The sequence below is a fragment of the Papio anubis genome, chromosome 11 (genome assembly GCF_008728515.1).
Source record: "Papio anubis isolate 15944 chromosome 11, Panubis1.0, whole genome shotgun sequence".
NCBI lineage: Eukaryota > Metazoa > Chordata > Mammalia > Primates > Cercopithecidae > Papio > Papio anubis.
Genome location: NC_044986.1, coordinates 35,891,145 through 36,172,253, shown reverse-complemented (window position 1 = coordinate 36,172,253; position 281,109 = coordinate 35,891,145). Strand labels below are relative to the sequence as shown.

The following is a 281,109-nucleotide window of genomic DNA, read 5'->3' as shown; positions in this document are numbered from 1 at the left end:
CTCCCGCCTCAGCCTCCCGAGTAGCTGAATTACAGGCGCCTGCCACCATGCCCAGCTAATTTTTGACAGGGTTTCACCATGTTGGCCAGGTTGGTCTTGAACTCCTGACCTCAGGTGATCTGCCCACCTTAGCTTCCCAAAGTGCTGGAGTTACAGGTGTAAGCCACAGCATGTAGCCTACCCAGCTAATTTTTGTATTTTTAGTAGAGACGGGGTTTCACCATGTTGGCCAGGATGGTCTCGAACTCCTGACCTCTTGATTCGCCCGCCTCGGCCACCCAAAGTGCTGGGATTATAGGTGTGAACCACCGCACCCAGCCAAAAAAGTTTCATTTTCAATAGAGCTTTCTGACTCTGCTTTTGCCTTCAACACTTTCACAATGATTTTCTGCTCCTCGATAAGGAACGCACACTGGATTCTGTCATGAACACACTTAGCACACATGGAACCAGGGAAGCACTGCAGGCCCTATGGACGTGCCTTTTGTTTTGGACAATCAAATGAGAACTTTAGATCTCACAGCATGAGCTCCTGAAAGTCTGCCTGGGCACACACCACGTGAAGATTCTGGTGCTTTCCCAATCTTCTTGGCATAAAGGTAAATGATTCTATTACCAGAGGTTCAGGACAGCCTAGTTTTGTTAGAGGTTTCTCACTAGAGGCTTATGACGGTATGTCACACGCTGGCCCGTTCTGCGTGCCTCTAGACAGTGGTCATGAAGAGCAAGTATCTTTTTAAGAAACAATTCCCTGATCCTGTTTCTCCTGTCCACATTCCCTTCTCTCTTCCACAAAAAGCCTTGGGGTTCAAAAAGGAGGCAGAACTCACCGCTTCAGGACAAGGTTCAGCAGGTAAGCAACAGCGGCCAGGGACTCCGGGGACTCCACTGCTTCCATTGTTGTCATCTGAGGGCCAGATTGAGGGGGTGTGAATGGATAAAAATTTATACTGAGCAAACAGGAAAAACAGTCGGAGAACATGTGCCCAGCAGAACAGTTGTGACCGAGAACCACAGTATCAGAGGTTCAAATCCTGACTCTGGCATTGTGTGGTTTTAGGCTAGTAATTTAACCTATCTGTGACTCAGTTTCTTAATTTGTAAAGTAGGGAGAGTAATGCTACATACCTTGTAAGTTGTTGTGAGGTTTAATTGAATTAATATATATAAAATACTGCCTGACACATAATTAAAACTATATATATGTGGCTGGGCGCGGTGGCTCATGCCTGTAATCCCAGTACTTTGGGAGGCCGAGGCGGGCAGATCACAAGGTCAGGAGTTCGAGACCAGACTGGCCAACATGGTGAAACCTCATGTCTACTAAAAATACAAAAAGTAGCTGGGCGTGGTGCAGGTGCCTATAATCCCAGCTACTCGGGAGGCTGAGGCAGGAGAATCGCTTCAACCCAGGAGGCGGAGGTTGCAGTGAGCCGAGATTGCGCCACTGCACTCCAGCCTGGGCGACAGAGCGAGACTCTGTCTCAAAAAAAAAAAAAAAAAAAACTATAAACATGTTTATGTGCATATATATATAGAGAGAGATAGACAGTTTTTTTGAGAGACAGGGCCTCCCAGGTTAGAGTACAGATATGATCATAGCTCACTGTAACCTTGAACTCCAAAGCTCAAGAGATCCTCCCACATCAGCCTCCCAAGAAGCTAGAACTACAGGCATGCACCATAAAACTTGGCTAATTATTTTATTTTTTGGAGAGATAGGGTCTCACTATATCGCTCAGGCTGGTGTCGAACTCCTAGCCTCAAGCACTCGTCCCACCTTGACCTCCCAAAGTCCTAGGATTAAAGGCATAAGCCACCACACCCAGCCAAACATATACTGCCATCTAATTTATTTCATTATTCTAGAGCAGACGTTGGCAAACCTTTTCTTTTTTTTTTTTTTTTTTGAGACGGAGTCTCGCGCTGTGTCACCCAGGCTGGAGTGCAGTGGCGCGATCTCGGCTCACTGCAAGCTCCGCCTCCCAGGTTCACGCCATTCTCCTGCCTCAGCCTCCGAGTAGCTGGGACTACAGTCGCCCGCCACCACGCCCGGCTAGTTTTTTGTATTTTTAGTAGAGACGGGGTTTCACCATGTTAGCCAGGATGGTCTCGATCTCCTGACCTCGTGATCCACCCGCCTCGGCCTCCCAAAGTGCTGGGATTACAGGCTTGAGCCACCGCGCCCGGCCGGCAAACCTTTTCTATGAAGGACCAGACAGTAAATATTTTCGGCTTTGTATGCATATTTGGTCTCTGTTGTATGCTCTTTTTGTATGTGTTTTAACAATTCTTTTTTTTTTTTTTTTTTTGAGACGGAGTCTCACTCTGTCGCCCAGGCTGGAGTGCAGTGGCCGCATCTCAGCTCACTGCAAGCTCCGCCTCCTGGGTCTACGCCATTCTCCTGCCTCAGCCTCCCGAGTAGCTGGGACTACAGGCGCCGGCCACCTCACCCGGCTAGTTTTTTTTGTATTTTTTAGTAGAGACGGGGTTTCACCGTATTAGCCAGGCTGGTCCCGATCTCCTGACCTTGTGATCCGCCCGTCTCGGCCTCCCAAAGTGCTGGGATTACAGGCTTGAGCCACCGCGCCCGGCCCGTGTTTTAACAATTCTTTAAAAATGTAATAACCAGGCTGGGCATGGTGGCTTATGCCTATAATCCCAGCACTTTGGGAGGCCGAAGTGGGAGAACTGATTCAGCCCAGGAGCTCAAGACAAGTCTGGGCAACGTGACGAAACTCCATCTCTACTAAAAATACAAAAATTAGCTGGGTGTGGTGGCAGGCACCTGTAATCTCAACTACTCAGGAGGCTAAGCACAATCATCATTTGAACACAGGAGTTGGAGGTTGCAGTGAGCCATGATCATACCACTGCACTCCAGCCTGGGCAACAGAGTGAGATCCTGTCTCCAAAACAAAACAAAAACAACAAAAAACACCAAAAATAAAATAAAAAGAATATATATATACATACACACATATATACACATATATATTTATTTATTTATAATGTAATAAGAAGGCCAGGCATGGTGGCTCACACCTATAATCCCAGCACTTTGAGAGGCTGAGGTGGGGGGATCACCTGAGGTCGGGAGTTCGAGACTAGCCGGGCCAACAGGGTCAAAACCCATCTCTACTAAAAATACAAAAATCAGCCAGGTGTGGTGGCATACACCTGTAATCCCAGGTCCTCAGGAGGCTGAGGCATGAGAATCACTTGATACCATAAGACAGAGGTTGCAGTGAACTGGGATTGTGCCACTGTAGTCCAACTTGGGCAACAGAGTGAGACTGTTTCAAAAAAAAAAAGTACGCCAGGCCTGGCGGCTCACGCCTATAATCCCAGCACTTTGAGAGGCTGAGGCAGGCAGATCATGAGGTCAGGAGTTCCAGACAAGTCTGGCCAACATAGTAAAACCCCTTCTCTACTAAAAAAATACAAAAAATTAGCTGGGTGTGGTGGTGTGCACCTGTAATTCCAGCTACTTGGGAGGCTGAGGCAGGAGAATCACATGAACCCAGGAGGCAGAGGTTGCAATAAGTCGAAATCATGCCATTGTACTCCAGCCTGGGGGACAGTGCGAGACTCCGTCTCAAAAAAAAAAGTACTAAGTAATCAGTTGCAGTGGCTCATGCCTGTAATCCCAACACTTTGGGAGGCCAGGGCAAGATGACAAGACGGTTTGAGCCCAGGAATTTGAAACCAGCCTGGACAACATAGTGAGACCAGGTCTCTTAAAAAAAAAAAAAAAAAAAAAAAAAGAAAGAAAAGAAAGAGAAAATAGAAATGTAGCAAATACCACCAGCCTTCCTAAGCCACCTGAGAATAAATGCAGCACTTTCATCTGGTCAAGGCTGTCCTCTACCCCCACATGCCAGGGGCACTCGTCTTCTCACTAAATCTTGCATAACCTGCTGCTCTGAACACTCACCCTCCAGCGGCACCCACTCACCAGAGCAGCGAAGTACTCAGTCTCTGTCTCCTTCCCTCCCTGGGAGCGAATCACCTCAGTGACAGCAGCCAAAACAGCACAAATCTGCACAGGAGGGAGAAAGCACTGTGACTATTTGAGACCTAACCCCACCCCAGGGGAGCCTTCTTTCCTTGCTCCTTCACAGATTAATCTCTGGTTAAAGCCCAGAGACAGACAAGACAGGCAACATTCAGGGCCTGGGTCCATACCAGGGGGCCCAGCAAATAAGAAGACTCAGAAAATGCTTGCTAAAATTCCACCATGAGGTACTAACCTTGTAGAAATACCTGCATGAGATGAGTGTGCAAATATTTATGTACAAGGATGTTCATGGCAGCAGCAAATTGGAATGGTCAAGAAGCCATCAACAGGAGATTAATAATGTACTGTAGTTGTCTCTAATGTACTGCAGTTATCGAGGGGGGGATTGGTTCCAGGACCCCTAAAGATACCAAAATCCAAGGATGCTCAGGTCCCTTATATAAAATGGTGCAGTATTTGTGTATAACCTATATACATCTTCTCATATACTTTATTTTTTTTGAGACAGAGTCTCACTCTGTTACCCAGACAAGAGTGCAGTGGCATGATCTCAGCTCACGGCAGCCTCTGCCTCTGGGTTCAAGCGATTCTCCTGCCTCAGCCTCCCAAGTAGCTGGGATTACAGGTGTGCACCATCACACCAGGCTAATTTCTGTATTTTTAGTAGAGATGCAGTTTCACTATGTTGACCAAGCTGGTCTTTTTTTTTTTTTTTTTGAGACGGAGTCTCGCTCTGTCGCCCAGGCTGGAGTGCAGTGGCCAGATCTCAGCTCACTGCAAGCTCCACCTCCCGGGTTTACGCCATTCTCCTGCCTCAGCCTCCCGAGTAGCTGGGACTACAGGCACCCGCCACCTCACCCGGCTAGTTTTTTTTTGTATTTTTTAGTAGAGACGGGGTTTCACTGTGTTAGCCAGGATGGTCTCGATCTCCTGACCTTGTGATCCGCCCATCTCGGCCTCCCAAAGTGCTGGGATTACAGGCTTGAGCCACCGCGCCCGGCCTGACCAAGCTGGTCTTGAACTCCTGGCCTCAAGTAATCGCTCTCCTTAGCCTCTCAAAGTGCTGAGATTACAGGCATGAGCCACCATGTCTGGCCTCCCATATACTTTAAATCATCTCGAGATTACTTATAACACCTAACACAATGTAAATGCTATCTAAATAGTTGTATTTTTGTTGTTGTTGTTGTTGTTGCTTTGAGACAGAGTCTCACTCTGTTGCCCAAGGTGGAATGCAGTGGCGCACTCTCCGCTAACTGCAACCTCCACCTCCCAGGTTCAAGCGATTCTCCTGCCTCAGACTCCTGAGTAGCTGGGATTACAGGCATGTGCCACTATGCCAGGCTAATTTTTTGTATTTTAAGTAGAGATGGGGTTGCACCATGCTGGCCAGGCTGGTTTTGAACTTCTGACCTCAAGTGATCTGCCCGCCTCGGCCTCCCAAAGTGCTAGGGCTACAGGTGTGAGTCACCTCACCCGGTATATTATTATTATTTTAAAAAGATTTTTCAATCCATGCTTGGTTGAATCTGCAGGTGCAGAACCTGCAGATATGGAGACCCGACTGTATCATATAATAAATAATGAAACATTTAAATAGTGCATTATTAAAAAGAATGAGAACAACTATATATTAACTTATAAATATCGTTCAGTAGGGAAAAAGTTGCAGAACAGTGGATAGAAAATAAACTAATCAAGCAGGGCACAGTGGCTCATGCCTGTAATCCCAGCACTTTGAGAGGCTGAGGTGGGCAGATCTGTTGAGCCCCGGAGTTTGAGACCAATCTGGGCAATATGGCAAACCTCATCTCTACAAAAAATACAAAAATTAGCTGGGTATGGTAGCACTCCCCTGCAGTCCCAGCTACTTGGGAGGCTGGGAGGCTGATCAGCCACTGCACTCCAACCTGGGTGACCAAGTGAGACTCTGTCTCAAAAAAAAAGAAAAGAAACGAATCACATTTTGGTAAACCTAAATAACAAAATTGGGTAAAAAATATTTTCTTTCCTTTTCTTTTTTTTTTTTTGAGACAGAGTCTCACTCTGTCACCCAGGCTGAAGCGCAGTGGTGCAATCTTGGGTTGCTGCAACCTCCGCCTCCAGGGTTCAAGCGATTCTCGTGCCTCAGCTTCCTGAGTAGCTGGGATTACAGGCGCATGCCACCATGCCAGGCTAATTTTTTAGTAGAGATGGGTTTTCACCATGTTGGCCAGGCTGGTCTCAAACTCTTGACCTCAAATGATCTGCCCACCTTGGCCTCCCAAAGTGCTAGGATTACAGGTGTGAGCCACTACGCCTGGCCTGAAAATTTAATTTTTAAATTTTAACTACTCATAATTTAAAATACTTGATCCATTTACTAGGAAACATATATTTGTAACAACCTGGCGAATAGGTTCGCAGTAATTCATAGTAGGCGAATCTACTTGTACAACTATAAATGTTATGAACTCTAAATACACACGAACCAAGTATTTCCAATGAAAATTTAGCATCTAAGTAGGGGAATATGGGTAAATTATACACTAGATTTTGAAGACTTAGTATCATAAAAATAATGCTGTAGTAAAATATATTGATTATACATTGAAGTGATAATATTTTAAAGATACTGAGTTAAATAAAGTACATTATTAACATTAATTTGGGCCAGACGCAGTGGCTCACACCTGTAATCCCAGCTACTCGGGAGGCTGAGGCAGGAGAATCACCTGAACCCAGGAGGCGGAGGTTGCAGTGAGCCGAGATCGCACCATTGCGCCCTAGACTGGGCAGCAAGAGCGAAACTCTGTCTCCAGGGAAAAAAAAAAAAAAAAAAAAAAAGGTTATTTTATTTTACCTGTTTCAGTTTTTAATATGGCTACTAAAATTTTTTTAATTAATTACATATGTGGCTTGAATTTAGATTACTATTGGACAGAGCTGGTCCAGGAAGACAGACAATGACCCATTAACAGGAGCTCTGTGAATGACTCAAGTTGGGGGCTCTACCATCACATTTTATTCTTCTTCTATCATTTTGATATCATTTAGAATTTTGACATTTTTTATTTCAGTAACAAAAAATATATATAACTTTAAAGTATAGATAAAATAATAAAAGTAAGGCCAGGCACGGTGGCTCATGCCTGTAATCCCAGCACTTTAGGAGGCTCAGACCAGCCTGGCCAATATGGTGAAACCCCTTTTCTACTAAAAAAAAAAAAAAAAAAAGAAAAGAAAAAAAGAAAAAATTAGCCAGGCGTGGTGGCACATGCCTGTAATCGCAGCTACTCGGGAGGCTGACGCAGGAGGATTGCTTGAGCCCGGGAGACGGAGGTTGCAGTGAGTGAAGATCATGCCACTGCACTCCAGCCTGGCCAACAGAGCGAGACTCTGTCTCAAAATAAATACATGAATTAAATTAAATTAAATTTAGTTCTTGCTAGATAAAACGTTTCCTAATAACTGTTACTCAGCATTTATTTACTCAACATATGTTTACTGAAAATACTCTGTGTAAGAAGTGCTGTGTTAGATACACCTGAGGAGAGAAATGTTTGGAAAATATTTCTACCCTCAAGTATTTCTTCAGCAGGGGAGTTGTTCTTATAAAAAGCAGAAAGTGGAACCTGCCCTAGGAGGGGACATAAAAGGGAGGAGCGATGACACATCATCCAGAAATACCAGCTGTTGTCATCGGAAACCCGTCAGCCAGAGCTGAAGAAAAGGCATGAGTTGGCCTCTCCTCACTATCCAATGGCCTTCCTGACCCTGGCTCCTACCTCCTTGTGGGCAGCCGAGTTGGACTCCCAGAAGCGCTGCACTTTGCTGAAGGTGACGTTTGTGCAGTCAGAAAGGCCACTCAGGAAGGTGCCCGAGGACTTCTCGGTGAGAGCCAGCTCTGTCTCTTCTTCCATGGGCGTCTCGGGGACTTCGCTTTTGCCCAAGCGCAAGGACCCTGACTGCAGCTCATTATGTAACTTCACAGCATCGACTGTCAGGTCACTCCTTCCTGAGAGCCAGAGGCACAAGATAAGGCCCAAGTCTCCTTTTAGTCAAGAGAACAGAACCCCTGGGAAACAAACCAGCTCAGGCCAAATCGCCAACCCGAGAGGCTGAATTCTGAACACAGCCAGTCTCATAAACCCACTGTATGCCTAAAAACTTGAAAAACCAAGAAGAAAGGCAATCCTCCATGTAAGAGTTTCTGCTTGCCTGTAGCAGTGGCATAAACGCCACTGGGAATCGGCTGGGAGCTACATTCAGAGGGCCTGGAAAATAAATGAAGGTGAAAGCGCTCTGTAAAGAGTTATCCAAGGTCCAAGCCATCAGTCTCAACTCTGACACCCGCGGTACCTTACACAAGACATTTCCCTACTGCGGACCTCAGTTTCCGTATCTGCTAAATTGGAAGGGCTGCCCTTCAGAGAGGGCTCCAGATCCGACATCCTAAGAGATGAAAGGTCCAATGCCTGGCCCCGGACTCTCCCAGAGGCCCAAGACTCATCTGGACCCAGGTCTTCCCGGAAACCCGCCGCCGGCTGAGCTCGGGTCCCAACCCAGCTACCTGACGGCCGGCTGAAGAAGCGGCTGCGGGCGGCCTGGCGGTGGCGGCAGATGGCGGGATTGCTGTCGCTGCTGTGGCCTTTCTTCCAGCGCTTCAACTTAGCTGAGACACCAGAGGGCAACTTTCCCGAGCGACCCATGTTGACTAAGCCGTGGCCGGCACTGAGCTTAAACGACCGGCTTCCAGGAACGTGGAAACACGCTCAGAACCCACGTGGATACCCTGTAATCTTCACGTCCTCTTCTTCTGGCGTCACTTCCGGATTCGTGTGCATTACTATGGTAAAACAGTCAACATCCGGTTTTACGCCCCTTCCTGGCTTCGGATGGGGAGAAGCTCCAAGGAGATCTGTTGCTAGGGAGGAAGTTAGGTTGCTAAGGGTTCTATGGGGTTCTTACTCCAGCCAGGACCAGGTTTCAGGGCCACAGGAGTGAGCCTTATAAAACTGGAGTGTGGCCGGACGTGGAAGGGCGTGGCAGGGCGTGGCGGCTCATGCCTGTAATCCCAGCACTCTGGGAGGCTGAGGCGGGTGGATCATTTGAGGTCAGGAGTTGCACCTTGGCACTCCAGCCTGGACAACAGAGTAAGACTGTCTCAAAAAAACAAAACAAAGCAAACAAAAAACTGGAATTCTTTTGCAGTTAACAACAAAAAGTTGTTTTTGAAAATCTATTTTCAAAATTAAGCCTAGAAACATTTATATGAAAGTCATATACTCTCATATAAAAGTATATATGTAATCCCAACACTCTGGGAGGCCGAGGCAGGCGGATCACCTGAGGTCAGGATGTTCGAGACCAGTTTGACCAACATGGAGAAACCCTGTCTCTACTAAATATACAAAATAAGTTGGGCATGGTCGCACATGCCTGTAATCCCAGCTACTCAGGAGACTGAGGCAGGAGAATCGCTTGAACCTGGGAGGCAGAAGTTGTGGTGAGCCGAGATCACGCCATTGCACTCCAGCCTGGGCAACAAGAGCGAAACTCTGTCTCAAAAAAAGAAAAAAAGAAAGAAAAAAGAAAAAGTCAAAACTTATGGAGACTTGAAAGGGTGAAAATTAGCTTGACCTGAAAAGAGAAAAAAGCAGTCAGTGTCTTCTAGACAAGCTTTGCTATTTTCATTTGTTACTGGAGATACTCGGTTGCTGCCACCCTTGCCTTATGACAGCATTCCATCCCTAGTTAATCTCCAGTTCTCTCTCTCTCTTTTTTTCTTTTGTGTGGAGATGGAGTCTTGCTCTGGCGCCCAGGCTGGAGTGCAGTGATGCGATCTCGGCTCACTGCAACCTCCACCTTTCAGGTTCAAGTGATTCTTCTGCCTCAGCCTCCCAAGTAGCTGGAATTATAAGCATGCACCACCACGCCCGGCTGATTTTGTTGTTGTTGTTGTATTTTCAGTAGAGACAGAGTTTCACCATGTTGGCCAGGCTGGTCTCGAACTCCTTACCTCAGGTGATCTGCCCACCTCCCAAAGTGTTGGGATTACAGGCATGAGCCACCACACCCGGCACCTAGCCAATTCCCAGTTCTAATTCCACCTCAGAACCAGCAACCAGTCCAGTTTATCCCCACTCCCTGAGGCCCTCCTTAAAATCCTTCAACCAGATCCCAAACCTTACAAAAGACACATTTCTCTTCCCTCTTGCCCAGCAGCTTTATTCTAAACCTTTAGCAGCATTCTTTGGAAGAAGATATATATAACTAACAAAGTATATCTACAATATATAAAGAATTCCTACCAATCAGTAAGAACAAGGCAGACAATCCAATAAAAAGAATGGGCAAAAGGGACAGGTGGGTGCAGTGGCTCATGCCTGGCCTGTAATTCCAACACTGTGGGAGGCCCGGGGGCAGGGAGTAGAGGGGAGGGAGGATTGCTCTAGCCCAGGAGTTCAAGACCAGCCTGAGCAACATCATGAGACCCCAGTCTCTACAAAACATACAAAAATTAGCTGAGCATGGTGGTGTGAGTCTGTATAGTCCAGCAACTCAGGAGGCTGAGGTGGGAGCCCAGAGAAGGTCGAGGCTGTAGTGAGCCGTGATTGCACCACTGTACCCCAGTCTGGGTGACAGAGTGAGACCCTGTCTCAGAAAAGAAACAAAATTTAAAAAAAAAAATGGATCACGAGGTCAGGAGTTCAAGACCTGGCCAACACAGTGAAACCCCATCTCTACTAAATACAAAAAAAAAAAAAAAAATTAAGCTGGGCGTGGTGGTGGGTGCCTGTAGTCCCAGCTACCTGTGAGGCTGAGGCAGGAGAATTACTTGAACCCAGGAGGTGGAGGTTACAGTGAGCTGAGATCGTGCCACTGCACTCTAGCCTGGGCGCCACAGTGAGACTATGTCTCAAAAAAAAAAAGAAAAAAAAAAGAAGAATGGGCAAAAGACATGAACAGCTGAACATCATGGTGTATTGTACAAAAAAGAAAAAAGACATGAACAGGCACTTCACAAAAATGAATATCCAAATGGCCAAGAAATATATGAAAAACAGGCCAGGCATGGTAGCTCACGCCTGTAATACCAGCACTTTAGGAGGCTGAGGCAGGAGGATCACTTGAGCCCAGGAGTTGGAGACCAGCCTGGCCAACGCAGCAAGACCTGTCTCCTCAAAAACTAAGCAAAATAGCGGGGTGCAGTGGCGTGCGCCCATGGTCCCAGCTACCTGGGAAGCTGAGACAGGAGAATCTCTTTAGCCCAGGAGTTTGAGATTTGTAGTAAGCTATAATAGCACCACTGCACTCCAGCCTGGGTGACACAATGACACTTTGTCTCAAGAAAAAAAAAAGTAAAAAAACAGACCAGAACAGAAAAGATACTCAGTTTCATTATCAACATGGAAATACAAATTAAAATCACAGTGAAATGCCACTACACACCCACCGGAATGGCTAAAATTAAAAAGACTAGCAATACTAATGTTGGTAAGGATGTGGAGAAACTGGCAAATATGCTGCCGTTGGAGTATAAAGTGATACAACCATTTTGGAAAACTGTGTGATAGTATCTAGTAAAACTAAATACAGGCCTGCTCCATAACCCAGCAATACATTCCTGCGTATTTACTCAACAGAGATGTTTACTTGTATGCAAAAAAGAGATATAGGAGGATGTTCACAATGGAAATAATAAAATGTCCATCAACAGTAGAATGAGGCTGGATGCAGTGGTTCACACCTATAATCCTAGTGCTTTGGGAGGCTGAGGCAGGAGGATTGCTTCAGGCCAACAGTTCAAGACCAATCTGGGCAAAATAGTGAGACCCCATCTCTAAAAAAATAAAATTAAAAATTATCAACATGTGGTGGCATGTACCTGTACTTGGGAAACTAAGGAGGATCACTTGAGCCCAGGAATTCAAGGTTAGAGTGAGCTATAATCATGCCACTACACTCCAGCCTGGGCAACACAGTGAGACTCTGTGTCTAAAATATAGATAGATAGATAGATAGATAGATAGATAGATAGATAGATAGACAGACAGACAGACAGATAGATAAAACAGGCAGACAGAGCAGAATGGATAAATTGTGACATATTGATATATAATGGAATACTATAGCATTTGACTCTGTATAGCAATGAGAAGGAACTACTGCTACATATAACATCATGCATGACCTAGGTTGAGTAAAAGACTCCAGACACAAAAGAGTACATAGTTATAATCCCATTTATTTATTATTTAATTATGTATTTATTTTGAGACACAGTCTTCCTCTGTCACTCAGGCTGAAATACAGTGGCACAATCATGGCTCACTGCAGCCTTGACCTCCAGGCCCAAGCAATCCTCCCACTTCTGCCTCCCGAGTAGCTGGGACCACAGGCATGCATTAACATGCCTGGCTAATTTTTTTTTTTTTTTTAAAGATAGGGCCTCACTCTGTCACCCAGGCTGGAGTCCAGTGGCATGATCATGGCTCACTATAACCTTAAACTCCTGAATTCAAGCCATCCTCCTGCTTCAGCCTCCCAAATAGCTGGGGCTACAGACACATATCCACCACACCGAGCTAATTTTTTTTTAAGAGACAGAGCCTTGCTATGTTGCCCAGACAAATCTCGATCTCCTGGCTTCAAGTGATCTGCTCGCCTTGGCCTCCCAAAGTGTTGGGATTATAGGTGTGAGTCACCATGCCCTGCTTATATGTATATTACACTTTATGGACTTACTGAAAATACAAAATGGGCCAGGGGCAGTGGCTCACGCCTGTAACGCCAGGACTTTGGGAGGCTGAGGCGGGCAGATAACTTGAGCCCAGGAGTTCAAGACCAGCCTGGGTAACATGGTGAAACCCCATCTCTACAAAAAATAGGACAATTAACCAGGCATGATAGCAGGCACCTGTAGTCCCAGTTGCTCAGAGGCTGAGGTGGGAGGATCGCTTGAATTTGGGAGGCGGAGGTTGCAGTGACTCGAGATTGTGCCACTGCACTCTAGCCTGGGTGACAGAGTGAGACTGTCTCAAAAAACAACAACAAAAAGTGGTCCTCACACCTAGAGCAGAGAGAGCATAAAGTGTGTTGACGTGAGAAAGTGTCGCTGCAGAGAAGACTGAAGTCAGCTCAGACTCTGGGCCTCAGCTCCTCCAAGCCTCTGGAGACATTATCACCCTCCAGTGGGGCCCTGTGCCTGGGACACAGGCTGAGACCTCAGTGGGAAGGCTGAGAAAAGGGAACTGGTGGCTGGGGGAGGAAAAGGAAGCAGAGTGTGGAAACTGTTATAAGCAAGCTGTGCTCACGACCAGAGGTCTAGACTTGGGATAATTGCTGAAAGAAGGCAGGTAAAGTGCTGGGTTCAAGACAGGACATACTTCAACTATAAACCAAGCAAGGGATTTAACCTCTCTGAGTCTCTGATTCCTGTTCTTTTTTTCCCCTTTATTTATTTATTTATACATTTTTTTTTTACACATTCTAATGTGTCATATTATTTAAAGTTATGATAATAATTCCTTTTTTTTTTTTCTGAAATGGAGTCTCACTCTATTGCCCAGGCTGGAGTGCAGTGGTGCGATCTTGGCTCACTGCAACCTCCAACTCCTGGCTTCAAGCAATTCTCCTGCCTCAGGCTCCCAAGTAGCTGCAATTACAGGCACATGCCACCACACTCAGCTGACTATTTGTAATTTTAGTAGAGATGGGGTTTCACCATGTTGGCCAGGCTGGTCTCAAACTCCTGACCTCAAGTGATCCACCCACCTTGGCTTCCCAAAGTGCTGGGATTACAGGTGTGAACCACTGTGCCTGGCTGAAAGTTGTGATAATAATTCTGAACTCACTGGGCTGCTGTGAGGATTCAGTGTGAAATTATGTATTTGTGGCTGTGCACGGTGGCTTACACCTGTAATCCCAGCACTTTGGAAGGCCAAGGCGGGTGGATCACCTGAGGTCAGTAGTTCGAGACCAGCCTGGCCAACATGGTGAAATCCCGTCTCTACTAAAAATACAAAAATTAACCAGGTGTTGTGGTGCACGCCTGTAATCCCAACTACTTGGGAGGCTGAGGCAGGAGAATCGCTTGAACCTGGGAGGCAGAGGTTGCAGTGAGCCGAAATCATGCCACTGCACTCCAGCCTGGGCAACAGAGTGGGACTCTGTCTCAAAAAAATAAATAATAAATAAATAAAAATAAAAGAAACTGTGTATATGTGTCAAATTACTGTAAATGTGTAGTACTGTGCTTTACAGAGGGGTCAGTGGTGCATCTTTGCCACCAGAGGGAGTGCTACCAACAACCTGTTAGGGCTAAAACCCTATAGAGAGCCTGCAACACCAACTAGTAGGCTGGGATTTTGCAAATCAGATGGGGAGATGCAGAGGCCAAGGGTAGTGGCAGAATTCCCATCCTTTTCCTGGGCTACAGAAACCCGCTGGCCTCCAAACTGAGTGTGTCGTAACTGAATACAGCCCCTGGCTACATCGCCAGCCTGGTATGGGCATCTGAGGGCCCTAGGCCACCTGCTGGCCGTCCATCCTGAGGTGTCTGCTCTGAGCCTCCTTCAGGAGTCGTGCTCTATCAGAAGAGGGAACAATAGGCATCCAAATGGCCTGAGCACAATCTCTTCCACCCCCGCACCCCAAGGCTCACCTCTCCACCCCTGAATTCTAGCAGCAACTCCCACCCAGAGGCTCTAGCTGTGTCCATGATCAGCCACTCCACATATGGCTAATAAGGACCACTCACATCTGTAGGATAGGTCCTGCAGTTAGACTCTCTGGGTTGGAATTCAGGTACCACCACTTGCTCTGTGACCTTGAACAACTCACTTTACTCTTCCCCGAGTCTCAGTTTTCCACATCTGTAAAATGCAGATAAGAATGCCTACCCAGAGGGCCGGAGGCTGTGGGAGCAGTTTCATCCTAGCCCCTTTGGGTCGAGGCAGGATACGAGAAACAGACCATCCTGGCTGATAGTGGAAACCCTGCTCTTACTAAAATACCAAAATTGCCGGTGGCGAGCGCCGGTCCTTACATTGAGGCTGTGGAGGCAGGAGAATGGCGGCGGAACCTGAGGTGGAGCTGGCGAGCTGAGATCGCGCCACTGTAATCTTTGTACACAGCCGAGACTGGTATCAAAAAGAATGCCTTACCCATACGGTTTATGGAACTTTTCAAATAAGATAATGAATTTAGTGCGCTGAGCCGCGGTTACCTGGTATACGCTGGTGAGCATGCAATGCGAAGCATTTTTTTGAGACGGGTCTCTCGGCTCTGTCGCTCCAGGCTGGAGTGCAGTGGCCAGGATCTCAGCTCACTGCAAGCCTTTATCTCCCTGGCTTCTTACTTATCTCCTCCTGCCCTCAGCCCTCCGAAGACCACAGGCGCCTGGGCCCACCTCAGCCTGGCTAGTTTTGTATTTTTTAGTAGAGACGGGTTTCACTGTGTTCACAGGATGGTCTCATCTCCTGACTGCGGATCTCGCCTCCCTGTCGGGCCTCCCAAAGTGCTGGGATTACAGGCTTGAGCCACCGCTGCCCGCCCTAAATGCAGCTTTTTATTATTATCATCCAAAAAATCTTCAAGTTGGAAATGGAGCTGCTGAATCAAAAGCACTTTTGGGAGGCGGAGATGGGCGATCACGAGGTCGCAGACCTGACCCCCGAAGCACGGGTGAAACCCTTGTTCTTACCAACACCAGGTTTTGCAGGAAAGCGCTTCAGGAACTTCAGCTGGATGGAGGCATCGGCGAAACTCCTCGGGAGGTGGAGCTTGCAGTGAGCTGAGATTCGGGCCACTGCACCTAGCTCTGGCGACAGAGCCAGACTCGCCTCAAAATAAAACAAAAACAAAACAAAACAAAAACTCTTCCCTCAGTTCCAAAATACCTTTCTTTCTTTTAGGACGGAGTCTCGGCCTTCCAGGCTGGAGTGCAGTGGGCGATCTTCGGTTTCACTGCAAGTCTGGGCCTCCTGGCTCACGCTTTATCTTCCTGCCTCAGCCTCCCGGAGAAGTTGACTACAGGCGCCTCCGCCAATCAAGGCCTTCAAGTTTTTGTATTTTTTTAGTAGAGACTTGGTTTCACCTGTGAGCTAGCCAGGATGGTCTCGGATCTCCTTAATTCCTCGGATCCACCTTGTCTCTGCCTCCCTAAAGTGTTGGGATACAGGCTTGAGCCACCGCTACCGGGGTTTTGAGACGGAGTCTTGCTCTGTCGCCTGGGGCTGGAGTGGGTAGAGGCCGGGATCTCAGCTCACTGTGCTCCCACCTCCCAGGTTTATGCCATTCCCTCTGCCTCTCAGCCCTCCCAAGTAGCTGGGACTACAGGCTTCGCCACTCGCCTGGCTAGTTTTGTATTTTTTAGTAGAGGACTGGGTTTCTTACCCATGTTAGCTTGTGATGGTCTCTGATCTCCTGACTCATGATCCGCCTGGCCTCTGGCCTCCCAAAGTGCTGGGATTACAGGCTTGAGCCACCGCGCCCGGCCTCCTTTTCATTAATTCTCTAAGTGAGGAGGACACAGCTGGTGTCCTCATTTCACAGATGGGCTTCAGTGACACCCCCAAGGTCACATAGTAAGCAGAAGCCAGGAGATCCAACGCTTAGCCCAGGGTGAGCCCCCTCCCCCCATAGCACTGCTCTTGTTTTTTAGTTTTCTTGTTTTGAGATGGAGTTTCGCTCTTGTTGCCCAGGCTGGAGTACAATGGTGCGATCTCAGCTCACCACAACCTCTGCTTCCCGGGTTCAAGCGATTCTCCTGCCTCAGACTTCCCCAAGTAGCTGGGATTATAGGCATGTGCCACCAAGCCTGGCCAATGTTGTATTTTTAGTAGAGACAGGGTTTCTCCATGTTAGTCAGGCTGGTCTCGAACTCCTGACCTCAGGTGATCCGCCCGCCTTGCCCTCCCAAAGTGCTGGGATTATAGGTGTGAGCCACCATACCTGGTCTGCACTGCTCTGCAAGGCTCCTGTAGAGGGAACAGAGCTGCCACACCCAAAGTTCTGAGGCCATGGGGAGCAGTAAGGCCAGTTTTAGGTCAGCAAGTTATAAGCTGTTATGACACTGGTCAGGAGGAAAGGGAAATTGAGGCTTAGCCTCTTGCCTCAAAGAGGAAGCAGATGGTCTGGGTGTTTAACCTGGGGCTCAAGCTCAGGGCATTTTGACCAACCCGTTGTGGTTGCAGCTGCTCCGGATGGTTTTCCTAACTGCTGGAGCTGTGTTAAAGCCCGGGCTTTGGACTTAGGAAGACTGGGTTTGGAGCCACATCCCAGCTGTATGACCCAGGGCAGGCGGCTGAGCTCTGTGAGCCAGTCTCCTCATCTGAAAATGGGGTTGCTGTTATGAGACTAAAATGAGATAATGCATGTGAAATCCTTAGCCCAGTGCCTGGCACAGCACTGCTGCAGGGGTCTAGCATCCCTCAGCTCCTGGGGCATTACAATTCCATTTGATGCTGGGTGTGGTAGCTCCCGCCTGTAATCCCAACACTTCGGGAGGCCAAAGTGGGAGGATCGCTTGAGCCCAGAAGTTCAAGACCAGCCTGTGCATCACGGAGAAACCCCAACTCTACAAAAAATACAAAAATTAGCCAGGCATGGTGATGTGCACCTATAGTCCCAGCTACTCGGGAGGCTGAGGTGCAGGAGGTCAAGGCTGCAGTGAGCCATGATTGCACCCCTGCACTCCAGCCTGGGTGACAGAGTGAGAACCTGTCTCAAAAAAAAAAAAAAAAAAAAAATCCAAAAGCAAAAAAGAGTTTGCTTTCTAGAGTAACTCTTGGGGAAAGAGCCTGGTGTGCTGGAGAGGAAGCATGTCTCCTCCTAGGCTGAGGAAGACTGGAATCTGGGCACGGCAGGGGACTCTGCTTAATGGGGAGGACTGCTCTCTCTCCACTTACCCCAAAATTAAACTGTTCCCCATTTACCACTTCAAATTCTTCGTTCTTCTCAGGGCCTCTATATCAGCAAGGAATTGTGTTCAGCTGCTATAAGAGACGCTACAGTGGCTTAAACAGGCAATGGTTAATTCTCTCATATTCAAGAAATGGAAATCAGGAGGCAATGGGCAGTCCAGGCTGCTACGGCAGCTCCACAGAATCTTCAGGATCCCAGGATCCCTCTCTTTTTCTGCTTCAACCTCCATAGTGTATCACTTCCATTTTCACTGTCACCTTGTGCTCCCCAGATAGGCTGCAGGAGCTCCAACTGTCATATTCACGATCCAGGTGGAGGCCTAGTATAGGAAGGAAGGGAGGAAGAGCCAAAAGGTGCACCTTCCAGCCAAGTCAGTTCCACTTATACCTGATTGACTAGAATTTAGTAATTTGGCCAAATTTAGCTGCAGAAGGGACTGGGAAATTTAGTCTTTTAGTTGGGTAAGTTGCAGCTCACCCCCTGTGCCTATTGAGAGAGGGAAGAATTGGCCTGGCACGGTGGCTCACGCCTGTAATCCCAGCACTTTGGGAGCCTGAGGTGGGCGGATCACGTGAGGTCAGGAGTTCCAGACCAGCCTGACCAATATGATGAAACCCCGTCTCTACTAAAAATACAAAAATTAGCTGGGTGTGGTGGCATGTGCCTGTAATCCCAGCTACTCGGGAGGCTGAGACAGGAGAATTGCTTGAACCCGGGAGGTGGAAGTTGCAGTGAGCTGAGATGGCACCATTGCACTCCAGCCTGGGCAACAACAGTGAAACTCCATCTCAAAAAAAAAAAAAAAAAAAAGGATAGAATTGATACTGGGGAGGCAACTAGCAGCCTCTGGATCTCAGCTGGGTGTTAGGAGGACTGGTTATGATCAATTTAACTGAATTACATACTCAAAAGTTATTTCTTGAGCACCTATTATGTGCAAGGTACTATGCTAAGCACACATATGAAAGTATTTAAAGAAGCTTATGGCCAGGCACAGTGGCTCACACCTGTAATTACAGCACTTTGGGAGGCCGAAGTCGATGGATCACATAAGGTCAGGAGTTCAAGACCAGCCTGACCAACACGGTGAAACCCCATCTCTACTAAAAATACCAAATAAGCTACGCACAGTGGCACATGCCTGTAGTCCCAGCTACTTGGGAGGCTGAGGCAGGAGAATCACTTGAACCCAGGAGGCTGAGGTTGTAGTAAGCTGAGATCACGCCATTGCACTCCAGCCTGGGCAACAAGAGTGAAACTCCATCTAAAAAGACTCTTGGCCATGTGCGGTGACTCACGCCTGTAATCCCAGCATTTTGGGAGGCTGAGGTGGGTAGATTACCTGAGGTCAGGAGTTCGAGACCAGCCTGGCCAACATGGTGAAACCCCGTCCCTACTAAAAATACAAAAATTAGCTGGGCATGGTGGCGCATGCCTGTAATCCCAGCTACACGGGAGGCTGAGGCAGGAGAATCACTTGAACCCGGGAGGCAGAGATCGTAATGAGCCGAGATTGTGCCACTGAACTCCAGCCTGGGTGACAGAGCAAAACTCTGTCTCAAAAAAAAAAAAAAATAATAATAATAAAAGAAATAAAAAGCCTCTTGCTCTGCCTTAAGAAACCTACAGGGGATAATTAGCTGGGCATGGTGGCACATGCCTGTAATCCCAGCTACTTGGGAGGCTGAGGCATGAGAATTGCTTGAACCTGGGAGGTGGAGGTTGCAGTGAGTCAAGATCGCACTGTGCCACTGCACTCCAGTCTGGGCGACAGCAAGATACTCTGTCTCTGAAAAAAAAAAAAAAGAAAGAGAGAAACCTACAGGGGAGTGGTGAAAAGACAAGCACAAAACTCTTCGGTTTTCTTATTTATAAATTGAAGATGTTGTACCCAGAGCTCTCTAAAGCCCCTGGTAACTTTATTGTTCACTGATGCTCAATTAATAGAATTGCATTTTGCTTCTCTGCCTCCCCCATCTGACCATCTGACTGTGAAACCCCTGATTACAGGAACCATGTCTGGTCTACTCTGGTGCCAGCAGAGCCTACCACAGTGTGTGGCTCAATACCTCTGCTTGCCAAGTGAACACATGATTTATGCAGAGCTCAGCAAGGGGCACAAGAGAGGTTCAGATAAAGCTCTTAGGGTGTCTAAGAGGGGCCGTCCGAGGTGTATCTTTTATGTCTGTCAACCAGGCTGGAATGCCATAGTCATGCAGGCTGGAATGCCATCACGGTTCACTGGAGCCTTGACCTCCTAAGCTCAAGCGATCCTCCCACTTTAGCCTCCCAAGTAGCTGGAACTACAGGCGTATACCACCATGCCCAGCTAATTTTTTTTTTTTTTTAGACGGAGTCTCGCTCTCTCGCCCAGGCTGGAGTGCAGGGGCGCGATCTCGGCTCACTGCAAGCTCTGCCTCCCGAGTTCACGCCATTCTCCTGCCTCAGCCTCCCAAGTAGCTGGGACTACAGGCGCCCGCCACCATGCCCGGCTATTTTTTTTTGTATTTTTAATAGAGATGGGGTTTCACTGTGTTAGCCAGGATGGTCTCCAGCTCCTGACTTCGTGATCCACCCGCCTTGACTTCCCAAAGTGCTGAGATTACAAGCGTGAGCCACTGTGCCAGGCCAAGCCCAGCTAATTTTTAAATTTTTTGTAGAGACAAAGTCTCCTTATGTTGCCCAGACTGGTTTCAATATTCTGGACTCAAGCAATCCTCCTGCCTCAGCCTCCCAAAGTGTTGGGATTACAGGTGTGAGCCACCTTGCCTGGACAATAATTTCTGAAGGCTGCAATCAGGGAAAATAACAGAAATATTGGTCCATCATTTATCCAACCACTATACCATCCTGCTAAGTAAATTGGGCATTGTGGTAGAGAAGAGGAGAGGAAAATAGAATTTAATGGATGTCTCCTTTGTGTCAGACGCTCTCTGTGGTAATAAGAACTATCATTTGTTAGCCTCTATCCACCTGGGCACTTTACATGTGTGATCCTACTGCGTCCTCGCAGCCACTCTGTAGGGTAGGTGCCATTATTATGCACATTTTATTTTGTTATCATTACTTTTTATTTATTTTTGAGATGGATCTCGCTCTGTTGTCCAGGCTGGAGTGCAGTGGCACCATTTCGGCTCACTGAAACCTCCACCTCCCTGGTTCAAGCAATTCCCCTGCCTCACAGCCTCCTGTGTAGCTGCGATTACAGGCACACACCACCACGTCTGGCTAATTTTTTTTGTATTTTTAGTTGAGATGGGGTTTCACCATGTTGGTCAGACTGGTCTCAAACTCCTGACCTCAGGCAGTCTGCCTGCCTCAGCCCCACAAAGTGCTGGGATTATAGGGGTGAGCCACCACGCCTGGCCTATTTTTTTTTTCTTTCTTTCTTTTTTTTTTTTAATGAGAGACAGGGTCGACCAGGCACAATGGCTCATGCCTGTAATCCCAGCATTTTGGGAGGCCGAGGCAGGTGGATCACAAGGTCAGGAGTTCAAAACCAGCCTGGCCAAGATGGTGAAACCCTGTCTCTGCTGAAAATACAAAAATTAGCTGGGCGCAGTGGCAGGCACCTGTAATCCCAGCTACTTGGGAGGCTGAGGCAGGAGAATTGCTTGAAACCGGGTGGCAGAGGTTGCAGTGAGCCAAGATTGTGCCACTGCAGTCCAGCCTGGGTGACAGAGTGAGACTCCATCTCCAAAAAAAAAAAAAAAAAAGGCAGGGTCTCACTGTTATCCAGCCTGGTCTCTAACTCCTGGCCTCAAGTGATCCTCCTGCCTTCGCCTCCCAAAGTGCTGGGATTACAGTCATGAGCCACTGCACCCGGCCTATTATCCACATTTAAAAATGGGGAAACCAAAGCTAGGGAAAGATTCCCAATAGCATTAAGTGGGGAGTTATAACTGTAATTTACTCCTCTCCCAATTCCTGTTCTTTATAACCATTTGGTTATCAAGCAATGAAAGAAGCCTAGTTCTCACATCTAGAGTTCACAGGCTGGTTGGGGTGGCAGTAAACAATCCCCGTGGCAATCAGTGCCATCATCCAGGTATGGCCAGGAGCTATGGGAGCCCAGAGCCTAGCAGACTATAGTCATGTCTAAGAGGTGAGTCAGGGCCAATTTTTGGGTGAGGTGATGTTGGAGCTGAGTGCTGCAGCATGAACTAGAATTGACCAGGAAGCTGAGGGTGGCTGTTCAGGCCAGGCAAGGCAATAGCAGCTACAAAGGCACACGGGCAAGTAAAAAATGACGTGTTTGCTCTAGATGCCGGCAAGACATGAGTCACTGATGCGTTAGAGACTGCTGCACCAGTACAGGCAAGAAACCATAAGGGCTGAAACTAAGAATGTGGCAGTGAGGGCAAAGAGGGAAGGACAGACTGGAGAAGGTATCGAGGAGGGAGAATGGCACATGAAGGCTAGCGGTTATGAGGGGTGAGCAGGGTTGTCGTGTACAGTTGTGAAGTCTATGGACTGCTTAGTTTCCCACATGAGGGGTCTGAAATTCAGTCTTCATTGCTGCCTTGTACAGAAGAAGAGTTGGCCTTTTTTTTTTTTTGAGGCAGACTCTAGCTCTGTAGCCCAGGCTGGAGTGCAGTAGCACAGTTTCAACTCACTGCAGCTTCTACCTCCCAGGCTCAAGCAATTCTCCTGCCTCAGCCTCTGGAGTAGCTGGAATTATAGGGGCCTGCCCCCATACCCAGCTAATTTTTGTATTTTGGTAGAGATGGGTTTTCACCATGTTGGCCAGGCTGGTCTTGAACTCCTGGCCTCAGGTAATCTGCCTGCCTCAGCCTCTTAAAGTGCTGGGATAACAGGCATGAGCCACCATGCCTGGAGTTTGTTTGCCTTTTTCTCATTCACCAGTGACACCATAGAGGCATATGATGCGTACAGGTATATGAGGCTCATGACACCACAGAGGAAGTGAGAATAAATCACTCCCAGGAAGGCAAGATTCCAGAATATGAATGTGCCTAAGAAAAGACCACCTCTCAATATCTGAACCAAAAAGCTGCATTTACTACAGTATTTACTTAAGGCAGGTGGAGCTGGGCCTGTTAGGTGCAATCCCTATGAGTGGAGCAGGGCACTGATCTTATACATAAGGTGCCAGGAGGTTGAAGATCAATGGTGGGCACATATCAAGGGAGGTAGCACTTAGGGATTGGTTGGTCAACCAGTGTGGCTGTTACCAATTGGCTGGCTGTCAGATGTCTGGTCACTAAGGAAAATTGTTCAGCTGAAGGGAGATGAATTGTCTTTAAGTGGCTTAAAACTGGTTATGGTGGTGACTTGTTGCCATGGCAATGGAACAGTCTTTCCTGTGGGTATGAACTTTTTTTTCCCCCTCAAGTGACTGGTAGCACAAAGCATTCACTCTCAGAGGTTGTTTTCCTTTATGAAGGACCATGTTGGCTCTGGGGAGGGAAGTTCACAGGCTGGCTAGGGTCAGAATACTTGCCTGGCCCACGTATTCAAAGGCCCAGTTTGTCACCTCTCCAAGATCCTGTGGCTGAGGTGTTTCCAACACAGGGATCAGGGAAGTTAGTTGCATTGTAGGGAACATAGCTAATCAGAAATGGGACCTAGGGCTGGGTGCAGTGGCTCACACCTGTGATCCCAGCACTTTGGGAGGTGAAAGCAGGAAGATCCCCTGAACCTAGGAGCTTGAGACCAGTCTGGCCAACACAGTGAGACCCCATTTCTTAAAAAAAAAAAAAAAAAGCCCGGGCACGGTGGCTCACGCCTGTAATCCAAGCACTTTGGGAGGCCAAGGCGGGCGGATCACCTGAGGTCAGGAGTTCGAGAGCAGCCTGAACAACATGGTGAAAGCCCGTGTCTACTAAAAAATTTAAAAAATTAGCCGAGCGTTATGGTGGGTGCCTGTAATCCCAGCTACCTGGGAGGCTGAGGCAGGAGAATCCCTTGAACCCAGGAGGCAGAGGTTGCAGTGAGCCGAGATCGTGCCACTGCATTCTAGCCTGGGTGTTACAGAGCAAGACTCCGTCTAAAAAAAAAAAAATTAGCTGGGCGTGATGGCACATGTTTGTAGTCTCAGCTATTTGGGAGGCTGAGACGGGAGGATTGAGCTCAAGAGTTTGAGCTCAGGCTGCAGTGAGTCATGATCACGCCACTGCACGCGCACCCACAAGACACAGTGAGACCTTATCTCAAAAAAAAAAAAAAAAAAAAAATCAGAAATGAGACCTAGGAGCCCGGACTCCCAGTCACTTCTTCCGTAAAGGAGACTATGAAGTGCTGGTGGGCAGTGTGGTGCAGCTGGCCAGACCTCACAGCCAGCTTTTGCCCCTGCCTTCTCCACAGAGGCCTCTCCTTAGTCCCTCCTTTATGTCTCTCCTTGGGCTTTGTAGGAACCACATGTGTTTGCCCAACCATAATCCTGAGAACTATCCCTGGAGCTGCCATGGGAGGTTCTGAGCTCTGTCAGGACTAGGTTAAAAGCAGACGGGTGCTTTTCTGCAGCTCAGCGGCCACTTAGATTCATCAGAGCTACCCTCACACTTCACTCCCATTGAGCAACGGCTTCTGGTAGGTAGGCTGGGGTGGGTTTGTTTTTTAAAACAATTGTTTAAAACTTTTGGTCAGGCGCTCAAGCCTGTAATCCCAGCACTTTGAGAGGCTGAGGTGGGTGGATCACCTAAGGTCAGGAGTTCAAGACCAGCCTGGCCAACATGGTGAAACCCCGTCTCTACTAAAATTACAAAAATGAGCTAGGCATGGTGGCACAAACTTGTAATCCCAGCTACTCAGGAGGCTGAGGCAGGAGAATCACTTGAACCCAGGAGGTGGAGATTGCAGTGAGCTGAGATCGTGCCACTGCACTCCAGCCTGGGTGACAGAGTGAGACTCTGTCTCAAAAAAAATAAAATAAAATGAAAAATAAAGTGTACAATTCAGTGGTTATTGGTATCTTCACAGATGTGTGCAACATCACCACAGTCAACTTAAAACATTTTCGGCACCTCAAAAAGAAACCCCACCCCCTGTATTTATCACCCCCAACCCTCCCAGCCCCTGGGAATCACTACTCTACTTTCTGTCTCTATAGATTTGCCTATTCTGGACATTTCATATAAGTAAAATCATACACCATGCAGTCTTTTGTAACTCGCTTCTTTGGCTCAGCATAGTTTTCTTTTCTTTTCTTTCTTTCTTTTTTTTTTTTTTTTTTTGACAGAGTCTCACACTCTCGTCCAGGCTGGAGTGCAGTAGTGCAATCTCAGCTCACTGCAAGCTCCGCCTCCCAGGTTCACGCCATTCTCCTGGCTCAGCCTCCCGAGTAGCTGGAACTACAGGTGACTGCCACCATGCCCGGCTAATTTTTTGTATTTTTAGTACAGACTGGGTTTCACCGTGTTAGCCAGGATGGTCTCGATTTCCTGACCTTGTGATCTGCCCGTCTCAGCCTCCCAAAGTGCTGGGATTACAGGCGGAGCCACCGTGCCCAGCCATCTCAGCATAATGTTTTCAAGGTTCATCCATGTGTGTCATAGATCAGTACTTCATCCCTTTTTATAGCCAAATAACATTCCATTGTATGGATGTACCATATTTTGTTTTGTTTTGTTTTGTTTGAGACACAGTGTCAATCTGTAGCCCAGGCTGGAGTGCAGTAGCATGATCTTGAGTCACTACAACCTCTGTGTCCCAAGTTCAGGCGATTCTCCTGCCTCAGCCTCACGAGTAGCTGGGATTACAGGTGTGTGCCACCACACCTGGCTAATTTTGTTGTTGTTGTTGTTCTTGTTGTTTGTTTTTGTTTTTGTTTTGAGATGGAGTCTCACTCTGTCGCCCAGGCTGGAGTGCAGAGGCGCCATCTTAGCTCATGGCAATGTCTGTCCCCTGGGTTCAAGCGATTCTCCTGCCTCAGCCTCCCAGGTAGCTGGGATTACAGGTGCCCACCATCACACCCGACTAATTTTTTTGTGTATTTTTAGTAGAGATGGAGTTTCGCCATGGTGGGCAGGCTGGTCTTGAACTCCTGACCTCAGGTGATCTGCCTGCCTTGGCCTCCCAAAGCATTGGATTACAGGTGTGAGCCACCATGCCTGGCCTAATTTTTGTATTTTTAGTAGAGATGGGGTTTCACCATGTTGGCCAGGCTGATCTCAAACTCCTGACCTCAAGTCATCCACCCACCTTGGCCTCCCAAAGTGTTGGGATTACAGGCATGAGCCACTGCTCCCAGCCCCATGTGGGTTTCTGATGGTTGTTGTTTCTTGTCCATATTTCTTAGGCTGGTCAACATTGAGCCTGCTCCCAATGACAGCTCTGGGAGACTGGACATTTTCCTCCACTGCAGTCAGAAATATAACAGTCAGCTCCTACATGTAAACCCAGCACTTTGGGAGGTCGAGGCGGGAGGATCACCTGAGCCGGGAAGTTCGAGGCTGCAGTGAGCTATAATCATGCCACTGCACTCTAGCCTGGGCGACGGAGAAAGACTCTGTCTCAAAAAAAGAAAAAAAAGGAATATAACAACCAGTAGTTCCCCTGTTCCACCTCTGACAAAATCCTTAATATTGGATACTTGCCACCTTGCCATCAGCTGGCAGGTACCTTTAATAGCTTTCCTTAGTCAATTGGTAAGTAGCCACTGAATGCTGACCTGAAAGCACCTGATCAATTTATAGACTATACTGTGGCAGCCATGAGAACACACGCTTCAAATCTCAGAGCAGCAGCTGATTTTTTTTTTGTTTTGTTTTGAGATAGAGTCTTGCTCTGTCGCCCAGGCTGGAGTGCAGTGGCATAATCTTGGTTCACTGCAGCCTCCAACTCCTGGGTTCAGGCAGTCCTCCCATCTCAGCCTTCCGAATAACTGGAACTACAGGCATGCACTACTATATGGGCTAATTTTATTTTATTTTTTAAATTTTTTAATTAATTAATTAATTTATTTATTTATTTTGAGACAGTCTTGGTCTGTCGCCCAGGCTGGAGTGCAATGGCGCAATCTGGGCTCACTGCAACCTCTGCCTCCCGGGTTCAAGCGATTCTCCTGCCTCAGCCTCCTGAGTAGCTGGGATTATAGGCACCTGCACCACACCCGGCTACTTTTTGTATTTTTAGTAGACATGAGGTTTCACCATGTTGGCCAGTCTGGTCTTGAACTCCTGACCTCATGATCCACCTGCCTCAGCCTCCCAAAGTGCTGGGATTATAGGCGTGAGCCACCACACCTGGCCTATCTTTTTATTTTTATTTTTTTTAAGAAACAGGGTTTCGGCCGGGCGCGGTGGCTCAAGCCTGTAATCCCAGCACTTTGGGAGGCCGAGGCGGGCGGATCACGAGGTCAGGAGATCGAGACCATCCTGGCTAACATGGTGAAACCCCGTCTCTACTAAAAATACAAAAAACTAGCCGGGCGTGGTGGCGGGCGCCTGTAGTCCCAGCTACTCGGAGGCTGAGGCAGGAGAATGGCCTGAACCTGGGAGGCGGAGCTTGCAGTGAGCCGAGATCGCGCCACTGCACTCCAGCCTGGGTGACACAGCGCGAGACTCCGTCTCAAAAAAAAAAAAAAAAACAAAACGGGGTTTCACTGTGTTGCCCAGACTGCTCTTGAATTCCTGGACTGAGGTGATCCACCTGCCTCAGCCTCCCAAAGTGCTGGAATTACAGGCATAAGCTACCGTGCCCAGAGCAGAGAGCTGATTGGCTGAGGGCCCCTCCCAGCATTCAGAGGCTGTGCTGCCCATGGGCTGCATCCAGTCATGATTTAGCATCCCTGTATTGAGAATGTGAAGGCAGGCTGGTCTTGGGAGCCCGAGGACCCCTCTAAAGAGTAACTTTGGCTGGAATAGCCCCCCACAGGCTTGCCAAATTTTTCCCCAGAAGTGCATTTGCAATCTAAGACAACACTGCCACCCATCACACCTTCCTTCCTCCTTCCCTTACTCAGCATCACACCTGCACTCCCAGCCCCATTTCCTGTCACAGACACATCTAATATATTTCCTGCAAATCCTGTCTTGGCAACTGCTTCTCAGAGATCCTGGACTAACACACTGCTAACCTCTCAACAATTCACTAAACTTGATGCAAATCAATCCCAAATAACTAAGTTTCTGCCAGTTTTGTTTTTGTTTGGTTTTTAAAAATTTTTTTAGAGACAGGGTCGCACTTTATTGCCAGGCTGGAGTAGAGTGGCTATTCACATGTGTGATCATAGCGTATAGAAGCCTCGAACTCCTGACCTCAAGCCATCCTCCTGCTTTAGCCTCCCAAGGAGCTGGGACTACAGGCACGTGCCTCCTGTGCCCAGAACGTCAGCTTGTTTTGAATGTACAATTTTGAGGTCAGGCTCAGTGGCTCACACAGGTAATTCCAGTGCTTTGGAAGGCCAAGGCAGGAGGATCGTTTGAAGCCAGGAGTTTAAAACTGGCTTGTGCAACATAGGGCGACCTCATCTCAAAAACAAAAAAAGTGATCCAAGATTAATATAGACTGAGAAATCAGTTTCATGTGAATGAAAGCAGAAGGGTCAAAATTTGCTTATTGCCCTGCTTTGAGCATTTTACCATTACAGTTTTCACACAGGGTCTAGTGGCAGAGGGCTTGGTGCACACCAGGTGGTTTTGAGAGTGCCATAAATTTAAAAAAGAAAGAAGGCTTGGACTAAAGCCTGGCCTTATACTAAGTCTGACAATGCGGGGGGGATCAGGGAAGCCCAGGTGCTATCAGGGGAGCCCTTGAGGAAGCCGCAGCCTGCTGGAAGCCCTCCTCTCTTTCCCGGCAGCACCAGCTCCAGCTCCAGCTCTGTTTACCTGCAGATGGCGACTGCATTTCGGGCGGGGGCAGTCCAAGTCCCTGAAGCACTGCTTTCTCTCCTAGAACCTGAGTCTTGAGGCATCATCTGGGCTCACGCCCTCTATGAGGCATAAATCTTCTCCTCCTCAGACACCAGCTGAGCCGGGAGATCTGAACAACAGGCGATGAGTTTGCAAGATGGTTCAACAACTATGGACACGTGGTGTCCTCACAGGAGTCCTGTGGGCTGAACGGCAGCCGCCCCTCCTTCCACCCAGCACAATACTTGGTTTGTCCTGCTCACTGCAAATCTGGGCCTTCAATGAATGTTCAGTCCTCGATGAGGGAGTTCTGTGGAAAAAAAATAAATGGGAAAGGAAGGTTGGAGAGGCCTTTATTAGCTTAAGGGGCAGTGGAAGGTAAAAGGGCTGTGACTCCTGGTTAGCTTTTTTTTTAAATTGTTTTTTGTTTTGTTTTGATTTTTTTTCTGGTAGCTTCTTTATCTCAGTGTTTTTTCTTTTCCTTTGCTTTTCTTTTTTTTTTTTTGAGACAGGGTCTCACTCTGTCACCCAAACTGGAGTACAGCGGTGCAATCATAACTTACTGAAGCCTTGACTTCTGGGGCTCAAGCAATCCTCCCACCTCAGCCTCCCTAGTGGCTGGGACTACAGGTGTGCACCACCACACCTGGCTAATTTTTGTATTTTGTTGTGGAGACAGGTTTTCGCCATGTTGCCCAGGCTGGTCTCAAACTCCTGGGCTCAACTGATCCCCTCGCCTGAGCTTCCCAAAGTGCTGGGATTACAGGCATGAGCCACCATACCTAACTCTTATCTGAGTTTTTGTAACAGTTTGACAAACGAGCTTGTTGTTGGAAAATTGTAAGAGTCCTGGGAATTTCCCTGGGGCCTGAGGAATGAAACACTGCTCTACAAGGGGAGGCTTTCTGTCCTCGAGTTCAGGGTTTAGGGGCTGGCTGGAGGCCTCGGGTAGAGATGAAGGCCCAGTTAGGATTTCCTTCACTGGAATCCATCATTGATGTGTGCCTTGACTGGGGGTTGCCTGCTAAGAGGGCACGGAGCACAGAACCTCCACTGACACCCCTGCAGTTCTAGCAGGAAGCAGGACTTGGTGGCCCCACTTACTCCCTACAGGATAGGAAAAGAGGGCAGTGCCCTGGTGAGGAGCTGTACAGGGGGTCCCTCAGGATGCTTGCTGGGAGGGGTGGGGAGGGCACAGGACTTGCTGGGACCCCGCTGGGAGCTAAGCCCCTCCCAGCTGATTTATTTTTAGGACCAGTAATACTCGCCTGCGTGTGCCTCGAGCTTCAGAAGGCCCAGGAATTAACCCCGACAAATGTCTTTTTGTGCTGTGTTCAGTAGAGATAAGATTAAAAAATAAATTATAGAGAGTAAAAAACAGTGGTTTACTCTCTTTACTGGCATTCAAGAAACTTCTTCGGTTTGATAGGCTTTAAGCTTCTTCCCAGATTTAAAATGCTGTGATTGGCACTAAATGGACCCTATCTCTGCCCAGGAATTCTGGCTTCTGGCTGCAAAGCCTTTGGGGTCCTTGCAATGGGGCAGGCATAACCTCCCATAGTCCCTCCCTCAATCTTCCTTTCCTGCCTTGCTCTTTTTTTTTTTATTTTTGAGACAAGGTCTCACTCTGTCACCCAGGCTGAAGAGCAGTGGTGCAATCATGGCTCACTGCAGCTTCAACCTCCTAGGCTCAAGCAATCCTCCCACCTCAACCTCCCAAGTAGCTGGGACTACAGGCACACACCACCACGTCCAGCTAATTTTTGTATTTTTTGTAGTGATGGGGATTTGCCACGTTGCCCAGGCTGGCCTTGAACTTCTGGGCTCAAGCCACGCTCTCACTTCAGCCTCTCAAAGTGCTGAGATTATAGGCTTGAGCCACCATGCCCTCCCTGCCTCTCTCTTCTGATAAAGGAAGCCCTGACTTTGGAGTCCTTCCCTGTGGATCACCTCTGATAAATCTAGTTTCTTGTTCATCTGCTCTTTTATTTATTTATTTAAAAAATTTTTTTTAAAGACTAGTAAAGTGCAGTAGTGAGAAGTGGGGAAAGGGTAGAACAAGGAGTTTGACCTGTAACTGACTGTGAACAATCAATTGAAGTAACTCCTGACCTTCGGACCAGCCTCATCAGCCCTTTTGAATGGCTCCTCTCAGTTTCTTCATCTGGAAAATGTGAATCGTGCATGACAGGAGGTGGGTGGGGATTTGTAGTAGAGAATTCTCAAGGTCTCTCCCGGCTCTGACACTTGGGGACCCAGGGAGTCTACCAAGGGCAAAGGCATCACCCTAAGTGCAAGTTCGTGTGTGGGGGTGTATGAAATAGTTAAGATGAAGTGCCCATCCTCAAGGAGTTTGCAGTTGAGTAGCTCAGAGGCATGCATAATAAATCTCAGGTAGGCCCAGTGCGGTGGCTCATGTCTGAAATCCCAGCATTTTGTGAGGCCGAGGCGGGTGGATCATGAGGTCAAGAGGTCGAGACCAGCCTGACCAACATGGTGAAACCCCATGGCTACTGAAAATACAAAAATGAGCTGGGCGTGGTAGCGGGCGCCTGTAATCCCAGCTACTCGGGAGGCTGAGGCAGGAGAATGGTTTGAACCCAGGAAGCAGAGGTTGCAGTGAGTCGAGATCACGCCACTGCACTCCAGCTTGGGCGACATGGCGAGACTCCGTTTCAAAAAAAAAAAAGTAAATAAATAAAATAAAAATCAATCAATCAATCTCAGGTAGATATCCAGGAAGTGAGGCATATCAGAGTTCATCAGAATTCCAAGGAGATACAAGATTCCTTCTGGAGGCAGAGGGGGTTGGTGAAGGGGATAAAGTAAGGTTCCTGAGTTCCTTTCCAAGGCCAGTGGCGCAGATGGTTTTGGCTTCCCAAACAAAGAATCCCAGTTATTGCCCAACTTTGATCCCGGCAGGCAAGTCTTCCCCTACCAGGCAGCCACACTCACACCTTCTGAATTGGTGGCTCATTAAATCTTTTTTGCCTTCTTAATCACACTGCTAATAATACTTATTTTTGTTTTATTTGTTTGAGACTGAGTCTCACTGTTGTCGGGTCAGGCTGGAGGGCAATGGTGCGATCTCGGCTCACTGCAACCTCCGCCTCCTGGGTTCCAGCGATTCTCCTGCCTCAGCCTCCCGAGTAGCTGGGATTACAGGCACCCGCCACCACACCTGGCTAATTTTTGTATTTTTAGTAGAGATGGGGTTTCACCATGTTGGCCAGGCTGGTCTCGAACTCCTGACCTCAGGTGATCCACCCATCTTGGCCTCCCAAAGTGCTGGGATTACAGGTGTGAGCCACCGTGCCCAGCTAATAATATTTATTAATATAATATTACCGGCCGATAATATCACTGGCCAGGTGTAGTGGCTCACGCCTCTAATGCCAGTACTTTGGAAGGCCAAGGCGGGAGGATCACCTGAGCTCAGGAGTTCGACACCAGCCTGGCCAACATGGTGAAACCCCATTTCTACCAAAAATAGAAAAATTAGCCAGGCGTGGTGATGGGCACCTATAATCCCAGCTCCTCGGGAGGCTGCGGTAGGAGAATTGCTTGAACCTGGGAGGTGGAGGTTTCATTGAGCCGAGATCGCACCATTGCCCTCCAGCCTGGGTGACAGAACAAGACTCCATCTAAAAAAAATATATACATATATTGGGAGGCCGAGACGGGTGGATCACGAGGTCAGGAGATCGAGACCATCCTGGCTAACACGGTGAAACCCCATCTCTACTAAAAAATACAAAAAACTAGCCGGGCGAGGTGGCGGGCGCCTGTAGTCCCAGCTACTCGGGAGGTTGAGGCAGGAGAACGGCGTAAACCCGGGAGGTGGAGCTTGCAGTGAGCTGAGATCCGGCCACTGCACCCCAGCCTGGGCGACAGAGCAAGACTCCATCTCAAAAAAAAAAATATATATATATGTGTGTGTATATATATACATTTATTTATTATTAATATATTTAAAATTTGTGACTAGTTGTTTCCATTCATTATCTCATCTATTTCTCACAACAGGGCTTTGCTTAGGTGGGTATGAATATGATTACAGACAGGAAAACGGAATGAGAAGTTGAGTGACTCGTGGCAGGCCCAGAGCTAACAAGAAACAGGAATATTTGAACTTGAGTTTCCGAGAACATCTTCTTCCTACTCACATTTCTTACTCATTGCAGAAATGAGAGAACCCAGTGAGGAGACGAGGTGACAAGGGCACAGAATCTTGAATGTCTTGAGAGCAGGAGGAGGAGAAGAAAACATGGTAGGAGTCAGGCTAGGAGCATGGATTTGGGCCAAGGCAGGACAAAAAGCCAAGGTTAAGGCTGGAACAGCTCTCCCTGGGAGTGCCTGAACAACAGATTAGGATGACTGAGCAGCAGGAAAGATCAGAGGGAGAACTGCCTATGAGACAGGCTCCTCAGCGAAACTCCCATAGGGGTGACACCCCTGGGGCTTGAACCATAAGCCCTTTGAGGGCATTCTAGCTTGGCAGCTCTGGGGTCCTGTGAGTTCTGGTGCAGCTTCTAGGGCTGCACCTCATCCCAGTCACCTGTCTAGTTACTGAATTCCATCTTCTCCCAGCTACAGAGGAGAGAAGCAGTGGAGTGCTGTGGTGAGAGTGCAGACTAGGCCATTGGGTGACCTGGGTTTGAGTCCCGGTTTCTCCTCCACTTCCTAGCTGTGACTTTGCACAACGATTCCTCTGGTCCCTGGTTCCCTCATCTGTGGAACGGAGCTATAGTAGTTCTTACATAAGTCTAGGTATGGTGGCTCACACCTGTAATCCCAGCACTTTGGGAGGCCGAGGCAGGCGGATCACCTGAGGTTGGGAGTTTGAGACCAGCCTGACCGACATGGTGAAACCCCGTGTCTACTAAAAATACAAAATTACCCAGGCGTGGTGGCACATGCCTGTAATCCCAGCTCCTCGGGAGGCTGAGGCAGAAGGATTGCTTGAATCCAGGAGGCTGAGGTTGTGGTGAGCCAAGATTGAGTCACTGCTCTCCAGCCTGGGCAACCAGAACAAAAATGCGTCTCAAAAAAAAAAAAAAAAAAACAGTTCTTACATAATATGAATTGCTGGGGTTGAAATTATACATTAAAAGGCTAGTTGCACTAAACCGTCACAAACAGGAGCCATTATGATAATGTAGCTACAAACCACTTGTGTTTTGGTTCATGTTGTTCCCAAAGTGCCTTTTCTCTGCCTCTCAAATCCTTCCCACACTTCAGAGTCAACAAATGCCAAAAATACAACAAAAATGTGGAGGCCACAGACAATAGTGGAGTAAGAGCATGGTCTTGGGAGCCAGCAGCCTGGGCTTGAATCCTAATCTCTGTCACCTTGGGCAAATTTCCTCATCTGCAAGTGGGGAAAAGATAGAACCTGCCTCAGAGGGTCATTGTGGAGATATGAGGAGTGAACGAGTTAATATTTGCAAAGCACTTAGAACACTGACTGGCATGCTGTAGGTGTTTTACTGGTACATGATTGCCGCTCACTGCAACCTTGGCCTCTCAGGTTCAAGTGATTCTCCCGCCTCAGCCTCCTGATTACAGGCACACTTCACCATGCCCAGCTGATATTTTTGTATTTTTAGTAGAGTGGGGGGGGAGTTTCACCATGTTGGTCAGGCTGGTCTTGAACTCCTGACCTCGTATGATCTGTCTGTCTCGGCCTCCCAAAGTGCTGGGATTACAGGCGTGAGCCACCCAATGTTACTGTTAGCTACTCGTACATGCGCCTCATTTGCCCTCTGCTTGCTTGAACAACAGGAAACACATTCAGCCCATCCTTGAGTCTAGTCCACTGCCTGGTTCATGTTTGGTGCTCATTAAAGTGTCTAGATTGAAATCAACCAGGAGACTGGCCTGCCACAGTGGCTCACACCTGTCATTCCAGTGTCTCTGGGAGGTTGCTGCAGCAGGATGGCTTGAGGCCAGGAGTTTGAGACCAGCCCGGTCAATATAGCAGTCAACATAGCGAGATCTATCTCTACAGAAAAAAAAAAAAAAAAAAAAAAAAAAAATTAGCCAGGCTTGGTGGCATGCCTGTAGTCCCAGCTATTCAAGAGGCTGAGGCAGGAGGATCACTTGAGTCCAGGAGTTCAAGGCTGCTGCAGTGAGCTATGATCATGCTACTGCACTCTGCTTTGGGAACAGAGGGAAACCCTGTTTCAAAAAAGAAAAAGAAGGCTGGGCACGGTGGCTCACGCTGGTAATCCCAGCATTTTGGGAGGCCGAGGCCGGTGGATCACTTGAGGCCAGGAGTTCGATACTAGCCTATACAACATGGTGAAACCCCGCCTCTACTAAAAGTACAAAAATTAGCTGGGCGTAGTGGCGGACACCTGTAATCCCAGCTACTCGGGAGGCTGAGGCAGGAGAATCGCTTGAACCCGGAAGGTGGAGGTTGCAGTGAGGCGAGATCGAGCCACTCACTCACTGCACTCCAGGCAGGAAGACAGCGCCGTCTTAAAAAAAAAAAAAAAAAAAAATTGTGGTAATAAATTGCTGATTGGGGCTGGGAGAAGGACAGGCAGTGACGAGAATTCGCCCCTTTCTGAAATATTTGAAGGGTCCTAGCGTTTGCTTCCTTGTTGGAGGCCCAGAAAGCACTGACTTGACGTGTGTGAAAGATTGTAGACAGAGACGGGATAAAGAACCCCGTGCTGGAAAACGAGCAGGCTCTGGAATCAGCAGGGTCACGGGCAGTTTCCTTACGTGTAAACTAGGAGTAAAAAGATCAGTGTCCCGCCGAAATGAGAGAGTAATAGTAAAAACTATTTACTGAGCACTTCCAGGTACTCGCTAAGTATTTATGATCCCATTTTACAGATGAGGCTGGGAGGTTTCCCGACCTGCCCGAAGATACAAAGCAAGTAGTATGCACGAGGGAAGACTCGAACACAGGTCTGTGAATCAATCTCTGTGTGCGGATGGGAGCGGTTTCAGCGATAAGAGCCACTTAATCTGGCCGAGCCGCTCGAGAGCAGCGCAGCAGCCACCGGAGTGGCACCGCCCCTAGAGCCCGCCGCCCTCCGCCCTCTGCGTGCTTACGTGCGCTCCGTGACCGCCGCGGCCGACGAGGGGCTGGCGAGGCAGGACGCATGCGCTCTGAGTGCCGGAGCGCGCCCCCCTCCCGTCTGGGGCCGCGGAGCCAGGATGCGGCGCATGCGCACACCTGGCGGGCGGAGAGCGGTCCAGAGCAAGCAGAAAGATTTGGGCGAGACTGTGCGCGGGAGCCGGGCCATGCGGCGCGAGCGCGCAGGCGCGGCAGAGGGGGCGGGCTGCTACTCCGGAATCTGCGAACCGCAGTCGGTGCCGCATTCTCAGCTCGCCGCCATGGCCGCCTACAAACTGGTGCTGATCCGGCACGGCGAGAGCGCATGGAACCTGGAGAACCGCTTCAGCGGCTGGTACGACGCCGACCTGAGCCCAGCGGGCCACGAGGAGGCGAAGCGCGGCGGGCAGGCGCTGCGAGGTGCGGAGGGGCCGGGTGGGAGCTGCGAAGGGCCGGGTGTCCGGCCTCGGAGGCCGCCTGGCTGGCGTCTGCGCCCTCCCGGAGAGGGCCGGCACCTTGGGCAGCATCTCTTTAGCAGTTTCGTGTGTAGTTGAGAAGATGAATCCAGAAGGTAGAGTCGACTTGTTCAAGGTCACGCCGTGGAGCGTGAGGGACTGTGCCGGGGGAGGACCCAGGGCGGTCGCCCCGCAACCCTTTGCGCTCCCCACGACACCGCTTAGCAGTTTTCCCGTTCTAGTCTCGACGTTTAATAAGTCGGGGACAGGCCGGGCGCGGTGGCTCACGCCTGTAATCCCAGCATGTTGGGAGGCCGAGGCGGGTGGATCATTTGCGGTCAGGAGTTCGAGATCAGCCTGACCAACATGGTGAAACCCCGTCTCTACTGAAAATACAAAATTAGCCGGGCGTGGTGGCGCACGCTTGTAATCTCAGCTACTCGGGAGGTTGAGGCAGGAGAATCGCTTGAACCTGGGAGGCGGAGTGCCGTGAGCCGAGATCGCGCCATTGCACTCCAGCCTGGGGAACGAGACCGAAACTCTGTCTCAGAAAAATAAAAAAAAAAACAATAATAAGTCGTGGACAGTTTGCCCTAATGGAGCCATTTGTGGCGGCCAGGTCTTTTTCAGATTCCCCCAGCGCCAGAAACGGTTGGTACAGTCTGGGGCTCCTGGAGGAGGACACCCTGTGCCTTACAGCAGCTGTAACCAAGGCTTCTCAAGAGGCGGCTACGGATCCTAGCGGATCGGCAGGCCACACAGCCTCGTCCCCAGCAGTAGGTGGAGTCCCCAGGGGTGCCTAACAAGCCTCAGGACACCAAGAAATCCGCGTGGTTGTGTAGGACTTTGCTGTTCAGTAGCATTCCACAAATAGTGTGTCCAAAACGCATCCGTAGATATAACTGAGTGAATGAATGAATGGTTTGAGTTGCTCCTTCTACCCAATAAAGTAGATAAGATTTTATCCTCCTCAGCCTTCCTAGGCCCCTTTATAGTTGGGAAAAGTGAGGATGTGGAAAGATGACTTGTCCAAGGTCATGTCTTATTGCTAGTCCAGTGTCCTCACCCTAGTTCTGGGTGAAGTAACAGGTAGGTGTTAGGAACCGGTAGGCTTTTGGCCAAGGACGCTGGGCAAAGGTGGAAGTGGCTGTGAGATAATGCTTGCCTATCCAGGCTTGCCCCCACCCCAGTCTGCTCTCTGTGGTTTCGGAATGCTAATGAGGAAGCATTTCCTGCTGCCGGCAATGCCAAGAATCCCTGAAGAGGTGCTTCCACTGATGATAGGGGCAGATCCTCCTTTGCTCCCTTCTCACCTCTGGACAAAGAAGCAGCCATTCACAAGGGTCATTGACGAGGCACAGGTATTTGGCCTCAGATTGCTCTCCTAGCTTCTTGCCTTCACTGTACTATCCTCAAATGAAGCAAAACGCGGGACAGTCTGGGAAATGTAAACCTCTGCGGGGTGGGTGGGCAGGGGAGTGAATGTTTCAGATGGCCTGGTGTGACCTCATCTTTTAGGAGAGGCTGGGAAATGGAAAGTGCTGGTAAAGGAGGCCATTTTCTTTAGCTCTGTGGCAGGACGAACTGTATCAGTCTGTGGTGGTTTCCCAACAACTAGTCCACGTTAAACCATGTTGTCTCTATTTGAGACTGATCAAATAGTTAAACTTGTAATCTCTAAAATAACAGATCCTATTTCAGTTTTAAAATAAATGTTAGCATTAAATTAAAAAGTTAACAGTATAAAAATTAAAATATGTAACAGTTTAAAAGGTCGAAAACATATAAATAATTCCTCAATGCTTTAAGTGATAGGGTTTGTACAGTCTTGAATCTGATTTCAGGAGAAAGCTAGTGAGAACTGAGTTTCCCCATGCATCCTTACTGCTAAGAGAGGGATGGCCTGGGGGAGGATGGAGTCCACACCACAGTGTCCACTCCTACCCCTGTGAGTGTCCCTAGGCTATGTTTTACTTTGATGGGCAAGTTAAAGGAAGAGACTTTATGCTCTGATCTTTCAGGTTCTCTGTTAAGAGTCCTAAGCAGAACTTCTTTTGTCCTCAAGGTCCTATTTATGTGTCCAAAGTGAGCTGCCTCATTGCAAGTGGAAATAATTGCAGTAAAACAGCCTGAAGCTCTCCAGCATGGGGCTGAGGCGAGCACTGTGGGTATTCACTTCCGGGTGACTCAGCCTTTTGTTGGGGAGCCATTCCTCTCCTTACAGTTAGGAAGGTAACAGTAAGTGAGTCTACTAGGACTTGTCTGGCGGCTCAGTGATGAGACCTGTTTTTTCTCTTGTGGGTGGTGTGAGTTTTCCTGGTGATTAATTCCCCCCAGCCCTCACTCAGTAAGATTAAGTTCTTCTTGGCCTCATTCTCATTTGAATGACTGGCAGGAAAATTCACTTCATGTTTTATTAATTACTGTTGCTAACCTCAATATGAAGCAATATCCAGGCAAGTTTGTGCTGAATTTCTAAGAGGGCCTTCCAGCCTCATGGAGAAAAACAGGAATGTTTTCTTGGTCATCAAGGAAAGTGCCGTCTCCCCATTATGGTGGGAGGGAGAGTAATCTTTCATGAAACAAAATCAATAAGACTGTTTTTTTTTTTTTTTTGCGCGCGACAGTGTCTTGCTCTGTCGCCCACACTGGAGTGCAGTGGTGCAATCTCGGCTCACTGCAAGTTCTGCCTCCCGGATTCACACCATTCTCCTGCTTCAGCCTTCTGAGTAGCTGGGACTACAGGCGCCCGCCACCACGCCCGGCTAATTTTTTTTGTATTTTTAGTAGAGACGGGGTTTCACCGTGTTAGCCAGGATGGTCTCAATCTCCTGACCTCGTGATCCGCCCGCCTTGGCCTCCCAAAGTGCTGGGATTACAGATGTGAGCCACCATGCCCGGCCAAGACTGATTTCTTGTAACCTATTCGTTGGGCCAACATAACTCTTGCCACAATAACTACTGTGTATGGAACACATATTCATTGATGAATCAGATAGTGCACAACACTGGGTCTTTCTTTAGTGAGTGGCTTCTCCTGAACTTGGTTTAATAGTTAAGTAGGTATACTCTTCTGAGGGTACTTGGGATTAGGCTGGAACTTTGACTACAGTAGAGAGAAACCATGGATTAGAGTTTGTGACGTGATTTCCATACTCCACAGTGAATACAATTTCATACAACAAACAAATACAATTGCAAACAAATACAAAAACAAAATACAATTTCATACAACAAACTGAAGTTTTATCAGTACAGGAAGAGCTCTTCCTGTGTCCTGATTGGGACTTAAATCCTAATTTTCTTAGATCAGAGTTCTAGTAAAATATCTATTAGAAGTGACAATTCCCAGCCTGGGCAACATGGTGAAACCCTGTCTCTACTAAAAATACAAAAATTAGCTGGATATGGTGACATGTGCCTGTAATCTCAGCCTACTTGGGAGGCTAAGGCAGAAGAATTACTTGAACCTGGGAGACGGAGGTTGCAGTGAGCCGAGATCATGCCACTGCACTCCACCCTGGGCAACAGAGTGAGACTGTCTCAAAAAAAAAAAAAAGCCAGGCGTGGTGGCTCACGTCTGTAATCCCAGCACTTTGGGAGGCTGAGGTGGGCGGAGTTCGAGACAAGCCTGGCCAACATAGTGAAACCCCATCTTTACTAAAAATACAAAAAATAGCTGGGTGTGGTGGCACGCACCTGTAGTCCCAGCTACTTGGGAAGCTGAGGCAGGAGAATCGCTTGAACCTGGGAGGCAGATATTGCAGTGAGCTGAGACCACCCCATTGCACTCCAGCCTGGGTGACAGAGTGAGACTCTGTCCCAAAAAAAAAAAGTCACAATTCTAACTGAAATACAAACATCAGGATCCTTGGGGAAATGGGGATAGCTAGAGATGGTGGTGAAAAGTTGGATTCTGGAGTCCCACAGCATGGGTTTTAATCTCTTACGTAATTGCTGTGACCTTAGGTAGATTGCAAGGATAAACAAAACAGTTGGCCAAATACTTTGTTTTTTGGCCAAATATTGTCACTTGGACTACTTGTACAGGAGATTGATAAGGAAGAACATTTTGGCTCAGAGTAGACCTCGTTAGCTTATCACTTTGAACTTCTGATTTCCAGATGCTGGCTATGAGTTTGACATCTGCTTCACCTCAGTACAGAAGAGAGCGATCCGGACCCTCTGGACAGTGCTAGATGCCATTGATCAGATGTGGCTGCCAGTGGTGAGGACTTGGCGCCTCAATGAGCGGCACTATGGGGGTCTAACCGGTCTCAATAAAGCAGAAACTGCTGCAAAGCATGGTGAAGCCCAGGTGAAGATCTGGAGGCGCTCCTATGATGTCCCACCACCTCCGATGGAGCCCGACCACCCTTTCTACAGCAACATCAGTAAGGTATGGACAAACAGAGGTTTGGTCACTCCGCCCAGGATCAGGGGCTTTTAGTAGTGTCTGCCTAATCTCACTGAGCTTGTAATTCATGGTAAAATAGTTAATTGTAATCCTTCTCCAAGGAATGACCTTCACTTACTAGAAGATATGGTTGATAGTTTACTATCTCCTTTTTTGTATTTCCATTGTCAGATTTTATAAAAACCTGTGAATGTGCATGGGCCAAAATTAATACATCATGAAGTCTTTTAACAGATGTAACTGTTAATAAGTGGTGAACTTGGATTCTTTATTGCTTAGGATCGCAGGTATGCAGACCTCACAGAAGATCAGCTACCCTCCTGTGAGAGTCTGAAGGACACTATTGCCAGAGCTCTGCCCTTCTGGAATGAAGAAATAGTTCCTCAGATCAAGGAGGGGAAACGTGTACTGATTGCAGCCCACGGCAACAGCCTCCGGGGCATTGTCAAGCATCTGGAGGGTATGTATGTGTTTTCAGAGGTGCCTTCAAGGCAGGATAAAGCAGAACTGCTACCAATCAGGGACTTGGTAAAAAGGAGTCTAGGAAAGGGCTGGACTTGTTAACAGCTTTAGAGGTGGTGTAGATTGACTTTGGTGAAAAAACACCCTCAACCCTTGTTTCTCAAAATGTGATCTGCAGAATAGTGACAGCTGGACCCCCTGGGAGCTTGTTATACTTGCAGAACCTCAGGTATCACTCCAGACCTATTTCAGAATCAGCATCTATTCCGCAGGTGATTTGGATACATTTTTTTTTTTTTTTTTTTTGAGACGGAGTCTCGCTCTGTCGCCCAGGCTGGAGTGCAGTGGCGCGATCTCGGCTCACTGCAAGCTCCGCCTCCCGGGTTCACGCCATTCTCCTGCCTCAGCCTCCTGAGTAGCTGGGACTACAGGCGCCCGCCACCGCGCCCGGCTAATTTTTTTTTTTTTTTTGTATTTTTAGTAGAGATGGGGTTTCACCGTGGTCTCGATCTCCTGACCTTGTGATCTGCCCACCTCGGCCTCCCAAAGTGCTGGGATTACAGGCGTGAGCCACCGCGCCCGGCTGGATACATATTAAAGCTTGAGAAGCTCACCTCTAGATTGGAATTGTCAAATGAAACTGCTAGTAAAAATCCTCCTTAGCTGGCCAAGCACAGTGGCTTATGCCTGTAATTGCAACACTTTGGGACGCCAAGGCAGGAGGACCACTTGAGGCCAGAAGTTTGAGACAGCCTGGGCAACATAGTAAAGCTGCATCTCTAAAAATTTTTAAAGGCCAACCACAGTGGTTCATGCCTGTACTATCAGCACCTTGAGAGTTCAAAACCAGCCTGAGCAACAAAGCAAGACCTTGTCTGTACAAAAGAAAAATGAAAAATTGGCTGAGTGTGGTGGCTCAAGCTTGTAATCCCAGCACTTTGGGAGGCCAAGGCAGGCGGATCACAAGGTCAGGAGATTGAGACCATCCTGGCTAACACAGTGAAATCCCGTCTCTACTAAAAATATAAAAAATTAGCCAGGTGTGGTGGCGGGCGCCTGTAGTCCCAGCTACTCGGGAGGCTGAGGCAGGAGAATGGCGTGAACCTGGGAGGCAGAGGTTGCAGTGAGTCGAGATCGCGTCACTGCACTCCAGCCTGGGCAACAGAACAAGACTGTGTCTCAAGAGAAAAAAAAAAAAGAAAGAAAAATGAAAAATTAGCTTGATGTGGTGATGCTCACCTGTAGTCCCAGCTACTCAGGAGGCTGAGGTGGGAGATTGCTTGAGCCCAGCAGTTCGAGGTTATAGCGAGGTACGATTGTGCCACTACATTCTAGCCTGGGAGTAAGACTTTGTCTCTTAAAAAAAAAAAAAAAAAAGGGAAAACATCTATAAAATATTCTCCTTAGTCACAACCAGGCACAACTTTACACATGAATCTCAGTTTGCATCTTAAATTGTTTCCTCCCCGAGGACCTAGAGGCCTGTGTGTGCTAATTTTTGGTTGGATGGACTATATGGGATATTTGAGATGTGTACAGTCTTGCTTCACTGTGGGCTTCTAGACCTCACTTTGGTAGATACCTGGCCATACACCTTGCTGTAGTTTATTGGTGGTTTATCTTGTATACCTTTTCTTGCTTTTCAGTTTAATGGCTGAGAAATAAGTATGGTGGGGGCCATTCCCTGGGTTCAGAACTACTATAAAGATCAGAAAGAGTGTCTTACTTTAATTTCTGTCAAAGTCCTTTGTCCCCTGGAGGACAAAGAGTAAACCTGGAGGGGTGATGTGGATTTATGTCTTGTGTGGCTGATGATGGTGGATGTTTTCAGGTCTCTCTGAAGAGGCTATCATGGAGCTGAACCTGCCGACTGGTATTCCCATTGTCTATGAATTGGACAAGAACTTGAAGCCTATCAAGCCCATGCAGTTCCTGGGGGATGAAGAGACGGTGCGCAAAGCCATGGAAGCTGTGGCCGCCCAGGGCAAGGCCAAGAAGTGAAGGCCAGCGGGGAGGATACTGTCCCCAGGAGCACCCTCCCTGCCCGTCTTGTCCCTCTGCCCCTCCCACCTGCACATGTCACACTGACCACATCTGTAGACATCTTGAGTTGTAGCTGCAGATGGGGACTGGTGGCTCCCATTTTCATTTTAGCCATTTTGTCTTCTGCACCCACTCCCTTCGTACAATCTAGTGAGAATAGCACTTCTAGAGCATAGGTTCTCAGTCCAAGCTGTGGAAAAGCTCCCCTTATCCAACAGAGTTTAAAGGTAGTAACTTGGGTTTTTGCAAGTTCTTTGTTTACTAAGGACTTGTGGGGAGGAATCATGCTAAGCCATGACCAATGAGGAGAAGCAAGAGCCTCTCTGTCCCCAGGAGCCAGTCCTCTGCTCTTCTGCAGTCAGGCCACTGCCTGGGGGCTCTAGTCATTCCAGTGGAAGATGATGTAACCTGCATGGTGATGTGACAGCTGTTTCCTCCCTGACCCTAGAGGACCTGGCTCTAGAAGTTTGGGATCAATCCTGAATTTAGTTATGTGTTACATTTACTTTTATTAAAAAAGTATAGTATATATAAATAATACAAAACAGTAACCCTTCTGGGGTTTCTTGTGGCGGTTGAAATAGTCCCACATGTGGTCATCAGAAAATAAGCCATTCCTCATACCAGTATGGGATCAGTTCCTTGACCTCTGAGGGGCAGGAGTGCTTCCTGCTGTGTGTGTTAGAATCCCTTCCTGCCTTGTTTCATGGCAGTGAAACGTCCCTTGGTCCTGCCCAAGTGTGTCTTTCACTGATGTCTGAATCATGTTCTAGTTGCTTGGCTCTGCCACATGGGTCCAGTGTTCACCTGAGCATAACTGTACTAAATCCTTTTTCCAGATCAGTATAATAAAGGAGTGATGTGCAATAGTTTCTTGTGTGATGTGGAAGAGCTTATCTGAGGAAACCTTAGCATTTAACTTGAAATGTCTCCCACTACCCTAGTCCTTGTGTGGCAGTTTGTTTTGGGACACCCAGTCACAACTTTACATGGTTGGTCCAAAAATGACACATCTCCCTGGGCTTTTCATGTCAGCCTGGTGAGCTGAGGTGGCGGTGGGAGGCCCTCCTGGCCAAGCCCTCCATTCATGTTGCCCCCTGCAGCTCTTGCTTGGTGCTCCCCTGACTGGAAAGTCACTGAAACTCCATTGTATCCTCTTTAGAGTAAATAAAGTCTGCTGTTTTTTTTTTCTCTTTTTGAGACAGTCTCGCTCTGCCGCCCAAACTTCAGTGCAGTGGCACAATCTCAGCTCACTGCAGCCTCTGCTTCCAGGGTTCAAGCAATCCTCCTGCCTCAGCCTCCCAAATAGCTGGGACCACAGGCTTGTACCACTATGCCTGCTTAATTTCTGTATTTTTTAGTAGAGACGGGTTTTTGCCAAGTTGCCCAGGCTGGTCTCGAACCAGTTTTGGCCTCCCAAAGTGCTGTGATTAGAGGTGTGAGCGACCGTGCAGGCCTCAGAATTTTTTAACCGTTTTACCAACTTGAAAACTTAAAAGATGACCTCAAAAAGTGACAGTGCAGTGGAAAGGAGTATAATTACATTATAAACACAATTGCCTTCTCTCTCCTTTGAAAATATCACTGGAATACAAGAAATCCATAAAGCTGGAGAAAGAACATTCCCTTTTCCTTCTGGTGGGAGCAAGTAACACCCTCCATCTGTTGAGCTCCTAATGCTCCTCTGCCATCCACTGGATGAGGGATATTACATACGTTAGCTCTAATCTTAACCCACGAAAGGGCTGGTAACTCCTGTTTAAGGAAGGGGAAACAGGCCCAAAGAAACATGTAAAAAGCACCAAATGTCACACCACTTGGTACTGGGGCTGGGATGGATATTACTAGTTCAAGCAAATCAAGGTTCTAAGATTTAAATACTTTCAAGCATCTTGCTTTTCAATTTTAGATTTTCATTTGACCTACACAATAACCTTGAGTAATTTCAGTCTCCAAGAGGCTGGTGGAATGTTACTTTCCTAACCTGTGCAGAATCCTAGACCAGAAGTTGGTAATTTTGGCCAGCACGGTGGCACACACCTGTAATCCCAGCACTTTGGGAGGCTGAGGATCACTTGAGGCCAGGAGTTTGAGACTGGCCTGGGCAACATAGCAAGACCTGGTCTCTACAAAAAAAATTAGCCAGGCATGGTGGTATGTGCCTGTAGTCCCAGCTACTCAGGGGACTGATGTGGGGGAATTACGTGAGTCCAGGAGTTTGAGGCTGCAGTAAGCTATGACTGCACCACTGCATTTCATCCTGGGTGACATTCTGAGGCCCTGTGTCTTTAAAAATTGCATGTACAACAAACAAAAACACCAAGGCCAGGCATGGTGGCTGATGCCTATAAGCCCAGCATTTTGGGAGGCCAAGGCAGGTGGATCAACCTGAGGTCAGGAGTTCAAGACCAGTCTGGCCAACATAGTGAAACCTCATCTCTACCAAAAGTTAGCTGGGAATGGTGGTGCATGCCTGTACTCCCAGCTACTGGGAAGGCAGAAGCTGAGTGAGTTGAGATCGCGCCACTGCACTCCAGCCTAGGTAACAGCAAGACTCTGTCTCAAAAACAAACCAAAAACAAAACCTGGATGTGGATCTACAATGCTCTCAATCTCGGTAAAATTTTCAATTAAAGAAACCCTAACGTTCAAGGTTAGGAAGCAGAGGATAGAAACTAAGGTGGGCTGATTCTAAAGCTCACATTATGCACTGTCACTAATACTGAAGAGATGGGCTTCTTGAGTAACATCTCAAGAAGTGACATCTCAAGACTCGTATTTTGTCAGCAACCTCTCCATGCTTAACTTTCATCCCTTCCTCATCCCCAAACTTATGCCTTAATTTCTGCTTCTGTACTTAGCCTGGGCTTGTCTCTCTGCCTTGAATATATTCACTTACTTATGTTCTTTAATTTATTTTTATCTCATGTCACTAATCCTTTCCTGGCCACCTCATATGACAGTACTCTGTCCCACTTTTCAATTCAGATTAAACATTTCCTGGAGTACCCACTATATCAGTAATGTGTATCAAATACTTTTAGACATGTTACTTATTTTTTTTGAGACAAGAGTCTCGCTCTGTTGTCCGGGCTGGAGTACAGTGGCACAATCTCGGCTCACTACAACTTCCACGTCCAGGGTTCAAGTGATCTTCCTGCCTCAGCTTCCCGAGTAGTTGGGATTACAGGCATGTGCCACCACACCCGGCTAATTTTTGTATTTTTAGTAAAGATGGGGTTTTACCATGTTGGCCGGCCTGGTCTCGAACTCCTGACTTCAACCTAACTCGGCCTCCCAAAGTGTTGGGATTTACAAGCATGAGCCACCACGTCCGCCTCACATGCTATCTGTATCACATGTGTCCTCAAATTTTCATTAGACCATAATGTACCTGAATGAAGGGGACGTACGTAAAGCACTTGACTCAGTGCCTAGCACAGTGAGTACTCAATAAGCAGAAGTACTGAAATGTCCTGACACCATTTAGACGTCTTTCTCTGCTTAAGACAACTATAACATCCTTTTTGTAAAAAAGTTTTATCATAACAAAAAATATGTATTTATAAGGACTGTCAGGGGGGATAGGCTATTTCCAATATCACAGTTTTGTTTGTTGGTGCCTTGAAAAGATAAGTTTTATTACTCAAGAGAATGAAATCCACTGATAGGTTCACAGAAACGTGTTCCATCTACAGCATAAGTTTCTGGCAGATTTTTCTGGAAGTGGCTGTTGGCCGACGCCAGGTGTTTGAATAGACAGCAGCATCTTGGTGTTATACTCAGGAACAGCTTACCCCCTTCCATGGGGTAAAAAGTGGCTTCTTAGGTCTGCAAGAATTCAGGTTGTACTCGGGCTACTTTCCGGAATTCTTTAGTGTGGGTCTTAGGGCACTGCATCTCACACCAGCTGATGGGAACCATCTGGATACCTGGAAGGGAAAAGCTGGTGGAGCCCAGATCCCAAAGATTTGCCTGGGACTCCTCTTTTATGCTGGGTATGAAAATGAAGTGCCACCAAGCTTCCTACTGAACCTCAACTCACAAAGAAAAAACTTTGTTCTACTGACTTATGGAGTCCCGTTTCCTTGGATTTATATAAGGAAAATCAGGCTGGGTGTGGTGGCTCACACCTACAATCTCAGCACTTTGGGAGGCCAAGGCGGGCAGATCATTTGAGACCAGGAGTTTGAGACCAGTCTGGCCAACATGGCGAAACCCCGTCTCTATTAAAAATACAAAAATTAGCTAGGTGTGGTGGCATGTGTCTGTAATCCCAGTTACTTGGGTGATGAGAATTGCCTGAACCCGGGAGGTGAAGGCTGTGGTGAGTGGAGATCGCACCACTGCACTCCAGCCTCCTCGACACAGTGAGACCCAGTCTCAAACAACCACCACCACCGGCACCAAGCAAAGAAGAAAAAAAAAATCATTCTAATCTCAGAAGGAAATATCTACAGCCATACTGCTTCCCAGATAAGGGAAACCAGGAAAAACAATGGATTAATCCCAAACCATAGCTCCAGGGAAAGTAAGGATGTGGAAGCAAGGCCATCTCACCTGACTCACTGTGGGCTACCACCACTCCCAGCTCGTTCTCGGCAGTGGTTAGCAGGTAGTTGGACTGTGCATCACCTAGGGAGATCTAGTCACATAACACTGAAGGAAAATGAGGAGTTAGAAGTCTTCCCCCAACCTTAGCCAGCTGAGTTGTTTTTCTACTTTCTCTGTTTTGTTTTTTTGAGACGGAGTCTTGCTCTGTTACCCAGGCTGGAGAGCAGTGGCGCGATCTCAGCTCACAGCAACCTGTGCCTCCAGCGTTCCAGCGGTTCTCCCGCCTCAGTTTCCCGAGTAGCTGAGATTACAGCCATGCGCCACCACGTCCAGCTAATTTTTGTATTTTCAGTAGAGACAGGGTTTCACCATGTTGGGCCAGGCTGGTCTCGAACTCCTGACCTCAGGTGATCCACCTGCCTTGGCCTCCCAAAGTGCTGGGATTACAGGCATGAGCCACCACGCCCAGCCTCCATCTCTTCTTTTGACAAAAACCCAGAAGTCTGCTGGGAATAAAGGATACCACTTTGGCCAAGACAATGTCACCTGGGCGGAAACTCTTATAAATTTCAACCTGTAAAGAAAGAACAGGAATGGTAAGTGAAAGTTCTAGACTGGGTCTATATGAAACTGTGAACCCTTCTGGTAAAGCCAGTCTACTTTCTAATCCTGGAGGGTAGAAATCATCATTACTCATGTCAAGTCAACAACTTTTAATTGCTTCTATAGTATTATCATACAAATGAAAAGTTGTTTTTTTTTTTTTTTTTTTTTTGAGATGGAGTCTCGCTCCGTTGCCCAGGCTGGAGTGCAGTGGTACGATCTTGGCTCACTGCAACCTCCACCTCCCAGGTTCAAGCGATTCTCCTGCCTCAGCCTCCTGAGTAGCTGGGATTACAGGCGCGCAGCATGACGCTGGCTAGTTTTTGTATTTTTAGTAGAGATGGGGTTTCACCATGTTGGTCAGACTGGTCTTGAACTCCTGAGCTCGTGATCTGCCTGCCTTGGCCTCCCAAAAAGCTGGGATTACAGGTGTGCACCACTGCACCCAGCCTTTTTTTGTTAAGGGTGGAATCCCACTGTGTCACCCAGGCTGGAGTACAGTGATGCAATGGTAGCTCACTGCAGCCTTGGACTGCTGGACCAAGGGATCCTCCTGCCTCAGCCTCCCAAGTAGCTAGGACTACAGGTTTGTGCCACCACATAACCTCAAACTCCTGGGCTCAAGCAATCCTCCAGCCACATCCTCTCAAGCAGCTATGACTACAAGCATGAGCCACCATGCCTGCTAATTTTTAATTTTTAAAATTTTTGTAGAGACAGGGTCTCACTGTGTTGCCAGGGCTGGTCTTAAAGTCCTGGCCTCAAGTGATCCTCCCGCCTCAGCCTCCCAAAGTACTGGGATTACAGGTGTGTGCAACCATGCCTGGTCTGAGATAATACTTTTAAGGGATTGAGATTTGTAAAGCCGTTAAAAAAAGAGAACCAACCAACAACCTTGTCTTTTTCAGTTGCTCGGACATCTTCCTTGCTACAAAAAAAGAATTAACAGAAAGATTAATTATCTGTGAGAAAGAATTTTTTTTTTTTTTTTTTTTAAGACAGAGTCTCCCTCTGTCACCCAGGCTGGAGTACAGTGGCACGATCTCGGCTCACTGCAACCTCCGCCTCCTGGCTTCAGGCATTTTTCGTGCCTCAGCCTCTCAAGCAGCTGGAATTACAGGCATGTGCTGCCACGCCCGGCTAGTTTTTGTATTTTTAGTGGAGATGGGGTTTCACCACATTGGCCAGGCTGGTCTTGAACTCCTGGCCTCAGGTGATCCACCCGCCTCAGCTTCCCAAAGTGCTGGGATTACAGGCATGAGTCACCTTGCCCAGCCTGTGAGAAAGAATTATTCTGTAGATTCCTAGTAAATAAAGAGCTACAAGAACAGACAGAACAAGTCTTAATTGGGACCCAGCTGCTACTCAGAGGAGCAGGGTGGAGAAGCATCCTCAGACCACACGGAGCAGCAGTATCAATACCTCTGATTAGATAAAGGCAGATCAGATTTGGCAAGAAACGATAAGGAGTTTTGTTGCCTCAGGGCTTGAACAGAAGCACTATAGCAAGGGTCCCCAACTTCTGGTGGCCTGTTAGGAACCGGGCTGCACAGAAGGAAGTGAGTGGCAGGCAAGCTTCATCTGTATTTACAGCTGCTCCCCAATCACATACATTACTGCCTGAGCTCCGCCCCCTGTCAGATCAAAGTGGGCATTAGATTCTCATAGAAGTATGAACCCTATTGTGAACTGTGCACATGAGGGAGCTAGGTTGCCCACTCATTATGAGAATCTAATGCTTGACGATCTGTCACTGTCTCCCATCACCCCCAGATGGGACCATTGAATTGCAGGGAAAGAAACTCAGGGCTCCCACTGATTCTACATTATGGTGAGCTGTATAATTATTTCATTATATATTACAGTGTAATAATAATAGAAATAAAGTACACCATAAATGTAATGCACTTGAATCATTCTGCAACCACTCCCACCACAGTCTGTGGAAAAACTGTCTTCCAAGAAACTGGTCCCTGGTGCCAAGAAGCTTGGAGATTGCTGCACTACAGAACCACATCAAATCCTGAGGCTGGAAAGGGCCTCAAAAGTTAGATTATCTGCCTGGCAAGAAATGTTTGTCCTTTCTCAAGGAAGCCACAGGAAATCACCGTCTCACTCACAAATCTTTTCAATGTTTTATAACCTCTGAGTTCAATCTATATTAAAATTTTTAAAAAGTGCTTCCTAGAATGCCTTCCACTTTAGTTTGAGTCATCCTGACACTGCTAAACTTCAGCTTCACTCAATTCTTTTTGCTTTACTTTTCATTTATTTATTTGTTTTTTGAGACAGGGTCTCACTTTGTCACCCAGGCTGGAGTGCAGTGGTACAATCTCAGCTCACTGCAACCTCCGCCTCCTAGGCTCAAGTGATCTTCCCACTTCAGCTCCACAAGTAGCTGGGACGACAGGTATGCACCACCATGCCCAGCTAATTTTTTTTTTTTTTTTTTAAAGAGATGGAGTCTCGCTGTGTACCCTGTGCTGGAGTGCAGTGGCGCGATCTTGGCTCACTGCAACCTCTGCCTCCCGGGTTCAGCCTCCTGAGTAGCTGGGATTACAGGCGCATGCCACCATGTCCGGCTAGTTTTTGTATTTTTAGTAGAGACGTGGTTTCACCATATTGGCCAGGCTGGTCTCAAACTCCTGACTTTGTGATCTGCCCACCTCGGCCTCCCAAAGTGCTAGGATTACAGGTGTGAGCCACTGTGCCCGGCTAATTTTTGTATTTTTTACAGAGACGGGGTTTCACCATGTTGGCTAGGCTGGTCTCAAACTCCTGATCTCAAGAGATCCACCTGCCTCAGCTTCCCAAAGTGCTAGGATTACAGGCATGAGCCACTGTGCCCAGCCTTTGCTTTACTTTTAAACCCTCTCTTGTTAATATTTTCCTTTTGTCCTAGCTCATCCACGTATTTTTGGATACTACTAGGGGAGAATCAAAGCACAAAGAAGAAAGAAAAATGGGCAAGAGAAAAATAGGAATTGTAACTGTTGCTCAAAATTCTGGTGTCCTAGTCTATCCTAATCTTATTGCAGTTGCTAAGGCATACGTGACAAGGATACTTCTTACCGGATAGTTCCTCGAAAAGAGTTCTTAAGTGGCATGGACCCCACATATAGGATGTGTACTTTGGCAAAGCGTGAATTGATACTAGAGACCTGTGGAATAGAGAAAAGATCAGCATCAGAGTATAAGCAGTTGTCAGCTCAAGGAAGCAGCAACAAACTGGGGATTACTAGGACTTCAATGCAAGCAACCCTACTAAGTAGAGAATTTAAGACAAGTTAACTCCTACTTCTCTGCATAAGTGACACATGTAAAGGGGAATAAGAGCCACTCTGGCCACCTGATAGAGTTACCATGGGAAACAAAGATGGTATGGGTTTTTTTTTGAGACAGAGTTTCGCTCTTGGTGCCCAGGCTGGAGTGCAATGGCGCAATCTTGGCTCACCGCAACCTCTGCCTCCCAGGTTCAAAGAATTCTCCTGCCTCAACCTCCTGAGGAGCTCGGATTAAAGGCATGCACCACCATGCCCGGCTAATTTTGTATTTTTAGTAGAGACAGGGTTTCTCCATGTTGGTCAGGCTGGTCTCAAACTCCTGACCTCAGGTGATCCGCCTGCCTCGGCCTCCCAAAGTGCCGGGATTATAGACGTCGGCCACCACACCCTGCAGTTTTTTTTTTTTTTTTTTGAGACAGAGTCTTGCTCTGTCACCCAGGCTGGAGTGCAGTGGCACGATCTCGGCTCACTGCAAGCTCTGCCTCCCAAGTTCATGCCATTCTCCTGCCTCAGCCTCCCCAGCAGCTGGGACAACAGGCACATGCCGCCATGCCCAGCTAATTTTTTAGTGGAGACGAGGTTTCACCATGTTAGCCAGGATGGTCTCGATCTCCTGACCTTGTGATCTGCCTGCCTCGACCTCCGAAAGTGGTGGGATTAAAGGCGTGAGCCACCACTCCCAGCTTTTTTTTTTTTAGTCTTTTCACAACTTGCCCTTCAGAGAGGTATAGATTTTTTAAAGTATAGATGGCTAACATTGGAAAAAAAAAAAAAAAAAGGCTGGACACGGTGGCTCATGCCTGTAATCCCAGCACTTTGGGAGGCTGAGGTGGGCACATCACTTGAGGTCAGGAGTTCGGGACCAGCCTGGCCAACCTGGTAAAACCCCATCTGTACTAAAAATACAAAAATTAGCTAGGCGTGGCAGCATACGCCTATAATCCCAGCTACTCGGGAGGCAGAGGCAGTAGAATCACTTGAACCCAAGAGGCAGAGGCTGCAGTGAGCCAAGATTGTGCCACTGCACTCCAGCCTGGGTGACAGAGCAAGGCCCTGTCTCAAAAAAAAAAAAAAAAATCTAAAAAGGAAAAAAATCAAGGAATGCCAGAAAATAAAAGTCTTTTGCTTCTCTGCAGAAAAAGGTCTCAGCTTCAGATGTTCAAAAATAGGCTTCCCAATCATCCTCTGGCATCCCTGTTTCCCAGACACAGGTAGAAACTCTGTATTCAGAGAATCAGCTCAGTGAAGGAACTATGCATGCCTGACCTTGGCTGCCTTATTATTCTAGAAATCTGTAGACCAGAACAGTCCAGTAAAACTTTATGTAGTGACAGAAAAGTCATGTGCTGACCAGTATAGCAACCACTAGCCACAAGTGGCTACTGAGTACTTGAAATGTGGCTAATGTGACTAAGGAAACCAATTTTATTTTATTTTATTTTATTTATTTTTTTTTTTTGAGAAGGAGTCTCGCTCTGTCGCCCAGGCTGGAGTGCAGTAGCCGGATCTCAGCTCACTGCAAGCTCCGATTCTCCTGCCTCAGCCTCCCGAGTAGCTGGGACTACAGGCGCCCGCCACCTCGCCCGGCTAGTTTTTTGTATTTTTTAGTAGAGACGGGGTTTCACCGTGTTAGCCAGGATGGTCTCGATCTCCTGACCTCATGATCCGCCCGTCTCAGCCTCCCAAAGTGCTGGGATTACAGGCGTGAGCCACCGCGCCCAGCCCTTATTTTATTTTTGAGAGACAAGTCTTGCCATTACCCAGGCTGCAGTGATCATGGCTCACTGCAGCCTCAACCCCCTGGGTTCCAGCGATCCTCCTGCCTCAGCCTACCAAGTAGTTGGGACCACAGGCATGTGCTACCATGCCTGGCTAATTTTTTATTTTTATTTATTTATTTATTTATTTTCAGAGTCTCACTCTGTTGTCCAGGCTGGAGTGCCGTGACGCGGACTCATTGAAACCTCGGCCTCCCGGGTTCAAGCAAATCTCCTGCCTCAGACTCCCGAGTAGCTGGGATTATAGGCATGTGCCACCACATTGAGCTAATTTTTGTATTTTTAGTAGAGATGGGGTTTCATCATGTTAGCCATGATTGGCCAGGCTGGTCTCGAACTCCTGACCTCAGGTGATCTACCCACCTTGGCCTCCCAAAGTGCTGGGATTACAGGCATGAGCCACAGTGCCCAGCAATTTTTGATTCTTTTTGTAGAGATGAGGTTTCACTATGTTTCCCAGGCTGGTCTTGAACTCTGGGTTGAAGCAATCCTCCTGCCTCGGCCTCTTTTTTTTTTTTTTTTTCCTTTGAGACAGAATTTTGCTCTGTTGCCCAGGCTAGAGTGCAGTGGCGCGATCTCAGCTCACTGCAAGCTCCGCCTCCCGGGTTCACGCCATTCTCCTGCCTCAGCCTCCCACATAGCTGGGACTACAGGTGCCTGCCACCGTGCCCTGCTCATTTTTTTTGTATTTTTAGTAGAGACGGGGTTTCACCGTGTTAGCCAGGATGGTCTCAATCTCCTGACCTTGTGATCAGTCCCCCTTGGCCTCCCAAAGCGCTGGGATTATAGGCGTGAGCCACTGCGCCCAGCCTGCCTTGGCCTCTTAAAGTGCAAGAATTACCAGTGTGAGCCATTGTGCTCCGCCAGAAATACATTTATGTAGCTTGTGGCTATCATACTGGACACTGCAGTTCTGGCATGGTCATGATTTCAGCATTGAATGGGCGTTCTAAGCATGGAAGTTAGGACAAACTTACCTTACAGGTTACAATAGCTCCCACATCTGGCAGTAACTGGGACTCTGTTTCTCTCACTACAGACACCACAGGAAGCTACAGAGGGAAAAAGAAAAAACTGAAATGTCCTGGCTAACTCTTGGGTCAAAGCATTTGTGTCTTGAGAGTAATATAGGAATGTCTTGGTACACAGGTGAGAGCTGGAGTATGCATTCATTTATAGCCCAGAGCAGAAGGCCTTAGAAATTTTAGGAAATAGGAGGACCAGGGGGCTACAGAATGCTGCTAGAAGATGTAAACCTCTAAACTTCTTTTTTTGTTGTTGTTGTTGGAGATAGAGTCTTGCTCTGTTGCCCAGGCTGGAGTGCAGTGGCATATTCTCGGCTCACTGCAAGCTCCACCTCCCGGGTTCATGCCATTCTCCAGCCTCAGCCTCCCAAGTAGCTGAGACTACAGGCACCTGCTACCATGCCCGGCTAATTTTTTTTGTAGTAAATCGCTAAACTTCCAATAAGTTTTTTGGTGATTCTCTCAGAATTTCTTGGTATACAACTATATTGCCTATAATCATTGACAATTTTACTTTTTTTGGGTTTTTTTTGAGATGGAGTTTCACTCTTGTTGCCCAGGGTGGAGTGCAATGGCGCCATCTCGGTTCACTGCAACCTCCACCTCCTGGGTTCAAGTGATTCTCCTGCCTCAGCCTCCCAAGTAGTTGGGATTACAGACGCCTGCCACCACGCTCGGGTAATTTTCTGTATTTTTAGTAGAGATGGGGTTTCACCATGTTGGTCAGACTGGTCTCGAACACCTGACCTCAGGTGATCAACCCACCTTGGCTTCCCAAAGTGCTGGGATTACAGGCGTGAGCCACTACATCTGGCTGACAATTTTACTCTTTCCTCCAAAGTTATACTGCTTCTTTCTGTTTCTTATTTTACTGCACAGGCTGAAATTTCCACAGAAATGTTACAAATAGTGGCTACGCTTGTTTTAAGTGAATACTTGCAGAGTTTTCTCTTTGAGCATGGTATTGGCTGTTGGTATGAGACAGATATTTTGAGCCTCATCTTTTAACAATCTCTCCGTTGCTTACAATGCTTCAGCTCTCCTGGCCTTCTTTCAGTTTCCCCAACTTACTAAATTCTTCCCACTTTCAGATCTCTCTTCAACCTATTCTTTTTGCCAGAATTGCACTCTCTCCACCCACCTGACTCTAACCTACTCTTTAGATGATTCAGCTTCGATGTCACTTCTGCTGACTAGGATGGGTTTGCCTGTTACATGTTCTCAAGGTGCCCTGTAATATTCTTTCAAAGCAGCCACCACATGTGTAACCATATGCTTATTTGAGCATTTATTTGTTTACAATTTGTGTCTGTGTCCTTTGATAGCAGAAACCAAGTCAGCGCTGTGCCTGACACATGAAAATACTCAAGTCGTATCTATGAAATGAACAAACTCAGGACTGTTAAGGACATTCCCAACAATGACTGAACAGAAAGCCCCTTGAGTCAGACAGCTTAAGTTACTCACTCAAAGCAGAATCGAGGTCAAGTTAGCCAGAACCTAACGGTTCTAATTCTGAATCCTCTTTCTACTGTGCTCCTTCAAATATTGCTTATATGATCCTGAGCTAATCCTGGATCAATCTCTAAAACTAGAAAGGTAGGTATTACGCATTCAACAAACATTTATTGAGGAGCTGCTTTGTGCTAGATACTGATGGTATGGTGGTAGCACCTGCACTTCGTGGAACTTAGATTTAAGCAAGGGAGAAGTCTAGTGGGAAACATACCTGAGTGTCTAATCATATGCTGACATAAGTGCTTGGAAGAAAAGGGACAGTTTTTTGTGAGTCTTTAACAAAACAAACAAAAACAAAACATCCCACAAAACTCCTTTCCTCAATTAGTGGGTCCAGAAGGGCTTCTCTGAGGTGATAATACAGAAGCTATCTAACGGAGGTAGGAATTAAACAGGCCTAGGAAGACAGAAGCGTTCCAGATAGATGGCATGTTACAAAGGCTCTGTAGCAGGAGAAAGCTTGGCGCATTACCGACACTGAAAGAAGCTAGTGTGTTACAAATTTTTTTAAAAGGGCAAGCCAAGACTGTGATTATAACTTTTACAAATAGAAAAGACTGTATGATTAGATTGCGTCAGTGAGGTGGAGATAGTGGCACTAGATAAAGCCGGAGAGGTAAGCAACATTCATACAGTATACAACGCACTGCTGGGCTGAGCTGGGCTGGGTTACTGAGTTCGCATCTGCTTTTGTCCCAACCTCCCTCCCCGAGGGTCAGCAGCACAACCAAGCGAGATCAACACAACTAGTGTGTGGTGGCTAAGTGCACAACAGCGGCGATACGGCTAGAAGAAACTAAGAGACCAACATTGTACCACTAAGGCTCTAAAGACGCGTCCGCAGTGCCCATGCCTAAGGACTGGAACTCAAGGGCAGCTTAAGGGAAAAACAGAGAGAGAGGAGACGGCATGCCGCTTCCTTTACCGCGCCGTTCTCGCTGCTCTTCATCAGGCAGCCGGCAAGCGACGAAAAGATGTAGCCGTGGCGGGTGTAGGTGCCGCTGCCCGGGCTGCCCTCCTCCAAGTTACACAGACGTTCGCCTGCAGAAAAAATGCTGCATCGGTCACGGGCCCCCAGAAACTGCACGCTGTCCAGCCTTGTTGCTTCGGCCCCTATCCAGGACTCTGTACGGGAAGCGCTCACTTACCGGGAATACAGTATCTCACAGGTGGTGCCATGATTGCCGCTGTCCCAAAACCCGGATGAAAACGAAATCGATTTCTCATTGGCCAAACCCAGGCACAGTTCCGCAGTAAGATACGCGTCAATTGGTGTTCTTTATCCTTGCGTGTAAACTCCATTTCCCAGGTTACCCCGGGACAAATCCGGGGGCGGAACTTCAGCGCTCCATGCTTGCGCCTGCGCGTGTGGTTGAGGATGGGCTGGCGGCAGGTCCGGGTCCGCTGGCTGGCACTGCAGGCGGCGGGCCATGGTGGTTTGGATTGAGCCGGGCCCGGCCGGGGCGTCGAGTCGGAGGGGGTGGCAGTGAGCGGCGGCAGAGGCTGCGGGGCTCGGTTTGGCTGACTGGGGAGTCGGCAGGCGGCAGGTAAGGGCGAAGCCTCGGCCCTTGCTCCCCATCCTAGTCCCTTTTTCTGGGTCGGGCAATGCCCTGGGGCCTTGTCTTGAGTCCGGGTTCCTGCTCTCTCCTCGCCCTGCCCTGAGGGGCTGCGCCCTCCTCAGCCGGAGCGCACCTTGCGAGCAACCGTTACGTTCAGAGCAGGAAGGAAGGAGGTCAAGCGACCCAACTCGTCTATTTCACAGATGTGGAACCTCAGATTCAGAGACCGAGTTTGACTTGTGCAAAATCTTCAAGATAGAGCCCAAACTGGAACCCGCGATTTTTGACTTCCAGTCCATCGCAGTTTCACCTCGCGGCTGTCATTGAGAAATAAAACCTTTTCCCGGTTTTTGTTTTGTTTTGTTTTTGAAAAGGAGTCTCGCTCTTTGGCCAGGCTGGAGTGCAGTGGCGCGATCTCTGCGCACTGCAACCTCCGCCTCCTGGCATCAAGCGATTCTCCTGCCTCAGCCTCCCGCGCAGCTGGGACTACAGGCGCGCGCCATCACGCCCAGCTAATTTTTGTATTTTCAGTAGAGACGGGGTTTCACTATGTTGGCCAGGATGGTCTCGATCTCTTGATCCGCCCGCCTCAGCCTCCCAAAGTGCAGGAATTACAGGTGATTCCTCCCAAAGTGAGCCACCGCGCCCGGCCTTTTCCCGGTTTTTTAAACTGTAGCTTCCAGTCCTGCGGTCCGATCCTCTTCGCGGCCTCCCATCCCCCCTTCAGTAAGCTTTCTCAGGTTGAAAAAGCCGAACTCTGGTTGTGTGGGCCCGTCATCAAAAGATAAGCAGCCCCAAAATAAAGTTGCTACTCTTTTTCTTCTCAGCGTGTTACCCCAGAAGGGAGGTCTGCACGTGAATAAAATGCTACTCTTTATTGATGTCTGGTATCTCCTACTTGAGATTGCAAACATCCCGAGAGCAGCGTCCTTGTCCAGATGACATTGCCCACGACTTTGATCTCAGTTCACCTGACTTCTGATGGCTTTGCCGCCTGTCCCTCCCTGTCCCCTCAGTCGACTTTCCCCTTGGGAAACAGATAGTGACTTAGAGCCATGGGAAGAGGGAAGTGCTGTGGCCTGCAATCTCCTCCTGTCTGGTGGCAGACGACCACTATGGCCTGTGACTGTTACTGAGGGATGAGAGTACTCGGGCTTGTGCTTGGGGTGGTAGTAAAGCTGCGCTTTGCTCTGTTTCCTCCCCTGTTCACTGAGATTACCCCCTTCTTCCCTACACACATATTTTTGAATTTTGCTTTACCTCTATTTCCTGGGATGAAAAGTCTGGGCCAGGTGCGGTGGCCTGCCTGTAATCCCAGCACTTTGGGAGGCTGAGGCAGGCGCATCACCTGAGGTTGGGAGTTCGAGACCAGCCTGACCTACATGGAGAAACCCCGTATCTACTAAAAAAATACAAAATTAGCCGGGCGTGGGGGCGCATGCCTGTAATCCCAGCTACTCAGGAGGCTGAGGCAGGAGAATTGCTTGAACCCAGGAGGCGGAGGTTGTGGTGAGCCCAGATTGTGCCATTGCACTCCAGCCTGGGCAACAAGAGCAAAACTCAGTCTCAAAAAAAAAAAAAAAAAAAAAAGTTTGTATGTTCAGTTGCAGCCCACTTACTACATATATCAATTTCCTGGCATCCTGTACCCCATTAGCTAATGGAGAGAGGCCCTAGCTTCAGACTTTGTTCACCCAAATCTGTATCTGTGCATCTAGGAGCTTTCTATTTACACGGTTGGGCTGATTTCTGGTTGGGCTTGTTTTCAAAAACGACTTCTAGCTCCTAAGTGCCATGATTTTAATAACAGTTTGTATTTCTCTTTTTATTAATCAGACAGAATGATAGCAGGAGACACTTATTTAGAGTTATCACATTGGCAAGAGTGTCCTTGTTGGTATTTGTAGGACAGATAGACATCTGGCCAGGCTTTCCACTTCTGCATCCCTCCAGGTCATTCGTTCAACAAATATTTGAGTACTTCCATGAGCCAAGTATTGTGCTAAGTGCTTTATAAACATTTCATTTACACTTACCAAATACAGTTAGCCCTTCATACCTGTGAGCTTCACATCGCAGATTCAACCAACCATGGATTGGAAATACTTGGGGGCAGCCGGGCATGGTGGCTTATGCCTATAATCCCAGCACTTTGGGAGGCCAAGGCAGGCAGATCACCTGAGGTCAGGAGTTTAAGACCAGCCTTGCCAACATTGTGAAACCCTGTCTCTATTAAAAATACAAACATTTGCTGGGGGACGTGACGGGTGCCTGTAATCCCAGCTACTTGGGAGGCAGAGGCAGGGAGAATTGCTTGAACCCAGGAGACAGAGGTTGCAGTGAGCCGAGATCTTGCCACTGTACTTCAGCCTGGGCAACAGAGCAAGACTTCATCTCAAAAACAAACAAAAAAAGTGTTTATGTGTAGCATTTACTTTGTATTAGGTATTATGAGTAATCTAGAAATGATTTAAAGTATATGGGAGGATATGTATAGGTTATATGCAAATACTATGCCATTTTATTTTATTTATTTATTTATTTATTTATTTTTGAGACGGAGTCTCTCTCTGTCGCCCAGGCTGGAGTGCAGTAGCCAGATCTCAGCTCACTGCAAGCTCCGCCTCCCGGGTTTACGCCATTGTCCTGCCTCAGCCTCCCAAGTAGCTGGGACTACAGGCGCCCGCCACCTCGCCCGGCTAGTTTTTTTGTATTTTGTAGTAGAGACAGGGTTTCACCGTGTTAGCCAGGATGGTCTCGATCTCCTGACCTCGTGATCCGCCCGTCTCGGTCTCCCAAAGTGCTGGGATTACAGGCTTGAGCCACCGCGCCCGGCCTATGCCATTTTATAACAGATTTGTGCATCCATAGATTTTGGTATTTGAAGGGAGGACTGGAACCAATCCCTCCGCAGATATGGGGGTTGACTGTATCTGTATAGTTACAGAATCTAAGGGTTAGAGCTGGAAGGGACTTCAGCATTTAATCCCACTCCCTCACTGAATGTGAACACAAGGAGATTGAGTCCCAGCAGGGTTGAATGATTTGTCCGAGGCTACAGAACTGCTTAGGGACAGAATTGAACCCTAAGGAATTGGGTAAATCTAGTCCTTGAGGCAGGCATTTCCTGTGGCGCTCAGGAATTTAGGACGTGGTTGAGAATGATCTGAAAAGTGGAGAACAGAAGTTTTTTTTTTAAGACTAGAAGAGGTGTGAAGTAGCATATAATTCGAGTTTATTACAAATGAGGAATGCATTGGATTTGCATGCTATTACTACAAAAAGTATTTTGGCAAATAGGAAACTCTCCATTAGCTATAGAAAGGGAATGAACAGCGGTGTGGACAGTCCCACAGCCACCTAGATTTGTTGTGGGGTAATCTGTTTTGTCCCACTCTTACATTTGATTGTGGGTATCTACCACTTTAAAAATTTATGCTACAAGCCAAATCATGCCTCCAAACAATAGGGGTGGAAGTTTGAGCTTGAGCTTTTTTTTTTTTTAATTTTTTTTGAGACGGAGTCTTACACTTGTCTCTCAGGCTGGAGCGCACTGGTGTGATCTCGGCTCACTGCAACCTCCACGTCCCGGGTTTACGCCATTCTCCTGCCTCAGGCTCCCAAGTAGCCAGGATTACAGGCATGTGCCACCGTGCCCAGCTATTTTTTTGTATTTTCAGTAGAGACAAAGTTTCACCATGTTGGCCAGGCTGGTCTCTTAACTCCTGACCTCAAGTGATCCACCTGCCTCAGCCTCCCAAAGTGTTGGGAGTACAGGCGTGAGCCACCATGCCTGGCCTTTTTTTCTCTTTTCTACACTCCCTTTAATTCTTTTAGCTTCCTAGGAGGTGACAGGAACAGACGGTTTCTTTATCCTGGTGCTGTGTAGGTCCCTACCGAATTGTGCTTTCTCCTCTGTAGACCTTGTCTGCTGAGTTCCTTTTCGCCTTAGAGCTTACAGGGCTTGTGCAAGGAGGTAATTAAGTGTTTTCTTTGAAAGGTCTTTTGTGGGGATGAGCCAAGGTGCAAGGAGGGTACAGTGCTCCAGTTACCGAATTGAAACCATCCCTGCAGTGGAGCAGCCTCCTCCAGTTTCTGTTGGGTTTTGAGCTACCTGTTAAATAAGTCAGTGGGGTTGTCAAGGACAAAGCAGCCCTCCCTGGCTGCCTCAGGGCAAAATCAGATAATTTTTCTTTCTGGTGAAAGTATTTAATCTGCAGAACTGATGAAACTGTCATCTGTTAGCGCATCTGTGTCTTCGGGTCATTGCCCAGGTAGCTGATCTCTTCCCATGGCTGCTGCATGAGGTAGAAACTGCAGAGAGGAGATGGAGGCACTGGTAGAGGTGCCACAGAAGCAGTGAACTGGGAAGTCTGGTTGGGCAGCTTGGGGCTAAGGCAGCAGCTGCAGAGAAGGTTCTTGAGTGTCTAATTAGACTGGGGCAGTGGAGTCCATCAGAGAGGTCAGGCCCCCAAGGCCTTCATGAATCAACATGGAGGTCCCCTCCCATTGCTCGTGACTCCTTCCTGTGGTTTTGGCTCAGAATACCTGGAGTTATCTTAGCTACCATTTCCTTAGGAGTGGGGCTGGGAATGGAATTGGAGACAAAGCATTTTCTGTCATGCAAGGGGTAGCTGGCTGTCCTGACAGGAGACAGGGAATGTCATGCTACCAGGTTGAGTCGGCTAGCCTGTGACGTCAGCCCAGAGGGAATAGGAAGGAAGAGTATCTTTTGCCAAGACTTAAATAGCACCAGGGAATATCTCGGTGCAGGATCCACATTCTGTGTACTCATTCCTCCACTGGCTGTTCTTTGGTGAGGAGTAGTCGTCTGAAGGTAGGTTGATGCGCCAACGCAGTCAGGAAGTCTGGGCGATCTCTGCTACGGTGGCCATGCCCAGAGACACAGTGGGTAGCTTTGTCCATCTGGGCCACACTCCACCCAAAGGTCTGTCTACACAGACAATTCCTAAGACTGCTTTGGTTTGGAGCGGCCTTTCTCACCCCTTCCCTGTGGCCTGTTGCTTTAGGTGTGCATCACCTTGGATTTGCTATGCAACCATGTGGTGTAATATAAGTACGATTTCTGCAGGCTCAGAACCGTCAGTCTTACCCCCTTAATCTGGTTGGAACATGGGCACTGTCCGTAGAAAAATGAAGTAACCTCCCTACTTCTCATAGTTGGTGACTGGCCTAGCTGGGTCTTAGTCTCAGGTCTTTGCCCTCCCAGTGAGTACTCTAGGCCTTCCCACTAGCGGGTTGGGGAGGGAGGGCTCAGACTAGATCCTCACAATGGTGTGCTCTCCTAGGAACCATGCGAGGCCAGCGGAGCCTGCTGCTGGGCCCAGCCCGCCTCTGCCTCCGCCTGCTTCTGCTGCTGGGCTACAGGCGCCGCTGTCCACCTCTGCTCCGGGGTCTAGTACAGCGCTGGCGCTACGGCAAGGTCTGCCTGCACTCCCTGCTCTACAACTCCTTTGGGGGCAGTGACACTGCTGTCGATGCTGCCTTTGAGCCTGTCTACTGGCTGGTAGACAATGTGATCCGCTGGTTTGGAGTGGTGAGTGATGTCCAGGGAGCAGGAAAAGGGGTATTGTGGGGAGCAGAGGGACATGTCTCTGACAGACTCAACCCAGGTTTTGGAGGCCGGCCCCCACCCCTAGGGAAACTCTGAGTCTGCTTTGGGCATAGCTCTTGCGCTATGTCTCCCTGACCTTGCTGGTGTTGGCAGGTGTTCGTAGTCCTGGTGATCGTGCTGACAGGCTCCATTGTGGCTATCGCCTACCTATGTGTCCTGCCTCTCATCCTCCGAACCTACTCAGTGCCACGACTCTGCTGGCATTTCTTCTATAGCCACTGGAATCTGATCCTGATTGTCTTCCACTACTACCAGGCCATCACCACTCCGCCTGGGTACCCACCCCAGGTGGGTCCTCACAGGGGCACTGGGGGAAGTTGCTGGCTATGGGACCTGCTCCCAGGAGTGGGGAGAGTACCTTGGTATGTTTTGAGACAGAAATGGTGCTGCCACAGTTATGCTCTCCCTTCACACAGGGCAGGAATGATATCGCCACGGTCTCCATCTGTAAGAAGTGCATTTACCCCAAGCCAGCCCGAACACACCACTGCAGCATCTGCAACAGGTGGGTCTTGGCTTTGCTCTCTGGGAATCCCAGCTGTGGCCCTTCTGCTGTAGCCCTAGGGAAAAACCTCACCTTGAGTTTGCTAAGACATAGGTGAAGCACCCATCATGTCCCAGGCGATGTGCCCTCTTCTCCTGACACCTCATCCTTACGATGGTCCTGTGAGTTAGGCATTATTACCACTTGTAAAAACCGAGGTTTGGAGAGATGAGTTACCTTGTCCAGTATCTTATAGCTATTAAACTGCAGAGCTGGGTTTGAAGCAAGGCCTGGCTGTCTTCAAAGTCTGTGCCCTTTCCACCTCAGCAGGATGATGTCAGAATTGGCACTGACATCTCAAGAACTTTGGCCACCGTAACAGAGCCTGTGTCCCTTCCTCACAGGTGTGTGCTGAAGATGGATCACCACTGCCGTATCCTTTTGCTTCCTCTTCTGCCTGAGGCCTTCCTTAGCTCCAGAGTACTGTACAGGGTTAATGACCACCATTTTAGCATCACCCTGCAGAGAACACTGGAGTTGAGGAGTTGTGGGGGCTGACCATCTCCTGGGGGTGCAGGAAGCTCACACTCTAGGACAGATCTTCTTGGAGCAAGGAATCTTTTAACAGCTCTTTCTTTTCTAAACTCTCATGCTAACAGCTATTGGATGGAAAGAGATGTTTAAGCTTCTGTGGTTGTTCACTGGGTGCGCCAGATAGAACTATGGGTCCCCGTCTGCTGTTCCACACAGATGTCTGGCTGACTCCAGCTAGGCGGAAATATCGGCAGATTCATTTTAGTGAAGGATTTCAGTTTCTGTGACTTCCTGGTGGGACCTGAATGCTCTGAAAAGCTTTGAGCACTTCTACCTCAACCTTGGGTGTAAAGTCTTGTATTTTCCTGCCTTTGGAAAGTAGTTCTTAGTGACTGGAAGCCTGAGGCTTGGGTGATGTCACGAACCAGGGATGAATCCGAGGGGCCTGGACACCACCTGAAATTGTGTTTGATTCTAGTCCTTAATCATTTCCCAACCAGCCTGGCTAAACAATTGTGTGGGCCACTATAACCATCGATACTTCTTCTCATTCTGCTTTTTCATGACTCTGGGCTGTGTCTACTGCAGCTATGGAAGTTGGGACCTTTTCCGGGAGGCTTATGCTGCCATTGAGGTGAGCTCGTTGTCAGGAATAGGGCAGCTGGGTAGTGCAGAACTTTGAGATGTAGAATCTGTCCCTAAGGAATGGGGCAGTAGCACCCCATCCTAGAAGCGTGAGAGTATAACCAGCACTGTTTTCCATCCCCTTAGAAAATGAAACAGCTCGACAAGAACAAACTACAGGCGGTTGCCAACCAGGTGGGCTGTCCCCACCCCACTGCCTCCTGCTGCTCAGGCCTGGGGGCATAGAGTTGCTCAGGCAACTGGGGCCGACCTGCCCATTTAGTTGTAGAGACTGCTGAGAGGCCACTCTAGACCAGATCAGGAGTGTTCAGGCAGACTGGCTGTGGTGGGTAAACTAAGTGACCTACAGGCAAGCTGGAAGTTCCTGGTATTTGACAGTTTTGGCTATCTATCCCATCATCACCTCTCTTCGGCCGAGCAAGCAATCTGCCTTGGGTGACGGCCTGAGCAGCAAGAAGTCTATGTTAGTCTGTGTAATGGGGTTCCAGGGGACAGAGATCAGGCTGAGCCAGTCTGATCATCCCTTGCACCTGGTCTATCTACATCTGGATCATCCCTGCCCCCCAGTACCTTTTAGGACTCCTTAATCTGCTGAGCCCATCTTGGGCCCATATTGATTGTATTTCTGCTGCCGTTTCACAGTCCCTAGTAGTTCTCCTCACTCCAGTCAGTCCATTCTGGGTATGGTCTGGTCTCCTCTCTTGGGGATGCAGCCGTGCAGTGAAGGAGTTCTGGCTGGGGATTGGAGTGGCTTCCCCTGGAGCCCCATCTGTGTTGTCACTCTAAAGGCCCAGGGTCAGCTCCTCCTGTGCTTCACCATCCTGTCCAGACCCTGCTCTGCTGCCCAGTGTTTGTCTATGTGGTGATGCCGCTGGGCTTGGTCCACCCATCTTCGCTGCTACCCTGACTCCTCTGTGGCTTTACCCCGTTTTCTCTGCCTGGGTTTGGATCACTTCCTGCCTATAGGTGCTGGGGCAGTTGCTGGAGACCCACGGAGCAAATGAGCCAGCTTTGCTGTTTTCTTTTTCTAGACTTATCACCAGACCCCACCACCCATCTTCTCCTTTCGAGAAAGGATGACTCACAAGAGTCTTGTCTACCTCTGGTTCCTGTGCAGGTATTTAATTTTGATAGTTTTAAGGGAGGGGAAGCTTCAGAAAAAAAGTTTTTTAGGTGCCCACATGCAGGCGGAAACCCATTCCTAAGTGAACTGCTACTGTTTTAGTCTAATTTAGGTTGGCAAAGAGCCAGCACTTTTCTAAAGCATTTCGGGGCAGGGAGCACTGAGGATATTGGCATTGCTTATTGCTAAGCACATGGATACAAGTATATGCTTGATATGTAACCAAAGTAAGTTAAACTCCTTATTTATAGATGAGGAAAACTGAAAATTGGGGGCCAAGGGGCGGTGAAGTGACTTGTTCTATGATACACAGCTAGTAGGAATAGTAGCACTGGAATTTGAATTTCTTGCCATCCCATTCCAACCCTGGGTGCTTTTACTACCTCCCACTATCTCCCAAGCATGGGTATTTTAGGAAATATAGAACATTTTCTCAGTAATACAGACTTCTCTACTCTCCTTTCTGCATACTCTCTTATTTTTCCTTTAACAACAACAGAGATGGAGTCTTGCTATGTTGCCCATGCTAGACTCAAATGATCTTCCTATCTCAGCCTCCCGAGTTGCTGGGACTACTAGGCATGAGCTACTATGCCTGGCTTCACATCATTTATTCTTAGGCCACTTTGATGCTTTTTCATTGATGCTCTTTATAGACATAATGAAGTAAAAGTTTATCTAGGATATATGCTGGGAGGTGAGGAAGACTTAGGTAGAGAGGTTACAAGCCAGTTGTTACTGCTTACCTCAATTTCAGACATACTTCCTCCAGCCCTCTCTAAACTACCCACCAGTCTTCGCCCCTCTTTTCTTAGTTCTGTGGCACTTGCCCTGGGTGCCCTAACTGTATGGCATGCTGTTCTCATCAGTCGAGGTGAGACTAGCATCGAAAGGCACATCAACAAGAAGGAGAGACGTCGGCTACAGGCCAAGGGCAGAGTGAGTAGGGTTAAAGGCTCCGGGTGGGTAGGTGGGTAACTGAACCTGCTCTCCTGTAAACAGGCCATGGGCAGGGCTGACTAGGGCAAGCATTGTAAAAGGCCAGAACTACTCTACCTGAGCTTTAGCTTAGCCAGTTTAGTCTCAAAAATTAGAAGTTCAAAGAAACATGTGTTTTTCTTGGCTCCAGGTATTTAGGAATCCTTACAACTACGGCTGCTTGGACAACTGGAAGGTATTCCTGGGTGTGGACACAGGAAGGTAATGTAAGACACACAGACTAATGCGGTCCAACAGAATGCTGTGATGAGAAAGATGTTCTGTGCCTGTGAGCACTTAGAACATGGCTAGTGGCTACTGTGTTAGCACAGTTCTAGACTCTACGAATAGACATCATTGTTCATTTGAACCTAAGAGGCTTGAGGCCAACACTGTGTGGTTTTAAGTAACAGATAAGGCTTAAACATGACTACAGTAGAATCCTAGGAAAGCTGTGCTCAGGAAGGGTCCTCTGGTTGTAGGATGCGGTGGCCATCAGTCACCTCTCACTTGGAGAGCAGTGTCTAGAGTTCAAGCCAATAATTTGTGAGATGAAAATAATCTACTTGTCACAGAGGCCCTAAGACAGTAATTGGAGCTACCTCTCAGCCCAAGACAAGGGGAAACAATTTTTCTTTCTTTTTTTTTTTTTGAGATGGAGTCTTGCTCTGTTGCCCAGGCTGGAGTGCAGTGGCGCGATCTCGGCTCACTGCAAGCTCCGCCTCCGGGGTTCATGCCTTTCTCCTGCCTCAGCCTCCCAAGTAGCTGGGACTACAGGTGCCCGCCACCACACCCGGCTAATTTTTGTTTTGTATTTTCAGTAGAGATGGGGTTTCACCATGTTAGCCAGGATGGTCTTGATCTGACCTTGTGATCCGCCCGCCTCGGCCTCGCAAAGTGCTGGGATTACAGGTGTGAGCTACCGCGCCTGGCTGGGGAAACAATTTTTCAAATGGCAGTTACTGAGGCAATAACAATTAGATGAGCAGACGTGCCTTCCCTCCACCCTTTCCCATGTACATGACACTCCTATCACTGTGCTTAAAGTGGACCTTTAGAAGTTGAGCTCGAAACCTCAAAAGGCCTTCAAGGCACCAAAAGGTACATTTGTTGGATAAAATTGGGCAGAAAAAATTAGAACTTTTGTTACTTTCATGATTGACATCAAGGTAGCTTCAGGATACCTTGATGTATGCTTGTTAAGGAATGATGATCGGGAAGGACCAAGAATTCTTGGAACTCAGAGACATTTCTCTTTTCTCTTCTAGGCATTGGCTTACTCGGGTGCTCTTACCTTCTAGTCACCTGCCCCATGGGAATGGAATGAGCTGGGAGCCCCCTCCCTGGGTGACTGCTCACTCAGCCTCTGTGATGGCAGTGTGAGCTAGACTGTGTCAGCCACGACTTGAGCACTCATTCTGCTTCCTATGTTATTTCAAGGGCCTCCAAGGGCAACTTTTCTTGGAATCCTTGATCAAAAAGAGCCAGTGGGCCTGCTTTAGGGTACCATGCAGGACAATTCAAGGACCAGCCTTTTTGCCACTGCAGAAGACAGACACAATATGGAGAAATCTTAGGACTGACATCCCTTTACTCAGGCAAACAGAAGTTCCAACCCCAGACTAGGGGTCAGGCAGCTAGCTACCTACCTTGCCCAGTGCTGACCAGGACCTCCTCCAGGATACAGCACTGGAGTTGGCCACCACCTCTCCTACTTGCTGTCTGAAAAAACACCTGACTAGTACAGCTGAGATCTTGGCTTCTCAACAGGGCAAAGATACCAGACCTGCTGCTGAGGTCACTGCCACTTCTCACATGCTGCTGAAGGGAACAAAAATAAAGGTATTCGATTTTTAAAGATATGTAGCTTTTCACTCTCTGCCTCACAATAGGGCAGGGAAGGGGAAAGTCAGGGTCAAAACCTAGTGAGTTGGTGTTCTGGTCATGCCTCCTTTTTTTTTTGGAGACGGAGTCTCACTGTCTCGTAGACTGGAGTGCAGGGGTGCGATCTCGACTCAGTGCAACCTCCGCCTCCTAGTTTCAAGTGATTCTTGTGTCTCAGCCTCCCAAGTAGCTGTGATTAAAGGCATGTGCCACCATGTCTAATTTTTTGTATTTTTAGTAGAGATGGGGTTTCACCCTGTTGGCCAGTCTGGTCTTGAATTTCTGACCTCCAGTGATCCATGCGCCTCAGCCTCCCCAAATGCTGGGATTATAGGCATCAGCCACCATGCCCAATCTAATTTTTTAAAAAATTATTTGTAGAAATGGGTTCTTGCTGTATTGCCAGGGCTAGTCTGAAACTCCTAGCCTCAAGTGATCAGCCTGCCTCAGCCTCCTAAGGTGTTGGGCTTACAGGCCAGTCCCTGTCATTGTTCCTCCAGCTTGGTGCAGTGGCCCCTTGGGTTATATGAAGCATATGTGGGGTGGGGGAAATATCTGACAGCCCCTTACCAAAAGAAATCTTTATTCTTCAGCAGGTACACACATCCACCAGCCTTGGTCCTCAGGGCCACACTCATATGCACTCACCCCTCAGCAGCATATCGCCCCTTTTCTGACATACCAATGCAAGAGACCCAGGACCCTAGATCTTTCTTCAAACACAAGTGTCTCACACACACTTATTTCACAAATCCACTGGAAATCTGGACTCTTAAGTTCCTTGTACAGCCATGCAACAGAGGCCTAGCATTTGTGCTGTGTCTGTGGGAAAGGCAGTCAGAGGCCAGTGGTTTCCCTGCTTTGGGGACGATGGCTCGATAGTAATTCCAGGTTAGATTGTCAGAACAGTCTAGGCCAGGACTGAGGGCTCAGCTGCCAGGACTCCCCAGCAGAAACCTGTAGGCAGAAAGAAAGTTGGCGGCATTAGTGGTGAGGCTCATTTTGGTCCCATCTCTCCCCATGACCTAGAAACTCACCATTCCCCCCTGGCTGACACTGCTTCCTTGCGCACCAGTCTCTTCTTGTCGTCCAGGGGTTTGGCTAAGGCCCGGATCACCTGTGGTTTGTACGGCAGCAGCTGTGGAGTCAGAGGATATAGAGGATATAATCAACCTTGCTCATCCAAGGCAGCTGAAAGTACCACTTTTTTGATTCTGTACAACTAATATTCTGAGGAAAGCAAAACATCTTTAGCGATTCCAAGGGATGTTAAGTGGCAGGATGACCATTCTGTTACCTTCCGGGCCCAAGGAAAATAATCCTTGGGCCCAGAATTACAAGATCTGCACCTTGTAATTCAGATCTCAATTACACAGCAGGGTGGCCAAGCCCACTTGACTAAGGCAAAAAGGTACTTACATGTCTCTTCTGAGACGTTCCCAGGCCAAGGAGGGACACCTGAGGTACTTACCACAGGGGTGGGCAGGCGAGTGAGAGCATGCATGCATTGCAGTGCGGCGATCCGGACAGCCTGGAACACAACCACAAGGAGGTGAGAGCATGCCCAGGGAGAGATGCTGGTGCCTAGAAGAGTTGCTGGGGCTCAACGCACCATGGAAGGGCTAGAGCTGAGGTTCAGAAACTTGGTGACGAGGGTGTCCACGTGAAGACTCATGACTTGGGGTGCTTCCAGTAGAAGAGGCTGAAGGCAGCTGAGGGTGGAGAGCTGTACCACACAGTCAGGGCAGGACAGGGCCTCCAGCAGCAAGGAAAGAAGCTAAGGGGCAATGGGCAAGGTGGGGGATGGCCACATTGTGAAGATCCTGGTTCTTGTCCCTTCCTCTTTCTAGCCCCATCTGAGGAAGAATAGCTTTGTCCTTTGCTTAGAAGCTCTGCCTGCAGGACTTACCGTGGGCAGCTCTGGCAAGAGCACAGGCTTGGGCAGCCTGTTAAGTACATGAGAAAGACCCTTCAAGTAGTTTGGCTTCACATCTGTAAAAAATGGAAAGGCTTAGAAGAGAAATTGGACTTCGATATATAGCTTGAGAATTCAATCCTGATCTGTGATGAGGCTGAGACATCAGCCTACAAAGGGGTGAAAAAGTCCTTCACGCTCAGAATAAGCAAGATACACCCATCAAAGGAAGAAGTGGGACAAGAATCTAGAAGTTTAGTCTTCTAGGCACAGACCACAATATAGCTCTAAAGAAGCAAGTGGCTCCTAAATTATCTTGGGGAATGTGGCCAAGCAAAGGAGAGGTGTGTATATGTGGGGCCTTTCTTTCAGACTCCTCACCTTGGGGAGCAGCATGGAAGCCCTGGACCAAAGCAGGCACATTATCAGTGAAGAACCGCTGGCGGAACATGATCCGCACTTCAGCATGGCCAGCACGAGTCAACACATCAGTGCAGTCAGACATGAGCAGAGAGAAGCCATCAGCTGCTGCTGGACCTAATTCTGGGTCATTCAGGAGGTCCATGAGCTGGAGAAAAAAGCCTTTGAGGTACATCAGGGAAGAAGATCTTAAGTGCCAAAGATGAGAATGGGGCTGGGTGTGGTGGCTCATGCCTGTAATCCTAGCACTTTGGGAGGCCAAGGCAGGTGGACTGCTTGAACCTAGGAGTCTGGGCAACATGGCCAGACCCAGTTCTTACAAAAAATACAAAAATTAGCTGGGTGTGGTGGGGTGCCCCTGTAGTCCCAGCTACTTGGGAGGCTGAAGTGGGAGGATCACTGAGCCTACGGAGGTTGAGGCTGGAGTGAGCTGTGATCGCACCACTGCACTCCAGCCTGGGTAACAGAGTGAGACCCTGTCTCCAAAAAAAAAAAAAAACCCCACACAGAGGAGGATGGAAGTCCTTGGGAGGAATAGGAGCAACAAGAAAGTTTGTTTAGGTCCTGGGTTCTCCTGTCTCCAGAAAGGACGTACCCGGGCTGTAAGGCAGGAGCTGAGAGGATGGTATCTGAGCACTAGGGCCTTTGTTACCTGTAATTGGAGACACAGAGAGCAATTGGGGAATGACACTCAAACCCCAGAACCCAGAGACATAGATGTTTATAGTTTAGGGTCAAACAGGGACATTTTATTTAACCAGACATAACTGCCTCTCTGTCTAAACAGACTCTACTCCAACTCCTTACCCAGAGAAGAAGAGTGAAGGCCTGACTACGACAGGGCCCAGAGCCCAGGCCAGCCTCCACTTTGTCCACAGCCAGCTGTAGGAATTCATCCAGCTGTTGCCCTAAAAAGGAGAGGAAATGGTGACATAAAGACTACACATTTTCCCTTTAACAATGAAGGATGCAAATCACTTAAGTGCAGAGCTCCCTGAGAAGCTGTTAGAAAGGGAAAATACCATTTTTGCCTGTGGACAAAATGATTGGACACCTGCATAAGAGCCTGGTATTCTCATAATACAGAGGTGCTGCCATTTGAAAAGAGAGGGTTGTCACTAGCCCCACTGTAGGGAGTAGGATGGCAGAACTAGATTCTTTGTGCTCCCTTCTCTTCTTAGGTACTATAAAGCTCTGCCCAACTGTGGTCTTGATGCTTTTCCCACAGGCAGTCCCAGGACAGTGCTTGAGCAGTTGAAGCCCTATTAATGTTATTAGCAAGCTCCTTTTAAAAAGAGAATGAGAACTGAGCTATAAGATTTCACGGGTAGTTGATTGTGGGAGGCTCCTTACACAGTCTGATCTCAGTACCTGCAGGGTGCTTGTTGAGGAGTCCTGCAAAGCACTTGGCAGCAGCGGTAGAAGAAAAGGGGCAGCTGTGGCAGCAGCTCAGTTCCAAAAGCTCCCGCATGAGTTGGTTCAGCTGAGGTATTTCCACCTACAGAAAACCTGGCCATGTAATGGACCCAGAGAACACCTGAACTCCAAGAGAACCAGTACACAGTGGCAGCAGGGACCGGGATGGATAAGAACTAACTCCTCTGGTGGGGGAAGTAAAAGATCAGCTTAGCCTGTGGCAAATTTCAACCCAAAGTCACCTGGGATCCATTTCCCCTTGTCAAGGTTAAATAACGGTACTTCCCAAATGTGCTCACTTACATTTCGAGGCAGGGAGCAGACAAAGGCCATAAGCAGTGCAATCAGCCGCCTCTGCCCCGAGGCGTCATCCTATAAAAGAAGCAGAGCCCGATCAAGCCTGCCAGCAATAGGCTTGTCTGCCCCTCTACCCATTCCAGATTAGCCCTAAAAAAACCAGCTTGAAGGATGTAAGTTCTAAGACTGTCACCTGGAATGGCTGGAATCGGCTCGGGAAGCTGTTTTCAGGCAGAAAGGAGACGTTGCCATCCAAGAAGAGGGGCACAATGTGTGTGACACTCTGGGCAGCTAACCTGGGGGCAAAGTACTAGGTATGACCAAGGAGCTAGGATTCTAAAGCAGCCCTCTCCTCCACAGACATGCTTTTCAACCTGGGGTTCAAATTAGGATCACCAAGTCAATGGGACATGCCCTGATCATTCATGCATTGAACAAATACTAATTTGGCACATATTATGTGCCAGTAATCATTTATATTCAGGTTCCCATCTGGGCAGTCAAGGTATGTTTTAAAATGCCCTACAGGTAATTCTTAAGCCCATCTGCAGCTAAGAACCACTGGTCCATGGCTTCCCACCCTCATAGTCCATGATGCTAAGAGCCCCTTCCTTTTGTTTTGTCAGCAAAACTTACAAGACAATTAACTGCACCCACATTTACATATAGGTAAAAGGACAGCTGACAAGGCAGCTACCTGTTGCTTCTTCCCAAGAATGCTATCCTCCCTGGGTTCAGGCCACATCCATGATTATACTTACTCAGGGCTCAGGTGGGTGGTAGCAGTGCCAATGACAGACACCATGGCAGCCAACACCTCATCCTCCAACAGTACTTTTTTCAGAACTGAGGGCTCCTTCTCTGCAAAACATACACATGCACACAATCACAAGACCATGACGGGTTCAAGAAATGGATGATTGGGTTCTGTCACCATCACTGACTCTGGGGCTTGACTCTAGCCATGACAGCAGTTCTTAATCTGGCCTCTGGTAGTGCTGTAGTCCTGAGAACCAGCAGGGCACTAGAAACAGGAGTGGTCTGACCTGGGGCCACAGAGCACTCTTGAGAACTCAGCACAGTCCTTAGACTAAGCCAACAGTGGGAAAGAAGGATAGCTAAGATGAACATTCTTAACATAAGAAATAGAAATGTTGTCCCTGGTGTTCATGGAGATGCAAAGAAAAAAAAACACAGTAATGTTGGTTTCTGAAAAAATTAAAAACATGCATTTTTCTTCATGAGTCATTATTTATAGCAACTATCATATATTGAGTACTTCCTGTGTGGCAGGTACTACACACTATCTTATTTAGTCCTTACCAACTACCCTGTGAAACAGATTTTCTTTTTTTTTTTTTTTGAGACAGGAACAGGATCTCGCTCTGTCACCCAGGCTTGAGTGCAGAGGCACAATCATGGCTCACTGCAGCCTTGAACTCCTGGGCTCAGGTTATCCTCCCACCTCAGCCTCTTGAGCAGCTGGGACTATAGGTATGCACCACTATCCTGACTATTTATAGGAACAGGGTCCCCTGTGTTGCCCAGGCTGGTCTCAAAACTCCTGGACTCAACTGATCCTCCTATCTTGGCCTCCTGAAGTGCTGGGATTACAGGTGTGAACCATGGCGCCAGCCTAGACGGTACTCTATCTCCTTCTTACAAGTGAGGAAATTGAGGCTTGGAAAGGCTGAATATCTTCACCTAAATTAGCACGCGGTAGAGCTGAGGCTGAAACCCAACCAGGTGGGCTTGACTCCAGAGTCCAATTCTAAGTAAACTAATCACATAGCACTTCAAGGGGAAAAGGTGTGCATTCTTTTGAATGTTGCTAACACTAGTAGATTTTGGTTCCTGCCATTGGTCAGGGTGGCACCCTTTGCTATGAAATGAAATCTCACTCTGAGGACAAAGGATTCAAAATAAACCTCTGATGATACAAAACACAGTACCAATACCCAGAGGGTGGCAGTGGTGGTCAACACCAGCAGAGGGCAGAGTTCCCAAAGGCCAGAAAGGAGAGGTGTAAAGTTACCTGGCATAGAGGCCTGCACAGCCAAGGCAAGCAGGCAAGGTATAGCTGTCTGGTGGAAATACCAGCAGCTCTCAGGGTCCTGCTGACATTTTTCTGCCACCTGTTTGAGGCTCTGACAGACAGCAATAACGTCACTGGATTGTGCAACCATATTCCCTGTTGGTGAGAAAGTGTTCTCTGTAAGGTTTTCTTAAAAGCACTTTCAGGTATTTCCAATACACAGCAGATGAGAAGAACAAAGATGAGCGAAGAGACCAAGAGTGCCTTATTAAAAAGCTGAGTCACTTTATTCTCCTGGCTGTTTTTTCTGATCTATTCAGACTTCATAGTTGAGACTTGCTCTGTCCCAGGCTCTGCAGCAGAAACACTTGTATATATTCTCCCCTTATTTTTCGTAACAACCCTAGAAGTATAATTTCCCTCACTCTATAGAGAAGGACATGCAGGCACAATGAAATAAAAGATCAGTGGCTTTTCCAGGGTCACAGGAAGTGCAAAGTCAGGAATCAAGCCCAAGTTATAATCCAAGTCTAGTATTCATTCTACTATGTAACAGCTGCTGGATCAACCATGGTAGGCCTGAATCTACCCACAGGGCAGGCTGCTGTCACTTTTGCCTTGGAGCACTGCTTCTCAAACTCAACGGTCTCTGAGTTACCAGGGGACACTGTTAAAATGCAGATTCTGATCAGTGAGGGCCTGAGATTCTGCACTTCTAACAAGCTCCCAGATGACGCCCATGCTGCTGGTTAACAGACCATCTTTTGAGCACCATGGCCTTAGGGTGATGCCTCTCAATTCTGCCCCACATGAAAATTACCTACTTTTTTTTTTTTTTTTTTTTTTTTGGAGACAGGGCTTTACTCCTGTTGCCCAGGTCAGGCTGGAGTGCAATGAAGCGATCTCGGCTTGCTCCAACCTGCACCTCCCGGGCTCAAAGTGATCCTCCTGCCTTAGCCTCCCAAGTAGCTGAGACTACAGGTGCATGCTACTGCTCCTGGCTAATTTTTGTATTTTTTGTAGAGATGGGGTTTCGCCATGTTGCATAGGCTGGTCGGGTCTCAAACTCTTGAGCTCAAGTGATCCATCAGCTTTGGCCTCCCAAAGTGCTGGGATTACAGGCGTAAGCCACCACACCTGGCCTGGCACTTTTTTTTTTTTTTTCCTGAGACAGAGTCTCACCCTGTCTGCCCAGGCTGGAGTGCAATGTCACGATCTTGGCTCACTGCAAACTCCGCCTCCAGGGTTCAAATGATTATCCTGCCTCAGCCTCCGGAGTAGCTGGGATTATAGGCGCCTGCCACCACACCCAGATAATTGTTAGTAAAGACGGGGTTGCACCATGTTGGCCAGGCTGGTCTCCAACTCCTGACCTTGTGATCTGCCCGCCTCAGCTTCCCAAAGTGCTGGGATTACAGGCGTGAGGCACTATGCCCGGCCCTTTTTTTCTTTTGAGACAGAGTTTCACTCTATCGCTCAGGCTGGCCAAGCTGGAGTGCAGTGGTGCAATCTCAGGTCACTGCAACCTCCGCCTCCCAGGTTCAAGAGATTCTCCTGCCTCAGCCTCCCTAGTAGCTGGGATTACAGGCGCATGCCACCATGCCCAGCTAATTTTTTTGTATTTTTAGTAGAGACGGGGTTTCTCCACGTTGGCTAAGTTGGTCTCAAATTCCTGACCTCAAGTGATTCACTGGCCTTGGCCTCCCAAAGTGCTGAGATTACAGGCATGGGCGGCGGCTCTGGCTGGGTACTCTTAATAGTACTATTGCCCAAGTCCCATCCCTCCTCAGAGACTGATTTAGTTGGACGCAGGCATCAGTATTTTTTTTTTTTTAAGAGTTGATTGTGTTACTCTTATGTATAGCTACAGCTAGAACCACTGCCTTAGAGGCATCAACTCCAAACTTGACTACAGCTCCCCATTCAGCCCAGTCCCTTGGTTATTATTCCTAGTAGTTACCTCTGTTCACCTGCCAGAGATGCTGCAGCAGCAGAGGCAGTGTCTCCTTGACGATGCTGGGATGTGTTGATACAGCTGACAAGGCTTGCAGACAGCACAGATGCCGGGAGCATTGGATGTGCTCATCTCCTTTAGTCAAATTTGACTCCCCTGAAAGCAACCCATAAGATGAAGGTTCACTGTGTGATAGCAAGCACGAAGGCCCCAAAGCCTTGCTGGGAAGGGATGCGCCACAGAGGATTAGAGACACATACCTACACGCAGCTCCTCAGCGAGCTTGGGTATGAGGTGGCTGCTGAAGGCCACAGGGTAGAGAGCAGCCAGGGTTCCTGATGCTTCCAGTGCTGCCACCCTGCTGGAGGCGCAGAGCAGATGAGCAATGGCTGAGCCTTGGCTCACAGCTCTCTTGCCTAGGTCTGATATTAGGCAGATTCAGGAGTGTGAGCTCCCAACACCTCCTTGCCAAAGAGTAGAACTCAAGTACCTACCCCACTGAGTTTGACAGGGTTTCTTAAAGCCTAAGAAGAGAGCAGTCCTACATCTCTCCAACCGGTTAGCAGCCAGAGCCTAACACAGAGCTCACCTCCCCTAAGGAGAGCCAAGGGTCAGAAGCACAGAGCCCTGGTCCTAGCTTGATCTGTTGCTGCCAATACAGAGGCAGGGAACAGCGTGCTCTATATCTCACTGCTTTAAATTCTCACCAACTCTGGGAATCCTCCTCCAGGAAGCTCAGTCTGTACAGGTGACCCACTGCCAGCTCCAAGTCCTCAGAAGATAGGAGATCTGTAGTTAGAAGGGAACATGAATCTCATCTTTCGTCCCCTGCAGCCATCACAACCCTTCCAAGCTCTTATTAGAAATCCCAAATCATCCAGAGTTGCAGTGAGAACAGGATAGTAAGGCTGCTTTTCACTAAGGCAGCCTTACAAGAAAAGGACCAATATCCTTCTCTTCTCTCTTTCCCTTAAGATGTACCTGGCTGGGCACCCAAGACTGTGAGTGTACGGATGCCAACAAGCTGAAGCTGGGTGCTGGGGTCTGTTAGGGCCACGAATACCAGTGAGCACAGCTGGTCCTTGAAGCCATTCAGAGGCCTTTGATCTAGGGAGAGACAGAGGCCAGGTTAGAAGGAAGCCATTACATTCCATATCCCTGACTAAGCTGTGATATACAGACAACCTGGGGTAGATTTTTTTTTTTTTGAGACAAGGTCTCTGTTGCCCAGGCTGGAGTGCAGTGGCACAATCTGGGCTCACTGCAGCCTCTGCCTCCCAGGTTCAAGCTATTCTCCTGCCTCAGCCTCCTGAGTAGCTGGGACTACAGGCATGTGCCAACATACCTGGCTAATTTTTGTATTTTTAGTAGAGACAGGGTTTTTCACCATATTGGCCAGGCTGGTCTTGAACTTCTGACCTCAAGTTTTCCACCTGCCTTAGCCTACCAAAGTGCTGGGATTATAGGTGTGAGCCACCATGCCCCGCCTCCTGGGGCAGATTTAAAGAGCTTAATCCACTGGGTATCCAGGAAGCACACTGAGAAAAATAAACAGATCTCATCCATCTCATCTATTAGTGTTCTCTTGTGCTACAACCTCAGAATAGGACCATTGTTCTAGACTACTTTTCCACAGCACTCTTTGCCCTGCTGTCCTTTATAGTCTGCAGTGTTCAACAGTCCCCAGAGCACTGCAATGGAAGGCAACCTCACCTCTGTCTTCATAGCTCCATTTCTGCTGCAGCTTCAAGAAACCCAGGAGCATTTCAAGGATTGTCCGCCGCTGGCTGCTCTGTAATGTTTCAAGGGGTACTGGAGTCAAAGAATATTTTAAGGGATTTCAATCCTGCTACTCTGGATGTAGGGAGAAACCTTTCTTTCGTCCAAGAGATGGGGGTTTTGCTATGCCACAGTCAGGCTGGAATACAGTAGCATGATTATAGCTCACTGCAGCCCCGACCTCCTAGGTTCAAGTGATTCTCTTGCCTCAGCCTCCTGAGTAGCTGCGACTACAGATGCGTGCCACCTTATCCAGCTAATTTAAATTTTTTTTTTTTTTTTTTTTGTAGAGATGTGGTCTTGCTATGTTGCCCAAGCTGGTCTTTAAATCCTAGCCTCAAGTGATTCTCCCGCCTTGGCCTCCCAAAGTGCTGGGATTACAGGCATGAACCAGCATGTCCTGCTTGGCTAATTAAAAATAAATTTTGTTTTTTAGAGATGGGATCTCGCTTTGTTGCCCAGGCTGATCTTGAACTCCTGGCTTCAAGCAATCCTCCCTTCTTGGGAGAATGATCCTTTTATGTAAGAGACAGGGAAAAAGTGAGTAAGGGAAGCAGCAGCAGCAGCAGCTAATGGGAGCAAAACCCAAGATCTACTATGTCGGCCCCAGCTAAAACTTAGCACTCTGAGAAAGGGAACCTAGCACACAGGTCCCATCATTCCCCCAAAGATTCTGCTCCCTTACCTGATTGTGCTTGTGGAACTGTTCCAGCAGTAAAGGCAGGACATTGCTGGTGATATAGTCACAGGCCCGGGCAGATGCACCTGCAGCTGCCTGCAACAGCTTGGCACTAGGCCACACGAGTTTCATATCCGGTTCACACAGGTGGTGCCTGCAGTCTAGAGAAGCAGCACATCACAGACCTGGGGAGGAGGCCAAATGGTGCCTGACTCCCCTACAGTCCACAGAGGTTGAAGACTGAGACCCATAACAGTTTGCAAGCAGTTAACACTCAAATTGTTTTCAATTCAGAGTAGGGCTATTGCCCCCAGATCACCAAATATATTGGGGCTAAACAAGAAAGGTCACTGGCCCTTAAGGAATGTCATTTATTTATTTATTTTTTTTTAAATTTGAGACAGAGTTTTGCTCTTGTTGCCCAGGCTGGAGTGCAGTGATACGATCTCAGCTCACTGCAACCTCTGCCTTCCAGTTTCAAGCGATTCTCCTGCCTCAGCCTCCTGAGTAGCTGGGATTACAGGTGCCCACCACCACGCCCGGCTAATTTTTGTATTTTTAGTAGAGACGAGGTTTCACCATGTTGGCTAGGCTGGTCTTGAACTCCTGACCACCCACCTCGGCCTCCTAAAGTGCAGGGATTACAGGCGTGAGCCACCGCACCCGGGCAAGGAATGTCATTTCTATTGTGCTCACTCCCCTTCCTGGCTGCCACAGCCCCATTACCCTGTAGAATGTTGCTAAGGAAGGAGTCAAGGAGGTCCTCAGCATCAGCCCTCAGCACAGAACGAGACAAACACGCAGTCAGGGAGTGGAGGGCCGCCAGGCCCTCTGCCTCCACCCGCTCACTTGCCGTCTGGAACACCTGTCAGGGAGGGATCCCATGGCTACTGAGGTGAGCCTGCACCAGATGAGACCCCACCAATCCACTGCCTATTTCCTTGTTGGAGAGGAGAGTGAGAACCTCTAGGACACAGAAATGGAAATTAACACGTCAACTGAGTGTCTTCTCAACTGGTGTGTTCTTACCAAGTCCTTAGTCACACTCAGGACAGAGACACACACTTTCTGAGAAACAGAAAGCCAACTCTAAGCAGTGGTTCTGCTCACCTTTCTATTCACCACGGTGCCAGAGGCACCATAACCTGCACTCCTTGCCACAGAAGGACAAGAAGTGGGTAATGTGCAAAGGTGATCAACTGCTCTTACCAAGCAGCTGACCGTCACATAGGGACTCTCTCTCGTCATTCAACTAGAATTATGTCCCCCTGCTTGCCTCCTGAATAACCAGGCATAATACCTTGGCCCTGGGGATGACAGAGGGAAAAGGACAGGATGTATTATTTCCCCTCATGCCTGCCAATTGAGAGTTAATAGTAGTGAATTTATCTGACTAACACTCACCTCTCTGCGGATAGAAGCCCAAAGGCTGGGGAGGAAGTCCTTCAGCTCCTTCTGTCCATACACAGCACAGCAAGCATTCTGCCAAGGAAACCGCTGTTATCAGTTATGTGCACACTCAGACACCTAGGATGTGCAGGTACCTCAGCATAAGGACACCTGGAGGAGCCTTGGTCTCAGCAGAAAAACCAGTGAAGATTTTTAACAGTCCTACTCAGGGAACAGAAAAATAGGAGATTACCCTGGTTGATGAAATAGAAGCCTAAAGAGGGAGTGCTGCTCAGCCTTTCCTCAGTTACTATGGGATGGGACACAACAATATGCAGCTGGGGGCTTCAGGTCGACACAGAGGCCCAAATCCTGGGTGTCCTCTTCTGAGGCCCATGAACTGTTCCTTGGCTATCCAAGAATCTATATCCTTTAGTACCCCTAACTTGTCAAAAGGTAGCTGGGTCCTGCAAGGAGAAAAATCACTCACCAGAGTCTGTAGAGAATCCAACTTGGCACTCAGAACCTCAGAATCCACTTTCTCAATCAACAGGGGCAGCAGAAACTGTGGGACAGAAGCAAGATCTTAAGCCTGAGATGGGTAGTATGTCAGTCACATCAAGTCCTCAGAAGCAGGTACTACATCAAGGAGCTATACTGAAGTCAGGAGCTATGAATGTGAGCTAACTTCCTGCCAAGCAGTGGCCAGAGCCCCACTACCTCAAAAACAGGCAAGCTGACAAAGTTACAGGATTTTAAAAGACAGCACCATATAGGGATTGGGTTTATTTATTTATTTATTTATTTATTTATTTATTTATTTATTTTGTGTAGGAGGGGACGGGGTCTCCCTATGTTGCCCAGGCTGGACTTGAACTCCTGGGTTTAAGTGATCCTTTCCACTCAGACTCTCCTGAGTAGCTGGGACTATAGGTGTGTGCCACTGAATCCAGCTCTGGATTATGAAGAGATGCTAAAGTTTTCTATATCGAAGGTTTGAAGATATCTGCCACATAAGACACTTGTAGGGTGTCATGCCCTAAAATGTATACCAGATCTTTTTTTCTCCATGCTTTTACTGCTCTTTCTTCAGAACCTTCTATGGGCAGAGGCTATACACCCTAATTTGGCTAGACCCACCTCAGCGAATCGTGGTGTAGAAGCCAGCACAGCGCGAAGACTCAGGATGAGGTCTTCTCTCTGGATACCATGGGGGTCATTAGGTGGCTGGAAAAGGGAGAAGGGCTGTGGGTTTGTGTAACATTTCAGACCACCCTTGAACCCAGGCTTGAACCTGGTAACCCTGCAGAACAGGGTGATACTCATACCCAATCAGGGAAGACAGTAAGATAATGACGCCTCAGCAAGAAGACATGCTTGACCTTTTATGTATTCCTTGGGAACTTTTGTCTTTAGGCATTTTTAAAGATCTGATTACACATTTTCTATCATTTCACCACTAAGAGATAAGCATGCTTAACTTTCTCGTGTATTGCTTTCTTCTCTGATATATATTGTTACTATGTGCTAGTATATACTGTTTCTGTATACTTAAAGATAATTTTGTACATGCAGTTTTTAATTTTTTTCACTTAACATATTAAGAACATTTTTATGGTATTATTCTTTCATAGCATTAGTTTTAGTGGCTATGATTTCATTTTGTGGTTGTACCAGTTTATCTAAATAATTCCTTGTTGATGGACATTTCCATTTTCTTCACCCTTATAAAAAGCTGTAAATCTGAAAACAGAAAGCCTTGATGGTTTCTGTACCAAGACGACAGATTGAAAACATAAATCAGGTTTTCCTTTTCCTCTTCGCAAACTCCACCAAAAACACAGTAAAAGAAGGGATTTACTTTTTTTTTTTTGGAGATGGAGTCTTACTCCGTCACCCATGCTGGACTGCAGTGGCTCAATCTTGGCTCACTGCAACCTCCACCTCCTAGGTTCAAGTGATTCTCATGTCTCAGCCTCCCAAGTAGCTGGGGTTACAGGTGCGCCAACACACCCGGCTAATTTTTGTATTTTTTGTAGATATAGGGTTTCACCATGTTGGCCAGGCTGGTGTGGAACTCCTGACCTCAAATGATCCACCCGCCTCAGCCTCCCAAAGTGCTGGGATTACAGGCGTAAGCCATCGAGCCTGGCCTGGTTTTTGTTTTCATGACTGTACTTTGATAGAAAAGATAAAACTGTGGAATTATCTTATAAAGTAACAAAAAGACAGAGGTACAAAATAGAAAACAAAACGTCAGAAAATCAGAGGTCCAACAAAAGATTAATGAGAGTTCCAAAATGAAGGAACAGAGAAAAGAGAGGGGAAGAAATCATCAATTAAACAATTCAAGAGAAATTTACAGGACTAATGGACATGAGTTACTACTGACAGGGCCTACTACTAAGTGCCCAACAGTGCATGAAATAGACCAATACCAAGGCACATCACTGTGAAGTTTCAATATATTGGGGAGAACCAAACTTACCAGTTTCTAGAGAGGAAGAAAAAAATGGTAAATACGAAGTTTATGAAACAGAAGAAATTCAGACTTCTCCACAGCAAATGAAAACTAGATAACTAGACTTATTTATTTATCTATTTGAGATGGAGTTTTGCTCTTGTTACCCAAGCTGGAGTGCAATGGCACGATTTTGGCTCACTGCAACCTCTGCCTCCAGGATTCAAGCGATTCTCCTGCCTTAGCCTCCCGAGTAGCTGGGATTAACAGGCACATGCCACCACGCCCGGCTAATTTTTTTGTATTTTTACTAGAAATGGGGTTTCACCATGTTAGCCAGCAGCTGGTCTTGAACTCCTGACCTCAGGTGATCCGCCTGCCTTGGCCTTCCAAAGTGTTGAGATTATAAGCGTGAGCCACCACGCCCAGCCAATAACTAGATTTAAATGTAGCAATGCCTTCAAAATCTTAGGAGAAAATAATTTCTTTTTTTTTGGTTACTGAGTCTGGCTCTGTCTTCCAGGCTGGAGTGTAGAGGCATGATCTTGGCTCAATGTAACCTCTGCCTCCCCAGCCCAAGCCGTCCTCCCAGTTCCGCCTCCCAAGTAGCAGGGGCTACAGGCTCAACCACCACGCTGTTCATTTTTGTATTTCTTATAGACAGGGTTTTGCCATGGTGCCCAGGCTTGTCGTGAACTCCTGAACTCAAGCAATCCACCTGCCTCAGCCTCCTAAAGTACTGGGATTACAAGTGTCAGTTACTGTACCTGGCCTCTTTCTCAGGTGCAATCATAGTGCACTATAGCTTCAAACTCCTGGCCTCAAGTCATTGTTCTGCCTCAGCCTCACAAGTAGCTGGGACTACAGACATGTGCAACTGCATCCAGCTAGAATTCTTTTTTTTTTTTTTTTTTTTTTTGAGATGGAGTTTTACTCTTGTTGCCCAGGCTGGAGTGCAATGGTGCAATCTCAGCTCACTGTAACCTCCACCTCCCAGGTTCAAGCAATTCTCCTGCCTCAGCCTCCCAAGTATCTGGGATTACAGGCGCCTGCCACCGCGCTTGGCTAATTTTTGTATTTCTAGTAGAGACGGGATTTCACCATGTTGGTCAGGCTGGTCTCGAACTCCTGACCTCAAGTGATCCTCCCACCTCAGCCTCCTAAAGTGCTTGGATTACAGGTGTGAGCCACTGCACCTGGCCTAGAATTTCTATTCCTGAATTACATACCCATAATGTCAAAAATGAGATAAAAGATTGAAGACATTTTAGGCTTACAAATCTAAAAAATCCTCACTTCTTCCTACATTCTCACCGGAAAATACTAAAGGAAGTACACCACCAAACTGAGGGGGTAAACCACAAAATGAGGAATATGTGAACTCAGGAAATAGGAGATCTGATCCAAGAAAAATGATAAGGGAATCTAGGATGACGGTGAAAGAAGATCCAATATCTACTCTGCATTAGGAGTAAAAATCAACCTGTTGACATTGTTTGGCTAAGAATGGTTTTAACATTTTTAATGTTTGAAACAAACCAAAAGAATATCTTGTGACAAGTGAAAATTATATGAAATTCAAAGTTTAGTGTTGATAATAAAAGTTTTATTGGGATACAGCTACTGTAGCTGTTCTTGTCTCTAAGGCTGTTTTTGTGCAGTAACAGCAGAGTTGAGGAGACCATATGACCCACAAAGCTATTGTCTGGCCTTTTATAGAAAACGTTGGTCAGGCATGGTGGCTTATGCCTGTAATCCCAACACTTTGGGAAGTCAAGGCAGGTGGAAGCCCAGGAATTCAAGACCAGCCTGGGCAACAAGGCAAAATCCTGTCTCTATAGAAAAATACGACAATTAGTCGGGAGTAGTGTCGTGTGCCTATAGTTCCAGCTACTCAGGAGGCAGGGGTGGGAGCATCACCAGAGTACCAGAGTCCAGGGAGGTGGAGGCTGCAGTGAGCCGTGATGGTGCCACTACACTCCAGCCTGCCTCAAAAAAAAAGAAAAAAAAAAAAAAGAAAAAAGAAAGAAAAAGTTTGTCAGCCTCTTCTTAGAGTGAGCATATAAGCATAGTGAAGAAACTGAACCTTAAACTGATCAGATCCACTATGATGGCACACGATCGATACTGAGTTGTGGCTCGGCGTGGTGGCTCACGCATATAATTCCGGCACCCTGGGAGGCTGAGGCAGGTAGATCAGTTGAGGTGAGGAGTTCGAGACCAACCTGGACAACATGGCAAAACCCCATCTCTACTAAAAATATATAAAAAAAAAAATTAGTCGGGCATGGTGGCACGTACTGTAATCCCAGCTATTCAGGTGGTTGAGGCACAAGAATCACCTAAACCCAGGAGGCAGGGGTTGCAGTGAGCAAGGATTGTGCTACTGCACTCTGGCTTGGGCAACAGAGTGAGACCCTGTCTCAAACACAAAACAAAACAGAACCAACAACAATAAAAACCCTGATTTGTAAGACAAAGAATATCTGTAACTCAAATAGTTACACTAAAGCCAGGTGCCTCTGTTTTAATTAATATCTTGATAAGAGCTTTCTGCTTCTGACAGACTGCAGTGCAGAACAACATACAAAAACTGCTTGAATGAGAGAAACTTTCCTAATATTATCTGTAAGTTTATTTTGCCTAGATTATCTCTGTGAAAATAAACAGCTGTGAACAGTGATTGTTTCCAATGGGAAAATGGACAGTGGCAGTAAAGGGGTATGAAAGGAGTTTAATTATCTACCCTTTAAATGTTGAATCATGCTCATTGTATAACCTTTCAAAAAATTGGATGACATACTGTTCCTCTCCCCCAAATTATAAATGCATATATTCTTTGACCTAGCAATTTCTTTTAGGAATTTATTCTATCATTATACCCATATGTATGAAAGTTGTAGCATTGCTCATAACAGCAAAAGATTAGCAACAATCCACAGAGGACTAGTGAAATAAATTCGTTATTTCTGGTCAAAGGAATATTATGGAGCCATAAAGAATGAAATAACTAACTTATATACTGACATGGAACACTCTCCAAGACATACTGTTCAGTGAAAAAAGCAAAGTATAGAAGTGTGTGTGTGTGTGTGTACATGCCTGCATGTGCACACACTATGATTTTAGGGGGGTGGTGTTAAGGCATTTGCTTATATATAGATGAAAAAGCTCTGTAAAGATACAAACATAACTGATAACTTGGTTGATTATGAAGAAAAAAAGATGGTAGGGAGATTTCTCACCCTTTTGGACTTTGGATCATGTGAATGAATTATATTTTCAAAACCAACACAAAACACAAAATAAAACAAAGTAAAGGCTGGGCATGGTGGCCCACACCTGTAATCCCAGCACTTTGGGAGGCTGACGCAGGTGGATCACGAAGTCAGGGGTTCAAGACCAGCCTGGTCAAGATGGTGAAACCCCATTTCTACTAAAAATACAAAAAAAAATTAGCCGGTTGTGGTGGCGGGCACCTATAATCCCAGCTACTTGGGAGGCTGAGGCAGAGAACTGCTTGAACCCGGGAGGCAGAGGTTGCAGTGAGTTGAGATCGCATCACTGCACTCCAGCCTGGGCAACAGAACAAGACTCTGTCTCAAAAAAGCAAAAACCAAACCAAACAAAAACAAAAAACCACACAAACCGAAGTGAAAATAGAAGAATGTGGTGGCTGAACCAGGATCTTTCAAGAGTTCAAGAGTATAGAGTTAGAATAAGAATTCTGATTATGAAAGAGATGAAAAGACTCATTTCAGGAGAGAGGTGGTCCCCAGTAACATAATGTCAACTGAAATAAGCTGGTAAGAAATTCCCTACAGCAAAGATGGTGGTGTCACTATAAAGGCAGTGAGAGTCAATATGCTGTTTGGCATGCTGCAACAGAATGCCTTTTATTTCTTTCAAACCACTAATGCTTGCAGCACACACACCCACATGGTGATGAAACTCTGAGTATTTGGCAGTAGAAGTGAACTCAACTGCAGAGGAGGAGGAAGGCCCAAGAGGGTCAGAGCAAATACCTTGTGTACACTGTGCACAACTGTGCCTTCTTTGTTTTGTCACTTTGTTTCTATAGCCTGAGATGCCCTATCCAACTCCAGAATCATATCTTATGCATCTCCCACAAACCAGCTGAAATCCTATCTTAATTGCGAAGTCAGTTCCTGCCTACTCTAGCTTACACTGAACTCTTGTCTTCTCTGAACAGCTATAGCACTACTCATTTTCCTACCTAATCTACTGTTACTTAAATGTTTCAGCCTTCAAGGGCAGGGACAGTGTTTTGCAATCCTGTAGCCTTTAGCACTAAATACAGTGTTAAGGAGCTTAAGAATTCGCCCAAATACACACTGCTTTGAATCATTCCTCATATGTCAAACGCTTTTCCACTTCCTAGTTTATTAAAATATAAAATAATGAGGGCAGGGATGTCTTTTTTGGTAACCTGTACCCTCAGTGCCCAGAACAGGGCTTGGCACATAGCAGATACTCAACAAATACATGATCAATCAACGAAGGTGCTACTTACAGGGGTAAAATCGATAGGGAAATAACAGGATGTCACTTCAAACAACTCCTCCACAAAGGGTCCTGTGGCAACAGAGAAAGAATGAGGTTGGCTTATCAGCTTCATCCATCTGATAAAGCTCCAACCAGCTAATCACGGCTACCACGATGTACCCAGGCTATAGTCCCTGGAGATGAGGTCATGGACGATGCGGAAGGCCACCAGAAGATTACGGGGATCCTTTTCCCCATCCATCACCTGGATGAAGCCAAAGGTGAAGTCAGCTCCTAGGCTCTTTAGCTCTGGGAAGGAGAGAATAAGGTTACTATATTGTCCCACAGCACAGAAAGTGTGGGCTTTCTCCTGGCCTGTGTTCTCCCTCTGCTATCACTGCTTCCCTTTTCCTTTCAGGGCTGACCCTTTTTCCATTCCAAGAAAGTACTCAGTGAAGAGATGTGCAACAATATACACATTGCTGTGGAGGTAAGAATTTAAAACACTGGCTCAAACAACCTCTACCCTTCCTTTACTTCACTGGGGAGGGAGCGGATCCCCCCTTTCCCTTTATCATTCTCTCTCAGGATACCAGCTCTTCTATGTAACCCCAGGTAAAATAAGTCCTACTAATAGGGGAAAAAGTAGAATGTGCTTGCTTTTGACATTTCCCAGAAGGCTCTGCCTCTTACCTTCTTCCCGGGTTCGCATAAAATTGGTGATGATATTGTAGACTGTGTGTCGGTCCACCTGTGGCAGGGACTTGGGGGTGGGGGAGAAAGAAGTGAAGAAAGTGCTCAAAGAATACCTCAGCTGACACAGCTAGTTCCTGCTTCATAATCTCTAAGTGAACAGTGCTCTTTATACCAGCATAAGATCAATCTAAGAGAAACTACAGAGAAAGGGTACGCTATTGACTCAGCAGCACAGCAGTGGTGCCAATAATCCAAACCTGCCTGATGGATGGATGCCTTACTTTCTGTAGGTATAAGAGGATACGGGTCAGATCTAATGGCATGCACCCCTCTCCTTGTCCAGTAGCAAAGAAGAGCATATAAACATGCTGAAGAAGAGCATGTAAACATTCATAAGATCCCAAAGAATTCAGAATTTAGAAGGCAATAATTTTTTTAATTGAATCCCAGTTGTTAAGGGGTGGAGACAGAGGAAAATACCAACATGACTGTTATCCCTCACCTGTACATGTACTTCCTGGAAGATGGCTTTAAGCACAGAAACAGCCAGCCCTGGGGGCAGGGCCACACACAGGCTCTGGGGGAAAGGAGAAGGTATGTGAACACTGAGGGAATTGCAGCATGGACTCCAAAACACAACCCTAAAACAGGCCTAATTAGCTACTGTAAGAATCACAGCATCCTGGTTGAGGAAGAAGTACTAATAGTGAGAATCTTTCTCAAGCTGATGAGTTCTATGCAGCTCTTTCCAGCGGGCTCTGGTTTCCAGTCCCCCAAAGTACACTTTTACTCGCTAGAGGGAAAAGGGAAGTAGAGCTGGTAACACTAATTTAGTCCCACATTTGGGCACCTGCTCCTCAGCATGTGAACCATCATACCCAAAGCGCAAGGAGAGAACTAGACAAGGGCTCCCTTGAACAAAGTTACGTAATGAAATGAAGGAGAACTCACAAGTGCCTTCAAACCCTGCAGGACAGATGGGATCACAAGATGATGGTCCTTCAGCCGGTTCTCATAGAACAGTATCAGGTGTACCACTGTACAAACCAGATTCAGTCATTAATGGACATAGGCATGAGAACGGCACAATAGCTTTGCTCCTTTCCCAAGTCTGTAACAGCTGTTTCTGTTTGGGTTCCACTACAAATTTTCTCTTTTACCAAGAGACATGTCCTATGCTATACACCTAAACAGGCTGTAGGTTGCGCATGTGGTGCTTGCCTCTAGGGAGGCTGAGGTGGGAGGATCATTTAAGCCCAGGTGTTTAAGGCCAGCCTGAGCAACACAGTGAGACTCTGTCTCTAAAAAACAAACAAAAGGAATTCCCTCTCTCGGCTTTGGAGCCCTCCCTCCCTCTGCCTCTATACAGGGGAGCTTCTTCCTTCTCCCTTCCTTCTTGCCTATTAAACTCTCTGCTACTTAAAACCACTTCACGTGTATCGGTGTCGTTTTATCTAAACCAGCATGAGGACCAAGAACCCTGATGTTCCTCCACTCACTAGAGCCGTATCATTTTGGTATGTTGGCTGGAAAAGGAAATTGATTCATCAGACTGAAGCAATCAAACTCCAAATGGTACTGTAAACTGAACCACACATCCACACGCCATTCTTCTGAGGACTCTCAGATCGACTCCAGGAGGAGCCCTTGCTGCTGTTCCCCATTTGACACCCCTTTCCAGTAGGAAGTAGCCAGAAGGAGTCATCGCCCCAAACCCCCTAACAGCAGTTAGTGTGGCATCTCTACAGGGGGGAATGTTGTAGGAGTTATTAAGAAATTATTTTAGGCAGACAGAGAGGAAAAACGGGTCCTTGGGAAGTTTTTGTTTTTAAAAGCATCTCCAGAAAAGTTTCTTGTAAAGCCCTGGCTCTTAGTGTCAAGCTGTGACCTTTGATATGCAAATGAAATCCATTAGAAACTGGGTCCACCCACATATGGCAATTCCCGTGGCCTTCCTGCTTCCTATAGTTTGCCTACCCCTGCTATACAAGATAAGTAAGATGTTGGCCTTCTTCCCCCTCAGGACCTCAAAGCATGCTGATATTTCATTACTTTTCCTCTTTACCTATGAAATACTGCTCTGTTCATTTTACAGAGTGGGAAAATACACTGAAAAAACAGTCTAAGGCTACATTTGAAATCCATGTGTCTTTCTTTTTTTTGAGACAGAGTCCCGCTCTGCCATCCAGGCTGGAGTTCAGTGGTGTGATCTCCGCTCACTGCAACTTCCACGTCCTGTGTTCAAGCGATTTCTGCCTCAGCCTCCCAAGTAGCTGCAGGCGCCCGCCACCAAGCCTGGTTTTGTATTGAAATCCATGTGTCTTTTGTCTCAATTCTAATCATCTCTGCGACATATACCAGTGAGAAATGAAGACCTTGCATTAGTAGTTCATAGATACTTTAAGCCCTCCCTCCCTGCCAGTAAAGTTGGCTTGAATAGACACGGGAGACCTGGGCTCAGCAATCCAGGAAGACATTCCTACTAGTGACACCAGTACCTTCCTTCTCCAGGAGCAAGGTGTGACAGTGGAGTAGCACCTGTGACAAAAGTTGGATTCCTCGAGCCCGAGTTCGGGGTTCTGGATTCTCTAGAGAGGACCTGGGGGAAAACAGGATAGAGAGGGCCTGCAATTACCCAGTTCAAATGTTTCAAGAAATATTTTACATTCGCCACACTCACCCCCTGGGCATGGAAGCAGAGCCAAGCCCTGTTAAGAGTAAAAACAGCCCAGGAAGGTGTTCCTGAGGTAACGGCATTACAGATACCAGTAAGGACAGAAGGCTTAAGAGCGATCCTCAGACTGATGCGGCATCATTTAGAGGCACACATGACACCAAGAGCCAACAGAAGTTTCTGCCTCCAGGCACCCCCAGCTTGGCACCTAACGAGCACTGTGCTTATTCTTTATCCCCAGTGGTATGATTGTGACATTCCTCTGAACTACAGCTTAGCAGCTACCCACAGGATTTGAGAGCTAATTGGCAGCTGCAGCTTCCACCAAAACAAGGAGAATATGTGTATTTTTGTAAATTAATGCTAAGGAAAAAAACAATGCTCAGAATCACCACCAAGTTCCTAGGATAAAAGAAAACATGAAAAACCAAAACTTTATAACTGGAAGGTTACAAAGTAAGATGGCCAGAATATAGCTCTAACTAGGTAGGATTACTGATACAGGAGAAGCTGGACTGAAGCAACAAGGAAGTAACTTATGCTCAATATTGCTCTATGGAGATTATACTGAAACATACTAGAAATAATCTAAGCAGGAACAAGCAGAAAGTGGAAGAGTTCTGGCCATGACAGTTGTATTGAACCTCAAGAGTAAGAGTATATATTAACTAAGAGTAAGGGGACAAAAATAAGGTCACTCTTAACAGGATCCCCAGGATAAAAACCTGTAGAAAGGTTTCTACTCAGGAAGTAGAAAACTGTGCATTCAGGTTGGGTGTGGTGGCTCACACCTGTAATCCCAGAATTTTGGGAGACAGATGAGAGGATCACTTGAGCCCGGCAGTCGCAACCAGCATGGGCAACACAGTGGGACCCTGTCTCTACAAAAAATACAAAAACTTAGCTGGGCATGGTGGCACAAGCCTGTAGTCCCAGCTACTTGGGAGGCTGAGGTGGGTGGATGGCTTGGGCCCAGGAGGTTTAGGCTGCAGTGGGCCATGATCGCTCCACTGCACTCTAGCCTGATTAACAGAGTGAGACCCTCTCAAAGAAAACTATGCATTTGGAGCATTTAAAAATGGAACAAGGCACACAAATGCTCATAGCAGCATTATTACGAATAGCAAAAAAGTGGAAACAATCCACATGTCCATCCACTGATAAATGATTAAATAAGATGCATAGCCATACACCAGGAATATTATTCAGCAAGAAAAGAAATGCAGAACTGATATGTGCTGCAACATGGATGAACCTTGAAAATATGCTAAGTGAAAGAGGCCAGCAACAAAGGTCACATGTGTGATTCCATTTATATGAAATTTCCAGAGTAGGCAAATCCATAGAAGACAGAAAGTAGATTAGTGATTGCTGGGGGTTGGTTAGAAGAGCGAAGGGGAAATGACTGCTAATGGGCATGGGTTTCTTTCTGGAGTAATGAAAATGTCCTCAAACCGACTGTGCTGAGAATTGCACAAATCTGTAAATACACTTTTAAAAGCCACAGAAGTGCACATTTTAAAATGGTGAACTTTATGATATGTGAATTATACATCAATAAGGCTGTATGTATATATGTATGTGTATATATATATTTTTTTCTTTTTTTTTTGAGACAGAGTCTCGCTCTGTCACCCAGGCTGGAGTGCAGTGGCGCGATCTCGGCTCACTGCAAGCTCCACCTCCCGGATTCACATCATTCTCCTGCCTCAGCCTCCCGAGTAGCTGGAACTACAGGCGCCCGCCACCATGCCCAGCTAATTTTTTGTATTTTTAGTAGAGAAGGGGTTTCACTGTGTTAGCCAGGATGGTCTTGATCTCTTGACCTCGTGATCTGCCCACCTCGTCCTCCGAAAGTGCTGGGATTACACGCATGAGCCGCCGCGCCCGGCCTATATATATTTTTTGATGGGGGTCTCACTCTGTCACCTGGGTTGGAATGCAGTGGCGTGACCTGTTTACCACAACCTCCACCTCCCAGACTCCAGTGACCCTCCCACCTCAGCCTTCCGGGTAGCTGGGACCATAGGTGCATGCCACCACGCCTAGCTAATTGTTTTGTATTTTTGGCAGACACAGGGTTTCACCATGTTGCCCAGGTTGGTCTTGAACTCTAGAGCTCAGGCAATCCATCTTCTTTGGCCTCTCAAAATGCTGGGATTACAGGTATGAGCCACCACACCCAGCCAATGCTGTATTTTTTTTTTTTTTAATGGACCAAAGCCACCACAATGTGAGTAGAAAGGCCAAATAGTCTGTTACATGGGAGAAATGTGTAACAGTGACTTCGTTTTTTAATTTCCCCCAATTTTCTAGTTTTCTGTTTTAGAAGACATGCTGTCACAATTAACAACTCTTACTAGTAAGACTTGTCAATTTAAATGTTCTATACTACACTACATACTACAAGCACATACTTCCTCTAAGTGCTTAGAATCCCAAGCTATAACACTGCTTTATCAGCTGTTTCCCAAAGCCTTTTCTCCTAGTGGGGATCTGCAGCAGGGTCAGCCTCCTGGGAACTCCCCAGGCAGGGCCCACAGCTTGTTCTGAGTCAGGTCTAGGCAGGCTAGCATCCCATGGGGGTAGGTGGGTCTAAAGATGCACAAAGGAATCAACAACAGCTGATGGCCTTCAACCACGTACCTCACCCCAAAGCTGTGGCCTGTGCCAGGAGTTGATGTGGCCTACAGGCTATGTGTTCCCAAATACTAAAGAAGCCTCAGCCAGATGGCATGAAACTTTTCAGGAGAAACAATTCAAACACATAGTCTTAGACTGAGGTACTAATATGGAAGGGGGCTGCTGGGCTACAGGACAAATTCAGGCTCCAGGAAAGCAATGATGAGCAAAAGTAACTTTTCAGAATACACAGTCAGGACTGGAGAAGAACATTCTATAGCAGAGGCTCTTACCCAAGGGCTTCCACAACTTGTAACACTGTATAGTTGCCAGATTTCACATCTGCAGGAAATAAAATAAATATGAAAAATTAAAAAAAAAAAAAAAACCCTACCAAAGTGTTGAGTAACACTAATTATAATGTTTCCTGCCTGCCCTAGGCTTTGTACCTGGGGGTCCACTATTCTTGCCAAGAACCCTCCAAGATAAGAAGCAGCATTACTGTAACACTTCAAATATGCAGCTTTGTATAAAAAATGAAAAGAAAATAAACGTATCATTTGTGAATGACATGGGCGTGTATCTTGAAAATCCAAGATAAATTTAAAAAATTACAAACAAAATAATTTGTTAAATTAGTTGGATACAAAATATTACGAAATTTAAAATCTTCATATATATACATATACACAATAGCCTGTAAAATGATACAAGGAAAAAGACCTGGTTTATAATAGCGAAAAAAGAAAAAGGAAAAAAATACCTGGATATAAACTTTTATCCTCATTTTTAAAAATCATAGTAAAATACACTGCATAAAAACTTTTTTTTTTGGCCAGGCGCGGTGGCTCATGTCTGTAATCCCAGCACTTTGGGAGGTGAGGCGGGCGGATCATGAGGTCAGGAGATCGAAACCATCCTGGCTAACATGATGAAACCCTGTCTCTGTTAAAAATACAAGAAATTAGCCTGGCCTGGTGGCATGTGCCTGTGGTCCCAGCTACTCAGAAGGCTGAGGCAGAAGAATCGCTTGAACCCTGGAGTGTGGTGGTGTAATCAGTCTCTGAGGCTCAGGTGATCCTCCCACCGCAGCCTCCCCAGTAGCTGGGACCAAAGGCATGTGCCACTACCCCTGGCTAAGTATTTTGTATTTCTTTGTAGAGATGGGTTTCGCCATGTTGCTGGTCTTGAACTCGTGGGCTCAAATGATCCTCCCATCTCAGTCTCCCAAAGTGCTGGGATTACAGATGTGAGCCACTGCGCCCAACTTAGATATAAACTTTAACAAAAGGCCGGGCGCCGTGGCTCAAGCCTGTAATCAGTAGCACTTTTGGGAGGCCGAGACGTGGGGGCGGATCACGAGGGCCGAGGATCGACCATCCTTACAATACAGTGAAACCTCAGTTTCTACTAAAAAAATACAAAATCTAGGCCGGGCAGGTCGTGAGAGGCTCTCTGTAGTCCCAGCTACTGAGGCTGAGGCAGGAGAGAATGGCGGAACCCGGAGGCGCTTGCAGTGAGCTGAGATCCGCCACTGCACTCCAGCCTGGTGGATAGAGCTTTGTGACTCAGCCTCCCAAAAAAAAAAAAAAATAAAAAAATAAACTTAACAAAAAATGTGGAAACTAGGGCCAGCGCTGTGGAGCTCGTTTCATCCTAGCACTTTGAGCCGGGAAGGGCGGGGATCACGAGGTCAGACGCAGACCATCCTGAGTTAACAGTGAAATCCCTCGGCTCTGGCCTCAAAAATACAAAAACTAGCCGGGCGTGGTGGCGGGCTACTGTAGTCCTAGTTATTGAGGTTGAGTGAGGAGAATGGCCTGCACCTTGGGAGGCGGAGCTTGCAGTGAGCCGAGATCGCTATCAGACTTCAGCCTGGGTGACACAGCGAGACTCCTTCAAAAAAAAAAAAAAAAAAAAAGTGAAAATCTGAATGATGAAAACTTTTATTTATTTTTGAGATGGAGTTTGCTTTTGTCACCCAGGCTAGAGTGCAATGAAAGGATCTCTGCCCATTGCAACCTCCAAATCCTGGGTCTTCAAGCAATTCCTCGCCTCAGCCTCCCAAGTAGCTAGGATTTGCAGGCATGCGCCACCACACCCAGCTAATTTTGAGATGGAGTCTCACTCTGTCCCCCAGGCTGGAGTGCAGTGGCGCGATCTCGGCTCACTGCAACCTCTGTGGCCCAGGTTCAAGTGATTCTCCTGCCTCAGCCTCTCGAGTACCTGGGGTTACAGGAGCCTGCCACTGCACCGGGCTAATTTTTTGTATTTTTAGTAGAGACGGGGTTTCACCGTGTTAACCAGGATGGTCTCAATCTCCTGACCTTGTGATCCACCCGCCTCAGCCTCCCAAAGTGCTGGGATTACAGGCATAAGCCACCATGCCTGGCCCCAATTTTTGTATTTTTTAGTAGAGATGGGGTTGTGTCATGTTGGCCAGGCTGGTCTCGAACTCCTGACCTCATGATCCGCCTGTCTCAGCCTCCCGAAGTGCTGGGATTACAGGCATGAGCCACTGTGCCTGGCCCTAATTTTTGTATTTTTAGTAGAGATAGGGCTTTACCATGTTGGCCAGGCTGGTCTTGAACTCCTGACCTCAGGTGATCCACCTGCCTCTGCCTCCCAAAGTGCTGGGATTACAGGCATAAGCCACTGCACCCGGATGATGAAAACTTTAAAGCACTAGTGAGGTATCACTTCACATCTGCTAGGATGGCTATTATCAAAAAGACAAGAGGTAACAAGTGCTGGTAAAGACTGAGAGAAAAGGGAACCTTTGTACACTGTTGGTGGAAATGTAAATTAGTACAGCCATTATGGAAAACAGCATGGAAGTTCCTTAAAAAAATTAAAAACAGAACTACTGTATGATCCAACAATCCCACTACTAGGTACATATCCAAAGGAAATGAAATCAGTATCTGTAGAGATGTCTGTACTCCCATATTAACTGCAGCATTATTCACATTAGCCAAGATCTGGTAACAACCTAAGTGTCAACAGATAAATCAATAAAGAAAACATGATATGTGTGTACACATATACAACAGAACACTATTCAGCTATAAGAAAGAAAGAAATCTTGCCACTTTTTTTTTTTTTTTTTTTGAGACAGTCTCTGTCACCCAGACTGGAGTACAGTGGTGTGATCTCAGCTCACTGCAACCTCCACTTCCCGGTTTCAAGCAATTCTCCTGTCTCAGCCTCCCAAGTAGCCAGGATTACAGGCACATGCCACCATGCCCGGCTAATTTTTGTATTTTTTAGTAGAGATGGGGTTTCGCCATGTTGGCCAGGCTGGTCTCGAACTTGTGACCTCAGGTGATCCGCCCACCTCAACCTCCGAAAGTGCTGAGATTACAGGCATGAGCCACTGTGTCAGGCCAAAATTCTGCCACTTGGGACAATACAAATGAACATGGATGAACATCTTGCTAAGTGAAATAAGCCAGACAGAGAAAGACAAATACAGTATCCTATGATCTCACTTATATGCAGAATCTAAAAAAAGTTTAATTCACAAAAGCAGAGAGTAGAATGGTGGCTGCAAAGTACAGAAGAAAATGGGGAGAAATTGGTTAAAGGGTTTTTTAAAACAAGCCCTAATGAGGATCTGAAAAGGAAACTTTATAGAAAGGCATCTCGTATCTTTGAAAGACTCAAGATAACAAATCTCCCAAATCAATCTATAATTTTAAGATAATCACCATAAAAACACTAATAGAATACTTTTGGAAACTAGATAAGCTTATCCTGAAATTAAAGTGCTCTCTCTCTCTCTCTCTATATATATATACACACACATACACATATATACACACATATATAATTAGACAAGCAAGTTGTGAAAAAGAGTAATAGAAAAGCAGGGAGAAGGTAGCCCTTCCAGATATTAAGAGATTATTATAGGGTCACATTTGTAAAGTGTATACATTTAACTACAAAAAAGAAAAATAAAAAGTATACACTTTTGAATATACTTGTAATTTTCCACAATAAAAGTAAAAAACAAAAACAACCAGTGTAGTTTCAATTCATATTCAAAGAAATCAATGGTACAAAAATAGAATGGAAAGTCCAGAGACACAAATACATATGAGAATATGATTTTTAAAATCCTATTTCAGTTAGTGGGAAAAATAAAGACTATTCGATAAACAGTGTTAGAATGACTGGGTAAACATTTGGAAAACAAACAAAAACAAACATTGGTTTTAAATCTTTCACCAAAATACCTTTTTTAAATATGAGAAAATTTCTAAGAACAAGATAAAATTCAGAAGCCATAAAAGATTGGTTTTAAAAAGTCAGATTTTCTACAAGGCAAAAATAATTATCATAGGACAAACTGGGAAAAAAAAAATCGCAAGTCTTATAACAAAAGGCCAGTTTACCAATATATAAAGAGTTCCTACAAATCAATGCAGAAAAGGCCAACAATTTAAAATGGGCAAAAACAGGCAGGGCACAATGGCTCGTGCCTGTAATTCCAACACTTTGGGAGGCCAAGGAGGGTGGACTGCTTGGGGCCAGGAGTTTGTGACCAGCCTAGCCAACATGGCGAAACCCCATCTCTACTAAATACACAAAAATTAGCGGGGTGTGGTGGCGCATGCCTGTAAATTCCAGCTACTTGGGAGGTTGAGAGGCAAGAATCACTTGATCCCGGGAGGCAGAGGTTACAGTGAGCCGAGATCGTGCCACTGCACTCTAGCCTGGGTGACCGAGTGAAAATCTGTCTTAAAAATAAATAAATAGATAAAATTAAAAAAATAAAATGGGCAAAAACAAAAAAATGAATAGCCATTCCACATAAAAGGAACTATAAGTATGTATGAAAAGGTGCTCAACAATATTCACAATAAAAGGTGTAAATTAAACTACACAGAAACCTTTTAAGAAAATCTAACAGACTGGCAAAGACAAAAAAACTTAGCAATATATTATGTTTGGTCATGGTATTCAGAAATAGACATTCTTAAACATTGTAGGTAGGATTATAAATTGGTGCAACCCTATATTGAGGGCAGTATAATATAACACCTTTAGAATTCCAGGTGCATATAGGCTTTAACCCAGGAAAGCCAGAAATTTATCCTCTAGCTATCTAGTCATCTTTTGGTATATACATGGGAAATTGGTTCCAGGACCTCCTGAGAATACTAAAATCTGTGGATGCTCAAAACCCTTACATAAAATGGTAGAGTATTTGCATACAAACTATGCACACTCTCCTGTATACTTTAAATCATCTCTAGATTACTCAATACAATCTAAGTGCTATGCAAATAGTTGTTACGCTGTATTGTTTAGGGAATAATGACAAGAAAAAAATCTATACATGTTCAGTACAGTTGCAATTTTTTCTCCCAAATACTTTTGATCTGCAGTTGGTTGAATCAAGGATGCAGAACACCCAGATACAGAGGGCTAACTGTACTGTAAAAGTGCAAAATAATGCACATACAACGTTATTCAATACAGCATTATTCGTAATAGTAAATGACTGCAAACAACACATGCCCATCAATAAGAAACCAGTTAAATGAATTATAGTACATCCATACAATGGAATTCTCTTGTAGCTACTCTTATTTATTTTTTAATCTCTTTTATTTTTATTTTTTGAGACAGCATCTTGCTCTGTCACCCAGGCTGGATTGTATTTTTAGTAGAGATGGGGTTTCGCCATGTTGCCTATGGCTGGTGTCGAACTCCTGAGCTCAAGTGATCCGCCTGCCTTGGCCTCCCAAAGTGCTGAGATTACAGGTGTGAACCAACGCACCTGGCCTGTTGCTACTTTTAAAAAGACAAATGAAGAAAGACTGAAGCTATATATATACTGATAATGAGTCAAGATCTAAAAGCAGAACAGTGTGTATAGTGTATATAATATGTGCGTAGCATTGTTTTTAAATGGGGGATATTTTTATTTGCATTTATTTACATCTCTGCATATAAAAGGAACTAATAACATTTGTTGCCTTCAGGGAGGGAAAATGCATAGTTAAGGGTTGAGAAGTAGACTATTGTTTTAAAAGAAATGTTTCATTTTTGAATAATTTTACATTTATAGCAAAGTTTCAATGACAGTACGGAATTCCTGTATAGCCGTCACTCGGTTTCTCTTAATGTTAACATCTTACATGGCACACATTTGTGAAACTATGTACAAATGTCAAAACTAAGAGATTAGGTTAGCACTGATACACACTATTAACCAAACTCTAGGCTTTATTCAGATTTCACTAGTTACTCCACTAATGCCGAATTTCTGTTCCAGGATCCAATTAAGAATACCAAATTGCATTAGTCATCTTGAATTCTTAGTCTCTCCTGGTCTGCGAAAGTTTCTTAGTCTTTCCTTGTTTTTCATGACCTTGATGGTTTTAAAGAAGTACTTTATAGAAGATTCCCCAATTTGCGTTTGTTTGGTGTTTCCCTCATGTTTAGACTGGGGTTATGGGTTTTAAAGAAGAATATCACAGAGGTGAAGTACCCTTCTCATCATATCATATCATATCAGGGATATAAGACAGTAACATGGCTTCGCCATCACTGGCAATGTTAATGTCGATCACTTGGTTAAGGTACATCTGCCAAGTCTCTGCACGATACAGTTACTATTTTTCTCTTTCTGGTACTCTTTTATTTGTAAGGTATTCATTAAGTCCAGCTCATATTCAATGGGGAGGGGAAGATTAAACTCTACCTGCTGGAGGGAGGAGTATCTACCTGTATCATTTAGATTTTTTTTTTTTTGAGGCAGGGTCTAGCTCTGTACAGTAGTACAATCATGGCTCACTGCAGCCTTGACCTCCTGGGCCCAAGTGATCCTCCCACCTCAGCCTCCCGAGTAGCTGGGACTACAGGCATGTACCACACCACCGTGCCCGCCTAATTTTTGTATTTTTTTTGTAGAGACAGGGTTTTGCCATGTCGCCCAGGCTGGTCTCAAATTCCTGGGCTCAAGCAATCCACCCGCCTTGACCTCTCAAAGTGCTGGGATTACAGATGTGAGCCACTGCACCTGGCCTTTAAATGCAATTTTAGCAGCACAATAGTAACTCACATAGATTGAATAGAAGCATCTTAGAATGTATTTTCAAGGGAGAAACAGGGTAAAAGGCTAACAATCTTCATAAGGCTTTGGTTCACATTGAACACTTATAGCTAAATAAAGTGTGACAACCAGAGAATTACTTCCAGAGCCTGTTCTAGGTTCCTAATCCACCTACCTCTAAATGCAGAACCTTAACTAGTCAGTTTGTGCCAACGCTGGAAAAAGTGAAAGAGAACTTTTAAGAAATCCTAAACTTCCAGTTCTCCTAAAGTCTGTGGTCTCACAGCAACAGTTATGAGCTGAGTTGGACAGAGACTTACTCTAGCACTACAGTAAGAAGTCGTCCAGTAAGATTGAGGAAAATGAGAGCTCTAGTTAGGACTTATAGCTCGTGACTGGCACCAATTTAGACATCAGGCACTCTTAGCCCACTCGTGCCAGGATGTGGAAGGCCCAGCTGCTGCCCCAGCTACTGAGAAAGAGCCAAGGGAAAAAATGAGCAGACTGTAAGGGTGGGGGAAGGGGTAGCAGCCAGACTAACAGGCCAAACAAACCAAGTTGGGTTCTACACCCAATTCCTTAATGGCAACACTTACATAAACTGAAACACCTATTTCTGGGTTAGAATCATAAAAGGGCATTGCAACATTTGGGAAGGTAGAAAAGGGTACTTTCTTGGAACCCCCTGGCTGTATACAGTACAGAAAACTCTGCTGAAACAACCCATCTAAAAACTAATTTCAAAAATGGGCACAGAAGGAGTTAGCAATTGTACAGATGAAGCCATAGGGGGCTAACAACTGTTAATAGCAAAGGATATCAATGAACTGAATCATTTTTCTTCAGCATACCATCAAAACCCTCCATGGATGCCAGACTAGGGTCTATCTTTGGATCCAAAGCTCTAAGACAAGAAGTGCCAAATAAGGCCCATTCAGTACCTTCTATTTTTTCATTTTTTAAAAAAATTGAGGTAAAGGCCAGGTGCGGTGGCTCACGCCTATAATCCCAGCACTCTGGGAGGCCGAGGTGGGCAGATCATGAGGTCAGGAGATCGAGACCATCCTGGCTAACACGGTGAAACCCCATATCTACTAAAAATACGAAAACATTAGTTGGGCGTGGTGGCGGGCGCCTGTGGTCCCAGCTACTCGCGAGGCTGAGGCAGGAGAATGGTGTGAACCCGGGAGGCGGAGCTTGCAGTGAGCTGAGATCGCACCACTGCACTCCAGCCTGGGTGACACGGCGAGACTCTGTCTCAAGGAAAAAAAAAAAAAATGAGGTAAAATTTACACACACTGAATTGCACAGATATTAAGTGTACAGTTTTATATGTTTTTTTGTGTTTTTTTTGAGACAGTGTCTTGCACTGTCGCCCAGGCTGAAGTGCAGTGGCGCCATCTCAGCTCACTGCAAGCTCTGCCTCCCAGGTTCACGCCATTCTCCTGACTTAGCCTCCCGAGTAGCCAGGACTACAGGCGCCCGCCACCACGCCCGGCTAATTTTTTGTATTTTTTAGTAGAGACGGGGTTTCACCGTATTAGCCAGGATGGTCTCGATCTCCTGACCTTGTGATCCGCCCGCCTCGACCTCCCAGAGTGCTGGGATTACAGATGTGAGCCACCGCTTCCAGCCGTTCATAAGTTTTAATAAAAGTATACACCCAAATAACCAAGGTCCCAATCAAGATACAGAACATTTCCGTCATCAGAGAAAGTTCCATTATGCCCTATATAAGTTAGTTTCTACTTTCATAGGTTGCCTCAAGTTTTATAATTGAAAAATGCTGGCCAGGCACAGTGACTCACGCCTGTAATCCCAGCACTTTGGGAGGCCGAGGCGGGCATATCACCAGGTCAGGAGTTCGAGACCAGTCTGGCCAATATGGTGAAACCCCGTCTCTATTAAAAATACAAAAATTAGCTGGGTGTAGTGGCTTCAGCCTGCAGTCCCAGCTACTCAGGAGACTGAGGCAGAAGAATTGCTTGAACCTGAGAGGCAGGGGTTGCAGTGAGCCAAAATCACACCACTGCACTCCAGCCTGGGCAACAGAGTGAAACTCCGTCTCAAATAAAAAAAAAAAAGAAAAAGGAGAAAAATGCTTCTTCGGAATTCTGCATACATTAATATGAAAATGGCTGCTTTATAATTACAAATAGCCATTTGCATGTGATTCCTTGAATCCCAGTATGTGGGTGAACTCTCCTGGCAAAGCCCTTTAGTCTTCATATCTTTCACAAAATTCTTGAATCAATGCAGCACAAACATAAAAGTGAGTATAAGGCCGGGTATGATGGCTCACGCCTGTAATCCTAGCACTTTGGGAGGCCGAGGTGGGCGGATCACCTCAGGTCAGGTTCAAGACTAGCCTGGCCAACGTGGCGAAACCCTGTCTCTACTAATACAAAAACTAGCCAGGCATGGTGGTGCATGCCTGTAATCCCAGCTACTCTGAAGGTTGAGGCAGGAGAATCACTTGAACTTGGGAGGCATAGGTTGCAATGAGCTGAGATCACGCCATTGCACTCCAGCCTGGGTTACAGAGCGAAACTCTGCCTCAAAAAAAAAAAAAAAAAAGTGAGTATAAAAGTAGAAAAAAATTAGAGAAAAATGAGATAATAAAGCTATCACAAGACAGTAAAGAAGAGTAAGGAAAATGGTGGCCAGGTGCGGTGGCTCACACCTGTAATCCCTGCACTTGAGAGGCCAAGGCAGGTGGATTACTTGAGGTTAAGAGTTTGGAGACCAGCCTGGCCAACATGATGAAACCCTGTCTCTACTAAAAAAAAAAAAAAAAGAAAAATTAGCTGGCCATGGTGGCATGGGCCTGTAATCCTAGCTGCTTGGGAGGCTGAGGCAGGATGAGGCAGGAGAGTCATTTGAATCCGGGAGGTGAAGGTTGCAGTGAGCTGAGATCACGCCACTGCACTCCAGCCTGGGCAACAGAGCAAGACTCCGTCTTCAAAAAAAAAAAAAGCCATGTTTGTTTTCAGTCAACATTTACTGAATATTATAAATAGGGTACCATGTTAGGGCTTAAGATAGAAATATGGGCAGCGAGTTTTGGGGAAGTTCACAGTCTGTTGCAGCAGAACGACAAACCATTCATTCATTCATTCATTCATTCATTCATTCATTTTTGAGACAGTCTCGCTCTGTCGCCCAGGCTGGAGTACAGTGATGCCATCTTTGGCTCAATGCAACTTCTGCCTCCAGGGTTCAAGTGATCCTCCCACCTCAGCCTCCCAAGTGGCTGTGACTGCAGGCACACCACCATGCTGATTTTTAAAGATTTTTGTAGGGACAAGGTCTCACTATACTGTACAGACTAGTCTCAAATTCTTGGGCCCAAGCAATCCTCCCACTTCTGCCTCCCAAAATGCTGGGATTACAGGCATGAACCAGCATGCCTAGCCCAGAAAGACATTTAAAACAATCACAGTGGGCCGAGGCTGGAGGATCGCTTGAGGTCAGGAGTTGGAGACCACCTTGGGAAACAAAATAAGGCCGTGTTCTCTACAAAAAAAATCAGTCAGGTGTGGTGGCATGGGCCTGTAGTCTCCGCTACTGTGGAAGCTGAGGCCAGAGGATCACTTGAGCCCAGAAGTTCTTCAAGGTCGCACTGCACTCCACCTGGGGCAAGAGTGGACCCTGCTTCTAAAATAAATAAACAAACAATCACAGTGTAACAAGTTTTGTGTTACCATAGTGATATAAACAGAGATTGGGTTAGCATGAGAAAGAAGTAAAATTTCTGGGTTTATGGACCATGGGCCACTAACTTTAAGTGATTAATTCTTTTAATGTTGCAAATTCTCCAAAATTAAAAATAACCAGGCTTGGCATGGTGGCTCACACCTGTAATCCTAGCACTTTGGGAGGCCAAGGCAGGCAGATCACCTGAGGTCAGGAGTTTTGAGACCTGCCTGACCAACATGGAGAAACCCCATCTCTACTAAAAATACAAAATTAGCCAGGCGTGGTGGCGTATGCCTGTGATCCCAGCTACTTGGGAGACTGAGGCAGGAGAATCACTTGAACCCGGGAGGCGGAGGTTATGGTTAGCGGAGATCGCACCATTGCACTCCAGCCTGGGCAATAAGAGCGAAACTCTGTCTCAAACAAACGAACGAACAAACAAACAAACACACCCAGAATACCTGGAAATACTATTAATTATGCACTTGGGCTCCTGGGATGAAGAAAGCTAACAGAGAGTTAATTTTCCTAAGGGTATTTTTGCTGGCATTAAGGAAAAAATCAGTGTACGTTCATTTCCCTTCATAGGAGGGTCTAAGATTTTCCAACATGTTCAAGATTTGTTCTCTATAAATGGACCTACTAGCACCTCCTAACTACCCACACTTTCCTTAGCAAGGGACCAGTTTGTGGGGGGGCACTGGGAAGTCAAAGGAGTATTTATGTGATCATTGACACAGAATGCACAAACAGATCTCTGTCTGATGGATTTGAAGCCTCTTGAGAATCTGGACTAGCAGCCAAAGGGAAGTGAGGGGAAGCGGGTAGTGTGGGGGGATGAGAAGGAGCAGGAGAGAGAAAAATCCCAATTGGGACTAGGTTCCAATCAAGCTCTCAAAATGCCCTTTCTGCTGATAATGGCCTCAGATATTTCACTAAACTGTATTTTACTGTTCTTTAACACTTTGACTTAAGAAATAGTGGTCTTCTTAGGGAATCACAGGCATGGAAAAACACAATACAATAAACACCGAAATGAAGGAAAATCCAAATAACTAAAAGGAAAAAAATTATATCCATCACTTGCAAATTCAACATGTTCAAAAATCACATTCTCCAAAAATCAGCTCTTGTCCCAACCTCCAGTTTTGGACAAAGTATTTCTTTTCCTCATCCTTTGGTTCAAAACCTTGGGGTCTTTTTAGAGTCCTCTCTCCTTTAAGCCCTATAATAACTAGTTAGAACTCAAATTCCACAGATTCTTCCTTCAACATCTTTCACTGCATTCACTCAAGTAGTTTTTATTGTGTACCTACTGATGAGGAGATTCTGGTGGTACAACTGGGAGGGCAGTATGTGGAGATGTATACAGCAGCAGCTACTAAACTAGTCCACTAAATACATGAGTGGTTGAGAAATAAGTGCATACTACAAAGATTCTGAAGTATGAGATGCTGTCTGGCTGGGTTAATCAGGAAACACTTGGGCAGGGGTAGGGAACTCAAGCTGGGCTTTGACTCTCAGGTCTAACTTCGATTACACAGAGCTAGTGGAGGGAATTGGGAAGGAAGGCATTCAGGAACTATGAATAAAAGTGGCTGCCTGGAATTAAATGTCCAGGGAGCAGTGAGAAAAAAAGGCTGGGGTCAGGTAGTGGCAGGCTTTGAAGGCTTGCCCAAGAGGCCTTTAACCCTTAGGCTGCCAGGTCATTTCCCTCCCATCGCCTGCACCTTCTTTACAGCTGACACTTTCACCAGGAACCCAGGTACAAAACAAAGGTGGCAGCAGCTGCTTTTGTGATCAAAGGGTGTTCCTTCTTCAGTTAAATTTGTAGGCTGCTACTCTGAGTGACTGAACAGGAAGCTAGTTGGTCCCTTTAGCACTAACAAAGCTTGATTTAGGCTGAAGGATTAGAAAGCACATCTTATTTCTATAAATGCTTCAACATTCTGTTATCCTTCAACAACCCTAACTAGGGCTGTGATCTAAGACTGACAATATTAACTTAATCCTTGTCAAATTCGTTTACATTTTATGGCTCCCTTGCTTAAGGATCTACAATAACTCTTAGCACATATAATAGGTCATTCAAATCCCTCTGCCTGGAATCCAAAGTTATGCAGAATCCAACCCCACCAAACCTTTTCAACTTTTATCTGTTACTGTTCCTCTGTATCAACTTTCTTTTCTTTTCTTTTTTTGAGACGGAAGTCTTGCTCTGTCACCCAGGCTGGAGTGCAGGGGCGTGATTTCCGCTCACTGCAGCCTCCACCTCCCAGGCTCAAGCGATTCTCCAGCCTCAGCCTCCCGAGCAGCTGGGATTACAGGCATGCACCACCACGCCTGGCTAATTTTTGCATTTTCGGTAGAGACGGGGTTTCACCATGTTGGCCAGGCTGGTCTCAAACTCCTGGGCTCAAGCGATCTGCCTACTTTGGCCTCTCGAAGTGTTGGCATTACAGGCATGAGCCACCGTGCCCAGCACCAACTTTCTTTTCTTAAGAGGGCTAAATTACAACAGGGTTAGTGTTACAGTCTTAGATCAGCTGAGTTGAATTCAAACTAAACAACAGTTTAGACCATTTTTTTCGGAAAGAAACAAAAATATAAATTTTGCAAAAACGTTTGTAAGAATTGAGCAGTCCCAGTGGCTCATGCCTGTGATTCCAGCACTTCGGGAGGCTGAGATGGGAGGATGGCTTCAGTCCTGGAGTTAGAGACCAAGCTATGCAACATGGTGAAACCTTGTCACTACAATACAAAAATTAGCCGAGCACAGTGGCACAAGCCCTGTTCTCCCAGCTACTCCGGGAGGCTGAGGCAGGAGCATTGCTTGAGCATAGGTGGAGGCTACAGTGAGCCATGATTTCACCACTGCACTCCAGCCTGGCAGACAGAGCGGGACCTTGTCTCAAAAAAAAAAAAAAAAAAGAGAAGAATTTAGAAGTCCTTATTCAAGATAAGACATTCAAGATATTTTTTCAAAATATGTTCTGAATCCAAAAAATCAGTAATTATTGTTTTCATATTGCATAAATGTGAAAGACTCATCACAAATGACACTGATATAGTAATGTTCTGTATCTTGGTAGGGGGTTGGATTGTATAGGTATATGCATTAGTCAAAATCAGTGAATGTACGCTTAAAGATTTATATATTTCATTGAATATACATTTTACACCAAAATAAACCGTCAACAAACTCTAGTCAATGATATCCATGCCAAAGTATTTAAAGGAAAGTGTACAGGTATCTGCAATTTAAATAGATGGATAGCTGTATGATAAAGCAAGTAATATTAAAATGTTAATGATAGGATAGATCCTAAGTGATGTATTCCTTATAAAATTCTTTATACTTGGCTGGATATTTGAAAATTTTCATAATAAAACATGAGGGAAAACGACATTATTAAGACACTGTACTTGTAAATTGTAAACACTGATAACACACTACATTTCATAAAATTGTAAGATGTTAAGTTTGGTGGCAGCACCAGGTATTTGCTCCTTGATGCTTCCAAATTACCCTGCACATCCCTCTTATAGAATAGTTGCCTCTCCCAGCATACTATAAGTTCCCGGTGGGCACAGGTCTAACCTAATTTGTATTTATATTCCTTAGGCTTTGCATCATGTTTGGGAAATAATATGTGTTCAACAATAGTGGCATGACTGAATCAAAGTGGAATACTGCTAACGAACAAAGTATTTTATTTCCAGCAGATTCACTACTCTTTTCTTACACATTCTAAAGGTTAATACGCTCAATTTGCAAGAGAAATGTGTCCTTACTTCTCTCCAAGCATGCGAAATTTCCAAAATGTTTTAAACTACCCATTAGATAATTTTATATTGCTACTTAAACCCAAGATCTGAAGCCTTCCTAACCTTCAATAACTTTTTAGTAGATTTTTTTTTCCTAGAAGAGCAAAGTCTCAGAATTCCACGGAAGCCCGGAAATTGTTTTATTGTAATTTTAGATAAGCTGTCTGAACTAAGAGATCTCTGAACTTGTCAAAAGCAGGAAAGTGGGGGTCTGGGAAGAAGATAAAAACAAACGCCACATAAAACGTCATGGAGCAAACTAATCAAGAACTTTGGCAAGAAACGGAGAGAAAGTCTTAAGGAGGGCACCCAGAACATCTCCAGCTCCTCCTGGCCCGACTCCTCGCCTCCTCTTAATTCCAGCCAGTCAGAGCGCGGGGCCATCCGCCACTCCCAGGATGCCACGCGACGGGAGCGGACGCTGCGAGGATGCACCTCCACACGTCAACCTCCCACAAACAGCGTGGCTTCGTGGCGTGAGCACCCGGTTCGGACGTGAACGCCTGGGTCCGAGTCCCAGCTCCCCCTCCTGCCTGGTCTGCAGCCCTGCGCAAGTCCTCTTGCCCTCGCTGAGCCTCAGTTTCCTCATCTGTAAAATGTAATAATTCCCTATAATTGGCTATAGGGAGATGAAAAGTGTAAATGGTTTTAAGGAAGACACAGGCAACTCTCCAACTTGTTACGGCTCTGAAGCTCGCGGTGCTCACTAACCAGCCTTGAGACCAATCTCTCAAAGTCACCCGCTCCTCCTTTCCCGCCCGGCGCCTGTACCGAGGCCGCTCCCTCCTGTTGGCCCCCATACGGAAGGCGCGCGGCGCCGTCTGCCGTACCTGCAGCCACCTGGTCAGCGGGGCCCTCTTGTTGACCCATGACGAAGTCGTGCACGAGGCCCCATAGGGCGCCCGTAGGCGCCGCCGCCTCCAGAGCCGCGGCGGCGGCCATGACGCGAACAAGAGACCGTGGGAGGGGATATGGGCGGTGGCAAGAGACAGGCCTCTCCGCGCATGCGCCTCCCGAGGCACTCGCGGGGAGAAGGCCAAGGGGGCGGGGCGCACCGGGTCACGTGCCTACCGGCTTCTAGCCAGGCAGTTCCAGGGAGGGGCGGGGCCTGGAATGGGGCGGTGGCACCGAGAGGGAAGGCAGCTGCTGGGCACGCAGCCGGAGGCCATTGAGGGCGAATAATTCCCGGCCCGGCTCCCCCGGAGACGGGCGGCGGGGCGGGCACCTGGCTGGGTGGGGAGAGGGGCGGTACGCACCACGGGGGAAGCCAATGAGAAAATCAGGCCCAGCCCGAGGGGGCGGTGCTGTCGGTCACATGCGCACCTGGGGCGGGTGGTGGCGGCGGCGCGGGCACCGCGAGCCGGCGGTGGGGAGCGGGGCCGGCCTGGGGCGGGGTTAGGCAGGTGAGTGACAGGCTCCAGGGGGCCGGCCCCTGCCTGGAGCCCCGAGCGACCGGGAGTAGCTGCGGCGGTTCCCGCCCCCTCTCTCCGCCCCTCCAGCGGAGCTGGTCTCCGGCCGGGCACCGTCGCGGGCCCCCCTGGCCCGGCCACCTGGGACTGTGCTAGGGAGTCTGCCACCTCCCTCTCTACCCTGGCCCGCAAAGTTTTGGCGGAGCCAGCGCCGGGGCTGAGCGCGCCCCCGGGGGGAGATCGGGGAGCGCCAGATGCCGGGCGGCCGGAGCCGTTGACCCGGGACGCCGCCGTCCGGGGCAGGAGCGCGGAGCAGCCGACCACCTCGCCGCCTCCGGTGCATGGGGACTGGCTGAGGAGCCAGCATGGGCAACTGCGTGGGGAGACAGCGGCGGGAGAGGCCGGCAGCCCCGGGACACCCCCGCAAGCGAGCAGGTAACGACGGGGAAGGGAGCAGGGCCTCGGGCACCCCGCCAGTTGTCCCCCTCCTCGCCCGAGCTCTGGGCTTACCGATAGACTCCCCACTGGTGCTGGCGCTTGGGTTTCCCCGATAGCCTGCTCCGCAACCAGACGGGGCCGCTCCCCAGCGCCGGGCGAGCTGAGTTGGGGCAACTGCGAGCACTGAGCCGCCTGCGCGACCAACTCTCTCCAACTGGGAAGCTCCCGGTGGGGGTGGGGGCAGGAAATGTTTGCAGACCGCAGCGGGGCCGACGGATTGGGGGGAGGGCCCGGGGCGAGGGCGCCGCTGGCCTGGCAGCTCCGGCCGGGGTCGGACACCGGCCCGTCGGGGCACGGCGCGGGCAGCCAGGCGTCCCCAGAACTTGGAGCGAGCGGGGCGAGAACAGTCGCTCCTTCCAAAGACTGTGTCATTATCGGGCTGCAGATCGTGTCTGCCGGAATCCGACTTGCAAAGCAGCGCAGGACTCTGGGAAAGAAATCTTTATTTTTCCCGCAGGGGTTTTTAGAGCCTCTTGGTCGTCTGGGAGTCTATAAAAGATGGGGTGCGGGGTGAGAGTCACCCTCGGAATTGTTGGGATCCTTCCTAGCTGTGGGAGTGAGATCGCTCGCTGGTGATTCTCGAGGCTGGGACAACGCTTTCTCACTTTCATGGTACACCCCGCCTGCCCTGGCATTTCGCCCCGGAAAGAGGTCTGTCGGTCATTTTTCTGGGTCTTACACTCACTTCCTTCTTTGAGGGTGTTGCAAGGACCTGCTGGGAATAAAATCGTAGACTTGAGAGCTCAAAGGGACCTTCAAAACTTACCTGGATTCCAGATGGACCTTTGTCCTCCTCTCCATGTCAAAGCCCAGATCCCAAGAGGTTGAGCACCTTGTCCAAAGTCACATAGCTAGTTAGGAGCACAGCTGGGGCTAGAACTCAGCCTCCTCTCCCACCCCATTGCCACATATCCCCTTATGTAAGAGGAGCCACAGGCAGAGTTGTTAATGAAGTGGAAACTCTAGTTGGAGTTTCCTGTCTCCCTTGACACCGAAGGTGTGTTGCTTGGGTTGCGGAAACTGGGAAGGAAGATGAGGGAACCAGGGGAAGCAGGGAAGGATGTCTGCGTGGTGGACAGGATGACTTGTGGAGGAAGAAATGTGTTTTTATGGGAAGGATGGAGTAAAACTTATTGAAATTCTTTTGTCTGAAGGTAACTCTGCCCATTCTTCTGACTGAGGAGAGATGACTCAAAACCAAGGACTGGCTTGCTTTCATTCATTCATTTGTTCAACAAATATGTGTTCAGTCCCCATAATTGATTTAGCAGCATTTTTTGCTGTTGACAACTCTCTCCCATGAGACATTCTCCCCCTTCCTTTCTTGGCATCAGACTGTCTTGGTTTTCCATTCTAAACACCCCTTTCCACCATCACCTTCTAGGTGGGGGGCGCACTGGTGCTTCAGTTTGACATTCTGTTTTTTCTCTCATTACACTCCCTCCCAGAGAAATCTTGTTTAGTCTCACAACTCTTTGTCCATTGGGAAGACCCCTATGCTTAATCTTCAGCTCTTCTCTCTTGAACCCCAGAACCCCATCTCTAGATGGCCACTGGACACTGCGATATAGATATTCCCAGATTTGACACTTCCAAAATCAGGCTCTGTATTGTTCCCTGTCCAGCAGCTTTCCTTCTTTACTCATGTTCTTCCAGCTGCCTAACTTTAGGCTGTGAAGAGCCCTCTATCTCATGACTTTCTCTGCTTCCTTGTCACCTGCCTCGAAGCCAGCCAGTCACTGGGGTCTGCTGGCTCTTCCTTCCGCAGGTCTTGCGAACCTGTCCCTTGCCACCCCACTTCATACCCTTCTCACCTCAAGTCAACCCTTGTCTCAGGCTGAAGTGAGGTACCCCCCAAAGGCAACTTCATCTTCAGTCATTATCCAGTCCTACACACAGTTGTCCCCTCAGAGGACATTTGCTAAAATAACTTCCTCCAGATTTTATAGTTCTGTGTTCAAAATATTTCTGTACTTGGCCAGGCATGGTGGCTCACACCTGTAATCCAGCACTTTGGGAGGCCAAGGCAGGCAGATCACCTGAGGTCAGGAGTTGGAGACCAGCCTGGCCAACATGGCAAAACCCTGTCTCTACTAAAAATATAAAAATTAGCCAGGCGTGGTGGCAGGTGCCGGTAATCCCAGCTGCTCAGGAGGCTGAGGCAGGGAGAATTGCTTGAACCGGAAGGCAGAGGTTGTAGTGAGCCCAGATTGCGCCACTGCACTCCAGTCTGGGTGACAGAGCGAGACTCCATCTCAAAAAAACCCAAAATAACAACAACAACAAACACCTTTCTGCACTTTCCCACTCCTACAAGTACTTTAACTGTCAAGGCCGTTCCTTTTAAGTCCTAATTTCTTTCCCTTCTCTGACATTAAGACCACCAGTGTTTGCTCGTGCCATTTCCTTCTTATTGAGAGTGTTTCATCCCTTGGGTTCACTTCAAGTGCCGTGTCTTGTTTGAAGCACCTTGCCTGACAAGTCTGCCATTTCCCCCTCCCTCCGCACCCCACCACACACACCCGGTGGAAGTGATTGCTCCTTCTGAGAACTCCTGCAGACACATTATCTATGCCACTTACTTAACAATTATGTACTCCATATTATTAGTCGTGTCTTTGATGTTTACAGTCTTTTATCAGCAACTACATTGCAAGCCTCGAAGACCTGGGTTCTGTCTTATCCTTGTGTATATGTCTCACTCATATAGCCTCACGCACACACATTCAGCACTTAACACAATGAGTTGTACAGAGGTAGCACTCAGTATTTGTTGATTTTAGAAAGCTAACTCAACTTCATCCTACCATCTGCATTTTTCATATATCTGCATTTTTCATATATCTGCATTTTTTTTTTACCTGCTAGTTTATCATTGCTTTAGTTCTGTGTGTCCTACTATGAATAGCTTTATTCATAAAGTCCAAAGCCGAGGGGAACTCTGTAGATGACAAATTTGGTACAAGGGAAGGAATCCTTCTTAACTCCACAGTGCACCTGGCATTCCTGTAACATCTGTGGCTTTTCCTTTGACAAGGACATAGTTTTATGTTATAAGACTAATGCCTAAAACTCCCCCAGTGCCACTGTAACTCTTACCTTCCTTTGGCACTAATGTAATGGGAAGAAAGCCTCAACAGGGAGCTAGGACCTGAGTTCTAGTCCTGGGCCTATAACTCAGTGACCCTGGCCAAGTCATCAAGCCTTTCTGGGTCACTCTTTCAATATTCAGAAAGAGGGAGGTTATACAAGATCATTAGAGCTGTTTTATCATCTTCACAAAGGCAGATGTTTAAAGCTAGAAAGTTATTGAGGTGAAATCTTTATGCCTTGTAATGTCACCCTTTGTCCTTAGTTTGTCTTCTTAGTCACTTGGTAGGTAAAGCAGAGACACAATACTCTCTGGTCAGGGATTCTTGCCTTAGGAAGAAGGGAGATGTCCTCTCGTCTCATCAAATTTTGTGATTATCACTCATATATATATATATATATATTTTTTTTTTTTCTTTTTTTTTTTTGAGTGATAGGGTCTTGTTCTCTTGCCCAGACTGGAGTATGGTGGTGCAGTTATAGCTCCCTGCAGCCGTTAACTCCTGAGCTCGAGTGATCCTCTCCCCTCAGTCTCCCCAGTAGCTAGGTCTACAGGTGTGCACCACCACGCCCAGCTAACTTTTTATTTTTTTGTAGAGATGGGGTCTTGCTATGTGGCCCAAGCTGTTCTCAAACTCCTGGCCTCAAGTAATCTTCTTACCTTGGCTTCCCAAAGTGCTGGGATTACTGGTGTGAGCCACTGCACCCAGCCTTGAAAATTTTTTTTGGATTGTTACTCTTCATGCATCCCCAGTAGGTCTGTGTTCCTCTCCTTCAGGTGCTGGGTGGTTCTTGTGTGCTTCAGAGAATACTTGGGGATTTACTCCTTTGGTGGGGGAACTTGCCACCCCATACATAGACACTAGGTAGATAAATATCTCTGCCCATGAATTGGGTGAAGCAGCCTGTCCCCCAGCCACTCCAGGGAGAGGTAGAGGTGGTAGAACAGGCAAATCTCTTGCCCAGCTCCACCCTTTGAGAATGTGGCAGGGCTGAAACCCAAATATCTGACTCTGTGATGTGCCAGGCGTATCCAGTTACATTCTGGAATCTCAAGCTTGGGGTGGACAGACCCAGGGCCCTGTTTGGGGCTGGTTGGGCTTGGCACTGTGGTTGCGAGAGAGTCTGCTTCTTGTGTGGGCTGTGTGGCTATTCTTGAGAGAGTAATTGGGCAACTTCTCCATTTGCTCAGTAAATATTTACTGAGTGCCAAGCACCCTGCTGGCTGTGAACAGACATGGTCCTTGGCCACATGGAGCTTACAGTCTTGCAGGGGGCAGACAGTAAACACATAGTCATGCAAATTACACATGATCATACATAGAATTATGTAGTATTATATGTGCTGGTGACTCCTCCCACATTTCACATTTATAATTTCAGCCCATTCTCTCCAACTTCAACCTTGGATATTCTGCTGCCTGCTCACCACACTTGCTGTCTAAAAGCCTTCTCAGTTTAACATGTCCACAACAGAATGAACCCCCATCCCATCCCTGTACCTCCCAAAGTCTTTCCCATCCCAGTTCATGATGATTTCATACTTCCAGTTGCTGAGGCCCCTAAAATTCTAGTCGTCCCTGACTTCTCCCTTTCGCTCATACCTCACATCCATTTAATCAATAAATCCTGTTGGCTTTGCCTTAAATATGTCCTGAACCTGACTCTGACCATCTCCACCACTTTCACCCTGGTCTAAGCTACCACTGGCCTATGAACTGACCTTCCTGCTTCCTCCCTTGTCTCCCGACAGAGTATTTCCATCCCAGCAGCCAGCGTGATGCTCTAAACTGTAAGTCAGATTTCATTACTCCTTTGCTCTAAGCCTTCTTATGACACCCCATCTCATTCAAGAGTCCTTATGTTGGTCTGCAAGATATGATATGATTTTCACCTGCTTACCTTTCTTAAGCCATCTCATGCTCTCCATTGCCTTGTTCAACCCCCTGATATCTGAATGGGTCCCTCTCTCTCCTTGTCCCAGTCTCCTATTTAAGGAGTCAAACCCTCCCAGGCCATTTCATTTAAAATGATCCCCTTCCCTCTACCACCTGCTCTCAGCATTATCTACCTCCTTTTCCTGTTTTATTTTGCTCCATTGCCTGTGTCATCCTCTGACTTTGGCTCTCTCCCTTTGCTCCATGTGGTCAGATATTTTTATTTGTTCACTCTGTGATACCAAGAGCAGTGCCTGGTAAATATTTGTTGGATAAAACTAGAGTTGGGGAAGTCTATAGAAAAGCATAGATGAACACATCTGATTGATCTTCTACCTTAGATGGGTGTTAAGGCAGGTATCTTAATGAAGGGACTTAAACTGCAACCTCAGAGTGGTGGTCTTTCTCTGGGACTGGCTTCTCTCTTGCCCCAGGCTTGGGTATATATCAGATACCTGGGATACATATGATTCCTGTGGTATGCGAGCCTCTTGCTGGGAGATACCAGGGCTGAAGCAGGAGGGCAAAGTGAAGCTCGCCATTGGGGTCCTAACCAGGCAGTAGCACCTTCTTGGCATTTTATGTGTGCACCTATGTCAGAGTGGACCCCCTCTCCCAGGCACACATGATGTTTGTAGTCCTTAGCTGGCAGGGCAGGGATAGGGTGGCCTAATAGACTACAAGTCAGGAAATCAGGTGATGTGGATTCCAGGCCTCTCTTACCCATCAACTTGCTGGAGAATTTTTAGAATCATAGAATTTTGGAGCTGAAAAGGAACCTAAAGATTTCTATAATCTCTTTTTTCTTGCCCAGCCATTAGAAAGAGAACAAAGGTATGTCTATCCCCTGCCTAGTTCACAGAAACATGGTGCAACCTACATAAAAACTGCATGGGCTCCTTTAAGTTGTGAGTGTGCGGAGGTCAAGATATTGTAGGGAAGTGGTCGAGGTCAAGTGTATTCAAAAGAGAGGAGGTCTAGTCTCTGTCACTTTCTTGAGTGGTAATCTTGGGCAGGTCATTTGTTTCTTGCTCAGTTGATCCTCCATTTTAAAAAGATAATATTTCCAGTTTACTTCAGAGAGATACTGTGGAGATAAAATAAGCTAATGGTGGTTTTAAAATTACTTTCATGGCTATACAGTGTGCTCAGATATGAGGTCGCAACCCAGAGTTTCATCTGGCATTGGTGGAAAATGAAGCCTGGGGTCTCTGTTCCTTCCTAGTTGTTTGTGTGACTTTGGACAAGCCTCTTGATCTCTTTGAGCCTCAGTTTCCCCATTTGTGCAATGGAGTGACTGCCACCCTGCTCACCTCTCAGAGAGGTTGTAAGATTAAAGCGAGACCCTGGATAAAAAGAGACTTTGTGAACTTGGAAAGTTTCTATTATTCCAAGCTACCAGGATTTTTACACACAAAAGCCATAGCCAGTGATTTTTCCAACTTACTCATTGAAGCTTACTCTTTTTAAGGAGCAAAACTATAAAAGAAATGTTTAAAAACTATTTTTGGATGGAAATCTTTCTGAAATGAATGATATGCTTCTGAACAAAATATTAACATACAGCTCGGAAAGAACCTCCGGTTTGGGACTAGGGGTTGTTGAGTTCATACCGGTATGTACAGAGCGCCTGCTTGGTGAGAGTGGGACCACAAAAGGTTCCTTCTCTCAAAAGTGTTACCTCCCAAAGAGGAGAGCTGGGGTGGGGGAGGGAACTAGTGGTAGGCAGAGGGAAATTGCTGGGGGAGAGCCCATTCTGGGATTGCCCTGCCTCAAGGTTCCATGTAGCAACACTGGCGCTGCAGGAAGGCTCTTAAATCCTGTTCAAGGCTCTGAGTGGGAAGAGCCAGTCCTACCCGATCAGTTACTGTGCTTATAATAGTGTGAGGCCACCAGGCTTGTGAGACTCTAGAGCAGTGGGCCCCAAACTGCGTGGTTCCCAGCTGTTGTGCTTTGGGGGTTCATGTTTCTACCTACAATCATTGCTCTGTCTTCTGCCTGGTAGACAGTAGTCACTTCTCTTTTTTTCTTTACTTTTTTTTTTTTTTTTTAAGTGTGGTTACCTAGATATGATGTAAAATTTACTTGTAACAGCAAATTTTTCAGTCTATAGTTTTGTAGCATGAGTACATTCTTTGTACTTACTGTTGTACAACCATCACCAGTACCCATCTCCAGAACTTTTTCATTTTACCCAACTGAAACTCTTTACCCATTAAGCACTACCCATTTCTTCCTCCCCCCAGCCTCTGGCAACTGATATTTTGCTCTCTGTCTTAGAGTTTGACTACTCTGGATACCTCGTATGAGTGGAATCATGTAGTATTTCTCCTTTTGTGGCTGGCTTGTTTCACTTAGCATAATGTTGTCAAGTTTCCGTGGTGTATCATGTGTCAGAATGTCCTTCCTTTTTAAGGCTGAGTGATATTCCATTGTATGTATCCACCACATTTTGCTTATTCATTCCTCTGTTGATGGACCCCTGGGTTGCTTCCACCTTTTGACTATTGTAAATAATGCTGCTGTGAACATGGGTATGCAAACCAGGAGCAAAAGGTGAATGCTCTCTGAGTCTCTGCTTTCAGTTATTTTGTGTATATACCCAGAAGTAGAATTTCTGGATCAAATGGTAATTCTATTTTTAATTTTTTGAATAACCCCCCATACCACTTTCCTCAGCAGCTGCACCATTTTATATTTTCACTAACAGGGTGCGAGGTTCCTGTTTCTCTACATCTTCTCCAACACTTGTTGTTTTCTGCTTTTTGTTGATTTGGTTTGGTTTGGTTTTATAATAGCCATCCTAATGGGTGTGAAGTGGTTTATCATGTAGTGATCGTTTATGCTGGGCTCAAAGAGCAGTCCCTCCAAATCTCTGGGAAAACAGACATCTGAGTGTGTTAGAATTGTGCATAGAGGCTGGGCATGGTGGCCCACACCTATAATCCCAGCACTTTGGGAGACCAAAGCAGGAGGATTGCTTGAGGCCAGGAGTTCAAGACCAACCTGGGCAGCATAGTGAGACCTCGTCTCTATTAAAAAAAAAAAAAAATTGGCTAGGCACAGTGGCTCATGCCTGTAATCCCAGCACTTTGGGAGGCCGAGCTGGGCAGATCACAAGGTCAGGAGTTCGAGACCAGCCTGATCAACATGGTGAAACCCTGTCTCTACTAAAAATACAAAAAATTAGCCGGGCATGGTGGCACGTGCCTGTAATCCCAGCTACTCAGGAGGCTGAGGCAGGAGAATCGCTTGAACGTGAGAGACGGAGGTTGCAGTGAGCCGAGATCACACCACTGCACTCCAGCCTGACGACAGAGCGAGACTGCGTCTCAAAAAAAAAAAGAAAAAAAATGAGGAACCTGGCAGGAAAGGGGCTGGAACACCTTCAGCAAGGTATGGGGAGGGAGACTGAGGGGACAGGGATGACTCGTCGTTTGTACCTTTTTCCTCTGGAAGGCTTGGGACCAGGAGCAAAGGGTGAATGGTGCCTAGGCAGCCAGTCACTAACCAAGTAGCCTGAATCTTAGTTGCCAGCCTGCACACTTGGAGTTTTGCTGTTTTTAAAGGCTCAGAGAGATGTAATTAGCAGCAGCTCACCTTTGCAGGGTGTTTGCCGTGTACTAGGAGTATCATGTGCAGTATTTGGGTTAATCCTCACAACCACCCTATGGGTGGATTCTATTATCACCTTTTCACAGATGAAGAAGCTGAGCCGTAGAAGGGTAATGTCTGCTGCGTAAGGCCGCACAGCTTGTAAACTGCAGAGCCAGGACTGGAACCCAGGTGTCTGATCTCAGAGCCCACGCTTTGGGCCAGTGTGTAGTTTATCCTCATGAGAATGGGAAGAAGGGAACACTTTTTTAGTTTAGTTTAGTTTTTTAATGAGTTTATTGTTGAGCACCTTTAGGCACCCCCTTGCTGGATCCCTTCACAAACATCATCTTATTTGATTCTCCCTATTTTACCTATGGGAACATGCCTACCTATTTTACATATGGGAGACCTGATGGCCAGGAAAGTGAATGGATTGCCAGTGGTTATGATGCTAAGAGGCAGAGCTGGAACTCAGCCTGAGGACGTTGATTCATTCCAGTGCTCACAGCTCATTCCATTGTGCTGTGAGCCCTGACCAGCTTCCACCCCACCCCCATGGAAAGAAGCTGGTAGGTCAGCTGTAAAGTCTGCAAAAGTCCAAGGACTATAGCCACTGCCTTCCTTTCCCATTGCTGTCCCTTCCTCCTCTAACTTCCCCGCCCCAAGACTACCACCTCCACACCTAGAAGTCATGTGAGTCCCTCATCTTGGATCAAAGTGCTTGGAACATAGTAGGTGCTCAATAAATATGCGTTGAATGTTGTTTGAGGGCTGGGTGTGCTGGAGGCAATAGAATCTCAGCCAAGATTGTGTTCCTAAAGAGAAACACAAGTAGAATGCAAATATTATTGTTTCCTCCTCCTTCTCCCAGAGCAAACCTCCGCTTTCCAACACCCAGATGCCAGGGACTTGAAGAAAAGAGTGTCCTCGCTCTGCAAACTTTGAATTATTCCCAAATTCCCGAAGGAAAAGAGGCACAGTCATGTTAGCAAAGTGCTTGCAGAATCAGGTGTCACTCTTTGTAATTAATAAGATTAACGATCTCTTGCTTTGCTCAGCATTTTGTGGTTTTCAAAATGCTGTCTCAAGTATTATATATCATTTGATCTCCTCAGCCATCCTGTTAGATAGGCAAGACAGGACTCATTTTTCCCGTTTTATAGATGAGGACACTGAGACTTGGTGAGGATGTTAAGATACTCAAGGTTATTGACTGAATAAGTGGCAGAAGCCATGGAAAGGGAAGCGGTTCCACTACTGTCTTTGCAGAGCCTCAGTTTCTGCATCTGTAAAATGGGGTAAACGTACATCGTTTAGAGTAGTCAAGCATGAAATGTGATCGTATATGTGATGTGATCAGCACAGTGCCCACACACGGCACAGGGGATGCTTAGATGGGGAACAACGCAAAGCTCATTGTTCCGCTGATGACTTATATTGTACTGACCATTGTTCCACCCCAACTTTTAGGAGGAGCAAGTATAGCCTCCCTAGTCCTCCCTGGTCACCTTCTGTTCTGGTCACCTTCTGGCTCATCCCCTGGAGTCAGAGTGCAATCACAAGGGCTGGCCATGAATTTCCTTTTTTTTCGCCCACCCTGAAACGGAGTCTTGCTCTGTTGCCCAGGCTGGAGTGCAATGGCACGATCTCGGCTCACTGCAACTTCCGCCTCCTGGGTTCAAGCGATTCTCCTGCCTCAGCCTCCTGAGTAGCTGGGATTATAGGTGCGCACTACCACACTCAGCTAATTTTTTTGTATTTTTAGGAAAGACGGGGTTTCACCATGTTGGCCATGCTGGTCTTGAACTCCTGACCTCGTGATCTGCCCGCGTCGGCCTCCCAAAGTGCTGGGATGACAGGCGTGAGCCACCATGCTGTGCCTGGCCTTTTTTTTTTTTTTTTTTTCCTTTGAGACAGAGCTCACTCTGTTGCCCAGGCTGGAGTGCAGTGGTGTGATCTTACTGCAACCTCTGCCTCCTGGGTTCAAGTGACTCTTGTGCCTCAGCCTCCCGAGTAGCTGGGATTACTGCCACCATACCCAGCTCATTTTTTTGTATTTTTAGTAGAGATGAGGTTTCAACATGTTCAACATGTTGTCCAGGCTGGTCTCGAACTCCTGGCCTCAAGTGGTCCACCCACCTCAGCCTCCCAAAGTGTTGGGATTACAGGCATGAGCCACCTTGCCCAGCCATGAATTTCCTTTGATTTGCAAAATCTGAGGTCTGTCAAAGAGAACATCTATAAGATAGTTTTCCTTTGGTGACAGGTGGTTATGACAAATGTTTTATTCATTTAGTACCAATTTGCATTTTATTATCCTAGCTCCTCCAACTCATTAGCTGTGTAACCTTGGGCAAGTTATTTGGAATTTTGAGGCCTCAGTTTTCTTATCTGTGAAATGGAGATAACAGTATCTACTCCATAGGGTTGTCATAAGAATTAGATGAGTTACTGCACATCAGGTCTTGAGAATGGTGCCTGGGACATATTACCTACTCAGTAAGCATTAGTTATTATTTTTACTATTCTCACCATGCTTGATGCTCTGTTAAAGACAGCTGCCCCCAGCCTTATACTTCCCCCACATTGAGATACATAGCCAGTGAAGTTCATATGCAAAACTTGACTTCTTCATTGTGTCCTGGGTTATCTACTGTTCGACCCATTCAGTCAGGAAGGCAAATCCGAAGCAAGTTGCAAGATAGTGTGACTATCATAGAGATAGCCTTGAATCCGCTTGAATCAACTCTCATTAGTAACAAATCATTTGCAACACACCCTGCATACAACTCTTGCTGATCTCAGCAACAACCAGAGGCTACTTTTCTAGGCTATCTCCACAGAGATGGAAACATTTTTTGCCAGTAGGTCAAGGCTGTGAGTGCCCTCTGTTTGTGGTGGCCCATCTTCAGCTTGGCAGAACACCTCTGAGTCCCCAGGGCTTCCTTCCTGGAGCTTTGTGCATTTCTCTGATACATATTGTGAGCCGCAGATACCTCCTCTGTGAACTTCCAAGACGCTGCTGATAAACGTCCACATCAGAGCCTCTTTCACACTTGATGAGCATCCCTGCATGCCTAGATTCAAAATTGCTGTTTGATTTCTTGTATACTGCTACTGATTGCACACTGACTTTGCAGCAGGCACTGTAGTAGGTACTCACACACATCTCATCTAATCCTCCTGATAGTCCACTGAGGTAGAGATTCTCCTTTAGGGGAGAGGTTCAGTGATGTTAACTGTGTGTGCAGGGGTTGGGGGACACACAGTGAGAATGAAATATTTGGGTTATCAGTCTCAGGTTCCTTCCATGCAATACCCACCTCACTGTCAACTTCAACAGAGGACTCCCTGGGCCCTAAACAGGTATTGCTGGTTTACTGATATCACTGCCATTCATGATTAGCAAATAGACTACTTCTGCCAGTTCTTGCACTATATATCCGAATGTGCCCGAAAGTGCACTTTGTGACAACCTTCATGGATTTGTCCGTCCTTCCTCCTCTTCCCACCCCCCACACAGTGTCTGGGACACAGACCACACTGTCCTCTGTTATATGGGATACTACACATGGCATTGATTTTTTTTTTTTTTTAACTTAGTGAATGCGCTCTGTTCCCCCAAAATAGACTGTCACATGGATGAGCATTTCATTTCCCGAGCCTTCACAGCAGCTCCAGGAATTGCCATCACTGAAATCAGTGTCATTTATTAATCTCCTACCATGTGTATGGTGGGCACTCTACTGGATTCTTGACATCACTGTTTACAGTTTTCACATCTACTCCGTAAGGGCAGGCCTAATTTATGCCCATTTTACAAATGAGGAAACTGAGGCTGTGGGGGAGTGTCGAGACACTTGCTCGTGACAGTGGAGGGGCTGCTGTTTGAATCCTGGGAGTTGTATCCTGGGGGCTTACACCTTAGCCACTATGAGAGACTGCCTCTCAATATTTACTGCATTGGCCTTATCCCAGGCACTGTGTTAGGGGAGGGGAACGCAGCATGGAGAGTCAGTTCATCTCCTCAAGGAGTTCAGAGTGATGGACTGAATAATACTGGAGTGGTTTTTATTTTTTCCAAACCTATTTCCACATGCCCCCACCCCCCCTGGCTGAGGCAGCAGATCCATAACACACAGAGCTAAGGGTCCAGGGGAGCTGAGGAGGCAGTTCCCGGGGGGACAGCAGTGCTTTGCACTGTGTATTTACAGCCCAGGCTGACTCCTCTGTTTCCTCTTTGCCCTTTTCCCCTCTACTCTTATATCAGATCCACAGAGCCAAGAGCTCATTTAGGTCTGGCTTGGTGTGATAGTCTTACTGTTGCCTGGTCCATGTCTGGCTACTGAGGAGACAGGAGGCCTTATTTGGCCATAACTTATTGCTATTATGACTTTTTGTAAGGCCTGAATGGCATTTCTTAGAAACCCACATGGTGTATGCACTGTTATTTATGCTCTCTTCCTAGGGGCAGGATGGGCCAGTCTTCGGGGTCAGTAGGCAAAAGCAAAGCTACACTGGGCCTTTAGTCTGCAGCTGATGCCTCCTGTTTTGCAGCTGAGCCTAGCTGTGTCCTGCTGTGACACATGTCCCATGGAGTATTCAAGGCCTAGATGTCTGATCCGTCACTGAGCACCAAGCACTTTTTCTACAGCCCTGGACAGAAGTGTTCAGCCCACTGCTTTTGACAGTACCATTCCTTGGGCATTTGTCTGTGATGGGCCGTAGCCCAGAGCAAGTGTGCAAGGAGAGACTTCCACCCAAAGGCCCTGTCCTTCATGTGTCTGGCCCACCCTCTGGTGCTAGTTTTTGGGTAGGGATGGATGGGGACCCCTTTTGTAGGCTATACCTGGGGCCTCAATTCTAGAGATTATCTCTTTTTCAAAACTCGTGAGGTTGGCAGGCTTGCACAGAATCCTTCCTTACCTTTTAGGGGAAGGGAATTGGTATTGCTGGGGAATTCAGCTGGAAGAACTTGGGACTGGTTCAGAGGGGTCAAGCCACTGTCTGTGGTCTGCTCTGCACAGAGGTGGTGCTGGTATCCGATCCAGGAAATCTGACTCCCTTTCCTGTGCCCTTTCTACAATTCCACCCTGCCTCATTCCTGCAGATGTGTGTGCACATATGATACAAGTATATCTCATCATCCAGATGGCTTATGGTCTACTTGGGAGAGGAAGCAAAGACAAATAAAGGTGCAATACCACTTCAAACAAGATAGCATGTAGACAAGTGCTAAGTCATACAGTGTAGACAAGTTGAGACAAAGGCAATGTGTAGACCCTTTTAAAAAGAGTTGGGATGAGAGAGGTCCCTGTGAACTCGAGTTACAGATGGGAAGATTTCTGAGGGTGGTGGTGGTACTCAGGTTGCTCCTTGGGGGATTGGGATAAGAAAGATTTTGGGAATGAGTGGGCATACTTTGTAGAAGGATTAGTGATTTGAGGAAGTGGTGCAAGTTGGAGAGAAGCAAGCAGTACAGCCTTCCTTATTGTAAAAGTAAAGTGTGCTCATGTAAAAAATGTGAACGATATGAGAAAGCTCAAAGAAGAAAATCTTTGTACTCCTACTGCCCAGACAGAGTCTCCATTCTCATTTGGTGTTTACCTGCCTGTTTCTTTTTATTTAGAGATAGGGTTGGCCGGGCGCGGTGGCTCAAGCCTGTAATCCCAGCACTTTGGGAGGCCGAGACGGGCGGATCACGAGGTCAGCAGATCGAGACCATCCTGGCTAACCCGGTGAAACCCCGTCTCTACTAAAAAATACAAAAAACTAGCCGGGTGAGGTGGCGGGCGCCTGTAGTCCCAGCTACTCGGGAGGCTGAGGCAGGAGAATGGCGTAAACCTGGGAGGCGGAGCTTGCAGTGAACTGAGATCCGGCCACTGCACTCCAGCCTGGGTGACATAGCGAGACTCTGTCTCAAAAAAAAAAAAAAAAATAGAGATAGGGTCTTATTCTGTTGCCCAGGCTGGAGTGCAGTGGAGCTATTATGGCTCACTCCAGCCTTGAACTCCTGCACTCAAGTGATCCTCCCACCCCAGCTCCTGAGTACCTAAGACTACAGGTGCAGACTAATTTCTGTATTTTTTATAGAGATGGGGTCTCGCCGTGTTGCCCAGGCTGGTCTCAAACTCCTGGCCTCAAGCACTCCTCCCACCTCAGCTTCCCAAAGTGCTGGGATTACAGGTGTGAGCCATTGCACCCGGCCTCTTTTTCTTTTCTTTTCCTTTTTTTTTTTAAGGCATTAAGATCAAATATATTGTGTCCACCAAGATTATGGAAGGTATCGAATAGTATATGGGGACACTTGGTCAAAGGGAACCACTGTTGGTTCTTGCTCAAGGGGTGCAGATGGATGTCGTTGTTTGAAAAGAGGTACCCGACATCTGTGAGCAGGCAGGACGGGAGCCTAGGACGAAGCAGTGGCTTTACCACACCAGACTTGGGACTCTTTCATTACCCACTGCGTGCGAGTCTCAGGTTTACCGTTCTCCACTGCTGCCCCGGGGGCTCAGAGAAAGAATTTCTCCTGAGTTGTCTCAAAAGCTGGTTCCCCACCTGCCACCCTCATACCTCCCCATCCCCAAAATTCCTCTCTTTTCCATTTACCGCCCAGTTTCTGAAGCAGTTCTCCTCCCCTAGAGTTGTTGGGGACACAGCAGGTTTTGCCACACCACAAACCTTTGCTGCTGCATGAGGTCATTTCAGGGAGAAACTATATATAGCGGAGGACTAGCATCAGGACAGCTCCACGTTGTTCAGGCCGGTTAACATCGCCCTTCCGCTGATGCAGGCAGGGTCACCTCAGATTCAGCACTCATCCAGTGGGGGTGTGGTCAGGAGCCCCGAGGAACCAGGGCAAGGTCGTCTTATCTTCATTGCCCTGTCTGTATAAGCCCATGGATCTCTGGTTCCTCATCTGAGTGATGAAGGAGTTGGTCTGGGAGGGGAATTTTGTACCGTTTTCCTTTTTTCTGTTTTTTTTTTTTTTTTTTTTTTTGAGACAGAGTCTCGCCCTATTGCCCAGGCTAGAGTGTAGTGGTATGGTCTTGACTCACTGCAACCTCTGCCTCCTGGGTTCACACCATTCTCCCACCTCAGCCTCCCAAGTAGCTGGGACTACAGGTGCCCGCCACCTCGCCCGGCTAATTTTTTTTTTTTTTTTTTGGTAGAGATGGGGTTTCACCATGTTAGCCAGGATGGTCTCGATCTCATGACCTCGTGATCTGCCTGCCTCGGCCTCCCAAAGTGCTGGGATTACAGGCGTGAGCCACCGCGCCCGTCCTTGTACCGTTTTTCAAAGCTACTTGAACCCTTTCTGGGGTAAGCTTACAAGGTAGCTTGATATATACAACCAACTGGGTACTGCGCTGGTTGAAGCTGGAGAGAATGACCCCCCAGAGGGTTCCACGTATGTCCTGGGGTCCTACAGAGTACATAGTTTGAAAACCACTGAGCAAGCTCATCCTCTGAGATTTCTTTCAGAGAGTCTGGCCTCATGCGTAGGATCTGGCATAAATAACACATAAGCAGAGTTGCAAGCTCTGTGACCTTTGGAGGCATTGATGGGCATCTTGGGTAGCCTGGGGGTGTGGCATAGGGACAGATCTCAGGGCAGAGTCTTCTGGCGTTGAGGCAGCCAGGCAGTGGCACAGTTTGCAGATGCAGTTGGACTTGCTGGCCTGCATGTTGAAGGGCTGTTTCTTTTTCTGTCTACTCCTGCCTGCCTTTCTTTTTAGCACTGGTTTGCCCCAAAGAAGAGATGAAAATGAGGATTTAATACATTTCAGGCAAGGAAAGAGCATTTAATTTAAGTTGCCTGAGGCTGAATTACACATTTTATAGAAAGAGTATTTGTCGAGCACAGTGGTGCCTTTGGCAGATATAGGAAAGCCAGAATGTGGGGCCAGTTTTTCTTCATTCAGCAAGTATTTGTAGAGCGCCAGCTTTGTATTCCTGGAGAAGCAGAGAAGCACAAGGGAGATCCCAGCTGTGTTAGAACTCCTTGATTGCAAGTAACAAACCAACTGAATCCAGCTTAAGCAAAAAGGGCGATTTATGATAGGGCGTTGGGGGCACTCAGGACCCCACAGGCAGGGTTGCTGCCTGGCCTTAAGTAGGGATTAGAAAAACCTTGTTAGATTCTCCCTTCTCTCTCAGCTCTGCTTCTCTTTGAGCTTCCTTCACTTCTCTGCAGCCTGGCTTCCCCCTCCTGAGCCCACACAGTCCCAGCCACACTCAGAAGTACTGAGATCTCCCAGTCCAAAGTCCATATTCCCATGGGAGAGAGAGAGTCTGGTTGGCACAACCTGTGTCACATCTCTACCCTCAGTCTGCTCAGCTCCAGCCAGGGGATGGGGTCACACGTGATGAAACAGGTCTGGCAGGAGCCACTCCTGATACCATGCAGATCAGAGGCAGCTCCGAACAGGGGAACTTTGGCAGCACAAAGCTGGGTGCTCCTTGAGGCTTTGATGAGGAGCTCTGGTCCCAGGGAGGAAACTGGGTTTATGTGGAACATTTAATAGCCACATAAGGAGACAGTGAAAGAAGTGACCCTCAGCAGAGCCTGCCTATTGCCAAATGCATGGCTTTTCCAGCTGGGGCTGTCAGACCGGCAGGGGACAAGGGCTCCCCAAGCCTGGTGTCAGCAGGAGCTCCTCCAGGTTCGCTCAGGAGAAAGGGGCTTTGTTGGAAGGATTTTGGCAGGGCAGCCTGGCCTCCTGGGAGCTGGGGCTGGAAGGCAGGCAGGAGTGGAGGCGGCCCTGTCTTTGGGGAGCTGTGTGGCCTCTCTGCTTTTGTCTGAGCATCTGCTCCTGTCCCCTCTCTTACAGAGGACCCAGGCTTCTCCTCTTACATGTCAGCATGTGCCATGGTTGAACACACCAGTGCCTCCGTGAATGGCTTCTCTGGGTCACAGGCAGCTAGTGCGGGACTGGACCTCGTTGACTGGGTGGCTGCCCCTTTCAGGGCTTTGGGTAGGGCAGGCATTAGAAACCCATCTCCTCGGCTGGGCGCAGTGGCTCACACCTGTAATCTCAGCACTTTGGGAGGCTGAGGCGGGCAGATCATGAGGTCAGGAGATCGAGACCATCCTGGCTAACATGGTGAAACCCCGTCTCTACTAAAAGTATAAAAAATTAGCCAGGCATGGTGGCGGGTGCCTGTAGTCCCAGCTACTCGGGAGGCTGAGGCAGGAGAATGGCATGAACCCAGGAGGCGGAGGTTGCAGCTGAGATCGTGCCACTGCACTCCAGCCTGGGTGACAGAGTGACTCTGTCTCAAAAAAAAAAAAAAAAGAAACCCATCTCCCATCTCCTCGCATCTCCTACAGTCAGGGGATGCTGTTCTGTGGACACTGGAGAGCCACGCCTTGACAACTGGGGGGAGAGGGGACCAACCTGCACCAAAGCCAGGGTGCAGGGAAGGGAGGGCAGTAGGACGTGGGGCCTGAATGGCATCTCGGATGCTGACTGCAGGGCAGGGCTGTGGAGGTGTGAGGAGCCACAGGGAACCTGTGACCAGGGAGAGTCAGGGCACCTGGGAGGGCATTGCTGGACTCCAAGGATGGCAGGGGAAGCTGGGAAAGGGGTAGGGCAGGATAGAAGACAGGGAGACCACCTGGGAGGCTGGTGGCACTCCAGGCAGCAGGGGAGGGTCAGGAATGGAAGTGCAAGGGGTATGGACGATCCTTTCAAGGAGGTCCCGAACTTTGGCGACAGTCTGGCTGAAGCAGAGCAAGGGTCCAGTGATAGGGGCACTGGGGAGGGGCCTGGCACAACCTGGCTTGAGGAAGGAGAGAGATGGGCAGCCAGAGGAGTGGAGCGCCGCTGGAGAGCCTGCTGGTGGTGGCTGAGCGGGGAGAGATCTGGGGACATTTACAGCAGGAAGGGAAGTCCCCGGGTAGAGGAGGAGCTGCTGGAGAATGGGTCCTGGGCCCACCAGCTCTGCCCCTCAGCAGCCGTGACAATGGCCAAGTCGCCTCAGCTCCCTCATCTTCAACGTGGGGACAGTCTCTGCCCAGTCCGCTTGCTGAGGTGTGGGGAAAGGCTGAGGTTGTGCATGTCACAGAGCTCTGTGCACAGGAAAGGCTCGTGCAGATGCAGGCAGCCTTGTGACCGCGGTCGCTCATGGCATGGCGCTGCCCGGTGCCCCTCCGCGGGATCAGGGAGACTGCTTTTCTGGCCCTGGGATGTGACTGGACACTGGCTCCACCACAACCCATCTCCTGGGCATCTCGGGCTGGTGACCCTGCTGCCAACCGTGTTGCCTGTCCCTGGGGGTGAGTAGAGAACAGCAGTGCCCAGGCCTCGTGTCTGAGGGTCTAGGAATGACCGCGTAGGCCTAGGATCCCTTCACCCACACTGGCTTCTGAGATCCCCTGGTGGTGCTGTGTGTGTGAAGACCAGCAGCAGGGCTGAGGCAGGAGGCAGGTGGCTGTATTCTCCTTCCTGGGCAAGCAAAGAGGCCATAGGGGATGTGGTTGAGTGGGGACAGACACATTGCATTTACTTCCTAGTGTGGAACTGGAGGGGCTGCTCTGAGAATGGTGTTAGCCTTGTTGGCCTGTTTCCCAGAGAGAAAATCTTGGAGCACTTGTTTCAAAGATACCAGGAAAGTGGGGAGTGCTGAAACCTGCATCCTGTTTTGCTGCTGGCCTAGGGAAGAGGACCCGGATGGGGACAGTAGATGATGGCAGAGACTGGAGTACTGGCTGCCTCCTGGGGCCCACAGAGCTGGGGGAACCAGTGGAGGGTTGAGGTGAGGACCTGAGGTCAACAGGGGAGAATGTGTGGCTTCCTTCCTGTTTGGTGCCGACCTTGCTCTATCCAGGACTGCCTGGCAGCCTGGTTCCTTCTTCCTAGCTGCCCTCCCCAAGAACACAGCCCGCTGTCCTCCGCAGTTCACATCCCACTTTTCCTGTATGAGCCATGCCTACCCATCCGAGGCTGCCTCCAGCTCACCTGCAGCTTCCTTTCTCCAGGAAGGCCTGGCTTCTATGTGTGTCTTCCTTGCCCTCCAGCCCGTTTGGCTATTTCTGTTCATTTTCCCTCCATGGAGCCTCTGGCAGAGCTGCCTGCTCTCTTCCACCCCAAGCCAGCTTTTGTCTTCTCCTGCCCGCTCGTTTCCAATCACAGGGGTTGGAAGGGGTCTCAGACCCCTTGGAGCATTATTTTTTCTAAAGTGCCACAGCTGTGCATCTCCCTGGCCTGCCCAGCTGTTCTTGTCCTTGACTGGAGAGTTATGTCACTTGTGACAATAAATAGGAAATGAGAATGAGAGGGTTGCCAGACTGCCCTTCCAGCTGCCTGAATTTCTGTTGGGAAATAAGGAGAGAAATAAGCACAATAAGGCTAACACTTAGAAGTACCTCCCATGTTCTCTTTATGTTTTCCAGACGTAGTACCAAACCTTTTCCATGTATTATCTCGTTTAATCTTTGTAGTAACTCGATGAAGTAAATTGTATGATCATCCTCTCACAGCAAGGGACACAGAGGCCCAGAGAGGTTGCGTAATTTGCCCAACATCATCCATGAGTAAGTGGCAGAACCAGACCAGAACCTGTATCAGTCTGTCTCCCAGGGCACTCTCCTAGCCACTAGAGAAGGAGAGGGCCACGGACCAGGCATCTCCGGAGCCCACTTGAACTTCAAGTTCTCCTTTTCTCCAGTTGCCTGTTGCAAATAATAATGTGCTCAAAGGAGTCTCATGGTGTCATTCTCAGAGCCATCCTTTATTCTCCTTTCTCTGTACCCCAAACAACAAAAAGAACTTTTGGATGGTAGAGGTGGTAGTATTTATCTTTGCTTGGAGTCCCCCTACCAGCATCCCATTTTATAGTCTTCCGTAAAGCTTTAAGAACTTCATCAGCCGGGCGCGGTGGCTCGTGCCTGTAATCTCAGCACTTTGGGAGGCCGAGGCAGGCAGATCACCTGAAGTTGGGAGTTCAAGACCAGCCTGACCAACATGGAGAAACCCCATCTCTACTAAAAATACAAAATTAGCCGGGTGTGGTGGCACATGCCTGTAATCCCGGCTGCTCAGGAGGCTGAGGCAGGAGAACTGCTTGAACCCAGGAGGCGGAGGTTGCCGTGAGCCGAGATCATGCCACTGCACTGCAGCCTGGGCAACAAGAGAGAAACTCCATCTCAAAGGAAAAAAAAAAACAAACAAACTTCATCGACATTATCCTTGCAAATAAGGGGCTACAGAAGAATAAATAATAGCCTAATCTTGACTTTTCTCTGATGATCTTTCCACTTAGATCATATTCCATTCTCTCCTGAGCGTGCTTGAAATGCCCGAGATGCCTGTTCTACACATTCTGTATTGACGGGGAACATTTCTGCTCTTTGTGGTAAACCTTTTGTGTGCTATTATTGTCCATAAGTGGTGATTGTCAATTGGGAAGAGAGAGGGAGAATGAATCACAGTCTCTGGGGATTGGGGCAAGTGTGAAATTTGAAAAGCATATTCAGGATCATAATCTCATTTTAGATTTGGAAAAATATATATATATTTTAAATGTAAGCAATTGAAGAAAGTGGACTTGGACAAAATCTTGCCTGATATTACAGTAATTCTCAAGTAAGGCATAGCAGTTTTAGGTGGGGGTGTATATGGGAAGCCTATATATTGATTAAAAGGGGGTATGTGCTTTAAAAGGTTAAGGAACTGTTTCCCAACAAGAGACTGTATGTGTCCTGTCATTCTGTCTCCCACAGCCCTGCAGGTATTTACTGGAGGTCTCTGAGGATGGTGCATACTATATAGGGCATCAAAAGACCCAGGGGCTTGGGGCTTGGGGCAGGTGCACTAAACACCACTGGTTTGCTAACTGGGACCTTGTAGCTTAGTGGTTAAGATCACAGGTTTGGCTCAGACCATGGCAAAGTTTAAATCCCAGCTCTACTGCTTTGTGGTAGTATTCCTTAACCTCTAAATGTCTCAGTTCCTTCATCTGTTACATAGATGGTGGTAGTACCTACCCTATCATGTAGCTGTGGTGATTATGTGGGATAATGGCTGGCACGTGGCTGGTAGTCAGTGATGGTGGATACTGTTTCTCACCTGTCCTACCTGCTTTGTCTCAGTTGGATCAAACCCTCATGGGGCTCTGGGTGGCTGACCCAATGGCTTTGTCGAAATGAAAGTGTTTTGTGGTCCTGGAGGTCCTCCTGGTTCAAGGCTAATCTGAAGCGTCTGTCTGCATAAAGCCCAGACGTGCATTGAGTTTCTCCATGCCCCGCGCTGTGCTTGATCCTGGGTGTGTAGCTGAGCAAAACAGATACGGTCCTTCCCTCAGTCCTTCGCTCCGAGGTCCCACAGAGTAATGGGGAAACAGATGATACTCAGGTAATCAAAATGTAACACATACTACAAAGGTAAGAACAGGGTACTGGGAGAGAATTATGGGTTAGGAGAAATGAATTATTTTGGAGTGGAGGGTCAGGAAGCCTTCCCTGAAAAAGAGACACCTACGCTGACACCTGGAGGCTGGGGCTGAGGGAGCCATGCTTGTCTCACGTGTCCCCACCCCTGGCCAGGGCTGCCTGCTGGTCCGTGTGACACCTTTGGGTGAATTAGAGAAAGATGCCTCCTCTGGGCAAGGGCACAACTGGAGAGAGAAAGGGAAAGAAGCAAGTGGCCACCCCGGTTTCTACCCTCGTGGGGTGAGGAGGTGTTTTCCCTTTCTAGGAGAAAGAGAGACCGTGTCCAGGACACTGTCCGGAGCTGCTAAGCTGGCCAGCAAGTGCTCAGAGTCTGGCTTCCACGGGCTGTAGCTGGTGACTGTCTGCTGTGACCTTTTTCCCATAGCAGATATCTCTTCCACAATGTGCTATAAAGAGAGAGGACCACTAGGAGGGCAGGAGGGAGAGAGAAGGGAGATCTGCTGGGGAAGCCAGGCCAGAGACTGAGGCCCAGGACCTGGCAGCTCCTGTCTCGCCTCCCCAGCACGAGTGCCTGTGAGTGCCTACGTGCCTACGTCATGCTGAGTTCTATGCTAACCTTGTTATTTAATCTGGAATGTTTTGTTTTGTTTGTCTTCTCACCTGGGACCCACCTTGCATTCCACAGGTAGGGGTGATGAACTCAATGCAAATGATGGTTGGTAAGGCAAGACTCTGCTGGGTGGGCAGCTCCCTGGCTGGTGGAGGGCACGCTTGAGGAAGTGGCATTTGAGTTCACTTCTGGGTGCTTGGATGCCTGGCAGTCATGAGTGGAAGTTCCAGGAAGTTACTTTTCTGTTCCCCCTAAGGGAGATCTCCTTTCCCAAAGGAGAGCAGTCTGACATGGGAACGGGTTGCCTCTGAGAGCCCAGCCTCCAGGGTTGGTGAGGTTTGTTCCCAGGGATTCTTGCGTCAGCTGGGGCACACGCTGCAGGGCCTTCCACGACCTCTCTGGCTCCAGTGGGATCCAGCTCTGCAAAAGTTAAGCCCTTCTGCCATAGCCTGGTAGAGGCTTTTTCTAAATCAAGCTGGGAGGGCCGCTCTCAGGCAGACGGGAGCAGCAGTCTCCAGACTCACCAGATCCTGGAGCTCTGTGTTCCGGGTCCCTGATCTCCCTGAAGCCCCAGCTATGGAGCTTGGTCCAGATTTCCCCCAACAGCAGCTGGGCAGCAGTATGTGCCTGGCCCCCTTTGGAGTGGGTCACACACCCACCTAGCCAGGCTCTGGCATGGAGGCTGGCACTAGGATGGGCTTCAGGGATAGCGCACACCTGTTTCGTGCTGCTGTTGCCAACTAGCTGGCCCTGGGCTTCTTGGAACTACAGATGTTTGCATCGTTGGACTGATTGTCTTTTGACTTTTTCTTTGCCTTACTGACTTTCTGTGGCCATATGGTTAGCTTCAGATACAGAGAGGTGTGGGGTGGTCCCAGAGTGCCTGCCACAAAATCAAGTTTATATAGATGGGATCCCGTCTGTAAAACTCAAAAGGTGGCAGGAGCATGTCTGACAGTGATTGGAATTGAGCTGTGCAAGACACAGACGAGATTACCTCTTCAACTCCAGAGTGTTGTGGCAGGGCACCAGAGCTGGAAAAGCCTGAAAGGTCATGTCCAGCTGCCCACCCAATGTGGAGATGCTCCACTTAGCACCCTTGCCAGGCATTCAGCCAGACTCTTTGGGCGAGGCTAGCTTTTGAACACACTGAGTGAGTAGAAAGTCCATCCTTGCCTTGGCCTGTCTCTCTGTGGAGCGGGTGCCTGTGCCCTGTCTCATTGCCCACGCCGTGGCCCTATGAGAGCAGCTGCCTCTGTTCTTTGTGAACTTAGCTGAGCCCGAGTGTGCTTCCTTTGTGTCTGTCATTCACTGGCTCTGCCTGAGAAGTTTGTTTCCTTTTGGTAAAGTTTTCCTGTTATATAGCTCTTGGGATTTGAATCAGGTGACTTGTCGTACAGAGTGGTGAAGATCAGAGACAGGGTGTGTGGCTTGCCCAGGTCATCTCAAATTTGTTACCAGGCTGGAAACACAACCCCAGAGATGCTTGATCTTGTCATTTTGCTGCTTGAACACATTCCACCTCCTTTCTGACCTCCAGCATGTTTTGTGAGCAAGATTCTGAGAGCCCTCTCTAAACAGCAAGTCAGAGCTTTTAGCTTCCTTCCTCTTTAGATTGTACCTGGCTGGTGAGTGAAGGTAAGGGTGGGGATGGACATGTAGGAGCCATTTGGTGCCAGGAATAAGACAAAGCAGCTTGGAAGAGGGGTCTGGAGGGAGCCAGGGTGTGATGGCTGAGTGCCACAGAGGAGGGCCACAGCTGCAGGGCCAGGGCCACCCTGGCCACTCCTGCCTGCATCACCATTAGAGGCTTTCATCTCCCTGACTCCTTTCTTTTTCTACTTTCTCCTTTTCCTCTTCTGTTGAGGCATCCCTGAGCGTTCTTTCCCTTGCCTACCTGGAGATCTCTAGACCTTAAGATTTGGTGTCCTTGACACAATGTATTTCTTTATAATGCCTTCCCCTTCGGACCTGTGCAGCCATACCACTTGAGAGCCACCCCTGCCTGCACCTGGGAGCTTTCACATCAGAGCCTTAACCAGATGCTCTGGATGCTGCCCGCCAGCCGCCCAGAACACTGAATTGTCTTTTGCAGGAAGTGACATCTTACCCCACTGGGACATTTTATAGACAGTGCCTTCACCCTGAAGGTGGGAATTTCATGAATTGTGGCAAGTCAACAAGGTGGCCATCTGGGAGCAATAGAGGGAAATGGGCATTTGCGGAGTGCCTTCCATGCTCCAGGCACAGACTGTTGTGTTCTCCCAGCACCTGGTGACGTGGCATCATTCATCTGCATTGTACAGATTGGAGAACTAAAGCTTATAGATAGGGTCACCAGGCCAGTTGGGGGTGGGGTCAGAATGAGAATCCTCTTCTGCTTGGCTCCAGAGCCCAACTCCTCCTGGTCTGTGCGGCCTTTCTGCAAGGCCTGTCTTCTCCACTGTTGCCTTGCTAGCACTGAGCCCAGCACCTGGCATCAACATGAAGCGATGGTTGTAGAAGGTGTGCTAGAGCTGACAGGCCGGGACTTGAGCTTGGTAGAGCCAGGATAGTTGGGCAGATGATTTGGGCACCAGGGGCTGGGGATGGGGGCAGTATCTGTCCTCTGTCTCTGTACCTTCTTTGGGTATAACTTGGTGGACACCAGAGTTCAGAGTTGAGGTGGTGCAGGGTGTAGCAGACCCAGAATTAAGGCAGGACTGTTGGTCTCTGTAGCCTCCTGAGACTGCTGAAGACCCAACTTCCCTGGCTCCTGCTGCTTCTGTGGCAGCTGGAGCCAGTGAGATGATGCCCCTTCCCCATTTATCGTTTTCTGCAATTCTGCCTCCATGACAGCCAGCAGGATGAGTGTGGGGAGACCCGTAAGAGGGACTAGAATGAACATTTGTGTGCATTTGGTTTTGTGTTCCTTCGCCCTTCTTTTGCAGCAGGCCTTGGCTTTTAAACCTGCCATGGACTCCGAGGCTGCCCTCCCACCCTGATCACAGTGCCCCTGCTCCTTATGGGCTCCTCGCTCTCTCACCCAGGCTGGAGTGCAGTGGCGCGATTACGGTTCACCGCAGCCTCTACTTCCCAGGCTCAGGCAATCCTCCCACTTTAGGCTCCAGAGTAGCTGGGACCACAGGCATGTGCCACCCTCCATGGCTAATTTTTGTATGTTTTTATAGAGATGGGGGTCTCACTGTGTTGCCCAGGCTAGTCTTGAACTCTTGGACTCAAGCAATCCACCCCACCTCAGCCTCCTAAAGCACTGAGATTACAGACATGAGCCACCACGCCCGGTCCCCCGTAGAGTTTTTACCCTGACTTGCACACCTCCTTCATCTAGCCCCGCCTTCCTGATACTCCCAAATCCTAGGGGTTGGCTGGGAACAGAATTCACCATTCCTCCTGGAGGCACCAGACAGGTTTTTGAGAACGATGATGACTTATGTCTCATTGATGCTCTGCTCACCCTATGAAGGCAGGTACATTTCTTTGTGGAAAGCTGTCCTGCTGCATTGAAGGGCCCTAATGATACAGTGGCTTAAAAAATGAGGAGTTTGTTTTTCTGTCTCATGTAATGGTCCTGATGTCCTCCACATGAACAGACCAGGTGAGGGGGGCAGCTCGGCTCCTTCTGGTCACCTGGGATCCTGTTTTTTTGAAGTTGCTGCCACATGATAGGACATTGTTGTTTGCATGGTTGAAGTTGGGTTGCAGCTATGTCTGGGCTCCAGCCAATGGAGGGGGAAGAAGGCGTGGAGGAGGCCCACCCACCTTCCCTAGGCCCTGGTCCTCCATGGCATGTGTGCAGCATAGTCACATGGCCTCCCTGACTGCAAGCAAGGCTGGGAAATGTAGTTTGTCTGGGCTGCTGTGTGGCCATGAAGAAGGGGAGACTGGCTTTGGGTAGGTAACTAACAGCCTCACTGCAGAAGATGGAGAGTATTTTCACTTGCATGTGCTGAGAAAGAATATGCCTCCCCGCTAGTCATGTGCCCACACTCTTTGGCAACTTGCACACATGCCCCCTTCCTTGGGAAACATCTGTGTACCAGCCTATGCTGCACCAACTTAGGGGACCAGAGGCCAAATAAGGCAATTTCTGCCTTTTAGCAACTCACAGTGTAGTCTGGAGAGGGCATATGTGGAACCTAGACAATTTGTAAATGCCAAAACAGAGAATCTCTTTTGTTGTATGCTGGGCACTGCAGATAGAGAGCTAAAAGACTACCTGGGGCCTCCATATGCTCGCAGTTGGGCAGACTGGAAAATGGAATGAAGTGCTGAGAGCAGTGTGGCTGAGGAATTAGGAGGGCTTCACAGAAGAGGTGACGTTCTAGCTGGGCGCCGACATTTTCAGTTTCAAAAGATGGGGTATCTTCAGGAGAGAAAACCAATAGCAAAGGCATGGAGACTTGCAAGCCCATGGAGGGCTGGTGGCTCAGGTGTGGGCTGAGCATAGTGGAAGCGAGTGAGAAAACAGGCCCCAGCTGTCTGTGTGGCTCACTTCTCCATCTGGCCTCTGCACCTATCTCCTTGTTAGAGGCCTTCCCTGGTCCACCATTCTCAATTCTCATCACTGTATTTCTCTGCTTAACTTGGTCCACCATTCTCAATTCTCATCACTGTATTTCTCTGCTTAATTATGACATAAATACCTGACACACTCTAGATGGCCTTGTGCATTGTCTGTCTCTCCTGCTAGAATGTAAACTGCAGGAGAGCAAGGACTTTGTTTTGTGTAGGTAAATAGTGGGTCCTCAAATATTTGTTGAATGAATACATGAGTTTATGGGAATATGGGACTGTGGACTGAAGATCATATTTTTGGAAAGACTTGATTTCCATGCTAAGGTGTTTGGCTTTTATTTTTAGGTAGTGGGGAGCCATAAAACGTTTTTGAGCAGGGGAGTGACATAATCACTATTAACAAGGTTCCTGGCAGCAGCAAGGAAGATGGTCAGAGTGGGGAGAGAGTGCCCCTTCCCTGGCCCTAGGCCAGCTCCAAAGCAACTTACCTTGCAGCCTGATGTGCCATTTGTGTAGTCTGGAAACCTATTCCCAGTCATTGTGTTTGGGGCCAAACAGAGGATTCGATCTCTGGCAGGGCTTCATCCCTAAGGGTCTAACAAGTACTCTTACACACTGCTGGTGGAAGTGAAAATTGATAGTCTTTCTGGAAAGCAATTTGGCAAAAGGTAACAAGAACCTTAAAAATATCCCTACTCTTTGACCTAGAAATTCCACAGCAAGGACTTTATCATAGAGAACCAAGCCGAAGTGTGTGCAAAACTTTATGCATAAGACTTTGATTCCAGTGTGAAAAATGGAAAGTCTAAATGTGTGACTCAGGGACCTCTCAAATCCATCCTGTCATCTCCATCCCCACTAAAACTCTGCCCGCTGCATGATAGACACAGTAAAATCTGAGTCCAGGCCCTGTTTTTTCATACCTCTTCTAATGCAGCAGCCTCTTAACTGATCTTCCTGCCTCAGTCAAGACTCCTTAAACCCACTCTCCACATGGATTCCAGAGTGAACAATCAAAAATGCCTGCCTTACATATCATTTGAGGTGAGGAGTTCAAGACCAGCCTGGCCAACATGGTGAAACCCCATCTCTACTAAAAATACAAAAATTAGCCGGGAGTAGTGGCATGCACTGGTAGTCCCAGGTACTTGGGAGGCTGAAGCAGGAGAATTGCTTGAACCTGGGAGGCAGAGGTTGCAGTGAGCCAAGATCACGCCACTGCACTCCAGCCTGGGTGACAGAGCGAGACTCCGTCTCAAAAAAAAAAAAAAAAAAAAAAGCCTCCCTTAGGCTGAGCGCCGTGGCTCACACCTGTAATACCAGCACTTTAGGAGGCTGAGACAGGTGGATTACCTGAGCTCAGGAGTTCAAGACCAGCCTGGGCAACATGGGAAAACCCTGTCTCTACTGAAATACAAAAATTAACCAGGCATGGTGACAGGCGCCTGTTAATACAAGCTACTCAGGAAGCTGAGGCATGAGAATTGCTTGAACCAGGAGGTGGAGGTTGGAGTGAGCCAAGATCATGCCACTATACTCCAGCCTAGGCAACAAAGCAAAATTCTGTCTCCAAAAAAAAAAAATTCCCTGCCTTGGCAGACTGCGGTGGCTCATGTCTGTAATCCCAGCACTTTGGGAGGCCAACGTGGGAGGATCACTTGAGTCCAGGAGTTCGAGACTAGCCTGGGCAACCCTATCTCTACAAAAAATTTCAAAAAGAAAAAGAATGCCTATCCTTCCTTGGCTTTGTCCCTTCAGAGGCTCTCCCATCCCTTAGGGCATAATGTCCAAGTTGTGTCACTGGCCTAGAGGCCCTCGCTGATCTGCCTTCTTTGGCTTCATTCTGACCACCTCCTGCCTCATCCGATCTACCTGGCAGCACTGATTGCAGCTCCACAAACCTGAGCCCAGAGTAGGCTGACACTGCCTCCTCTGTCTGGCGAGCCCAGCCCCCTTGCCCTTTTGCCTGGCTAACTCCAGCTTGTCCTTTGGTACTCGGAGCAAACTTTAAGACCTTCTGCAGAGGGGGTGAGACCACATTCATGTGCCCCCCTGATTCCTGTGCATATTGCTCCCCTGGCATGTGTGCATTAGTGTCTGATGATCTCCTGACATGTCTGTCTCCCTCACTAGCTCTGACCTTGAGAGCCTGTCTTATTGACTTTGTGTCCATGTTCCCCAGCACAGGGCCTGGTGCATACTAGAAGCTCAATACATGTTTCGTGAATGAATGAATGAATGAATAAATGGATGAATCGATGAATGAATGAAGAATGATGCAAGCTCTTTATTATAAGAAATGCATCATGAGCTGAGCTTGGTGGCTTACACCTTTAATCCCAGTGACTCGGGAGGCTGAGGCAGGAGGAATGCTCGAGCCCAGGAGTTTGAGGCTGCAGTGAGTTACAGTCGCGCCACTGCACTCCAGCCTGGGCTACAGAGTGAGACCCCATGTCAAAAAAAATTTTTAAAAAGCATCCTTTATAGTGCTCAGCACATATTTGCTCAATAAATATTTATCAGATGATTCCATGTGAAGTAAAAACAGGATTTTTTTGAAGTGTTACATTTATTCTAGATTTTCTTTATGTCCTGAGTTGATTTCTAGGGGTAGAACCTAGGGAAGAGGGGCACAGGTAAATCCAGTAAGCAGCAGGGGTTGAGAACCACTCATCCAGCAGCTGGCTTCAGATTAAAATAAAAACAGGATCATGGACATCATAATGGTAGAAGCTTGTACATGCCATATGATCTCAGCAATATGAATGCAAATTGAGAGGAACAAAAGAAAATGTCTCAACATATTATTGCTGGTTATTTGGGGGTGATAGGATATAGGTTACTTATGTTCTTCCTTTTTATGTTTTTATTATGTAATTTTTATTTTTTTTTTCATTTAACATTCGTCATCTTTTTTCTTTTTTTTTTTTTAAATGGAGTCTCGCCATCACCCAGGTTGGAGTGCAGTGGCACAATTTCAGCTTGCTGCAGCCTCCGCCTCTCGGGTTCAAGTGATCCTCCTGCCTCAGTCTCCCCAGCAGCTGGGATTACAGGCATGCACCACCACGCCCGGCTAATTTTTGTATTTTTGTAGAGATGAGGTTTCCGCCCGGCTAATTTTTGTATTTTTGTAGAGACGAGGTTTCACCATGTTGGCCAGGCAGGTCTCAAACTCCTGACCTCAAGTGATCTGCCCGCCTCAGCTTCCCAAAGTGCTGGAATTCCAAGCGTGAGCCACCATGCCTGGCCTACATATGTCATCTTTTAAATGTAAAACATAAGAAAAGTGGTTGGACAAGGGACTCCTGGCTGTACTTGGGATCACTGGGTCATGGAGCCAGTCCCTGAGCTTCAGCCTTTGGTTAGCCCCCCAAGGGCTATTCCGGGTATCGGGTCCATTCCTGACCCTCTGGCCCTTTCTGAGCACCAGCATCCTGGTGCTCCAAGAAACCGTCTTGTGCCCTTGGAAACTGATAAACAGTTCCTAGGCCCGCAACAGGCTCCCCTGTGGTTTCCGAGTCCCCAGGTGAGGGCGGAGCATGAGGAATGTGACAGACCATGGTGTAATGGGATTTTGCTAAGAATTTACCACCAGGAGGTAGTCTCCAAATGGGTCCCAGAATGGAAAAACTGGCCTGGGGTGTGATGAGGAGTGGGACCACAGACCTGGGGGCCAAGACCTGCAGAAAGACTCAGCAACAAGGCATTGTGATCCTGGGGGCTGGGTAGTTGGTCATCCTGGCAGGCAGTTGGAGGTAAGCAGGGACAGCCAGATGGGACACTGAGGGTTAGAAAGGTGAGACAGTCAAAAAGCAAATAGTAGGGGGCAGACTGAGCCGGGAGAGCAGCCAGTGGAGGGAGCACCCTGGGCCAAGGCGCTCTCAGTCTGCCATCTCTTGGCCCTGGAGCAAACCTAGCAGCTGGAGTTGTCTGCAGGGAGATTTGTAAGTTCACTTATTTGCTGTTTCATGCCATCTTCTTCCCAAAGCCTTTCCTGAGTCTCTTCCTGTTATGTGTTCCACAGTTAAGGTGAGCTCTTCTTCTCCTTGAAAGCCCTGTTGGGCCGGGCGCAGTGGCTCACGCCTGTAATCCCAGCACTTTGGGAGGCCGAGGCAGGCAGATCTCCTAAGGTCGGGTGTTCAAGACCAGCCTGACCAACATGGAGAAACCCTGTCTTTACTAAAAATACAAAAAAATTAGGCCGGGCGCGGTGGCTTAAGCCTGTAATCCCAGCACTTTGGGAGGCCGAGACGGGCGGATCACGAGGTCAGGAGATCAAGACCATCCTGGCTAACACGGTGAAACCCCGTCTCTACTAAAAATACAAAAAACTAGCCGGGTGAGGTGGCGGGCGCCTGTAGTCCCAGCTACTCGGGAGGCTGGGGCAGGAGAATGGCGTAAACCCGGGAGGCGGAGCTTGCAGTGAGCTGAGATCTGGCCACTGCACTCCAGCCTGGGCGACATAGCGAGACTCCATCTCAAAAAAAAAAAAAAATTAGCCAGGCCAGGTGGTGTATGCCTGTAATCCCAGCTACTCAGGAGGCTGAGGCAGGAGAATCACTCGAACCCGGGAGGCAGAGGTTGCAGTGAGCCGAGATCGTGCCACTGCACTCCAGCCTGGGCAACAAGAGCACAACTCCATCTCAAAAAAAAAAAAAAAAAAAAGTCTTTGATCTTGCCTCTTATCACCCTCATCACTTTCTAATGTTGTGGTCTTATTTCCGGTGTGTCTTGGGCCCCTCCCACGGGCAGCATGGAGTCTGTTGCATCTTCGCCGTCCTTGCGGGTGGTATAGTGCCGGGCCCATGGTCAGGGTCCAGGGGAGGAGTGCTTTGTATCCACTTTCCCAGCTGGAAAGCTGTGTTCCTGGCCTTGTGGCTGACTCCTGCATGGCGTTTCCTGGAGTCACCACAGCGACAAGATGTTCACTTGCAAGCAAATAGCATCCCCTGCCTAGGGCTGCCAGCCTCAGCAGTTCTTGACCTCCAGCTGAGCTGAAACTGAGAGGATGCCTTTTCTACCAGCTGGGAGCTGAGCCCATAGGGCTCCCTCCCTGACCCTTTGGTGACTGTGCTGAAAGCAGACACCTCCTGCTGCCCCGGGTTTGCTGCCTCCTCCTCCCCACCCACTGCTAGAGCCTGTCTGGCATCTACGAAGGAAGGACGTTTGGGCCAAAACAGATGGTGGTCTCCTAGCACACAGCTACCAGCTGCATCCTGTCTGCAAGGGAGACTTCTTCCCGGGGCTTTGCTTTTCCTGGGTTTCAGCACCATGGGAGGCCGCCTATATTCTATGCCATGGCGGGTGGGAGGAGAGTACGAGGAGGCTGCCCTTGCCTGGCCTCAGGCTGGTGGAGTATATCTGAGAGAATGAGGCCTGATCTATCTGTCCTGCCTCTTTGCAGCATCCCCGTTTGCCCCCCACCTCTACCAAGTCTGACTCAGCCCTTTCTTGAAACAGATCTTAAGCTCTGGGCCAGGTGTGGTAGTTCATGCCTGTAATCCCAGCACTTTGGGAGGCCAAAGCGGGCAGATCACATGAGGTCAGGAGTTTGAGACCAGCCTGGCCAACATGGTGAAATCTCATCTCTACTAAAAATACAAAAATTAGCTGGGTGTGGTGGTGCGGACCTGTAGTCCCAGTTTCTCAGGAGGTTGAGGCAGGAGAATAACTTGAGCCCGGGAGGTCGAGGTTACAGTGAGCCGAGATCATGCCACTGTACTCAAGCCTGGGTGACAAAGCAAGACTCCATCTCAAAAAAAAATAAAAAAAATATCTTAAGCCCTTGTCAGACTCGCTTCGGGAGGGACAGGTGATGTGGGCCACAGCCCATCTTCCCTAGGCCTGCCAGGCCCTGAAGCCTTCTACTGCCTAGAAACCTTGCAGGCAGGACCAGCTGCGACCTTTTCTGGCCAGTTTCTGCCTCCTTCCCCTAAGACAAAGGCCTGAGGACAGCTTGCCAAGGGTTCCACTGGTTTCTGCCTTTCCTCAGGGCTCCTCTATTGGGCCCTTTCCCACTTCACCCCCTTCCCAGGAAACCAGAGCTGTCACCACCTCCCATGTGGTCCACTCCCTAGTTCATTCTGTCAGCTTTTATTGAGCACCTATTGTGTGCTAGGCATTGGCCTGAGCCCTGGGACTGAGATGGGAAGGGCCCAGCCCTGCCCTTACAGCTTGTTTGTGTTACAATTCTCACAAAGTGGCTTAAATGGGAGCTTTGTTTGATCCAAGGCAGTTGAAACAGTCTTTCCTTCGAGGTACCTTGTAGAAGACACTCCAAGTCCTGGCTAAGCTTTCTCCACTTTGTCATGACAAGGGTCTTTATTGCCTTTCCCCCTAAGTCTCAAGATTTTCTACCACACCACATACAAGCAAAAGCTTAAGGCACTAAGGAACACACACACACACACACACACACACACACACACACACACCACCCTTACTCCTAAAAAAGCCAATACATGCACAGATATATATCCTAGAATGTGAAAGGTCCACCACCCCACTTCTGGGGTAGAAAAGGTGGTGTGTGTTCCTCCAGATGTTTTCCATTGCAGATGCTAATGCTGTCTTTACAAACTTGGGCCCATTTGGGAGCTGCCAGTTTGCTTGGGAGGCACACAGCCTCCAAGGGCCACCATCTGACCCCTGGCAGAGACTCCAGCCCACACCTCTGCCCAGAGTAGAAATGATGTCAAGCTCGCAGCCCCCTTTGCCCGCCTCCCCACCAAGTGGCACTCAGCCAGCCTTTCTAAAGCCCTCTATTGAAAGCCCTCATTGGCCAGGAGGGGGCAGCCTTTCTCCCTGCCACCCCCTTGGGCCCCACACTCCTCTTTCCCTGGAAGAGGGCTTGTGTGGGCAGAGGAGAAATCTCACCTGGACTCTGGAGGCTGGGGGCTTCTGGGCTTTTCTGCCCATTCTTCCTCACTCTGGCCATATCTCTCACTTCCTCTGTCTCATGGCCCCAAGAAACCAAGTCACAGAGGCATCACCATCCAGGTTGGCCAAAGCCTCTTTTCTGGACTGGCCTGCTACCAGCTCCGTGTGAACAGCTAGTTCCCATATGCTGATAAGAAGGCTTAACAATAGCTAGGTCTTAGCATTTCCATTAAAAAAAAAAAAAATTACTTGGCCTGGTGTGGTGGCTCACACCTGTAATCCCAGCACTTTGGGAGGCCGAGGCGGGCGGATCATGAGATAAGGAGATCGAGATCATCCTGGCTAACACAGTGAAATTCCCTGTCTCTACGAAAAGTACAAAAAATTAGCTGGGCATGGTGGCATGCGCCTGTAGTCCCAGCTACTCTGGAGGCTGAGGCAGGAGAATCGCTTGAACCCAGGAGGCGGAGGTTGCAGTGAGCTGACGTCAAGCCACTGCACTCCAGCCTGGGCGACACAGCAAGACTCCATCTAAAAAAAAAAAAAAAAAAGAAAAGAAAAAAAATTACTTGCAGCTGCAGTGACTCATACCTATAATTCTGGCACCATGAGAGGATCGCTTGAAGCCAGGAGTTTGAGTTCAGCCTGGGCAACAAAGCGAGACCCCATCGCTACAAAAATTTTTTTTTTTCAATTAGCCAGGTGCAGTGGTGCACTCCTGTAGTCCCAGCTACTCAGGAGGCTGAAGTGGAAGGATCGCTTGATCCCAAGTGTTCAAGGCTTCAGTGAGCCATGACCGCACTACTGCACTCTAATCTGGGTGACACAGCAAGATCTTGTCTCAAAAAAAAAAAAAAAAATTAATTTATCACCTACATGTAGTTGGAGAGAAATTATTATTATTGTTATTTTGAGACAGAGTTTTGCTCTAGTCACCCAGGCTGGAATGCAGTGGCACGATCTTGGCTCACTGCAGCCTCCGCCTCCCGGGTTCAAGTGATTCTCCTGCCTCAGCCTTCTGAGTAGCTGGGATTACAGGTGCCCACCACCACGTGCAGCTAATTTTGTATTTTTAGTAGAGACGGGGTTTCACCATGTTAGTCAGGCTTGTCTTGAACTCCTGACCTAATATGATCCACCCGCCTCCGCCTCCCAAAGTGCTGGGATTACAGGTGTGAGCCACCGCACCCGGCCAGAGAGAAATTCTTTAGAGACCCGAGTGAGGTGGTCATACAAGGTCTTCATCATGACATAGTTGGGAGTTGTCCTTTAGTCTCCCAGTGGTGGCATGGCTGGTCAGGACAGGAGCCTGGCAGCCAGGGTGAAGGAGACTAAAGAAGAAGGTGGGGCAATCTGTGGGTACTCCAGCTAGTATTTGATTTTAAAATGATCTCTGCACACCATACTGCAGACTTGTGTTCAGACATTTATGTAGACCTGACTTTGTCAATGCAGAATGAAGACCAGTGTCTCGTAGGAGGCCAGTGGGCCCAGGGGCAGGGCACCCATCAGAACTTGCTGATGGATCTGGGCCAACTCATGGGTCTGGGCCAACTCATGGGGCCTCAGCCTGTCCTGCCAGCCTGCTCACTCTACCCAGCCTGACTCCAGGCCATAGCTGCTTCTGTACCTTCCACTGGGAACGCTTCCTCCCTCACCCTCCTTCAAGGCCAGGATCACAATGTCATTCCTCCTTTAGGAAGTCTCCCCAAATTTGTTCCTTCCAAGCCTTCTGAATCTCCTTTATGCCACTTCCTCCTTGTCCAGTGGTGGAGTCATTCGGTCATACATTCATTCATTCATTCAACTCACACAGGAGGAGGCACAGGGTGCAGCTGTGAATGTGAGATCAGGGCCCTCCCTTGTGGGGGCTGACCTTAGGAGAGGTACAGAAAAGTGAGGAAATGACGGCAGAATTGGAGTAAATGTGCATTTGGAGAACAAGGGGTATGGTGGGGACTGGGGGAGCCCACTTTAGTTAGGCCAGCAGGGCAGGCCTGTCTGAGGAGGTGCTCTTTAAACCTGAGACACACTTTAAGGTAATTAGAATGTCTCCCTCATTTTCTCAGCCCCTTGAGTGCCTGGCAGGATCTTAAACACAGTGGGTACGCAGGAATTGTGTGTTGAAATGAATCTAGGCCATGACACTTTTGTCTGGGCCTGAGCACCCTGATAATCATCACCCTTTCCTGCCTTAGGGCTCCCCAGCCCCACCTCCAGCTGTCATTTGACCATGAAGAATTGGGTTACCTTGGGGGTGGGGTGGCAGGGGCTGCTCCCAGGCCAAGCCCAATTAGCACCAGGGGTAGGATAGTTAGAGAGCAGGGGCCAGCGACCTGCACACAGCTTGGATGCTGCGTGTGACCTGTACTCTTGCACCTGGATTCTTGATCAGAAATGCCTCACCTCCCCTGTCACCATCATTATTGCAGAAGGAAACTGAGGCCCAAAGCTTGTATGCCACCTCACCCTCCAGCAGCAGCAGAGGCCAAAGCAGGGCAGGTCATTGTATGTGGAGAGGGTGAGTGAGGTGGGAGGTCTGAAAGGAGGGAGAGGGTGAGGTTTGCTGCCACCTGGGTCCTCCCAGCCAGCTGGAGCCTGTGTCCAGAGTCCTTGTCACGGAGGGTCAGAGCTGGACATAACCTTAGAGATGAGCTAAGCCAGCTCCCTCCCTCCCCTGCAGTAGAAGCAGAAAGGAGACCTGGTCCTTCAGGGTGTGTGCTCACAACAGGCTTTCTCTTTTTTTTTTTTTTTTTTTGAGACAGGATCTCTCTCTGTCATCCAGGCTGGAATGAAGTGGCATGATCTCAGCTCAGTGCAACCTGTACCTCCCAGGTTCAAGCAATTCTCGTGCCTCAGCCTCCCAAGTAGCTGGGACTACAGGTGTGCACCACCACACCTGGCTAATTTTTGTATTTTAAGTAGAAATGGGCTTTTGCCATGTTGGCCAGGCTGGTCTTGAACTCCTGGCCTCAAGTAATCCTCCTGCCTTGGCCTCCCAATATGCTTAGATTATAGGCACCAGCCACCATGCTCAGCCCCAACAGACTTTCCACATACCTCTACTCTAGCACGTACCAGTTTGCCTGGTTATTTCACTTTGTTTTTAAAATTTACATGTATTGACCAGGCACAGTGGCTAGCGCCTATTAGTAATCCCTATACTTTGGGTGGCTGAGGTGAGAGGATCCCTTGAGGCCAGGAGTTTGAGACCAACCTGGGCAACATAGTGAGACCTCATCCCTATTTTATTTTTAAAAACTTAAAAATGAAATAAAATTTTAAAATTTATATTTATTATTGTACATTTGTCTGTTTTTAAAAATGTGCCACAGAGTAACAGAGTACAAGGATTTCCTAAATTATACATTTAAATATATTCAAAATAGTGAGTATGAACATAACGTATGAGAATACTGAGAGGGATCCTTGCGTATCATTTGTGTGATTCAGCTGCAGCCCAGACAGTGAGATGAGCTTGTCTGGTCAGGGACTTGTCATGCTCTTCTGGACGTCCACTGTGCCTGGCACTGGTAGATGACAGTGAACATTTTATGAATGACTGTGGGAATGATCTGAGCAGTTTCTACTTTAACAGGGTTTCTGTGGGCTTATGAGAGTCTCTTTCCTCTGGGTCTCAAAGCTTTTTTTTTTTTTTTGCAGAGAATCTAGTAACCTTTCTGTGTGCGTATGTGTGTGTGCGTGTGTTATTGCACATATGGTTTGCTTTGCAGTTTGGGGCAGGGGCTGGGGATTTTCGGAGGGCTAGGATCTTGCCTTAGCTGTCTTTGTGGCCCTCAGGAACACTGCACAGGTCTTTCCGCAAAGTGGATGTGAGTTGAGTCTTAGAGCTGGAATGGGCCCTGGAAACCATGTTACAGATGAGCAGCGCCAGGGAGAAGACCTGCCCAGGTCACATGGTGCATTAGAGCATGCCTGGCAGTGCTCCTGTTGTCCTGGGCCTGAGGTGTCCCAGTTCAGGCAGCTAAGTTGGGTGCTGCCCAGGAGGTGAAGGCTGTCTGACAGCACAAGTGGGTTTCTCCGAGAGGCCTGGGATGGGCAGTGTCAGGTAGGAGCTGAAGCTCACGTGACCTCTGGAGCCTGGGGTTTCTGGAGGTGTCAGGAGGGATAGGCAGGTGAACAACAACCCCAACCCCGAACAGCTCCACCTTACCTGCCTCAGATAGGCTTCTTTTAAAGCCTTTCCCTACCTTTGAAAAAAGTTTTGGGCTGGGAGCAGTGGCTCACACCTGGAATCCCAGCCCTTTAGGAGGCTAAGGTGGGAGGATCACTTGACCCCAGGAGTTCAAGACCACTGTGGGCAACAAAGGGAGAGACCCTGTCTCTACAAAAATTTAAAAATTAGCTGGGCGTGGTGATGCACACTTGTGGTCCCAGCTACTCGAGAGGCTAAGGTAGGAGGATCTCTTGAGCCCAGGAGGTGGAGGCTGCAGTGAGCTGTGATTGTGCCCCTGCACTCTAGCCTGGGCGACAGAGAGAGGCCCCATCTCAAAAAAAAGTTTTGCTGTTTTTTAAAAAAGTTCAAGACTGGTTGTTAACACCCAAAACAGGCCTTACCTGCCTACTCCCTCAAGCCTTTCTTGGGGTAGGGGATGGCTTGCATGGGGGGAAGTAGGGCTGGATGGGGAGACCCTATCTGTGTTTAATTGGGGGTCCTGCTCTTGTGGCCTGGCGGGAGGCTGGGGATGTGATGTGTGGGAAGACAGGAGGCCCTGCCTCTCCCTGCTGCCTGTGCAGATGCCAGGGCCAACTCCTAGAGGCAGCTCATCACCCTGTTAGCTCCCTTCCTTCCAGATCCACCTCCTTAAGCATTGCCAAGTCAAATAGCTGGGATGCCTGTGCAGCCCCTGAGGCCCTTCCACGCAACCACCCCCAGAGGGCTGGGTGCAAAGCCTCTGACCGTTTCCGCCCCCTCTCCTGAGGGGCTGCCACCTCCCATCTGGAACCTTCTCGGAGGAAGGGGGAAGGGCATGGCACCACCAGGGTTGGGGTCATCGCCTCTCCTCCAGAAATCTGGATCCTGTTACCCTCCTGTAGAGGGAGCAAGGAGGCTCTGTTCACTGAGGTCTTGTTTTTTCACACTTTTTTGTGGGTTTTTGCTTTGTATTTCACAGGAACTTCAAATAACTCAGATAGACTATACACAGAATAGGACTCGGTAATAAGTGCTAGAAATGGAATTAGATGGAAAGAGATTCATTCATTGATTCGTCTTAGAACTGCTTCCTGAGCATCGGCTAGACTCCCTCCAATGTTCTGAGCGCTTATGACCTACCAGGCCCTTGACACTCAGTAGACGCAGTATCTTGTGGGGGTCAGGATGGGAGTTCCAGAGCCAGCCCACTGTGTAACCTTTGGATTAGATGATGTAATACATATGAAGTGTTTAGAAGAGTGCCTGGCATATGATACACACTTAATAAATATTAGCAGTTCTTGTTCGTGTCATTCTTATTACCATAGTGCTCATGGTACTCCTGTAAGATGTGGTTATTAGCCCCATTTTCTAGATACAGAAACTGAGGTTCTCGGAGGATGAATAACATGCCTAAGTCATGCACATAAGTGGCAGAGCCGGGGTTCTCTCTGAGGTCTGGAATCTGAGGCTTTTGGCAACCCACTGGTACTGCTTATCTGGTTCCAGGCTAGGAGCTGGGCATCTAGACATCAGCACGAAGGAGACCACCTGCTGCCTTGAGGAGTTCACAGCCTGGCATGGAGGCAGACATGGGCATTGCCGAGTCAATTTCTGGAGACACCATGTGGGTTAGACCCCAGCCAGGCTGTGTGGGCGGCAGGGTAGGACTAGCCAATGGTGCCAGCAGGGCCTTGTGTCCTGGGCTGGAGGCAGTGCTGCTTCTCTGCCTGTCAGCTGCGTGTGCGTCCACAGGGGTTGGTCTCACTGCCCTGGGGAGTTGGTAGGCATGACGGGGTCTGGAACAGGCAGTGGGCTGGGAGTGAGAGGACCTGAAACCAGTCCCTGGATTCCTGTCATTGCCTCAGCATCCTCATCCGTAGAAGGAGAGTAGTCATATTTGCCATACAGGGTCGTTACAAGGATTAAATGAAATGAAGCATGTAAAAAAATCTCTTACCAGGCACAGTGGCTCATGCCTGTAATCCCAGCACTTTGGGAGGCTGAGGCAGGAAAATTGCTTGAGCCCAAGAATTTGAGACCAGCCTGGGCAACACAGGCAGATCCCATCTCTACAAAAAATTTAAAAATTGGCCAGCCCTGGTGGTACATGCCTGTAGTCCCAACTACTTTGGGAGGCTGAGATAGGAGGATTGCTTGAGCACAGGAGGTCAAGGCTGCACTGAGCTATGATCACACCACTGCACTCCAGCCTGGATGACAGAGCAAGACCCTGTCTCCAAAAAAAAAAGAATCTCTTTATAATCCTAAAACTGGTATTTCTACAACTAGTAAGTGCTACCATTTTCAAGCTCCTACTGTGTGCTCCACATAGCACTGGTTTCTTTCTTACTGCAGCCTCTCTAGGTGGATATTATTGCTCCCATTTTATGCATGTGGAAACTGATCCAGAGGTTCAGCTGCTGCAGGTCATACCTGTGAGGGCGTGGAGCTGGGAGTTAGACCTAGGTCCTCTCTGATTCTTTTTTTTTTTTTTTTTTTGAGATGGAGTTTAACTCTTGTCATCCAGGCTATAGTACAATGGTACGATCTCGGCTCCCTGAAACCTCCACCTCCCTAGTTTAAGCGATTCTCCTGCCTCAGCCTCCTGAGTAGCTGGGATTACAGGCGCCCATCTACCACACCCAGTTAATTTTTTGTATTTTTAGTAGAGACGGGGTTTCACCATGTTTACCAGGCTGGTCTCGAACTCCTGACCTCAGGTGATCCACCCGCCTTGGCCTCCCAAAATGCTGGGATTACAGGCATGAGCCACCACGCCCGGCCTCCTCTCTGATTCTTAAAGCCACTTCTCTATGTTCCAAAGCCTCTGAATTGTCTTCTCTCCCAGCCCCGCCCCTCACTAATAAGTTCCTGAAGCAGCTGTGGCTATTCCAGGGTGGGGGCCAGGCTGAGGGTGGTGGCGCAGCCAGGCCCACTACCCAGGCCCTGCATCTGGCAGTGGGAAGGATGCGTCAGGAAGGATGCGTCCTCTAGCAGCCAGAAGGATGGAGGGATGGACTTTACCTGCCCACAGCCCCAGGTTATAGTGGCAGCAGCAGATTCCCCTCCCAACCAGTCTGGCAAGTCAGTTTTGTTGGCCTGTGAATCACACCAGCACTGATGAGTCAGGTTTTTCCCTTCTTCATGCCCAGAGCAGCCGGGGAGGGAGTGGGGGGTTTCTTAGGAAACAGGACCTCCCTCCCTCTGCTCTCCCACTCATCCCCTTGCCTTGGAGCTGCTCATTTTCTATCTGGAGGGCTGTGGCTCAGCCCTGGAGAAAGAGGCCTTCATGTTCCCACTAAAGAGGGTGTCTGGGCACAGGCCACACTGGGCAGGAAAGACCAGGCCCCAGCCTGAGTTTAATCAGGAGGCGGAGGGTGAAGAGGCCTTCCCTGTTGGGAAGGAGAGGAGGGCAGCAGTCCCGGGCTGTCTGACTCCAAAGCCCGTGCTCTTGGCCGGTTGGCTTGCCCTCTCCTTTCTATAAAGTGGGATTATCCTCTGGGCAGGGCAGCTGGGTTTTCCCAAACAGAGGGTCCCCTGAGCCACCCCCTTCTTGCCTTTTGACCAACCTGGCTATAAGGGCTGTCCATATGGTCAGCCTCAGGCAGGCATAGGGCAGGCATAGAACCCTCACAGAGGCCTCATTAAACCCAGCCAAAGCAGCCAGCCGCTGGGCAGCCTGGTTCTAGATCAGCACTTCTCGGCCCTGGCCATGTGTTGGAATCACCTAGAGAGCTTTTAAACATCTCTGCTGCTCCCAGACTCCAGAGCAAGGAAGTCAGAATCCCAGGGAGCAGGCTCCAGGCAACCATGTTTTTGGTGGACTGCACTGGATGCCTCCCAAGAGCCTGCCTTCCCAGAGGTGACACTGAAGTTGCAAACACAGCACAACACCCAGGGAACAGTCATGCTAGAGTGCAGTGCGGACCCCGAGGGTCAGAAGAGACACGTGGGGAGAGGCGGGGCGCCTGGTGGGAAGAGGGCTTCAGTCCTGCATCCTGAGGCATGGCTTGGGAAGGAAACCAGGGAGGATGCCGGCCTGACAGCGCTGGTGAGTCACGGGCCAAGGAGGAGGAAGGGGAAGGGATGAGTCAGGCGCAGCTGCCTGCATGGCCCTAGCCTGGCTTGGGAGGAGAATGAACGTGCCTCTCTGTTGATCCACAAACCCAGTGTTGTGGTCCTGAGCCTTGCCACATGAAGGAGCGGGTGAGCCTTGAAAAGATGGGGTTCCCAGGGCTGGGCATGTTGGACATCTGTGCGTGCACTTCACACTTCACACAGAAACTCCCTGGAGCATTTTGGCATTTCTGTAAGCCAGACTGCTGAGTGACATTCGCATTTGGCAGATGTGCTCGGACAGATGAAGCCCTGTGCCCTGGGTCACACAGCAGGTCCTGATGGAAATGGACCCAGGTCTTCTGACCCCAAGTTCACCCCACCGAAGACACAGACCCGAAAGACGGAAAGAAAGGAACCTAGAGCCTGTTGCTGGGGTGTGGACTAAATGAACTATAGGGCTTGCAAGAATTAGGAGCCACAATCAGGGTGAAAATTATGAAATTATGAAAATTACGGGGTCTTTGTAGCTCCAGCCCCAACAGTTATGGGCAGATTTGCTGTAGTGTTTGCTCGGGAGCAGGGGGCTGGTGCTCAGATGGAGTATGCAGGAGCCTGGTGGGGCCTGGTGCTGGATGGGCCACACCTGGACTGTTAAGTTAGTTGAAACAAGGATGAGTGAGACAGGAAAGAATCTGGAGAAAGGCCGGCTCAGGGGCTCATGGCTGTAATCCCAGCACTTTGAGAAGCTGAGGCAGGCAGATCACCTGAGGTCAGGAGTTCAAGACCAGCCTGGCCAACATGGTAAAACCCCATCTCTACTAAAAAAAAGATTTTAAATACAAAAGTAGCTGGGTGTGGTGGCAGGCACCTGTAATCCCAGCGACTCAGGAGGCTGAGGCAGGAAAATCGCTTGAACCTGGGAGGCGGAGGTTGCAGTGAGCCGAGATCATGCCATTGCACTTCAGCCTGGGTGACAAGAGAGAAACTCTGTCTCAAAGCAAACAAAAAAAAAAGGAATCTGGAGAAACTGTAGGAGGGAATGGGGGTCTCCAGCCTGGAGAGCAGAAAAGTGTCAGATAACTCCACTGCAGAGGCTGTAACTTGTTCAGTGTTATTCCAGAGAGTGGAGCCGATGGATTTCAGATCAAAATAATAATGTTAATAATAATGACAAAAGCGGCCGGGCCTGGTGGCTCAAGCCTGTAATCCCAGCACTTTGGGAGGCCGAGACGGGCGGATCACGAGGTCAGGAGATCGAGACCATCCTGGCTAACACGGTGAAACCCCGTCTCTACTAAAAAATACAAAAAACTAGCTGGGGGAGGTGGCGGGCGCCTGTAGTCCCAGCTACTCGGGAGGCTGAGGCAGGAGAATGGCGTGAACCCAGGAGGCGGAGCTTGCAGTGAGCTGAGATCCGGCCACTGCACTCCAGTCTGGGCGACAGAGCGAGACTCTGTCTCAAAAAAAAAAAAAAAGATGGAGTTGAAGTTCAAGCCCAAGTCTGCCTGAGGACAGAACCTATACCTTCAGCGCCCATGTGTCTCTGTTCTAGGCCTGCCAGGTAGCTCAGTAAAGGGTAGCTATAATTACTATTAACCTCCTTTTTTTTTTGAGACAGAGTCTCACCGTTGCCTAGTCTGGCATGCAGTGGCGCAATCTCAGCTCACTGCAACCTTAGCCCCCAAAGTAGCTGGGACTACAGGCATGTGCCACCATGCCCGGCTAATTTTTATATTTTTAGTAGAGATGGGGTTTCACCGTGTTGGCCAGGCTGGTCTTGAACTCCTGACCTCAAGAGATCCGCCCACCTCGGCCTCCCAAAGTGTTGGGATTACAGGCGTGAGCCACCACACCCAGCCACCATTAACCTCCTAATCATTAGATTCATCCAACAGTGGAATAGGCTTCTTTGTGGCATAGGGAGCACCTCAGCTCAGGAAGTGCACAGAGGCTGAATTGTCCCCCAGCTGGGGTGACTGTGGGGCAGTAGGTGGGTCTCCATCACTGAGTTCCAAACCAGCCATACTGAATTAGAGTCTTGAGCTGGTGTCCAGGTGTGTGTTTCTGTGAAGCCAAAGGAGGGCCAGGCGTGGTGGCTGTCACTTGTAGTCCCAGCACTTTGGGAGGCTGAAGTGGGTGGATCACTTGAGCTCAGAAGTTCGAGACCAGCCTGGCCAACATGGTGAAACCTGATCTGTACTGAAAATCAAAAAAAGTAGCCGAATGTGGTGGTGCATACCTGTAGTCCCAGCTACTGGGGAAGCTGAGGTGGGAGGATTCTTTGAGTCCAGGAGATCGAGGCTGCAATGAGCCTCATTACCCACTGCACTCCAGCCTGGGTGACAGAATGAGACCCCGTCTCAGAAAAAAAAAAAAAACAAAAAACCTCACAGGAGGCCGGGGCACACAGTCAGGTGTGGATAGCACTGGCCCAGCTGTCCTGGGAGGGCTCAGCTCTTAGATTCCGTTCCTCTGTAATGGGCACTGGGAGGTTGGTAGCTCCTCCCGTGTTGCTCCCGCTGCGTGTTTTCCTTGCTGCTTTTCCCATTGGCATATTCGTCAGAGCTGTGCGTTCAGCTCCTACATTTTCATATTCTAGTTGTAATTCAGCTTCCACTAGTGGTGGAGTGGTTTGGTAGAAAGAATTTACCATACCCCACTGCCACCACCTACCCACTCACACCCACACACACACACACACGCACGCTCTCTCTTTCTCTCTCTCTCTCTCTCTCTCTGTCTCTCTCTCTGACCGTCTCTGTCTCTCTCTCTTGGGAAACAGCTGTCTGGTCTGGGACAAGTCACGTCACCTTTCAGCCTTGGTTTCTTTGTAAAATAAAGTGGCTAGGGCAGAGGACTTCAAGGTCACTCCCAGCTTCAGGACTCTGCCATACTCAGGGAACGTGCCCCCTTGGGCATGTCTGAATGCATGTCTGAGTGCTCGTGGCAGTTGACACCCAGTGGGATGGAGTCCCAGTGTCAGAAGTCAGTCTATGCCGTTCGCTTCCAGGTACCTGGCTGCCATGCCGGTGCCCGTTGGGTCCTCCTCCTTGCCAGCAGTGAGGGAGGTTGGACTGCTGTGTCCAGCAGTGAAAAGCACAGTGACTGAGAAGACCTGCCTCCCCTTCCTAGAGTCCTGAGGTAGCAATGGGAGCCAGCCAGATACAGGAGACCTTTCTAGAAACCTCTGGGGAGTTCCTGTTTTATTTATTAGCTGCCATCCTCCTTCTTCTGCCCCAGGAGAAGTGCTGACCCTACGCTGTGCAACCAGCACAAGGAGGCGGACATCCATCAAGCCCACTCTCTGTCACTGTTGAGCTTGACCTCACTTAACCCCTGCATTCTCCTGCGCTGCGAAGTAAAGACCGAGACATCCCTGCAGCAGGAGCTTGCTTTTCTTTTTTTGAGACAGTCTTGCTCTGTTGCCCAGGCTGGAGAGCAGTGGCGCAACCTCGGCTTACTGCAACCTCCGCTTCCTGGGTTCAAACGATTCTCCTGCCTCAGTCTCCTGAGTAAATGGAACTACAGGCATACGCCGCCACGCCAGGCTACCTTTTGTATTTTTAGTAGAGACAGGGTTTCACCATGTTGGCCAGATTGGTTTTGAATTCCTAACCTCAGGTTATCCACCCGCCTTGGCCTCCCAGGTGCTGGGATTACAGGCGTGAGCCACCACGCCCGGCCTTGCAGCTTTCATTTTTCAAAATCACAGCAACTCTATGGAAAAAAGAAAAAGTAACCTTTAATTGTGTAATTGTAAAAGCATTACTGACTCGGCTTGGTCACCAATGACAATAGCTACTGTCTTTTCAGCACTGGGCAGAGTGGTCTCATTTAATCCTTACAGCAGTCCCATTAGGTGGGAGTTACCTACTCTTTTTACAGATGGAAACACCAAATCTTAGGATGGTGAGGTCATCCACCCACGGTCACAAAGGTGGTCAGCAGCCAAAGAGAACCCCCACTGTCCATCTCTGAAGCCCACATGTGAGTAGCCAGGTTGCAGAGAGAGGGAGGCTACAGTGTCTCTTTACACATACATAATTATCCATGCTCCAGGTTGTCAGAAAGCACATGTAATCAGGGTTCCCTCCAGAGCTGCTAACACTGGAACTGCTCGTGTTCAAGCTAGGATTCTGGCTGCACTTGAGAGCAAACACGTCAGTATGTGGCAAAGATGAGAGTGTGTTGACTACAGGAAAGGGACATAGGTACTTAAAACAAGGGAAGTGCGGTAATTTCCCAAACACCTATGTCTGACTCCACTTGCGAAATACAGTATTCTCTCCAAAGCAGCCTAAGAAAACATGTTAGTTGCATGGCAGGATAGAACCCCAGAGTTAGGCCTGGCGCAGTGGCTCACGCCTGTAATCCCAATACTTTGGGAGGCCGAAGCAGAAGGATCACTTGAGGCCAAGAGTTCAAGACCAGCCTAGCCAACATGGCGAAACCCCATCTCTACTAAAAATACAAAAATTAGCCATGGGGGCACGTGCCTGTAATCCCAGTTACTTGGGAGGCTGGGGCAGGAAAATCACTTGAACCTGGGAGGTGGAGGTTGCAGTGAGCCGAGATTGTCACTGCACTCCAGCCTGGGCAACAGAGCGAGACTCCGTCTCAAAAAAAGACTAAACAAAAACCCTAGAGTTAGATCCTGAGGATTTGGGGGCTGTGTTTGTAATGGAGATCAGATAGGCCAGTTTTCCTCCGGAAAAGCGTTGGGGGATGGCTGGTCAGTGCCCAGCTCCGGGAGACCACCCTTCCCCCAGCCTGGCCAGATGTGGCCAGGGCCCCCAGGCTGGACTCACGGGCCAGAGAGCAGAAAAAGGCCTGCTCTGCCTGAGCCCAGCCGGGTGGCCGACCCTGTGAATGTGTACGTTGTGTGCAGCACCATGAAAGCACACCCTGTCTCCTCACGCTTGTGTGCCCCCTTGTCCATATCTGTGGCTGCCCGCGCACTGAGGCCTTGGGTAGGTCTGTTTCTCTTGGCTGCACTTTTGTCTCTCCTGTGGCCACAGAGGATCCACAGAGGATCCGGGCCCACCTCCTCCAGCAGGTTTCTTCACTGTACACCTACTTCAGTGACTGGTTTTGTCCCTCCTGGACTCCCACCTCCACCTACCCCCTTTCTTCCTGCCTCTTCCTATTCAGTGAAGCTTGTTCACAAAACATAGTCCTCCGTTCCCCCTTTGCAGGGGTTTCTTGCAGACAGCTCTGTCTACTCTCCCATCTGATCTGCGCCTCCCCTCTCCAGCTCCTCCTCCTTTTCCTAAACTGCCTTCCCATTTCACTCGCCTGTGCAGTATGCCAGGTGTTGACCCTGTCTCTAGGATCAAAAAGATGAACTGGAGGAGGTCTCAGCCTCAGGCAGACAAACAAGATCATCGCAGAGAATTTCCGTTGCTGTGGGCTGGGCATCATCCTAGAGCCGAGAATCGGGCCCTCAGGGGTGCCACCCTGCCTTGATCCTTCAGCTCTGCTTAGGGCCACCTGAGACCCACTGTGCCTTCAGAGATGCCCGTTAGAAAGCCTGGCCCGTCACTTAGCAACTGGCTCCACCCCTTTCCCTCCCTGAGCTGGGGCCCGAGAGGAGGAAAGACCCATAGGCCTGTAAAGAGGCCACCAAATCCCAGAGCGTGGGAGGCTCCAGCTGACCAGAGCTGGGCCAGCACTTTCCCTTCAAAAGTTACCCAGGCTCTGAGGGTCATCTCAGCTAAGTCTGACTATAAATATCACGCTTCCTGAAGGGATTACCTGGGCTCCACACCCCCTGGCTCGCCCCTCCCCGCCTGGGCTGATCCTTCTGGCCCCTGTATTCTTCCTGACCCCTTTTTCCCGCTGCCAGGTGGGACACTTCATACTACCTGTGTTTCAGCTGTGACTGCTGGGGTGGGAGGGGAGAAAGGAGAGATTCGAGTCTGTATCCTGGCCAGAGGGCCCTTGCCTGCCAGGCTGTTGGGACAAGGAGGCTCTTGTTCCTGCCTTCTCCCATCCGGTGTGAGAGCCCTGTCTCTCACACCAGCCAGAGCAAGCCCAGACTTGTCACATAATCGGTACATCTGGGAAGGACACTGTTGGCCCCATCCCTGGAGTAAGGGCTTGGGGACAGAACTTGGTAACTGAGTGTGGAACAGCTTGGGGATTGCCGCAGGTATAAATAGGGCTGTCTCCTGGCTTGGGTGGCCTGACTGGGGAAATCTCTGCTCCCCTTGGCTGATCTCAAATTTGGTGTCACATCCCAGCGGCTCACTTATTCCAGTACCTGAAGTCACAAGAATAATCTGGGGTGTGAGATCAATAAGTGAAGGAGGGGCCACTCCCCTGCAGACCTCTCCCCTGCTTTCGCCTGCCTCCCTGCTGCTGCAGTGAGCCGTAACTCCTCCACCCCTCCCCGCCTGCTCACGGCGCCTTGGTCAGCTCCTTTCTCAATTCAGCAGATACTTGCTGAGAACCGCGCTGGGCCAGGCACTGTGTGAGGCAGTGGGATCTATTCAGCCAGGGTCTGCCATCCTTCCTTGTGGTTTTGGAATCTCCTCTTCTGTGTAGCCATCCTGAGTTCAGCGGTGTGAATTGAGTGGTGGGAGTACACCCACACATGCATACACACTCATAGATGCGCACCAGCTCTGGGCAACTTGGAGAGGACCTTTAATGTTCTGTCTCCCACTCTCCTTTCGGTGCCCTCCCTTGGGGGTGGCATCACCAGACACCATTCATTATCGAGGCCAAACCACCGCGTCCACCATCATTATCCTCCTCCAGCCCAGACGTGGTGCCCTCTTGCTCTCTTCCCTCTTCCCTCTCCAAATCAGCTCTCAGCAGCAGCTCTGGAGACCACGTGTTGAACTGTTGATGTTAAGGTATGGGGCTGGGCCTGCCATTTCCACTCCTGTGTTGCTGTGTTTACAGATAGGTTCTTTTTTTTTTTTTGGAGACGGAGTCTCGCTCTGTCACCCAGGCTGGAGTGCAGTGGCGCGATCTCGGCTCACTGCAAGCTCCGCCTCCCAGGTTCACGCCATTCTCCTGCCTCAGCCTCCCGAGTAGCTGGGACTACAGGCGCCCACCACCTTGCCCGGCTAATTTTTTTGTATTTTTTAGTAGAGACGGGGTTTCACCGTTTTAGCCAGGATGGTCTCGATCTCCTGACCTTGTGATCCGCCCGTCTCGGCCTCCCAAAGTGCTGGGATTACAGGCTTGAGCCACTGCGCCCGGCCTACAGATAGGTTCTTAAGTCAGATCAGATACATACCCCAGCCCAGCCCCTGTAACTGGTTCCATGGGTGTGAGGTGGGCCCTGAGAATCTGGATTTTGAACCAGCACCCGAGGAGATCCTAATACGGGAGATTTCAGCCACCCTTTGGGACCCCAGCCTTTGCCTCTATACGCAGACATGTACATTTTCTTTTCAATCACAAATGTTGGTGGGGCATAGTGGCTCACACCTGTAATCCTAGCACTTCGGGAGGTTGAGACAGGAGGATCCCTTGAGCCCAGGAGTTCAAGAGCAGCCTGGGCAACATAGGGAGACCCCCCTCTCTATTAAAAAAAAAAAAAAGAAGTTTAAACAAACAAAAAATGTCTGTTGCTGTCCTCTGCCCAGCACAATCGCGGAAACGCATGCTTTTTGTGTGTGTGTTGCCCTGTGGCCTCCCTGTGCAGGTTGTATGCCTTTGTCAGCTTCATTAAGGACAGGAACCATTTCTGTTACTCTGTCTTTGACCTGAAGCTTATCTAGGACAGGTGGAGATGTAAGTAGAAGCTACTAAATGCTCCTGCTGCTGAAACCAGCAGAGCCTTCCTGGCCCTGGACAAAGCCTCGGGGGACTGTCAGTAACTGATATCCTACAGGGCATGGGCTTAGCAAGTCACCACCACCGTCGGCTCCCCAAACTCTTCCCACTTTTCCATGGCTGTGCCCCAGAACTCCAAGTATCCTCTTTCCTAATTAACAACTTTTATGGTATTATTCTTATTATTAAAGTAATAAGTTCTTATTGTAGAAAACTTGGAAAATATAAACCAAGAAGAAATAATCGGTAACTGCCAGTGAAATATAACCGCTGTTTACATTTTGATGTAAATCCTTCCAGCCTTTTTTCTCTTTTAAAGACCAGGTCTTACTGTGTCGCCCAGTCTGGAGTATAATGGTGTAATTATAGCTCATCACTGCAGCCTTGACCTTCTGGGCTCAAACAATCCTCCCACCTCGGTCTCCCAAAGTGCTGGGGTTACAGGTGCGAGCCACTGTGCTTGGCCCTCCTGTCTTTTTAATATATATAATTATACAGCTGAGCACTTTGGGAGGCTGAGGAAGGAGGATCACTTGAAGACAGGAGTTTGAGACTAGCCTGGGCAAGATGGCGAGACCCCATATCTACAAAAAAAATTTTTTTTAATTATCCAGTCATGTTGGTGCATGCCTGTAATCACAGCTTCTCAGGAGGCAGAGGTGGAAGCATCACTTGAGCCCAGGAGGTTGAGGCTGCAGTGAGCTATGATGACATGGCCTGAGTGATAGAGCCAGACCCCATCTAAAAACAAACAAAAAATAATAATTATACACTTTTTTTTTTTTTTTTGAGACACAGTCTCGCTCTATGACCCAGGCTGGAGTGCAGTGATGCAATCTTAGCTCACTGCAACCTCTGCCTCCTCGGTTCAAGCGATTCTCTTGCCTCAAGCTCTCGAGTAGTTGGGACTACAGGCGCACACCACCACCAAGCCTGGCTAATTTTTGTAGAGATGGGTTTTTACCATGTTGTCCCAGCTGGTCTTGAACTCCTGACCTCAAGTGATCTGCCTGCCTCGGCCTCCCAAAATTCTGGGATTACAGGGGTGAACCACCACACCTGGCCAATACATACTTTTTTTGAATTAAAAGCTGGAGCACTGTGCACTTGCTGTATGGGACCTTTTTTCACTGTGTTGTGGACATTTTCCCGTGTTACTCAGCATCCTACATCACCATTACAGAGTGGCTGCTGCCGATGCTTCGAAAGGATGCCCATATTTTATGTAGCCTTTCTCCTGGCCGTGTGAATTAGGTTGTTCCTAGCTTTTCCCTATTAAAAACGTGCTGAGTTAAATAGCTTTCTAGATAAGTCTTCACCACACACTTGTGATTATTTTCTTAGAATAAATTATTGGAAATCAAATAGCTGAGCCAAAGGGATGAACATTTTAAAGTTTCTCAGTACCATACAAATGCCCTCCCAGAGACATGCACCAGTTTGTGCAGCGTATGAATGTTCACACTTTCCACTGCCCAACTTTTTTGACTCCATACAGTATCTTTTTGTTTTTGTTTTTGACTTTTCGAGATGGAGTTTCACTCTTGTTTCCCAGGCTGGAGTGCAATGGCACAATCTCAGCTCACTGCAACCTCCGCCTCCCAGGTTCAGGCAGTTCTCCTGCCTCAGCCTCCTGAGTAGCTGGGATTACAGGCATGTGCCACCATGCCCGGCTAATTTTTGTATTTTTAGTAGAGATGAGGTTTCGCCATGTTGGTCAGGCTGGTCTCAAACTCCTGACTTCAGGTGATCCACCTGCCCCGGCCTCCAAAAGTGCTGAGATTACAGGCGTGAGCCACCATGGCCAGCCAATATCTTTTTAAGTAAATGAAATTAATATGTTCATCATCAACTTGTTCATATGCTTAGATGAAAAACTTCCTTTTCTGTGTTTGTCTGTATCTGTGGCTAAGATTGTAAGCACCCGTGTGTAGGGCTGCAAACGTCTGGGCATGTCTCCTATACATGCTTAACTTTGGGCCTGGAGAACTTGGTGAGTTATTTTTGTGCAGCGTTTGACCCACTGATGAAGAGAGCCAATACCAGTCCAGAGGTGGTGCGGCTGCCCTCTGCTGGCTCTGAGGTGCAGTGATGACTGAGAAGGCAATGGCTGGACTCCTGGGGCTCAGCTTACATTAACCCTGCCTGCCCCCTGCCCCTCACCCACCATTCTAAGATTTTCAGCCACAGAGGCCCTACCTGGAGGGTGAAGAGTTTGTCACCGCTGTATCCTGGGTCACTGCATTAATTAGGCACTGTTAATACTTGGAGAGGCTCACTCACAGTGTGACTGTCAGCGGGGGAGAAGCATAGAAATGACGGCTAGCAAAGCTGTCTGTGTTGTGTAGCAGGGAGGCGACCCTGAAGGCTACTCTGGGGGAGCTCAGGAGGTTTGTGAGCCAAGGCAGCATCCTTCAGGCACGTGTGTGGCCTCCTGAGGTGATGACTTTGAAAGGGGCCACCATGGAGCTTTGTTTATTTTAAAGGTCAGTTCTTTAGTCTTCTCAAGAGAAAATGAGATGCATGGGCACAGTTACAGCTCAGGTGTCCTTGTGTCACAGTCTAGTACCTCACTTGTCAGGCACAGAGCCCAAAGGTGAACATTTTATTTTGTTTGTTTTTGTTTTGGGGTTTTGTTGTTGTTGTTGTTGTTTTTGAGACAGAATCTTACTCTGTCACCCAGGCTGGAGTACAGTGACATGATCTCAGCTCACTGCAACCTCCGTCTCTGGGGTTCAAGCGATTCTTCTGCCTCACCTCCTGAATATCTGGGATTACAGGCGCCTGCCACCATGCCTATATTTTTAGTAGAGACAAGGTTTCTCCATGTTGACCAGGCTGGTCTCGAACTCCTGGACTCAAGCGATCCACCTGCCTTGGCCTCCCAAAGTGCCTGGATTACCTGCATGAGCCACTGTGCCCGGCCATTTATTTATTTATTTATTTATGAGACAGGGTCTCACTCTGTCACCCAGGCTGGCGTGCAGTGGTGCAGTCATAACTCACTGCAGCCTTGACCTCCTGAGCCCAAGCGACCCTCCCACCTCAGCCTCCCGAGTAGCTGGGACTACAGGTCATTGCCACCGCGCCCGGCTAATTTTTTTTATTTTTTGTAGAGACAAGGGGTCTTGCTTTGTTGCCCAGGCTGATTGTGACTTCCTGGCCTTAAGTGATCCTTCCACCTCAGCTTCCCAAAGTGCTGGGATTATAGGTGTCAGCCACCATGCTGGCCGAACAGTGAACATTTTTAAATGTCACAAAACCTGGTCTCTTTCTTCTGTGGGAAGCCTCTCTTGTAGACAGTGCTGACAGCTTGGCTGTGCCCTTTCTCAGCCCTCGGCAGATTAGGAGTGGCCCATGAGCTGGGCCTGCCCTCTCCCCATGTTAGGAGCAGCAGATAGAGACCAGTAAGAAGTGACATCTGGAAAAGAGGAAGGAAGGCAGGGAACCTATAGATTCAGCTCAAGAAGTTAAAATGCCATTGAAGCTAAACAGCTGTTTAGGGAAGAGGCAGAAGTCCCACACCCAGGGGTCCCTGAGGGAGTCACTGTATAATTACTGTGACTCCTGGTGGATCAAAGCTCTTATTAGGGGATCATCCCTGCTAAATAATGAAAGAGAAAAGGAGTCCAGAAATCATGACATGGAGCAACTTCCTTGGTCAAGGCATAAACACCTCCAGGCTAAACTTCATAAAAAATATCTAGATGAAATTGTAACCTTCAGTTTCTTCAGTGTGTCCTTTCTGTCCCTCATACTTAAGCCTTTGATAACCTGGTTTTGATTTTCGTGGCTGGCATGAGGTGGGGATTGCAGTTCATGTTTCCATCATAGTCCCAGCATCATTTGTTACACATAGTCATCTTCCCCTCCAACCTGCAACAGGAATATTCCTTCTCACTGCAAGCAAGTTCCTGTACACACCTGGGTCTGTTTCTGGGCTCTCTGTTCTCATTTGTCTTGTATACCAAAAATAAAATTCTAAGTCCTCCAACCAGCTGAATGGACCCATCTTCTCAGCCAAGGGGATTCCAAAGAAATCTGAAAAACAAGTCCAGGCCATGATGGGAAGGGGAGTCAGGCCTCATTATACTCTCCTCCCTTTGGAGTTCAGGCACAACTGACCAGCATTAACATTAAAACAGTCCAGGCGTGGTGGCTCATGTCTGTAATCCCAGCACTTTGGGAGGCTGAGGCGGGTGGACCACCTGAGGTCATGAGTTCGAGACTAACCTGGCAACGTGGTGAAACCCTGTTTCTACTACAAATACAAAAATTAGTGAGGTGTGGTGGTACACATCTGTAATCCCAGCTACTCGGCGTCATGCGCATCCGTGTGAAGAGACCACCAAACAGGCTTTGTGTGAGCAATAAAGCTTTTGAATCACCTGGGTGTAGGCGAGCTGAGTCCGAAAAGAGCGTCACCAAAGGCTGGTGGCATTATCATTAGTTCTTACAGGTTTGGGATAGGCAGTGGAGTTAGGAGCAATTTTTTGTGGGCAGGGGGTGGATCTTGCAAAGTACATTCACAAGAGTGGGGAGAATATTACAAAGTACCTTCTTAAGGGCGGGGAGGATATTACAAAGTACCTTCTCAAGGGTGGGGAGGGTGTATTGTACAAAGTACACTATCACAAGGGCAGGGAGGGTGTATTGTCACAAAGTCAATTGATCAGTTAGGGTGGGGCAGGAACAAATCACAGTGGTGGAATGTCATCAGTTAAGGCAGGAACTGGCTATTTTCACTTCTTTTGTGGATCTTCAGTTGCTTCAGGCCATCTGGATGTATACACGCAGGTCACGGGATATGCTGGCTTAGCTTGGGCTCAGAGGCCTGACATTCCTGTCTTCTTATATTAATAAGAAAAACAAAACAAAATGATAATGAAGTGTTGGGGCGGCGAAAATTTTGGGGGATGGTGTGGAGAGAGAATGGGCACTGTTTCTCAGGGCTGCTTCGAGGGGATTAGGGCAGTGTGGGAACCTATAGTGGGAGACATTAAACTGAAGAAAGATTTTGGGATAAGAGGTAATATTGTGGGGTTGTTAGAAGGAGCATTTGTCGTATAGAATGATTAGTGATGGCCTGGATGTGGTTTTGTATGAATTGAGAAACTAAATGAGAGACACAAGGTCCAAATAAAAGGAGAAAAACAGGTATTAAAGGACTAAGAATTGGGAGAACCCAGGACATCCAATTAGAGAGTGTCCAAGGGGATTTGGCATAATTATTTGCTTGGTTGGTGAGTTTTTGGGCTCTATCCTTGAGTTTTTTATGTTGTCATATACCAGGCCAGATTGATTTGGGTAAAAACAACACTCTTCATTTAAACATATACAGAGTTCTCCTTTTTCAGCAGTGAGTAAATCGAGGCCTCAGCGGTTTTGGAGGAAAGAGAAATGCAAAGCCAGTAATTGTTTGTTAAAGGATTAGAAACGGCTAGGAGAGAGTGAGTGAGATTGATAGTGTGGTGGAGATAGGTAGGGAGAGGTAAAGAGTGACTGGAGAATGGGGGCAAGGATAAGAGTGAGTAGAACAGTGAAAAAAAGGGCTTCATCAGGGTGAAAATATTGGAGGGTGCCCTGTCAGCAAAGATCATCTATCCACTCCAAGAGGGAGTCAAGAGTGGCAGATTAGGGATAGTACTAGGAGACAGCCGCTACGATGGTTTGGAGGAATAGTGTAAACTGGCAGTGTAAACAGGGACAGGGCATTTACGAGTAGTTAAGAATGGCGAATAGGGGTATGACTAGACAGAAGATAGTAGGGATGACAAGTTTTCAGGGTGCAATCCAAGTTGTGGGGGTGGTGATTGCATAAAGCCTATTGTAAAGAGTAGGGTAAGGAAGAAGAGACCTAATAAAAATGAAAGGATGTGTTAGGCTTGTAAAGGTTACTGTTATCCTTTAGGAATGCAGGTGAGTTTAAGGGAAGTAGGGGTGAGTACTTGCGACTTCCAGGAGGAAGAGGAGAGATCAGGCTGGCTGTCCAACGGACACAGTTTTATTCTGGAACAGTGAACCCAGTGGGGAGGGTCCTGCAGGTGGATGGCATTTGATGACTAAGTAGGGTCCGGTCCATCGAGGTTGTAGAGTTTGAGGAGTCAGATTCTTAACAAGAACTGATCGTCCAGCTAGGGTGTCTTCATGTGGCTGGGAATCTGGAGTAGGCAAGAGAAGATTAGCAGCCTGGCGAATTTCCTGTCTAGCCTGCTGGAGGACTGGAAGACAGTTGCCTAGAGGGCTGGTATCTGGGACAAGGTTGGGGCCAAGCAAGAAAGTGCATCCATATAAAAGTTCAAATGGACTGTAACATATTTTGAAATGGCCCTGCAAAACTGTCTCTTATGGGGTATGTTTACATTTTCTGTAAAGAATCCCGTTCCCTTTCCAGGTCTTTTTCTGATCCTGAAGAGATTAGCTAAAAATCCAGCACCTGTTAAAAGTCTGAATAGGAAACATTTGCCATCTATTGCCTCTTAAGGGCGGCCACCTATGAAACTTCATCTACATAATAAGAACCTTGGTCTCCACAACTCCTTATCTTTTTTTTTTTTTTTTTTTTTTTTGAGATAGAGTTTCACTTTTTGTTGTCCAGGCTGGAGTGCAGTGGCACAATCTTGGCTCACTGCAACCTCCGCCTCCCAAGTTCAAGCGATTCTCCTGCCTCAGCCTCCTGAGTAGCTGGGATTACAGGTGCCTGCTACCACGCCCAGCTAATTTTTGTATTTTTAGTAGAGATGGGATTTCACAATGTTGGCCTGGCTGGTCTCGAACTCCTGACCTCAGATGATCCACCCACCTTGGCCTCCCAAAGCATGGGATTACAGGCGTGAGCCACCGTGCCTGGCCCACAACTCCTTACCTTAACCCAGACATTCCTTTCTGTTGATTTGAGGACTTGAGATAATAACTCTTTCAACCAATTGCCAACCAGAACATCTTTAAATCCACCTATGACCTTTAAGTCCCCACCCCTTCAAGTTATCCCTCCTTTCCACACCAAACCAATGTATATCTCACATGTAATGACTGATGTCTTCAGTCTCCCTAAAACATACAAAACCAAGCTGTAATCCAACTCCCTTTGGGCACATGTTCCCAGAACCGCCTGAGACTGCATCACAAGTCTTGGCCCTCACATTTGGCTCAGAATAAATCTCTTCAAATATTTTCCCAGGTTTGGCTTTTTTTTGTCCAACAGTCTGTCCCTGTTCCAGTACTGTGCCAACTGTAGCTTTATAATTAATGCTGATCATGGCAGCGCAACTTCTCCCACCTGATTCTTTTCTAGGAGCATCTTTGTTCTTCTATATAAAATTTAGAATCAGCTTGCCAGGTTCCTTGGGAAAAAACTGACGGGAATTATATTGGAATTGTATCACATTTATAGATCAATTTAGGGGGAGTGGACATCTCCATGATTTCTTTGAATGTTGCTTCATTCCCATTTTCCCTATTGTATCCTTCTGGAAATTCAGTTCAAAATTTTAGACCTAGCAGGACATAGTGTCCCCTATATAGTCCCAGCTACTTGGGAGGCTGCTGGGGAAGAATACCTTGAGCCCAGAAGTTTGAGGCTGCAGTGAGCTATGATGACACCACCACACTCCAGACTGGGCAACAGAGTGACCTTGTCTCTCAGAAAGAAAAAAGACATCGGAATCTCAATTATATTGTTCTTTTTCTATTTTTATTTTCTTTTTATTTTTTTGAGACAGGGTCTCTGTCACCCAGGCTGGAGTTGGAGTGCAGTGGCGTGATCATGACTCACTGCAGCGTCAGCCTTTCTGGGCTCAGGTGATCCTCCCACCTCAGCCTCCCAAGTAACTGGGTCTACAGGTGCACGCCACCATGCCCGACTAATTTTTTTGTATTTTTTGTAGAGACAGGTTTTTGCCATATTGCCCAGGCTGGTCTCGAATTCCTGGGCTCAAGTAGTCCATCTGCCTTGGCTTCCCAAAGTGCTGGGATTACAAGTGTGAGCCACTGGGCCCGGCCTATATTTTTCATTTTTAGAAATTCTATATGGTTCTTTTAAGATCTTATTGGTTATACATATTATGTACCCACAAAAATTAAACATTTTTTAAATCTCCTTGATCATTCTTTATAATCTCTTATTCATATTTTTAAGGCCCTCATCCCTTAACTCAGTATTTCATAATCTATCCAAAGTCTTTGCAAATCTGATTCTTTCATCTGCTGTTTTTGCCAGTAAAGCTTGTACTGCCTTGTTTCCTTGCATATTGAAATTTTTTTTAAAAAACTATTACCTTATTTATTTTTCTTGGAACTTTATCTTGGGAATTCTTAGAGGCCTGGTTTGAAGTTATTTTCCTCCAAAGAGGGTTTGCCTTTCCTTCTGCCACCTCACCACCCCAGGAACACTTTAAATTAAATGTTCAGCTTTAGAGTTTTCTGCCCCTACACTGTGAATTCCGATGGTGAACTACAGGATTTAGTCAGACCTGAGGTGGAACCCTCACTCACTGTGTGACCTGGGGCAAGTCATTTAATCTCTCTAAATCTGTCCTATCACCTGTGAAATAGCAATAGTAATACCTACTGCCTAAGCAAGGATGAAATGGGATCGTGTATATAAATAAAGCCTTGCCTGGGATTCTTTCTCAGCGGAGGTCAGTGCCTGCTATTCTCTTCCTTTTGCCTCAGCCAGTGGGAGCAATCTGGTGGTGGCCCCTAGCCTTAGTTCTGCCTCTCGGCGTAGGACCTGAGTTATAGTGGAAGCAGAGTGCTTCACATCTCACTCCTGTGGCTCACTCTGCCTTTAGTTTTGAGATGACTGAGCCTCCAAAAGCCTTTGAGAGACGCCTCTGCCCTCAGTCTTGACTGTGGTTTGGAGTTGTCTTGGAGGTCACTTGGAGCTGGGTAACAAGAAAAATGACATTTGACAGAATTGTTTTATTTGTCAGATGCTGCAGGAATTTTGGGGGGAGTTTGTTGATTACGATTTCTTAAAAAAAATCTTTGTGACTATACAGTGGGACATTAGTAAGAAGATGTTAAAATTGTTAATAATTTTTTTTTTTTTTTGAGACATGATCTCGCTCTATTGCCCAGGAAGGAGTGCAGTGGCACCATCACAGCTCACTGCCGCCTCAACCTCCCAGGCTCAAGTGATTTCTCCCATGTTAGCCTCCCAAGTAGTAACTAGAACTACAAGAGCGTGCCATCGTGCCTGGCTAATTTTTTAAAATTTTTTTGTAGAAACAGGGTTTTACCATGTTGCCCTGACTGGTCTAGAACTGCCGGGCTCAAGCGATCCTACTGCCTCCCAAAGCACTGGGATTACAGGCATGAGCCACCGTGCCCTGCCCCACATGATCATTCATTCAATCACGCCTGTAATCCCAGCACTCAGGAGGCCGAGGCGGGCGGATCACAAGGTCAGGAGTTTCAGACCAGCCTGACCAACATGGTGAAACCCCATCTCTACTAAAAATACAAAAATTAGCCAGGTGTGGTGGTGGGCATCTGTAATCCCAGGTACTCAGGAGGCTGAGGCAGGAGAATCGCTTGAATCTGGGAGTCGGAGGTTGCAGTGAGCTGAGATCATGCCACTGCACTCCAGCCTGGGCAACAAGAGTGAAACTCCATGTCAAAAAAAAAAAAAAAGCAACAAAAACAATGGTAGCATATGCTTTGCTGACACAATTATTTTATGTCCCTAGGTTGGTTATGTGAAGTTTCCTGACTCTTCCCTGCTATTTAGGAAGGGCTTCAGAGACCTGAATACTTAGTAGCCAGTGCAGCAGGGTTTCAGGGTCTGGCCTGGGAGGGTAGGGGACGGGGAGGGCAGGTTGCAGCTCAAGTAGCTTTAGAGATGCTGAGCCTCTCCTTCTGTCCTGCCCAGGACGCAATGAGCCCCTGAAGAAAGAGCGGCTCAAGTGGAAGAGCGACTACCCCATGACTGACGGGCAGCTGCGGAGCAAACGGGATGAGTTCTGGGACACAGCGCCTGCCTTTGAGGGCCGCAAGGAGATCTGGGATGCCCTCAAGGCCGCCGCCTATGCTGCTGAAGCCAACGACCACGAGCTGGCCCAGGCCATCCTGGATGGAGCCAGTATCACCCTGCCTCATGGTAAGTGGGCAGGGCCAGGGCTTTATCCCCGCTGGAGCTCGGGGGTCACCAGCACAGTCTGAGGGTGTTGAGGGGTGTGGAGCGGTGGGGCAGGTGGTTACTCACGTGTTCATTCCTTCAAGCAACCCTTACTGAGTGTGGACTAGGAGTGGGTACACAAGGAAAATGAGAAAATGAGACACAGTCTGTGCTTGCCTAATGACACGACAGAAAGACATCAACAAACTTGCAAAGCAGTGTCACAAATGCATTTTGGGACCCTAGAACATCCAAGGCACCGACCTTTATTTTATTTTTTATTATTTTTTTTGAGATGGAGTCTTACTCTGTCGCTTAGGCTGGAGTGCAGTGGTGGGATCTCGGCCCACTGCAACCTTTACCTCCTGAGTTCAAGCAATTCTCCTGCCTCAGCCTCCTGAGTACCTGGGATTACAGGCATGTGCCACCACGCCTGGCTAATTTTTGTATTTTTAATAGAGACCGGGTTTCACCATGTTGGCCAGGCTGGTCTCAAACTCCTGAGCTCAAGTGATCCACTGGCCTTGACGACCCAATAATGACTTTTATTGGGTCATTATGTGCTGGACACTGATCTAGAAACTTCCACTGCATTAGCTCACATAAGTTCATAGTAGCCTTATGGGGCCATGTAAAGCAGAGGGTAACAGTGGAGCTCTAGAATCACAGACTTGAGTTTCTTTTTTTTTGAGATGGAGTTTCACTCTTGTTGCTCAGGCTGGAATGCAATGGTGCGATCTTGGCTCACTGCAACCTCCGCCTCCCAGGTTCAAGTGATTCTCCTGTCTCAGCCTCCTGAATAGCTGGGTTTACAGGCATGTGCCACCAGGCTGAGCTAATTTTGTATTTTTAGTAGAGACAGGGTTTCTCCTTGTTGGTCAGGCTTGTCTTGAACTTCCACCCTCAGGTGATCCGCCCGCCTTGGCCTCCCAAAGTGCTGGGATTACAAGCGGGAACCACTGTGCCTGGTCACAAACCTGGGTTTCAATCTGAATGTTTCCCTTTCCTAACTATGTTGCCTTTAGCAAGGAGCTTCTCAAATTTAGAGCCTGAGTGTCTTACAACTGTAAAGGGGAGATAATTATTAGGATTCAGCAAGATACATATAACATGATTTAGTCCAGTCCCAGCACTTAGTAGGTGCTCAAGAGACAATAAACATATTTCTGCATGCATTACATTTTACCAGTAAGGACACTAAGGCCCATGGAAAGCAGAGCTGTGCTGTTTCATTCATTCCTGTAACCCCAGCATCTGGCACATGTGAAGAAATGAAAAATAATATGCCAGGATGAAAAAGCCAGCACCTGGTGGAGCTGGGATGCCAGCTCAGGTATTCCTGACTCCAGTCCTGTACACCTAGTCATCAGGCTGTCCTAGGGAGATCTGACTGTGGGGTGGCCATGGCAGGTGTATTAGTCTGCTCAGGCTACTGTAACAAAATACCACATGCTGGGTGACTTAATCAAGAGACATTTATTTCCCACAGTTCTGGAGGCCGGGAAATCTGGCATCATGGTGCTGGCCAGTTCAGGTTTTGGTGAAGACTCTCTTGCTGGCTTGCAGGTGGCTGCCTTCTTGTTGTGTCCTCACATGGGGAGCGAGTGGAGAGTGAGATAGTGCTCTAGTGTCTCTACAAGAACTATAAGCCAGGGCAGTGGAGCACACCTGTAGTCTCAGCTGCTCGGGAGGCTGAGGTGGGAGGATTGCATGAGCCCAGGAGTTCGAGATCAGCGTAGGCAACATAGGGAGATCTTGTCTCAAAAGAAAAAAAAAAAGAACCATCCTTCCGATCAGCGGACCAGAGGGTCAGGGCCCCACCCTATGACCTCATGTAACTTTAAGTATTTCTCTATAGGCCCTGTGTCGAAATACAGTCACACTGGGGGTTAGAGTTTCACTATATGAATTTGGGGGAACCCAAACATTTAATCCATGATAGTGGATCCCCAAGCTGATTCTGACAGCCCTGCCTCTCCTGTAGGCACCCTCTGTGAATGCTACGATGAGCTGGGCAATCGCTACCAGCTGCCCATCTACTGCCTGTCACCGCCCGTGAACCTGCTCCTGGAGCACACGGAGGAGGAGAGCCTGGAGCCCCCCGAGCCCCCACCCAGCGTGCGCCGTGAGTTCCCGCTGAAGGTGCGCCTGTCCACAGGCAAGGACGTGAGGCTCAGCGCCAGCCTGCCCGACACGGTGGGGCAGCTCAAGAGGCAGCTGCATGCCCAGGAGGGCATCGAGCCATCGTGGCAGCGGTGGTTCTTCTCCGGGAAGCTGCTCACAGACCGCACACGGCTCCAGGAGACCAAGATCCAGAAAGATTTTGTCATCCAGGTCATCATCAACCAGCCCCCACCACCCCAGGACTGATGGGCCCACGGACCCCTGGGAAGAGGCCCCGCCTGGAGCACTAGGCCTCTGCCCTGCTGCTGCCTTCCAGTACTGTCATTTTCTGCAGGGGCCCTCCCCTCAGTTTGGCTGATGGGCGAGCTGTGAAGGGACCCTGCCTTTCAGGGCACTACGTGCCACCAGTTCCCAGTACCCAGGGAGCAGGCGGCCACACACAGGCCTTGCAACCTTGTCAGAGAAAAGGCGAACAGGGCCCTCACCCTGCCTCTCTCCCGCAGCAGGTTCGAGCCACAAGGGCCAGCCAGGAGGCCCCTGGAGCCCAGATCTGTCATCTGGTGCTGCCAGCTGTGCTCACTCCGGTTTTCTGCTCAGGGTCTGAAGCAGCTGCTGTCTCCCTCCTCTGCCCCCATCCCCTGGCTCTCCCCTGGGCACAGTGCCACTCTCTTGGAAGGGAGGGAACCACCCGTGAGCCCCAGGGCTCGGGAAGCCTGAGGCGGGCCTCTGCCTCTCTCTGCCCCCAGCACAATTGGCAGAGATGAGGCGGGTGGTGGACGGCTGGGCTGTCGTGGCAGGGTCTGCACAGGGCCATGTTCTGGCTATAACCCAGGCAGTGGGAGGTCTGCAGCCTCGTTGTGGCCCCCACAGCAGGTCCCTGTGGACAGACATATCTGCATATTTATCAATAAAGCCTTTTGCTCCTTCTCGCTTGCCTGGCATTTGACTGAGTTCTCCTGCAGCCCTGTGGGGCTCCTGGAGCTGTTCTGGTATGGGAACAGGTGGATGCCTGGCCTCCCCAGCTGCTCTGGGCATGCCATCTCCAGCAGAGTGAGCCTGGAACTGCCAGTCTTCTGGGCCCTGATCCCAGCTCCCCTGGTGTCCTCATGAGTCCTCAGGAAAAGCCACTTAACCTCTGAACCCTCTTTGCTTTTCTTTAAAGCAGAGCCATGCTACCTGCCCTGCCTCCTCCATCAGTTGCTGGGAGGATTAAGCAGGAAGACAGATGTGAAAGTGCTTGCAAGGCGAAGACAGCACCTCAGGAAGGTGGTCTGCTCCTGCGGCAGGAGGGGCTCGCTTCCGGCCCTTGGAGACGCTGTACCCATTGTGATGTTAAAGCAAAATCTCTGACAGATTTAGATCATGTGTCAGAGGTTTGTGTCAGATTCCCAGCAAGGGAACCGGAGAGGAAAAGGAACCAGTTCCTCATGCTTCCTAGGGGAATGTGTGCGTATCTGAAGAGAGGGGAATCTTATATAAGGCTATTTAGCTAAGAGCAGCCACCAGCCAGGTGAGCCTTACAGAAGCACAGGGCCGGGTGTCTGCAGTTCCCTAGCAGGTTAACCTGAGTCACAGTGAGCTCAGTGGAACTGAGCAAGTACAGATCTGATTTTGCTCCAGTTGGGAGTATTTTTCCTTCTCAGTGAGCATGGGCAGCCTCCTGGCCAGGGAAGTCTAGCACTGTCTGGGCCTGGCAAGGAAACCCTGGGAGGGCAGGAGGATCCAGAGTAGCTGCTGCTCCTTGCCAGCTGGGCTTAGTGCTTTCCGGAGACCCCTCTCTTGAAGCAAGACTCTGTAAGCCCTGCAGAGGTTCCCTGAGCACTTACCAAGGGAGGAGACAGATTTGATAAGGTTTGTTCGTGACTAAAAGTCACCCAGCCAGATGCAGTGGTGGTTAACTGGGGAGCATGTGGGACCCTGGAGAGCCTAAGGGCAGCGTGAGCTGTGATCAAAGAGGGAGACAACTGCCCTTCCTGCTACCACGGCCCTGGGCTGGACAAGTAGAGTGTGACCCTCCTCACAGCCAGCAGGGCCTGTCTGCAGGACAGCCTGGGAGTACAGAACTGTCCTGGGTCCCCACGTTTGGTTTTCAGGCCCTCTTCCTGGAGCTGGCTGAGCAGGGTTTCCAGGCATCCAGCAGGGGGCGCTGTCATCTGGGCTGGAGCATGCAGCCGGCAGGTCCCTTGTGCAGCCCAGCTGCCTTGGCTAAGGCCCAGGCAGGCCCAAGCGCTCAGGACAGAGGCTGGAGAGGCTCCTTCCTGCAGCCCTGCTCTTGGGACACGGTGCCCTCCAGCTCTAGTAGGCCAGGAGTTGGCGGGGCAACTGGCCTTGTTCCCTGGCCCTGGCTCCCCCTGCTCCCTGGGGCTGCCCGAGGTGAAGGTGACAGGTGGGGGAGGCAGGTGGAGAATTGGGCCAGTGAGCTCATGGCAAAGGCGCCCAGCTGGGCAGGGGTGGGTGCTCTGGCCTATAAAGCCCCCGAGGCGCTGTGGCCTGCAGAGGCGGTTATGGACGGCACCATGGAGGACTCCGAAGCGGTACAGAAGGCCACGGCGCTCATCGAGCAGCGGCTGGCACAGGAGGAGGAGAATGAGGTGCGGGCAGGGGTGGAGGTGCCCAAGGGAGTCTGAGGAGATCCAGTGCTGCTGTCAAGGGGAGGGAGAGCCTGTCTGCTACACCTGTGGTGGGGAGGGGGGTAGATGTCCCCAGGGGCCCAGTTGGGCCTCATTCCTGTCTCAGGGTATTACTGGCAGAGGGTATTGCTGGCAGCAGAAGACTGAGGCTTCAGCCTCCAAAACCGAGTCAGTGGGGTGGGGAGCTAGGCTGGGCCTCCTAAGAGTGCTCACCCTCCTGGGCCTTAAGAGACAGTGGGCTGTACAAAGCAGACAGCTGGGTGCTCCCTGGGACTGTCAGGAATGTGTGGCCCTGTGATGCTCCAGTGATGGACTGGAAGGCTGGGGCAGGGGAAACTCCAGTGTTTGGCCACTGAAGAAGAGAGTGAGGAACAGTGAGGAAGGGATGCTGGGAAAGGAAGCATGGATTTTGCCAGCCTGCTGGCCACCCTTGGGGAGACCTTTGGAATGTGGTGTTCTGGGCAATTGCATTTTCTCTGGGATAAGGAAGTGGAGCGGTGGCAGGGGGTGCTGGCTTGTACTACTCTTCATTCTTTTTTTGAGACAGGGTCTCCCTCTGTCGCCCAGGCTGGAGTGCAATGGCACAATCTTGACTCACTGCAACTTTTTCCTCCTGGGTTCAAGCGATTCTCCTGCCTCAGCCTCCTGAGTAGCTGGGATTACAGGCATGCACCACCATTTTTTGTATTTTTAGTAGAGATGGAGTTTCACTATGTTGGTCAGGCTGGTCTCGAACTCCTGGCCTCGGGTGATCTACCCGCCTCGGCCTCCCAAAGTGCTGGGATTATAGGTGTGAGCCACCGTGCCCGGCCCCTATTCTTCATTTTATTTAAACTAATACTTCATCTAGTGTCGGCTGTGCCAAGAGTCCAGAGCTGTAGAAATGGGTGGACCAATAAGGCCCAGACCATGCCTTCTTTTTACCAACCCAGCATTCATTTTAGCCCACTTGTCGGTTTCATAGTCAACTAAAAAACAAGGCAAAGGGAAGAAATGACTAAATAGAGGTGTGAATCAGAAGTGGAAGAACACAAGGGGCTCATGAATTGTTCTGAGGGCCTTCAAGGACTCCTCTGTGGACAGGGCCAGGTGCAGTGGCTCAAGCCTATAATCCCAGCATTTTGAGATCTGAGATTCGAGGTGGGTGGATCACTTGAAGTCAGGAGTTCGAGACCAGCCCAGCCAACATAGTGAAACCCCGTCTCTACTAAAAATACAAAAATTAGCCAGGAATGGTGTCAGGCACCTGTAATCCCAGCTACTCGGGAGGCTGAGGCAGGAGAATTGCTTGAACCTGGGAGGCGGAGGTTGCAGTGAGCCGAGATTGCACCACTGCACTTCAGCCTGGGTGACAGAGGGAGACTCTGTCTCTAAATAAATAAATAAATAAATAAATAAATAAATAAATAAAGGGACTCCTCTGTGGTCAGGAGGATACCTGAGCTGGGCCTTCAAGGGGACTCAGTGGAGTCCAGGATGGTGGAGGGTATTCCAGCCTCAGGAAATGCAGGAGCTGAAGTTTCCATGAGTGAAAACGTGGCTGTTTTGAGAAAGTCTGGTAGTAGGGCTAAGGCTGGAGAGATACAAGCCAGAGAGGGCCATGTTCTGTGGGTAGTGAGGCGCCACTAAATGTTACTGAGTGCGGGAGATTGGTGTCATCTGCCCTATTTTAGGAAGGCAGCTCTGATGGCCCTGAGAACTTGTTGGAAAAGGCTGGCCCTAACAGGAGTGGAGGGGAGGAGATGAATCAGTTTGGAGGTAGATGCCATTCAAAAAAAGAGTGTGACTGAATGAGGGGTGAGGAGGAAGGAAGGGTCAGGACCCCAAGGGAAGAAGAGATGAGGTCAGGAAAGAGTTTGGACTGAGCCCTGGCTGGGGCAAGCATCCGTGGATCTCTAGGAATCCTACTTCTCACTCCCCCAAGGGCGTGTGCCTATGGTTGGCTGGTGCCAGGCAGGTGAGTCATGCTGCTATGCCAGTTCTGGACTGCTGCCAGTAGACACAGGGACCTTCAGCGAGGGGATGCAGAACAGTCCTCTTCCGTTCATTCATCCAATAAATATAGCTACAGAGCTGGCAGCACACCAGTGCCAGGCCCTGTGCTAAGCATTTTACAGGCATTCTCTCTTTTAATCTGCATGACAATCTATGATGTAAGGTGGGAGCTTTGTATGTTTCGTGAACTCACATTCAATGCAGCAAACAGTTACTGAGCACCTACTGTATGTCAGCCCACAAAGACAAACCTGAAATGAAGGGCTCTAGGGTCTGGGGAAGATGTAGGTGAGCATTAGAGTCCCCAGTTGTCTCTACCAGGACCCAGCCTGGCAGTGTCCTTGGAGGAGAGCCTCTGTTTAGCCTGTGCCCCATCCCCAGGGTGGGAAGGGAAGGAGGGTCCCAGAGGCCAGCGCAGGGCCTGGAGTTCTACTGTGGTGAGCTTACTGGGTTAGGTCATCACTGAGAACTTAAGGGTTAGCAGAGATGCTGAGCCTGCTTGCCATCATCCATTCACTCATTCATTCATTCATTCATTCACCAGTCACTAAGCACCTACTATGTGCTAGGGCCTGTCACAGATGCTGGGGACACCAAGATGATTAAGACACAAGCTGGGGAGCTGCAGTGGCTCAGGCCTGTTGTCCTGGCGTATAAGGAGGCACGGCTAGGCATTCGAGGCCAGCCTGGATAACATAGAAACCTCTCATCTATATAACAACAACAACAAAAATTATAGCCGGGTGTGGTAGCTCATACCTGTAATTCCATCACTTTGGGAGGACAAGGCGGGTGGATTGCCTGAGCTCAGGAGTTCGCGACCAGCCTGAGCAACATGGTGGAACCCCATCTCTACTAAAATACAAAAAATAATTAGCCGGGCATAGTGGCATGTGCCTGTAGTCCCAGCTACTCGGGAGGCTGAGGCAGGAGAATCGCTTGAACCCAGGAGGTGGAGGTTGCAGTGAGCCGAGTTCGCGCCACTGCACTCCAGCCTGGGTGACAGCGGGACTCCGTCTCAAAAAAAAAAAAAAGACACAAGCTGGCCCTCTGGGTGCTCCCTGAGGAGCCCAGCCAAAGTCCCACATGCAGCAGTAGCTGCAGCCCCAGGTTATCTTTCATTCTTGGAAGAAGATGCAGTGTTTCAGGTTAGGCCAGCACTAAGACCTCAAACCATGAAGCCCAACATGAAAGGGAGAAAGCAGTGGCTAACAGAACCTTCAGAATGAAGACCTGGGAAATCGGCTCTCAAAACCATCTTGAAGGAGCAAATGTGGGAGCTCGGGGAGGAATGGGAAAGGGACCTGAGTGATCTGTAAGCGTGGCCTCCTTCCCAGCTGCCACATTGACTCAGGACCCTCCAACCTGGGCAATTGTTCCTGGACTCATAGCCACACAAGCTGCCTGGTGGGGACTGCAGTGATGGGGGTGCCAGCACATCACAAAGAGAGAAGAAACAGTCCAGGAAAATCAGAGGGCAAATGCAGAGACCTGGCAGGCAGTTGGACCTGGATTACAGTGAAAAGAAGGTTTCAGGCTGAAGGCTGAGGAGCTGCTGCTCCCATCACCAAGTTTCCCTGAAAGCACTAGTTTCCAAGCTCTTGACTTCACAGATCAGTGAAATCTGAGAGAGAAAAAAAAAGTATCTAACAAAGGAGTTGCCAAATTTTATATTGCAAAGTAAGACCATTTAAGATATAATCATCTCTCATCACAATTATTTCATCAGTGAATTATTTGCTTATTTTTAAAACTTATTTTATTTATTTATTTTATTCATTTTTTTGAGACTGAGTCTCACTCTGTTGCCCAGGCTAGAGTACAGTGGCACTATCTTGCCTCACCGCAACCTCCACCTCCTGGGATCAAGTGATTCTCATGCCTCAGCCTCCCAAGTAGCTGGGACTACAGGTGTGTGCCAACACACCTGGCTAATTTTTGTATTTTTAGTAGGGATGGGGTTTCGCCATGTTGCCTATGGCTGGTCTCGAACTCCTAGGCTCAAGCAATTCACCTGCCTCGGCCTCCCAAAGTGCTTGGATTATAGGTGTGAGCCACTGTGCCTGGCCTATTTATTTTTTTGAGGCAGGGTCATTCTCTCTCTGTCTCACTGTCACTCAGGCTGGAGTGCAATGGCATGATCTTGGCTCACTGCAACCTCCCCTTCCTAGGCTCAAGTAATCCTCCCACCTTAGTCTCCCAAGTAGCTGGGACTACAACAAAATCCACCATGCTTGGCTAATTATTTAAATTTTTTGTAAAGATGGGGTCTCACTATATTGCCCAGGCTGATCTCAAACTTCTGGCTCAAGTGATCCTCCCACCTCAGCCTCCCAAAGTGCTGGGATTACAGATGTGAGCCACTGTGCCTGGCCTATTTATTTTTAGAGACACAATCTTGCTATGTCTCTGGAGCTGGTCTCGAAACCCTGGGATTGAGAAATGCTTCTGTCCCAGCTACTCCCTCCCCAGTAGCTGGGACTAAAGGTTGACACCACCACACCCAGCCAAAGTGAATTTTTAATGCCAAAAAAGTAAAGAAAAAAAAATAATCTTGGTGCTTGAAAGAGTGAATATATCTAATCTCATGACAAACTCACTCTGGTGGCCTTTAATGTTGTTTTGCAGGGATCCAGGCCAGTCAGCAGTCAGGCGTCTGAGCTCAGGGTTGGGACTGGGGCTGAAGCTGAGGTGGGGAACTCGCCCCTTTTGGGGGCCTCTCCAGGGGCCCTGCTCTTGCTGGGGGCTCTCCAGGATGAGCCAGAAGGACTCTGAGACCACCCAGGAGTTGGTCCCTGTGGGGTGTCCTTGGCATGGTTGAGGGAGAGGCTGCCTGTCTCCTCGGGTCCTGGAGAAGGTGCCCTCCTTGGATCACCAGAAACTCCGGGGAGACGCACGCCAGAAGCTGCCCATGGACTTGCTGGTACTGGAGGATGAGAAGCACCACGGGGCTCAGAGTGCAGCCCTGCAGAAGGTGAAGGTAAGCCGGGGAGGACCCAATGTCTACACCCAGGGGACCAGCCAGGCAGCCATGGCCTGTCTGCACCTCTCCCCACGTAGCCCATGGACCAGCAGTTCAGCACCCCCGGGAGAGCTTGCTAGCCCTGAAGAATCTCCGCCCCGCCCCTGAACTACTGAGTCAGAATTCCCCCAATCTGAGAGCCATCTAGGCCTGGAAGGAGGGATAGACCTTGGTTCCTTCTTTCTTGAGAAGGTCTTCCTGCCCACCCCACCCTCCCCACCAGCTTAGCTCAGAGGTCTCCCAAGCCCCCCAGACTCTCTGCCCAGCCTGGGGGTTAATGGGCCATCCCGCGCAGGGCCAAGAGCGCGTGCGCAAGACGTCCCTGGACCTGCGGCGGGAGATCATCGACGTGGGCGGGATCCAGAACCTCATTGAGCTGCGGAAGAAACGCAAGCAGAAGAAGCGGGACGCCCTGGCCGCCTCGCAGGAGCCGCCCCCGGAGCCCGAGGAGATCGTAAGGGTCCTGGGGAGGACACCGCGAGGGGGCGGAGGGGGAGCCCGGGAGGGTTCTGATCGCCGGGACGGCCCGTGACTGCTGCGTCCACACCTGCAGACTGGCCCTGTGGATGAGGAGACCTTCCTGAAAGCCGCGGTGGAGGGGAAAATGAAGGTCATTGAGAAGTTCCTGGCTGACGGGGGATCAGCTGACACGTGCGACCAGGTGATGCTCCTAGCCGCCCCTGACCCGCCTCCCTGTCAGTTGCCACCCACTCTGCTCAGCTCCTGGGCAGCCCACTGTGAGCCTATCTGAGAGGAGGCACGGTTGTTCTTTGGATGGGTGGGCGGCTGGGGCGCTCAGAATGGGGTGTCCCCTCCCCACACAGGAATTGATCTAAATCCTGAAACCCTTTTCCAACTTGAATCACCTGCAAAGCAACAAATGTCACATGTTTGTTTAGGAAAGAAAGAAAAAATGCAATCAAATAAAAATAGACCAGGACCAGAAGATGTGGGCTCAAATCCCATCTCTCTCACTCACGAATTATGGGACCTGTGGCTGGGTCGGTTTCCTGCCCAGTTTCCTCCTCTGTAAAATGGCCTACTTCCCTCACAACATGTTATGGTGATCAAATGGAATATTAGGCTGGGCACTGTGGCTCCTGTCTGTAATCCCAGCACTTTAGGAGGTCAAGGTGGGAGGAGCACTTGAGCTTAGGAGCTCAAGACCAGCCTAACCAACAGAATGAGACCCTGTCCTCTCTATGTAGATATAGATATAGATATAGATATGTTTTTTGGTAAAATTTTTTTTTGGTAAAAGGAAAAAAGGAATATTAGCACCTTAGTAAGTATTCACTGAATGAATGAAGAAACTATCAAGCATGTGTTAAGAGATGATATTTTTGTTTCTTATGGTATAGTACTGTACTTTTTTTTTTTTTTTTTTTTTTTTTTTGAGACAGAGTCTCACTCTGTCGCCCAGGCTGGAGTGCAGTGGTGCAATCTCAGCTCACTGCAGCTTTCGCCTCCCAGGCTCAAGCAATCCTCCCACCTCAGCCTCCCAAAGTGCTGGGATTACAGGCTTGAGACACCACTCCTGGCCCATTTTAATTTTTTTATCATGGTAAAACATAACATGAAATGTTCCACTTTAACCATTTTAAGTGTACAATTCAGTGGTATTAATTACATTTACAATGTTGTGCAATCATATTTTCTTTTCTTTTCTTTTTTTTTTTTTGAGATGGAGTCTCACTGTGTCACACAGGCTGGAGTGCAGTGGCGTGATCTCGGCTCACTGCAACCTCCACCTCCCACGTTTAAGTGATTCTCCTGCCTCAGCCTCCCGAGTAGCTGGGATTACAGGTGCCCGCCACCATACCCAGCTAATTTTTGTATTTTTAGTAGAGACAGGGTTTCAACATGTTGGCCAGGCTGGTCTCGAACTCCTGTTCTCAGTTGATTCGCCTGCCTCAGCCTCCTGAAGTGCTGGGATTACAGGCATGAGCCATCGTGTCCAGCCCCTTGCAGCCATATTTTCTAAATTTTTCATCACCCATCATACTTATTTTTGTTTTCCCTGAAACTGCCTGTTTCACACTTCTGGGGTGCTTTCTTGCTGTCATATCCTGGAATTTGGCACATTAGTGGTTTTCCACCTTTGGTCTGCATTATTGTAGACTTGGACCACATGTCCTTTCTGTTTTTTAGACTCCAAAGTCTTAATCCTTTCAGTCTGTCCAAGTACCTCCTATTTCTGAGCGCCATGCTAGGTGCCAGAATACAAAAATAAAAATAAAAATAAATAAATAAATAAAACAGACCGGGGTTGGTTCCTTGGGGAGACTGACATGTAACCAAATCATTCGAATATGGAAAGATACTCACGGTGGCCTGTAACCGGATCATGAGAATATGGAAAGATAATGTGGCTTGAGCGTTTCAAAAGTCCAAGGCAGAAAGGAGAAGGGGAAAAGTTTATTTTTTCTTGGAATCAGTGATCAGTGTCACCTGTTCATTCTGGCTCATTGTGCTAGGCACTTGGAGAGTCCAGCAAGACTTGACTTGCCCTCAAACACACTCTCACAGTTAAGGGTTATCTGGGCCCTAGGGAAGCCCTGGCCTAGAGGTTTCAAGGAAATGATGGCATTTGAGCTGCATCTTGAAGGAATAGCAGATTTCATCAAGCACTCCCAGGAAGTGAGGGCAGAACAGTCATGCTTGGCAGAGGAAACCGCCTGTGTAGAGACATGGCGTGATGTGCTTGGCAGGCAGTGAGAAGGCCGGGTTCCCCGGGGCACAGGGCTCCCAGGCTGGTCTGGATAGAGCATAAGGGAGCTGGCAGAACACAGAAAACCTGGGGGCCAAGCACAGGGGTGAGAAGCAAGCTGTGGGGGAGGCCTGGGCCTCAGCTTGGGTGGGAGATGAGCTCAGGCCTGGAGCCAGAGGCCAGGCCCTGACAGCCTCTCTGGGGACAGTTCCGTCGGACAGCACTGCACCGATCCTCCCTGGAAGGCCACGTGGAAATCCTGGAGAAGCTTCTAACTAGTGGAGCCACTGTGGACTTCCAGGATCGGGTGAGTGAGAGGGCAGGTATTCAGTGGGAGACAGGAGGTGTGTCCAGCACTGACAGACAGAAACCCTCTCCCTGACACCTGTGCCAACCTGAAGCATAAACAGGTTGCTCAGGGGCCAGACTCCACCTCGGTGGCTTATGTGACTTTGAGTTAGCCCCTTCTCCTCCCTAAGCATCCTCTGTGAGTCTGGCTTGGACCAGATGGGCCCTGAGTGTTCTTCTGTTCCACTTGGCCCATTGCCCATGCCCAGGCCTGCTCCCTGTACCTTTCTCCTAGATACCCCTCTGCCCTTCTGGCTGGAGTCCATTCCCCCCAGATGCTTTCTTCCCTGCAGCTCTTTAGTTAGACCCCATCATTTCCTTCTAGCTGGACTGCACAGCCATGCATTGGGCCTGCCGCGGGGGCCACTTAGAGGTGGTGAAACTTCTGCAAAGCCGAGGAGCAGACACCAATGTGAGGGACAAGGTGAGGCAACAATGCTCAGACGCAACAGATACTGGGGTGGCTGTGGGGAGGAAGGCAGGGGTCCGAGGGCAGGAAAGCCCAGGGGGCAGGAAGGTAGTGAGCTAGTCTGGTTTCTGGCTGCAGAGCAGGAAAGCTAAAACAGTGTCCTACTGGGCCTCCCAGCCCACGAATTGGTCCCTGCCATCCACACAGGCCCTTGAGGAACCACCATCTGAGGACAGGAGCAGGAAGAGCAGACAAGAAGGGAGAACAAGAGACTCACTGTCTTGGGGGCTTTAGGACCACTCAAAAGATGCATGATTTGTTCATGTTCTCTGCCATTATCCTTCTATCTACCTATCTATTCATCCATCCATCTATTCATCCATCCATTCCTCCATTTATTTATCCCCTCATTCATTCATTTATTTATGTACCATCCTTCTATTCATTCATTCTTTCATGTAGAACCTTGAACAAGTGACAGCCTCTGAGCTTCTGTTCCTCATCTGTAAAATGTCTTGCAGAGTTCTTGTGTAGATTAGGTGGGAAAACATATGTAAATGAATTATTTGTTCAACATAAGGCAAATGTCTTGTAAGCTTTTGCTAGGTCCATTACATAGTCATCTCTCAATAAATGACATCTATTATGATTATTAAAAGAAGGGTAGGGCCAGGCACGGTGGCTCACGCCTGTAATCCCAGCACTTTGGGAGGCCAAGGCAGGCAGATCACGAGGTCAGGAGATCGAGACCATCCTGGCTAACACAGTAGAATCCCATCTCTACTAAAAATACAAAAAAAAAAAAAACTAGCCGGGCGTGGTGGCGGGCGCCTGTAGTCCCAGCTACTTGGGAGGCCAAGGCAGGAGAATGGTGTGAACCCAGGAGGTGGAGCTTGCAGTGAGCCAAGATGGCGCCACTGCACTCCAGCCTGGGCAACAGAGCAAGACTCCATCTTAAAAAAAAAAAAAAAAGAGGGTAGAAGAGTGAGCAGCTGGGTGAGAGGAGAATCATAGAAGGATTCCTAGAGGAAGTGGCGTTTAAGTCTTTAGAGTTAGGCCATTGGATAGGATGGTAGGAAATTGTACCATTCTCTGCCCCTCCAGGGCTCAGGCCTTGGCACTAGGACTTGGAAGAGGGATTAAGCTGGAGTTAGGACAGCCCTCCCTCTCCAGGGGTACCATAGTTCAGACCCTGTCAACCAGCAGTTCCTGATTCTTCCCACCCAGCTGCTGAGTACCCCGCTGCACGTGGCAGTCCGGACAGGGCACGTGGAGATCGTGGAGCACTTTCTATCCCTGGGCCTGGACATCAATGCCAGAGACAGAGTGAGTGCTAGCCTGTCCACTGCTCACCCCGCCATGAGTGCGTGGGCAGCCTGCGGGCCCCTACAGGTGGTGTCCTTCCTCCTGGGGCCTTCGGGACTTGGCCCTGAGCAGGGTCTCTAGCTCACCTCCCATCACCCTTGCCCCTCCCACTGCCCACAAGGGCCATGCTGAGTGCCACTCTGACTCTAGGAAGGGGATACTGCCCTGCATGATGCTGTGAGGCTCAACCGCTACAAAATCATCAAACTGCTGCTCCTGCATGGGGCTGACATGATGACCAAGAACCTGGTAAGCTCATTCCCCGCTGATTCAGCCATTGGCGTGAGCACTCACACAGTGCAGGGACCGTCCAGGCTGCTGGGGCAGCCCCCGCCTCGGGACATGTATCACTGGCTCTAGTCAGCACCATAGTACATAAAGCTGTCTTCTTCCAGAGCACCATTCCAACTGCCCGCCCCATTCTCTGTGTGTGTCTATGGCCAGAGTGCAAGTGCAGAGAGACAGCAGGAGGGGCAGCAAGAGGACTTCCCAAAGACCCCCAGTTAGGCCAGAGGGGGTCCTCACGTACAGGCCCAAGGAGGCCAGAATCATGAATGGCCAGAGCTGGAAGGGACCGAGCACTGGCTGGCATGACAGTTCCTAGCACTCCATGTCAGTTCCTGTGGTCTTTGAGTTTTCTTAGGATCTAGGCAGGAAGTCCTTGGAAGAGGAAGGTGCCCAGGGAACACCTTGGACTAGGGAACACTTAGTCCAAGTTCTTCTTTGGGGCCCAGAGTATTCACAAAAGGAGGGCATGGGAGAGTACCTCGGGCTCAAGAAAGGCTAAGGGGATAATGAGAAAAGCAGGAAAATCTGGAGCAGGTATAAATGAGGGTTTTTCACCCTCAGCATGATTGACATGTCAGGCTGGGTGATTGTCGTAGGGGACTGTCCTATGTGTTGTAGAATGTTTAAGCAGCATTCTTGGCCTCTGTCCACTAGATGCCAGTAGTACCCTGTCCCCTAGTGTGACAACGAAAAGTATCTTCACACGTAGCCAGTTGCCCCCATTTGAGAAGCACTGGTGGTGTCAATGAGGGTACCTTCTGTGAAAGCCTTCAGGAGAGTGAACAGATTTTCTCTTGCCCCCGCCCCGCCCCGCCCCCCCAGGCAGGAAAGACCCCCACGGACCTGGTGCAGCTGTGGCAGACTGATACCCGGCACGCCCTGGAGCATCCTGAGCCGGGGGCTGAGCATAACGGACTGGAGGGGCCTGATGAGAGTGGGCGGGAGACCCCTCAGCCCGTGCCAGCCCAGTGAATTTGTGCCCCAGCACAGCCAGCTACCCAGCCCCTCTCTGTGTGCAGCCAGAGGGTCCTAAGAATGACTCTCAGAGCTAACTGAGGGCCCAGCCTTTTTTCTGCGTGATACAGGAGCACCCACAAACTACCACAATAAAAAAGCTGTTTTTGCTAATTGCGATGTTCATTTCCATTTGTGTCTGAAATCTCTGGGAATGAAGGAAGGCTGGGGGCAAATGTTGGCTTGGGGAGGAGGAAAACTGGGAGCTGGTTGGCCCTCTGAGCCAGCCCCGCAGCTGCTTTACTGTGGTCTCTTTTCCTTTCTTCCCTGCCACGCAACTTTTCCTGCCCCTTCCCATGTCTCTAGGGCCAGGCTTGGCCCTTGCATGGATTGACTTGGTAATACACTCATCCTGGGCCCCCTTCCTGGTGACTGCTGTCCTGTGGGGCTGTCTGTGGCTAGCACAGGCTTGTCACGTGGCTGCCTTGGCAGGAGGAGCCTGGCAAGGGAGCAGGGCAGGGGAGAGACAGCCTGCCACAGGCAGCTTCTTGCCCAGCCTTGCCACGCCTCCCACAGGGCAGGGCCTGCTCAGCCAATCAGCTCCACCAACCTCACAACTGCCCGTGGAAACCTGGCTAGGCTTCTGGCTTTGGGGCTGGGAATTGTGGGAGGAGGGCCCAGATCCTGCTGGAGATACCCTTTAGTATTGGGATCCCAGAAACCAGTCCTACATCTGGCCAGAGGGACACTGGGTTGTGGCATTTCTCCAGCTGCTACCCAGAAGGAAGAGGGCCCCGGGGCCTATAGGCCTTGCTCCTGACCCTGGGGACACCCAGCTCAGGCCTGCCCCAGTGGCCACAAGTCAGGGAGGCCGCAAATTTTTAACTAGACACATTGATCATTAATAGGGGGTTAGAAAGAGTTCAAACTAAGTCTCACTCTGGGACATAGACCAATTGTGCCTCAGGCCTCCTGCAGAGATGCTGGGTCCCCAAGTCTGGTCCTCTGTGAGGCAGGGGCTAAGCAGGAGCTTGTCCAGGAATGTGAGGGGCTGGGCCTCAGGGGAGGGGAAGAAGGTGGACATTGCGGGCATCTACCCCCCTGTGACCACCCCCTTCACTGCCACTGCAGAGGTGGACTATGGGAAACTGGAGGAGAATCTGCACAAACTGGGCACCTTCCCCTTCCGAGGTAAGCAGGGCTGTCCTCTGTGGGAGTTGGGGAGATGTGAGTGGCCCTATTCTCTTTAACCAGAGACCAAGGGAGGGTACACAGGCTCTGTCAAGCTGTCCAGGGATAGTCTGGTACTCCGTGGGTCATTTTATTATTGGAGAGGAACAGGGGAGACTGGTCTGGAGTCAGGAGACAGGCAGGAAGCTCCTTGCTGGCCTGTAAACTTAAGCTAAACCTCACCTGCTTCAGTTTACCCAGCTGTAAACTGTTAAAGTGCCTTTGTAGCTCCCAGAGTGATTCTGGGGTTGGACTGGCAAATGGGTGTGAAAGTCCTTATCAACCTTGTCACTCAGTGCAGATGTGAGGGCATGTGGCTGGGGTCACGTGGCAGCCCAGCCACAGTCCCAGTTCCCTCTAAAGTTTGTTTGTACGTTCTCTTCTGGACAAAGCCTCCTTGCCAGAATTAGTTCTCCCTGTTGTGGCTCTGCGATCCCGTCTCTCTTTACGCATGGGTCTCCCCCACTCTGAGGTTAGGGACCAGATGATATTTGCGACACTCAACATGTAACAGAGTCCCAGGCGCAATAAATGAAGGTAGAAGAAAATGGCAAATCCTGCTTGCCCTGCTCCGCCCATCTCCATTCCTTACCGCACAATCCTCTGAGGTAGTGCTCTCTATAGGACCATCCCACAGATGGGAGTCCGGGCCTCAGAGTAACATGGTCACTGCCCAGGGTCATTCGGCGAACACATAGCTGAGCTGAGATTTGCACCTCGTCTGACTGCGTAGCCCATGCTCCGTTTTACTCCCTCACTGACTCTCATTATAAACCCTTTGGAGCTGCTAGGCCACACTATTTCAACAGAGTGTCTGGTCAGCTTTGGGAATGGTGTGGCTCCTATTGAGGCAGTATCATGTAGACCGTGGACTCTGGTTTCAAATCATAGCTCTGGGTGAGCGCCTGTAATCCCAACACTATGGGAGGCAGAGGTGGGCGGATCACGAGGTCAGGAGTTTGAGACCAGCCTGGCCAACATAGTGAAACCCCGTCTCTACTAAAAATACAAAAATTAGCTGGGCATGGTGGTGGGCGCCTGTAATCCCAGCTACTTGGGAGGCTGAGGCAGGAGAATCACTTGAACCCGGGAGGCGGAGGTTGCAGTGAGCCAAGATCACACCACTGCACTCCAGCCTGGGTGACAGAGCGAGACTCCATCTAAAAAAAAAAAAAATCACAGCTCTGGCACTGACTTAGTGTGGGATGATTGCTGTCCCTATGGGACACATGGGAGTGATAATGCTCATATTGTGGGATGGTTGAACAAAAAAATCTGAGAGAATGCAACTGAAAGCATGCTATAAATTATAGAGTAATATGCATTGGAAGGTACTGATTCCAACGGTAATAACGATTAAAATGACAGTGTGATTGGCATTGTGGCAAAGCTGCTTTGTGACTGTGACCCTTAGCATGATGGACACGTTGATCATTCATAGCTCAGTACTGAGGGAATGTGCCCCTTCCTTGGGGACAATGAATGCCCTGTGGAGGCCCACGTTGAGCAGGGACACAACTCTAAGTTTCTGCTGGTGCTTGGCTTGTGGGGCCTGGAGGTTTGGTGAAGTCCTGGTTCTCTTGAAGTGAGAAGCATTTTGAGCCTCTAAGTGGAAGACCTTACTTCAGCTTCAAGGTTCAAGGACGCTCTAGTTCAGGGTGGGGAGGGTGGACTTTGCATCTGGTGCTTGCCTGCCACCCAGAGAATCCACAGAGACCCCCAGACTCTTCTCTGGACCCTCCTTTCGGTGCTACCCACCCACTCCTGCAGAGGGCATGGGGTGCCCAGGAGCACAGGCTTCTGTGGATTTGGCAGGCCGTGGGCCGCACATACCCACTTGTCTGTCTCCCTTGCAACCTATGCTGGCTCCAGCTCCCATCTGATCACTCACCCACACACCAGAGAGCCAGCGGGGTGTGGTAGGAAGGGCCTAGCATCTGGAGTCAGAGGACCTGGGCAAGAATCCTGCCACTTCTGCCAGTTAACAGAGAACTTGGGGAAACCACTTAACTTTTCAAATCCAGTTTCCTCATTTTAGAATAGGAACTGAGCCTTCAGGCTCTTAGCCACAGGGTCAATATAATCCTCCCAAGGCACTGTCACAGAGAACACTGTCAGAGATAGAGGGTCCCTTCCCTGCTTCTGGGGCACAGGCAAAATGCCCAGGAAGGAAGATGCAAACAACTTTCGCTCTGACATCTGTATTTCTCTTGCCCTGTCCTGGCCCCTGAGGTAGACTTTGCAGCCCAACACTCAGGCCGAGGAGGGAATATGTCACATTGTAAGGGCCTCCTGCAGCCATTAAAGGTCCTCTAAAGAGGAGACGGGGTCCAGGCTCAGTGGCTCACTCCTGTAAGCCCAGCACTTTGGGAGGCCAAGGCAGGAGGATCTCCTGAGACCAGGAGTTGGAGACCAGCCTGGCCAACATAGTGAGACCCTGTCTCTATTAAAATAAATAAATAGGAGGTGGGAAGCTGCCCTGGATGAATCAGTGAAGAGTTAGAGATTCTTCTGGAAAGCATTCCCTGAAACTCTGTAGCTCTCGGTTTTTTTTGAGACAGAGTCTCGCTCTGTTGTTCAGGCTAGAGTGCAGTGGCACAATTCGGCCCACCGCAACTTCCACCTCCCAGGTTCAAGCGATTCTCCTGCCTCAGCCTCCTGAGTAGCTGGGATTACAGGTGCCTGCCACCACGCCTGGTTAATTTTTGTATTTTTAGTAGAGATGGGGTTTCACCAGGTTGGCCAGCCTGGTCTCGAACTCCTGACCTCACGATCTGCCAGCCTCAGCCTCCCAAAGTGCTGGGATTACAGGCGTGAGCCACCGTGCTGGGCCTCTTATTTACTTATTTATTTATTTTTAAGATGGGGTCTCAGTCTCTCACCCAGGCTGGAATGCAGTGGCACAATCTTGGCTCACTGCAACCTCTGCCTCCTGGCACTAAAGCAATCTGCCCACCTCAACCTCCCAAGTAGCTGGGACCAAAGGTGCACACCACCATGCCCGGCTAATTTTTTGTATTTTTAGTAGAGATGGGATTTTGCCGTGTTGCCCAGGCTGGTCTCAAATTCCTGAGCTCAAGTGATCTGCCTGCCTCTGCCTCCCCAAGTGCTGGGACTACAGGCGTGAGCCACCATGCCCGGCCCTGTGTAGCTCTTTTTAAAAAATCTTTTTAGCATCGCTAATTCGTACTGATATTTGATTAAAGAGTATTCTTTTTCTTCTTCTTTTTTTGTGACGGAGTCTTGCTGTCTCCTAGGCTGGAGTGCAGTGGCATGATCTCGGCTCACTGCAAGCTCTGCCTTCCAGGTTCATGCCATTTTCCTGCCTCAGCCTCCTGAGTAGCTGGGACTACAGGCTGCTGCCACCACACCCGGCTAATTTTTTATTTTATTTTTTATTTTTAGTAGAGACGGGGTTTCACCATGTTAGCCAGGATGGTCTCGATCTCCTGACCTTGTGATCGTCTGCTTCGGCCTCCCAAAGTGCTGGGATTACAGGCATGACCCACCGCACCGGCCAAGAGTATTCTTTTTAAATAAAAGTTATGACCATAGTCTAGAGGAGGGGGTCATTACAGAAGGGCTCTATGGCCCTGAACTCACACCCATAAACACCCTCAAAGATGGACTTTGAATTGTTATTTTCAACTGAGGTTAGTGGCCAACCACAGGACTAGTGCAGCAGGACTGGGAAGATGAGGTTCTCCATAAAATGCTTGTGTCCTATTCCTTCCATATGTAGAGTGGACCATGCTTTCTTGCAATGATATAATATTTTGTATATATTAAAACCACTACTCTGTTAAAGAAAATATTTTGCTTAAAGCATCACAATTTTTACAACCCCATTTTGGCATTTCTTATTTTTTTTAAAGAGCTAGATGCTTTCGAGGGAAAAAAAAAATACAGTGGCCCAGGCCTGTCTATACTCTGAGAGGCCTTGGAGATTAATTAGGCTTTTCGTTGTCTGCATCTATGGAAAGCCTTGCCAGCAAGCCCACCTGCTCACGACCCGAACCATGCCTATTTATGGGGGGACAAATTCCGGGTTTATAGGTGCATCACTAAGGTAAGAGGTAGCAGCCACCATCCGGAATCTAGACCCAATGAAGTCTCCTGTCCTGTCCACTCTGCCTTCTCAGCCCACTGCTTGCCTCCCCGCCCTCAGCCCATTGTGACTTCATGTTAGTTATTCCAGAATGAGCTTCTTCCTGGGTTCTTTTCCCTCTGAACTCTGCCCTATAGTGAGGTGAGGGGCTCAAATGAGGATGGAATATGCCAGGCTGGCAGCAGACATGGGCCCTGGATGGAGGGTTCTCTGGTCTCAGATGGCTAGGAATGGATATCAGCCCAGTCAAGGGGGTCCTTCTGCCATGGCCAGCCTGACCCAGCATCCTTTGCCCCCGGGGGCCACCAGATCAGGAGAGAGAGAAACCAAAGACTGGAAGATACAAAGGCCTAAGTTGTAGAATGGGTTCCAAGCAGAAGGCAGAAGGACAGAATCGGAGAAGCGGCCCTTTCACTGAGCCTGGGGACAGCTGTCAGGGTAGGAGACAGGACCCAGGCCTCAGGCAATGCATGCCAGGCTAGACGTGAGGGATGCTGCAGCCTCTCCCCACCCCACTCTCCCCACCCCACCCCCAACTGCCTTCCTCACAATGGGGTTCATTGTTGAGGTGGTAGGGGGCACCTAGGGAGGGTGCAGCAGGGGGCCTGCCTGTCCGACATCCTTGGGGAGCCTGCCCTTTCAAGCATGAACCATACCACCAGAGATCACCCAGCGTGCTCTTAGCTCTGCCTGCCTGGTGTAGGGTCCTGGAGACCTTCTTGGAGCTCATCCAGCAGCCATCATGCAAGGTGGTGCTGGGGACTGCCCTTTTGCTAGGAGGTGGAGGTCTCATGCTGTGGGTTCAGAAAAAGAGGAGAAGAAAGGCAACCTCTGAGTGTCCACCAGACAAGGACAAGTCACCAGAATCCCATAAAGCAAAGAATGAAAGCTGGATCAAATCTCACTTTAGCCGCCTTTCCGAAGAGAAGCTGGCCCGCAACAACAATGCTAGCACCAATGGCAATGCTACCCAGACTGAGAGTGGGAGTGGAGAGGCCAGCACCACAATTCACATGGAGACCCTCACCACGAGGCACGGAGAAGTGGGCTCCACTCTGCACCGGGAATCCTTCACCAGCAGGCAGAAGGCATCTGGGCCGCCAGTGATCCAAGAGATCCACCAGGAGTCTGGAAAAGCCCCATCCACCGATGAGGCCACGTGGGCCGCTGTGGCTGCCTGCACCAAGGAGATTGACACCCAGGGGCGGCACCTGGCTCACTCCATGCTGCAGCGGGCCACAGCTTACCAGCACTCGGGTCACCTGGAGTCCAAGGACATCAACCAGGAGGAGCTGAGGGCCCTCGAGGAAGTGGAGATGAAGCTGCAAAAGAATTTCCTCACCCAGCGGGAAAACACCATAGCTGGTGCCAACCACACACACACTTTCTATGGCCACAGTCACCACAGTCACCACGGCCACCCGAGCCACCAGAGCCACAGTCTGCCCAACCGCAGACACTAGATCTATGACTGCTTGGAAGCCATCTAACCATGGATGGAGACACCCCTGCCCCCAGCAAGGCTGGCTCACACACACGTCTGTTTTCTCTCCTATGGGGCCATCTATGCAGCCCAGGGTGAGATGCTGTGTCCAAATCCCTACTTTCTTAGGCTCCCCACAGGGATCATGGGCCCTTTCACCTCCATGAGTGGAGTCTGCCACAGAAGATGGCCCCTGTTGGAGGGAGAGCTGGGAGGACACAGCGCAGGTGAGACAGACCCTGAGGCCCCTGAAGACCCACCAAGCGAAGACAGATGGGAGCAGGCAAGAGCCCCACACTGATGTCATTGCCTGGAACGGAGCCAATAAAGCTTTGCGTGCCTTCACTCTGACTCCAGGGGCTCTGTGGGCAGCCTAAGGTCTGGCAGGGACAGAGGGAGGTGGCTCCTTCTCCAGCAGTCCTCTGAGTGTGGGCCCCGGCCTGGGGCCTTTTCACTGGGCCTGATTTAAAGCTCCATGAAACGGCTACCCTGGTCTCAGGTTCTGGAAAAGGGGCACCTCCAGACGCCCCAACACCACCAACCTGACGTTGCCAGGGGATGGGGGAGCAGCCAGATATTGGGCTTGGAGGAGAAACAGGCTTTCAGAGGAGGCTAACTAAGCCAGATGGGAATGAGGGCCCCTGTCCTCTTGGTGCTATCTTTGTTCTCAAGTCATGTGGCATCCTGCAAGGCAGTTCTCTCCCCGGCCCCACCTGCCTGCTGGGGCCCCTTGTGATCCACGTTAGTACCTCCCCACCACCTAGGTCTACAGCTACTGAGTGGGCACAACACTGTCTTCTTGTTTGTTTGTTTTTAATTTAATTTAATTTAAAGTTCCAGGATACATGGGCAGGACGTTCAGGTTTGTTACATAGGTAAACATGTGCCATGGTGGTTTGCTGCACCTATCAACATGTCACCTAAGGTATTAAGCCCTGCGTGCATTAGCTATTTATCCTGATCATCTTGGTTTTCTTTTCTTTTTTCTTTTCCCTTTTTTTCTTGTTATATATATATATATTTATTTTGAGACAGAGTTTCACTCCTGCCGCCTAGGCTAGAGTGCAGTGGCGTGATCACGGCTCACTGCAACCTTTGCCTCCTGGGTTCAAACGATCCTCCCACCTCAGCTTCCCAAGTAGCTGGGACCGCAGGTGTGTGGAACCACAGCTGGCTAATTTTTTTTTCTTTTTTCTTTTCTTTCCTTTTTTTTTTGGTGCGTGTGTGTGTGCGAGAGAGAGAGAGAGACAGAGTCTCACTTCATTGCCCAGGCTGCAGTACAGTGGCACAATCTCGGCTCACTGCAACCTCTGCCTCCCGGGTTCATGCAGTTCTCATGCCTCAGACGCCCGAGTAGCTGGGACCAAAGGCACACACCACTATGCCTGGCTGATTTTTTTTTTTTTTTTTTTTTTTGTATTTTTAGTAGAGATGGGGTTTCACCATGTTGCCCAGGCTGGAGTACAGTGGTGATATCGGTTCACTGAAGCCTCAGACTCAAACTGGCAAAATTCAAATAAAGTCCTTAGTTAATGACATTGTACCAATGTTAATTCTTTGGTTCTGGTCATCATATTATAGGTAGGTAAGACATTATCATTGGTGGAGGCTGGGTGAAGGATATATAGAAAATACCTGTACTTTTTTTTTTTTTTTTTTTTTGAGACAGAGTCTCGCTCTGTCGCCCAGGCTGGAGTGCAGTGGCGCGATCTCAGCTCACTGAGGAACTGTAATTTCTTTCAGAGGGAAGTTATGAATTACGTCGTGCAAAAAAGTTTGGCCACACACCAGAGCAGAAAAAAAAAAAAAAAAAAAAGAACTTGTTTTTCTTTCACACAACAAATTGTCAACACACACCTCAACACCTATGCTAGGCACCACATAGGAGGCCAGAATGCACCCAGGCAAAGTGAGGCGAGCACTGGGCAAGGAAAACAGAATGCTGGGGAGCAGACTTGAGCTCGTTGGCCCTCACGGAATTTGGGAGGTGTTCCAGGCAGAAGGGAACAGCACAAGCAAGTGTGCAGAGGGAGGGAAGTGCAGTGTGTCTGGGGAACCATGGCAGTCAGCTTGTGTTTTTTGTTTTGTTTTTTTTTGAGATGGAGTCTTGCTCTGTCACCCAGGCTGGAGTGCAGTGGCGCGATCTCGGCTCACTGCAAGCTCCGTCTCCAGGGTTCATGATTCTCCTGCCTCAGCCTCCTGAGTAGCTGGGACTACAGGCGCCCACCACCACGCCCGGCTAATGTTTTTGTATTTTCAGTAGAGACGGGGTTTCACTGTGTTAGCCAGGATAGTCTCGATCTCCTGACCTCGTGCTCCGCCCACCTCGGCCTCCCAAAGTGCTGGGATTACAGGCGTGAGCCACCGCGCCCGGCCTGTTTTGTTTTTGTTTTTGTTTTCTGAGACCGAGTTTCACTCTTGTCACCCAGGCTTGAGTGCAGTGGCACAATCTCGGTTCACTGCAACCTCCACCTCCCGGGTTCAAGTGATTCTCCTACCTCAGTGTACCACCATGCCCAGCTAATTTTTGTATTTTTAGTAGAGATAGGGTTTCACCACATTGGCCAGGCTGGTCTCGAACTCCTGACCTCAAGTGATCAGCCTGCCTCGGCCTCCCAAAGTGCTGGAATTACAGGCATAAGCCACCACTCCTGGACTTTTTTTTTTTTTTTTTTTTTGAGACAGAGTCTTACTCTGTCACCCAGGCTACCGTGCAGTGGCGCGATCTGGGCTCACTGCAACCTCCACCTCCCAGGCTTAAGCGATTCTCCTGCTTCTGACTCCCAAGTAGCTGGGATTACAGGTGCGTGCCTCCACGCTCAGCTAATTTTTTATTTATTTTTATTTTTTAAATTATTTTTTGGGCCGGGCGCGGTGGCTCAAGCCTGTAATCCCAGCACTTTGGGAGGCCAAGACGGGTGGATCACAAGGTCAGGAGATTGAGACCATCCTGGCTAATCCGGTGAAACTCCGTCTCTACTAAAAAATGCAAAAAACTAGCCAGGCGAGGTGGCGGGCGCCTGTAGTCACGAAGCACGGGAGGCTGAGGCAGGAGAATGGCGCGAAACCGGGAGGCGAGCTGCAGCAGCTGAGATCCCGCCACCACCTGCCTAAGCAGAGTGAGACCTCGGCTCAAAAAAAAAAAAAATTTTTGAGACAGAGTCTGCACTGTCGCTTCCAGGCTAGAGTGCAGTAGTGCAATCTCGCTCACTGCAACCTACTCCTGGGTTCAAGCTGACTCTGCCTCAGTTTCTCCAAGTAGCTGGGATTACAGATCACCACACCACCAGCTAATTTTTGTATTTTTAGTAGAGACGGGGTTTCACCATGTTGGCCAGGCTGATCTCGAACTCCTGACCTTGTGATTCGTCTGCCTTGGCCTCCCAAAGTGCTGGGATCGCAAGCGTGAGCCACCATGCCTGGCCTAATTTTTAAGTTTTTTAGTAGAGACGGGGTTTCACCATGTTGGCCAAGCTGGTCTCGAACTCCTGGCCTCAAACAGTCTGCCCGTCTTGGCATCTCAAAGTGCTGGGATTACAGGTGTGAGCCACTGTGCCCGGCCCAATTTCTCATTTTATAGGAGAGGTGAGATTGAGAAATTGTGTCTAATCCCATAGGTGGGGGCGGGGGTGGGGGATTGAAGAGTTCTGGGGACCTTTGTAGATGGGTGCTGTCCATGGGGAAATATTATACAAGGAACAGGTAACGGAAATGCAGAGCAGGGAGGCCCAGTGGAGAGATCCCAGGAAGACTTCTCAGAGGAGGTAGCAATGATGATGGACCAAGAAGGCGTAATAATGTCTGGGGACACTCCTTATGTGATTCTTTTTAGCCACAGTAAGTCACCATGTTGCTTATGTGTCCCCAGCCCCAAATGCCCACTCCCCTCCCTGCCATCCAGCTCCCAGAGCAGCAAGTGTAAACGTGGGGGCAGGGGAGAGTATCTTCCTTCGTCTTACAGCTGGAGGGGGCCTTGTACACCCACTCCTGATATCACAGTGGGTGTATAGTGAGAGGTCATTGACAGCAGCCTCCCCTTCAGCACCCGCCACCCTCCCGATTTAAGGTTTGAGCACTTTCTCTTGATCCTATAAGAATGACAGCTAACACTTATTGAGCACCAGGTTCTATTTGAAGTACTTCACAAATAGTATCTCATGGCTGGGCACGGTGGCTCAAGCCTGTAATCCCAGCACTTTGGGAGGCTGAGACGGGCGAATCATGAGGTCAGGAGATCGACACCATCCTGGTTAATACGGTGAAACCCTGTCTCTACTAAAAAAATACAAAAAAACTAGCTGGGCGAGTGGCGGGTGCCTGTAGTCCCAGCTACTCGGGAGGCTGAGGCAGGAGAATGGCGTAAACCCGGGAGGCGGAGCTTGCAGTGAGCTGAGATCCAGCCACTGCACTCCAGCCTGGGTGACAGAGCAAGACTCTGTCTCAAAAAAGAAACAAAACAAAACAAATAGTATCTCATTTAAACTTCAAAACAACTCTAAGAGGCTGGGCGTGATGGCTCATGTCTGTAATCCCCAGCACTTTGGAAGGCCAAGGCAGGCGGATCACCGGAGGCCCAGAGTTCAAGACCAGCCTGGCCAACATGGTGAAACCCTGTCTCTACTAAAAATACAAAAATTAGCCAGCATTGTGGCGGGTGCCTGTAATCCCAGCTACTCGGGAGGCTGAGCCTAGGAGACAGAGGCTGCAGTGAGCTGAGGTCGCACCACTACACTCCAGCCTGGGCAACAGAGTGAGACTCTGTCTCAAAACAAAACGAAACTCTGAGAAAGGCACTAATATCATCACCATTTTTCAACTGAGTAAGCCTGGGCTTCTCTGACTTCAGGGCCTGTGCATCCGACCCCTCTCCTGTGAGCCCTCTGCTTTTCTGCTTTTTCCGCAGTCCCTGGTTCATCGGAGATCCTGGCCTTTTCCTCTCCTCTGGCCCCCTCTCTACACTACAGGGACACATCAGGCTCACACCTGGACATCTAACCAGGGTGAAGGAGGGGCTCTTTGGGGTACCCACTCACAGATTTCTGGGACATTTTCTTATCTAAGCCTTTAAAACAGTCCTATAAGGTAGGATTGAAATCATTTCCCTGTCATCCCATAGAAAAGGAAACAGAGACTCAAAGATGTAATTGACTTGTTCAATAGCCAGAGGTGACTCTTGAGTCCAGTGCTGCCCGGTCTGCACCATACTCCCTCTTCTCCAGCCAGGCACTTCTTCCTTCTCGGGAGTCAGGCATGAGCCAGTTGCCCCCTTCAATGAGATAGAAGACGGGGCTGTGTCATAGAAGCTTTGAGCACAAGGTCTGCTTCTGACTCCCAGAGTGCAAGCCCCAGCTGTCCTGCTGTTTAGACCAGCTCCACCAGTGGGGCCCAGAGTGTCCCTGGAACTGAGCAGCAGGATGAGAGGTGAAGGAAGGGGATGATGGTGGCTGAATCAGTGGCCGCAGCAAGAACATGCCCCATCCCAGGACGGCAGGCAGGGGTGGGGAGGAAGACGACTTTGGTATTGGAACAGAGAGAGTGGCAAGAGCTTGAGCTCTGACTCTTTGGTCAGAGGGTGCTGGTCTAATTGTAGCTAGATTGGAGTCCTCATCCAGAGCTGGCACCTTTTGCGGAGAGCACTGCAGCTCCATGTAGCAAGACACAAGGAGGCCCTACCTTGGGCTACTAGCCTGACACAGATAAATCAATCCCCCAGAAGCAATCCCATAGAAGCAAGAAGCTGTGTGCCTCCAGATGTTTCCTGCAATGTTACCAACGCGAAATAACTACCAAAAAAAAAAAAAAGGCAAGGCAGCTAAATATCCAGTGAGAGATATCCCGATATCCTGGCAACTCACTCTGGAATCCGATGGTGTAGTGAACAGCATGGAAAAAGGTTGGTGGAACGAAGTGGAGTCTACATCACACAGTGTCCCCTGAAGGATGACTCACAGGAACAATTTCTCTTGGTCCCAGTGCCAGGAAACTCTGTGTTTCTCCGGGGCAGTTGCTTTGCTTTTATCTTTTGGGTTCTACATATCTGTTAGCTGATTGTGTTTCCCTTGTAGCTCTGGCTGTCGGGAAACTCCACATCAAATTTCTGGCTCATTTCTCAGAACTATATGGCAAGAACTTTGTATACCAATACTGCCTGTGGCCTTATTTTCACTTCCTTCTCCCAAATAGCCTCCAATTTTTTTTTTTTTTTTTTGGAGACAGGGTCTTGCTCTGTCACCCAGGCTGGAGTGCAGCGGCGCAATCATAGTTCACTGCAGCTTCAAATGCACCTGGTTTATTTATTTATTTATTTTTTGTAAAGTCAGGGTCTCACTTTGTTACCCAGGCTGGTCTCGAACTCCTGACCTCAAGTGATCCTCCCACCTTGGCCTCCTGAAGTGCTGGGATTACAGGCCCAAATATCCTATTAATTAAGAATCCTGTTGTATTGTACTCTGTATTTGTAAACTACTTCCATTTTTTTTTCTTTAATGGAATGGGATGGAGAGGAGAAAGAAGAAGAAAGAGAAAGTTAAGCGGGCTGGGCACCGTGGCTCACCTGTAACTGGTACCGGTTACTGGTTAGACATATCCCAAGTAAATGATTGATAAAAACAGGAAAACACAAAATAAAGCAAGGAGATTCACTTTTCACCCAGAAAGTTGGCAAAAATTAGTTCTGACAACACCAAGATTTGGCATGTACGACATTCTATGCTGCTGTTACACTGATTGATTAGCAATGTGGCACACAGTCAGGCGTGGGGGCTTATATCTGTAATCCCAGCACTTTGGGAGGCCAAGGTGGGTGGATCACCTGTGCCCAGGAATTCGAGCCAGCCTGGGCAAAATGGTGAAGCCCCATCTCTACAAAAAAAACTACACAAATTAGTTGGGCGTGGTAGCTCATGTCTGTAATCCTAGCTACTTGAGAGGCTAAGACAGGAGGATCACTTGAACCTGGGGGGTCAAGGCTGCAGTGAGCCTTGATTGTGCCACTGTACTCCAGCCTGGGTGACAGAGTGAGACGCTGCCTCAAAGAAAAAGTAAATACATAAAAAATGTGTCACAGATGAAGGTGCACATAGATATGACTCAGCAATTACACACCAAAGTATCTGAACTCTAGAGGAACTCTTCTTTTTTTTTTTTGAGATGGAGTCTTGCTCTGTTGCCCAGGCTGGAGTGCAGTGGCACAATCTCGGCTCACTGCAAGCTCCGCCTCCCAGGTTCATGCCATTCTCCTGCCTCAGCCGCCCAAGTAGCTGGGACTACAGGCGCCCGCCACCACGCCCGGCTAGTTTTTTGTATTTTTTTAGTAGAGACGGAGTTTCACTATGTTAGCCAGCATGGTCTCGATCTCCTGACCTCGTGATCCGCCCGCCTCGCCTCCCAAAGTGCTGGGATTACAGGCGTGAGCCACCACACCCGGCCTAGAGGAGCTCTTAGACATATGCACAGAAGACTTTACAGCAAATGTTTGTTTCAGCATTGTTTGCAATAGCAAAAAGAATAAAACATTCTGGCCAGGCGCAGTGGCTCAAGCCTGTAATCCCAGCACTTTGGGAGGCCGAGACGGGCGGATCATGAGGTCAGGAGATCGAGACCATCCTGGCTAACCCGGTGAAACTCCGTCTCTACTAAAAAATACAAAAAACTAGCCGGGCGAGGTGGCGGGCGCCCGTAGTCCCAGCTACTCGCCCGGCTAATTCAGGAGAATGGCATGAACCTGGGAGGCGGAGCTTGCAGAGAGCAGACAACCGACCACTGCCCCCAGCCTGGGCCAAAAAAGCGAGACCCCGTCTCAAAAAAAAAAAAAAATAAAATAAAATAAATAAATAAATAAATAAATAAAACATTCTTATTTTCTTTTTTCTTTTTTGGTAGAGACAGGTATGCCCTTTTTTGGTAGAGACAGGGAGCCATGCTCCCTTGGCTGGTTTTGAACTCCTGGGCTCAAGTGATCCACCCACCTTGGCCTCCTAAAGTGCTGAAATTATAGGTGTGAGCCACCAGGCCCAGCCAAAAACAAGGAAACATTCTAAGCGCTCTCAACAAGAGAAAGAAAAATAAATTGTGTTCTAACCATACAACAGAATACCATACAGCAGGTAAAATGAATGAATCAGGGCTATGTGTGCTGCTATGGACAAAGCTCAGAACATAGTATTAAATAAACAGAAAACTGCAGAGGGCTATTTAAGCTTAATTCCATTTCTACAAGGCTTAAAATTGTAATAACCATATTATATAAGGATTACTTGAGCCCAGAAGTTCGAAGCTGCAGCAAGCTATAATTGAGCCACTGCATCCCAGCCTGGGCAACAGAGCGAGACCCTGTGTCTAAAACAGAAAAACGATGTGAATCGCCATTGCAGCTGTGTGGGAACCTTCTGCCTGCAAAGATGGGAAGGAAATGTGTGAAAGATTGTGGTGCTGGAAGGTAGGAACACCAATGTCCTGGTTGTTCTGTAGAGGATGGGAAGGAGTTAGTCAGCTGTGTCTCTTGCAGGCTTCGTGGTCCAGGGCTCCAATGGCGAGTTTCCCTTCCTGACCAGCAGCGAGCGCCTCGAGGTGGTGAGCCGTGTGCGCCAAGCCATGCCCAAGAACAAGCTCCTGCTAGCTGGCTCTGGATGCGAGTGTGAGCCAGAATGCCCTGTGCCCTGGGGGTGGGTGGGTGTGTAGGATCCAGGCTCCTAGGCCCTAGCTTGGGTCCTGTCTCCTTGTTCTGCCTCTTCTGGGACATGCTGAGGCACCCTCGCTTGGCCCAGTGTCCTGGTCCAGGCCTCCTTCTGCCTGCTCTCACCTCTCTCCTTCCTCCGGCAGCCACTCAAGCCACAGTGGAGATGACCGTCAGCATGGCCCAGGTCGGGGCTGACGCGGCCATGGTGGTGACCCCTTGCTACTATCGTGGCCGCATGAGCAGCGCGGCCCTCATTCACCACTACACCAAGGTGTGTGTGGGGCCTGAGACCAAGAGGAGGCTCTGCCCAGGGAGAGGAGAGGAGGGAAGCTAGGAGTGGGGTGCTACTTCGCATGAACGGCAGCTATAGGAAACGGATGGACTGCCACCATGGATCAGCTGCACAACATTGGGAGGCTTACCTAACCATTCTGTGTTACTGCTTCCTCCCTTCTAAAATTGGAGGAATGATGTCATCTATCTCATAGGGTTGCAGTGAGCATTAAATGAGATCAGGAACATAAAGGGCTTAGAACAGTGCCTGGCATATGGAAAGCACTCCATAAATATGACCCACCGTGATTGCTTACACTCGGGGCACGCAGCACAGGAGGGAGGCCTGTCCGGGTGGCCCTGGAGTGAAGCAGGCCAGGACCTGTGGGTGGGCAAGTCTCTGGCTCCTGGGACCTGGGGCGGCTGCCCTCTCCTGCTTTTCTCTGCGCCCCAACAGGTTGCTGATCTCTCTCCAATCCCTGTGGTGCTGTACAGTGTCCCAGCCAACACGGGGCTGGACCTGCCTGTGGATGCGGTGGTCACGCTTTCCCAGCACCCGAATATTGTGGGCATGAAGGACAGTGGTGGTGATGTGAGTGGCAGCAGCTCCAGGGCTGTAGTCCTCTCCTCCTTTTCTGGTTCCTGGTTCCTAGCACTTTTGCTCCTGAGGGCAACTGTGAGATCTGTTTCTATCCTTGGCTTCCATGTGGATTCTCTCTGTCGTGCGGGCTCTCTGGGGCTTTCTTGAGGGCATCTCTTTGGGCACTGGGCTTTCATTCCACCACGCTTACCAGTCCCTCACCCAGGATGAGGCTCTGGGCACAGCTCTCATACCACATTTGCTGTTGCAGGTGACCAGGATTGGGCTGATTGTTCACAAGACCAGGAAGCAGGATTTCCAGGTGTTGGCTGGATCGGCTGGCTTCCTGATGGCCAGCTATGCCTTGGGTAGGCCGCCCACTGCTCTCAAATTGTCATGGGTGACCAAGACATACCCAGGCACCTGGGTCTGCTGGGAGAGACTGTGAGGGCTGGGGCTGGGTCTGAAGACGGTGGTTTGCCAGCCTGCCCACTCTGAAAACTCAGAAACCTGGCCACGCCGCTTGCCTGTCTGAATGTGGGGTGCTGTGAGTAACCTTGTTGGCTGGAGGAGGATGGCCGTGTACAATCCCTGGCCTGTAGTAGGGATGTCTGCAGTTTGTTCTAAGTCCGGAGCTCCATGATTAGATGACAAACTTAGCTGGTCTAATCCCATCTTCTACATCATTCTCTGAGGGCAGAGGCCTTGGGGCCCTCCTCTGTCGTTCAGGAGTCCATTTTCCTCTCCCCTGTCCCAGGCCAGAATGAATTGTCAGATCTACAGAGTTGAGCCGGGGATCTTCAGTTGCCTGATCAGATTCTGTTCCAATCCAGAGTCCCTATGAATGTCTCTTAGATCAACTGCTCTTGTCTGTTTAGGGTCAGCATCCTTGGGTTTGGGTTAGATTTGAGCCCTGGAGGGGAGGGAGGAGAAGGGAAGCTGTTCCTTTCAGCTGAAGCCCCAGTGAGGAGAGATTTGAGTGACTTTTCTAGCACTGCAGGGGAGATTGCTGGTTCCTATTCCATCTGGTGTCTCCAGACTTTGGCTGGTTGTCTAGGGCCTTGTACATCTCCCCCTGCCATGTCATGGCCTCTATGGTGAAGGGGAAGAAGAAGGGATCCATCATTTCTCTCTCATTCCTGAAAGTGGAGTAGATTAAAAAAAAAAAAAGCACAGGCTCTGGAGGTTGGAGGGAATCTCAGTTCTGCAGTTTATTCACCGAGTAATGCTGGGCAAGGCATTCACCTCTCTGGGCCTGAGTTTCTACTCTGTGCATGGAGGGATCGTGAGGATTAGAGAGCATCAGGGCCATGCTGCTGAAGCGCGCCTGGAACACATAATAGGTATTCCACAAGCAACAGCTCTATTAGCTCATTCTAAATTGCCTACTCTCTCTCTGGTCTTGAGGCCACTGTGCTTAGGGTTCCACTCCTATCTAGCCTTAGAAGCATACTCACAGGCTTGCAGAAGTGGTGGGGCTTTCTGAGATCACAGCCAAACCCATTTTCATTGCCCTGATGAGCACAAAGAAGACTAGAGAGGGTCTCATTCAGGTTTATGCAGTCAATGGGAAGACATGCCTGGTGACCTGACTGTCCAGGGTGCTTTCCACGCCCACTGCTGTCTCTGGTTGCATCCACTGCGGGGAATAAGATTTCAAAAGAGCAAAGGCTTCCCATCCATCCTACCCTCTTACAGGACTGATGAGTCAGGGGGCTATTGGAGGAAGCTGGAGGCGTCAACTGGCAGATGGGATTTTATTCCGGGAGGGGTTCAGGGAAGGAACTGTCCTTGAGTTCACTTTCAGGCTCTGCTCCCTGCCCCTCACAGATCAGCCCTGAGCAGCACTTGACCTGCAGGATTCTATTTTGAATATGCAGGCAGCTCTTCTCTCTGGAAATGTGTACTCTGGACTCACAGAGCATGCCTTTGATGTAGCCAGCCAAGTGACAGAAATCTGTATGTAATGTCCCCAGGCTGAAGAGGTGCTGGGACCAGGGCTTGAGATGCTCAGAGGGGAGAGGCTCTGCTGACGTTCTGCGTCTTACTTCGTGCAGGAGCTGTGGGGGGCGTGTGCGCCCTGGCCAATGTCCTGGGGGCTCAGGTGTGCCAGCTGGAGCGACTCTGCCTCACAGGGCAGTGGGAAGATGCCCAGAAACTGCAGCACCGCCTCATCGAGCCAAACGCTGCGGTGAGCCAGTGGCAGCAGGGGCACGGTATGGGGGGAGTGGGCAGTCTGTGTCCTCACTGGAGCAGGACCCAGGGCTGGCACCAGGCCCCACTCAGTCTCTTCCTTTCAGAAAATCCTTTGACAGAACATTCCAGTGTGGGAACTCCTTGTGCCTCCCAGAAAATCCTGACTTCGGACAAAGTCGGGCACTATTGATGGTGAAACTTAAGTGTACATTAAAATTCCCTTAGGGGCAAATTAAAGTTCCAACTTTTGGGCCCAAGAAGATGCACTGAAACAAACATCCTGTGTGATTGTGATAGAATAACCCTAGGACCACACTTAGAGGTGCCTGGAGAGAAAGAGCGTAAGCCAGGGGCCTCTAAATCCACGCTATTGGGGGCCAGGTCCTGAAAAAATAGGAATGATTGGGGCTAGCAAAGGAGTTAGAAGGCAGGAGAGTACCATCTTCATATAATCTGTTCTGTGGTCAGACTGTGTACCCCAACTCTTTGCTGGGCAAACATGTGTGTACCACCATGCCCAGCTAATTTTTGTTTTTTGTTTTCATGTTTCAGTAGAGATGGGGTTTCACCATGTTGGCCAGGCTGGTCTCAAATTCCTGGCCTCAAGTGATCCACCCACCTCAGCCTCCCAAAGTGCTGGGATTACAGGTGTGAGCCACAGTGCCTGGCCTATTTTTTTTCTTTTCTTTTCTTTTCTTTTCTTTTCTGAGACAGAGTCTCGCTCTGTCGCCCAGGCTGAAGTGCAGTGACTCAATCTTGGCTCACTGCAACCTCCGCCTCCTGGGTGCAAGCAATTCTCCTGTCTCAGCCTCCCTAGTAGCTGGGATTACAGGCACGTCCCACCATACCCAGCTAATATTTTTGTATTTTTAGTAGAGACGGGGTTTCACCATGTTGGCCAGGCTGGCCTCAAACTTCTAACCTCAAGTGACCCTCCTGCCTCGGCCTCCCAATCTTTTTTCTTTTATTTTTTTGTTTTCGAAACAGAGTCATTCTCTGTCACCCAGGCTGGAGAGCAGTGGTGTGATGACAGCTCACTGCAGCCTCAACGTCCTGGGCTTAAGCAATCTTTTTTATTTTTTATTTTTATTTTTGTAGAGATGGCGGTCTCACTATGTTGCCCAGGCTGGTCTTTATCTCCTGGGCTCAAGCAGTCCTCCCACCTCAGCCTCCCAAAATGCTGGGATTACAGGCATAAGCCACCATGGCTGGCCTACTGTATATTTTATATTAAACTTTTTATTTTATTTATTTACTTTGAGATGGAGTCTCACTCTGTCACCCAGGCTGGAGTGCAGTGGCACAATCTTGGCTCATTGCAACCTCTGCCTCCTGGGTTCAAGCAATTCTCCTGCTCAGCCTCCCAAGTAGCTGGGATTATAGGTACTTGCCACCACACCTGGCTAATTTTTGTGTTTTTAGTGAAGACGGGTTTCACCATGTTGGCCAGGCTGGTCTCGAACTCCTGACCTTGTGATCCACCTGCCTTGGCCTCCCAAAGTGCTAGGATTATAGGCATGAGCCACCATGCCCAGCCAAACTTTTTATTTTTAGATAATTATAGATTCCCATGCAACTTTAAGAAATAATACAAAGGGATCCCATGTACCCATGGTCCAGTTTTCCCCAATGGCAACATCTTACAAAACTGTAGAATAATTTCACAGTCTGGATATTGACCTTGATACAGTCGAGACACAGAATGTTTCTGTCCCTACAAGGATCCCTCATGTCATCCTCTTATAGCCAGCCACGCCTACTCACATTTGCCTTCACCGGCTCCTTAACCTCTAGTAACCACACATACATTCACCATTTTATAATTTTGTCAGTTCAAGAGTATACTATATGGAATCACATGGTATATAACTTTTGGGGACTGGCTTTTTCCACTCAGCATAATTCTCTGGATACTCATCCAGGTTGTTTGTTGCATGTATCAATAGTTAATTCCTTTTTATTTCTGAGTAGCATACCATGGTATGGCTGTACCACAGCATGTTTATTTATTATTTATTTATTGAGACAGGGTCTTGCTCTGTTGCCCAGGATGAGTGCAGTGGCAGGATTATTGCTCACTACAGCCTCGACCTCCTGGCTCAAGCAATCTTCCCAGTTCATCCTCCCAAGTAGCTCAGTCAACAGGTGCACACTACCACACCTGGCTAATTCTTTTTTATTTTTAGTAGAGACAAGGTCTCACTATGTTGCCCAGGCTGGTCTTGAACTCCTGGTCTCAAGCCATCTTGCCTCAGCCTCCCGAAGTGCTGGGATTACAGGCATGAGCCACCACGGCCAGCCCCCTACAGCATGTTTAACCATTCACCTGTTGAAGAACAGCTGGGTTATTTTCAGTTTTTGGCTATTAAAAGCTGCCATGGGCTGGGTGCAGGAGCTCACGCCTGTAATCCCAGCACTTTGGGAGGCCAAGGTGGGCAGATCACCTGAGGTCGGGAGTTTGAGACCAGCCTGGCCAACATGGTGAAACTCCGTCACTACTAAAAATACAAAAATTAGCTGGGTGTGGTGGTGCACGTCTGTAATCCCAGCTACTCGAGTGGCTGAGCAGGAGAATCGCTTGAACCCAGGAGGCGGAGGTTGCAGTGAGCTGAGTTTGTGCCACTGCACTCCAGCTTGGGTGACAGAGTGAGACTCCATCTCAATAAATAAATAAATAAATAAATAAATAAATAAATAAATAAAAGCTGCCATGAACATTCACGAACAGGTTTTCGTGTGACCGTAAGTTTTCATTTTTCTGGGATCAATACACAGCAGTACAAATGGTGGGTCATAGGGTAGCCACAGGTTTCATTTTCTGAGAAACTGCTGGCTGGGTGTGGTGGCTCACACTTACAATCCCATCATTTTGGGAGGCTGAGGGGGGTGGATTGCTTGAGCCCAGGAGTTCAAGACCAGCCTGCACAACATGGGGAGACTCTGTCTCTACAAAAAATACAGAAAATTAGCTAGGTGTGGTGGCATGCACCTGTGGTCCCACGACTCGGGAGGCTGAGGCAGAAGGGAAGATCCCTTGAATCTGGGAGGCTGAGGCTGCAGTGAGCTGTGATTTTGCCACTGCACTCCAGCCTGGGCTACAGAGTGAGATCCTGTCTCAAAAAACAAAACAAAACAAAACAAACGAACCCCAAAACCCCAAAACAAGCAAACAAAAACCCAGAAACAAACCTGCCAAACTTTTCCAGAGCGGCTGTACTATTTTAAATTTACACTGATGTAAACATATGAGTGATCTAGTTTTTCTGCAGCTTTGCTAGCATTTGGTGTTGTGACTATTTTTTATTTTAGCCATTCTGATAGATGTGTAGTACCATCTCATTGTGGTTTTAATTTGCATTTCTCTGATGGCTAATGCTATTGAACATTTTTTTTCATGTATTTATTTGCCATCTTTTCAGTCAACTATCTATATTTCTTACCCATTTTAAAATTGGATTGTTCTTTTGACTGTTGAATTTTAAAGTTCTTTATAGCTTCTAAATACTAGTCCTTTGTTAGATATGTGGCTTGTAAATATTTTCTCCCAGTCTGCAGCTTGTCTTTTCATTGCCTTAACAGGCCTTTTGCAGAGCAAGTTTTACATTTTGATGAAGTACAATTTATCAACATTTTCTATTATGGATCATGTTTGTGGTGTCAAGTCTAACAATTCTTAAAGAGTTCTGGGCACGGTGGCTCACGCCTATAATCCCAGCTTTTTGGGAGGCTGAGGCGGGTGGATCACGAGGTCAGGAGTTCAAGACCAGCCTGGCCGAGATGGTGAAACTCCCGTCTCTACTAAAACTACAAAAAAAAAAAAAAAAATTAGCCGGGCACACTGGCAGACGCCTGTAATCCCAGCTACTCAGGAGGCTGAGGCAGGAGAATCACTTGAACTCGGAGGGCAGAAGTTGCAGTGAGCCTAGATCGTGCCATTGCGTTCCAGCCTGGGTGACAGAGTGAGACTTCATCTCAGAAAAAGAAAACAAAATAAACAAAAAAAAAAAACTCTTAAAGAATTCTCAGGGCCGGGTGCGGTGGCTCACACCTGTAATCCCAGCACTTTGGGAGGCCGAGGCGGGCAGATCACGAGGTCAGGAGACTGAGACCATTCTGGCTAACACTGTGAAACCCAGTCTCTACTAAAAATACAAAAAATTAGCCGGGCGTGGTGGCGGGAGCCTGTAGTCCCAGCTACTACTGGAGGCTGAGGGAGGAGAATGGTGTGAACCTGGGAAGCGGAGCTTGCAGTGAGCTGAGATTGCACCACTGCACTCCAGCCTGGGCGACAGAGCGAGATTCTGTCTCAAAAAAAAAAAAAAGTGTTCTTAGAAGATTATAAAGATTTTCTCTTTTTTTTTTCCTTTAAGTTTTATAGTTTTATGTTTTATAAGTCTGTGACTCATTTTGAGTTAATTTTTGTATAAAGTGTGAGACTTAGGTCGAGGTTTTGTGGTTTTCTTCCCTAAGGGATATCCATTTGCTCCAGCATCATTTGTTGAAAAGGCCATCTTTCCTCCATTGAACTGCTTGCGTGCCTTGTCAGTGGGGCGTATTTGTGTGGGTCTGTTTCTGGGTTCTCTCTTCTTTCCGTTGATTTCTGTGTCTATCTCTCTGCAGTACCACGCAGACTTGATTGCTGTAGCTAAGCCTTAAAATCAGGTAGACTGATTCCTCCCACTTTGCTCTTTTGTTTTTCCTTCAAATTGTTTTAGTCAAATTTCTTTACCTTTTCTTCTTTTTTTTTTTTTTTTTTTTTTTTTGAGACGGAGTCTCGCTCTGTCACCCAGGCTGGAGTGCAGTGGCCAGATCTCGGCTCACTGCAAGCTCCGCCTCCCAGGTTTATGCCATTCTCCTGCCTCAGCCTCCCGAGTAGCTGGGACTACAGGCGCCCGCCACCTCACCCGGCTAGTTTTTTGTACTTTTTAGTAGAGACGGGGTTTCACTGTGTTAGCCAGGATGGTCTCGATCTCCTGACCTCGTGATCCGCCCGTCTCGGCCTCCCAAAGTGCTGGGATTACAGGCTTGAGCCACCGCGCCCGGCCTTCTTTGCCTTTTCATATAAATTTTGCAAGAATCTTGTCTATATCTACAATAAAATCTTGCTGGGCCTTTGATCGAAATTGTGTTAAGCCTGCGTACCAATCTGGGGACAATTGACTTCTTTACCATGTTGTCCTCCAGTCCTTGAACACGGTACATTTCTCTGTTTATTTAGATCTTCTTTGGTTTATTTCTTCAGCATTTTGTAGTTTCCAGCCAATAAGTCCTGTACATATTTTTTAAAATTGACACCTAAGGATCTGGTGCAGACTGGCTCACGCCTGTAATCCTAGCACTTTTGGAGACAGAGACGGCAGTATTGCTTGAGGCCAGGAGTTTGAGACCAGCCTGGGCAACATGGCGAGACCCCATCTCTGGAAAAAAAAAAAAAAAGACACCTCTGCACTAGGCTCTGTACTAGGCATCTATGCACATTCTGCTGCCTGGAGGGTAGAAGAGCCCCGTGGTTGCTCCCTACACACTGCCTCCACTGCATTGCCTGTGTGTCTGGCAGCAGGTGGGGTGGGCTCTGGTGGTGTTTTGAAGATGAGCAGTGGTGCAAGTCCTGACTTCCCTCCACTAGGCCTGCTCTGACACCACCCAGCTGGGAGCAGGGGTGGCAGTTCAGACGCCTTCACTCAGTCTTTGCTAGCCTGGCTGGTGTTTGACTAGAGTAGAGCAGTTATTGTCTGAAAGCTTTCCATCTTGCTAGGCCACCGCTTTTCCGGTCCTTTGGCTAGAGAGAACTGGTTTCTGTTAGTGCTTGTATTGTCTGTACCGTATTGGCATTGCGTGCTTGCTGACTTCTTCAGCTCCAAGTCTGCGCCAGGGTATGCAGCGCTGTGTTGCTTCTTGGGTCGCTTGTTGGTCTTCCTTCTTCTCTCTGCCTTCCAGAGTCTTCTTATGTCTGTTTTTTATATAATGTCCAGATATATATAATTTTTTAAATAAAATGTCCAGATAATATTTTTATATAATGTCCAGAGTTTTTAGTTGTACTTATTGGGAAGAATTGGGACAAGTACATCTACTCCACCTTCCTGAAAGTAAAAGCTCTAAGTATTTTTCTAAATGGTGATTTTTTCCCCCCTAAGAACATTAAAGTGGGTGAAAAAATATTGAAAATTGAAAAGTAGGTATGTTAAAACTCACAGCACTATTTTAGGTTTAAATATTTCATATACCAAAAACATGATTTGTTATAATTTTATTTTCCTGGCTTTAATGGAAGCAAACTCATCAAAACATATTTTTCCAAATCTACTTCTGGAGAAAGATTAACCATTAAAAAGACACCAGGGGCCGGGCGCGGTGGCTCAAGCCTGTAATCCCAGCACTTTGGGAGGCCGAGACGGGTGGATCACGAGGTCAGGAGATCGAGACCATCCTGGCTAACACGATGAAACCCCGTCTCTACTAAAAGATACAGAAAACTAGCCGGGCGTGGTGGCGGGCGCCTGTAGTCCCAGCTACTCCGGAGGCTGAGGCAGGAGAATGGCGTGAACCCGGGAGGCGGAGCTTGCAGTGAGCCGAGATCCGGCCACTGCACTCCAGCCTGGGCGACAGAGCGAGACTCCGTCTCAAAAAAATAAAAAAATAAAAAATAAAAAATAAAAAGACACCAGGAGGGCACAGTGGCTCACACCTGTAATCCCAGCAATTTGGGAGGTTGAGGCAGGAAGATCATTTGAGCTCAGGAGTTTGAGACCAGCCTGGGCAACAGAGTGAGACTTTGTCTTCAGTAAAAATAAACAAAAATTAGCCAGGCGTGGTGGCGTTCAACTGTAGTCCCAGCTACTCAGAGGCTGAGGCAGGAAGATTGCTTGAGCCCATGAGGCCGAGGCTGCAGTGAGCTATGATCATGCCACTTCAGTCCAGCCTGGACGAAAGAGCAAGACCCTGTCTCAAAAAAAGAAATTTAAAAAATACAATAAATAAAAATAAAAATGAAAAATACACCAAAAAACCCCATGTATTTGGGGCACACATGATTACTTATGCATGAGTCCTCAATATGGTGGGGCACAGCTGGATCCTGTCTTTATTTAAAGCTTTGTTCATTGTAGATTTTTTTTGCATTAATTTTGATTTTTAAAAAAATATTGCATTGAAATATTACTTATTTTGGCTGGGCGCAGTGGCTCATGCCTATAATCCCAGCACTTTGGGAGGCCAAGGTGGGCAGATCGCCTGAGGTCAGGAGTTCGAGATCAGCCTGGCCAACATGGTGAAACCCTCTCTCTATTAAAAATACAAAAATTAGGCAGGTGTGGTGGTGGGCACCTGTAATCCCAGCTGCTCGGGAGACTGAGGCAGGAGAATCACTTGAACCCAGGAGGTGGAAGTTTCAGTGAGCCGAGATCGCACCACTGCACTCCAGCCTGGGCGACAGAGTGAGACTGTTTTTAAAAAAAAAAAAAAAAAAAAAGCATTGAAATATTACTTATTTTGATGATTGAGGTTTTTGGCCTCCCCTTAAGTTTTGTGTGCAAGGTAAGGGCCTCATGGGCCTGGTTGCAGTCCCAGGCTGAGCTAGGCACTCCACAATGTTTTGTTTGGGTAAAGTGGTAGGTGGGCTCTAGAGCTCCCTCACAGCTGTATCCTTACCTCAAAGGAGCAGATTAACTTAGATTTAGAGAAAGAACAGCTGAGGAGGTAGATCTGAGTCCCGTGGAGGTGAAGGTGCTTCCGAGATGGGGCCTTTCTATAAATAGGTTGTAGGAACTTGCAGAAGCGATTGGGCCCCCATTGGGCACAGGCCGTCCTGCACATACTGAACATTCCACTGGGGTGGGGCCTCGGCTCTCCCACTCCCAATGCACCTGTGAAAGCGAAGGTCCCAGAACCCGCATGCCACCGGGACAGGAAAAGGAGCGGATTCCAGGGCTCATGGGAACTGGTCTAATATTAGCGGTGTTTTCTCATCTGGCCCTTGGGACGTCTCTATGGGGTAGGTGGCGTTATCCCTCATTTTGCAGACGAAGCAGCTTGGGCTGCCCCTGGGGAAGAGAGGATGCCTAGCTGTCATCCCAGATCTCTGCGTGTCATCCCGCCCTACCCCATCCTGCCTCACCGTTCATTCTGTGTCCTCTCCTGTGCCAGCTCTGGGCACATACCCAGGAATGCCTGGAACACCTTTCTGCTGCCTGGGCTGTGGGCTCAGACACCGCGAGAGCAGCTTGATGTCACTCTATTGCCCCTCCCTGGTCGAACACAATGTCCTTCCTCCACCTTCCCACCAGCCTGCCTCTTGCCCCTGGCTATATTTAGGACTTTCTACAGTCTTTGCCACCAACCCTTTCTTAGGGTTTGAAGAGAGGCCACATCAGATATCTTTGGAAACCCATGGCAGGAGCGAGTTTTTCTCTAGGCACCTCTTATTTCCATCCTCTATCCTGGGTCTCTCCCACCTCCTCAGGCTTTGGGTAAAAAGGCCAGACTATTAGAACATCATGGGGGTGGTGAGGCCTGGAGGAGGGTGGCTTACCACCCATTCCAAGAAAAAAAAATCCATGCGTGATGAAGCCTCCGGGACTCTAGTGATAAACAGTTATTAGTCAATCTTTCATCAGTGGTTCCTGGCCTCTTTATCCCAAACAACCTCTTATGTTTATCCTCCTAAGGTTTTAGCTTCCCTCCAGATAAAACTTCCTTAAGGACTACTTTCGTAGTTTTTAGGTAGTGAAAGATTCATCTAATATTTCTGATCAGCATGAAATAACCAGTTGCTATACCAAAAGCAAGGAAATTTGATGCTTCATTTACTCTGTAAAATTCCACACATGATTTTAAATTATAATAGGCCGAACGCCATGGCTCATGCCTGTAATCCCAGGACTTTGGGAGGCCGAGGTGGGTGGATCACTTGAGCTCAGGAGTTTGTGACTAGCCTGAGCAACACAGCAAGACCTCATCTCTACAAAAAATGCAAAAATTAGCCAGGCATGGTGGCATGCACCTGTAGTCCAAGGTGATCTGCAGACTGAGGCGGGAAAATCGATCGAGCCCAGGAGGTCTGGGCTACAGTTAGCCATGATCATACCACTGCACTCTGGCCTGAGGGGCAGAGTGAGACCCTGTCTCAAAAAAATAAAAATAAAATAAAATAAATAAATCATTCCGGGTGCGGTGGCTCGTACCTGTAATCCTAGCACTTTGGGAGGCTGAGGCGGGCAGATCACTTGAGGTCAGGAGTTTGAGACCAGCCTGGTCAACATGGCGAAGCCCTGTCTCTACTAAAAATACAAAAATAAAATAAAATGAAATAAAATAAAATAAAATAAGCCTGGTGTGGTGGCAGGTGCCTGTAATCTGAGCTACTCAGGAGGCTGAGGCAGGAGAATTACTTGAACTCAGGAGGCGGAGGTTGCAATGAGCCGAGATCACGCCATTGCACTCCAGCCTGGGTGACAGAGCAAGACTCTGTCTCAAAAAAATAAATAAACAAAAATAAATAAATAAATAAATTTTAACAATAGCTTTAGGTTCCCCATTATCATGGAAAAGCCTTTAGAGATCATGCTGTCCAGCTCCTTCATTTTTTAGACAGGAGAACTTACTCAGAGATAGTAAGTAAATGACATAAGGTTTATACAACAAAACTTCCTTGGGCAACCATGCTTTGCTTTTCCTGGGAGAACAGTTAGTGTTAGGGTCAGGAAGAGCTATGGGGAGGTGAGGGCAGCCAGATGCAAGGGGAGTAGAGGTCTGGGCTGTGGCTGAGGCTCTCACAGATCTTTCCCCCTCCTGACTTTCCAGGCCTGGTGTGCCCTGCGTCAGCTTTTGGGGAACTGGGCTGCAGACGGCTGATGCTCTAGTACCTAGACCCGCAGCCTTGCTGTCTTCTCCCACCCTAGCTCAAGGACCCAATGACACCCTCTCCTCTGTTGGAGTGGATTTTTCTCCTAAAACCAAAGGAGGCACTCTTCTTCCCCAGTCTGAAGTTTTAGTATTTTTCTATTACAGACCTGCTCTCTGGTCTCTGAATCTGGATTCCCAGTCTACCCTGGGTGCCATAGAGTTGGCAGTTACTTTCCTGGGGGAAGAGGGTAGGACTTCAACGTTCTGAAAGTGACAGATTTCCGAGTTCCAGATATGGGCGATCAGCAAATTTCTCAGTCTCTTTTAACAGGCCCTGCTTTGCAGGTAACGCGGCGCTTCGGGATCCCAGGGCTGAAGAAAATGATGGATTGGTTTGGCTACTACGGAGGCCCCTGCCGCGCCCCCTTGCAGGAGCTGAGCCCCGCTGAGGAGGAGGCACTGCGCATGGATTTCACCAGCAACGGCTGGCTCTGAGGGCCGGCAGCGTCCATGGCTGGCCTGAGCCCATCTCAGCCTCCTGCCTTGCACTTGCAGCCTGAAGCAGAGAGCGCAGGGGGATGAGGGCGGCGGGCGCGGGGAGCCCGTAGAGGCTCCTTTGCCTACTTTAGTCCTCCAGGCAGCCTTTCACAGGCATGCCCACGCGCATCTCCTATTCTCATGGCCCCTGACCTCTCCCTTTTGTATCCTAAACTGTCTCTCTGGCTTGAAGACTGGTAAGGAGCAATTTCTCAATTCGTCTCTCTACTGTGGATGCTTTCCTATGCCCCGAGGCACATGAAATCAGAACGGAAGGGCAGAGGTGCAAGTAGGCACAGTCAGGAAGTTTTTCTTTCTTTCTTTCTTTTCTTTTCTTTTTTTTTTTGAGACAGAGTTTCGCTCTGTTGCCCAGGCTGGAGTGCAATGGTACCATCTCGGCTCACTGCAACCTCTGCCTCCTGGGTTCAAGCAATTCTCCTGCCTCAGCCTCCCGAGTAGTTGGGATTACAGGCGCCTGCCACCACGTCCAGCTAATTTTTGTATTTTTAGTAGAGACGGGGTTTCACCATGTTGGCCAGGCTGGTCTCGAACTCCTGACCTAGGTGATTCAACTGCCTCGGCCTCCCAAAGTGCTGGGATTACAGCCAAGAGCCACTGCACCCAGCCAGGAATTTGTTTTATTGAAGTGGGGACTACTTAGACTTGGGGCTTGAAACCTGAGTCTAGCACAATGCAGCTGGAAGCCAGGGCTACTCCTACAAACCCAAGTTCTGACTCCTTCCAGGGAAGTATCAGCTTAGGAAACTTGATCAGGAAAGTGTCGCTGGTCTTTCAAAGAGCCCTCTTTACCCTCCCACCCCCGCCCTCCACACTGCAAGCTGCATTCCAGCCACATGCCCTTTTCTAAATCTATTTTCATTCATCTCCTATTCTGGTCTCTAGCCTGGATTCCAACCATGGAAAGCACGGAGACAGCTCAGTGGCTTGTCAGATTGGTAAATAGTGACACCTGGTGGATAAATGTTACATTCTAGAAGACTATTCTGGCCAGCCTAGGTCTGAAACACTAAGGGGACTTCGCCTGAGATAGGGCCATCCTCTTGCCTACAGTCACTCTGCTTTTATTATTAAAAATAATCACTTTGTTACTATAATAAAATTTAACAGGTAAAATTTGTGTGGCTATGTACAGACGGACACTCTATTGCTATGCAGATCTTAGGTTTCCTGGCCAGATGTCAAGAACCTTCCTAAAGGCAAGTGAACTCTGATGGTCTGACTTCTCCCAGCTCTAAGAGCGGCCCCAACAATACTGAGCCAGCAGGCATTCACTTACTGGAGGCCTAGGGAAGGGGTAAGAGGCAAAAGAGAGCAACTGAGCTATTTAGAAACACTTAGCACTTTTATTTTATTTTTTTTGAGACGGAGTCTTGCTCTGTCATTCAGGCTGTGTGCAGTGGCACGATCTCGGCTCACTACAACCTCCGCCTCCCAGGTTCAAGCAACTCTTCTGCCTCACCCTCCCAAGTCGCTGGGATTACAGGTGTGCACCACCACGCCTGGCTAATTTTTGTATTTTTAGTAGAGACGGGGTTTCGCCATGTTGATCAGGCTGGTCTCGAACTCCTGACCTCAGGTGATCCTCCTGCCTCAGCCTCCCAAAGTGCTGGGATTACAGGCGTGAGCCACCGTACCCAGCCAGCATCCTTTTTGATTAAAGTGCTAAGTGTTTAGGGCCAGGCAGCACTTTGAGAGGCCGGGCAGCACTTTGGGAGGTGAAGAGTTTGAGACCAGCCTGACCAACATGGCAAAACCCTGTCTCTACTAAAAATACAAACATTAGCCGGGCGTGATGGCACACTCCTGTAATCCCAGCTACACGGGAGGCTGAGGCACAAGAATTGCTTGAACCCGGGAGGTGGAGGATGCAGTGAGCTGAGATCATGCCACAGCACTCCAGCCTGGGCCACAAGAGTGAAACTCCATCTCCAAAAGAAAAAAAAAAGATGCTTTCTCCAAAAGATTTAACCTTTTTCAGTGGTAATATTTGACTAGTGGCAGAAAAATGGAGATACATTAAAAAAAAATTACTCATTAAAAAGAAAGTGTAAGGTTAAAAAAAGAGGTAAATAGACACTTGTTTAGGGCAGAGGCTAAAGGAGAGAAAATAAAAGATCTCAATCTTCAACCCAAAACCAGGCTCTGAATGGCACTAAAGCTTGGGGCTTAGTGCCTGGGGTCCTCTCACAGGCAACTTCCAGAGGAGCTGGGCTCAGAAGAGAATCAAGTTTAGGACTTGGGGGAATAGTTAAGGCTAGGCAGGCAGGGTAGTGTACTGAGTAAGAGCTCAGCCTCTGGGCTTAAACAGGTCTGGGTTTAAGTTCTGGGATCTTCCCCTTAGTGTCTATGGGACTTTGGAGAAACTGCTTAACTTCCCTGAGCCTCATCTGTAATACAGGGATAATAATAGTACCTTCCTCCAACAAGGATGCATGTAAAAGGGTCAGTGTGGGAGTCAATGTTCCACCACTCTCCCATTGCAGAGAAAGGGAAACTCCGGCAGCAGTGGACCTGCCAGAGGTAACCCAGCAGGTGTGGCCATAACTAGTCTCAGGACTTACGCACTCTGATGCTCAGGGTGAGAGGGGTCCAGTAAAGGGAGACGGAGTCAGAAAGACTTGGTTACAAATCCCACCCAGCTGTGCCACCTACTAGTTGTGGCCTGAGATTGTCTGATTCAAGTAAGAAAAAAAAATTCCTATGTCCTCCTCTGTAGAGGCTGAGAAAATTAAATGACTTGATATAGTAAAGTGTGCAGGGTCAGTTCCAAGGGCTAATCTGATTAACTTTTACAAACAGCAAATGGGTTGATATTCATGAAGATGCAGGGCCAGAAAGTCAAGAAAACTAGGTATAGGCAGTTCTGGTGATTTCTTTATTCTTTATAAACACCTTTTTCTACAGTACAATTCAGAGAATAAATAGAGGCACACGGCTATAACTTCCACCACCATCTGCTGTTGAGGAGACATTTAGTGTGAGGCTAGGGGGCTAGAGGCGGGGGACGTATTTGGGTACCAGGGTAACGGGAGGCCTCCGTGATAAACTGCAGAGATCCCATCAGTAAGGTCTGACTGCGGCCTGACGGTCAAGGCTCATGATAGAAGAGCTACAGTGAGCCAAATGCTCCTTTAGTTCCCTACAGTCCTAGAGTAGGTCCAGTTCTACCAAAACCCCAGGGGTTTGGGTGAGTCTGATTTATCAGTCCACTGGGAAGAAACTGTGTCAGCCCAAGCCATCCTTATGAATTCAGTTCACTCCATGGTAGGGCCTGAAATGGCCTAAATATTCTACCCTTTTCCCTGGAGTTAGTCACATATACAATTAATAAGATTACTGTTTACGTGAGTTTTTTTCTTGACTGTCCCAAAAAGGGATCCTGTTCCCCATCTAAGGAAGGAGAGAGGCACACACATGGGGATTATCTGCTGTAACTTGGTGAAGGAAGACAGTCTGTCTTCTAAAGGGAGGAGGAAATAGCACTCTTACTGAATCCTTCTCAGGGGCATAGGCAGGAATGAATACCAGTCTGATCAGACCAAGTGAAAGCCTGGAGCTATGATTCTAACTAGCATGAGGAGTAACATACGGAAAAGCTCTGCCAGCCAGGCACAGTGGCTCACACCTGCAATCCTAGCACTCTGGCAGGCCCAGGCAGGAGCATCGCTTGAGCCCAGGAGTTTGAGATAAGCCTGAGCAACATAGCAAGACCTGGCTCATTTTTTTATAATAATAAAATAAAAGGCTGGGCGTGGTGGCTCACGCCTGTAATCCCAGCACTTTGGGAAACTGAGGTGGGTGGATCACAAGGTCAGGAGTTCGAGACCAGCCTGGCCAACATAGTGAAACCCCATCTCTACTTAAGAAAATACAAAAATTAGCCGGGTGTGGTAGCGCACTCCTGCAGTCCCAGCTACTCAGGAGGCTGAGGCAGGGGAATCGCTTGAACCTGGAAGGTGGAGGTTGCAGTGAGACGAGATTGCACCACTGCACTCTAGCCTGGACGACAGAGTGAGACTCCATCTCAAAATAATAATAATAATAATAATAATAATAATAATAATAATAAAATTAAAAAAGAAAAGCTCTGGCCTTGACTTTCACAGGGCTGCTCCACTGAGCCACCCCTATCTTTTTCCTGTTTCTCCAGGGTGGCACAGAGCACTGGCCCTAAGGTGGGGTAGAATCACCTGCCCCAAAAGCAGCAGAATGAAGGTTCTGTATCACTTGGCAGAAAATGAAGCAGAAGGGTCACAGCAGGCTGCACTGGGTAACCCGAGGTCTTAGGAACAGAGTATCAACAGTGAGAAGAGGCGGTTCCTCTGTCCTCCAGCACACAAGGGTCAGGGAAAGACAGAACCACCAATGACTGAGCAGCATCCGCTGGCCAGCATCCTCAGCACTTTTCTGCGGTCCAGTTCTGGAATGGCAGGTGACAGGGCACATACAAGACCTCTGCTCCACTGTCATTGTCAACTCATCTCAGCTCTGGTTCATTTGTTCACCTCGAGTCAACAAGGGGCGCACTGGCTTTACCCAATACTTGTCAGCTGGTGCCCACCGCGCTGTCAGGCAGTGAGATTTCTGGCTGACTTGGAGGCGCTCTGGGCCCGCTGAACGACGGCAGAACACTTCTCACGCCGCAGCAGCTTGTTGTTCTCAAAGAGACCTTCATTGCGCGGGATTCCATGAGAACCATCGGGGAAAGTCAGCAGGCCTTTGAGGAGGGCAGAGAAAACATGGGAGTAACAATGGCGTTAATGTCTCAAAGGTGAGCTTGATGTGTTGAGGCTGAAGAAGAGAAAAACTCGCAGCTCTACTCAGGAGCACTCTATTGGTGAGTTCAATGGATAGGCGTCAGGGATGGCCGCTATGGATTGCTGGACCCCCGCAGGATTAAAACGAAACAGGTATATTTCCACCCATATTATGCCCACCTAAGTCACCCATCCTGCTGGGCTGCAACTTACCAAAACCATCTACTCTGCCATTTTTAAATTCCCCCTCAAACGTCATGTTGTCGTATCGAATGAAGACTCCGACGCCATTAAACTTGCCCTGGGCAAACTCCCCCTCATACCTGCAGAAACACCAGAAGTTAGCCTTCAGTGGGAAGTTAGCTGTCCAGATTAATGGAGTTGAGCAGCTGCCAAGGAGCAAGGAGCAATGCCAAGGAGCAAGCCGATTCCACCTGTCACATAGCTCCATCTACCCCATCTATTCCCAGCCAGCAGAGAAGGATCAGAGTATATATGCCATGAAGCCCTGATCTCAACGAAAGAAGATAGGACGGGAATGGGAGTGGGTTGGAAAGTCACTCACTTGGTTGACATTTCAAATTTTAGGTCCACTTAAAAAATAACCAATAAAAGGACTACTTAGTCCTCATCTGTGTTCTGCAGGGAGTGAGACAAGCTCAGGATTGACCAAATATTTACCAGTGTCCCATTTTTATGTCAGACCCTCCCTTATTTAAGGCTAAGAAAGGAATGACCTCATACCCACCTTGAACCATCTGAGAAGGTCAATACCCCAAAGCCATTAAAGAGCCCATTCTCAAAATGACCCAGGTAGGTGCCACCATCTGCAAACATCAGTTGACCAAAACCATGCCTGCGGCCTGAACAAAGAGAAGGACAGGTGTCAGGTTGGAAGGAGGCAGTTTCAGGGTCCCTCCTTACTCTTCTAGCATCCCTTACTTGCCATCACCCTACCCATAAAGAAAACAAGAGAAGCAGTGACATTAGCAGGGCAGAGGATTATTAGCCAGAGTCAGGCACTGGGAAAACCTGGCTCCTGGGGCCTTCCCATCTTATCACTACAGATTACAGCAGGTCTACCCAAGTATGAATAAGAGAGCACTTAAAAATAACAACAGCTGGCCAGGCGCAGTAGCCCATGCCTGTAGTGCCAGCATTTTGGGAGGCCAAGGTGGGTGGATCACCTGTGGTCAGGAGTTCGAGACCAGCCTGGCTAACATGGTGAAACCCTGTTTCTATTAAAACAACAAAAAATTAGCTGGGCATGGTGGTGGTGTGCTCCTGTAAGCCAGCTACTCAGGAGGCTGAGGCAGGAGAATCCCTTGAACACAGGAGGCGGAGGTTACAGTGGGCTGAGATCATGCCATTGAACTCCAGCTTGGGCAACACATCTCAAAAAAATAAATAAGTAAATAACAATAGCTAAAAATTTATATTTATAGTGCCTTTACTATGTGCCAGCCTCTCTTCTTTTTTTTTTTTTTTTTGAGACAGAGTCTCGCTCTGTCACCCAGGCTGGAGTGCAGTGGTGCGATTTTGGCTCACTGCAACCTCCGCCTCCTGGGTTTAAGTGATTCTCCTGCCTCAGCCTCCCCAGTAGCTGGGATTACAAAGTGTTGGGATTACAGGTGTGAGCCACTGTGCCTGCCCTAAATTACTGAGTCTTGAGAAATTGTACAGGTGTGATGTGACCTTGCCTCCTTCAATCCCACGCCTTTCTTCCTGGTTTTCAAATACCTGGTGTCCCCTCTAATGTGGCCTGTTAGAGGAGAGACTTTCTGAGGCTCTACTGGTTGGGCTGTATCCACCACAAGAACTCCCCTGAATTCTGTTTGAAAGGCATGATTACTCCTGCAACATCTTGCTCTGTTTTCTGGTCAGTTCAGAGAGTAAGCACAGCCCCACTGACGTAACGAAGCTCAAACCAGTGCTGCCAATCAGGCTGTTAGATTTGCCCAGCAGCTTTAAGGTGCTAATGGGGTACTGGTTTTTTTTTCCTCAGAGAGGCAGTGTAGTTAGATGTTGAGGACACTGAGTCAGGCTGCCTGCTGTGTTTGCCTTCTTGTTCTACCACTTAGAGTTCTGTGATCTTGAGTAAGTTACTTAGCTTCTCCTTGCCTCAATTTCCCCATCTGTTAAATGGGAATAATAATAGTATGTGCCTACCTGATAAGGTTGTCATGAGGATTAAATAAGATGATAAATACAAAACGCTTAGAAGAGAGGGTATGGTGGCTGATGCCTGTAATCCCAGCACTTAGGGAGGCCAAGGCGGGCAGATCACCTGAGGTCAGGAGTTGGAGACCAGCCTGGCCAACATGGTGAAACCCATCTTTACTAAAAATACAAAAATTAGCCGGATATGGTGGCAGGTGCCTGTAATCCCAGCTACTCGGGAGGCTGAGGCACGAGAATCGCTTGAACCCGGGAGGCAGAGGTTGCAGTGAGCCGAGATCGCACCATTGCACTCCAGTCTGGGCAACACAGTGAGCAAGACCTCATCTCAAAACAAACAAACAAACAAACAAAAAACCAGAAAGATATAACTCATTCCTGGAGGTTGAATTAAAAATAGCATTTTCGAATTCCTTTATTTAATCCTAAAATGGAATAAAGGAAAGGCAGGCACTATGTGGAATTAAATCCTGGACTTGAAAATGAAAACCCATAAAGCTGGCTACATATGCTGATGTATTTGTCCTCCAGCAAATGAAGTGTTCATCATTGGACACTCCCCAGGGGTCCTTCTCACCCTCCTTCCATTCGCCACGATATTCCTCCCCACTGGAGTAGGTGAAGGAACCTTTTGTCAGGGTCATGGTGACAGGTTACAGGATAAAAGGACGAAAACTGTAGGAAATAAGCAGAGGAGAACCAGTGTCATGGAATGGCAGGAGGAAAGGACTGCAAAGCAATTTTGTAGATACATTCTAAAGGCCACCAGCCTGGTAAGTGTACGCTGCCTTAGGTGCATTTAACCAAAATACCCATGTCTCCAACAACCACCAGCACCATCAACTCCACCTCTGCCCAGGTGCTCTCATCCTCCTGCTTATCTTAAAAGTTTTCAGCCAGTTCCTATTTTCTATGACCTGGGATGGAAATGGAGGATTAATCTACAAATATTTACTTGATACCTACTACGTGCTCAGTTGATGTACAAAATACAGTATCTTCCCTTGACGAGTTTATAATCTAGTTAATAAGACTAACAATTGAAACACTGATTTATGCCAGAGATAATGTGATTAAGTGCCAACTTGGATGGCAGAGATTAACAAAGACATGAGATGGCCAGAATTTAAAACAAGCAGACAAGCAGTGGAGAAGGCAAAGAACAGTTCCAGAATCAGAAAACACAGGGAACAGGCCAGGGGCAGTGGCTCATGCCTATAATCCCAACACTTTGGGAGGCCGAGGTGGGCGGGATCACCTGAGGTCAGTAATTTGAGACCAGCCTGGCCAACGTGGTGAGATCCCGTCTCTACTAAAAATGCAAAAATTAGCTGGGCATGGTGGCGGGAGCCTGTAATCCTAGCTACTCAGAAGGTTGAGGCAGGAGAATCACTTAAACCTGAGAGGTGGAGGTTGCAGTGAACCAAGATCACACCACTGTTACTCCAGCCTGGGTGATGGAGCAAGACTCTGTCTCAAAAAAAAAAAAAAAGGAAAACATGGGGAACCAACACTCAAAGGGCAAGGAACACTCTAAGGGCAATGTGAACACGAGATGTTCCATTGCAAAATAAGAAGCCTGGTCTCATTACAGTTGAGGGTTTATTTGGGGAGTAATAGGAAATAAGCCTGCGTAGGTACATGTAGCCACAATCTTAAAGTTGAAGACAGGCCTGGTGTAGTGACTCACACCTGTAATCCCAGCACTTTGGGAGGCTGAGGTGGGAGGATCACTTGAGCCTGGGCAACATAGCAAGATCTCATGTCAAAAATGTAAAGTTACTGTAATCCCAGCACTTTGGGAGGCCGAGGCGGGAGGATCACAAGGTCAGGAGATCGAGACCATCCTGGCGAACACTGTGAAACCCCGTTTCTACTAAAAATACAAAAAATTAGCCGGGCATGGTGGTGGGCGCCTGTAGTCCCAGTTACTCGGGAGGCTGAGGCAGGAGAATGGTGTGAACCTGGGAGGCAGAGGTTGTAGTGAGCCAAGATCGCGCCACTGCACTCCAGCCTGGGCGACACATCCAGACTTTGTCTCAAAAAAAAAAAAAAAAAGTAAAATTAAAAAATAAAAAATAGGCTGGGCATGCATGGTAGCTCACGCCTGTAATCCCAGTACTTTGGGAGGCTGAGGTGGGCAGATCATGAGGTCAGGAGTTCAAGACCAGCCTGGCTAACATGGTAAAACCTCATCTCTACTAAAAATACAAAAATTAGCCAGGTATGGTGGCAGGCGCCTGTAATCCCAGCTACTCAGGAGGCTGAGGCAGGAGAATTGCTTGAACCCAGGAGGCAGAGGTTGCAGTGAGCTGAGATCACACCACTGCACTCTAGCCTGGGTGACAGAGCAAGACTCTGTCTCAAAAAAATATATAAATAAATAAATAAATCTGAAAAGAACCTCACGGATTTAGTCCAGCCTCTCATTTTATAGGAGAAATAGAAGCCCAGAGAGGTAATCAAGTTTGTTGGCAGCCTCCCCTGACTATGCTAGTCCTTTTTCCCTGTACAGCATAGCCTCTGCTTTTAGCTCAGGCTAACTTAAAGAGACCTTTGAAAGCTGGGCGTAAGAGTTTACAGCACATGAGGGAGGAAAAGAGGCAGCCTCTGCAGGTTTGTGAACCAGGATGTAATATGATGAAGGCAGTGTGTAAGGAAAATGAATGTGGTAGCGTGAAGTGGGATGAATTGAAGCAGCAAGTCCGTAGTCAGAAAAGCTTGCAAGGAAGGGAAATATGATAATGCAGCAGATTGTAAAAATGGACAGAGTTATTCTCCCTCCGTTCATGACCCTACAATGTGACAAGGCAGATCCTCCCATTAAGAGACAGAGTTGGCCAGGTGCGGTGGCTCATGCCTGTAATCCCAGCACTCTAGGAGGCTGAGGCGGGTGGATCACCTGAATCAGACTGGCCAGCATGGCGAAACCCTATATCTACTAAAGATACAAAAGATTAGCAGGGCGTGGTAGTGGGTGCCTGTAATCCCAGCTACTCGGGAGGCTGATACAGAAGAATTGCTTGAACTCGGGTGTCAGAGGTTGCAGTGAGCCGAGATCATACTACTGCATTCCAGTCTGGGCGATGCAGTGAGACTCTGTCTGAAAAAAAAAAGAGAGGCAGAGTTTATTTATTCCTCCACCCTCTGGATCTGGGTTGGCTATGTGACTTGCTCTGAATGATGGAATGTTCGCAAAGGTGATCTAGCAGAGGTCTGCAAAGCACCTGTGCGCTAGGCTTGCCCTCTTGCTATACTTGGACCTGTTCTGCCCCCGTGTAAATAAGCCCAATCTAGTCTACTGGATGGTGAGACCCTATCCCAGCTGGCCACAGATGAACAAATAGCTCAGGCAAGACCAGAAGAACTGCCCTTCTGAGCCCAGCCCCAAACTAGCGACCACAGACTCACAGAATAAACAAATGGTTATTGTTTCAAGCCACTGTGTTTTCTGGTGGTGTGTTATTACCCAGAAAAAAAAAAATGTATATTACTGATACATTCAGGCATGAGTCTGGGAGATCACCGTATAATGGGAGCAGAAGGAACAACTAGGATGGATACATCATAGGAAAACCATCAGTAATATTTGGGGACTGGCTAGATACGGCTTCACACTAGTGGTGAAAAGATGTATTGAAGGATATCCTATAAGAAGGGAACTGCACAGTGGCTCAAGCTTATAATCCCAGCACTTTGGGAGGCTGAGGCTGGCAGACCACTTGAGCTCAGGAGTTTGAGACCAGCCTGGGCAACATGGTGAAACCCCATCTCTACCAAAATTACAAAAAATTTTAAAAATTAGGACGGGCGCGGTGGCTCAAGCCTGTAATCCCAGCACTTTGGGAGGCCGAGATGGGCGGATCACGAGGTCAGGAGATCGAGACCATCCTGGCTAACACGGTGAAACCCCGTCTCTACTAAGAAATACAAAAAATAGCCGGGCGAGGTGGCAGCGCCTGTAGTCCCAGCTACTCGGGAGGCTGAGGCAGGAGAATGGCGGGAACCCGGGAGGCGGAGCTTGCAGTGAGCTGAGATCTGGCCACTGCACTCCAGCCTGGGCGACAGCGCGAGACTCTGTCTCAAAAAAAATAGCTTGGGTGTGGTGGAAGAGCTCTCCAGTCCCAGTTACTTGGGAGGCTGAGGTGTGAGGGGTGAGGCCTGCTGTCCCAGGGAGGCAGAGGTAGTAAGCGCCAGCACGCCACCACACTCCAGCCTGTGACAGGTGGCATCCTGTCTCAAAAAGCAACAAGGGAATTAAGATAACCCCAAAATCATTAAATATAAACAGAGGCAAAGAGCATGTCATTTGATATACTAAAAATACAAGCCCTATTTCTTTTTTAATTCCCTAGGTCTTTTCATTCATCCCTTCATCTTTCATTTACTTACCTATTTATTTTTTAGAGACAGGGTCTTGCTCTGTCACCCAGGCTAGAGTGCAGTGGCAAAATCGTAGCTCACTGTAACCTCAGACTCCTGGATTCAAGGGATCCCGTCACCTCAGTCTCCAGAGTAGCTGGGACTACAGGCACACACAGCTGCCTCCTCATCTTTTCCAGATCTAAGCAATACAATGTTTTCTCCAGTGATTTTGACAATGCAGATTCCTAGGCCCAAACTCAGACTTACTGAATCAGATTCTGTATAGTTAGAGCCCGGGAACCTGCAGTTTTAATAAGCACATCATTAGATCCTTACTTCAAAGCTTGGGGCCTGCTACTACAATAAACGGAAATACTGTGTGTGAAAAGTTCTCTGAACTGTAAATCACTATTGAAAAGTCCTCTATCAACCAAGCATGGTGTCTCATGCCTGTAATTCCAGCACTTTGGGAGGCTGAGCAGGGACAATTGCTTGAGCCCAGGAGTCTGAGGCTGCAGTAAGTCATGATAGCGCCACTGCAGCCTGGGTGACAGAATGAGACCCTGTCTCAGAAAAAGGAAAGAAAGGGGAAAAAAAGTCCCCTCTGATTAGTAAGTAACCTAGAGTCTGACCCTGAGGGGCATCTGACTAAGTTCCAATAGGACAAGGACATATTTTCCTCAGAGTACTGGGGCCAGACTTGGCAGACAAACAGGAAAGAATTCTTTTTTCTTTTAGAGACAGGGTCTCATTATGTTACCCAGACGGGACTTGAACTCCTTGGTTCAAGAGAGCCTCCAATCCCCTCTTAGCCTTCTGAGTAGCTGGAACTACAGGTGCATGCCACTGCTCCCAGCTCAAAATAAGATTTTTTTTTTTTTTTTTTTTTTTGAGACTGAGTCTTGCTCTGTCGCCCAGGCAGGAGTGCAGTGGCGCGATCTTGGCTCACTGCAAACTCTGCCTCCTGGGTTCACGCCATTCTCCTGCCTCAGCCTCCCCAGTAGCTGGGACTACAGGCTCCTGCCACCACACCCCACTAACTTTTTGTATTTTTTAGTAAAGACGGGGTTTCACCATGTTAGCCAGGATAGTCTCGATGTCCTGACCTCATGATCCGCCCGCCTTGGCCTCCTGAAGTGCTAAGATTACAGGCATGAGCCACCGCTCCTGGCCACAAGATTCTTAAATCTTGGGGGCCTGGTGCCAACAGCTAGCTTCCTTTTTCTTCAAGACCCAGGGAAGCCAAAACCTCATCCAGTCAAGATGGAGTTCCAAAGAATGGGTTCCATAGTTTCATAGCGCAAAAGGGGTCTGGTATATTTTATACAAAAGTGTATAAAAAGTATAAATACACTTTTGTATAAAATATTCAACTAAATATTTAACTAAAACAACACATATGTTTAAATATTCAACTAAAACAACACATATGTTAAATTTAGTTTCTCCACATTGTCATGGTGGACAGTGCTAGATTATTTATATTCCAATTCAGGTGGCACAACCCTCTCTAATAATCAATTGCACTAACCCCAGAGAAGCTGTCTGAAATACCTTTATAACAGAAGCTAACATTTACTGACCTCTTATTGTGTTCCATCAGTGCTGTTTGTTTGTTTTAAGAGATGGGGTCTCACTGTTACCCAGCCTGGAATGCAGTGGTATGATTATAGCTCACTGCAGTCTCAAACTTCTGGGCTCAAGTGAGCCTCCCACCTCATCCTCTCCAGTAGCTGGGACTAGAGGTGTGTGCCAACACACCCAGCTACTTTTCAAATTTTTTGTTGAGATGGATATTGCTATGGTGCCTAGACTGGTCCTGAACTCCTGGCCTCAAGTGATTCTTCCTCATCAGCTTCCACTGGTGTTAGCATCAGTGTTTTTTGTTTTGTTTTGTTTTTGAGACGGAGTTTCACTCTTATTTCCCAGGCTGGAGTGCAATGGCACAATCTTGGCTCACTGCAACCTCCACCTCAGCCTCCCAAGTAGCTGGGATTACAGGCATGCGCCACCACACCTGGCTAATTTTATGTTTTTAGTAGAGATGGGGTTTCACCATGTTGGTCAGGCTGGTCTCAAACTCCTGACTCAGGTAATCCACACGCCTCGGCCTCCCAAAGTGCTGAGATTACAGGCGTGAGCCACCGCGCCCAGCATGAGCATCAGTGTTTTTAAAATGTTATCTAATTTCATCTCACAACAACTTTTTGGGGTGGGTATTATTATTAGTTCCACTTTAGGGATGAGGAAACTAAGGTGCAGAGAGGATAAGTAAATTAACTAAGGTCATACTTTAACATGTGGAAACTAACACGTGAAAGTTAGAATCAGAGCTCTGACAGCTGGCCTTGCTGGCGCAAGTTCTTGCACTAACTTGCTAACTCATACCATCCTATCCTATCTGGCCTCCCAGGATAATCCGGTGGTGTTGTAGACTCTGAGCACAGAAGGACTTGAGTTCAAATCCGAGTTCACTGTATAATTATGGGCAAGGTATTTAAGCATCTCTAAATCTCAGTCTCCTCATCTGTAAAGTGGAGATAATATATGTATTTCACAGAGCTAGCAGGTGGACTCAGTTAAATATCTGAGAGTCAGTGGGTGACAGGAAAGAAAAATAAAAGAAAGAAAATGACACACACTAAGTACCTAGAACACTGCCAGGGTCCATCCACTAAATGTTAGTTTCTTTTCCTCTTTCAAAGTTTTACACTTAAACTCACACATATACTTACTGTAATGAAAACTTCTCTAGGTCTTTCCTCAGTAAAAATTGCTACCAATGTAATTCAAACAACACTCTGAAAAAGAAAATCTCAGCAATTTTGACTAAAGAGCTGAATACTAAGTAGAGGAAAAACAAACTATAATTGCTACCCATCCGCTCTTTGTCAACATCCTACAGGATATTTGCATTTTGGCCTTCTGTCATAAAGTTTTTTTTTTTTTTTTTTTGAGACGGAGTCTCATTCTGTCACCCAGGCTGGAGTGCAGTGGCACCATCTCGGCTCACTGCAAGCTCTGCCTCCCGGGTTCACACCATTATCCTGCCTCAGCCTCCCGAGTAGCTGGGACTACAGGTGCCTGCCACCACGCCAGGCTAATTTTTTGTATTTTTAATAGAGACAAGGTTTCACTATGTTAGCCAGGATGGTCTCAATCTCCTGACCTCGTGATCCGCCCGCCTCAGCCTCCCAAAGTGCTGGGATTACAAGCGTGAGCCACCGTACCCGGCCCGATTTTTTGTTTTTAAGGAGACAGTGTGTCGCTCTGTTGCCCATGCTGGTGTGCAATGGCATGATCATAACTCACTGCGACCCCGAACTTGTGGGCTCAAACAACCGTCCTGCCCCAGCCTCCATAGTAGCTAGGACTATAGGCACACACCACCATACCTGACTAACTTCTTTGTAGAGACGGTGTCCCACTATGTTGCCCAGGCTAATCTCATACTCCTAGCCTCAAGCAATCTCTGGCCTTGGCCTCCCAAAGTGCTAGGACTATAAGCATGAGCCACCACACCCAGCCTCATGACTTTTTGTTTTTTTTTATAAGAACAAGCGGACGGGCACAGTGGCTCACGCCTGTAATCCCAGCACTTTGGGAAGCTAAGATGGGTGGATCACCTGAGGTCGGGAGTTCAAGACCAGCCTGGCCAACATGGCGAAGCCCTGTCTCTACTAAAAACACAAAAATTAGCCAAGTGTGGTGATGGTCGCCTGTAATCCCAGCTACTTGAGAGGCTGAGACAGGAGAATCACTTGAACCTGGGAGGCAGAGTTTGTAGTAAGCCAGGATCATGCCACTGGTTTCCAGCCTGGGTGACAGAGCAAGACTCTGACTCAATAATAATAATAATAATAATATGTTCTGATGCTTGTTCTCTTTTTTTTTTTTTTTTGAAATGGAGTCTTGCTCTGTGACCCAGGCTGGAGTGCAATGGCGCAATCTCGGCTCACTGCAACCTCCATCTCCCGAGTTCAAGTGATTCTCCTGCCTCAGTCTCTTGAATAGCTGGGATTACAGGGGACAGTCACCATGGCTGGCTAATTTTTGTATTTTTAGTAGAGACAGGGCTTCACCATGTTGGCCAGGCTGGTCTTGAACTCCTGACCTCAGGTGACCCACCCATCTCAGCCTTCCAAAGTGCTGCGGTTACAGGTGTGGGCCACCGTGCCTGGCTTTTTTTTTTTTTTTTTAGACAGAATTTCGTTCCTGTTGCCCAGGCTGGAGTGCAATGGTGTGGTCTCGGCTCACTGTAACCTCTGCCTCCTGGGTTCAAACGATTCTCTTGCCCCAGCGCCTCCCAAGTAGCTGGGATTACAGGCCCCTGCCACCACACCCAGCTAATTTTTGTATTTTCAGTAGAGACAGGGTTTCACCATGTTGGCCAGGTTGGTCTTGAACTCCTGACCTCAGGTGATCCTCCCGCCTTGGCCTCCCAAAGTGCTGGGATTACAGGCGTGAGCCACCGTACCCGGCCTTATTTTTGTTTGTTTGTTTGTTTAATGGAGACTTGTGCTGGTGACTGCTGAGTAGCTTCAGAAGAGGGACCTGATAACCTTTTTTTTTTTTTTTTTTGAGATACTCTCACTCTGCCACCCAGGTTGAAGTGCAGTGGCTCCATCTCAGCTCACTGTAACCTTCGTCTCTTGGGTTTAAGCAATTCTCTTGCTTCAGCCTCCTGAGTAGCTGGGATTATAGGTGCCCACCACCACACCTGGCTACTTTTTGTATTTTTAGTAGGACAGGGTTTCACCATTTTGGCCAGGCTGGTCTCGAACTCCTGGCCTCATGTGATCTGCCTGCCTTGGCCTCCCAAAGTGCTGGATTACAGGCGTGAGCTACCATGCCTAGCCAGAACATAATGATTTTTGATACAGACACCAAAAACCCAGACATGGTCTGATGTGAAAACAGCTAGGCCTGACCACAGCAGGGCTCAACGACATCTTCTACACCCTGGCTCTGTCCCAGCCATGAGGACAGATGAGTTCTAAGAATCCCTGTGCTCTCACCCAAATAAGCGAAAAGATTCATTTCTCGCCTAAATGAGGGCAACCTTGTGGAGACTCTTCTCGAGATGTTTGGGGGCCACTCCCATAGGACTTTCTCCCTTCTTCAGTTATCAGTCAAACATTCCATTTCCAGTATCTCTCACACAGAAGGTATCCGAGGCAAGGACCATTATTTTCTTGTAGTCAACTACCTCCAAACCTCTGGGAGCTATTTTCTGAGAGGGGATGCTGGTACTTGCCGTGTCATCTCTGTCCTATCAATGTCCCACAAGATCAGCATCCAATTTCAGGCTCACAAATCTCTTATCACCAGCCCAGCATCAGAGTGTGCTGGGGTAGAGGCCAACATGACTCCATTGCAAATACAACATTAATGAGAGCATGAGAAGCAGTTTTCCATCAGAATAGCAGAAGAAAACTCTTTCCAGTACAGACAGGCATTTTGATCAGGCAATCTTCAGCTCTTCCCAGAACTAAGTCACAGCACTAAAAGTCAGCTTATGGTTGAAGTTTCATTCCTTCAAAGCACGTCAGTTAGAATCTGAAGGACGGTATCTTCCACTAAATCTTATAATTAAACAACCATTCCAAAACGTAAACACAAAATCACTATTTATATAAAAAGATTATAAGTATTTCCTTTAGATGTCTGGCAGCAGTTAACCAACTTGTTTTCACTCAAAATTTGGAAAGAGTTATTGCAGTGGGATTTGAGGAGTCATATTGCCTACACAGGGACTCAGGGAAAGTACTGCCTTGTATTTATTTACTTTTTCTCAAGGCTACATGAAGCCTCCAAAGAGTGGCATTCTACCTTGTTCCAGGAGGACCAGTAGAAGATTGCTGAAAGAAGGGAACGTTTCTCCAGTTTGAGGGTTATTTATGGACAAAGTACTAGTTCTCAAGTTGTACACCTAACCACGTTTTTTTTTTTTTTGAGAGAGAGTCTCACAGTGTTACCCAGGCTGGAGTGTAATGTTGTGATCTTGGCTCACTGCAACCTCCACCTCCCAGGCTCAAGAGATTCTCGTGCCTCAGCCTCCTGAGTAGCTGGGATTACAGGTGTGCCAGCACACCCAGCTAATTTTCATATTTTTAGTAGAGATGGGGTTTCACTATGTTGGCCAGGCTGATCTCAAACTTCTGGCCTCATGTGATCTGCCTGTCTTGGCCTCCCAAAGTGCTGGGATTATAGGCATGAGCCACCACGCCCAGCCCCTAACCACTTCTTCAGTATGCTGTTAGCTCTTGGGGATTATACCCTAAATATTTTAAGGAAGCCAATGAAACCAAAAACGTTACCTTGTCATTACCAAATGTGGCAGACTGTATTTCCAAGATGTTTGCAATAGTATCTTCTGTCTTACATGTTTGTCTACAATTTGACCTGGCTGCTGACCCATCACAAAGTGAAATCTGGCCGGGCGTGGTGGCTCACGCTTGTAATCCCAGCACTTTAGGAGGCCGAGGCGGGCGGATTACGAGGTCAGGAGATTGAGACCATCCTGGCTAACACAGTGACACCCCGTCTCTACTAAAGAATACAAAAAATTAGCCGGGCATAGTGGTGAGCGCCTATAGTCCCAGCTACTCAGGAGGCTGAGGCAGGAGAATGGAGTGAACCCAGGAGGCGGAGGTTGCAGTGAGCCGAGATTGCGCCACTGCACTCCAGCCTGGGTAACAGAGCAAGACTCCGTCTCAAAAAAAAAAGTGAAATCTACCTCCCCTTCCTTGAATCTGAGTAGGCTTGTGACTGCTTGGACCAATAGAACACAATGAAAATGATGGTGTGGGCCGGGCATGGTGGCTTACTCCTATAATCCCAGCATTTTGGGAGGCTGAGGCGAGCGGATCACCTGAGGTCGGGAGTTCAAGACTAGCCTGACCAACATGGAGAAACCCCATCTCTACTAAAAATACAAAATTAGCTGGGTGTGGTGGCGCATGCCTGTAATCCCAGCTACTTGAGAGGCTGAGGCAGGAGAACTGCTTAACCCAGGAGGCAGAGGTTGCGGTGAGCCAAGATCGTGCCATTGCACTCTAGCCTGGGCAACAAGAGCGAAACTCTTGTCTCAAAAGAAAATGGTGGTGTGTTCTGAGGTTAGATCATAAAGGGTGATGCAACTTCCATCTTGTCACTGATACACTCACACTTGGAGACGTGAGCCACCACATAAAAAGCCTGACTACCCAGAGGCTAACACTGAAAGCCAAGCCACACAGAAAAGTCATATATTGGTGCTCCAGTTGGCTGTCCTTACCTTTGAATCATCCTATCTCAGGTACCAGGCATCAGTGAAGCAGTCTTCAGATGATTCCAGCCCTCAGTCACTGAACCTGCATTCCATCCCATATCAGGGAGCAGAAAGAGGCCTCCTCATGGTGCCAGGTCCAAATTCCCTTACCCACAGAATCCATGAGCATCATATGGGTATTATTTATTTATTTATTTATTTGAGATGGAGTCTTGCTCTGTCGCCCAGGCTGGAGTATAGAGGCGCAATCTCTGCTCACTGCAAGCTCCACCTCCTGGGTTTAAGCAATTCTCCTGCCTCAGCCTCCCAATTAGCTGGGACTACAGGTGCTCGCCATCACGCCTGACTAATTTTTTGTATTTTTAGTAGAGACAGGGTTTCACTGTATTAGCCAGGATGGTCTCGATATCCTGACCTTATGATCCACCCGCCTCGGCCTCCCAAAGTGCTGGGATTATAGATGTGAGTCACCGCGTCCGGCCACCATATGGGTGTTTTAAGCTGCTAAATTCTGGGGTAATTTGTTATACGGCAATAATAACTGGAATACCATGTTTCAACCTAACCCTGCCACCATCCTCTCCCATTGGTTTCCAATAGTACATACTACAAACTTCCATTCCATTTTGATTTAGGGACATGTAGCAAATTCCCTTGAGCAGATGCTTGCCAAAATGATGTCCATTGCCAAGACCACAATCAGAAGTGCTACTGAAAGGGAACATGTGTAGAATCCATGGATCTCAGGCCATGGTTGAATACATTTGGCTAGAAACTGTCACATGTGCCCAAATAGTTGATATTGTCACTATTTGAGACATTGTCTGGATTTTATGACTTTTATAACTAACCATGCTAATACATAATATATAACTAACCACAGCTACTATATATATATATACTACTATATATAATATATATAATAATATATATATATAATATTATTATATAACTAACCACAGCTACTGACCTAAAAAGGAGTTTCACCAGTAACCATGGTCATTGAGACAAATCTAGTTTAACAAAATACAGCCAGTGCTGATGAAGACTGAAAGCCCAATACTTCTTCTTTTTTTTTTTTTTTTTTTTTGTGGCAGAGTCTGGCTCTGTCATCCAAGCTGGAGTGCAGTGGTGTCATCTCAGCCACTGCAACCTCTGCCTCTTGGGCTCAAGCCACCCTCCCACCTTAGCCCCCTGAGTAGCTGGGACTACAGGAATATGCCACCACACCCAGCTAAGTTTTGCATTTTTTGGTAGAGACAGGGTTTCACCATGTTGCCCAGGCTGGTCTTGAACTCCCGGGCTCAAATGATATGCCTGCCTCAGCCTTCCAAAGTGCTAGGATTACAGGTGTGAGCCACCGTGTCCGGCCCAATACTTTAATAAGAGATGCAAATCAGTATTTGTATCAGTTATCCAAATCATCTTTTTAAAAAGAATATATGGCTTAGGGGTTTAGGCTACAAATATACCCATGGAATCCAGTCACAAGCCAAGATGATTCACACTTCTAAACAGACACTCACCCTTTCTGCACTCCTGATAGATTGGTTGCAAAGGATCAGTCCAAACATTTACATAAAAGAAAATTACTATTCTGTCCCTGTAAACCAATACACTATTAGTCTGCACTATAGACTACATTCCTGCTATCTTCATTTTCTTTTGCTCCAGACATTTCTTTATTATTATTTTCTTATTTCCAAACAGAACTCTGAGACAGTAATGAGAATTTTTGTTTCCGTTCTATTTATCTTTTTCTAATTTTAAGAAATCAACTTATTAAAGAACATTTTTGTATTCACAGTAACCTGTGTCCAATTTAAGAGGATTAAAAAAAAAAAAAAAACAACTGACACAAAGAGGAAAAGGGCCAGGCATGATGGCTCAGTCCTGTAATCCTAGCACATTGGGAGGCTGAGGCAAGAGGATCACTTGAGCCCAGGAGTTCAATACCAAGCTGGGAAACATAGTGAGACCTCATCTCTACAAAACAATTCAAAAATTAGCTGGATGTGGTGGTGCATGCCTGTAGTCCCAGCTACTCAGGAGGCTGAGGCAGGAGGATTGCTTGAGCCCAGAATTTGAGGCTGCCAGGGTGAGCAGTGACTGCACCACACCTGCACTCCAGCCTGGGCAACAGAGCCAGACCTTATCTCAAGAAAAAGAAAAGAAAAGAAAAACAAACAAACAAACAAACAAAAAGGATGGGGCGGTGGGAGAGACCCAGTTAGAGAATACTGGTTGGAGGCAGCCACCCTAACTACCCACATGTCTCCCCAAAACCCCCTTCCCAGGGTACAACAGTCTTGTCAAATTATTTCAGTAATAAAGCAGTTCATAGGCTTTTAGAATCCTAAAGAGAAGAAAATGAAGGCTTTGATGAACAAAGATTAACCTTGTTAAGAACCTAGAACAAAAAGTCAAATACTCTTTTTTTTTTTTTTTTTTAATGAGACGGAGTTTTGCTCTGTTCCCCATGCTGGAGTGCTGGGGCAGGATCTCGGCTCACTGCAACCGCCGCCTCCCAGGTTCAAGCAATTCTCCTGCCTCAGCCTCCTGGGTAGCTGGGATTACAGGCGCCCGCCACCACGCTCGGCTAATTTTTGTATTTTTAGTAGAGACTGGGTTTCACCATCTTGGCCAAGCTAGTCTTGAAATCCTGCCCTCGTGATCCACCCGCCTCGGCCTACCAAAATGTTGGGATTACAGGCGTGGGCCACCACGCCCGGCCTAAATATTCTTTTTTAGGTGTTTTAAAGGGAGCTCGAAATAACTGTTTTTCATTGTTAAGTCTAACCTCCTCTTTCCTCATGTGAAAAGTAAAGAAATGTATCGTTGCTATATGAAGGGTTCGTTTAGGAAGACTGTGGGATGGTTAGAATGAAGAAAGTGGGAAAAAAATTGGCGCCAAAAAGAATATTTAAAAAACAAAACAAAACAACAACAACAACAAAAAAACGCGATGATGACCTGACCTGGGGGTGATTGGGACTAGGGAGTAATACTGCCAGAATACGATCCCATTTCACGGGAGAGGGAATGCCTGGGCTGGACTCCGATATAGCAGCTATTCCTGCTGGTACCTAAGCAGTTCAGAGATGCTAGACTGCAGGGATACCCCCCATCAACGAATTGAAGCATCCCATTCCCCAGGCTTCCATATGTGGGAGTTCTCTCTACCAGCGAGATAAAGGCGGGTCCAGGGAAAACAAAGCCCTAGACCACAACAAGGTAACACCTTCTCGCACCCCATTTTCACGTTCCCGCCCGGTTGCTTTCTGCTATCCTGGTCCGCTCTCCCGCCCGGCAGGGTCTAACGCTCCCACGGGTCTGCCAATTCCCCTGATGCAACTCTCCACCCCCTGCTCGCTAACCCCAGTCCAGTCGGCTCTCCTGGGCCTCGACCCCCGCGGTGGAGACTAAAGGGTTCAGGTTTGGGTCCCCCACAGGCAGCCGACCTCGGGTCAGCGTATCCGAGGTGGAGCCGCATCCCCCAGCCCGGTCATCTCGTGCTGGGTTCCTCAGTGCCCACCTGGCCGATCATACTCTTTCCCAGCCCCCTCCCTCCTGCGCCTCCAGCCAACCTGGGACTGGCCTTTCGGGATGACCTTCACGCCTGGACGCAGGGCTCCAGCGCCTCGGACTTTTCCTCTGATGGGCTCCCGGCTGCCACCTTGCTCTCCGCCACCTCCACCAGCGCTTGCCCCATTTGACGCCGCCATCCCGGGCGACCGCACTGGGCACAATTCCCGCTGCCCATTGGCTGTTACCTAGGCAACCGGGAGCAACGCCACTCCGCATTGGCCTAGCCCGCCTCCGCGCCATCTTTGTGCGGGGCGGAGTGTTTGCGAACCGGAGCTATGTGAAAGAGGGGTGGTCCCACCTCTGCAACGCAGATAAGACAGAGGATCCAAATCTGGCCTACCCCGAGGCCGTCTAGTTGAAATGGCAACCCCAAAGAAGACCAAACCTGCGCTGGAAGCAACAGTGACCATCAACGCGAGCGGCTGTGATCTTGCTCCAGTCCCCACTGCTGAGTTTAAGACAGATCCTAAATCCAGCTTCAGAGAAGCAGCTTTGTAAATTGTAACGCGCTGGGCAGGACAGCCTCCAATAACTCTGTGCTAGACATTGTGATATCAAGACACTTTTGCATTCGTTATAGGAATTTGTGCTGTCCTTGTCATTACCTAGATTCTTTTTGTTTAAAATATAGTACCTGGCCAGGCACAGTGGCTCACATCTGTAATCCCAACACTTTGGGAAACCGAGGCAGAGGAGGATCGCTTGAGCCCAGGAGTTCTAGATCAGCCTGGGCAATGCAGAAAGACTCCGTATCTATAGAAAAAAAAAAAAAAATTACCCAGCCTGGTGGTGTGTGCTTGTAGTCCCAGCTACTCAGGAGGCTGAGGTGGGAGGATCCGTTGAGCCCAGGAGGTTGAGGCCACAGTAAGCCATGATTCTGCCACTGTACCCCAGCCTGGGCGACCTAGCAAGACCCTGTCTCAAATAAATAAACAAACAAACATATAAACTGCAAACCAAAAAGTATCTGAGACAGGTTTCAATTTAGAAGTTTATTTTGCCAATGTTAAGGACATGACCGTGATACAGCCTTAGAAAGTCCTAAGAATGTGTGTCCAAAATAGTTGGGCCACTGCTTGGTTTTATACATTTTAGGGAGACATAAGACATCAATCAATACATGTCAAATGTACATTGGCTTGGTCCCGAAAGGAGGTGGGGGTGGCAGGTTCCAGCATGTAAGTTGATTCAAAGATGTCCTGATTGACAATTGGTTGAAAGAGTTTAAAGACCTGGAACCCATAGAAGGGAATGTCTGGGTTAAGTTAAGGAATTGTTACTAAGATATGCACACGCACACACACACACACACACAGAATTGTGGAAATCAAGGTTTTTATTATGCAGAGAAGGCTACAGGTAGCAGGCTCCAGAGAGCATAGATTGTAAATGTTTCTTTGCTTTTTGTTTCGTTTTGAGGCAGGGTCTCCCTCTGTCACCCAGTCGGGAGTGCAGTAGCTGGATCATGGCTTACTGCAGTCTTGACCTCCCAGGCTCAAGTGATCTTCCCACCTCAACCTCCTAAGTAGCTGAGACTACTGGTTCATTCCACTATGCCTGGCTTATTTTTGTATATTTTGTAGAAATGGTGTTTCCTCATGTTGCCCAGGCTGGTATTGAACTCCTGGGCTCAAGCGATCCTCCGATCTCTGCCCCCCAAAGTGCTGGGATTACAGGCGTGAGCCACCATGCCTGGCCAGTGTTTCTTATCAGATTTAAAAAGGTATCAGACTCTTAGTTAGTTCTCTCCTGGATCAGGAAAAAGACCTGGAAAGGGAAGGAGATTTTCTACAGAATGTAGATTTTTACCACAAAAGACACCTTTGCCTGCTATCATGACAGATGGGGTCTGCTATCTGTCAATGCTGGTATCATTGCTACAAAGAGTCTGCTGTGTCAACCTTAAGTTCTCTGCTTTAGTGTTTTTTGTTTTTTGTTTTTTTTGAGACAGAGTTTTGCTCTTTTTGCCCAGGCTGGAGTGCAATGGCACGATCTTGGCTCACCTCAACCTCCGCCTCCCAGGTTCAAGCGATTCTCCTGCCTCAGCCTCCCAGGTAGCTGGGATTACAGGCATGTACCACCACTCTGGCTAATTTTGTATTTTTAGTAGAAACCAGGTTTCTCCATGTTGGTCAGCCTGGTCTTGAACTCCCGACCTCAGGTGATCCACTTGCCTCGGCCTCCCAAAGTGCTGGGATTACAGGCGTGTGCCACCGTGCCCGGCTATCTGCTTTAGTGTTAAATGCTGCTCCTGAATTCCAAAAGGAGGAGAATATAATGAGGCATGTCTGACTCCCACTTCTCATCATGGCCTCAACTAGTTTTTCAGGTTAATTTAGGAATGCCCTTGGCCCAGAAGAGGAGCCCATTCATTTGGTTGGGGGGCTTAGAATTTTATTTCTGGTTCACTAGATAAATAAATAAAATATAGTGCCAAGACTGGAGCAAATCTTCCTAAATACCATGCACATCAATCCATGTATCCATATGTTTATTTCTTAAACAATGTGAGTACAGCATGATGCTAGGTTCTGTCAGGCTTGAAAAGCCATGATTGCTACTCTTATGGCATTTATAATCAGTTGAGTGTGGTGACAAGTGTCTGTGGTCCCAGCACTCGGGAGGTTAAGGCAAGATAATTGCTTGAGCCTGGTTAATACAGAGACCCTGTCTCAAAACATAAATAAATAAGTAAATAAGTAAATAAATAAATAAAATGTAGTTTCTGGGCCAGGGGAATGACATACTACAAGCAGTATTTTATGAAAATTAGTCTGGCAGTGACACTCAGAGATGATCAGTGAGAGATTAGAAGCAAAGTAACAAACTCAGAAGTTATCGTAATAATGCAACTAACACATCCTGAAAGTTTCATGTGGCATCAGTGGAGATGAAAGAAAGGGGATGAATATGAAACATATTTCATAGGGATATTTAATAAGAATCAACATAGTGTTAACAGCATGGAAACAGTCTGCCTGGATTTGGACCCAGCTCTGCCATTTACCAGCTGAATGACAATGGGCATATTACCTTTACCTCCTTGGGTCTCAGTTTCCAAATCACAGGATATTGTAAAGCTGGTTCCATGAGTTAATCCATGCAATGCATTTAAAACAATGTCTAGGCTGGGCGCGGTGGCTCATGCCTATAATCCCAGCACTTTAGGAGGCCGAGGTGGGTGGATCATGAGGTCAACAGATCGAGACCATCCTGTAATCCTAGGGGATTAGCCGGACGTGGTGGCCTTTGCCTGTAGTCCTAGCTACTCAGGAGGCTGAGGCAGGAGAATCACTTGAACCTGGGAGGCAGAGGTTGCGGTGAGCTGAGATTGTGCCACTGCACTCCAGCCTAGGCGATACAGCTGGCTAATTTTTGTATTTTTAAGAGACGGGGTTTCACCATGTTGGCCAGGCTGGTCTCATGGGATGATTATTTCCATTTTATAGGTTAAGGAACTGAGGCTTAGAGAGGTTATGTAACTTGTCTAAAACAACTGCTCACCGTGGAGACTGAATTCAAACTCAAATGTCTCTGATTTCCAAGCTCATGCTTCCAACCATTACATTTTGCACTTTTTTTTTTTTCTTTGAGATGGAGTCTGGCCCTGTTACCTAGGCTGGAGTGCAATGGCATGATCTTGGCTCACTGCAACCTCCACCTTCCAGGTTCAAGCGATTCTTTTGCCCCAGCCTCCCGAGTAGCTGGGATTACAGACGCCTGCCCCCATGCCCGGCTAATTTTTTGTAGTAGAGATGGGGTTTCACCATGTTGGCCAGGCTGGTTTCGAACTCCTGACCTTGTGATCCACCTGCCTCGGTCTCCCCTAGGATTACAGGCATGAGCCACCATGCCTGGCCGTACATTCTACACTTTTGAAGGTAGTGTTTGTATACCCTTTTTTTTTTTTTGAGACGGATTCTTGTTCTGTCGCCCAGGCTGGAGTGCAGGACTGCGATCTCGGCTCACTACAACCTCCGCCTCCCGGGTTCAAGCGATTCTCCTGCCTCAGCCTCCCGAGTAGCTGGGATCATAGGTGTGTGCCACCATGCCCAGCTAATTATTATTATTATTATTATTGTATTTTTAGTAGAGACAGGGTTTCGCCATGTTGCCCAGGCTGGTCTTGAACTACTGACCTCAGGTGATCCACCCGCCTCAGCCTCCCAGAGTGCTAGGATTACAGGCATGAGCCACCGCGCCTGGCTTGTTTGTATAAATTTTAACTGAAACAGTATTCCATGGATTTATTATTATTATTATTTGAGACTGAGTTTTGCTCTTGTTGCCCAGGCTGGAGTGCAATGGCACAATCTCTGCTCACTGCAACCTCTGCCTCCCGGGTTCAAGAGATTCTCCTGCCTCAGCCTTCCGAGTAGCTGGGATTACAGGCATGAGCCACCAAGCCTGGGTAATTTTTGTATTTTTAGTGGAGACAGGGTTTCACCATGTTGCCCAGGCTAGTCTCATTCTGTTCTAGTTTCCAGGCCCTTGGTAACCCAGTTTAACTCTGCTTCCCCTAGAAACAAGAAGGTTGCTCTATGTTGCCTACCTGACTTAGCCTTCCTCTTTTTCTCAGGTGACTCCTGCTTGGTGGACCATTTGTTTCCTCTCTCCTTTTTTCCCAGCAATCTAATTACTCTTTCTTTAAGACTCAGCTCATAGCACATGACCCACTTAAAGCCTTTGCTTGATCCTTGAGCATTCTGGTTGAAAAAAAAAAATAAATAAATAAAATAAAGGCTTTGTTAAGGCTGCAGCCTGCCTCAGTTAATTGGTGAACTGTTACGGAGTTTTGAGCTCATTTTGTTGGCTTTTTTTTCCTCCTACTGCCTCAGAAAGTCACATGCCTTCAGCCTGAGGGCAGGGACTCTATCTTCCTTCCCTTTCTCACGAATAGTAATGTACTGAGCACCTACTGTGTCTAGACACTGAGATTTTACAGTGTGAATAAAAGTGGTGGACTCTTACCTCGTGGTAAGAACTTCTTAGGCTCACCGACCATGTTTTTCTTCAATTAACAAATAAGCATTGAGCAGCTGGGCCAGGCACGGTGTAAGATATTAATTGGCTATGCATTATTCTTTGTATCACAAGTTTGTATCTTCACAGGAACTTTAAGATAATGGGTGAGGCAGCGAGTCAGTAACAAAATGTCTTAACAATTGCCCCCAGGTTTTCCTAGGAACTCCTTAAAAAATTAATTTTTAAAAAATAGATGGAGTCTTGCTATGTTGCCCAGGCTGACCTTGAACTCCTATAAGGTTGAGAAGGAAAGATAGCTTAGAGCAGTCTGAACTTTGTGTGATGTATGCACAGTTCATTGGCTCAAAGACATGAGTATGGGACTTCAGTCATGCCTTCCACACCCACACTTTGGGGCAATGGTTTCTTTCCTTTCTTTTCTTTCTTCCTCCCCCCTCCCTCCCCCTCTCCCTTTCTTTCTTTCTCCCTCTCTCTCTCTCTCTCTCTCTCGCTCTCGACAGAGTTTCTCACTGCAACCTCCACCTCCTGGGTTCAAGTGATTCTCCTGCCTCAGCCTCTCGAGTAGCTGAGATTACAGTCATGCGCCACCATGCTGGGCTAATTTTGTATTTTTAGTAGAGACAGGGTTTCTCCATGTTGGTCTTGAACTCCCGACCTCAAGTGATCCGCCTGCCTCAGCCTCCCAAAGTGCTGGGATTACAGGTGTGAGCCATCGTGCCTGGCGGGTTTTTTTCTTTTAAAAATTTTTTATTTTTTGGCCGCACTGTGGGTCGTTCACACCTGTAATCCCCCAGCACTCTGGGAGACTGAGGCAGGAGGATCACCTGAGGCCAGGAGTTCAAGACTAGCCTGGGCAACATAGAGATAACCTATCTCTAAAAAAATAATAATAATTTAAAAAGAAATCTTAAGGGGTTCCTAGGAAAACCTGGAGGCAATTGTTAAGACATTTTATCCTGACTAGCTACTTCACCCATTACCTTCAAGTTCCTGTGAACTTGAAGTGTAACATGACACTGTTACATCTACATTGGAAATATGTTAGGTCAACTGAGATAAGAATTTGGGATACAAAGTACAATGTATAGCCAATCTATAACTTGTTATTTTAATGTAAATTCTTGGTAAACAAGTTAGGAACTGCCTCTTTTCCTTTAAAAACCTACTTGCAGGCCAAGCGCAGTGGCTCGCACCTGTAATCCCAGCACTTTGGGAGGTCGAAGTGGGCAGATCACCTGATCCCTGTCTTTTTTTTTCTGGAGACAGATCACTCTGTCTCAAAAAAAAAAAACCCAAGACAAAACCCAGGAAACAAACAAACAAACAAAAAAAACCCTATAAAAAACCTTTCATCGAGGTAGAGCAGCAGCTTTGTTTCTTTGCTTCACTGCTGTCTCCCTAGCACTTAGAACATATAGTACGTGCTCAATTAATGAATGAGTGCCTGACTGAATGAAGATACATAGATGAGATTCCTCCAATCTCACAACCGGTTCAGAGTAGACACTCAATGAGTGACTGACAGGAAGGTTGCTGTTTTGAAAGCGCCCAAATCCAGTAAGCCAATTGGAAGCTAAGCGCGGCGCTGGGATAGTAGGGGCAGAGGAAGTGTCTGACCCAAGGTTGGGTCCTGGAGCATGCGCAGTCTTCACAGAAGGTGACGGGGAGAAAAATGTGGAGGCAGCGATTGCGTAGAGCAGGTTCTGATTGGCTACTGTTCGCGCGCGAGGGGCCGCGCCTATTCGTAGCCAAGTAAACAGGGCAGGTTAGGGGCGGGGCCAAGGAAGCGTCGCGACCTGGTTGGCCGGCCGGGGCTGAGGGGATGTCGCGGATTGGTCGCGGCCGCGAGCGCAGTGGTGTGCAGCGCGCCGGGTCCCGGAGCCGGCTGACTGAGGGATGGACGAGACGAGCCCACTAGTGTCCCCCGAGCGGGCCCAACCCCCGGACTACACCTTCCCGTCGGGCTCGGGTGCTCACTTTCCGCAGGTGCCCGGAGGCGCGGTCCGAGTGGCGGCGGCGGCGGCGGGCTCGGGCCCCTCTCCTCCGGGCTCGCCGGGCCACGACCGGGAGCGGCAGCCTCTGCTGGATCGGGCCCGGGGCGCGGCGGCCCAGGGCCAGACCCAAACCGTGGCGGCGCAGGCCCAGGCTCTGGCCGCTCAGGCCGCGGCGGCAGCGCACGCCGCTCAGGCCCACCGCGAGCGGAACGAGTTCCCGGAGGATCCCCGGTTCGAGGCGGTGGTGCGGCAGGCCGAGCTGGCCATCGAGCGCTGCATCTTTCCCGAGCGCATCTACCAGGGCTCTAGCGGAAGCTACTTCGTCAAGGACCCTCAGGGGGTGAGTGCCGGGGTGGGTTCCGCTGCCGCGGGCTGGAGACCGGCGGCGCTCCTGGGGAGTTTGAGGCTTCGCACAGCCGGAGGGAGAAGGGAGAAACTTCACAGTACCAGCCCCTGGCAGGATTTAGGGATGCCACTGAGGCCTGGAGCTGGGGACGCTCTGTGGAATGGAGAAATAAATCAGAACCTACTTGGTGGGGGAGGAGTGAGCGGAAAATGAAAAGAGGAAATTGACCAGATACGGGCCGGGGGCCCAGCAGTGTGGTGGGGCAATCCGCCGCTGGACAGAGACTGCTTTCTAGTAGGGTACTTAGCTTCACACTACTGACTGCTATTCGGCCGCTGACTTACAGATTTGGGGCTTTAGGCCTGTTCTCTATTTTTGGACCGACCGAACCAGTGTGTCGCTGTTCACGGAGGAGGATGGGTGACCCATCAGGGGATCTGAGAATTCTGTTCCAGCCTTCTGTGTTGTGGGGGATGTCCCTGCCACCGTCCCAGCTCTTATTAACAGACGTTGAAGAAAGAGTGGGCGGACTCACCAGTTTCATCTGCCCTGGTTGTTGCTCACTTCTGGGAAAGGGTTCAGATCCTTTTTGGCGGCTCCAAAGTTTAGATAGAACTTGGAGTTTAGAAACATGGGGCCGTCAGCTACTTTTTCTTTCATTTCTCTCCCAAGGCTATCAATAGCCTGCTTTTCAGCTAAGGCAGAGTGTTTGCTGACCTTTATTTTGTCCCCTGCCTATATATAAAGGGAGATGGTGATAGGATGGGGCATGGAGTGACCAGAGCATCTGAGAAGTGACCTTTATCCTTTTGAGAACTGCAGAATTTAAGAAATATCAAGTCTTCCCTGTTTTCAGGGAAGTTTCAGGGAAATTTTCAGATGTGCTAGAATGGGTCATTGGAAAGATGTATTGTTATTTAAATTAAGGGTGTCAAAGTTGTCTCAGGTTTTCCCTGACATCTCTCTTATGTGAACTCTTTAGATGGCCAGGGTGCTGTTTCGATAGGAGTCCTTAGTGGCCAGGATGGGCTGTTACTTGTAGCTCTTGGTTCGGTTCATTGAATGATCTAGTTATTCACTCAGAGTTTGAGTTGTCCCTGAATTAATCAAGAATTAGAGAACAAACAGTTTACATAAACTGAGTTGAGGAAAGCTTTGAGAGTAATAAGTCTTTCAAATTTTCTTTTCTTTTTTTTTTTTTTTTGAGACGGAGTCTTGCTCTGTCGCCAGGCTGGAGTGCAGTGGCACGATCTCGGCTCACTGCAACCTCTGCCTCCAGGGTTCAAGCAATTGTCCTGCTTCAGCCTCCTAAGTGGCTGGGACTACAGGCGTGTGCCACCATGCGCAGCTAATTTTTGTATTTTTAGTAAAGACGAGGTTTCACCATGTTGGCCAGGATGGTCTCGATCTCTTGACCTTGTGATCTGCCCACGTCGGCCTCCCAAAGTGCTGGGATTACAGGTGTGCCACCGCACCCGGCCTCCTAGTTTCTTAAATAAAAGAACTTGCAAGCTCAAGTGGGAACCATCATTTCTAGAAGCAAAGAAATGTGAGTGCCAGATGCTTTCTTTCTTTCTTTCTTTTTTTTTTCAAGAAAAGGTCTCACTCTGACACCCAGGCTGGAGTGCAGTGGTGCAGTCTCATTGCTCACTGCAGCCTTGGCATCCGGGCTCAAGGTCCTCCCACTCAGCTTCTGAGTAGCTGGGACTACAGGCATGCACCACCACACCCGGCTAAAAATTATTTTTGGTAGAGACAAGAGTCTCACCATGTTGCCCTGGTTGTTCTCAGACTCCTGGCTTCAGGCAACCATCCTCTTGCCTCAGCCTCCCAAAGTGCTGGGATTACAGGTGTGACCCGCCATGCCTGTCCTTTTTTTGTGGGCAGAGGGTATTTTTAGTTTGTTGGCAAATGTAAGAAGGGGCTAAGATTATCTTTGATAGGTACAGGATAAGGAGGAATATTTTTGTTTTTCTTTCATGACACTGTTACAGCTGCATTGGAAGTGGGTGAGGTCAGCCGAGAAGTGAGCTGGTGCTTTAACAGGTGGAAGTAATGTGATCTCTTATATCTACCTGGCAGGTAAAGTACTACCATCTCAGTACATAGGCCACAGAGGACATACCATAGGTATGTTACTTGGTGATTTAGGGATTCTGGTCTCTAAAACTTCCTGGCCACTATCCTTTCTTATAGGGGATGTCAAAACACAGATGCCCTGACAAAACTTTTTGATGTACCCATACTGCTTCCAGTGAAGCAAATGTGATTTAGAACAAAGGGCACTTTCTAAATGCTTGAGGTGGGTTAGACTGGCCCACAGACTTACTGTAGTTGGAATTGTCATCTTTGGCTCTCCTCCAAATGTATTTACTTTATTAAACAAATACTTACATAGCATTATATTCCTTTCAGTGCTTTACAAATAATAACTCACTTAATCTTTATAACCACCCTTGAAGGTAGGTACTGTTATTATCCCCACAGGTGACGACACAGACCCATGGTATAACTAATTTTTCCAAGGTCTCACACATAGTAAGTGGTAGAGGCAGGATTGGGCCCAGGCAGGTTGGCTGTGGAGTTCATGTTCTCACCACTATTCTTTGGTCCCTCGGACTCAGTCATCAGAATTTTCAGATTCTGGCCAGGCGCGGTGGCTCACGCCTGTAATCCCAACACTTTGGGAGGCCGAGGCAGGCGCATCACTGGAGGTCAGGAGTTCAAGACCAGCCTGGTCAACATAGTGAAACCCCTATCTCTACTAAAAATACAAAAATTAGCTGAGCACTGTGGCAGGTACTTGTAATCCCATCTACTCGGGAGGCTGAAGCAGGAGAACTACTTGAGCCTGGGAGGTGGAGGTTGCAGTGAGCCGAGATCGCACCACTGCACTCTAGCCCGGGCGACAGAGACTCTGTCTCAAAAACAAAACAAAACAAAACAAAACAAAATTTCTTTTTTTTTTTTTTTTTTTGAGACGGAGTCTCGCTCTGTCTCCAAGGCTGGAGTGCAGTGGCGGGATCTCGGCTCACTGCAAGCTCCGCCTCCTGGGTTCCCGCCATTCTCCTGCCTCAGCCTCCCGAGTAGCTGGGACTACAGGCGCCCGCCACCTCGCCTGGCTAGTTTTTTGTATTTTTTAGTAGAGACGGGGTTTCACCGTGTTAGTCAGGATGGTCTTGATCTCCTGACCTCGTGATCCGCCCGTCTCGGACTCCCAAAGTGCTGGGATTACAGGCTTGAGCCACTGCGCCCGGCCAACAAAATTTCTAAATTCTCTTCTCAGCTACTGTATTGGTTAGTATTGAATTTGGCTATATGTGACAGAGATTTTAAAATAATGATGATTTGAAGAAAGGTTCATTTACGCCTCATGTAAAAGAAGTCTATAGGCTAGCTGCTCAGGCATGCTCAGGGCTGGCATGACATTTCACTTTACTGGGGACATAGGGTTCTTCCTGCCAGCTGATCAGCCATCCTTAGAATGTGGCTTCTACTCCGTGGTCCAAGATGGCCGCTCAAGCTGCAAACATCTTGTCTGCTTTTCAGCCAGTTGGAAGAAGGAAAGGGAAAGGGTTAATATGCCCCCATCCTTTAAGGCACTTCGTAGAAGTTGTAGGAGACTCTTCTACTTATATCCCATTGTCTAAAACTTAGCTGTAGTAGTGGCTGGAAACTATAGCCGTTTTTTGTTTGTTTGTTTGTTTGTTTGCTCAGGTACAAATCATGGGTCTGTGTCCAGGGAACAAGGGGGAACAGAGATTGGGAGAACCAGCACTTTCTGCGACAGCCACTTTTGGATCTTAGACAGTCTGAAAGATTCTTGAAGATAATAGCCTTGGTCCCATTTCTCAATTTTGGATGATTTTTGTCTCAGTGGGGTCCAGGAACAGATGGAAAATGCTAGAAGTCATGGGGAGAGTACACACATTACTCCTCCTCACTTACCTCCTTGTGCTTCAGGTCTCATGCTCACTCAACTGCAAAAGGATTTTTTGAGCTTTTTCTCTTTTGCGTGGAGTAATACTAGATGTTCACATTGCCAAGAATCATAGGACAGCATGTGACTCACTAGGTTAAGAGGATTAAATGACATATCACACACGAAAGCCCCTGATGTAGTTCCTGGCACTTAGTGGGGGCAGCTCAATCAGAGTGTTTTGGGTTTTGTTTTTAAAAACATTCCTATTAACTGCTGAATTAGGGTTTCTTGGGTACATGGCATTGAATAAGGCTATAAGAGTTGGTAGATGATGCTTAAAATCTCAAGACCTACATGTATGACATACAAACTTGACTGCCTCAACGTTTTAGTAAAATAATTTTATTATATTTTATTTTATATATATATTTGAGACAGTGTCTCACCCTGTCGCCCAGGCTGGAGTGCAGTGGCACAACCTTGGCTCATTGCAGCCTCGGCCTCCCAGTGTTGGGGTTACAGGTGTGAGCCACTGTGCCTGGATGGTTTTATGTATTTGGACAAGCCCTTCCCTTCCTTTTGTAAGAATGAACTTGTAAATAAGGCTTCTCTACCTAAATAACTAAATCAAGGACTGCTATTTTCCTCCAATCTATACCACAGAATACAGTGGTTCTTAGAGTGTGGCCCAGGGACCTTGACCTCTGGGAGTTCCTTTTTGGGGGTTCACAGGTCAAAATTATTTTCATCATAATTCTAAGACTTTATTTGCCTTTTTCATTCTCACTTACTTATGAGTGGAGAGTGGAGATTTCCAGAGACTACATGATGTGTGATGTTGAAACAGATTGAATACTAAGATATGAGAATACAGTTTTCTTCAATTAAGACATTAGAGAGATTTGCAAAAATGTAAAATAGTGCCAGTCTTCTCACTAAAATATCTTTTGAAAATATAGTTTTTTAAAATAAAAATATGTCATTTATGTTAACATGCAATGGGTTTATTTGTATTATTATTAATGAATTAGTATTAATAGAATAAATATAATTTTATAATAATACAAATAAAATAAATTTATAGATTAGTATTTATTAAGTATAGTTAAAATGAATACTTAATTATTAAGTATAGTTTGTTCAAAATTGAAGCACTTGTTTTAATTTTGAAGGCAAATATAGCCTTTACCCACATTAACAAATGCTTTTTGGAATCCTTAATAATTTTTTTTTTTTTTTGAGATGGAGTCTCACTCTGTCACTCAGGCTAGAGTGCAGTGGCATGATCTCGACTCACTGCAACCTCTGCCTCCTGGGTTCAAGCAGTTCTCCTGCTTCAGCCTCCTGAGTAGTTGGGATTACAGGCGTGCCCACCAGCATGCCCAGCTAATTTTTGTATTTTTAGCAGAGACAAGATTTCACCATGTTGGCCAGGCTGATCTTAAACTCCTGATCTCAGGTGATCCACCCGCCTTGGCCTCCGAAAGTACTGGGATTACAGGCATAAGCCACCGTACCCAGCCTAATTTTTAAGAGTTTAAAGGGGTCTTGAGACCAAAAAGTTTGAGAACTGTCCACTTTATGTTTACCAAACTTTAAAAGAAGACTTTTATGAAAGGTCATTTCTGTATATTTCACTGTGTGATATGAATGATATGCTTGAACTGTCTTACATTTTAGGTTCTGGGAGAAAGGGCCTCTTTTAGCATAGCATGACGCCCTCCTTCTTGCCACTGCTGGTTAGATATAGGACCCCCCTCGGTTCCAGGTTCCAGTAATTTTTTTTTGTTGTTGTTAGCTTGTTTTGAGAGGGGGTCTAGCTCTGTTGCCCAGGCTGGAGTGCAGTGGCGTGATCTCGGCTCACCGCAACTTCCACCTCCCGGGTTCAAGCAATTCTCCCGCCTCAGCCTCCTGAGTAGCTGATACTACAGGCACATGCCACCATGCCTGGCTAATTTTTTTCATTTTTTTGTAGAGACGGGGTTTCACCATGTTGGCCAGGCTGGTCTTGAACTCCTGATCTCAAATGATCCACCTGTCTTGGCCTCCCAAGTGCTGGGATAATAAGTGTGAGCCACTGCACTGGGCTGAGGTTCCAGTAGTTGGTTGTGGATTCTGACACCAGCTGGTGCATGGCCTCTTGCTTTCTTGTGTGATTTGGTTTTTATTCCCAACTTCATGAACTGCTACTGCTTAAGCTCTCTGTACCTCACCCCTCCTTTGTTAAAGAGGGGAGATTAGTAAATGGGTGTTAAGAAAAGTCGTTTTTGTAATATTGGCATCAAACTGACGCTCTCTCCTAGATATAATAAAGGAATTGAAAATCTATTAAAGAAGAGAGTGGATAGTGAGGAAAAATCAGGCAGTAGTTGTTTTCTTTTCCAGCTAAATGCTGGTGGGTGTCTTTCCAATTTGAGTGTTTTAGAGTTTGTTCTCTGTGAGGAGGACAAATGAGGAGAGTATTCTTGATTATTCGGGAGCATAGTTGATTTTATGAAGTGAACATTGGAAATTAGGCCAGAGGCTATTTTACCTCTCTGTCTAGGAAAGCCACCAAATGCCTGTGGAATGCTTGCACATCGTTCTGCACAGGCTAGGTCCTGAGCAAATGCTAAGAGAATTGAATTGAACTGAGGCCTACACTTAGTCTTGAAAGGCACTTGTCTCCCCTTCTGTCTGAATGCCCTTTTGTTCCTCCGTCCTTCATACTCTAACATTCTCTCATTGATCTAGTCTAGGCAGTATTCTTTAATGAAACCCCTGTACTACTGACGTAACCATAATTACTCATGCTTTCGGAGTCATTGAAATGCTTCTTATTCTCCTTATGGTGGAAGGAAATCGAGATGTTTGAGAGGTCAGTCTTTAAATGAGACTTGACTGCAATCTTGGCCTTCAAATTCTGCTTTCTTTTTTTTTGTTGTTTTTTAATTTTTCTTTTTTAGAGATGGGGTCTTGCTCTGTCACCCAGGCTAGAGTGCAGTGGCATGCTCCTAGTTCACTGCAGCCTTGATCTCCTAGGCTTAAGGGATTCTCCCCGCCGAGTAGCTGGGACTACAGGTGCATACCACTACACTTGGCTAATTTTTTTTTTTTTTTTTTTTGAGACGGTATTTCACTCATTGCCCAGGCTGGAGTGCAATGGCGTGATCTCGGCTCACTGCGACCTCCACCTCCCAGGTTCAAGCGATTCTCCTGACTCAGCCTCCCAAGTAGCTGGGATTACAGGCATGGGCCACCATGCCCAGCTAATTTTGTATTTTTAGTAGAGATGGAGTTTCTTCACGTTGGTCAGGCTGGTCTTGAACTTCTGACCTCAGGTGATCCGCCCGCCTTGGCCTCCCAACCAACTCCAGGCATGATTCCTGGCTAATTTTTAAAAATTAGTGACAGAGTCTTGTGTTGCCCAAGCTGGTCTCAAACTCCAGGCCTCAGGCAATCCTGCCTCATCCTCTGAAAGTGCTGGGCTTATAGGCATGAGCCACCATGCTCAACCTTTTCTTTCTTTAAGTAGAAGTATTTACCAGTTGGCCTCAGCCCTGGTATTTTTCAGCCTCCAGTAATAGTAGGAGTGTCTTGGTCTCCCTGTCATTGGGGACCAGCTTCCTGAACTCCGTAATGTGCCTCAGTTGAACTGACTGTTGGGTTCTGGGACATGCTTCAAGTTGCCTTTTGGTTTCCCTGTCTAGGTTCTGGAGGGTTACAGTGAACTCATCAGTCATTTTCTGAGTTGTGAGCCTGTTGCTACTGCTGCTTTGTTATTCAGAGGCTGGGGTTCCAGGGGAACAGAGACAGAGAAGACTGCTGAGGCCTTTAGCTAACTGCTTTGGATAAGAAAGTAATTCTGAAGATTTGTGATGTGAATATATGCATTTTGCATTTGCCAGTAAACAAGTTAGTTTGTCTTTAAGAACAAATCGATTCTGTTTGGAGGGAGAAGGAGGAGTTCTGTATTTTTCTTGTCCTCTCAAATCCTTGGAAGGCATTTTTAAAGGAGCTGGCTTCAAGATTGACCGGTTATTGTTAGCAACATGGACCTAGCCAATTCCTAATATGAGTACTGAGTTGGTGAAAGCGGATGGGTGCATATTGTCTGCTGTGACCTGCCATTCAGGAAGTGACACCCACAGGAAAATGTCTTATGACCCAGACTAGCTTGAGTAGGCTGTGGGGTGGAGGGGACAAGGAGAGTCTTATGATATGAGGATGAATCACTTGGATAGCATGTTTGCTTTTTTTTTTTTTTTTTTTTTTTGAGACAGAGTCTCGCTCTTATTGCCCAGGCTGGAGTGCAATGGCGTGATCTCGGCTCACTGCAACCTCCGCCTCCTGGGTTCAAGGGATTCTCCTGCCTCAGCCTCCCGACTAGCTAGGACTACAGGCATGTGCCACCATGACCAGCTAATTTTGTATTTTTAGTAGAGACGGGATTTCTCCATGTTGGTTAGGCTGGTCTTGAACTCCCGACCTCAGGTGATCCGCCTGCCTCAGCCTCCCAAAGTGCTAGGATTACAGGTGTGAGCCACCACACCCGGCCGCATATTTGCTTTCTTCCCTTGAATTACCAGTTTGGGGACTGGAGGGAATGAGATGAATGTAAAACAACCTCAGAGGGCTGACTGGCCTTTTGAAGAAAACATTCAGGAGGGAGGGCCGTAGTTTCTAGGCATCCTATATTTCCAAGGACCTTAGAAGATTAAGTTACTGTCTGCTACAGAAAATGGATTTAATCTGTGTGGCATCTCATGTCCTGGTTTCTTGCCTATCAGAATTACTTAAGAGAGCTTCATTCTAACCAAGTACCAGAGTCTTTTTTCCTGCTGTAATTTTTCTCTTTGGATAATAAGGCTGTGAGAGGAAATCTCTTCATCATTGATGAAGGAATTTCCTTAACCTCATTCCATAATAGCTTTGTTTATTTTTTGAGACAGAGTCTCGATCTTATCGCCCAGGCTGGAGTGCAGTGGCATGATCTTGGCTCACTACAACCTCCGCCTCCTGGGTTCAAGTGATTCTCCTGCCTCAGCTTCCCGGGTAGCTGGGATTACAGGTGCATGCCACCACACTCAGCAAATTTTTGTATTTTTAGTAGAGACAGGGTTTCACCATGTTGGCCAGGCTGGTCTTGAACTCCTGACCTCAGGTTATCCACCCACCTTGGCCTCCCAAAGTGCTGGGATTACAAGTGTGAGCCACCATGCCTGGCCCATAATACCTTCTTTGCTTCCTTCCAGTTGGTAAAGTTTTTAAAAAAGTTTTTCTTTTTCTGTAATTGATGCAGAACAACAGTGCATATGTGTAACTTCGGAAATTAGAGTTTATGGTGTTAAATTTCTGGCATACCACATACACAAACATCCTGTAGGATAAATAGGGCAGGGGCGCATGCAAAAAAAGATAACATATGATCTGTGATCAGTTAATTCCTCATTTTTTTGGAGATTACTTTAGAGCCCTTGTGCATTAGGATATGATATCTTTCCGGAGGGCAGGAAGCAGTATCATATTGGCATTAGATGCTGCCAGTGACTCAAGATCTACCACTGAATTGGCTTCTGTACTTTTGTTTTGTTTTGTTTTTTTTGTGAGACAGGGTCTCACTTGGTCACCCAGGGTGAGAAGTGCAGGGGGGGCAATCTTGACTCACTTCAACCTCCCCCCAATGGGTTCAAGTGATTCTCATGCCTCAGCCTCCCAAGTAGCTGGAATTACAGATGTGCATCACTGCGCCCAGCTACTTTTTGTATTTTTAGTAGAGACAGGGTTTCACCATGTTGGCCGGGCTGGTCTCAAACTCCTGGCCTCAAGTGATCTGCCCGCCTTGGCCTCCCAAAGTGCTGGAATTACAGGCATGAGCCCCTGTACCTGGCCTGCTTCTGTATGTTGCTCCTAGAAATGTAGCAATCCATTTACCTTGTTTGTTTGAAGCACCAAGTTAGAGGTAGGTACTTATATGAGGGAAAAGAGATGGGGAAGAGGGATAAAGGAGCAGGGAAGAAAGAGAAGACTTAATATGTTCTTTGGCTGCAACCCTTTCTAGCAGTGGGTCTCTGAGCTGCACACACGAGCTGTTGTCTTCCCTTTACCAACTGGGAGAAACCTGAGTCTGACTGTAAGTAGGAATTGTCCACCTATGCCCTCTCATTTCTTTCTAGATTCCTGCTGACTTGGTCTGTGGGCTATTTCAGTCAACTCGGATTTAACATCCTCTTTTTCTTTCGTCTTTGTAGAGGATCATTGCTGTCTTCAAACCCAAGAATGAAGAGCCCTATGGGCATCTTAATCCTAAGTGGACCAAGTGGCTGCAGAAGCTGTGCTGTCCCTGCTGCTTTGGCCGTGACTGCCTTGTCCTCAACCAGGGCTATCTCTCAGAGGCAGGGGCCAGCCTGGTGGACCAAAAACTGGAACTCAACATTGTTCCCCGTACAAAGGTCAGTGACCAATCTCCAGGAGACCTTACTGCCTGGCCACAGTTTCCTGGGGCCTAAGCCCCACTACATGTTAGTGGGACCTTGGGTCCAGTGGGGCCATTTGTATACCCTAAGTCTGGGTTCTCGATCTTTTTTCGGGAGGTTGGCAGGATTAGGCTCATGATTTGATCATCTGATGAAGGCTATCTTCTGAAGGATGCACACACAATTTTTGCATACAATTTTAGGAAATTCAAAAGCTTCTACTGCATGTTTATGGCTCCCTTGGTCTTTGAATCCCAGCTAACTCCAAGCTAGTTAGAAACCTAGTGACTTGGTGGCTTACTCAGACTTCTGAGCTATCCCAGCATTTTGATACAGTCTAGGACTGGCTAATGATCTAGGACTGGCTAATGACAGCTAAGCACTTCTGGAGGGTCTGACAAAGAAGACTTTAGGACAGGCTGAGGGTTAGAGAAATGGTCTGGCCTGAACCCTACGGGGAACTGACATGGAATTTTTCTCATTTATCTTTATGCTGTGGAATTTGGGGACTTGTCTGAACATATCAAAATAAGGATGCCAGATTCAGGCAGACTTACAGTCAGAATGGATTCGTACACATTTTGTATGCGTTATAGACATAATTGAGGTTCCCCCCCAGCCCCCACCAATATGCTTGAATACAGAATTAATTCCATACAATTTCAGGGAGTTTACTGATACCAGGCTAAGCACTACAAGGTGTTCCATGAAACTCACCAAGGGTTATGAGGGAAAGGAATCTACTGGTCAGCATATGAACATGTCCGTACACATCATTCACTGAGCACGTAGCTACCTGGGGTTTAGTAACAACTTAGGTGGAACTCTCATCTGATACCCTGAGGCTGCTGAGTCATCCAAACCATCCTGGCTCTGTGCTTAGTCTTAACTAGTCTATGCTAGTTTATTTAGTTATTTACTAAATAACTAAAACCAAATTTATTTAGTTATTTATTAAATAACTCTCTGAGAATCTGATGAAACCTATAGACCCCCTTTCCAGAAAAAGTACATATATTTGCAATTACAGTTTTGGGTATAATTTTAGGGCGATGGTTCATAAATGTTGCAGTCTATCCGTTGACCACCCCCCCAGGGAGCATGCCTCTAGATTAAAATCCCCTTGCTTAAAGTTTTCTTTTCTTTCTTGTTTTTAGAGATAGGGTCTTGCTCTGTTGCCCAGGCTGGGGTACAGTGGCACGATCACAGCTCACTGCAGCCTTGACCTCCCAGGCTCAAGCAGTCCTCCCACCTCAGCCTCTCAGGTTAGGATTACGGGCATGTGCCACCAAGCTTGGCCAATTTTTTTTTTTTTTTTTTTTAATTTTTTCTAGAAACAAGGTCTCCCTGTTTTGCTCAGGCTGGTCTTGAACTCCTGGGCTCAAGCGATCCTCCTGCCTTGGCCTCCCAAAGTGCTGGGATTACAAGTGTGAGCCACCACGCCCAGCCTTGAAGATTTCTTCACAGGTTTAGATAGCAGACTCTCTGAGCAAAGAGATTGATCAGCAGATAGAAACTTCCCTTCCATCTGAGAGGAAAATATGACTATCGTGGATATTTAACCATGTCTGCTTTTTTGCTACTAAACTCCGAACAATTAGTCAACTAGTTTGTAAGTTATGGAAGTCAGAGACTACTTCTCAAGTTTTCCTCTCTCATTCTTAGCACCTAGCAAAATACTATATTTCTAGTAAGCATTCATGAAGTACCAGCTGAGTCAGTAAATGAGTATCAAATCATGAGAACCAATACCAAAGTTCTACCAACTTCAGGTCTAGAGAGAAAATGTTTGACCAGGCTTGTAGTTCCTATTTCACATCTAATTCACTGCCTGGCTTTGTGCAGCTCATTCTTTCTCTTTATGCCTTACTTTTCCCTCTCTGTGCAAATAGTTTTACAAGATGCTTTGAACATCTTGTATGATAATTAATGCTCTTAAGTCTCCTAACCTGAAATGCTTCTACTAGGCTCCTCTTAGACTCTAGAAACTTTTAAATTCTCCTTGCTCATCACTCTGTAGTTTTCTTCCTTTACTAGGCAAATAGCAGACCATGCCTGGCCCTATGCCTGCCTGCTCTGTTGGTGCTTCTGGAGCACTTGAGTTTGAATTCTTGCTCTGCAGTTTTTGATTTGTGTAACACTTGGGCAAGTCAGGCACAACGTAAACCCTCCATATGTTAGCCTGTGATATTTTTACGAGCTATTCTAATCCTTAGTGTCACCCCCACAATCCCTTTTTTCCCTATCTCTGGTCTTCCTCTTTCCCTGTTAGAGAACCTTCATGAGGCCTGAGGATCTTTTGCATCAGAAAGTCAGCAACAACAAAAATACTTGTCTTGGCTGGGCTCAGTGGCTCACGCTGTAATCCCAGCACTTTGGGAGGCTGAAGTGGGTAGATCACCTGAGGTCAGGAGTTCAAGACCAGCCTGGCCAACATGGTGAAAACCTGTCTCTAGTAAAAATACAAAAATTAGCTGGGCATGGTGGTGTGTGCCTGTAATCCCAGCTACTTGGGAGGCTGAGGTGGGAGAATCGCTTGACCCTGGGAGGCAGAGGTTGCAGTGAGCTGAGATTGTGCCACCACACTCTATCCTGGGCAACAGAGCAAGACTCCATCTCAAAAAAAAAAAAAAATACTTGTCTTCTGTGAGACTGAGATGAGACAGAACTTTGGAATCTTAACATATAGCTGCTAGAGAATAGTAAGAGGACTCCCCTTCCTGTCTCCCCAACTCTTGTGATAGGACTCTATCCAGTTGATCAGAGCATCTGTCATTATAGAAACAGGGCTCACATTGCATTGGAACTTCAAATGGTAAGGCTGTAATTCTCACTCACTGGCTGTCTCTGCTCTCTGCTTCTATGAGGTTTCAGGTTATAACAGTTTCATAGTCATGGGGAAAAAGTGGTTTATTAGGAAGAATGATAGAAAATAAATATGATGGGGGCAAAAGGGGATTTATGGCTTGAGAGAGCCAGAAGTTTCACTGTGGACACTGGCAAGGTAGCCTTAGAAAAGTTCCTTTTTCTTTATTCCTATGCCTGAGTTTTCTGATTTGTAAGGCAGGAAGTGCCTACTACAGTACCATGCACATCCATTTTAGGTACTCTATTAATACTAGATGGTAGGATGGAGTGATAGATGAGAGGCAGTTATTTTGCCTCTCAGGTTCATGGGAAAAAAATAGTTATTTGTAATAACTTTTACAAGGCTTAGGAAAATAGCTTTCTTATAAGTTTTATTTTAGGTATTTATATGCTAAAACTCACTTGTTGCTGTCTCTGGAAGAAGCTTGTAACTCATTCATTCATTCACTTAATAAATATTTAATGAGCATGTGCCAACTACTGTGTTAGGTACTGTGGATGCTAATATAAATAAGATGTTCCCTGCTTCCTCAAATCTCATTAGTTTTAAGGGAGAAGTTAGATATACAAATGAATAATTACAAGACAATGTGATATGATAAGTGTGACAATAGATGCATATGTGGATTACAGTGATGTCTCTGCAGTTTTACTTAAATCAAGTATAATATTGATGACCTGTTAAAAAATTTTTTTAGAGTAGGCAATGCATGCATCTAGTACAAAAATCAGAAGGCACATAGGGTAAACAGAGAAAGTAATTCAGACTCCCTGCTACCCCTATCTCCTGGCCATTCAGTTTCCTTCCTCAGAGGCAGCCAGGATTACAGTATTTCTTGTGTAATATTCCAGATATAGCCTATACATAAAAATAGCAGTTAATTAAAATGAAAACCAATTTTAATGTTTATCTCTTGAATATGAATAATTTCACAAAGTAAAAAAATTCAGAAGGTCCAGGGCACAGTGGCTCATGCCTGTAATCCCAGCACTTTGGGAGGCCGAGGTGGGAGGATCACCTGAGGTCAGGAGTTCAAGACCAGCCTGGCCAACATGGTGAAACTCTCTCTCTACTGAAAATACAAACATTAGTCAGGAGTGGTGGCACACACCTGTAATCCCAGCTATTTGGGAGGCTGAGGCTTGAGAATCCCTTGAACCTGGGATGTGGAGGTTGCAGTGACCCAAGACTGTGCCACTGCACTCCAGCCTGGGCAACAGAGTGAGACTCTGTCTCAAAAAAAAAAAAAAAAAAAAAAACATTCAAAAGGAAATAAGGGGGTATAGAGTAAATTGCAACTTGTTTGTATCTGGAAATAAAATGGGCATTTGGCCTAATCTAACCCAGGAGATGACAGTGTTAATCCTTGTACTTCATACTAGCTGCTGTAACAACCCCTAAATCTCAGTAGTTTAATACAATTGGATTGTATTTCTTTTTTTTCTTTTTTTTTTTTTTTGGGGGGGTGGGGACAGAGTCTCCCTCTGCAACCCAGGATAGAATGTGCAGTGGCGTGATCTTGGCTCACTGCAACCTCTGCTTCTGATGTTCAAGCCATCCTCCCACCTCAGCCTCCCAGGTAGCTAGGATTACAGACATGCACCACCATGCCTGGCTAATTTTTTTCTTTGTGTTTTTAGTAGAGACTGAGGTTTCATCATGTTGGCCAGGCTGGTCTCGAACTCCTGACCTCAAGTGATCCACCTTCCTCGACCTCCCAGAGTGTTGGGATTACAGGCATGAGCCATCATCCCTGGCCAGGAGTGTATTTCTTGATTACATCTCAGACTCACGCCAGATAGGCAGCTCTCCTAGATACCACATCACTCATATAGTAACAAGGTATCCGAGGTTCTTCCATGGTATGGCTCTGCGATTTCCCAGCCCTTCTTTCCTAGCTTTACAGACTGGGGAATGTGAATTAAGGATTGTGGGAGATTTTAGTTGCCAGCAGTGGAAGTGTTGTACATACATAATTTTGTCATTATTTCATTGGCTCAAAGTAGTTATCTTCCCTCTCCTAGTTGCTGGGAAGGCTGAGAAATGTATTCTTTCTGTGCCCTGGAAGAGGAATAGTATTTGTGAACATCAAGCTATTTATTCTCTGCCATAGTGTTCTGGTTCCTTAAACTTGACTCTAACCTTAGTATCTCTCCTGTTTTCACTGTAGGTAGTATATCTGGCCAGTGAGACCTTCAACTATAGTGCCATTGACCGAGTGAAGTCCAGGGGCAAGCGGCTTGCGCTAGAGAAAGTGCCAAAAGTGGGACAGCGGTTTAACCGCATCGGGCTACCACCGAAGGTATAGACGCACTTCTGTGGCTTATCAAGGGTCATGATTTATAGTGACATAGTCATCCAAGTGGTGAAGCAAGGTGCCTACAACTCAAATATGGGCACGTGAATAACCTGCCCTGAGGATCCTGTCTTCCTCATTTCTGTCAAGTGGCTAAAGTTTAAAAAGTTGAGACCTAACTTTTCAGTTTACTCCTCTGATTCATTTGGATAGGTTCTTTAATTTGGATGGATGATCACTGTTACATCTCTTTTCTCCTATACTTGTAAGAAATGAGGATGTAAAGATCTTGAAAAGTTTCCCTTCTCTGATACAAACTCCATAGGGCCTTAATGGGTATCTGGCATACGCCAAAGGTCTTTGGACTTGGGCAGTAGGGAAAAACCTTTGTTCCTTCCTCTTGGTTCCAGGTTGGTTCATTCCAGCTCTTTGTTGAAGGCTACAAAGATGCAGACTATTGGCTGCGGCGTTTTGAAGCAGAACCTCTTCCTGAGAACACTAACCGGCAACTACTGCTGCAGTTTGAGCGGTTGGTGGTGCTGGATTACATCATCCGCAACACTGGTGAGTAGCTGCAGGTGGTCCCATGCCCTGTGCCAGACTGTGTTGAGGCACAGGCAGGCCTGGAGGCTTGCAGGGCTTGGGAGTCAGAGTGCCTCGTCCAGACACATCATGTGTGGTTTTCAGAGGTGGTGATGCCTGGAGTTAGTATTTACGTTTTATCTTACATTCTTTGCTGGTTCCAGACAGAAGACACTTAGCTCTTCCAAAGCACTGTGAAGAGTACTCTTATCCTTGATCCCTCATCATTCTTGTAGCCTCAAGACCTGTAACAGGACAGTTTTGTCTTCCTCTAACTTCTTGAAGTAGATACTTAGATCATTGATAATTAAAAAAAAATTTTTTTTCAGTGCAATTTAAATTCAACTAACCTGGCAAAATGTACATGTATTGAGGACAAAATTTTTAAATTCAGACTGGACGTGGTGGCTCATGCCTGTACTCCTAGCACTTTGGGAGGCCAAGGCAGATGGATCACTTGAGGCCAGAAGTTCAAGACCAGCCTGGACAACATGGTGAAACCCCTGTCTCTACTAAAAATACAAAAATTAGCCGGGTGTGGTAGTACGCACCTGTAGTCCCAGCTATTCAGGAGGCTGAGGTGGGAGAATCTCTTGAACCCAGGAGGCGGAGGTTGCAGTAAGTCAAAATTGTACCACTGCACTCTAGCCTGGGTGACAGAGCAAGACTGTGTTTCCAAAAAAAAAAAAAAATCTTTAAATTCACCTTACTGGACCTGTATTTTGTCTGATTTTAAAAATCATAGTAAAATGCATATAACATCAAATTTATTATCTTAACCATTTTAAAGTAGTATGAAATACATTCATATTGTGCAGCTGTCACTACCATCCATCTCCAGAGCTCTTTTATTTTGTTGTTGTTGAGATGGAGTCTCGCTCCGTCACCTAGGTTGGAGTGCAATGGCGCGATCTCAGCTCACTGCAACCCCCACCTCCTGGGTTCATGTGATTTTCCTACCTCAGCCTCCCGAGTAGCTGGGATTACAGACACCCACCATCATGCCCAGCTTATTTTTGTATTTTTATAGAGATGGGGTTTTACCATGTTGGCCAGGCCGGTCTTCAACTGACCTCGGGTGATACACCCATCTCAGTGTCTCAAAGTGCTGGGATTACAGGCGTGAGCCACCATGCCCGGCCTCTAGAACTCTTTTTATCTTGTAAAACTGAAGCTCTATACTCATTAAACAGTAACTCTTCATTCCCCCTCCCCACGTCCCTGGCAACCATCATTCTGTTTTCTGTTTCTGTGATTTTGATTGCTCTAAGTACCTCATGTAAGTGGAATAGTACAGTATTTGCCTTTTGGTGATTCGCTTATTCACTTAGCATAACGTCCTCAAGGTACATTTATGATGCAGTATATATCAGAATTTCCTTCCTTTTTAAGGGTAAATACTGATCCATTTTATGTATATACCACATTTTGTCTATCCATTCATCTTTCAGTGAACACTTGGGTTGCTTCTGCATTTTAGCTATTATGAACAATGCTACTGAGTGTATAAATATCTCTTCAAGACCCTGCTTTCAGTTTTTTTGAGTATATATCCGGAAGTGGAATTACTGGATCATATATGGTAATTCTATTTTTAATTTTTTGAGGAACCACCATACTGTTTTCCACTGCAGCTACGCCATTTTTACATTCCCACCAACAGCACACGAGGGTTCCTTCCAATTTCTCCATATTCTCGCCAGCACTTTTCGTTTTCGTATTTCATCTGCATTCTGCTGAATGTTTTCTATTTTGTTTTGATAGTAACCATCCTAATGGGTGTGAGATGTTATCGTATCGTTTTGATTTGCATTTCCTTAATGATTAGTGATGTTAGGCATCTTTTTTTTTTTTTTCTCTTTGAGACAGAGTCTTGCTCAGTCGCTCACACTGGAGTGCACTGGTGCGATCTCAGCTCACTGCAAGCTCTGCCTCCTGGGTTCACACCATTCTCCTGCTTCAGCCTCCCAAGTAGCTGGGACTACAGATGCCCGCCGCTACGCCGGCTAATTTTTTGCATTTTTAGTAGAGACGGGGTTTCACCTTGTTAGCCAGGATGGTCTTGATCTCCTGACCTCGTGATCCACCCACCTTGGCCTCCCAAAGTGCTGGGATTACAGGCGTGAGCCACCGCACCCAGCTGATGTTAAACAACTTTTTATGTGCTGATTGGCCAATCATATATATTCTTTGGAGTTGGCTATTTTAGTCCTTTGCCTATTTTTGAATTTTTTTTTTTTTTTCTTGGTCGTTATTGTTGAGTTCCCTCTACATTTGTTGAAAGTTCTCTGTATATCTGGCTATTAATCCCATATCACATATATAATTTGCAAATATTTTCTCTCAATCTGTTGCCTTTAGTTTTACTTTTTAAAGAGACAGAGTTATGCTCTATTATCCAGGCTGAAGTGCAGTGGTACAATCATAGCTCACTACAGCCTCGGACTCCTGGGTTCAAGTGATCCTCCTACCTCTGCCGCACTAGTAGGAGTAGCTGGACTACAGGTGTGAGGACCACACCTGGCTAGTTTTTAAATTTTTTGTGGAGACGAGGTCTCACTGCGTTGCCCAGGCTGGTCTCAAATTCCTGGGCTCAAGCAATCCTCCTACCTCAGCCTCCCAAAGTGCTGGGATTACAGGTGTCAACGACTGCGCCCAGCTTGCAACTGATTTTTTTGTGGATTGACTTTGTATGCTGCTACTTTGCTGAATTATTAGTTCTAGCAGTTTGTTTTTTTGGAAATTTTAGGGTTATGTACATACACAATCATATCTATGAACAGACATAATTTTCCCTCCTTTTTTTTTTTCCACCCAATTTGGGGGCTTTTTATTTCTTTTTTCTTGCTTCAGTGCTCTAAGACTTCCAGTACTATGTTGAATAGAAGTAAAAGCAGGCATCTTTTCATTGTTCTTGATTGCAGTCTTTCACCATTATGATTTTAGGGTCCTTTTTGCCCACCTTGGCACCCTCAAGCTGTTTGCAAGCTGCTCCTAGAACTTGTGCATATCTGGCTGCCATGTGGCTGAAGGGTGGGGGTTGGGTAGCTGTTTGTGGGACTACAGGTGCATGCCACCACGCTTGGCTGAATTTTTGTATTATTTAGTAGAGACGAGGCTTTCACCATGCATTGTTCGAGGCTGGTCTATAGAACTCCTGAGCTTCGAAATGATCACACCCGACCGATTGTTGCCAGTCCCAAAGTGCTGGGATTACAGGTGAGAGCCATCACGCCCAGCCTCTTCTTTTCTAACATACGCACTTCAGACTTTAATTTCATCTTAAGCATAGTTTAGGTGTATCATACAAATGTGTATTTTTCCACTGTAATCAATCATTATAAAATATATTTAAACATTTTTTATCCTCTCATTTTATAGATGGAGACTATATTTTCTAATTTCCATTGTTCATTTCTTCTGTGTCCCATAGTTTACTTACAATAATTTTTTAGCTGGTTAGTAGGAAAATTTCAAAATACACAAAAGTAAAGAGACTGGTATAATAAACCCCATATACTTGTTACCACCTTCAACGGTACTGTGTAAAGTCTCACTTCCTGCTACCTCCATCCCTGCTGGATTTTTTTTTTTTTTTTCAACTAAGGCTTTTACTGGAACTGCTGGATTATTTTAAAGCAAATCGGAGACATAATTTTATAGTATCCATAGATACCTCCGTATGTTCTTGAAGAGATACATTTTTTTTCAGTATAATCAGTATTTAATATCCCATCAGTGTTCAGATTACCCCAGTTGTCTCATACAAAAGTGGTTTTTATAATTGACTTGTTGAAATCATGATATAAAGGTCCACATATTACATTTGGTTAATATCTTTCTTTTCTGTTTTTTTGGAGATGGGATCTCACTATGTTGCCCAGGCTGGTCTTAAACTCCTGGGCTCAAGCAGTCTTCCCACCTCAGCCTCCCAAAGTGCTGAGATTACAGGCATAAGCCACTGTGTCTGGCCAGGTTAATATGTTTCTTAAATGTCTTCAATTTAGGGAAAGTTTCACATTTTTTTCCCGTTGCCTTTTGTTTGTTGAAGAAACTGGATATTTGCCCTGTAGAATTTCCACATTGTGGATTTGACACCCTCTATTCTCTGTGTTTCCTGTAAATTTACTGCCTGAGTTTAAAGGCTTGATCAAATTCAGGTATGATTTTTTTTTTTTTTTTTTTTTTTGGAGGCAGGGTATCACTCTGTTGCCCAGGCTAGAGTGCAGTGGTATGATCATAGCTCATTGCAGCAGCCTCTAACTCTTGGCTCAAGCTATCTTGCCTCAGCCTCCCAAGTAGCTGGAACTATAGGCACATACCACCACACCTGGCTAATCTTATTTACAATTTATTTAGACATGGGGTCTCGCTATTTTGCCCAGGCTGGTCTTGAACTCCTGACCTCAAGTGATTCTCTGCCTCCTCAGCCTCCCAAAATGCTGGGATTTCAGGTACAGCCTCTGCTGATATTCTTAATATTGACTTTTATCTTTTTAAACGTATTAAGGATTTTATTGTGAACATTTTAATGTCTGTATATTTTTATTGTTTGGAGCCCCTACAGATCTGTTTTAATTTTCAGTTGTTTCTCTTTGTTTTTATTCCTGTCATCTTGTTTCTTTGTGTACCTGATTGTTTTTCATTGTCAAATACTGCCTATCAGAAATCGTAGAGCTGTATGAAGGCCTAAGATATTATTGAAATCCTGTCTGGAGGAAGAAGATTTCTTTTGGCAAGCACCTAGGGCACTAACAATCCAGTATCACTTTAATTTCAGGTGTTGAGGTGAAGCTTGGTGTATTTCCAAGGTGTGGTAGTGAGTGCTTCAGGTCTTAACCCAAAGCATAGATGATATATGAGGGTCCCTTACCCCTGATCAGTCACTGGATTATAGTTTTTGTCTCTCTAGCTCCACAAGGCTCTTATAACAAGGCTCTTGTTCTACCTCTCAAGCTCATAGCCACCTCTTTCCAAATCGGCAAGTGCTCTAGGGGAAAAGAAGCCACAGTGCTGGGCTCCACTTCCTCCCATGGATTTCCTTTCTCTCCCAGAACTTCACTCTTGAATTCTTTGTGGTCTTGTTAAAATCTCCAGTACCTTAAAGAGATCTAAAAATATTTTATCCAGTGTTTGTAGTCATTCTCAGTAGAAGGGTTAGTCCAAGTGTCCAGAATACCTAGTCCACCATTACAAAAATTGAAAGTCATCCCCCTTTTTTCTGCTAACTTTATATTTCTGTTCACAGATCGAGGCAATGACAACTGGCTGATTAAATATGACTGTCCAATGGATAGTTCTAGCTCTCGGGTAAGAGGCTGAGATAAATCTTAAAAAGAATGAAGAGTATTTGCATAATACAGAAACACACAAAATGGTCAGAGATGTAGGTCATATAAGTTCAGAAGAATCGGAGGGTGCATACATTTAAAATTAATAGGTTAATATTTGGTATAGTTTTACTCAATATGTGTTTCAAGGACATCCTACTGACACACGTTAATAGGAATAGCATGAAGAAAGGATCAAGTAGATTTGGAACATATTACGTACTCTGTTCCTTTCTTTGAGCTTCATATTGCACAGTAGCATAGTAAAGGTCTCAGAAGTACTACATTAAACAAACCTATTTAAATTTGATTTCTACCCTTTGTTAACCATGAGCCACTTTTCTCACAATAGACCGCAAGTCCACAGAACATAAGTTTAGAAAACGCTGCTCCTGCAACTTTCTTTCCTTTCTCATTCCTTTCATCCTCCACCACACTTCTCTACCACTGTTCAGTATGCATGTTTTACAAAATTAGCAGAAGGCTACCTGGGAAAGAGTGAGATTGGTTTTATTTCTTTTTTTGTTTTCTTTCTTTTTTTTTTTTTAAGAAACAGGGTTGGCTGGGCATGGTGACTCAATCCCAGCACTTTGGGAGGCCGAGGTGGGAGGATCACCTGAGGTCAGGAGTTCAGCCTGGCCAACGTGGTGAAACCCCATCTCTACTAAAAATAGAAAAATTAGCCAGGCATGATGGCGGGAGTTTGTATTCCTAGTTACTCGGGAGGCTGAAGCACGAGAATGACTTGAACCCAGGAGGTGGAGGTTGCAGTGAGCCAAGATTACGCCATTGCATTCCAGCCTGGACAACAGAGCAAGACTCTGTCTCAAAAAAAAACACAAAAAAACAAAAAAACGAGAGACAGGGTCTTGCTCTGTTGCCCAGGCTGGAGTGCAGTGGTGCTATCCTAGCTCACGGCAGCCTTGGACTCCTGGGCTCAAAGCAGACCTCTCACCTCAGCCTCCTGAGTAGCTGGGACTACAGGCACAAAGTTTGTTTAATATTTTGTAGAAATGAGGTCTTGCTATGTTGCCCAGGGTGGGGTTTTTATTCCTTATAACTTTTTTACTTTCTCTAATAGTGGCTCTCAAATTTTGTGCCTGAATCTTCTGAAGAGTTATTTAAAATAGTACATAGATTCTTCAGGCATTTCCCTTAGAAATTGATTCATCAGGTCTGGTGTAAAACTCAGGATTCTGCACATTTAATAAGGCGTCTCAGGGGATTCAGATTCAGGCATCCTGGAACCACAGTTCTCGTTCCTGTGATGGCACCCATGAGCCTGAAGCATGGAGCCGCATAGTCAGTGATTGTCTCTGACATGGGCTGTCACAGGTGACATGCCCACTCTTTTTACATTCAGCTCTTGTCCTTTTCCTTTTCATGCACCACTGAAGCAGGAAAACAGACTCCCTTGTGCAGGAGCAGCCAGCTGTTATCTTCCGGGGCTCTGTTTTCTCGCTGGAAAATGTAGTTGTCACCAGTGAAGTAACATCTGAGTCAAGGTCCACACAAAAGGACCTTGGCCAACTGATACGGATTTTATTTCTTCTGTTCTGCTTTCGGGATTCTCATTTTCTTTCCCTAGGAGGAATGACTTATAGTTATCTTTATTATTGTTATTATCCTTCTTACCAAAGACTGTAGCAGCTCCTGGGGAGGTGTACCTTTTCTAAGATAAGAACAGGACTCTTGAGCCTTGAACAAGAGCCAGGTCAGAGGCCCCAAAATGTGCTAAGTTCAGATAACAACATGGAAGTCAGTTCAGAGAGTAGCTCAAGATAAGTTCAATAAGGATTGTTCTCTTGAGGGAGTTGGGATGAGTTGCTTTGCTACTCAGGAAGGGCCTGAGGGAGATGGGATTCCTCAGTCATTAGTCTTTCCTTGCTCTTCAGGACACAGACTGGGTGGTGGTGAAGGAGCCTGTTATCAAGGTGGCTGCCATAGACAATGGGCTGGCCTTCCCACTGAAGCATCCTGACTCCTGGAGGGCATGTAAGTCTCGAGACAATGGTGATCTGGCTCTTCCCTTGCTCAGTCTATTTTCTCACTGTGCAGTGGAGATGATAATGTCTCTATCATAGGATTATTCTTTTTTTTTTTTTTTTTTTTTTTTTTTGAGACTGAGTCTGGCTCTGTCCCCCAGGCTGGAGTGCGGTGGCCGGATCTCAGCTCACTGCAAGCTCCGCCTCCCGGGTTTACGCCATTCTCCTGCCTCAGCCTCCCGAGTAGCTCCGCCTCCGGGTTTACGCCATTCTCCTGCCTCAGCCTCCCGAGTAGCTGGGACCACAGGCGCCCGCCACTTCGCCCGGCTAGTTTTTTGTATTTTTTAGTAGAGACGGGGTTTCACCTTGTTAGCCAGGATGGTCTCGATCTCCTGACCTCGTGATCCGCCCGTCTCGGCCTCCCAAAGTGCTGGGATTACAGGCTTGAGCCACCGCGCCCGGCCATATCATAGGATTATTCTAAAAATTAATGAAATAATGCAGTTTAGGCACTTTAACACAATGGCTGGCATGTGGCAACTATTTCATAATATAAGCTGTTTTTCTAATTTTTGTCTTCTATGATTCCCATTGCAAGCATAAAGGTGATTAGAAATCAGAAGCATAAAGATGAATTTTCTCATTGTCTCTTTGCATTCTTCTCGTTCTTTCTGAGGACTGTCTTTTTTTTTTTTTGGAAATGGAGTTTCTCTATTGTTGCCCAGGCTGGAGTGCAATGGTACGATCTGGGCTCACTGCAACCTCCACCTCACGGGTTCAAGCGATTCTCCTGCCTCAATCTCCCGAGTAGCTGGGATTACAGGCATACACCACCACGCCCGGCTAATTTTGTATTTTTAGTAGAGACAGGGGTTTCACCATGTTGGCCAGGCTGGTCTCAAACTCCTGACTTCAGGTGTTCCATCTGCCTCAGCCTCCCAAAATGCTTGGATTACAGGTGTGAGCCACTGCGCCTGGCCGAGGGCTATTTATTTTTTATTTTTTATTTTATTTTTATTTTTATTTATTTATTTTTTTTGAGACGGAGTCTCGCTGTCTCCCAGGCTGGAGTGCAGTGGTGCGATCTCAGCTCACTGCAACCTCCGCCTCCTGGGTTCACGCCATTCTCCTGCCTCAGCCTCCCAAGTAGCTGGGACTATAGGCTCCCACCACCACGCCCAGCTAATTTTTGTATTTTTAGTAGAGACAGGGTTTCAGTGTGTTGGCCAAGATGGTCTCAATCTCCTGACCTTGTGATCTGCCCGCCTCAGCCTCCCAAAGTGCTGGGGTTACAGGCGTGAGCCACCGCGCCCAGCCCTTTTTAAATTTTTTAATTTGTTATTTTATTGTTTTAGTGTATATTTCCTGAAATATCTTTTTTTTTTCTTCTGTTTTCTGAGGACTATCTTTCCATAATTTATTCTATTTGTGTCTCTAAATATAAGCTGCCTATCAGTGTTCTGTCTTCCTTGTTACATCTCCTACCCTGTTGAAACTGAGAAGCTTTCGGAAAGGAGGAGAAATAAACCTAGGGAGTCAGTAGCCCCTTTTGCAGCATTGGTCTTCCTTTTCAGAAAGACCATCTCAGCATCTCAGTGGCAAGTAGTTGCTTCTAGACCCTGCATCTTGGAAAGTCATGTAATGTTTGAGAAAGAGCTCTGAGATTAGGCAGTCCTGGGTTTGAACCCTGGTTCCTCTACTGACTAGCTAGGTAACCTTTACGATTAAGAGCACTTGTAAGTTTTTGTTTCTGTTGTATATCAGGGAAGAGGGGTTCTCCTTTAGAAAGTGCCTTGACCGGTGGAGGACGCAGATGAGCAGGGACTTTTCCAACAGCAGCTTTGCCTTTGGCTTTTCCTCTTTTCAGATCCTTTTTACTGGGCTTGGTTGCCCCAGGCGAAAGTCCCATTTTCTCAGGAGATAAAAGATCTGATCCTTCCAAAGATATCGGACCCTAACTTCGTCAAGGACTTGGAAGAGGACCTTTATGAACTCTTCAAGGTTAGCCCTGGGAACCTCAGCCCTGTTATCATATGGAAGAAGGAATTTTTAATGGTTTTTTAAATTGGTCCTGACACAAGCCAAGAGGAAATGGCTAACACCTTTCTGCCAACGAATAGCAAGATTTCCACATGTGGACAGCAGGACCTGGTTTGGATGGGTTTGAGAGAAATGGGCAGGGGTGATAAATCACAATGATGTGTCTCTCCTGTGCATCATGTGGCTGCAATGTATCTGCAGGGCTTTCATTTTAATATGGAGCACTGCAGCCTAGAGTTTGAGATGCAGAGGAAGATACTGACTTGTTTTCTGTTTCCTCATCTGTAAAGCAGGGAGTTCTTGTGGGAGTGGTTGACTTCACCAAGCTGCAGAAGCCTTATGCAGGTTTTCCTTATTAGAAAGTTTCTAACTGGGGGAAAAAAATGGGTTCCTGTGAGGCATTCACACAGGTTCCATCTCCTTCTGGTCTTCTTTTGCAGAAAGATCCTGGTTTCGACAGGGGCCAGTTCCATAAGCAGATTGCTGTCATGCGGGGCCAGGTAAGCCTGGGACATCCTCCCAGTATCTTTTTGGTGTCTCTCTGGGAGGGTTGTGTGCTCAGGTTGAGCAAATGTTTGAAGCTTGTGTTTTACACCCTTTTTTTTTTTTGAGACCAAGTCTTACGCTGTCACCCAGGCTGAAGTGCAGTAGCATGATCTCCACTCACTGCAACCTCCGCCTCCCAGGTTCAAGCAATTCTTGTGCCTCAGCCTCCCAAGTAGCTAAGAGTACAGGCGCATGTCACAACACCTGGCTAATTTTTGCATTTTTAGTAGAGACGGGGTTTTGCCATTGTTGGCCAAGCTGGTCTCGAACTCCTGACCTCAAGTGATGCACCTGCCTCGGCCTCCCAAAGCACTGGGATTACAGGCATGAGGCACTGTGCCCGGCCGTGTTTTATATCTTTTTTCAGTCTGTTCCATATATTATTTATGGCTCTACCCTAACACCTAGGAGAGGGAAGGTGGCCCTCCCAATTCTCCCACCTCTTCCCTTGTATCCAGTGCTTGATGAAGCACTTAATGTGTGCTTATCTCTGCTAGTTGCTAGGTAATTCATTGGTAGTTAAACTAATGCTCCCTGTCCTCAAGTTGCTCAAGGCAGGCAACTTGTTTTGGTGGTTAAGATCTGGGCCCTGGAGCCAAACTGTTTCACTACTTGGAAGCTCTGTGGCCTGGGGCAAAAGCCTCTGTTTTCTTGTTCATAAAACAGAATAGTAATAATATATTGCACAGTTGGCTGGAGGATTTCACGAGATAATGCTTATCAAGCGTTTAGTAAAGAGTACTGGGCACATGAAGCACTCAGATATTGATTATGGTTATAATTTTGTTGTTATAGGTACAAGTTACATTATTCCTTCTCTTTCCACTTCACCTTAAAGGGAGCTAAGGAAACCAAGGGGATTGTTGATCTTCCAAAGCATAGTAAAGAAATGCTTGAAAAATGGTTTGAAAACTCTGTGGGGTACTGGTATTATGCTTATCACTTTGAAGTCTTCTTAAAGAGAGCTGGGATGGCCTAGTGGTTAAGGGTACAAACTGGTCAGAGTGCCTGGGTTTTTGAAGCCTGGCTCTGCCATTTACTACCTGTGAGATTTTGGGCAAGTTACTTAAATGTCTCCTTCCCTTAGTTTCCTCGTGTCTAATGTGGGATCAATAATAGTAGCTGAGACCAGGCATGGTGGCTCACACCTGTAATCCCAGCACTTTGAGAGGCTGAGGTGGGCAGATCACTTGAGCTAAGGAGTTGGAGACCAGCCTGGACAACATGGTGAAACCCTATCTCTACAAAAAATACAAAAATTAGCCGTGTGTGGTGGCACACGCCTGTAATCCTAGCTACTTAGGAGGCTAAGGTGGGAGGATTGCTTGAACCTGGGAGGTCTAGGATGCAGTGAACTGAGATGGCACCACTGCAGTCCAGTCTGGGGGACAGAGTGAGAACCTGTCTCAAGATAATAATAATAATAATAATGGTACCTGCCTTACAGAATTATTATGAGATAAATGATTTGAAACAGAGTAGTACCTGGCATATTGAAATACTCAATTTGTAGTATTAATAGCTGTTAGGATTATGATTTTTGTATACAGAAAATTCAGCTTCTCCCGTCTTTAAAGGGCAAGAGGATCTTCTCAGCCTTAATTCTGCATTTACTTCTTCCTGCCATTTATCTAAAGACCTGATGACAGCACCTCCTGGGCTTGCTGAGCCCGTTTTTCCCTGGAAGTAGGTTGGACAGAGAGTTTTTTTTTTTTGGAGACAGAGTCTCGCTCTGTCACCTAGGCTGAAGTGCAGTGGTGCAATCTTGGTTCACTGCAACCTTCACCTCCCAGGTTCAAGTGATTCTCCTGCCTCAGCCTCCCAAGTATCTGGGATTACAGGTGCATGGCATCACACTTGGCTAATTTTTGTATTTTTAGTAGAGATGGGGTTTCACCATGTTGGCCAGGCTGGTCTCAAACTCCTGACCTCAGGTGATCTGCCCACCTGGCCACTGAGCCCGACCTGGACAGAGGTTTTAAGAACTACAATTATTGTAGCTGTCTGAATACCAGTAACATGGTATTCCTACATTTCCCAAGTAATGTAAGGGACCAATTAGGCTGGCAGAATTTTTGGAAACATTAAAAGCCACATGATAGACTCTGATATTATGGAACTCAGCATAAAGAAATAAACTGGCTTCTCCAGTTGATGTAGGCTGTGCCTCTTTCCATATTGCAATGTCTTGTCTAATTTCTTCCCAGCTCAGTCCCTTGCCAACCCTTCTCCCATTACTCAGATGGGGCCATTATTCAGCGTGATAGGGGAGGCTGGGGTAGTGCAGTTTTATTTCTGTCCATCTTGTGCTCCTAATGTCTTCAGAGGAGCTTTTGGCATCTTGTAACCTACAGCGCCTACTACCTTAGGGTGACCATCCAGCTCCTTCCAACATGCACATGGCCAGTATATCACTCACGTGCTTACTTGTCTACAATTCACACATCAAAGCAAAATGGTCCTCTGCGCTATAGAAATCTGACAAAGCACAGAGAAAAGAGGTCATAACCCTGTCTACGTAGCTGAGCCATTATCACAGGATGGGCTGTAGTACAAGGGCCCTGAGATGTAGGGAAAGAGTGAAGAGGCCCCACAGGGACACAGTCAGGTGATAGAAGTTGTTACTCAAAGGCTTCTCACCAGGAGTTAAAGAATCTAGGGTCTGACACAGATGTATATTTTGCTAACAGCAATTCCAGGCTCAGTATTGTGACGGCAGAGCCACAGGGACCCCACGCACATTCCGTTGCCTTACCCGATGGCCTGTGATGCGGAGAGAACCGATTAAAACCATTTGATAAACTCCTCCCTTGTCTAGCCCTGTGTTCGCTGTGAACACTGTAGAGGCAGGTTGGCCAGTCTGTACCTGGACTTTGAATAAATCTTCTGTATCCTCAAAAAAAAAATAAAAAAAAAAAAAGAATCTGGGGTCTCAGAGAAATGCCTCTTTAACATTTTCTTTTTCTTTTCTTTTTTTAAAAGACAGGGTCATGCTCTGTTACCCAGGCTGGAGTGCAGTGGCCCAATCGTAGCCAACTGCAACTCTGAACTCCTAGGTTCAAGAAGTCCTCCCCACTCAGCCTCCTGAGTAGCTAGGACCACAGGCATGCACCACCATTTCTGGGTAATATTTTTTTTTTTTTTTTTTGAGACAGAGTCTTGCTCTGTCGCCCAGGCTGGAATGCAGTGGCGCCATCTCGGCTCACTGCAACCTCCGACTCCCGGGTTCATGCTATTCTCCTGCCTCAGCCTCCTGAGTAGCTGGGACTACAGGTGCCCACTGCCACGCCTGGCTAATTTTTTGTATTTTTAGTGGAGATGGGGTTTCACAGTGTTAGCTGGGGTGGTCTCGATCTCCTGACCTTGTGATCCACCTGCCTCTGCCTCCCAAAGTGCTGGGATTACAGGTGTGAGCCACTGCGCCCGGCCTTGGGTAATTTTTTTTTTAAGAGGTGGGGTCTTGTAATGTTGCCCAGGCTGGTCTCAAATTCCTGGCTTCAAGTGATCCTCCTGCCTTGGACTTCCAAGGTGCTGAGATTATAGGCATGAGCTACCACGTCCAGCCCAACATTTTCAAAGATAGTATTTATTCTTTAGTATTATGTGACTGCTATAATTTTTCTTCAACTTTTAAAAATAATTTCTATTTTATTTATTTATTTATTTATTTATTTATTTTTGAGACGGAGTCTTGCTCTGTCGCCTAGGCTGGGGTACAGTGGCGTGATCTCGGCTCACTGCAAGCTCTGCCTCCCGGGTTCACGCCATTCTCCTGCGTCAGCCTCCCGAGTAACTGGGACTACAGGCGCCTGCCACCACGCTCAGCTAATTTTTTGTATTTTTAGTAGAGATGGGGTTTCACCGTGTTAGCCAGATGGTCTCGATCTCCTGACCTCATGATCCACCTGCCTTGGCCTCCCAAAGTGCTGGGATTACAGGCGTGAGCCACTGCGACTGGCCTCTTTTTAAATTCTTTATTCTTCTTTCTTTTTACTCCCGGTTCCAGGCTTATCTTCAGCTTTTTAATTGGGAAAATTTCAAACCTCAGTAAAGTTGAAAGAATGGAACCTTCTGGATTCTTCAGTTGTTGTATTTAGCCAGATTTATCTCATGTGTCTATGTATTATCCACTGGTATATCTGAATAATGTCTGTTTAATTTCTCTCTCTCCCTAGATAGATTTTCTCTTTTGGCCAAATCTTTTGAAAATAAGTAGTAGATAATTTGACGTGTTTACCCCAGATACTCCAGCAATCTCCTTTCAGTTCTTCACCCTGATATTTTGCTTAAGACTATTTGGAACAGTGTAGGATGCTGGCAAGTACCAAAACAATTAAGTAAAAAGAAATTTGTTACTGATAGGGTAACAAATGACCCCTGTTGCAGGTGTATCTCTGTCCCTTTGTAAGCAGCGGTTGTGTAAGAGGATATCTGTGGCTTGAGGGCTGTGTGTCTGTGTGATTTCAGGGTGCAACCTAGCTTACCCTCCCATGAAATCTTCAACATCTACTGTTTTAAAGAAGATAGGGCCAGGCGCGGTGGCTCATGCCTGTAATCCCAGCACTTTGGGAGGCCGAGGCAGGTGGATCACCTGAGGTTGCAAGTTTGAGACCAGCCTGACCAACATGGAAAAACCTCATCTCTACTAAAAATACAAAATTAGCTGGGTGTGGTGGTGCATGCCTGTAATCCCAGCTACTCGGAAGGCTGAGGCAGGGGAATCGCTTGAACCTGGGAGGCAAAGGTTACTGTGAGCTGAGATTGCGCCATTGCACTCCAGCCTGGGCAACAAGAGTGAAACTCCGTCTCAGAAAAAAAAAAAAAAGAGAGAAGATAGGACACCTTCAGCTTTTGTACTCTCCTACCAGAGAAGATAAATGATGGTGATACTAAGTTTGACAGAGAGGAGAAACTGTGTCCTCATGGACACATAACTGAAATACCTGTAAAATACTGACAAAAGATGGTAAGGACTGGACTCAGTGGCTCACGCCTGTTATCCCAACACTTTGGGAGGCTGAGGTGGGAGGATCATTTGCAGCCAGTGAGCTATGAGGGTGCAGTGAGCTATGAATGTGTCACTGTACTGCAGCTTGGGCGACAGAGTGAGACCTTGTCTCAGAAAAGAAAGAAAAAAAATTAGGGGAAACTGGGCAAATGCTATATAGGAACTCTCTGTACTATCTGCAACTTTTCTCTAAAATTATTCCAAGGTAAAACATTTGTTTAAAAAAAAAAAGATGATGAAGAGATAGTGGTGGAAGGAGAATCTAAATGAAATGTTGGCTTTTTACTTTTTTTTTTTTTTTTTTTTTTTGAGATGGAGTCTCGCTCATTCGCTTAGACTGGAGTGCAGTGGCACAATCTCAGCTCACTGCAACCTCCGCCTCCCGGGTTCAAGTGATTCTCCCACCTCAGCCTCCGTAGGAGCTGGGATTACAGGCAGCTGCCATCATGCCCAGCTAATTTTTGTATTTTTGTAGACACGAGGTTTCACCATATTGGCCAAGCTGGTCTCAAACTCCTGACCTCAGGTGACCCACCCACCTCGGCCTCCCAAAGTGCTGGGATTACAGGCGTGAGCCACCACGCCCAGCTGGCTTTTTACATTTTACATTTACATCATCTTTGTAGGAAAATCATAAAATAGGGATGAACAACAATAAATAATTAAAAACACCTATATTTTCTTGATACCCAGAGATGACCACTGCCAACTGCCAGACTTTTTTCTACACTACAGGTAGATAGGAAGACAGAATTTTAGAAAGTAAAAGGGGTTACAATCTTACACGGGTTCCTTTTCTGCTTTCCTTTGCATCTAACACAACATTGTGATCACTTCTATGCCAATACATTTACATGTATATCTGATAGTTCCCTGGTTAAATTTCTAGATATTTTAGGATAATTGTTTCTTATCCCTTAAATTATTAACTAATTTAATTTAATCTTTTCACTGTTATAAACAGTATTACATTATATACTTTTTGAAACTAAATGTTTTATGCATATCCATTAGTGTTTCTTAAAAATGGAATTGCCAAGTCAGAGGGTCTGGTTTTTTTTTTTTTTTTTGAGATGGGGTCTCGCTCTGTTGCCCAGGCTGGAGTACAGTGGCATGATCTCAGCTCACTGCAACCTCTGCCTCCCAGGTTCAAGAGATTCTTATGCCCAGCCTCCCAAGCATCTGGGATTACAGGTGTGCACCACCACCACACCTGGCTAATTTTTTTGTATTTTTAGTAGATACAGAGTTTCTCATGTTGGCCAGGTTAGGGTCTGTTCATTTTTCAGTGTTTTTTTGTGTTTTGTTTTTGTTTTTGTTTTTTGAGATGGAGTCTCACTCTGTTGCCCAGGCTGGAGTACAGTGGCATGATCTCAGCTCACTGCAACCTCCGCCTCCTGGGTTCGAGCGATTCTCCTGCCTCAGCTTCCCCAGTAGTTGGGACTACAGGTGTGTGCCCACATGGCCTGCTAATTTTTTTTTGGTATTTTTAGTAGAGACGGGGTTTCGCCATGTTGGCCAGGCTGGTCTGAAAGTCCTGACCTCTAGTGATCCACCTGCCTGAGTCTCCCAAAGTGCTGGGATTACAGGCGTGAGCCAGTGTGCCTGGCAAGTGTTTATTTTTTTGAACTCTCCCCAACTCTGAGTCATTCTTTTGTATCTTAACTAACTGGAGGGCAAAAAAAATAAAATATTTGTTTTCGTTTGTATTTTTTAAATGATTTGAGAGGTTTCTATTTTCTGTTTTGCTCATTTCTACTTTTGTAAATAGCCTATTTGCATGATTTTCCATTGGTGTTTTAAAAAATTGGTTTGTAGGAGTCCTCTCTACTGATCTCCTTTCAGAGGCAGATCTGGAATGCTGAGGCCTCTCCCTCACCCATCTCCTTTTTCCCACTGCAGATCTTAAATCTGACCCAGGCCTTGAAAGACAACAAGAGTCCCCTGCACCTCGTCCAGATGCCGCCTGTGATTGTTGAGACGGCCCGTTCCCACCAGCGGTCTTCTAGCGAGTCCTACACACAGAGCTTTCAGAGCCGGAAGCCCTTCTTTTCATGGTGGTAGCTCCAGAGGCAGGCAGAGGAAATATTGTCAGAGACTGGTGGGAGGAAGCCTGGGAAGTGGGGTGCAGGAAAAGCCAGAGAAGCCGGTGGAGAGCAGCACCTTTAAGAGCCCTCCCTCTCTGCTTGCCACCCCGCTCAGGGCTTTCCCATCCACAGGGAGAAGCACAATCAGGAACAGTGAGTGCTCCTCACCCTTCTGAGTGTGGGGGAGGCTGGAGCTCCATGCACATAGTCCAGATGCCTGGGAAGGAGCATCTCCCTTCCAGCATCTGCTGGTGGCAGGCTGGGACAGTCCCTTCCTTCCCTGACACCCTGCTCTATTGCAATTCCCTATTATATTCTGCATCAGAAAAACAAACAAAACAAAAACAACTTTAAATGCTTGTAGCAGAACCCTGGGTCATCTCATGTCAGAAATCTTTAATCCAGGCCTAAATTTGCATAGACCTGACATTCAGCTGCCTTGCAGTTGCTTCCTCCCATGAGCCAAGGCGGTGTCAGGGCAGCTGGATGACTCGCAGTACCACAGCACTGGGACAGACAGAAGCCACACCTTTCTTTCGGGTTTTTGCCAAGCCTCCTCCGTCTCCCACCAGTGCTGTGGGCTGGCTGCAAGCCTCCAAACAGTTCTCCTGGACGGGAGGTTTTTGCTTTACCCCCGCCAGCACTTCCGCACACAATCATAGAGAACCTCTCTGCTCTCTGCTGGCCTACAGCTTGTCTCTTTCTCAAGCAGAGGCAGGAAGAGCTAGTCTTAGCATTTATATTTTAGTAGGAAGTTGACTCCCAACATGTAAAAGTGATCCACGTGGCTGGAGTGTATGCTGGGAGCTAAGTGGTCTATGGGTGAACATATCCCACCTTGCTTCCTGAGTCCTTGGTCCCAATCTTCTCATTTGTTCCTGTCATTTTAAGTTTCCCCCCCCTAACTCTTTTGATGTAAAAGTTCAGTTTGTCTTCTGGAGTGGGTCTCTGCAGGGTTCTGGGATGAGTCTTGGCTTCTAAGAGGACAGGCTGTTAGGTTCTTGGACTTTTTTTGTGCCACCACTGCTGCTTGGTGGAAGTCACAGAACGTGGATTCTGCCTCATAAATAGCAGTTTCCCTTTTCTCCCTGACTTGTTCTAGGTCAATTTCTCTATGGCTTCCTGAGAAAGGCGGGACCCAAAGGAGAGAGGCCTTCAGACTGTCCCTGGTCCTGCCCAGCTCAGTGCGCATCTTCTTGCTTCCATGTGTCTTTTCCCCTGCTGCCTCACTCCCCACCCCCACTTGCCAGGTGTTTGAGCCCTTTCTACACCAAAGCAAAGTACGGCCTCAGGAGGGAGTAAAAAGGGTGCCCTCTATGTCTGAGGGGCAGCTGTGTTCATGCCCTGTGCTACTGGACATTTCACAATTCTGGCACCTTGCAATTGGTCAGTCAACCTCAGAAAGAAACTATCTTGAAGGTTTGAAAAACAACCAAAGAAAGGGAGTGAGGACTACGGCTGCATGTCTACTGCTTGCCCGGCTGCAGAGCAGAGATGTGCAGCCCTCTGGTCAGCTGGTTCAGGCTGGTCTCCACCGGTCCCCTTCCAGTCCAGCCACCAGGAGCCTGGTTGTCCCAGGCTTCCACCTGGCTGACAGGAAGAATTTCTGAGAGCCGGATGTGCATGCCCTGTGGACAAAGGTACAGCTCACCTGCCTGCCCCAGCCCCGACAATCACATGCAGCTGACTCGGACACTGGCCTTGGGAACAATGTTTGAGGGAACACCTGCCCCCTGACTATAGGAGCCAGAAGGGGACTCAGGTGTGCATAGCTCTCTGTAGACATTTTTACCCAAACCTGTTGGTAAAGTGCCCATCTGGTGTGCAAGAGAGCCTGGGGGTCTAACAGGGAGCCCGGCTGCCTCACCTGGCCACAGCCTCCATGCCAGATCTGCACATTGTCTTGATCCAGACCAGCTCTGTGATCAGAAGGAAATTGGGTCCAATGTAGGAGCAAGCTGGTCCTGGGCCTGGCAGGCAAGAGTGTGGGCATCCTTTCCTGGCCTTTCTCCACTCTCCCTCAAGCCTGTGCTCAGGTTGCCTTGAATGTGGACTCTGGAAGAGCCAGGGGCCCAGAGTGCCGGGGCAGGCTTCTGGGTGGCACTCGTGGAACACCGTCCCTCTGCCAGCCATAGGCCCTGCCTCCAGTGTCAGGGAATGGAGGCTGGGCTGCGAGAGTGCTGCTGCCCCCTGTGTCGTTCTTCTAATCCACTGTAGAAATTGTACGTAATGTATTTAAGTCAACGCAAATGTATGAATAACAAATCCAGTTCTGACCTTTTTTGTCCAGTTTCTTTTGGGAGAAGGGAAGACAAAGAAGATAGGAACGGAATTTTGACGGCAAAGAAACCTGTGTTTCCACGGAGTTGCTGAGACGTGGCTCCTGGGGCTATTTCCCCCGAATAAAGATCCAGGTCCTCATTTCCAAAGTCCCAATGCTCTGAAAACCAAAAGTATTTTCATAACCCATTTGAAACCAAACCTGACCTGAACCTGCACTGATGGGAAGCTATTGGTAATTATGATGTGTCCCTCTTAGTGTGATTCTTTGTTGCAGAAATGTCAATATATTTTATGACATGGTTCCCTACTAGGGATACAGTATTTGCCCTGACTACTTAAGAGCCAAAAAAGTTAAAAATCTGAATTCCAAAATAATCTAGTACCAAGGGCTTGGGATAAGAAATGTGGACCTACAGGCTGGGTGCAGTGGCTCACGCCTGTAACCCAGCACTTTGGGAGGCTGAGGTAGGCAGATTGCTTGAGGTCAGGAGTTTGAGACCAGCCTGGCCAACATGGCAAAACCTCATCTCTACTAAAAATACAAAAATTAGCTGGGCGTGGTGGCACACACCTGTAATCCCAGCTACTTGGAAGGCTGAGGCAGGAGAATCGCTTGAACCCAGGAGGTGAAGGTTGCACTGAGCCGAATGCACCACTGCATTCCAGCCTGGAGTAAGACTCTGTCTCAAAAATAAATAAATTAATTAAATAAGCAAACAATAAAATAAAAAAGAGGAACTACCTATACTCAGGTAGTAGTGGCTCCTCCTCTCGGCCACCAGAGGGCAGCCCTGCCTTGTGTACATCACTGCCCCACTTCACACCCTGAATAATCTGCTTGATCTGCTATATGCTTTATAGGGCGGATGGAGAGGGAGAAGAAAGTTAATAAGCACAGAGTGTGCTTCTCTTGAGGTGGAGCTAGAACTGCAGGAAAAACCCCTGCTTTCAAGGGTTTCCAGGTCATGGGAAGCCTAGGATATAATGCAGGCAGCTTCAGAACGATTGGTCCACCTTTGGGTGGTCAGCCCATAAGGATGAATAAGCCAAATGAGGAGCTGGCACCACTAGTTTGACTGCAGATTAAGCCAATCCAAGGCCCCAGCCTACTGTGCGGGGCTGACCATG

The 281,109-nt window shown here is 47.8% G+C and overlaps 11 protein-coding genes across 39 annotated transcripts in view; 7 read left to right on the top strand and 4 right to left on the bottom strand.

The window, feature by feature from the left end:
• Positions 1-29,069, bottom strand: part of RRP12 (ribosomal RNA processing 12 homolog) — a 64,715-nt gene extending 35,646 nt beyond the window's left edge. For 2 of the 5 annotated variants that reach the window (XM_017944172.3, XM_021943548.2), the window contains exons 1-4: positions 8,574-9,104; positions 7,789-8,018; positions 3,959-4,042; positions 831-907 (exon numbers count right to left, since the gene is read on the bottom strand). In XM_017944172.3, the coding sequence (XP_017799661.2) occupies positions 831-907; positions 3,959-4,042; positions 7,789-8,018; positions 8,574-8,712 (530 nt within the window). In that variant the 5' untranslated portion in view covers positions 8,713-9,104. Of the gene's footprint in view, positions 1-830; positions 908-3,958; positions 4,043-4,253; positions 4,422-7,788; positions 8,019-8,573; positions 9,105-28,722 lie in introns of those variants that run through there. The other 3 variants (XM_009215086.4, XM_021943549.2, XM_021943547.2) reach the window with 3 other exon arrangements.
• A 6,852-nt stretch (positions 29,070-35,921) lies between these two features.
• Positions 35,922-44,066, top strand: PGAM1 (phosphoglycerate mutase 1). The gene is made up of 4 exons (XM_003904075.2): positions 35,922-36,238; positions 40,398-40,672; positions 40,970-41,150; positions 42,984-44,066. Exons 1-4 carry the CDS (start codon positions 35,929-35,931, stop codon positions 43,151-43,153), a joined length of 936 nt encoding a protein of 311 aa, XP_003904124.2. The 5' UTR covers positions 35,922-35,928; the 3' UTR covers positions 43,154-44,066.
• Positions 44,067-46,719: 2,653 nt separating this feature from the next.
• EXOSC1 (exosome component 1) lies at positions 46,720-57,224 on the bottom strand. Of its 3 annotated transcripts, none has more exons than XM_003904076.3 (8): positions 57,106-57,224; positions 56,883-56,998; positions 54,392-54,466; positions 51,425-51,513; positions 49,247-49,280; positions 48,273-48,323; positions 47,756-47,840; positions 46,720-47,127 (listed from the first exon to the last, which is right to left on the bottom strand). In XM_003904076.3, the coding sequence occupies exons 1-8, from the start codon at positions 57,182-57,184 to the stop codon at positions 47,021-47,023; spliced, it is 636 nt and encodes a 211-aa protein (XP_003904125.2). In that variant the 5' UTR covers positions 57,185-57,224; the 3' UTR covers positions 46,720-47,020. The 3 variants fall into 3 exon arrangements, with proteins under 3 accessions (XP_003904125.2, XP_017799662.1, XP_021799251.1); XM_017944173.2 differs by having other exon boundaries at positions 49,240-49,280; positions 57,106-57,168; XM_021943559.2 differs by lacking the exon at positions 56,883-56,998 and having other exon boundaries at positions 49,240-49,280; positions 57,106-57,132.
• A 62-nt stretch (positions 57,225-57,286) lies between these two features.
• ZDHHC16 (zinc finger DHHC-type palmitoyltransferase 16) lies at positions 57,287-68,777 on the top strand. Of its 11 annotated transcripts, none has more exons than XM_003904072.4 (11): positions 57,287-57,504; positions 62,826-63,073; positions 63,245-63,439; positions 63,568-63,656; positions 64,040-64,068; positions 64,670-64,803; positions 64,941-64,988; positions 65,846-65,931; positions 66,753-66,876; positions 67,067-67,137; positions 68,184-68,777. In XM_003904072.4, exons 2-11 carry the CDS (start codon positions 62,831-62,833, stop codon positions 68,296-68,298), a joined length of 1,134 nt encoding a protein of 377 aa, XP_003904121.2. In that variant the 5' UTR covers positions 57,287-57,504; positions 62,826-62,830; the 3' UTR covers positions 68,299-68,777. The 11 variants fall into 11 exon arrangements, with proteins under 11 accessions (XP_003904121.2, XP_003904122.2, XP_009213357.2 ...); XM_009215089.3 differs by having other exon boundaries at positions 57,299-57,504; positions 66,807-66,876; XM_021943554.2 differs by having other exon boundaries at positions 57,299-57,504; positions 66,732-66,876.
• A 588-nt stretch (positions 68,778-69,365) lies between these two features.
• On the bottom strand, positions 69,366-110,497 carry MMS19 (MMS19 homolog, cytosolic iron-sulfur assembly component). 9 transcript variants are annotated; one of them, XM_021943550.2, is made up of 31 exons: positions 110,155-110,497; positions 93,936-93,984; positions 90,845-90,945; positions 89,298-89,383; positions 88,849-88,923; positions 88,344-88,413; positions 87,831-87,959; positions 87,679-87,740; positions 81,824-81,910; positions 81,174-81,248; positions 80,699-80,776; positions 80,021-80,181; positions 79,301-79,455; positions 78,550-78,628; positions 77,818-77,943; positions 77,544-77,625; positions 77,097-77,197; positions 76,843-76,992; positions 74,883-75,038; positions 73,609-73,708; positions 73,041-73,143; positions 72,854-72,922; positions 72,506-72,632; positions 71,942-72,042; positions 71,730-71,786; positions 71,096-71,282; positions 70,709-70,791; positions 70,412-70,576; positions 70,271-70,330; positions 69,837-69,937; positions 69,366-69,756 (listed from the first exon to the last, which is right to left on the bottom strand). In XM_021943550.2, exons 13-31 carry the CDS (start codon positions 79,424-79,426, stop codon positions 69,729-69,731), a joined length of 2,001 nt encoding a protein of 666 aa, XP_021799242.1. In that variant the 5' UTR covers positions 79,427-79,455; positions 80,021-80,181; positions 80,699-80,776; positions 81,174-81,248; positions 81,824-81,910; positions 87,679-87,740; positions 87,831-87,959; positions 88,344-88,413; positions 88,849-88,923; positions 89,298-89,383; positions 90,845-90,945; positions 93,936-93,984; positions 110,155-110,497; the 3' UTR covers positions 69,366-69,728. The 9 variants fall into 9 exon arrangements, with proteins under 9 accessions (XP_021799242.1, XP_009213359.1, XP_009213361.1 ...); XM_009215095.4 differs by having other exon boundaries at positions 80,021-80,159; XM_009215097.3 differs by having other exon boundaries at positions 80,021-80,159; positions 90,885-90,945.
• UBTD1 (ubiquitin domain containing 1) lies at positions 109,598-173,351 on the top strand. Of its 3 annotated transcripts, none has more exons than XM_031652138.1 (4): positions 109,598-110,079; positions 131,034-131,126; positions 170,053-170,280; positions 172,283-173,351. In XM_031652138.1, the coding sequence occupies exons 3-4, from the start codon at positions 170,106-170,108 to the stop codon at positions 172,666-172,668; spliced, it is 561 nt and encodes a 186-aa protein (XP_031507998.1). In that variant the 5' UTR covers positions 109,598-110,079; positions 131,034-131,126; positions 170,053-170,105; the 3' UTR covers positions 172,669-173,351. The 3 variants fall into 3 exon arrangements, with proteins under 3 accessions (XP_031507998.1, XP_021799252.1, XP_017799664.1); XM_021943560.2 differs by lacking the exon at positions 131,034-131,126 and adding an exon at positions 114,986-115,024; XM_017944175.3 differs by lacking the exon at positions 131,034-131,126.
• Positions 173,352-173,946: 595 nt separating this feature from the next.
• ANKRD2 (ankyrin repeat domain 2) lies at positions 173,947-186,317 on the top strand. The gene is made up of 9 exons (XM_003904079.5): positions 173,947-175,013; positions 179,926-180,027; positions 180,365-180,523; positions 180,623-180,730; positions 182,988-183,086; positions 183,453-183,551; positions 184,764-184,862; positions 185,052-185,150; positions 186,012-186,317. Exons 1-9 carry the CDS (start codon positions 174,330-174,332, stop codon positions 186,159-186,161), a joined length of 1,599 nt encoding a protein of 532 aa, XP_003904128.4. The 5' UTR covers positions 173,947-174,329; the 3' UTR covers positions 186,162-186,317.
• Positions 186,318-186,746: 429 nt separating this feature from the next.
• HOGA1 (4-hydroxy-2-oxoglutarate aldolase 1) lies at positions 186,747-216,218 on the top strand. Its single transcript, XM_003904082.5, has 7 exons — positions 186,747-187,334; positions 201,471-201,599; positions 201,785-201,912; positions 202,372-202,506; positions 202,766-202,862; positions 204,552-204,685; positions 214,879-216,218. The coding sequence occupies exons 1-7, from the start codon at positions 187,124-187,126 to the stop codon at positions 215,026-215,028; spliced, it is 984 nt and encodes a 327-aa protein (XP_003904131.1). The 5' UTR covers positions 186,747-187,123; the 3' UTR covers positions 215,029-216,218.
• On the top strand, positions 191,594-193,309 carry C11H10orf62 (chromosome 11 C10orf62 homolog). The gene has a single exon (XM_003904085.5). It carries the CDS (start codon positions 192,273-192,275, stop codon positions 192,942-192,944), a length of 672 nt encoding a protein of 223 aa, XP_003904134.1. The 5' UTR covers positions 191,594-192,272; the 3' UTR covers positions 192,945-193,309.
• A 1,729-nt stretch (positions 216,219-217,947) lies between the features above and the next one.
• Positions 217,948-237,691, bottom strand: MORN4 (MORN repeat containing 4). The gene is made up of 5 exons (XM_009215103.4): positions 237,252-237,691; positions 222,604-222,701; positions 220,597-220,711; positions 220,062-220,171; positions 217,948-219,808 (listed from the first exon to the last, which is right to left on the bottom strand). The coding sequence occupies exons 2-5, from the start codon at positions 222,668-222,670 to the stop codon at positions 219,660-219,662; spliced, it is 441 nt and encodes a 146-aa protein (XP_009213367.1). The 5' UTR covers positions 222,671-222,701; positions 237,252-237,691; the 3' UTR covers positions 217,948-219,659.
• Positions 237,692-244,082: 6,391 nt separating this feature from the next.
• PI4K2A (phosphatidylinositol 4-kinase type 2 alpha) lies at positions 244,083-280,119 on the top strand. Of its 3 annotated transcripts, none has more exons than XM_003904081.3 (9): positions 244,083-244,572; positions 254,731-254,931; positions 259,995-260,126; positions 260,531-260,684; positions 265,951-266,012; positions 267,928-268,027; positions 269,885-270,018; positions 270,498-270,557; positions 277,514-280,119. In XM_003904081.3, the coding sequence occupies exons 1-9, from the start codon at positions 244,135-244,137 to the stop codon at positions 277,673-277,675; spliced, it is 1,443 nt and encodes a 480-aa protein (XP_003904130.1). In that variant the 5' UTR covers positions 244,083-244,134; the 3' UTR covers positions 277,676-280,119. The 3 variants fall into 3 exon arrangements, with proteins under 3 accessions (XP_003904130.1, XP_021799245.1, XP_009213366.1); XM_021943553.2 differs by lacking the exon at positions 277,514-280,119 and adding an exon at positions 275,071-275,146; XM_009215102.1 differs by lacking the exon at positions 277,514-280,119 and adding an exon at positions 273,294-273,509.
• Positions 280,120-281,109: the final 990 nt, after the last annotated feature.

Coding starts and splice junctions, on each gene's coding strand:
- PGAM1 (XM_003904075.2), top strand. CDS start 35,929: ATGCGCACACCTGGCGGGCGGAGAGCGGTCCAGAGCAAGCAGAAAGAT. Junction 40,673..40,969: donor TCTACAGCAACATCAGTAAG/GTATGGACAAAC, acceptor TTTATTGCTTAG/GATCGCAGGTATGCAGACCT. Junction 41,151..42,983: donor CATTGTCAAGCATCTGGAGG/GTATGTATGTGT, acceptor GGATGTTTTCAG/GTCTCTCTGAAGAGGCTATC.
- EXOSC1 (XM_003904076.3), bottom strand. CDS start 57,184: ATGAGAAATCGATTTCGTTTTCATCCGGGTTTTGGGACAGCGGCAATC. Junction 56,999..57,105: donor TGTGAGATACTGTATTCCCG/GTAAGTGAGCGC, acceptor TTTTTTCTGCAG/GCGAACGTCTGTGTAACTTG. Junction 47,841..48,272: donor ACATTGTCTTGGCCAAAGTG/GTATCCTTTATT, acceptor TTATGTGACTAG/ATCTCCCTAGGTGATGCACA.
- ZDHHC16 (XM_021943554.2), top strand. CDS start 62,831: ATGCGAGGCCAGCGGAGCCTGCTGCTGGGCCCAGCCCGCCTCTGCCTC. Junction 64,069..64,669: donor GAAGATGGATCACCACTGCC/GTATCCTTTTGC, acceptor TTTCCCAACCAG/CCTGGCTAAACAATTGTGTG. Junction 66,877..67,066: donor GGCTACAGGCCAAGGGCAGA/GTGAGTAGGGTT, acceptor TCTTGGCTCCAG/GTATTTAGGAATCCTTACAA.
- MMS19 (XM_003904069.2), bottom strand. CDS start 109,177: ATGGCCGCCGCCGCGGCTCTGGAGGCGGCGGCGCCTACGGGCGCCCTA. Junction 88,414..88,848: donor TCCAGGAAGTACATGTACAG/GTGAGGGATAAC, acceptor CCCACCCCCAAG/TCCCTGCCACAGGTGGACCG. Junction 81,249..81,823: donor CTACACCACGATTCGCTGAG/GTGGGTCTAGCC, acceptor TCTGTCCCACAG/TTTCTGCTGCCCCTGTTGAT.
- UBTD1 (XM_017944175.3), top strand. CDS start 110,010: ATGGGCAACTGCGTGGGGAGACAGCGGCGGGAGAGGCCGGCAGCCCCG. Junction 110,080..170,052: donor ACACCCCCGCAAGCGAGCAG/GTAACGACGGGG, acceptor TGTCCTGCCCAG/GACGCAATGAGCCCCTGAAG. Junction 170,281..172,282: donor CAGTATCACCCTGCCTCATG/GTAAGTGGGCAG, acceptor CCTCTCCTGTAG/GCACCCTCTGTGAATGCTAC.
- ANKRD2 (XM_003904079.5), top strand. CDS start 174,330: ATGTGGGACCCTGGAGAGCCTAAGGGCAGCGTGAGCTGTGATCAAAGA. Junction 175,014..179,925: donor CACAGGAGGAGGAGAATGAG/GTGCGGGCAGGG, acceptor TTGGATCACCAG/AAACTCCGGGGAGACGCACG. Junction 183,552..184,763: donor ACACCAATGTGAGGGACAAG/GTGAGGCAACAA, acceptor CTTCCCACCCAG/CTGCTGAGTACCCCGCTGCA.
- HOGA1 (XM_003904082.5), top strand. CDS start 187,124: ATGCTGGGTCCCCAAGTCTGGTCCTCTGTGAGGCAGGGGCTAAGCAGG. Junction 201,600..201,784: donor AGCTGGCTCTGGATGCGAGT/GTGAGCCAGAAT, acceptor TTCCTCCGGCAG/CCACTCAAGCCACAGTGGAG. Junction 202,863..204,551: donor GATGGCCAGCTATGCCTTGG/GTAGGCCGCCCA, acceptor TACTTCGTGCAG/GAGCTGTGGGGGGCGTGTGC.
- C11H10orf62 (XM_003904085.5), top strand. CDS start 192,273: ATGCTGTGGGTTCAGAAAAAGAGGAGAAGAAAGGCAACCTCTGAGTGT.
- MORN4 (XM_009215103.4), bottom strand. CDS start 222,670: ATGACCCTGACAAAAGGTTCCTTCACCTACTCCAGTGGGGAGGAATAT. Junction 220,712..222,603: donor TCGTGGCGAATGGAAGGAGG/GTGAGAAGGACC, acceptor CTCTTTGTTCAG/GCCGCAGGCATGGTTTTGGT. Junction 220,172..220,596: donor ACCTTCTCAGATGGTTCAAG/GTGGGTATGAGG, acceptor GTGTTTCTGCAG/GTATGAGGGGGAGTTTGCCC.
- PI4K2A (XM_003904081.3), top strand. CDS start 244,135: ATGGACGAGACGAGCCCACTAGTGTCCCCCGAGCGGGCCCAACCCCCG. Junction 270,019..270,497: donor ACCTTTATGAACTCTTCAAG/GTTAGCCCTGGG, acceptor CTTCTTTTGCAG/AAAGATCCTGGTTTCGACAG. Junction 270,558..277,513: donor TTGCTGTCATGCGGGGCCAG/GTAAGCCTGGGA, acceptor TTCCCACTGCAG/ATCTTAAATCTGACCCAGGC.